The sequence below is a fragment of the Azolla caroliniana genome, unplaced genomic scaffold, assembly GCF_043228905.1.
Source record: "Azolla caroliniana isolate FFs.n. ecotype wild unplaced genomic scaffold, voAzoCaro1.0.p SCAF_15, whole genome shotgun sequence".
NCBI lineage: Eukaryota > Viridiplantae > Streptophyta > Polypodiopsida > Salviniales > Salviniaceae > Azolla > Azolla caroliniana.
Genome location: NW_028230450.1, coordinates 18,928,690 through 19,201,189, shown reverse-complemented (window position 1 = coordinate 19,201,189; position 272,500 = coordinate 18,928,690). Strand labels below are relative to the sequence as shown.

The following is a 272,500-nucleotide window of genomic DNA, read 5'->3' as shown; positions in this document are numbered from 1 at the left end:
CAGACTGCATGTGCATGAGTCCTTCCCTATTGACTATGTCATCACAATCTTATGCACACATTTCATCTCTGTGCAGGGACCCAGATTTGGTTAGAAGGATCGGAGAATCCACAGCCCTTGAGGTTCGAGGCACTGGCATCCAATATGTATTTGCACCTTGTATCGCCGTAAGCACCCAAATAGATTTTGTTTGTGTGAATTTTGGGTTATGCCTATAACTTATAGCTTTATCAAATATAACAAGTGTTGCATTTGTGCTACACCCTAAACACTAAGACCTGAATGCTTTGGAGATATCTTTGTGATAAGACCATGTAATAAGCAGAACCTTTTTCGCAGGTTTGTAGGAATCCTAGGTGGGGACGCTGTTATGAAAGTTACAGCGAGGATCCTCAAATTGTTCAAAATATGACTGAAATCATAGTGGGTTTGCAAGGAGCTCCTCCAAAACCAGGTGTTCCTTATGTTGCCGGACAGTAAGTTTCTATCATCTCATGGTCCTGTTTATTATATCATCTCTTTAGCTAGCTCAAAGATGGTCAAAGATACACAACACCACCATCGTCCATCATAAGAAAATCATAATGTCATTACTGTAACAATCCGTTAGTTTTTTCCCCTTAAACAATCCTTGATACAATGTCAGTATGATGACAGCCCATGATTTGGAATCATGTCTGTAGGCAATCCTTGATATGGTGTCATTTATACACGCTAACCTTGATTTGGTGGAGTTATTGTTCTCAGGCATAATGTGGCAGCTACAGCCAAACATTTTGTTGGTGATGGCGGCACTGTGAATGGCATTGATGAGAACAACACCGTGACTAGTTTCAAGAGTTTGGTTAATATACATATGGTGTCCTATTTTGATGCCATTTCAAAGGGTGTATCTACCATAATGACATCTTACAGTAGCTGGAATGGGCAAAAGATGCACGACAACAGATTCCTTATTTCACATGTGCTTAAGAAACAGCTTGGATTCAAGGTACAGAATCATTCTTTACCTGGAATTGATATGCTGTATACAAAAAGACTTATGAGAACACGTTTACGATCATATATTCCCTAATGCTATTTGTACTCAACATTGAGTTCACATGCTGCATAGATGGAAACTGCCATACATATACATGATCGTTAATACTCCTTTGCAATATATATTCACATTGAATTCATACATTGTTATATTCATGGTAATTGTCGTACTCTCCCCTTTGCTGTGTACTAAACATTTGGATCATATGCTGCATACATGGTAACAATTCTAACATTTGCTGCATACTTTTGTGGTTGGTTAATCTAGTAAAGTATCCTCTAAGTTAATAGGAGAGATGCACTTGTGTGGCTCCTGGTTGGTTGATTCCTTACCTACATTACTCGTTTGCTATACTTTTTGAATAGACTTCATTTTTATCTGATCAGATTTGTGATATGCAGGGCTTTGTGATCTCTGATTGGCAAGGGATTGACAGAGTCACTGATCCTGCAGGAATCAATTATACATTCTCAGTTGAAAAGGGTATTAATGCTGGGCTAGATATGGTAAAATAGATCCACCATTCATAAATTGTCATTATCTATACTTCACAGTAACACACTATATGTGAAGTGGTTGTATACGGCATAATGTTTGTGAGATGGTCTTATACAGATTATGGTACCGTTTGACTATACATCTTTCGCCAATGACATGCATCAATTGGTTAAGTCTGGTTACATTCCGATGAAGAGGATAAATGATGCAGTAAGTAGAATCCTCAGAGTAAAGTTCACAATGGGTTTATTTGAAAATCCACTTGGTGATCGAAGTCTTACCAGTGTGGTTGGTGCACAGGTAAGCTATTATTGATACATTTATACATATATTTGCTTTTCACTATTGATTTCTCTGAACATTTGTGATGTGTTTATAATCTAGAAACATAGGGATCTGGCTAGAGAAGCTGTGAGAAAGTCTCTTGTTCTATTGAAGAATGGGAAATCAGAAGATGCACCATTCCTTCCTTTGAGGAAAAAGGCATCAAAGATCCTTGTAGCTGGTAGTCATGCGAATGACATTGGATACCAATGTGGAGGATGGACAAGCACTTGGCAAGGTTCAAGCGGCAATACAACTATAGGTGGGTTGGTACATGTTAGGTCCTTTCAAGGTTTCTAGATATATATACATATAATAAATTTATAATGTCTCTAGTATAGTGTGTACACATTGTTTCTAGATTGATCATGTAGCTCACTCACATTTGATACATAGAGCACAGCACACCTTTGATGAATATGGCTACAAGTAGCTCACATCTGATACACAGCCACAAATAGCTCACATTTTATCAATATCGCTAAATGTAATTCATGGGGTCTTTTTTATGCCCATGTGACTAAAGGTTTCCCCACTACAGGCACGACTATCCTTGATGCTGTTAACAGCATTGTTGATAAATCTACCCAAGCTCTAATAAATGAATCTAATGTACATGTTTCAAAGGATTGTTCTTTTTTATGCCCATGTTGACTAAAGGTTTCCCCACTACAGGCACGACTATCCTTGATGCTGTTAACAGCATTGTTGATAAATCTACCCAAGTTGTCTATAAACAATCACCAGACACGAACTTTGTGGAAAACAAGGGATACTCATTTGCTATAGTTGTGGTGGGAGAGGAACCATATGCAGAGTTCTTAGGTGACAGTTCAACATTGACAATTCCAGATGAAGGCATACAGACTATAAAGAATGTTTGCACCTCTTTAAAGTGTGTGGTGGTACTTATATCAGGAAGGCCTCTTGTGATTGAACCATACTTGCCACTGGTTGATGCATTTGTAGCTGCATGGCTTCCGGGGACAGAAGGGAAAGGTGTCACCGATGTTCTATTTGGAGATTATCCATTTCAAGGAAAATCGTCGCGGACATGGTTTAAGAGAGCTGATCAGTTACCCATGAATGTCAATGACCGGCATTATGATCCTCTTTTCCCATACGGTTTTGGACTGACCACCAATACCAATAAACAACCTGTAGTTGGTAGGTGAAAATGTTCTTAAACGCTACTATAACTATTCCAACCACCATCAAGGATGTATCACATCAAGGATGTTTTTTTTTGTTTTTTCTGTTTTCCTCCGTATCTTGCTCCATCGATTGTACCATGATCAATTCATTGGAATCCCAGCATTAGTATTTAATATAGTTCCCAGTTTTGGGGTGAATGTGAACCTGTTTGTAATGGATGACGAGTTTTGTAGTCTTGAAAATGCACCTATTCTTTCTGTAACATGAATAGGAGAATGAAATTTCCCATAGAATGCGACAATGTTCAAACACTGATGACAATACTTGAAGCATATCCATGGTAATGTAATGATGTTTTGCAATGAATCATACTTACATGACTTTTTAAATAAAGTTCAAATACCATAGTGGGGGGCCATTTGATGTGGGCTCACCATAGTCTTTGGTATGCTTTTCAGAAGAGAATAAGAATGTGAACTCAGAGAGAGAGAGTGTTGCAGGTTTAGTAATCTATCTGTTACTAATGAGTTTCTATTACCTACCTCATCTTTCAAAATCAGACAACCAGTTGTGGATTTAGACACTGAAATGACATGGAATGTGTGATCTGCATGGCAGCTGGTTATGTTTTATGCAATGTTAAGAATATATTGTGGAGAGAAATATGCGAAGATGTATGGCAAGCAACTGATGTGTTGCTGGATGTGTGAAGCAGACAATGTTTATATAGTATGCTATGCAGAATACTGGCATCTGATGTCAAAATGCAAACACATGTGGTACAATACATAGCGGGGAATGCTGATATATATGATTATGGAATGCATACATATTGCTCACGATGACATGCTGCATTAAACTAGATGTAAGTGCATTTTGTATGCATAGAAACAGGGGCCATATTAAAAAAGAAATCTCAAGGATCTTCTTTAGCTTGAATTGTTTTGATGGGTTAAAAAGAAAGTCTCTCAAGACAATAAGAATCGGTTCATGTGACACAACTGCCAGCGTTAGTGAGCATGGATGATGATGACAATGATTCTTATTGCGTCACAGACTGATTGATTTGAGAAATGAAGGCATCGAACTGCGGAAAAACAGAGTATTTCAATGTACAACAGGATTCATGATCAGAAACCTTGATCTAGGATGTGAATAGGGTAATAATATTCACATGATAACTGAGTGTGTATATCATAATGTATACTCTATGAATGTACAGTAGAGTACACAGAAATAATGGGAAGAAACATTGATCTAATTGATGTAGATATATGGTAGCATAACATCAAATTTAGGGCGGTGTATATACTGTATACCAAGTGTACATACGGTAGCCATTACATCATATATTACATGTAAATATGTATACACAGCATGATATAAAAAAATTACAGGCAATGTGGCAACCAATACATCACACATTCTACATGGATGTAAATCTGTTAACCGTCAGATCATAACCACTTGCAAGTACCATAAAAACCCCTTAGATGTAAAATATGGAAATCATTATCAATCCCATGTTTTATCCGCAGAACACATCGTCAATGGCATGTTTTATCCCGCATTTTACGTACACAATATATCACATACATGTATATGCAAACACAACTTGTTGAAAAAAACAGAGTTTGTTCACTAATTGATTTACCTTTCTGATAGAGTGATGATTGGATTGGTGTTTTCTTTTTCCAGGTGGTGGAGGAAGTGATCTGAGGAGGCAGAGATCCCCATTTGTGGAGCTTGCAGTCATCCTCTGTTTCTTTACGTTTCTATGAGAGGTATATGCACTAGGGAGTTTCAGGGTGTGTTTTTAGGGTTTAGGGTTTAGGGTTTATATTCATTTATGTTCAATGCGGATTCCCGATCCTCGGCCCACATATATACCCGAAGAGAATCAGAGAGAAGCCCAAAATTTGTGGAGGCAGAGATCATGGTTTGGTTTAGGGTTTAGGGTTTAGGGTTTATATTCATTTATGTTCAATGCGGATACATACTCGGATCATCGGGCCGAGTTATATACCCTAAGAGGATCGGATCGAAGCCCAAATTTTGGCTTGATATGAGATTTGAGCATCCTAGTGGGGCGGGGGGGGGGGGGGTGTCCAAATTGGTTCAAATTGAACGAGTACCCTGTCTCATCTCTTGACCCATGTATCAGAAGCCTAATGTTATTCTACTGGGACATAGGACGGTGGGGGCAAGTGAAGTTTGTTTGGGCTTCGCCTTGTTCCCTTCTAGACCTTGGGAGGTCCCAATATGAACAAGGTTTTGAGGCTTCGTTTGGTTTGCCCATGTAATGCATTCTTTTGGACTTCTTTCTTCTTTCTTCTTTCTTCTTTTGTTGTTGCATTAATTCGCCCCTAACTCGAAGAAGTTTCTGTCACAATCATGCCTAGCCCGTGGGGGTTCCTGTGAAGGAATCCAAGGAAAGGCATAGAAATGCCAACAGAGAGCAAAACAAATGACGGGTGGTCACAATTGACAAAGGTGTCTTCTCTTTCACATGGAAACCTAAATATACAAAAAAAAGAGCTTAACATAGAAGGTTATTGATAAATTTGAGAGTTTATGAACTAAAGCGCGATGCATGAAGATTGTCTTTATGTACATCATATAGACCTCCCTTAGAACTACCCAACAAAAACCATAAGAACTCTTGTTGAATTCCTATATCATGCACTATTTGATTCAGAGTCTATATCATAATGCACTATTTTATTAGAGTCTATATCATAATATGGCAATATGTTTTGTACCCATTGTCTTAACCCTTCCACGCTAGCTCACTTCAAGCATGGGTAAATTCACCCACAAACAAATGTAGATAATATGTATGTATCTCTCTACTCAATTGTTTTGTACAAAATTTTAACCATCGTTAGTCGTCATTAAACAATGCCTTATTCGTGATATTAGTTTTTTCATTTCATCAACTTTTGCACTTGCAAACCGATGAATTAGTTTTGTCATAACAATTTGGGTAATTGGCTTTGATTCACAACATTTGAATGTTGATCGACATCTCTTTGCACTTTCTTCAGTATTGAAACATGAAAGTGGATTTTTGTGGAAGTCCATTTGTGTACTCTTATTTAATTTAAGATCAACTTGAGGTATTTGGATTAATTTGTTTACCCCTCTCCATACTTGAGATATAATACCATAAAGTTCACTTGAAACATGTCACATGTTGGGATACACATGTTACGTAATTCTACTCATTGTAGTCTCGAGTCCAATGTGAGGATTTCACATTGGCGATTTCATTGCCTAATAAATATTTATTAACTTAAGAAAAGCTTGCAATGGTTTACTTTAGTGGAACTCCTCCACAAGAAAGGTTTCGTTGCCTTTTGTCACTATCCCAAGAACATATGTTCAACTCTCAAATATTTTTCTTTCATGAATCAAAAGCTCTTCTACATTTGATAGAACACTTCTTATATTTCATGATTTTACATCTAACTTTGGTTTCTTTCCAATTATGTTGTATATTCTTTACATCATGCGCTTGAATGTTTGTTTCTTAACAACAATTGATTCGCCAAAAACATTCAGTCCTTCGTATGTTTCTCTATCCAAAATATAAAGTCACTAGGGGCATTATGGAGAAATAACAAAAAAACTCTCGAGCAATTTAAATATTTCAAAAGTTTACCCAAATTAACAAATACCAAAACCATATGTAACATTTAAGAAATAAACTTCTTATCATCATGGAGGGATGTGCAATTAGGAAACTTATATATTTCGAATACATTGTGTTGGTTAATGTTTCGAATAACAAACTAAGCGGGCCTATTTTGTACCTTATTTCTTTTTCTTTTTCTTTTTCTTTTCAAAATGAAGCTACTTTCCCATTAGTTAGGACGGATTATTACAAAAAGATTGTACAAGGAGGTTTATACACAAATCGGGGAATCTCCCTCCAATCAAGTTCAAGAAAATGAGACTGATTACATAGCCTTATTTCTTTTATTTCTTTAGATGCCATCCTAAGAAGGATGTTCTTATGGTCTATGTGGATCTCAATATCTTACATTTTAAATCATGGTTCAAGATCATCAACATTTTCATGTCTTTGTATACTGCAACCATCTAGTGCCAAAAGAAATATTACATTGAATAGACACCTCGAAGAAGATTGTATATCATGTAGAATATTAGATTATTATTATTATTATTATTATATCCACACTCAAACAAGCTTATCTCTAATGCGCAACATTTATGAAATCAACATATAGAATTTGTTACTTTTTAACTATCTCCTATCGTAAGCCACCTATTGTCTCTCTTTTTCAGGAAAGGCAAATGTAGTAATGGAATCTCTATTACTAGTATTAAACTTTTATCCACGAGGGTTTGAATGTCATTGATTATACTGTTTTTTTAGACGTGTAGGTTTGAGCACATGCTCTTCAAATATTCAATGATGACCTTCAAGACAAAGCTAGATTCGTCTCTGTCCTCTTTGTATGCTACTCCCACCATTGAGCATCAAAAGGCTAGAGATTAACAATTACATTCGAAGCATATCAATGGTGGTACATAATGAGTCTATGCAATAACAACAAGAATGGATATCAATGGTGGTACGTAATGAGGCTATGCAATAACCACAACCTTTATAAGAGAGTTGTCTTATTGGCTAGATGGCTTCATCTACAATTGAAATGGAAACTAACTAGGTATTTTTTGGTTTAAAGGTGCGAAACAAGTACCTTTCATGACTTTTTGGAGTGAGTTCATTGCCTTTGGTGGATCATTTTATCTATGTAGGTCTTCTAGAATTTAGGGGTGTGATATGTGAAGTGGGACGACATGATTGCCGATCCTCATCCTCAAGGCTTGGGGCAATACCCAAGATCCTACCTTCAATAATCATTCATTTGATAGTGCCCAAGGAATAGGAACATGTGCCTCAACTTTCCTACAAAGGATGGAAATTAAGACATCTATGGAGGTGATAATTACACCACTGATCAATATTATATTATGCTATCCATAGCATAGATTAGTGTTGCTAAGCATTGTGATAGTATGCATTCCCTTGGAAGTTGATATGTCAATGATGGAACTTATCAATTCATCAATGATTATGATGGGATGCATACCTTTGGAACTCAATAAGCTAGATATGAACCCATCATTTGTGAATGGTCACATAGGTGGGGCTCCAAAGGGCAATGGGTTTGTCATCAGAACATAAAAACCACAACATACAACATAGTCTATCAACAACTTGCAATCATCTCTTTCTTAATGGAATATGTGGTTACTCAAACATCTTTATTGACCACTTTTTTTCCCAAAAAATAGATCCATTCATTAGTGTAAACAATCTACAAAGTTTTGATTCCTATATGATTGGCAGAGGAAACAACCATTTTGGTGGCTGAAAGTGCCAAAAAGGAATGCCATTCTTTGTGGTCAGAAGTGGAGTAGTTGTCCACAAAGTAAGAAACTAATGGTGTTGAGCAACTTTATCATCAAAATCTCCAACAATACAACATTGACCCTTCAAAGTATGAATCATGTCCAACCAAATCCTTTTTACCAATTCAATTGGTGAGGCTCTAACTTGATGAAAAACAAGAGAGCATCGAGCTTTCTAGATGTAATATGCAGTAGTACTATTCAGTATCTCCCATAATGGTTGTATCTCCTTCCTTATCCCTAAAAATTGAATAGACACTAATGGAAGTGTACGAACACTTCCAGATTTCGTGTGAAAACCATGGTCCATAGATTCAGCGATGTAATGGGAAATAGAACGAACAAGTGACGTCCAAACCACCATGCCCTATGTGAATATTGATGGGGGAAAGTCGTTAGCAAATATTCTAAGGAAACGTTGCCATAAGAATTGAGACTCAATGTAGTCCCATAACAATGTTTATAAGTTTTAGCTTGTAAATGACAAGAAGCACAACTAGAGGATACACCCTCTTACGTAGCCATGTGCAAACAAGCAAAGCTCAATGCACAAGTAACCACTATATAGCAATATTTGTTGTGGTTGTTTTCTTGCCCATGGGTTAACCCAAAACTTAGCAAGAAACTTCAGAGTAATACCTTGCTAACTCCACTATTGAAATGCAATTGGTAACACATCCTGTCGATCGGAGAGCAAATGTCTTCCAAACAGTACAAAATATTGGAAAAAATTAAAGTTATTACCCGTAAATAGATGTGTCCACTGATAACCAACTAGGTCACAATCTAATCTAGCAAATGTCTTCCAAACAGTACAAAATATTGGAAAAAATTAAAGTTATTACCCGTAAATAGATGTGTCCACTGATAATCAACTAGGTCACAATCTAATCTAGACAACGGTTGTTCAGCCAACACTCACAACTTCCAATGTGACCTTATGTCCTCTATCGGTGGATCAATATACAATTTGCGATCAGCGTATCCTATTATCCTTATCTCGTGTTCGATAGCATAAGGATAATCGATTACTGTTTCCTACGACAGAGACAATTGATTTGCATTATCTAGATCTAAAGAACAGAAGGTCTGATCCCCTAAATACTCCTTTACAATCAAGAGTACTTCCAATCTTGAAAAAACACCAACCCATCTATGGTATGAAAAACCCCCTTTATTGACCAAATATGTATGCTCTCCTATAACCTTCTATAACTTCTATTGGACAATTTTTCAATGAGACAAATTGTCTTTAAAACTGATAGTACTTTTGAGATGAGGGTAAAAAGAACTTGTATTCTATATAATGTATTCAAATGCAGCAATGAGTACTTCAGTTGAGATAGAAAAGCATGTCACAATTCAATTACGATACCAAAACTTAGAATATGTTTATTGGACAATTGTGTACAGCATAATAAAAGAACAACGCTCTCAATGCTCATATTCCATCACCAAAAATGATATCTCATCTTTAGCTTTATTAGATTCTAAAATTTGGAGAAAAGGAAAACCCACATTTTCTCCATGTCGCCCTTGGCACCTAGAACTCCATAAGCACCTACTCAAGGTACTTGTCTTCCATTATTTTGGGGTTGAAGTGTAAAATTCTAGATTATATGCAACATAAAATTGTCACATACTAAGTTATAAATTAAATGTTCAGAATCATGATCATGCAGTAAGATCTCTGTCTCCAAGAAATTAACCAAATGATAGAAGCCGATATGTCAATAGAAAACCAGTAAAATATTTGGAACCTGCTCCCTTACTTAGGCCAGTTTCATTAATGTATTACACCTTTTTACTGTTTTGCCTGCAATTTAACAAAGAGTAGAATGTAACCTCAAAGCGACATGTTCTAGCAACACATGTGTAGCTATAGCAGAAATGGAAACCACCAAAACACCCCCAATTTATTGGGTATTTACCAGAATACCCATCTTCAGTGCCAAATCTACTTCTACAGAGGGGTACTTTGGTATTTTTTTACCTTAAAGGTATTCTCGTAAATGCCCAGTAAGTCAAAAGCATTATGGTGTTTTGCCAAATCAAAATAATTTAAGTTATTCATAATAATCTTAGATTTTTTTACCTGTGAATAGAGGAAGGTTCCCAAAATGGCAACTGCAGCACCAACCGCATTGATAGGTCGGACCGTAGTATGGAAGATTATGATTGATGATACTATAACTGAAACTCTCTTCATCGTGTTACCGATGCTGAATGTTAATGGTGAAATTTCATTCAGCGACATGTATGAGACTTGGTTGTAAAGATGATAGAACACACTCTGCGCGGCAACCCACCTGTATCATCCCAATGGAAGCTATTAATCTCAAATTAGGGGTGACCAAGAGGTAGTTACATCATCATAAAAGGCTGCAAAAATATACAATGAATAAGCATTTACCACACAAAATGAGGACCAATTGTCTGAATGGCTGCTTGCCACCCATCTACCCAAAGTTTGGGTCCTTCCACAGCAAAGGCAAAAGGGGTCAAAAATACTAGAGAGAGTATTGAAAGGCATGCATAGTAGTTCATTCCACCGACAGATTTTCCTTTCATGCCTTTTTTGGAGAAAATGTTGCGGAAAACAAATGCCAAATTAGAGATCATTGCGCCCATAAAGCCTGGATTTAAAAAATTCAGAGCATTGAAGTGAATACTCATCCAATATTGGTATTAAAATTGCGGAAAGTTTGAAATATCCTTGATAAAAAAATTCTTAGTTCCCCAAATGCCCTTGACTTTTCATTAATTCCAAATGCCCCTGGTGAATCACCGAAAGAGCAATATATCTGCTATTTTAGAAACTATATTGTCAAATCATTCCTTTCCTCTAGCTTATATGCTCATTCTCCTTTTCAGAAGTTGACCAATGGCCATAATAAAAATACCTAGGGCATCTAGAGAATAAAGAGTTTATTGGGTAATAATGCGTATCAGCAAGTAAAATACCTGTCATGTTGAAGTTTAGTTCTGTTAAGGCTGCAAGACCACAACCACCAATTATGGGTATTAATGAGAGGTAAACAGGCATAGGGAAGTGTTCGCCTAAAAGGAAACGTGAAACCAAGACGCTGAAAGCTGGCTCTGCGCTCTTTATAATGTGCGTGAATGAAACGGCAACTTTGGACATGCTCACAGTTGCAGCAACATGTCCTATTGTGTGTGCCAAAGCAACCTGATCATCATTGAGACAATATGAAGTTCAGAGATATAGTTTAGCACAAAATCAAAAAGTAAAATGTTATGCTTTAAGGACTCATTAAAATCTTCTAAAAGGTGATATGCAGTTATTCATTTCATGTTTTACAAGGGTTCACTGCAACACTTGCTTATTTCTTGGAAGTAGGCTCTCAATTGTGGCATGTGCTAAAAATATAAAGTTCTAAGCTGTTCAACAATTGTGAGCAAATCTTTCAACTTTGTGGCAGAAAATTAGTGGGCTATGGTGTAATTACTTGCATACATTTTCTTATTCTAGGTAGGCCATATTACTAGCAGAAAATAAACTTATCTCACCTGCTACTTTGAGATGTCCTACTAATTTTTGTGCGAGCTATAGTCTACTAACAGTAGGGACGCAAGAGCAACAACCAAATGTAATCTCTTCTAAATTGTGACACGTGCTGCAATTCTAGAACAGTTTACTTGTCCATGTGGTGATCATTAGGATATGTTTGTTTATTCTTGGAAGTAGAAAGACTTCATGCGGATGCATACGCTCTCAATTATTCAAATATAATGTTATCCCACATGTGACTAGAGATGGCCTACTAATTCTGTGTAAACTACAAAATATACTCACATGGTAGGAACAAGTTAAGCTTCTAAATTGTGAAGTTTAGTAACTTCTTGCAATTTTGCAATGCCCTGCCTACCACATGGTAATCACTTGGATAGATCTGCTTGGTCTTGGAAGTAGAAAAGACTGCTTAAGGTCACAATTGTTTTTACAATATGAAGATTTCTCAAGGAAATAGTATAAATCACCTAGTAAATGGCTCCAAGGACTTCAAGCAATCTCTTTAAAATGGTGAGTTTGTTGCAATAGTTTATTTGGCCATGAAGTAAAGTAGAAAAATTATTGACAGATTTGCTTGTTCTTCAAAGTAGAGAACAATGCATTGGTCCTGTCAACATTTGGATATGTTTGCTTATTCTTTGATGTAGAAAACAATGCATAGGTCTTCTAAGTTTACACAAATACAAGGATTATTCTCTCGTACAACATTGAGAAATTTTTGTTTTTCGGCTACAATCTCTATGCGTGTGTGCATGCGTGTGTGTGTATTATTATACACAACTTACAGGTGCAAGAGCTTTCCAAAAGTCAAGATCAACATCAGGGGCTTTGGCGATGCCAGTTATCCAAGAAGCAACCATGATCAAAGAACCCGCTGCAAGAGAAAGTGTAGAAGTTAACCAAGGGTAAGGGTAAGCATTCAGCACTTTCTTGTTGTATATGTTGAAGACGACGTTTAGAGCCCACCATGTGGCAAAGTAGATCCCGATCTTCACCTTGCTCATCGAGGGCTCAGATGATGTATCATGATCTTGAGTCGTAAAGGCATGATTTGAACTTGGAATAGACTCCAAAACACCATCCGATTCTCCTCCACTGTTATATGAAGCCTCAGTTTTACCCGTAATAGCAAATTTCCTAGAAAGGTTATATGTCAGTCCAGAACTGCCAATGCCCTTATCTAGTAAACTGGTGTTTCCTGAGAGGAATTCCTTCTTATTTGAAATTAGAGAGGGTGTTATATGGCCATAGAATTTTGTAACTCTGACATTTTTCTTCAGATTTTTAGAAATCAAAGAAGATTGAACTGTAATTTGCGAAGGAAATCTTGTGATGGTATCAGCCGTCATCACACAAGTACTTGCCATGAATAAATATATTGCAGCTTTCCTGTAGCAAGAAGTGCAAGAAAGAAAATTATTTCTTCTGAAAGATGAAAATCAAAATGGAGCAGTATATTGCCAGAATTACATGGATCTAGTGTCCCACTATTACAACAAATCCTAAAATCAATCAAAACTCACGAATTAGCAAAGACTGCAACCAAGAAAACAATTCCTTCAAAGAGGTCCGAAGACGTTGCACAAGATAATATCTCTAAATATACTCTAACTTCTACTGTTCTAAATTTACCAAAGCTCAAAAACCAAGCATGTGTTCATCATGAAGATCACTTGAGTAGTTATACATATTATGCATCACTGGACATAGAATTAGAGATGACCTCTCAGACAGACAACAAATTACTCAAACATATGGCATGAAATCTAAGATTTAGGAATCATCAAATTTTCATGAAAAAATAAGAGATTATTTCTCTGAGAAAGAAAATAAAGAATCCAAATTTCAAGCACGAAATCTAAGAATTATGAATTATCATTTTGCGAAAGAATTAGAGATGACTGCCAGATCAAAGTGTTAATACTTCAGATAAATAGATAAAATCAATATGGGGAAGCGAAACAAAAGCATTCAATCATGGTTTATTATTTGATAATAGTTTATTACAGATTATTTCTATAAGAAAGAAAGAAAGAGAGATTCAATCATTTGATGTGTTGTTTCTTCTAGTACATTGAGATCATGGAAAAGAAAGGAACAAATCAAACATGCAATTGTTATTTGGAGGAGAATTAGAGATATTTTATCCTAGAAAGAAACATAGAAACCAGATCAAGGATTTTTCTTCATCAAATTAAGAGATCCAAGAAAATATGGAGAAAAAGAAGGAAAATCATGTCTTAGGTAAAAAATCTGAAAAAGGAAAGGCAGATTTAATCAGATATCGGCTTTTTCACTCTAAATTAGGAGGTCAAAGAAAAGATGAAAGAAAAAGAAGCAAAATTCTAGCCTGAATAATCATTTAACAAAAAATTAGAGATGATTTCTCTGAGAAAGATAGAAGATCGAAACACAGTTGCTTCAAATTACAAAGAGGTCAAAGTTAAGAACGAAAAGCAATGTATTTGGAAGAAAACATAAGCGAATTTCAATCACGAACAGAGAAATAAGAAAGACAGACACATTTCTTTCGAATGAAATTGAGATCAAAGAAAAGACATGGAAACGGTAAAGAAAATACTCAGTAAATTTAAAGCATGAGCAGAGAATTAACGACGATTACCCTCGGAGGAGGAAAGTTGGGTTAAAAGTTTTTGCTTAAAAAATGAAGAGACGTGTAAAAACAAAGAAAAAAACAAGCCAAGTTGAAGCATAAGCAGAGAATTAAAGATGATTTATCTGTGAAAGAATGGCAGATTTAAGAAGATGAAAACATTTTTTGGCTTAAAAAGAGATACAAGGAAAGACTTGGAAACAAAGACAAGAAGAAGATAAGCAAGCATGAAAACTGAGAAGTAAAGTCGATTTCTCTGAGAAAGAAAATTCCAATAAAGAAGAGAAAAGAAATTACATAAAAGGAGGGAGATCAATTATAAACAGATAAATAGAGATAATGGTTTCTGAGAAAGAAATAACAGATGACCGAGGATGATTTCTTAGAATGAATGGATGAGATCAAAGAAACGATGACGGGGGAGAAGCAATTCTTCATTAAATTCTTGAAATCAAATAAACACATTAGAGAAAATAGAGACGAACTATCTGTGAGAGAGAGAGAGAGAGAGAGAAAGGAGAGAAAGATGCAGGGCTTACTTGGAAGTTATCACTGTCGGGAGGAAGCTCAGACAGAACAGGTGATGAAGATGGCGAAGCTGAAGATGAAAAGACGATGGTAATGAAAAGCTTGTCTTCTGTCTGTCTGTCTGTCTGTTCTGTGTGCTATGTATGTATGTATGTATGTAATGCATGCAATGTATGTATGTATGTATGTAATGCATGCAATGTATGAATGTCATGTATGTACTATATGTAATATGTATATACATAGTTTATGTATGAATGTATACATATGTGTTGTATCATCAAACTTGTATGTATGTAATGTATGCAATGTATGTAATGTATGTACTATATGTAATATGTACATGTATAGTTTATGTATGAATGTATATGTGCTGTATGTATGTATGTACGTACGTACATATGTATGTATGTATGTATGTATGTGTGTGTGTGTGTGTGTGTGTGTGTACGTATGTATGTATGTATATGTGTTGTATGGATGCATCAGTACAGTACGTAATATACTCGAATGCATTGGCAAACATTCTTTTCATACGAATGTACACGAATGCGTATGTTTATCATTGCTTTTTTTGTTTACTCTTTTTACCTTAATTTTCTTACCTTACAATAAATAATGAATACAAAAGTATGGCATTTACCATACTTCGAAGGTGTTTACCATATTAGAATGATTGAAACATTCTCGAATGTGAATACACGTATGATTCATACTATGGATGGATATATGTATGTGTGTGTATGTATGTATGTATGTATGTATGTGTGTGTACGTTGTCGCGGTATTCCGTGTGTACGTGTCGGATCGGGGTGAGACCACCAAGGTCTTGAACCAAGGAGTCGATGAAGAGAGAAAAGTGGGTAAGCGTACAGGGATTATCTTACTGGTTGCCAGATTCCGGATCGAAGAGCACTCGGCACATAGGCACATAACCGGACTCGGTCGTCAACAAAGCTTCGAGCTCAACAACACATGCACACACAAAACAGATGAGCCTCTGGTCGGGAGCATGCGGGCTTCCTACGTGAGCAAAGGCACTGAATCAGTACATAGCAAAGCAAGGAGAACGACACAACTCTGACACTCAAACCGACAACACCTCTCCCTCCAAAACGATGGATGTCTACAACAGTTCAAACCTCCCCTTTTATAACACAAAGGGAGGCCATTGCATCATGCATCATGACAACCATTTTCTATCACAATTCTTCCTCGATTCTCTCTCACATCATATCCTATTATTCCTCTCTTTCTATGGGACATTAAAGTACCCATTAACCATTCTACCTAGTACTTATATACTATGTCTATATTTACATGTCTTTGTACATTGGTCCTTGCTCATGTGCATACTTGCACACCCCCGTTCATGCACATCCGACTAGTTCTCTCCTTGTAGCCGGAATCCCCCACGACATCCACCCCCACCAAAACGCACATCCTCTGATATGTGCCGAGTAGTGAAGTTGTGGGGATTCTAGTTCGTTTTTCATTCGTCCTGTCCCGATCCTTTGTCAACCAAGTCCACTTCTGATTCCTCGTTCCGATCGGCATCGTCTTCCTCTATGTCTGGATCCGGCTCCGACTCATACCACTTCTTGAAGGCTTTTACTCGTTTTCCCCTAATCGGCACCGCGATCCTCGTCTCGTCGAGCTCCGCTAGATGGTATGTCGCATTGCCGTTGGCACTCGTCACAACGTATGGCCCAAACCACCACCTTGCAAACTTTCGGGTCGACCAGTGTTGGTTGTCGAGATTGTTGTTGTAGACCAACACCCAATCGCCTTCCTCGATCTTTCTTAGCCGCAACCAATGCGTTCGGTCGATCCGTCCTTTGTTCTTCATTCACGCCTCTTTCACCCGTTCTTTCGCTCGTTCGATGTCCTCCGATTTCCGCTTGAGTTGCCGGATCCTTGTTGACAACATCTATTCCCGACTCATCTCATCCAACCAAGCGATTGTCGTCCATGACGATATCGTTCTCTCCACTAGCATGATTGGCTTCTTTCTGAACATGAGTTCAATCGGCATATACCCAGTCATCGAGCTTTACATAGTTCGGTCGGCCCATAGCGCATAAGGTAGGAGTCTTGGCAGATTCCCGACCCGCCTGTTGTGTGCTCTTACAATCGCCTTCACGATTGGCCCATGTTCGTGCTTGACCTTCCGTTTGCCTCCAAATTGTATGTCGCCGTAAGGGAGAGCTTGACCCCTAGTCGGTCGAATAGCTCCTCGGCTTCTCGCGCGTCTAGCTCCCTTCGGTCGGCCATGATCTTCCCGACACGCTCATATTGGCAAATTATGTCCTCGATCAGGAATCGACACACAGTCGTAGTTGTCTTGTTCGACAAGGCTCAACCTTCTACCTGGTTCATCAGGTCTTCTCTCGCTAGCACCAGGTACTACATCAGCCCCACTCCCATCAGCATTGTAATTAAATCAACCATCCACTTGAAGTGAATGGTCAGCGGCTAAGTCAGCTGGAGCTTGTCCCTATGCCGGATTCAGGAATGCACTTGGCAACTCTCACACATCGACACGAAGTGGTGCACGTCCTTGTACATTCTTGGCCACCAATACCTCTCCTTGAGCTTCTCGAATGTGGCCCATGTTCCCCAATGTCCGGACCAGTGACTCTCATGGAACTCTGACATCAACATCGATTGGTTCTCCTTCTTCGTCACCACCCAGAGTGGTGTGCTATTTCGTTTCTTTGGGTGACGCCAAATTATCCCGTCCTTCAGGAAGAACCAGTACGCCTTCTTCTGAATTTTGCTTGCCTTCTTTGTCTCTGACACTCCCGTTGTCATCGAGCTCAATAACTGTCCAATCTAAAATCACTCCCCGTCGTAATCGTCCTAATTGAACTCGTGTAGGGTCGGAGTGTTTCACCCATTTGCTGACAACTAAGCCGACTCGAAGAAGTCCACGCCGACTTCTTCGTCTTCCGATACCATGTCATCTTCTCCATTGTATCGCGCCCTCGATAGCATGTTGGCCATGACATTGTCTTTCCCAGAGCTGTGTCGTATCTCTAGATTAAGGGACTTTACGTATGTAATCCACCTGAGCATCGCCAAGTCAGGAGTCACGAATCCAGATACCATCCCGAGAATCGGAATGCAGTTCGTCTCAATTATTACCTCTGTCTTGATCAGGTAGTCCTTATCGGCCTTTACTACCGAAACGATGCCCCATAGTTCTCGCTTAACCTAGGTGTATCCTCGTTGCTGCTCACTTAGTACTTTCGCACCGAATCAGATGGCGAACCGTGCTCCGGATTCATCCTCCTTGTTGATTACCCATCGGATTCGATCGTGATGAAGACCGGAGAGTTCTTCCCGAATATCGCTTTCCGGAGATCCAGTGTTGTTTTCAGCATCCCCTTTAGTCTTTGTACCACCTCTGAGTGCTCTTCTCTCCACTCGAACTTCCACCCCTTTTTCAACAAGCCATAGAGTGGCTCTGCAATGTGCGCATAGTGTGGGATCTATATGTGGTAGAACGCACGGGTCCCTAGGAATCGCCAAACCTCGGTGGTCGACATGCATTCCTCCTTCATCGCCGAGATGGGCCCCACCTTTGCCGGAGACGGTTTCCGACTGTATGGCCCGCACAGGTGACCGGCCACTAGGATCTCTGATTGACCGAATGCCGACAAATCCCCCGAGAAGGTGAGTCACACACCTCCGAGCCTCTACAATATCTTCTCGCAATTGGCGATATGGTTGGCCAGGAACTTCTGGCATTCGTCTTCCCCGACTGCCTTGTCCTTCCCATACGCCGGACATCCCTTTATCGGGATGTCATCCAAGAATGGCATGGTGATGTTTGGGATGCAGTTCCTCGGCACCTTATTCATCACATTCACCATGTGCACCACCGAATTTGTCCCTCCCTATGGTAGGGTACACATCCAACTAAGCCAAGAGGGGTCTGCATCGTCATGATGTCCCTACTTTCGACGGCTAGTTGGAATTGGTAGTACCATGAGTACAAGCCGCCGACCGAGTAGATCGACCTTCCGGCGAAGGCCTTTGTGAATTCGTCGATGGTCGGCCCTATCCCTCCATTTCGAATGGTCACCTTGTTGATCGGTTGTAGGTTCCGAATAAAGTGCAATGTGTCGTTCTTCTTTGGCACTGTGAACCACCAATTCAAATATGGAGCAATCGACGGTTCAATCAATCTTCCTCTTAAGTATCTCCATCAACTTCGGGATGTGAACTATCGGCACCGGAATCGGTTTCAGGCTCCACGGTACATGCGGTACCGCGAAGATCACTATCGGTTCGATTATTGTCGGATCAACGCACTTGATCTCCCCCAGCGAGAATGCAAAGGCCTTTCCGTGACTTTTGAGCATCCTCCGCGGGTAGTAGGAAGCCACCCCCACCGATCTTCAACTTTCGTAGTGTCTCGTCAGTGAACTAGTGTCTTATGCCAACCGGATCTTGTAAGCTCGGGTTGGTCGCAACCCCCTTCATCCTTCCCCATCTGCCCTCAAGTAAGGGTGCCGGACTTAGAACACATACATACATACATACATGCATGCATGCATACATAAAACACATACATACATACATGCATGCATGCATACATAAAACACATAAATACATGCATGCATGCATAAAACACATACATACAAGCATGCTTTTTGGGTCGGGCGAACAAGTCTGTCGATCGCGGCCACCATATCCATTCCTTGCGTCTTGTTTGTCCGGTCGTCCATAGAAAAAGAACGAAAGAAAGAAAAGGAAAGAGCATGTGGCACGAGAGATCGCACTAGACTTGCCCCTCGCCCCTGCCACGTGAGCACCTCTAGTCATGTTCACCCCTTGTGCCCTATCTCTCTCGCAACAAGACTTCTTTGGAAAAGTCATGTTTGCACCATTGCCCACCTCATCTTTCCTTTGCGGTTACAACTACAACCATTTATTGTGATCGTGGCACTTGATGGTTTTGCCAATCCATAAGATGTACACAAGACTGCATCACTTGGCCCGAAGAAGAATATGACACGAGACACTGCGAATTGCTTGTCCCGAGATGAAGGTTTATGAGATTATGATTTGTAATTGTGATGGTTCGGCTGTAGATTGTGATCTTTGATCAGATGAAGAAGGATAATATGAATTCGTAATTCTTCCTCTTCTCTATCTCACTCCCTAAGAATACAAGGCTAAGTTTGACATGGACATGAATGTCAGTATAATATAGATGTATGGGTGGTTAATTGAAAAAATTCTTCATAATCATAACCTTTCCATGGTACAAACTCTACTTGGATTGCATTCCTTGCTTGTCGAGTCTATTTCTCAATCCAAAACTATTTGACCCTAAATTTCAAACAACAATGATTCAATGACAAACACATTTTCTTGTACATGAGCATAGATTTTTGGGTCAATTATTGAGCTATATACTAGGCGTAGAAGGCACATGGTAACCTTCAAACCTTGGGTTTTGGAGATAAAAAACTTCGAGCCATTTTTTACGAGAAAATCATTTAATGACATGTTAGTCTAGATGGTCTTGGACTAAAAGAATAAATCATTTTTACAATGAAGGCAACATCAAATCCATTGCTTTTGGCTTGAATGAGTGATTGTAAAACTCTGCAACATAAGCTTTATCACATCAAAATGATGATGCTTATATCTTTAATATTTGTAGTTATAATCTTTTCGAACATATGAAGGCAAATGGATGGGTAGTGCCTTATTTGGCATGACAACATAGTGCTTAGGAACTAAGAAATGAATACAAATGAGGAATACATGATAATTAGGTGCAATGTGGCAATATAAGTGTTTCTTTTTATGTATTGTACTCACAAAAAAAGTTTGTAGCTAATTTATCATTCTAGTTCAAAATGTTAGAAACAATTATGACATGTACTAGGGGGAGGAAAAGTATCTTAGCCTTAAGCGAAATTTTATGAATTCACAATTTAGAGTTTGACAAAGACAAATATTGTGTGTTATGAGAATGCAAATTTGATTGGATCAAGTTTCCATCGCAAGTCAAGCTTAATAGTTACTATATGTGAACTTTATACAAGACACATGTGATTTGTTTTTCTATTGAATCTCAGTTTTGAACAATGTGGCTATATTTACCAACTCATGAAGTTTGCACGTGACCACCTCGAGATTTGCATAACTATGTTTGTGACCTTTTTGCTCATACAATTTTTCTCACAACATTTGCGACCATTTAGAGTTATATGCTCTCATTTAAATCTTAGTAGGGTTCACGCATTTCAACTTATGGGTCTATTGCATTTTTCTTACATATAATCTTTACCTCCATACAAATAACGTAAAATCTTACAAAGTGAGCATTTGAAATTAAAAATACGAGCCATTCGAATGCTCAAACCTCTAACAATTGTATTGACTCATAGGCTTCATGATTTTATTGTTTTAAGATTGAACTCATTCACATGTACTGAGAACAATCTAGCTTTTAATTATTTTTCTTTCTAGTCTTGGGGGGGGGGGGGGGAGATGCTCCTTTATTTAATGATTATCCAATGTTAGAAACCAGTATTGTTTGCCCTTCCCCAAATTTAATTTGAAGCACACAATAGCATGTCTGTAAAAGCATTCAATAGTGGTATCATGGTGCCAACATTAAAGCAAATGAGATATTCGCAAATATCATCTCTTCCACATTTCCATGCATTGTATTTTATACCCCTTAAAAACTTTGAAACCCATGAAAATGGGATGGACTTCATGCTCCTTCCATCCTATGTATATATCCTCACTTTCTTGATTGGAAATTACCCAAGTATGCTTGCTTGTTTCCAATGACTTATGTATGATCTAAGTCAAGCTCCTAATGTCACAGGAAAATTAATAATAAACATGTAATTAAGGTTCAAACTAGGACACAAATAGCAAAATCTTAATTAGGACATGGCCATATCTTAATTAAAAGTGTACTTAGCAAATGAAGACTCTAACCTTGACATGATTAGTGAATGCTCAATTTATAGTCAGAGAGTTGTTAAAAATCAAATAATCTCATGAGTGAGAACATGTTTGCTAATTATTATAAAATATATAATACAAAAAGAGCTTACGTACCGTGAATTTGTTTCCTTGTCATTATAAGACTATAGCCACCTCGAAGATGGCAAATTATGTTTCTAAAACAAAGATCAACCACATGGATGAGGAACAAACAAGGAGCCTATGAATAAAGTAAATATTATTCGAACATGCCTCAAACACAATCCTATGTAACAATCATTTATGGACCAAAATTGGGAGAAATTGCTCTCCGCAAGTCATGAATTGAAATATTGTTTTCTTGCAAAGGGGATGCCATCAAGGACAAGGCAGTAAACAAAATAAATCACTAACTAAGAAAGATGTACTAAAAGTGTTTTCTACGTTTTAGGATAGTAGAGTGATATGCGTATTTACACTAAAGGTTAATTTGGTGCACAATGGTGTAGTACCATTGCTAGTCATAGCTGTGTGGAAGATATTTATCTCGTGCTCTACTTACTTTTGGTGGTATTCAATGCTGCCCATATTTAATTGGGAAGTTCATCAAAAGGAAAGGACGTGCATACCCAATATTTCATATGAAATTCCATATTCCATTTTTTATTGGGTTTAGGGATATACCTAATGTTTCAATATTTGTGTCTTTGGTTACATTTTGGACACATATATCATATTTGACATCCGAAGAAGATAACACGACCTTGTCTCCCATTATTACACACACTTTCACAATAATGCATATTGTGAAACGAGTCATTGGGCAACAAGGGGTCCTTGTCTCTGTGTATGGGCGACTAACTACTTGTAAATCCCAAATTTTAAGCCTACATTGGGACCTTATCACATTGCTTCCCACCATCAAGCATACATGCAACATCACACATCTTAACGCCCACCCTTATACAAGTTCACGAGGCACCATTTTTTAAAGATAATGTATTTTGGGAGATTCGTGATTCAAATGTGTAACATTTTCAACACTTAGAAAATCAAGGTGCCACCAATCTAACCCTCACAATAGATATAGGTTCAGGTAATTGAGGGTTATTGACCATCATCACTATAACTTTATCACATAGTGGGACAATTGAACTTTTGATATAGGCAAATATGAACCTATAAAACAATAAACCTGCATTATAATAATTAAGAAATGGATCCTTACTTTCATATATTTCAAATACAATGGCTCTATTAAGCCATGAATTTCTTCAACACATACATACCAAACCTATTTTTCAAGTATCTATTTACCAAAGGCTTTATGATATAAAGGTTGAGAATAGAGTATATATACATGTGTGTGTGTAGATTATCGAAAACAATCATCTCTACGCAAGATGGATTGTGCATGAAATATTTTGACTATGATGATTGATGGAAGATAGAGACGAATCTTGTTGCAAACACAACCAATATGAATATATCTTGAAATCCAGTCATTTGTTCCAAAATTTCTAAAACCTAGTGATTATTGTGTGAGAGTTTCTTCATATTAGTTGAGCAAAATATGATAGAACCAATGGAGTCTAGAAATCTAGTGATTAGTTCCATAATCCAACAAAATATAAAACATAGTGATCAATGTACATGGGTTTCTTCCAACCACATGTATTGTCTAGTGGAGTTATGCAGAATCAATCATTCTTGAGCCCAGATAAACTATTAACACAAAATGTAGTTAATAGAGAGTGACTAGTGGCTTTCCTCTATAATATCCCCTCATCCTCATGCAAAACTAGCTACTTGGGTACCTTACTTCTAATGTCCATGTCCATGTTGTTTGAATATGGAAGATGTGAGGGTACGACAAGTACTTAACAACCAATTCCATATGAAATGCGATCAGAACGAAGGAATGCCAAAATGCATGGCATCAACTCCACAATGGGATGAGTTATGATCACAATGAAGGAGTAAATCTACAAGCAGATGAGTTAGGATCTCAATGAAGAAGAAATCCCGAAACTCCAAGACTAAGCTCCACACTTGAACCAATATACAATGAAAAATGAAGGAACAATCTCAAGATCCAGTAGAGAGGTGTGAGCCCCGAGCGAATGTATCGAGAAGTCGAGGCCTCAATACTTGGCACCTGGCAATAATATTTTGGTGTGTTTTCTCTTTCCCCCCTTTGTTCTGGATTTACACTGAAAATTTACATTGAAATGGGAAAAGCTTGGCTCTCGAGGGAGGTCTACTTTTGTAATATTTAGAAAAGAAGAGGATTAGCTTCGTAATTCCGTGAATTCTTCCCCCTCTTCTTCTGCAGTGCTTCTATTTGCTCTGCTCAGAAGGCCTGGGTTCGGATCGCCAATAATCAGAAACGTTTCTCCGCGAAGGTTTTTCGAAAATACTCTGCATCCCATCTTTTCCTGTCAGTCTCAGGTAATCATTTCTGCTCAATTTCCGGCTGGGGTTTCATCGAGTTGGAAGTAGGATGGATCTGTATAACCTACATTTCAATTTTCATTTGTTCTTGTAGTTATCTTCTGTTGTTTATTCTTATTATATTCGTGAATCATCCGTTGAATGCTTGTGTTTTGATTCATTATGCCTTTCAGCTGGGGTTTTCATGGAAATTTGAGTTGATTTGATTGAATATTTTCTGTCAAATTTTAGCGATGTAGTTCATTTGATTTAAAAATGTGATTAATCTGCATGTATCACTTTTATTTTTTGTTGAAGTTTGAGTTTTTTAGTGAAAAATCCGATTGGATCCTTTTTGTTTGAGATCTTGAGAGATCGTGATTCAAGATTCCTCTCGTATTTCATTAAAAATTCATAACATGGTCAGGTTATCTTTGCCACTGATCTATTATGGTGCTTGATTCAGCTTGCAGATATGTATGGTTACTCTTAAACTGTTACTGATTCTTAAGGTTTTTGTTGATTGATCTTGTTTTAGTGAAAATTGAGATGAATTTGTAGTTGTATGAGTGTGCTTGATCCAAGATTTCCGTAACATTTCTGTCAAATTTCATATAATGGCATTCATCTCAGTTTTCAAATTCTGAATAAGGTTAATCTCCATGTTACATTCCAGCTCTTGTTTATTCTAAGATTTTAGTGAATCTTAGGTTGGATCCACCACCAATGTATCAGAATATGTCAAAGATTAGTTTTCCACTCCTTGAATTTGTGACTATATTTTCTTACTTATTTTGTGACCTAAGATTGATACCCTACATTATTGCATATTTATTTATATGTATGCTTTCCAGCTGTTTATTTTGGATCCCTAGGTCTCTGAGTGCTCAATTCGGATTTCTTTGACATTTCTGTCAAATTTGCATTGGAATGCGTATGTACAGTTTTTCTCCCCGTGAATTCTGATTAGGTTTCTTTAGTTTCTGATCTAATATTATCCTCTATTTTTATGTATATTTGAAACTTTTTGGTCATTGTAGTTGTTTGTATGTGTGTATTCTGGAGCTTTTAGTGAATGAATTTGGATCCCTAGGTCTCTGAGTGTTTGATTGAAGATTGGTTTTAACATTTTCTGTAATAATTCATTACAATGCATGCATTAAAACATGTGCACATTAGTTTTTTGCACCGTGGCTTTTAATTAGGATTCTTTAATTTCTGATCAAAGATTTATAGGATATTCTAATGCTTTTCTCATCACAAGGTCAATTGGATACCTATAGTCTTTGAATGTTGGAATGAGGTTTGAAGATTTGTTTACCATTTCTGTCAAATTGCATATATTGTATGCATGTAAGCATGTGCAAGCTAGTTCCTTTTTCCTAGATTCCAATCACATTTCTGTAAATTTTGATCTAAGTCTTATCCCCTATTTTGGTACATCTTTCTAATGTTTTTGTCATTACAGGTGATTTTGTGTGCGCATTATTTTTTGTTGCTGCTAAGGCACTGATATGAACAGAAAGACGTCCCCATAATTTATCCTATCATTGTTGAAATGCTGACACTCTCACCCTACACAGACAAGATGGATGCGTTACCATCTTCTCTCAGCAATCCTTCACAGCAAGGATATATTTCAGAGCTTCTTTCATTTAGTTTGGATCGATTACACAAGGTATTGAGCAGAAAATTGTGGCACAGTTAATTTTCCTAAAGAACAGGTTTGAACCTTGTTATGAAGATGATCTCTTGAACATGTTTCAACCATGTTATGAATGAAGATATCTGGGCCTGTTGTACAACTGGATGCTTATCAATACATACTTTTTCAGACCTAATTGCCTTGATGACAAAATGCCAAGATGTCTCAAATATTGTTTAGGGGTTGCCTCATCAGCTAAAGCCCTAACCATTTGATTCTTTGTTTGTCTTGTGAAACTAGGAACCGGAACTTTTACGTGTAGATGCTGAGAGAATACGTCGACAGATGCAAGATTTGGCTGTTGGAAATTATCGGGCTTTCATCACTGCAGCTGAAGCTTTGCATACTATCGGGGAAGAAATGACATCTGTGGACCAACATTTGGAATCTCTGGTACACATTTCCAAGATTAGGCTTACGTGTCTATTGTAGAGCTTTCTTCTTTATCTGGATCTACCAATTCTCTTAGTCAAGTGATAAATGTCTTGTCTACTTGTAATGAACTGCTGGAGGTTGAAAGAGGGAGTGATGTATGCATTGATTTATTCTGGCAGAGGGAAAAATAATGCAAAAGATGAGGATCCTCCTTGTACCAGAGGTTTCCTACAAGTAAAATTTAAAACATATCATGCCTTGTAGGGACTTCCTTAACTGCTTAACAGACATATAGAATTGTTCAATAAAATCTACTATTAGTCTGGCATGGTTATTATGGTATTTTTTTGTTTCATTGCAGTTAATTACGTGATATCTGGCTTGTGAGTACATCTTATGTCTTTACGTTTTGTTCTGCTTATGCATGTGATGACCTCTAGATATTGGAGATGATGCAAAAAGTGTGCACAGAAATTATGATATAATTTTCTGGCTCATTATTTGAGTTGGACATGATTATATTCTCATTTTTCGGATCTTTAGTTCTATCTTAATTTAAAGTATTTGTGTGAGCTTGCAGATTGCTAGAATTCCAGAGCTTACAAGTGGCTGTAACATATTTATGGAATCTGGGCAACAAGTATTGGAGAAGCGCAGCCTCAATCAGATGCTTCTTGCAAATCATAGTTCAATTTTGGACTTGTTAGAGATTCCTCAGCTAATGGACACGTATGCTTTATAATATTTATTTTTTATCACATTATTTGTGAAGTGAAAGGTTTTTCTTTTCTGTTTGTTTGGAACCTATATGGCCCAAATGCTGCCATTTATGCAGTTGTGCAGCCTGCCAACTACTCTAAGTTGTGGTCTATAAAAAGGCTCCTTCCATAATGATTTACTTATCTCATTAGTTTCCACCTTTCAGCTATCGTGCTTTTCTCTTTTGTATGTTCATTTGAGCCCGTTTCCTGTAGCCTGTCTCATGTGGCTTCTCACTCACTTGCAGTCTGCTCATAACCTTGTACTCTTTTGTCTCGGTTTATTTTGAGGTTCATTCCTCTTTCATGTTTTGTGTCTCATTGCTTGCTTTCTAGAAATTCCAAATATATATACCCTGAACTGTATGGATCTGGCATGATCATACCTGAAACGGAAAGTTAATTGCACCAGAAAAATGCATTTTTTCTATCATATACCCTCGAAGATGTGGCAGGGTTGTGTGTGCGTATTGTGGTAAATTTTAGGGCTTCGTTTGGCAAGGAAAATAATGTGATCTCAAGCTAGATTGCGTAGAAGGAAAAGTTTGAAACATACCCACATGTTCCATTCGACAAACAATTATTATGTACATAGTTATTTCTATTGTTTTGTTCTTTAGTTTTCGTTTTGTTTCAATTTCTTAAAAACTGGTTCACAATTTCAGGAATTTAGTTTTTCTGCTATTAAATTTTTTGCTACCACCTCATTTTCTCATGTTTCACAATTCTTTGTAATTATACAAGAACTTACATGTGATGTATATGAATAGTTCACCCAAATGTGGGGTTAAATATTTTCTAGTCTGAGATCTCGAAATGTATGTCCATATGCATATGAATCTGTTTTACATATGTGCTGCTTTGTGGTTGCCTTTTACCATCACTCAGGTTCATCATTAAAACTTCCTGCTGTAGAGGATGGAATGTTTCAGCTTTCAAGTTCTTGCTCTTGAATGTGCAGATGTGTACGGAATGGGAACTATGATGAGGCACTTGATCTGGAAACCTTTGTTTCCAAGCTGGCAACACTTCACTCAAAGTAATAATACAGCCTGTTTTAAAGTTTTCATTTCAACACTTGATGATTGGAATGGCATATATGCTCAAGTTATTTTGTTGCTTTTCATTATTAGACTCCCAGTAATTCAATCTTTAGTTGCGGAGGTGAAACAAATCACGCAGTCTATGCTTTTGCAGTTGCTGCAAAGGCTACGGTCTAGCATTCAGGTAAGAGTGTTAGTTTTCTGTCAAATTTAGAACTTATTCTAACTTGAAACTTTCTTTGCTAACTGTTTTATGGGAATATATTGATATGCAGCTGCCAGAATGTCTCCGAGTGATTGGTTATTTGCGTCGCTTGGGTGTGTTTACAGAACATGAAATTCGTCTCCAGGTAAGTATCAATTGTGATCATAATCAATGACTAGAAAAATCAAATAAGTAGCCTCTCTGATGGTTATCGTAAATTATGAAGAATTTGGCTTCTCTGAACTGCAGTTTTTAAGGTGCAGAGACACTTGGCTTGCTGGCATTATAGATGATTTAGACCAAGGAAATGCTTATGATTACCTGAAGAGACTAGCAGATTGTCATCGGGTGCACCTTTTTGATGTGGTCACTCAGTACCGAGCTATCTTCACTGATGATACTTCTGGAAATGAGGAAAGATATGATGGGGGTCTTCTTTATAGCTGGGCCATGCATAGGATCACCTTACATCTCACTGTACTGCAAACCTTACTTCCTAAGATTACAGATGGGATGTCTTTGGCAACCCTTCTTGAGCAATGCATGGTATGCTTGATATTTATTTCTTTGTGTGGTATATGTGGCTTCATGGAATTCATCTCGATTGGAGTATGACATTTATGCTTTTGGATTGCTCTGTTGAAGTATTGTGGGATGAGCCTTGGGCGTGTTGGAATGGATTTTCGAGGCCTTCTTCCTCCACTGTTTGAGATGTAAACCTCTATACCTGATTGTTAGTAGATTTGGTGCTTGCCTGGTTTGTAAGTGTCTTTTGGTCCATGTCCTGAACGTCTTATTTTCATTTTTTAGTAATGAATCATACCCCAGGTCAATTAAAAAAATGAAGACATCAATAAGCACAAAAGTTAATTTTTGTTATGTTCCTTTCTTTTGATCAGGTCTGTATATAACCTTTTTTCTAGCAACATTGCAGCAGCAGTTGAGAATTTCCAGGTTAGTTTGCATTTCTCAATATGGCATATATGTTCTACAGATTCATTTGAAAAGATTACAATACTTCATGATGTTTGGTACTTAACCTGAGCTAGCAATAGGGCACTCATGTTATTTATGCATACAAAATATTTTTACCTAGACCTGAAACTCAGGTTCTGTTATGAAAGCAATAAGATGGGCTTTCTTTAAATGATTGTCTTTTTATCCCCTCTTTTCTAAACGATTCTATATTTCTAAGGTACGGGTATACATATTTTAGAAAGCTATGCTACACAATATTGGACAGCCCATGAAGGAAATAACCCTATCACCCATGTGGGCTATATCTGAGCAGTGCACATGTGTCTTAATGGATCATGTAATGCAGAGACTCTGACAAGTTTGTTTGAAAATTCATGACAAAAAAATCGTGACGTAAATTGCAAGAAGAATTGCTTCATTGGAGGGACAAGTTTTATGGTGTAATTGATCAGCGTCTTTGAGACGCTAAATCTTTTTTTTCATAAAAATCAAGTACAAAACTTAGGGCGGCTATTGTACAACTAAAGGACTCATTATGTAATATTAAAAGCAGTATAAATGATTCCCAACCTGGATTCCTGCCGCTTTGACCACATTATTGACAGATTTCAATCCAGACCACCCTGATACTAGCTTCCATCAATAATCTATTAGTTAATGCCAAATCATTAGAAGATGATCAATAGTTGTTGGTAGTTGCCTCTGTAACTAAGAGAGTGTAGGAGAGAGAGTGAGTGAGAGCTGTAACTCCGTTGTAACCATCGTTTGATGGAGAGGAGTTCAAGGTCGTTGCCTTAGAGTCTCCTGTGTATTTTCTGCCTACCATAGTGATATAGTTTGGAGTTTGTGGACTCCCGTGGTTTTTCCCATTCAGGGTTTTCCATGTTAAATCTTGTGTCTCTGTACTTTCATTTTCGTCTTTTGTGATTTTGGTTGTTTCAATCTTTGCACCCGCATATGCACTAGTGTGGACTGGTTTTGGCCGGTCGGATTCTCTACAGAACAACTCCTCCTAGTTTCAAAACTACATTTCTTTCTTGATTATTCATATTAATCTGCTTGTGATTAAACTCATTTAATTATAAAGGAAATAGCATTACTTTCTCTAGATGCAAATTTTCTTATCAATGCATATGGAACTAGAGTTGATTAGATTTCTACCTAAAAGTGGTATAGATTTTTTTGTAGATGCTTGTATCATTTTTCTAACCTACAGTTACTATAGGTGATTGTGAGGCATCTATTTGATTTTTTTTAACATAATTGTAAATTCAGCCTTTGCCAGAAATCAGGATTATATTTGGATGTTTTTTTTCTCCAGCAGTTGGTCATATGACATATTTCCGTGTCTCAATTTACTTCCAGCTTGCTCTTGATTCTCATAGATGGATTGCTCTTCCTTCAGTTGGTATCGGAAGTAGAGGGGCTAGTGATGTGACAGAAAATGTTTCCCCACCTTATGTACTTATGGAACATCCTCCGCTGGCAGCATTTGTCAATGGTTAGTGTGTGGGAACAATGCCATTTTCTTAATATACAGTTTTATGCTCTATTTTAATATGATCATGATCGTCATCCATTATGCAGGACTTCTAGTGGCTATGAATGAGCTGAGACATTGTGCGCCTTTAAGTCTGAAAAACATTTTAGCTTCAGAACTTAAGAGAGCTTTGCAAAATGTTTCAGATTATCTTTATTACTTTAACTCAAGCTCAAGACTTATCAAAGATGATGAGACAAGTCTCTTCATGGGAATGTGCCGGGCGTTTATTGAGGTGAACATTACCTTATGGTTTTTTGAGGCTTCATAGAAATATTAATGATTAGATGCATGTATGCTATTGTTGATTGTCAATTAGGTAATGCTTGTTATGATCAGATGCATGTATGCTATTGTTGATTGTCGATTAGGTAATGGTTGTTACGATCAGATGCATTTCTCTAACTTTTAGCCCTTCAAATTTCTATAGCTTTGTCTTCCAGCTTCATCTTTATTGATATCATCGATGGTCTCTATGCTGCTTTTTGTACTATGTAGCTTTGTTGACTGTTTGATTACTGAAGTCTGTTATTGATTTCGTATCAATTGCAAATACTTGCACAACTCTGCCAAAGTTGAGCTCTGCCAGTGAAACTGCTTGTCAAACTTTCAGAGGAAAAATGAAATATTTCCCCATGATCGATGTCTTTTCCATCCAATCCCTTGCAGACAACAAGGAGGGCATGGATACCATCTTGCAGTCCAAGCTAAACATTGAAACAGACTAGGTTAAGCATGCTTTACAATATCGATAGTATACAGTATGTTTGTTGTGTGTGAACCAGAATGCTTTACAATATCGATGGTATGTTTATATGATACTGGCTCAGAATGCTTTACCATATTTCTAGTGCAGGTTTGTACCGTGGTCAATCAGAATGTTTTTCAATATTTGTGGTATGTTTTGTATGATGGTGCATCTGAATGCGTTACAATTTCTAGAGCATATTTATATGATGAAGGATCGGAGAGCTTTACAAGATCTCTAGTGTATGTTCTGTGTGATGGTGAACTTAAAGAAATGGTTTACAAGATCAATAGTGTTTGTTTATAAATGTGGACCAGCATGCATGATAGCAATTGTGTGTGTGTGAAGGTGGCATGCCCATATTGCATCTCCTGCTTCCAGCGCTGCTATCCAGGTTCGAAGATTGATTCGAAGGAACTTCTAGAGAATCTTCAACAGTATGTGTTTGCAACCTCATTTCCTATGCCACATAGTAATGGAATTATACCACTCTCATTAGCATCTACAGCTAATGATGATAAACAAGAATCAAATTCTGGAGTTCCATTCGAAAATGGTGGAGTTGAGCCCAATGAGCATGGTGCTGAAATTCTAGTCAACGAGTCTGATGCCAAGGATATTTCAAACCAAGCTGATTTTGATGATGGTACTACTTATCCATCTTGTGATCTCAAACTTACTAGTATAAATATTCTGATTGGTATCTTTATGCTTTTCTTATGAATATAGAAATGGTTGATGGTTTTGTTTTATTGTTGTTGGCCAGCAGCTGGAGAGAGATGATAGAAGGGGGTGATGTGGTTTTAACTTCCAAAGGTTTCTTCTTAATGCATATAGACTCGATGCTATTATATTATTATAATCGAGTAATTTTGTGATTGACTTTTGAGGTTAACACATGGGTCTTCAGCTCATGCCAAAGGGAGAGTGGAAATAGAAACATATTTTTGAGGAACCAGAAAACCTTGTTAGATGCTGCATTTGTGCCGTAACATTGGTTGCTGCATAAGTGCTTCACATTCTTCTTCACATTCCATACAATATTCAAGTCAAGATGGAAAGCTTGAAGTAGTTGTACATGACCTTTTATCGAGTAACTCTCAATTAGATGCTATTGTCACTGTCCAACTAGGGATGAGAAATGGAAGAATTCATTTTTGTTTGAGAATGGGTACTAAATTTTTATCTGATTTCAAAATTCTGAATATTTCTACTTTTATGATGTACACACCATAATGGTTATGGATATGGCAAAAGAACTTGTAACTTATTAGGCAATAGAAGTCAATTGATTCCTTTTCTTTCTCTCTAATCAATAACATTTGAGCTTCAAAATGGTACATTGAAATCTCTATACTTTCTAAGTTTTTTAAATGGTGATATTAAGTCTAGTTTGTGGAATATTCAAGTGTCCAACATTCTTCGACTTTCAAAAGATTCTAAACTGTTTTCTTAACTCCTTGTGAGGCTCATGACAAGCTTCCTAGTTTGAGCTCCAAATATATGATGTAATCCAATCTTGTCATGCGTAAGGTCACACTAATATAATCCAAACTTCTTGTGTACAATATTGAACACCAAGTTCTTGTAATAAAGAATTGTCAGTAGTTGCAATGAATAAGAATGTAATCCAAGCTTATTGTGTACATTATTGAACACCAAGTTCCTGTAATAAAGAATTGTGAGTAGTTGCAATGATTAAGAAATTGTTGAGTTGTTGCACATTTGAGCAAAATAGCGATAGGTAGACTTCTAAACCTCACAAATAAAGGGTGGTCAAATGATTGATTCTAGAAATGGGTGTAGAGGCCAACCAACAAGCAAAATGACTTCAAGGGGAAACATGTATTCTTTTGAGCAACTCCAAAGTTTGGAAAAATGTGTATTTGGTCACTCAAGAACACTTGAAACGGAGCAAATTTGATAGAAGCATTTACATTTTTTTGTTACGTTCCAATAATGTGTGGTTTTTTTCATAACTTTGTACTAAATTATGCATAAAAGACACACCTATATTTCACTTATTATGTTGAAGAGCATGTCAAATTTAAGATCGTGATACCTAGCAATTGTTTGGAGTCAAGATGCATGTGAATTTGGTGGAGGTCAATTAACAAGAGATTACCTACAAAACACAATGTAATAATGCATTGCCTTTTATTCGATAGGAAATCTACACAATATGTGTGTGTAAGAATGAGAGAGAGAGAGAGAAAGAAAGAAAAAAGAAAGAAAGAAATATTAACGTCTTCTAAGGCCAAAACCAAGAGAGAGCATCGTACTTTGCAAAAAGAGTTACTTGTGTCATCTCGGTTATTATGTTTTCTTGGTTATTTTGTTGGCCTAGAAAATAATAATTGGCAACAATTCGGTTCGGTTCGGTTTGAGAGGGTCAAAACCGAACCGTTAAAAATATTTGAAACTTGAACCGAACCAGAAACCGTTAACGCGAACCATTATTATTATTTCAAACCGTTAAGCCATTAAACTGGTAAAACCGCGGTTTTGTGGTTTGGTTTCGGTTTTCAACTTAGGTCAAAATTTAAAATATAATTTTAAAGATTTTCCTAAAATGTGAGAATAAGGCATGAAAATGAAAAGATTGTTTAAAAACAATTTTTATTATTTTTTAAAAATTTAAAAAAACTAAAAAATAAAAAACCATTAAAACCGCGGTTTCTAACTGTTAAAACTGAACCGAACCGTTGTAAAAAAAAAGAAAAAACCTAAACTTGAACCGAACTGTTTAAAACCGTTAAGCCACGGTTTCGCGGTTCGGTTCGGTTCAAACGGAACCGTTGCCGATTGTTACCGGAAAGGAGAGATTGCGCTCTTAGTTTAATCGTTTGTGTTTCGTTTGATTTGTCTGTTTTCCCAAACGATAATATTGTCTGTGTTTTTTTTTTTTTCTTTTGATTTTTTTCCCTTATTTATTTATGAATTAACATCATTTGTTTCATAGTACGTAATATACTCGAATGCATTGGGAAACATTTTGTTATACGAAGGCAAACGAATGCGTATGTTATCAAAACATTCTTCTTCTTATTATTTTGTACACTTTTTGCCTTAATTTTCTTACCTTTAAAAAAAAAATATTACCTTATAATAAATAATGAATACAAAAGTACGGTATTTACCATACTTCGAGGGTATTTACCATATAAAGAATGATTGAAACATTCGCGAATGCGAAGGAACGTATGCTACGTATGGTTCATACTATGAGTTTTAATTTTGTTTGATCTATTATTATTGTCTGTGTCTGTGTGGAATTTCTGCGCAGGAGACAGAGAGAGAGAGAGAGAGAGAGAGAGAGAGAGAGAGAGAGAGAGAGAGGATTTGCCGTCTTCTTCTTCTTCTTCCATCTCTGCCGTTTCCTGCTCGTTTCACGACAGACGCAGACAGTCGACACGCCCCCGTGCAAGTAAGTTTCTCCCTTCCTTCCTTTCTCATACCTTCCCATCCTTCCATCTAATCTTCGGTTCTCTTGCTCCCCCCTGCGATCTGTGGTTCCTTCTCTATATCCTGCTTTTTGTTTGTTTGTTTGTTTGTATTTAGGTTTTTCTTAGGGCTCGTCTTCAGAATCGTGTCTGTGCTATTCCTTTGTTGAATCTTCTTCTTCTTTCTTCTTCCTTCTCCCTTCCTCCACATTCTCTCCCTTCTCCATCTTCTTCTTTGTCTCTTTCTTTCCTATTTGGTGCTCCTTCTTTTTCTGATTCCTGTTCTCCTTTCCTATTTTGATTCTTGTTTCTATTCTTTTCCAGGTAGATTCTTCTTCTTCGCTTAGCTAAATGGCAGAGACACGCAGTCTTACGGTAAGTGACCTTTATTTTACTAGTTTGTTCTTTTCTCAAATAACGAGAAACAACTGCTTTTTGGCAGAAACTATGGACATGTTTTGATGATTTCGTGAAACCTTGAGATCTAGGTCTTTGTCTCTCCGTGAACATGGTCATGTTTAAAGCTATTGTTCTTTACTATCATTGATCAAAGTGAATACGAGTTTCTATTGTTTCTTTACGGACTATGATGTGCACATCCTTATCTTGTTGGATGACGAAAGCATAAAGGAAAGGTTTTTCAATATGCGTTCTTATCATTAGAATTGTCGCGTCAAAACCACAGACCTTTACAACTTAAACTGGTTTTGTTTTTATAGTGAACATAACTTGAATGCATACATAATGTTTGGCACAGTACTGCATTCTTATCATACAGGAATGGACATGTACAGTAATGTGATTATAATAGCTTAATCCTTGCATTTAGTTCGCTTTTTTTAAGAATGATACTTACTAGATTGAAGTGTCAAAGGTGAAATTTTCAGTCCTAGGCTCTTATCATCTCATGCAATTATGGTTTATGTTAAAGCTATGAAAATTTACTATTGTCAATAGAACTTCTCGAATTTCTGTTGTTTTTATGTTGAAGTTTGTTTTGTATGCATGCAGTAATGTGATTATATTACCTTTTGCATTAGTTTATAGTTTCTGCAGAATGGCATGACTAACATAAAGATATTTTTATATGTGTACCCTAATGTGATCATATATGTTACTTTTTGCGGAATGGAAGCCTGGTACATAACGGATCATGTTAATGTTGTCACGGTTAAAGTTATGCCTGTTTACTGCATCATCGAAAAAAATGCATGAGTTTCTGTTATTTTTGTGTAGAATATAATTAAAAGAGTGTAACTAGGCCACATTATTTGCTCAAGTAGCACATACAATTGATCTTGTGGGGGTTATCAAGGAATTTATGGAATGAAAAAATAGGAGGTCCCTTGTGAAATAAAGAAAAAATCAGCTGTGTTTTGGTGAATAGGTATCATGGACATTTCATTCCATTCTGCCAAAACTGGTTTTCTGGTTGGAGAGATAGGAATACATATACCAGTAATATGTTTTAAGAGTATGTACATATCTATTAATTGATTTCTAAATCTTAATCCAAATTTGAAAAAGTAGAAAGCTCATATTTCAGACTATCAGAAGATAACAGTGACTTCCTTTCAAAGTGGCCATTCATATATAGAGAGACCTTGTCAAGCATTTGTCATTCCAACAGCCCAAGAATATCTGAATAGAGATCTAGTCGAGCATTTGCTATTGTGAGAGATTCCAACACCCCAAGAATATCTGTGTACATATCTGAATAGAGAGCTCGTCGAGCATTATCATCCGAGAGATTCCAACATCCAGAACATATCTGAATTGATTCCTCACCGAGCTTTTGTCATTCTGAGAGATTCCATTGTCCAAAGCTTTCTACGGTTAAATGATGCAAAGAGAAGGCTTCAACAGAAATATTTCTCTTACTATTTTCTATCTAAAAATTCAATATGAAACTTACAATGTAAATATGAATATTATGTATAGTTATATAACTGTTTCTTTAATATAAATTGGATCTCTTTATCCCCTTTATTTCAAAACTTGACATATTTGAATACCGAAAAAATGAAGGATCAACCTGAAATGTTCTTTCAAATTTCTGTAATATTATTGTTTTTGGCACAGCCATTTCTTGCTGACACAGTTTCGGAGTTCATTCTATATATAATTTTTCTGCATTAATCCAAACTTTGTGTGGGAATTGTGATTGCCAGGTTGATGACATAAAGACAGCCCCCATGGATTTCCGGTTCCCTACAACTAATCAAGCCAAGCATTGCTTTACTCGTTATATTGAATTTCACAAGTGAGCATTACACACAGTTGCATAATGGTTTCCTTGTCTTCACTAAGAAAAACATGAGTGTATCCTGCATTTGTTGCTTTTCAAGTTTTTGGTTTTATAGAAAAAATACCAAAATGCCTTAATTTGCTGGATGTTTACCAGAATACCCATATAAAGCACAAAATTTAAAATTACAGAGAAGTAACTTCTGTGTTAATTTTTGGAATATAAGGAATATTTTTTGTTTTTCCCCTTCTAATTCAACTTGCTCATTTCTCTTCTATTTTTGTTTCATAGCCTGTATTATGATTTCTTTAATTCAATATTCTTGATTTGTTTGCCTGTGAGCTGAAAAAACATTGTGCAGATGTATCCAGGCAAAGGGAGAGGAATCAGCATCTGACTGTGATAAATATAAAAGTTACTACCGCTCTCTGTGTCCCTCGGAATGGGTATATTAACTTCCATTTTTGTCATTATATGTTTTATATATAATTTGACTTGTTGCACTTGATATATCATTTGCATTGATCTCTTATGCTAGGTTGAACGATGGAATGAGCAGAGAGAAAATGGAACCTTTGCAGGTCCCCTGTAATAATGTGGCTGGTGGTAATGACTTCGGTTCAATAAGCTCACATGGTTTCAGAACTGTAATAATTCTGGATGATATAAAAGTTCCTCTATTGTGCATTGAGATAGATTTTCAATCAAAAAATATTTGATTCATTATTTTATGTCGATCAATCGATTACATGTTTCATCTTTTTCAAGTTTTAAACATATTATTAGCATTTTGGTTATATTCAACCCCATGTTATAGTTACTCATTTCTTAATATCTTATTAGATGTGGCAAAGTGGGACATTGCAGTCTGCTCATTGCTTTGGGCTGCAATTTATCGGGGAGTATTACATTTTTGTAAATGATGATCTTCCTAAATATATCTCAAAGGGCTTTAGAGAGATATTGAAAAGATTGTGCATCAGGGATGCATCGTGAGATATCGTGATATTGGAAAAATTATTCATGTTGAAGGAAAGCGTCTTGAGATTTTGTGATATTGGAAAAATTATGCATGTGATCTTTGCATGTTGAAGGAAAGCGTCTTGAGATTTTGTAAGTTAAAGAATTTGTAGTACAAGTATTTGTGCGAGGGTTAAGGGTTCCACATATCAATGTTAACACCTGTAGTACAAGAATTTGCAAGAGTTTGACTCTTTTTAACGAGAGTCAAGGGTCCCACATCAATGTTAGCACCTATAGGCAATATATATAACAGTGACAGCAATATGTCTTCAGACCACTTCCCTATTTGTTTGGAGGTTTTGGAATAATTCAATTGACATATATAAATCTTTACTTGCCAAGATCTCATCATGCCTTCACTCTTCTCTTTGCTTTAATCTCACTTTCATTCTTTGATTGAGAAAATTTTGGCGAACTTTTCACAAGTGAATAGTAAGGGAGTAGAGGCATAGGGTACAACATCATCAATACAATAGTAATCATTCAAATACAATTTCGATCCTCAAAAACTGTGAGGATGATCGCAGGAATTCTTGGGGGAGAACACAACAGTTGGCTTCTCAGTATGACCAATCCACATCCTCCATTCAAAGATATGGAGTTCCGTGTAGTATCTTATACAAACAAGAGGAATATTCCCTTTACAATAGTTTATTGTGATTTATATCACAGCGACTAAGATGTGTGCTACCATGCTGACAAATATCCACTTTGTGATAGTCTCTAATGAAGCTTGATCCTCATGAAAACCACTTGTATACATAGTACTATAGCCACCATACGATGCATTCTCTGTTTTATAATCCACAACAAAATACAATATCCAATGTAAATTAGATGAAGTCTCTTGGTGCAATAGAATAGTTTCGAATGTATCTCTTTGAGATTTTCACACAGGAATATGTACATAATAGATGTGACGTGCATATACATCACCATGTAATGTCTTCATTGCTTTATTCTTCTCCATCTACTTCTATTTGCATTGCAGCTCCAGCATATATATGTTCCATGCAAACATAAATGGCTGAACAGTTTTCGCCCAATTGTATAGATTGCTCAAATGCCCATCTTCCCAAGTTTACATTCCTCCATTTTCTACAAGCACCCAATATGGTCGTAAATAGAGGAAGACGGTCAGGAGGAGGGACTTTCTCTATTAAGTTTCTTACTTTATCAAAGTGTCCTGCCCGACAACATAGGTCAACCATACATGTGTAGTGTTCATGTGTCGGAACAAGATTAAAAGCCCCACACATTTCATCAAACAACTTCTCTCCCTCTTTAACTAAACCTGCATGACTACATGTTGTCAATAAAGCAACAAATATGACTAAATCCGGCACAATGCCTTCAGATTTCATCCTATTGTATAAGTTGAATACAACATTTTCTTTACCTAGTTGTGAATACCCTGTGAGGAGGGCACTCCATGGCACAATATCTCTCACTGGAAGCTCCTTGAACACTTCTCGTGCTTTCTCGAATGCACCACACTTGGAATACATGTCTACCAATGCAGTGCCAAGAAGGATATTATCTTTATGAAATAACCCTCCTTTTCTTGTGATTGCCGCATGTATATCTTGTCCAATTGTTACGAACCCCACTATACCACAAGCTTTTAGAACACTGATATAAGTTATGGAATTCGGGTGGACTCCAGCATCTCGCATTTGTTCGAAGCATTTCAAGGCTTCATCACCAGACCCACATTGGGCATACCCAGCAATCAGAGCACTCCAAGTCACCACATTTCGCATGGGAAGCTCCTCAAATACTTCTCGTGCCTTCTCAATGGCACCGCACTTGGAGTACATATCTATCAAAGCAGTGCCAAGCATGGTAGCTTTTTGCAGTAGCCCTTGGTTTCTAACCTTCGCACATATACCTTCACCTATTTGTAAAGAACCTGCAATGCCACAGGCTTTCAAAATGCATATGTACGTTACCTCATTAGGATGAATTCCCACATCTTGCATTTGTTGGAAGCACTTCAAAGCTTCTTCCCCGAGCCCGTGCTTGACATATCCAGTGATGAGGGCATTCCACGAAACCACATTCTGCACCGGAATATGTTTGAATACTTCTCGTGCTTTGTCTAATGCACCGCATTTAGAATACATGTTCATCAGTGCAGTGACGAGCACGACATCTTTATGAAATAATCCTCTCTCTCTAACTTCAGCATCAATATCTTCTCCGATGACGAGTGACCCTGAGATGGCACAAGCTTTTAGTATGGATGCATAGGCCTTAGCATCAGGACACACCCCTGCATCTTTCATTTGTTTGAAACATTTCAACGCATCATCACCGAATCCATGATTGGTATATCCAGCAATCAAGGTGCTCCAAGAAACTACATCTCTCACATGAAGATGCTCAAATACTTCTCGTGCTTTCTCTATTGCACCACAGCTGAAGTACATGTTCATCAACGCATTCCCAATCACAACATTTTTCTCTACTAATCCTTGCTTTCTAATCTCAGCATCTATATCTTGCCCGGTCTCTAAAGACCTGACAATGCCACAAGCTTTCAAAATGCACACAAAAGTTACCACATTTGGAAAGATCCCAGAATCTTTCATGTTCTGGAAACATTGCAATGCTTCATTACCGAGGCCGTTTTGGGCATATCCAGTGATAAGGGCATTCCAAGTAACAATATTTCTCACTGGAAGTTGCTCGAATACTTCTCCTGCTTTCTCCATAGCACCACATTTGGCATATGTAGTAATCAAGGCGGAGGCAATATAAGCATCCTTTGCATAGATCGAGCTTCTCTCAAGCACATAGGCATGTATCTTTTTTGTCTTACATATGTCCTTCTTTTTCTGGCACAATTTTAACATATTCAAAACCTCGGTTTGATTCCAAATTTGCCCGTTTGGCATATCAATACCATCACGGTTATTTACAAAAGTTGCATCTTTTCTACAGGCAAGTTCTAGTTTTTTGATGTAAGGAGGATTATACCTTGCGTGGATCCGTAGAAATTTCCCTGTTTGTTTATGTCTGAAATCCGGGGGTTGAGGGTTTCTCTGTGATATGTGTAAGGAAAACAGAGACTTGTTTGAAATGAGCAGAACTTCAGAACAAGAATTATAGATGGTGAAGGGGGGATGAATGTAGCTTACCTTACTACTGTGTCTGCAGTCCAAAAATTGTGAAGGATCCTTGAGGTTCTCCTCCAGCAAGAAATTGGTCTCTTTGTAGGGCTTGCAATGGAGCTCCATTGTCTAAGAGGAACAGAGTGTCACAAGAGAGGTTGATGTTTCTTACTATATATGTACATATCCCCAAGAGAAGAGTTTCTTCTTGGAGTAACACATTTGTTGGGTCCATAGCCATTATAGAGTTTTTCTCTACAAAGATAGAACTTATTTACTATTGACTTGTAAATTGTCCTTAGGCCACTTTAGTTCCTTCTGCTGCATCCGAGGCCCTTCCCATGGCTTCCCCTGTTGTTAGAGTCTCGCTTATCAGTTACGTAAAATCATTAAGGAATTATAGACCAAAGAAAGGAGAGTGGGGTGTCAAACCCCCGACCACCCCCCCTTCGCGACAACATGAGACTGACCCGAACCTCCTTGATGTCTCGTACCTTCGATGGCTGATGTGAGTTGTACCTTGGGTTCTGCAAGGATTGAACATGCTTAGCTAACAAGAGTCGTTGCCATATTGACATAGCGTCAATGTAAGTCAAGCCTCCCCTGATAATAAGGTAACTAGCCTTCTTATAAAGGCTGAAATCCTAAGCCTTAGTCTGTACACACTTGATACTTAATGTGAAGTGATCAAGTGATAACACACTTAACCGTTATCCCACACCATATGAATTGTAATATTCAAAATTTATTCAAAATTCATACCCCCGTTCCTTTCAAAATTAATACACATATACTAATCAACAGATTAACGGAAACTATGGAAAACCAATCTCATGATCAATTTTGGTTATGCACGTAACATTCCCCCTTGGCTGAGGCCCTTATTGAGTTTCATCTTGATTCACACATGGCTCCAACGCAGCTCACCACCTCCCAAATCCCAACTAGAAACGATATCGACAAATTGGTTTCTCAACGTTTAGCTTTTGAATGCCCTTAATAGCCACATCAGTACATCAATCAATACCATTTTTCATTGTTTCTATTTTATCGATGATAATAGATAATACATCGTTTTCAAGTATCCTCTCTTCCTCTTTTTTTTTTTCTAAACAACATATCCTTCCATTAGTTTTAAAAAAGGCATATCAACGACAAAATACCAAATAGTTGGAAAGGAAGTGACTATCCTTCCCAAACTCATCTTGTGTAAGAGAATGACTAGCCATGGATCCTTCGTTTGATGAAATTGATTGAGTATTTCCTCAAATTTCCCATTCTCAGCATATCATCATGCATTCCAAGAAACTTGTTCCTAGGCTGAAAGCCTATGAAATACTACCTGTGCCTCGGCAAGTGACCCACATTTCGCCTACATATCTACTAATGTATTACCAATGAAATAATATATTTCAACAACTTTTTGTACAATATCCTTGTGAATTTCATTGCATGCTAATGTAGCTCTAATGCTACCACATGCTTTCCTACACATATAATGACCCTATAATATAATGTTACTATCAATTTGATCCAAAAGATAATCAACAAGACATATAATGACCCTATAATATTGCAATCATTGTGTTGCTACATGGCATCAATTGTCCCTCCCAATCATCCAAAGGATAATCAACATGACATTTAATGACCTATAATATTGCAGTCATTTTGTTGCTACATGGCATAGAATGCCAATACCTAAAGAGAAATAAGGTTTGAGTCTTTTTGGTCAAATTATTACATAGTATCTTGATTCTTACACTATACCTGTTAATCACAAATATTATGTTTTACACAATAATAATCATTTTGTTGCTACATGGCATAGAATGCCAATACCTAAAGAGAAATAAGGTTTGAGTCTTTTTGGACAAATTATTACGTAGTATCTTGATTCTTACACTATAGCGTTAATCACAAATTTTATGTTTTACACAATAATAATGCGTTGACTGTAATATTTGAACCTACGCAAGCAATGCCCAATAGATTTCAAGTACGATTTGAACCTACGCAAGTAATCCCAATAGATTTCAAGTCTATCACCTTAACCACTTGACCAAGTGAATGATGGTGGTTAACCATTTTTTATTACACGTCAAGTATCTTACATCCCAACTATTGATCACAAATTTTATGTTGGACAATAATTACGCATTCGTTGTAAAATTTGAACCTACGCAGGCAATGCCCAATAGATTTCGAGTCTATCGCCTTAACCACTCGGCCACGTCAACGATGTCGCTTCTTGTATTATTACATATCAAGTATCCTATAACGGTTAATCACAAATTTTATATTGCACAATAATAATGCATCAACCATAGGATTTGAACCTATCCAGGCAATGCCCAATAGATTTCGAATCTATCGCCTTAACCACTTGGCCATGTCAAAGATGGTGCGTCTTACTAGTTTTATTACATCAAGTAAATCACAATATTTATGTTGTACAAGTACTTACCATTTTTATTACACATCAAGTAAATCGTAAATTTTATGTTACATAATAATAATACATTGATTGTAGGATTCAAACCTACGCAAGCAATGCTCAACAGATTTCGAGTCTATTGCCTAAACCACTCGACCAAGTCAACAATGGGACTATTGTACGAAAGTTTATAGTAAGCATGAGAGCAGGTTACCTGTTACGGGCATGACCATATATTATCCCATGGTGAGAATAGTACGATAAATTCTCACCACGGTGTCGTGAAGATTTTCGTCCACAAGCGGAAACCCGAGCAACGAGAGCCAAAGAGCGATGTGCAACGTTGCACACGTACATAATGTATTTGTAATAGTAATAAGGGTAAAGTGTATGGTGCTAGAAATGCCCCATAAGATCCCTAAGGTATAAAGGTGATGTGGTCTTGTGCGCACATCCACGTGAGAGAGAGAGAGAGGTACTATGTGGTACATAGGTACCTAGTTGTTTGTGTGGAGGTGGGAGTTAAGGGGCCATCAATCTCACCCTCCCCAAATCAAGGCAAATATCCCTTTTGAATGAAAGGGGATATTTTAGTCTCACTTTGGTAAACGGTCTTCCCTCCTTGTGCTATAAAAGGAGAGGGAAGGCACCATTGTGGGGGTTGCCTATTTTGAGTGTGCGAGGTATACCACATAGGCCGAGCGTTAGGGTTAGGGTTTCTTTATCTTTATCTTCATCTTCGTCGGTTAGGGTTTCGAGTAGTCGTTTGGTGCGGCCTATGCGGCCACCATTTTGGTAATCATTCATTTCGTTTTTATATATCTTGTTGATCATCTTGTCTCCATCTTCCTCTTGTTCGATCCTATCTCTTGTTCATTCTTCTTCTTCTTGAGCAAAGCTTCCATTCCATGTCCTATTCCTTCTCTCTCCTCTACTCCTTAGTCCAAGACCCCCGTGGTTCCGCCCTTCTCCACGCACGCGCGTAGCAACGCGATAACGGGATATTATATGGTCATGCCCGTAACATTACCTATCTATTCTATTGGGGATGAAAGATTGAACGACATCCCGACAAGCCAAGCAAAGTGGGACCTTTCAACTCTTATCTTATTATGGTCCCAACCATCCGCAGGTAAAACTGGTGAGATCTTTAGTGAGAGGAAAGCCCCAGAAAGAAGTTAGAGGGCCCATACCAACTGCCTACCCTCCTAAGGCGGAACCGACACTTGGTGAACGCCAAGTAGAAAATAGGAAGGAGCCTATTCAATTATCTTATATTATAGCTCTTAATTGCAAATTTTTATGTTCCACAATGTTGAGAATCAAGCTCAACCTAGTCTAGTGTGTGAACACACCCTTGAGAGTGTATGAACACTCAAAGGTCAAAAGTCACCACTACTTTTGTAGCATTAACTATGTGTCATAGAATCGTATTGTATGACACATACCTAGTGAGTTTCTGTTGGGAGACAGGTCCCTCTGGATGGGAAGGGAGAAGAACAGTGCTGATGAGCAAACTCGGCCGAGGCCGAAACCGGATGAGGAGTACCCGGCTACGGAGAGCCGGATGGTGCAGACCCGGTGAGGAGTGCTCACCGGATGAAGAGACATATTCGTAAATATGTTTCTAAGAGTCCATCGTGGCTATATTTGTAAATAGCCGAAAAGTCATATTAGTATAAATATGACTTAGGGCAAACTTTTAGAGAGTGTTGTCATTCTTGTTTGTGCGAGATCAGAGCGCGTAACTGTGTACAGAGAGAGAGAGAGAGAGAGAGAGAGAGAGAGAGAGAGAGAGAGAGAGGAAGAGGTTGTTGCCTCTGTTGTAACCGCCGCTTGTGGTGAAGATAGAAAGCTCGAGGTCGTTGCCTCAGTGCTTTACTATTGTACACTGTAACATAGTGATAGTTTGCAGCCTGTGGGCTGCTATGGTTTTTTCCCTAGTTTGGGTTTTCCACGTAAACATCCAGTGTACTCTTCTTTTTCATTGTGTTGTGCATTCATTCCTGTTTTTTTTTGTGTATGATTCTAAGCTCGGTTGTGGCCGAGCGTTGCGCATACGGGACGTGTAGTTTGTGTCAAGTGGTATTAGAGCAAAACGACACAGAAAATGGACGATTCGTTGGGAGGCATGTTCAAGCTCACCGGCTCCAACTATTCGGTGTGGAAGTCGAAGATGAGGGACATGCTCGTGGTTAAAGATATTTGGTTGCCGGTTCAGTTCGGGGACAAGAGACCGGACAAAATCGACGCCACGATATGGGAGGTGATGCACATGAAGACAACGGCGCACATACGGTGCTTCATCGACATGAGCCTATACAACAACTTCAATGAAGAGAGCAAGGCTCATGAGCTCTAGGAGAAGATCGACATTATGTTTCAAAACAAAAATGCTGTTAATCAGGTTTCAGTATTCCGGAAGCTAGTAAGACTCTGGTACCAAGATGGCTCCGGCATGGCGGAGCACATGAATGCCTTCTAGGGGTTGATCCACTAGGCAACATCATTGGAAGTACCTCTCGCCGATGAGGTACTAGCGCTACTCCTGCTCGGTTCCCTCCCGGATAGCTGGGAGACGTTGGTTGTCACTTTGGGCAACGCCGGGCCGGAAGGAAAATGGTTATCCCTAGCAAGAGTGAAGTCGAGCTTGCTGGATGAGGAGGCGCGTTGGAAAGATAAGGATACGAGCTCCGACTCCAAATCGCTCCTTACCAAATCGGAACGCGGAAGACACAGAAACCGTAGTCCCCAAAACCGGGAAAAGTCGGGGACACGGTCAAAGTCAAGGGGGAGGCCTACTTGCTTCTATTGCGGCAAGCCGGGACACTTCCAGAAGAATTGTCGGCATTTCCGAAAAGACAAGGAGACCGACGGTACCGATTCGAAGCGGACCCCGGACCGGAACGGTAAAGACCGGAGGGGGCCGGACCAGAAGGGAACGACGGCAATCGCGGCAAGTGAAGAAGAGTTGATGCTCATCACCGAGGAGAGTGAGATAAACCTTGCCGGCGACGAGATGACCTGGGTGGTAGACTCTGGAGCGTCGTTCCACCTTACCCCGGACCAGAAATGCTTCTCATCCTACTCAACCGGTGATCACGGCTGTGTCCGGATGGGGAATGAAGGTACATGCCGAATTGTCGGCATAGGAGACGTGTGGCTGACAACACCAACCGGATGCAAGTTGCTGCTGAAGGATGTCCGACACGTTCCGGAGGTTCGACTGATGAGACGTAATGCACCATTGGAGGTGGTGCATATTGATGTGTGTCAAGTGGACACGAAGTCACATGCAGGATCGCAGTACTTCGTGACATTCATAGATGACCACAACCGGAAGTTGTTGGCCACACCATTGAAGACGAAGGATCAGGTGCTATCCGTCTTCAAAGAGCTCCACGCGAGAGTGGAAAGAGAAACCGACCGGAAGTTGAAGGCGGTTCGAGCAGACAATAGAGGTGAATACCGGGGGCAGTTCGAGGAGTACTGTCGCTCGAAGGGAATCCGACTCGAATTCACCGTGCTGAAGACGCCGGAACTAAACGGGCTGGCCGAGAGGATGAACCAGACCATAATGGAGAGGGTTCGGAGTATGCTAGCGCATGCAAAACTGAGGCACTATCGATGGCGACATATGTGATAAACAGATCACCCTCAGTACCCTTGGACGGAGACATGCCACAGAGAGTCTGGACCGGTAAGGAAGTGTCCTACCAACATCTGAAAGTATTCGGGTGTCTTGCATATGTGCATGTAGCTAAGGACCGGAGAGGAAAACTAGATCCGAAGACCCGACCATGCATATTCCTCGGTTACGACGACGATGAGTTCGGCTACCGAGTGTGGGACCTGGTCGACAAGAAGGTATTCCGGAGTCGAGATATTATCTTCATGGAGGACAAGACGCTCGCCGACTGGGAGTCGGAGAAGAAGATAATGAACTTTGAGTCGACCGGTAAGGATAGATTCTACGATGAGTAGACCCAACCGGCAAGAGACCGGTTAGCACTCGAGGAACCAGCCAGTTACGGTGGAGGATACCGAACAGGCTAAAGAAGAAGTAGAGGAAGCCGAATCCGGAACCGGACAAGACCCCGAATCGGATTCGGATGAAGAGCAAATGGAGGAGCCGGTTACCGAAGCCCGAAGACGGAGATATCCTCTCAGAGAGAGAAGGCCCCCCTGGGAGATTTCCGGATGCAGAGCATGTTCTGCTGACCGATGAGGGGGAGCCGGAAAGCTTCGAAGAAGCGAAGGATGACACCCACAGTCGAAAATGGTTAAGTGCCATGCAGGATGAGATGGATTCCCTGCATGAGAACCATACGTACGAATTGGTGGAATTGCCGAAAGGAAAGCGGGCACTCCGAAATAAGTGGGTGTACAAGTTGAAACCGGGAGATGCTGGCAATCCCTCGAGATACAAAGTCAGGATCGTGGTGAAGGGGTTCCAGCAGAAGAAGGGCGTGGACTTCGACGAGATATTTGCCCCGGTAGTAAAGATGACCTCCATCCGGACGGTGCTGAGTATAGCAGCAAGCATGGACCTCGAGGTAGAGCAGCTAAACATGAAGACGGGCATTCCTTCACGGTGACCTTGAAGAGGAGATCTACATGTAGCAACCGGAAGGATTTGTGGAGAAAGGGAAGGAGCATTTGGTTTGCCGGTTGAAGAAGAGCCTGTACGGACTGAAGCAGGCTCCCCGACAATGGTACCAGAAGTTTGACTCCTTCATGACCGATCAAGGGTACCACAAGACGCAAGCCGATCACTGCGTGTTTGTGAAGAAGTTCGAAGGAGGCGACTTCCTGATACTCCTTCTGTACGTGGACGACATGTTGATCGTCGGATGGGACCAAGCCAAAATACGGATGCTGAAGAAGGCTCTCAACCGGACCTTCTCAATGAAAGACTTGGGTTCGGCAAGACAGATGTTGGGGATGCATATTATTCAGAACCGGTCAATGAAGCAATTGTGGTTGTCACAGGAGAAGTAGGTGACAAAGGTGCTTCAGCGGTTCAACATGTTAGATGCGAAACCGGTCAGATCGACACTTCCGGCAAACTACAGGCTATCCGGTAAGCAAAGCCCGAAGACAAAAGCAGAGAAGGCGGATATGATGAAGTTTCCATATGCCTCTGCCGTCGGGAGCTTGATGTACGCAATGGTTTGTACCCGACCAGATATAGGATACGCAGTCGGAGTGGTGAGCCGGTTTATGAGCAATCCCGACAATGAGCACTGGAACGCGGTCAAATGGATACTCCGGTACTTGAAGGGCACTACCAATATGTGTCTCCGATTCGGCTCCAGAAAACCTCAACTTGATGGTTTCACCGATTCGGACATGTCGGCTGATGTGGATACCAGCCGATCTACATCCGGGTATGTAATGACATATGCAGGGGGAGCTGTTTCGTGGCAGTCGAGACTGCAGAAGACGGTTGCGTTGTCAACCACGGAGGCGGAGTACATGGCGGCTGTGGAAGCCGGCAAGGAAATATTATGGATGAAGGACTTCATCGGAGAGCTCGGTATACGACAAGATGAATATCGGCTCTATTGCAACAGTCAAAGTGCCATCCACCTTGCTAAGAATGCGGCCTACCATTCCCGGACAAAGCATATCTATCGTAGGTATCACTGGATTTGAGAAAGAGTAGATGACCAGGAGTTTGCGCTGACGAAGATCCACACGGCTGAGAACGGGTCAGATATGCTGACCAAAGTGTTGATACCCGACAAGCTGGATGCATGCCGGAAGCGGATCGGACTAGTAAGACACCCCATGCCAGAGTGAATGGGGAGTTTGTTGGGAGACAGGTCCCTCTGGATGGGAAGGGAGAAGAACAGTGCTGATGAGCAAACTCAGCCGAGGCCAAAACCGGATGAGGAGTACTCGGCTACGGAGTGCCGGATGGTGCAGACCCGATGAGAACCAGATGAGGAGTACTCGGCTACAGAGAGCCGGATGGTGCAGACCCAGTGAGAACCGGATGAGGAGTACCCGGCTACGGAGAGCCGGATGGTGCAGACCCGGTGAGGAGTGCTCACTAGATGAAGAGACATATTCGTAAATAGGTTTCTAAGAGTCCATCATGGCTATATTTGTAAATAGCCGAAAAGTCATATTAGTATAAATATGACTTAGGGCAAACTTTTAGAGAGTGTTGTCATTCTTGTTTGCGCGAGATCAGAGCGCGTAACTATGTACAGAGAGAGAGAGAGAGAGAGGAAGAGGTCGTTGCCTCGGTGCTTTACTGTTGTACACTGTAACATAGTGATAGTTTGCAGCCTGTGGGCTGCCGTGGTTTTTTCCCTAGTTTGGGTTTTCCACGTAAACATCCTATGTACTCTTCTTTTTCACTGTGTTGTGCATTCATTCCTATTTTTTTTTTGTGTATGATTCTAAGCTCGGTTGTGGCTGAGCGTTGCGCATACGGGACGTGTAGTTCGCGTCAGTTTCCACATTCCCCATGACCGATGAGCTTTGATAGTTAATGAAGAGACATGGTGACTATATAAAGCACCCTCCTCCTACTTTGTAATAAGTCAGTTAATCTCCTTTGTAATATACAATCTTCTTGAGTAATTCTATTTTCTATTTATCTTGTGTTTCTCTCCTCTCCTCTCTTTGTAAAACACACACACACACACACACACACACACACACACACACACACATCTCTAATCTATTCCATTGCACAAAATCATACCATGATTCATTACATGGTATTAGAGTGGTTTGGTAGCTCGATCTAGCCCATCCGCGTGTGTTGTGTTCTACGCCAATGTTCAAGAAGAACCGGCTCATCGCTATCGTAGTGTGACTACATAGCTCGTGTTCGAGAGAGAAGGAAAAGAAGAAACAAAGCTTCATCGACAATGAATACTCATATGGGGAGCACTCTCCCTAGCGAGAAGTTGGATCGAAATAACTTTGCATCTTGGGAGTACAAGATGCACCAATACCTTGTCGGTCAAGGATATTGGATCTACATCAAAGAAGCACAAGAAAATCGACCCGACCCAAAGGACGCCGACTACTCAACATTGGAGCAAGCGGTGAGTCGAGTAATATATTGCTTGGCGACATGTGTTCATGACCACATGCTCGGCTACATTCGAGAAGCCACAACGCCAAAGGAAGCATGGGAGAATCTAAGGAAGATTTTCACGGCTAACATAACCGCAAGAAAGCTTCAACTTTGCCTGTCAGAACCAAGAATAAAAGATAAAGTGATGGAAGAAGGATATAAGGGAACACGAGAAGAAAGGAACGAAATTCTAAGAGAAGAATGGGTGTATTAAGATAGAGAAAGAAAGAGAATGGATACAATATATGCAATGAGAGCTAAAGACTGGTGTTGATTCGAATTGATTTGAGAATACATGTATGCCCTTATTTATAGGTTCCTATAGAATAGCTTAGAGATTTCTATAATGTTCTAGAATGATCTAGAGTTTTTACAATAATCAATCTAATACAAAAAGTAGCTTTTATCCTCTCATATGAAAATAAGCTATCTTAATGGTTGAGGTTTTCAATTATGGATTACAAGGTTCGAGGTTCAAGTTCGAGTGACGCCATAATGGTCATGTGTTCATGACACCGCCAAGACTTGAACATCCAACAACTGGACATGTCCATCACGTGCTACACCTTGAAGATCACGGAGCTTTGTGACTCGCTCGGCTCAATAAGCGTCAATGTGGATGATGACGAGATGGTGCAAATATGCCTCGGTGGCCTCACACCACGGTTTAACGTGATGAGAACCTCCGTTCTAGCAAGGGAGAATCCCTCTTTCTTCGATCTTCAATCAATGCTATTGGTTGAAGAAAATCATGTTTGAACTAACGGCAATGCCTTGGAAGGACACATGCTCTACACACATTCGAACGAAGGAAGAGGACATGGCCGAGCAAGTGGCCGATTCGGCCAAGGAGGAGGCGGACGAGGTTTGACTTACGAAAACAAATCCCAATTTAGGCAAGAACACGACAACAATCGAGGAACGTTTGGAAGAAGGGGGAGTTTCCATGTTGGTTGAAACTGACAAAACAATCCAATCGAATTTGGATATTATGGTATACTCAGCCACCATGAAGAAGAGTGCCGAAAGAAGAAGCATGAGTTGACTTCCACAAGCCGAAAACTCACAAATTACGCCACCAACTCCGATTATGAAGACCATGGCGGAATGTTCATGATGAGACATAGAAGAAATTCTATGTCGGGCTGTACTTCGACAAATGCCTCAAATCTGGAAGATGTATAGTTCGTCGACTTTGGTGCCTCGAACCATATGACGTCCCATCAAGAATGGTTCCAAGACCTTCGAGAGCCAAATCGACCCGATTATGTCGAGACTGGAGATGACACCACTCACCCGATTCGGCATGTCGACAATGTCCCATTCGGGAAAGAAGGTGAACAAACTTGTAACAAAAATGTCTTGCATGTACCCACCATAACAAAAATTTTGGTCTCGATCGGCCAAATTGTGGAGCAAGGAATGCAAGTTCGATTCAACCAAGGTGGTTGCTTCATCGAGAAGGAAGGCTGACTAATTACTCATGGTTGAAGGGAAGGCCGAACATTTATCCTTGAATCGAAAGAGGTAAAATTGGCCATATTTGCAAAGGGTCTCAAAGCTGACAACGACATAGAGCTATGACATAAAAGAATCAGCTATATCAATCTCAACAAACTCAAGGCGATGCAATCGAAAGGAGTCGTCATTGGACTTTCGACGTACAAAGAGAAAGAGATTGAAGGAGTATGTGGAGCATGCCAATTCGACAAGAAACATTGGCACCCATTCCGGAAGGAGAGGAATGTGAGCAAAGGCCTATTGGACGTAGTCCACTCGGATGTGTGGGGACCGGGAGAGACGGCCACATTCAGAGGATGTCGGTACTATGTTACCTTCATTGACGACTTCTCTAGATACACGTGGATCTTTCCCATGAGAATGAAGAGCGAAGTGTTTCCACACTTTCAAAATTTTAAAAGCGAAATTGAAAAGACAATTGGTCACCATGTATGATGTCTTGGGTCGGATGGAGGAAAGGAATACTTCTCATATGCATTCACGACATACCTTCGCCAAGAAGGAATTCGACGAGAATTCACTTGCCGACACACACCACAACAGAATAGTGTAGCTAAACGCAAGAATTGACACATCGTTGAAGTAGCAAGGGCTATGCTAAACGAGAAGCATATGCCCAAGTCATATTGGATAGAAGCTACAAATACTGATGTCTACCTCATGAACCGGTGCACAACATCTGGACTGCACGAGGTCACTCCTCATGAGAAGTATTATGGAAAGAAGCCGGACCTATCCCATGTAAGGATATTCGGCTCCATTGCATGTTGGGAAGCATGTCCCTTCGGATGGGAAGAGAAGTACCGTGTTGGTGAGTATCTCGAAATCGAAATCGAAAATCGAAATTGTTTCGGAAGACTATAATTGTAAATAGTCTAAAATGCCTCATGGGGGGCTATACTTGCAAATAGCCAGAAAGTTGCTTTTGTTTATAATCAACTAGGGCAAACTTTAGTAATAGATGTAGTTAGTGATCGTTATTGTAAAGTTAGAATGAGGTAGTTGTCTCTGTAACCGTGAGTGAGAGAGTGAGAGTGTAACTCTGTAGCCGTCTGTCAGACGAAGGAGAACTCGAGGTCGTTGCCTCTGAGTTTCGTATTTGTACTTCCTCTCTACTATAGTGATCTGTTTCTTAGGGTTTGTCGACCCTCGTGGTTTTTCCCATTTTGGGTTTTCCACGTAAAAGATTAGTGTCTCTGTGTCTTCACGTTTTTCTGTCTATGTACTAGTTCTTGGTTTCTGCACATGAATACGAACATGGAACCGGTTGTGGTTGGTCGATTCCTAACATTGCATACGTGCACATCCCCAATGAAAAGCGACAAAAGCTAGATCCCAAGTCGGAGAAATGTATCATTGTAGGATACTCACTGGAGCAAAAAAGGTACAAATGCTTCAACCCCTCTACACGGTGTCGTGAAGAAAACCGTCCCCAGGCGCAAACCGTGTATAGTGTGTGTGAACCGGCCCTTACACATGGGCACGACCCTTGTTGTATAGTAGATAGGTAGGCACAAAGGTTAAATCCTAGGTAGCAATATTCTATAGGGGAAATCGAGAAGTATCTTTGTCTGAAAGGACAGAGAATTAATGTGATGTAAACGGGTGAACGGCCTCCCTCCTTGAGCTATAAAGGAGAGGGAGACGGGGCGAGAGATGGGGATCGCGCGCTAGAGGGGACGAAGTGCTGCCGGACTGGGACCGAGCTCTTCTTCTCTGTCATTCTCCATAGCTTTCTTTTGCGCAGGTTCTCAGGAGGCTGATCCTGCTCTATGGAACGCCCGTGTGCTTCCGGCAGGATCTCCATCTTGCTCTCCTGTGTGCGTGGGTGATCAGGCGTCAGAATCCACCTCGCTGACCTGGTCAGCTATAGCCGTTCGAGTCATCTGCATACATTTATATACATACGCTAGTGTTCTCAACTCGTGTCTCCTGTGTTGTTGGGCCGCGTCCCCGTGCATTCCTCTGTCTATACGTGTGTGAGCGTCTCTCTCTCTCTCTCTCTCTCTCTCCCTCTTCTCACCTATTCCTCGGTCCAAGACCCTAGTGGTCCCGCCTTGTTCTCCACGCACGCACGTAATGACGCAACATATTTGGTGAACCCGACGTGAATAGGCGGTAGAGGGGTAGAAGATGAGGGGGTCGGACCTTGCAGAAGCCATGGCTTCGGCGGTAGACCGTATAGTGAGTGTGCGCGAAGGCACTAGCGCCCTTGATAGGGCTATCGAGGCGGTTGTCGGTACGATCGGCCGGTTTAGTGGAAAGGATGCCACGAGCTACTTGGCGTCCTACCGGGTTGAGATGGTAATGAGGGACATTCCAGAAGAGAGGCGTCTAGCCGGGTTCCCTCGAGTGGCGATGCCGGGTATCCATACGGAGGTGCTCGAGGTATGGGTCGAGAGCCGGACCTGGGAGGAGTTCGAAGATCGGATCCTCGAAAGATACGGGCTTGAAGATGCGCTTCGACTTTCGAAGCGGGACTTCATGGAGTGGGTGGAGACCCCCGACAAAGGAAGGAACGCGTCAGTGCTCCTTCGGGAGTTTGAGGAACGCTTCGCGCGCCTCTCGATGCTTGACCGGACCGTTCTGGACACAAGCCGTGTCCTATTGTTTGTTAAGTCGGTTGACGAGCGGGATCGGGAGCAGGTAGGCCTCCTATTGGAGACTGATGACGGGCTGATGGCCGACTGGGCTATGGTGAAAAGGGTCTATGGCCGTTTCGACAAACGACAGGAATGGGTTGACAAAGGATCGACAGGGGCAGGCTCTGTCGCAGCAAAGAAGCTCGAGCCAACACCACCAACACGAAGGGAAGAGACCCGAGATTGGCTCAAGACCGGGTCAGCCTCAACCGACATGGTCAAGGGCTCGTCCGGGGGAGCAGCTCTGGAGGAGCTGACGCGGATGGTAAAGGATCTCCAGATCGCCCAGGCACGGAGGGATGGTGGCAAACAAGCCCGTGACTGACGACCTCTGGCGGAAAACAGGTGCATGTGGTGTGACGCGGTTGGGCACATCCGAAAGGACTGCGGGGACTTCGCCGAGACGAATCGAAGCAACGTGGTGTACCTGTGGAACGGTCGGGTGCACGCCAGCGAGACCCGAACGGCCCTGAACCTGAACGTCGGGCGAGTGGGCATGAAAAGGTTGATGGAGGAGGCGGTGGCTCGTCACGCGGAGACCGTCCACTACTCGGCGTTAGCTGGTATTCGGGTCGGAGGTGGCAAGGCCCCGAAGACGGACAAAGCCGGGTTCTGGCCGACGATGCTGGAAGGCCTCGACGGCGCGCGGCTGAGGAAAGAAGAGGTGGACCGCGCAGAAAAACGGGTCCGGAAGGTGACCAGGTGGAGTGCCCCGGTGGAAGAAAAGACGGGCTTCGTCGAAGCCGCTTGTCAAAACTATGAGGCTCTGGTAGAGGACAAGCGGGTAGGGAAAACCGGAGGGACCGGGCCCTCGCAGCGATATGAAACTTGATTCGGGCAAAGGCGGAATGAGGCCGGTGTACTCGATGCCCAGGATAATCCCAAGAAGGGCGGGTACCGGTTGGGTACAGAAATCGAAAGATCCACGGACCTACGAAAGGTCCTGGAAGAACGAATCCTCGACAGCAAGGTGGAACTGTCGTTGAGGGAAGTGCTTGGGATCGCCAAGAAGGAGTTTCACGACTCCATCGTAGACTTGGTGAAGAGGAAGAGGCTGTCGACAGAGACAGAACCGGAGAAGCCGGTGGAGGTGCGGACGACGCACATAGAGGACATGGCGCTGGAAGACGAGTTGGCGGAGAGCCACTATTCGAGGCCGCACTGGGCCAGAGCGACTACGAAGACCCCCGTGAAGATCGGAGATGTTCATGAACCAGTGGTGGTGTTGGTGGACCACGGTTCAGAAATCAATTTGATGTCCATGGACTTTTATAAGAAGGGAAAATGGCCGATTAACACCAAGCACGGGTGGAAAATACGGGCTGTGACGCGTGCCACCGAAGAGCTGCATGGAGCTTGCCCGAACGTACGAGTAAAGATCGGCGATGTCGAGATTGACCAACACTTCTTCGTGCAGGAGACGCCCTCACATCCGGTTATACTAGGAGAACCGTACATCACGGCAGCACGGATGGAGACCAAGGTGCTGGACAATGGCTCGGCCTTTGCAAGGGTCAAGAGCCAGGATGGGCGTCACTCGGTCCAGTTCCTGACGGTGAGACTGAACCATGAGCGGAACCGCGAGACCCTCGGGGGCGAAAGCCGAGAGGATTTTTAGAGAGGGCTATCAAGGCGTGGGGCTACGATAGTCCGGACACTCCGGGAAAACCCCACAAATGTACGATAGCGGAGAAGACCTGTACTATAAGTAGGAAATTTTGGTTCTCCGACAACGGAGGGTGTACGATAGTCGACGTTGTTGGACGGAAGAAGAAAAGGGCAGAGGAGCGACTTCGGGCATGTGGTATCCTTGGCCTCGGAGAGGAAATCAACGGAGCCGTGGAGGCGGTCTCTTTCGACGATACCTTGGGGGAGCTGCGAGAGGTAGTCGGAGGAGTCCTTAAAGAGGACCGGACGATTCCGGTATGTTCAGAAAGGATGTACGAAGTCATCGCCGACTTTAGTAGAGGGCTCGAGTCGGATCGGACGGCCCGGGTGGACATGAGGTACAAGACTATGGACCGGAAGGTGAGGCCAGTTGCGACTCCCTTGCCGGAGGGCAGCGAGTTGCGAATAAAGGGGGTTGCGTCGGACCCAAGTTTATGAAATCTGGCCCGCATAGGACACACGTTCATCGACATAACGCTGCGCGAGCTCAAAATCGCGGCTTCCTACTGCTGGCGGAAGAGGACCGTTTTCGGGAAATGCTCGAAAGGCATGGGAAGGCCTTCGCATTTTCACCGGAGGAGATCAAGTGCGTAGACCCGACAGTTGTGGAACCGATGGTGATATTCACGGTACCGCATGTGCCGTGGAATCTCAAACCGATTCAAGTACCCAGAGCTCACATCCCGAAGCTGATGGAGCTGTTAAAGCAGAAGGTCGAGATGGGAATCCTCAAACCGTCGAGTGCCCCATACTCGAATCGGTGGTTTACCGTGCCGAAGAAGGACGACACGCTGCGCTTTATTCAAGACCTGCAGCCGGTCAACAAGGTGACCATTCGAAACGCAGGAATCAAACCGACAATAGACGAGTTCGCGGAGGCCTTCGCCGGAAGGTCGATTTATTCGGTCGGTGATCTCTACTCGGGGTACGATCAGTTCCAGCTTGCCGTAGAGAATAGCGACATCACGACAATGCGGACTCCTCTCGGCCTAGTACGGATGTGTACCTTGCCGCAAGGAGGGACGAACTCAATGGCTCACATGGTGAACGCAATGAACAAAGTGCTGAGGGATTGCATCCTGGACATCACCATGCCGTTTTTGGACGACGTCCCGATCAAGGGATGCCCGGTGGAGGAAAGGGACGAGACGATCGGACCGGACGGATGCCGGAAATTCGTGGCGACGCACATCGACGACTGCGAAACGGTGTTGTAGAGGTTGGAGGGAGCGAGGCTCACCTTCTCCGGGGGAAAGTCGGCCTTCGGGCAATCAGAGATCATGGTCGTCGGGCACCTATGCGGACCATACGGCCGGAAACCGTCTCTGGCTAAGGTAGAAGCCATCGCTGCGATGAAGAACGACTGCAGCTCGGTCACGGAGGTTTGGAGGTTCTTGGGAGCATGCGCGTTCTACCACATATGGATCCCGTAGTACGCTCACGTCGCGGAGCCGTTATATGGGTTGCTGAAAAGGGGGCGAAGATTCGAGTGGAGAGACGAGCATACGGAGTCTGTCCGGAAGATGAAGGAAGCACTTGCCGCGGCTCCGGCGCTCCGAAAGGTTGTCTACGGAAAGAGCACTCCAATTTACGTAACGGTAGACACGAGTCCAACCGGATCGGATGGGTTGTCAACCAGGAGGACGAGGACGACATGCGTTCCCCGATCTGGTTCGGCACGAAGGTCCTCAGTGAGCAACAACAAGGATACGCCCAGGTTAAACGCGAGCTCTGGGGTATCGTTTCGGCGGTAAAGGCCGACAAAGACTACCTGATCGGGGCAGAGGTAATTATCGAGACGGACTGCCTGCCAATTCTTGGCATGGTTTCCAGATGCGCGACGCCGGACCTGGCGATGCTCAGGTGGATAGCGTACATCAAGTCCCTGGATCCGGAAATACGACACATTTCCGGGAAAGACAACGCCATGGCCGACATGCTTTCGAGGGCGAGGTTCGAAAATGATGGCGGCATGGTTTCAGAGGACGAGGAAGTCGACGTGGACTTCTTCGAGGCGGCTTACGTGACATCCAACGGGGAATGCTCTCCAACGCTTAACGACTTCGACGAGAGCAAGTACGACGGGGAGTGGCTGCAGATCGGCGGGTTCCTGAAAACAATGACATCGGACGCGGCATGGACAACGGACGAGGTCAACCGGATTCGGAAGAAAGCCTACCGATTCTTTCTCCGGGACGAATACATCTGGAAGCACCCGAAGAAGAGGAACGACATCCCGCTCCGAGTGGTGGCGAAGAAGGAGGAACAGGACGAATTGCTGGTGGCGTACCACGATAGCCCGTGGGTTGGACACCGTGGAACGTGGGCCACGTTCGAAAAGCTAAAGGGGAAGTACTGGTGGCCGGGACTATACCGGGACGTGCATCGGTTTGTGACGACTTGCGAAAGTTGCCAGGTGCACTCCATGATCCGACATCGGGACACGCTTCACCCGACCTACCCTCCGACCGTCCACTTTAAGTGGATGGTGGATTTGGTGACGATGCCAATGAGGGTAGGACAGATGCGGTATCTGGTGCTGGCTCGGGAAGATCTAACGAACCAGGTTGAAGGCCGAGCCCTGCAGAACAAGACGACGGCAACCGTGTGCCGGTTTTTGATTGAGGATGTAGTATGCCGATACGGGTGCGTAGGGAAGATCGTGGCTGACCGTGGTGAGTTGGACGCAGAAGAGGCCGAAGAGCTGTTCGGCCGGCTAGGAGTCAAACTTTCGCTCACCACAGCGTACAATTCAGAGGCGAACGGGAAGGTGGAGCGCGGGCACATGCCGATTGTCAAAGCGCTAGTACGGGCGTGCGGAGGCCGAGTCAGGGACTGGCCACGACTGCTACCTTATGCCTTGTGGGCGCACCGGACTACGCACAGTTCGGTAACCGGGTTCATGCCGGCCGAGCTGATGTTCGGACAGAAGCCGATCATGCCAACAGAGCGAACGATCTCCTCGTGGGCCACGGTGGATTGGAGGGATGAGATGAGCCGGGAGGAACTGTTGGCGGCGTGGATTCGATAGCTTGAGCGGAGGCTAGAGGACGTAGAACGGGCCGCGGAGAAACTTCGAGTAGCGAGGATAAGGAACAAAGCCCGATTCAACCGAACATACCGGCTCCGGCCAAGGAAGATCGAGGAAGGCGACTGGGTGCTAGTCTACGACAACAGCCTCGACAATCAACACAGGGCCACGCGGAAGTTTGTGAGGAGGTGGTTCGGGCCTTATGTAGTAACAGGCGCCAACGGCAATGGGACGTACCATCTCGCGGAGCTCGACGGTACGAGAATGGCGATACCGGTAGGGGGGAAGAGGATCAAAGCATTCAAGAAACGGCACGACAGGGAGCCGAGGCTAGGGGGCATGGATAGCGACGACGAGCAGCCCGAGGCGGAGGATGAACCGGTAAACGAGGAATAAAAGCAAGGATCGGTTTTCTCCCATAAGAACCCAATTTTTGGCGCATACCGGTGGATGCGCGGTTAGGTGGGGGCGGATGTCGTGAAGAAAACCGTCCCCAGGCGCAAACCGTGTATAGTGTGTGTGAACCGGCCCTTACACGTGGGCACGACCCTTGTTGTATAGTAGATAGGTAGGCACAAAGGTTAAATCCTAGGTAGCAATATTCTATAGGGGAAATCGAGGAGTATCTCTGTCCGAAAGGACAGAGAATTAATGTGATGTAAACGGGTGAACGACCTCCCTCCTTGAGCTATAAAGGAGAGGGAGACGGGGCGAGAGACGGGGATCGCGCGCTAGAGGGGACGAAGTGCTGCCGGACTGGGACCGAGCTCTTCTTCTCTATCATTCTCCATAGCTTTCTTTTGCGCAGGTTCTCAGGAGGCTGATCCTACTCTGTGGAACACCCGTGTGCTTCTGGTAGGATCTCCATCTTGCTCTCCTGTGTGCGTGGGTGATCAGGCGTCAGCATCCACCTCGCCGACCTAGTCGGCTGTAGCCGTTCGAGTCATCTGCATACATTTATATACATACGCTAGTGTTCTCAACTCGTGTCTCCTGTGTTGTTGGGCCGCGTCCATTCCTCTGTCTATACGTGTGTGAGCGTCTCTCTCTCTCTCTCCCTCTCCCTCTTCTCACCTATTCCTCGGTCCAAGACCCTAGTGGTCCCGCCTTGTTCTCCACGCACGCGCGTAACGACGCGACAACGGAAGGCTCGTGTAAGTCAAGAAGTCATCTTCGACGAATCAGCATCATGTTACAAATCGGAGCCAACTCCTCCCGAAACATTTCCAGTCGACCCGAACTTGGTCAACCAAGAGATAGAAGACGAAGATCGACTACAACATATGTTCGAAGAAAGTTTGATCACGACGAGGCTGAGTGGGCCACAAGAGCCCCCGAGCAACCAAAGCACATCTCGGTTGAGTCCAAAGATGGACAAAGGGAAGGTCAAACTGTCGGAATATGAAGACGATCAATTCGACCGCAACGAATCGACTCAGTCACCCGATAGTGAGTTCAGTAGCTTTGATGTGCCTCTTATGAGGTCACCCAGAGTTAAGAAAGCACTCACATTTGCAAATGAGAAACTCCGTCACTCCACCTGTGAGAAGAATCCACTTAGCCGATTTGGCTACAACGACTATATGGCATATCACTATGCCTTTATGAAGTAGTTAAAGATCTGCAATGGGTCGAAGCGATGAACGAGGAGATGCAAGCTCTTAGCAAGAATGAGACATGGGATCTCGTCCCCCACTCGCCTCACAGGAATGCAATCGGTTGCAGATGGATATACAAAGTGAAGTATAATGCCGACAGTTCCGTCAACCACTACAAAGCTCGACTCTTAGCAAAAGGATACGTATAGACACATGGAGTCGACTACGAAGAGACATTTGCCCCGGTGGTAAAGATGACGACTGTGTAGACCGTGATCACACTCGCAACAACGAAAGGGTGACATCTCCACTAGATGGACATCAAGAATGCCTTTCTTCAAGGCAAATTAGAAGTCTTAGAGAAGGTGTACATGGTACAACCACCCGGCTTGGAATCCGACATTCATCCGAAAGTCGTCTACCAACTCAAGAAGCCTCTCTAAGGCCTTAAGCAAGCATCACATTCTTGGCATTAGAAGACAACGCAATATCTTTATCAAATCAGCTTTCGAATGTCGAAATCCGACAACTCCCTCTACGTACGAAACAACTCTAGAAGCTTGATTGTCATCATACTATACATGGATTATCTGGTTATTGGAGGTGAGCATTTAGTCGACATCAACAAGGTGAAGTCCCTCTCCAACAAATTTGAGATGATGGACATGAAGGAGCTCCATTACTTCCTTGGCATCGAGGTAATCCAGACTCCAACCGGCTTAATGATCTCTCAACGACACTACATCCTCAACTTGTTATACAAGTTCGGGATGATTGAGTGTAAATCTGTGACAACCCCTCTCGATCGAAACCTCAAACAGGATGATGATTCCGGCACTACAGAGTGTGAGCGAACTCAGTATCGACAACTGATCGGGACCCTCATCTACCTCACAATCACTCGACCTGACCTGAGCTATCTGGTTGGCCTCCTTGGCCAATTCATGCAAACTCCACGAGATATCCTTTTGGATTGTGGTAAGAGAGTGCTACGATACGTGAGTGGAACGATGAACTATGGCATTCTCTATAAGTCGGCCACGCCAATTCAACTCGAAGGGTACATGGATGCCGATTGGGCCGACTACAAAGCCGATCGACGATTGACCTCTAGATTTGTTTTCTCCCTTGGCAGTGGAGCAATATCTTGGAGTAACAAGAAGCAACCAACCGTCGCTCTCTCGAGGACAGAGGCTGAATACAGGGGCGCAATTGTGGCTACATGTGAAGCCATATGGCTCGAGAGGATTTTGAGGATCTGGGTGTTCCCATCAAGGATCCAACTCCCCTTTACTTCGACAACATGAGCAATATTTATCTGGCTCGGAACTTGGTGTTCCACGCGCACAAGAAGCATATCGGAGTACACTACCACTTCATCTAAGAGCATGTTCAAGCTGGAGATGTCAACCTTCAACACATCAACACAAATCTTCAGACAACCGACCAAAGTTGAGCTTGAGGGGGATATTGAGAATCAAGCTCAACCTACTCTAGTGTGAACACTCAAAGGTCAAAAGTCACCACTACTTTTGTAGCATTAACTATGTGTCATAGAATCATATTCTATGAGACATAACTAGTGAGTTTCCACATTCCCCATGACCGATGAGCTTCGGTAGTTAATGAAGAGAGAGGGTGACTATATAAAGCACCCTCCTCCTACTTTGTAATAAGTCGGTTAATCTCCTTTGTAATATACAATCTTCTTGAGTAATTCTATTTTCTATCTATCTTGTGTTTCTCTCCTCTCCTCTCTTTGTCAAACACACACACACACACACACACACACACACACACACACAACACATCTCTAATCTATTCCACTCCATAGAATCATACCACGATTCATTACACACAATAATAATGCATTGATTGTAGGATTCGAACCTACGAAAAAAATGTCCTACAGATTTCGAGTTTATCACCTTAACCACTTGGCCAAGCCAATGGTGGGTGCTTACCATTTTTATTTCAATGGTAATAACTTATATTGGAGTTCTTAATCACAAATTTTATGTTGCACAATAATAATGCATTGTTTGCAGGATTCGAACGTATGTAGGCAATGTCCAATGGATTTCGAGTCTATCTCCTTAACCACTCGACCAAGTAAAAGACGTTGGTTACCATTTTTATTACATATCAAGTAAATCGTAAATTTTATGTTGCACAATAATTATGCGTTGTAGGATTCGAACCTACACAGGCAATGCCCAACAGATTTTGAGTTTATCTCCTTAACCCCTCGGCCAAGTTAACAATGGGTCCATGGTTCTCATTACAAACCAAGTAACTTATACTGCGCTCTTAATCACACTTTTTTAAGTTGCACAATATAATGCGTTGACTATAGGATTCAAACCTATGCAGGCAATGCCCAACCAGTTTTGAGTCTATTGTCTTAACCACTCGGTCAAGTCAATAATGATGCTTACCATTTTATTACATATCAAGTAAATCGTAAATTTTAATGTGCACAATAATAATGCATTTACTATAGGATTCAAACCTACGCAAGCAATGCCCAACAAATTTCGAGTCTTTCGCCTTAACCACTCAACCAAGTCAACAATGGTGCTTGCCATTTTAATTACCGATCAAGTAAATTGTAAATTTTATGTTGCACAAAAATTATGCGTTGATTGTAGGATTCCAACCTACACAGGTAATGCCCAATAGATTTCAAGTCTATCACCTTAACCACTCCCCCAAATCAACAACGATGGTTACCATTTCTATTGCATGTCTAGTATCTTATGCTCCAGCTCTTAATCACAAATTTTTATGTTCCACAATAATTATGTGTTGACTATAGGATTCAAACCTGTTGAGTGACAAGCTCAACATGACGGATTGGCTGAGGAAGCCGACAATCGGATTGGTTGGGAGCCGATAGGCTGTTAGAGGCCTATATTCCTATTTTTATAATAGGAATATTGTAGGAAATTAGTGTCAAAGGATCGTTAAAGAGCATTCAAGTACTTACCAGTACTTGTGTCAGCACGTGATAAAGGGCTTCTATATAAAGTGCTCTGTGAGCACATTTGTAAGTATTCAGTATTGGGAACATTTTGAATAGAAATTTTCTTGTGGTCTGCCAACTCAGTCTTCTCTCATTGTGTACTTTGTTCTTTGTGTATTCATAACCGTCTTCTATAATTGTCTGACCAAGCCGGTTGTGTCTGTTAACTTACAAGCTTCTACACATGCAAACTTTTATATGGTATCAACGCGTGTGGGTTTAGTAGAATCCACTGCAACCGATGTCAAGCGTTTCAATACAGACACATAGCCTTTTTACATCCGGAAAAAGATTGATAGGAACATGGATAGAGGAATGGGTAGCTCATTGCCGTCGGAAAAACATGATAGGAGCAACTACATCTTGGGCATACAAGAAGCATCAGTACCTGCTTGGACACGGCTATTGGAGTTACGTGAAAGGAGCAAACAATGCAGCATCGGATCCAACACACAGGGATTTCCTAGCTTGGGAACATGTGGCAAGCAAAGTCTTATACTACTTTATATCTTGTGTGAGCGATCATATGCTCAACTACATGCGGGATGTCAAAACGCCAAAGAATGCTTGGGGCAATCTTAAGAAGATTTTCGCCGCAAGCACAACGGCCAAGAAGTTGACGGGAACTGGTCGTTCCTTATGCGCAACGCTCTGCCACAACCGAGCTTAGAATGATACACAGAAAAAACGGGAAATAAAACATGACACAAAGAAGAGGAAGATACACAGGAGGTTTACGTGGAAAACCCCAAACTAGGGGAAAAACCACGGCAGCCCACAGGCTGCAAATTGTCACTATGTAAGAATGTACAATAGTGAGCTCACTGAGGCAACGACCTCGTGCTCACAGATCTTCGCCACAGGCGGCGGTTACAACAGAGGCAGCAACCTCTTTCTCTTTCTCTCTCTCTCTCTCTCTCTGTACAGTTACGCACACTGATCTCGTGCAAAACAGAAAATGACAACAACAATAATAGTTTGCCCTAAGTCATATTTATACTAATATGACTTTTAGGCTATTTACAAATATAGCCTCGATGGGCTCTCAGAAACATATTTACGAATATGTCTCTTCGTCCGGTTCTCACCGGGTCTGTACCATCCGGTTCTCCGTAACCGGGTACTCCTCATCCGGTCTTCACCGGGTTTGTATCATCCGGCTCTCCGTAGCCGGGTACTCCTCATCCGGTCTTCACCAGGTCTGTATCATCCGGCTCTCCGTAGCCGGGTACTCCTCATCTGGTCTTCACCGGGTCTGTATCATCCGGCTCTCCGTAGCCGGGTACTCCTCATCCGGTCTCACCGGGTCTGTATCATCCGGCTCTCCGTAGCCGAGTATTCCTCATCCGGTCTCGGCCTCCGCCTATTGGCCTCGGCCGAGTTTGTTCATCGGCACTGTTCTTCTCCCTTCCCATCCGGAGGGACCTGTCTCCCAACAGAAGTTGCAATTGAGATAGGAGTTGAACAACATCAGACAACGGAACAATGGTCGATTACACCTTCAAGATAAAAGATATTTGTGACTTAGTTGGGTCTATCAAAGTGATGGTTGAAGAGAACGAGATGGTTCAAGTTTGCATCAGAGGTTTGGTGTAGAAGTTTGGATCATTCCAAACGGCGGTCTGCACGAGAGAGAAAACATCTTCCTTCTTCGAGTTGCAATCGATGCTCCTCGTAGAAGAAACGCAGGTACATTAACAATACAAGCCCACTGATAGCAAAATGTTGTACACGGAGGCGAATCGGCAATAGCCAATAGATTTCGAGTCTATCGCCTTAACCACTTGGTAACCACTTGGCCATGACAACGGTAGGTGCTTACTATTTTTATTACAAATCAAGTAACTTATATTGTGGTGTGCATGTGTTCCTTTGTGCCACCCTTTAGCACACCCTTTTTAGTATGCATGTAGCAAAGCCAACCCACACTTTTAGCACACCCTTTTTAGCATGCATGTAGCGAAGCCAACCCAAATGGGCCTTTTGTATGGACTATAAATTGGGCAAGAAGTAAGAAGCAAAGTAGACTAGTTTGGACCTCTTATGTGCATTTCACAATATGGTAGCCTTAATCACGTATTTCTATGTTGCACAATAATAATGCGCATTGCTGATAGATTTCGAGTCTATCGCCTTAACCACTTGGCCATCTCAATGTTGGGTGCTTACCATTTTTATTACAAATCAAGTAACTTATATGGTTGCTCTTAAACACATTTCTATGTTGCACAATAATAATGCGTTGATTGTAGGATTTGAATGTATGCAAGCAATGCCCAACGGGTTTCAAGGCTATCGCCTTAACTACTAGACCACTCGACCAAGTAAACTGTGGATGCTTACAATTTTTATTGCAAATCAAGTAACTTATATTATAGCTCTTAATCGCACATTTCTATGTTGCACAATAAAAATGTGTTGATGGTAGGATTTGAACATACGCAAGCAATGCCCAACAGGTTTTAAGGCTATCGCCTTAACTACTAGAACAAGTCAACGATGGCACTTAGCATTTTTATTGCCCATTAAGTATCTTATATTGTAGCTCTTAGTCGCAAATTTTTATCTTCCACAATAATTATGCGTTGACTATAGGATTCGAACCTATACAAGCAATGCCCAATTGATTTCGAATCTATCGCCTTAACCACTCAGCAAAGTCAACGACAATGCTCATCATTTTTGTTACAAATCAAGTAACTTATATTGTAGCACTTAATCACAAATGTCTATGTTGCACAATAATAATGTGTTGACTATAGGATTTGAACCTACATAGCCAATGCCCAATAGGGTTGAAGTCTATCGCCTTAACATTTTTATTATGGTCCATCAAGTATCTTATATTGTAGCTCTTAGTCGCAAATTTTTATGTTCCATAACCATAATTATATGTTGACTTTATTGAAGCTCTTAGTCACAACTTTTTATTATTATGCGTTGACAATAGGATTCGAACCTACGCAGGCAATGCCCAACTAATTTCAAGTCTATCACTTTAACCACTCGACCAAGTCAATGATGGACATTTACAATTTTTATTACAAATCAAGTAAAATCGCAAATTTCTATGTTGCACGATTATAATGCGTTGATGAGCTGAGCCGAAATAGTTCTGAAATAAGAATCCTCAACAGGTTTCAAGGCCATCGCCTTAACTACTAGAACAAGTCAACGATGGTACTTAGCATTTTTATTACCCATGCCCAACAAGAAAAGAAAAGAAGTGGATTGACGTGGCCGTAGTCATTCGACCTCCCCATGCTATCTGAGTGGATGCACCTCACCCTTCCACTGGCTATGCGGGGACTGGACCAATGTGATCTCGCATATTGTAGCTCTTAGTCGAAATTTTTTATGTTCCACAATAATTATGCATTGACTATAAGATTCGAACCTACTTCGGCAATGCCGAAATGATTTCGAGTCTATCGCCTTAACCACTCAACCAAGTCAACGATGGTGCTTACCATTTTTACACATCAATTATCTTATATGACAGCTCTTAATTGCAAATTTTTATGTTCCACGATAATAATGCGTTGACTGTGGCGTCGTAGTTATACTGTGGCTTTTTATTGCAATAGGGTTCAAGTCTATCGCCTTATATACTCGAACAAGTCAACGATGGTACTTAGCATTTTTATTACCCATCAAGTATCTTATATTGTAGCTCGTAGTCGCAAATTTTTATGTTCCACAATAATTATGTGTTGACTATATTGTAGCTCTTAGTTGGAAATTTTATCATTATGCGTTGACTACAGGATTCAAACCTATGCAGGCAATGCCCAACTGATTTTGAGTCTATCACCTTAACCACTTGGCCAAGTCAAGGATGGTGGTTATTATTTTTACACATCAATTATCTTAATATGCTAGCTCTTAATCGCAAATTTTTATGTTCTAGAATAACATAATGGGTTGACTATACGATTCGAACCTAGCAAACAATGCCCAACTGATTTTGAGTCTATTGCCTTAACCACTCGGCCAAGTAAATGATGGTGCTTATCATTTTTGCACATCAATTATCTTATATGGTAGCTCTTAATCACAGATTTTTATGTTCCATAATAACAATGCGTTGGCTATAGGATTCAAACCTATGGAAGTAATGCCCAACTTATTTCGAGTCTATCACCTTAACCACTCAGCCAACTCAACGGTGGGTGCTTACCATTTTTATTACAAATCAAGTAACATATTGTAGCTCTTAATCGCAAATTTGTATGTTGCACAATAATAATGCGTTGACTATAGGATTCGAACCTACATAGACAATGCCCTATAGGGTTGAAATCTATCGCCTTAACTACTTCAACAAGTCAATGATGATACTTAGCATTTTTATTACCCATCAAGTATCTTATGGGTGGAAGCATGCTACAATGTACCATGTTTTTGGCCACAAAAAATGGCAGTCCTTTCTATATTGTTAGTACTAAATAATTGAAAAAAAATTAGAGAAAAAAATCAATTTTGGGGAGTGGGGTGAGTGTCGTACAAGTGACATTTAAGACAAGGAGTGGGGGGAACACGTGAGGAGATGTTCTTTCCATTTTTAGGGCTATTTTCCCCTCACGTGGATTTAAACGTTTTTTGGCCCTTCCCCTCAAACCAACTCCTCTCCCTCTATCCCTTTGAGTTTCTTTAAGCTCTTCATCTCAGACATCCATGTCAGGTTTCTGGTTGTCCTCGCATCTCAGAGGTTTGTTACGCACGTATATCATTAGAGTGCGTAAACCCTATCTCAAATATTTTGGTGCTTCAATGCTAAACATGTTTTAGGGTTTGAGTTGAGGATTAGAGACTGTTCGGAGGCCTCTTAAAATAGCCAATAGTGACTTCTTCGAGAACGATTTTCTTACTTCTTCCACCAATTGCAGTTTATCTTGCAGTGATTTGAGACTTATTCCACTAAGGCGAGGATCCTTCCACCGAATCGAGGCAGAATATCACACAGATTCGAGGTTCCCTCCACCAATTTGAAGTTCCTTCCACTGATTTGAGGCATATTATCGCTGAAATAGGAGGCATTCTCCATCGATTTGAAGGTTTGTCCACCAATTGGAGGCACAATACTGCATTCATCTTCGCCACTTCTTCCACTCATTTGAAAGTATTCCAATACTTGTTTGAGACTTCGGCGATAATTGATTTATTTGGTAAGCACTCCTATTCTTAATTTTGACATTTTTAGAATTCTATAGTCTCATATTCGTAAATCTATTTTTTCATTTTCAATACTAAATTTTTTCATTTTCAGAAATTTGTGAATGAAGAAATGATTATTTGTCATTTTTGAAACATATTTCTAATGTCCGAAACGAATGATTTCTCAATTTGCAGGCCGCATTTAAAAACATTTGACTGTGATTTCTTAGTGTAGTCTATATAACATTAACTACTCTCGCAAGACACTTAATTTTTTTGGACAAATTTAGTGACCATGATAGTTCCCAACGAGAGTGAGTTGTCAAGTAACTCATGTATATCCGAAAGGACCAAGAGATGAGTGGTTCTCCACATAGTCCGTTATTTGGTAGAAATAACGAAGAGATTTACTAAAGATGATCGTAGGGATATTATATGTAGAGTGTTATACCATCAATGTTTGAATGAAGACATGGGGAGAATAAAATTTAGGGACCAATGTGTTTCAGAAGAGATTGTAGAGTCTATGAAGTCATCCCTAGACTTAGTGAAAGGTGTAGAGAGCATAAACAAACTTACTGCAAAGAGGGCAACCCTACACATGGTTGTGAACGGTGCGAGAGAAAAAAACTATAGTGATACTAAAGTTGCCTTAGCCCTGGGTATTCAAAGAAGGAACTTGAGGAAACATTGTCGAAATATACACTCAAGCCAATTCAAGTGGTTGGGGTTGGGACGTAGACGACGATGTGATGCCTTGTCTCGAGAGATTATTGAGAAAGTGGATTCGTTTTGGGCAAAAAATACAAGTGTCTCACAAAATAAGGACATGTGTAGACAACGAATAAGTCGGGGTAAGTACCAGATTCACCCTAGACACTTTTTGGAGGTGACTGAGGTATTCCATTTTTTTATATCAATTCACATTCCATAAATTTATGTTTTGACCAAGTGTATATTAATGTTTGCTATACATTGGTTGATGTAGGCTAAATTGTACATGAACTTTAAAGACCAACATCCAAGCATGACTCTTGGATTTCTCAAGTTCCAAGGTTTGAAACCATATTATGTCATTAAATTAAATGAGAGGAATACATGTTGTTGTGTGTACCACGTGAAGATGGACATGTTAAGGCTTGGAGTGACTGCAATGCATACTGATTCTAAAGGTATACACGGGGAATTATGTGTTTGCACAAATGGGGAGGATAATAGGTGTAATGCACAAAATATGACTTATGCATCCGTTTCTGAGTTATGAAGGTCTTGTATTTGTGAAAAAGAACCATAATGTGAGTGACATCGTCGTACATGTCTTTTAAAGAACATGTAAGGTTTGTCCGTTACCATTATTTTGTAGCCATGAGCTTGATTTGGGAAACAATCATATTGTGAAATGGAAATATTTAGAGTATGTGACTGAAAATATTGGCAAGGGACTTGTTAGTAAGCATATCAAGGAAGTATATAAGGAGAAATGCGCTGCTACCCTTGTCTGATAATTTAAGAAACAACTTGGAGAGTTCATTCCACATAACTTCCAGAGTTATTGGCAAAATTCATAGTTCAAGGAATGTTGTTACCGTACGAGATGTACGGGTGATTGATAAGTGTGATAAGTGAGGGTGAAAGATGTAATGTGTTGATATGTATGTGTATTGTTATACGATTATGAGTGTTAATGTAAGTGTGAGTGTGGTGGATACAAACAGGTGTGAGTGGGTGACTAGGTGTGAATGGCCAAGGGGCTTGCACCCTTGTGTATCTACCCTTTTGTAACTATTTAACCCCCCTTATGGGGAATGGATGAAAACAAGGATCATTTCTCTCTCAATCTCTCTCTCTCTCTCTCTCTCGCTCTCTCTCTCTCTCTCTCTCTCTCTTCCCTCTCCCTAACGTTGAACCCCCTTGGGAGGGGGGTGGAGCCATTCTAGGCACCACCCCCCACCCCACAATGCTTCTCAATGCACATCCCGCACCAATCCCCATGTTAAGGATTAGGTAATTAATTAAGGAATAATTATTACCTAATTATGTGATTAAGTTAAGAGATTATGTAGCGGAAGATTAAGTGATATGTGCGTGTATGTGTGCGTGAGAGGAAGAGAGAGAGAAGTACACTTATGAACACAAAAACAAGATGGGGGATGATAAAGTATATTAAAAGGTAAATATCATCAACTATCATCAAAATACAAAAATACCTTCAATGAGATATATATAGATTTCATGTGCAAGGGTGCACATGTGCTAGGAGAATATAGGTACAACGTGTAAGTCCTATATTAAATGAGCATGGAGTGGTGGATCTACAATGTATCCCACTCGAGTACAAAATCCTATTTAAGGTTTTATGGTCAACACGCTAACTAGATTCTATGTAGGTAACTACTAAGTTACATGTGTTGACTAACTAAGCTAAGTTGAGCTTGATCTCTCAACCCACCATCTCCATTGCTATCATCACACTCACCATGTCTATCTTTATCATAATTATCACTAACCCTAACCCTAAAACCTACAACACCTTTCGGCGACCACTAAGGCGACCCCCCCTTTGAAGATGAAGTTGAAGACTAATACGCGGCAAAGCCATGGCAACAATGAAATGTGCAAGAAATCAAATCGATGATGTGCGAGAAATGGTGATGGTGATTGAAAGTCGTCGAGGAATGCAACACCGTGATGTTATGCGCAAGGAAGATGAAGAATGATATGTGGAGATGATCTGCGAGAAATGGAATTGATGACGATGTGCAACAAATGGCAACGATGATGTGCATGAGAAGTGGGAAATGGCAAATCGATTGTGGCACGATTCTACGAACTAATGTTTATATCAATGGAAGTGTAGAGGAGAGAGGGACCCAACCGTCACAAGCCGTATCTTCCAAATGTGAGAGAATGCATTTCTATTCACATACTACCAAAGAGGAGAGAGGGACCCAACCGTCACAAGCCGTATCTTCCAAATGTGAGAGAATGCATTTCTATTCACATATTACCAAACAAACACTTCTAGAAAAAACGAACGACAGGACCGGAAAAACGACCGAATAGACATCAACAAGCTGGACAGACAGACAACAGTTGGACCAACGACCAGAATTCAAAGAGGCAGCCAAAAACCCTAAGCAGGGACAACGGCCATAGGAGCGGTGTCTTGACAATGGCAGCGAACAAGCGGTGATAGAGCGGCAATTGGAGAGCGATCGGAGCAAAACAAGCTGTGACAGAGCAACAGTTGTAGAGCGACCAAACCAAAAATTGTGTTACTCCTTGGGGTAGGACTACCCTTAACACTGGGTGTCCCTCTAGGACACTTCACCAAAGGGGTGGTGCAAGTGGGGTAGACGTAGACCGTTGTCGTGAAGAAAACCGGACAAAAGTGGAATCAGCGAAGCAGGGCGCATGAACCGGCCCTACACTTTTCCACACCAATTAATACCTTGTCCATAACTAGGAGTAGGACGGTGGGTGTAAATAGACGAGATATGATGCATTGAATGTCTAGGAAATCGCAGAGTATCTCTGTCCGGAAGGACAGAGAATAAATGGAAGAAAACGAGGGTGCAATGGCCTGCCTCGACGGCCTACAAAAGGGAAGGAAGAAGGCGGATAAAGCTATCGCATTTTGGGACCGAGGGGGAATTGTTGTCAAACTGGGACCAAGCTCTCTCCTCCATCGTTCGTCATTCTCTGCAGGATTTTGAACTGAGTTGCCTCTGCTTCGTGGACAGCCCGTGTGCTTCCGGCAGAGGCTCCACAATGCAGTCAGGGCTGTGTGCATGCGTGAGCATCGTGTGTGTGTGTGTTCGCCTGAGTTGGGTCCGTTGCCGGCTTGCCGGTTGTAATCGTTATTGATTTTGTAATTAATACTTTGTTCTCTCCCTCTTTCTCCCTCTGTGTTTCTGCAAGCTGGTGTCTGTCTCTCTCTTCTTCCTCACGCTCCTTGGTTCAAGGCCCCCGCGGTCCCGCCTCTTTCCACACGCGAAGAGCGTAACAACTCGACATATTTGGTGAACCCGACATGAACAGGCGGCAAAGGAGTGAAGGATGAGGGGATCCGAGCTTGCTGAAGCTATGGCCGTAGCCGTCGACCGGCTAGTGAACGCTCACGAGGGAATGGGTGCCCTCGACAGGGCCATTGAGTCGATCGTCGGCCCCATAGGTCGATTCGGTGGGAAGAATGCCACGAGCTACTTGGAGGCCTACCAGGCCGAAATGATCATGAGGGATATCTCGGTGGACAGGCGGTTTTCCGGATTCCCTCGGGTGCTGACGCCGAGCATCCACGCAGAGGTGTTGGCCGAATGCCAGACTTGGGAGGAGTTCGAGCTGCGGCTCCTCGAGATGTATGGGTTTGATGACTCGCTTCGGCTGTCCAAGCGAGACTTCATGGCGTGGGTTAACAGCCCTGGGAAGGGGAGGAACACGTCGGCACTCCTCTAGGAGTTAGAAAAACGGTTCACACGGCTGTCGACGCTGGACCGGGCCATGCTCGACACAAGCCGGGTACTTCTATTCGTCAAGTTGGTGGACGCCATGAACCGGGAGAAGGTGGGTCTCCTGTTGGAAATGAATGAAGGGCTCACGGCAGACTAGGCCATGGTAAGGAGGGTTTGCAGTCGTTTTGACAAGCAGCACGAGTGGAACGACGAGGGCTCGTCGGCGGCAAGGCCGGTCCCAACGAGGGAGCTCGAGGAGCCGGTGTCGGTACTGGCTAGGAAGGAAGAAACTCAGAGTTGGTTTGAGACGGGCTCAGCCCCGAGCGGAGTGGTCAAAGGTCCCTCCGGAGACACGGCTCTAGAAGAGTTGTCGCAGATGGTGTAAGATCTCCAAATCACACAGGCCCGGAGGGAAAGCGGTGAACAGTCTCGTGACCGAAGGCCGCCGGCGGGGTAGCGGTGCATGTGGTGCGAGGCGGTCGGCGATATTCGGAAAGAATGTGCGCATTTCGTCGAGGCACTCAGGACCAACGTGGTGTACCTCTGGAACGACCGGGTGCACACAAGCGAGACCCGGAAAGCCCTAGAGTTTAATACGAGCCGTGGCGGAATGAAGCGGTTGATGGAAGAGGCCGTGGCACGACATGTAGAGGCCGTTAACTACTCGGCATTGGCGGGAATCCGGGTCGGGGGCGATGAGGCCCGGAAAGCGAAAGACTCTGGATTCTGGCCGCTGGTGCTAGAGGGTCTCTACGGACTAGGGCTAAAGAAGGAAGAGGCAAACCGCGTGGAACAACAGATTTGGGAGGTTACCGGATGGGATGACCCGTTGGAAGAAAAGACTGACTTCGTGGCAGCCGCATGCCAGAACTACGAGGTTCTGGTATAAGACAAGCGCGCGGGAAAGGCCAGAGGGGGCGGCCCCTCGTAGCGGTACAAGACTCGATTCGGACCGAAGCCAAATGAGGCTGCCAACGCCAACTCACCGGAGAGCAAGCCGGTTTCCCGCTGAGCACCAAAATAGAACGAACAACGTACCTGCGGAAGGTCCTGGAAGAGAGAATTCTCAACAGCAAGGTCGAGCTGTCGTTACGAGAGGTGCTGGGAATCGCCAAGAAGGAGTTCCATGAATCCATCGTGGACTTGGTGAAGCGAAAGAGGCTCTCAGCGGAGCCGGAACCGGACAGGCCAGTGGAAGTGCGGACGGTGCATTTAGAAGACACGGCCCTAGAGGACGAGTTGGCAGAAAGCCACTACGCAAAGCCGCATTGGGCTAGGGCCACAACGGAAACCCCTATTCAGATCGGCGACATCCAGGAGCCGGTGGTGGCATTGGTAGACCACGGTTTGGAGATCAACCTGATGTCCATGGACTTCTATAAAAGGGGGAAATGGCCGATCAACACCAAGCACGGGTGGAAGATACACGCGGCGACACCCGCTACAAAGGAGCTGCATGGTGCGTGCTCGAATGTAGGCATGAAGATCGGCAACGTCGAGATAGATCAACATTTCTTCGTGCAAGAGACTTCCTCGCACTTGGTAATTCTCGGCGAACCGTACATTACGGCAGCACGCATGGAGACGAAAGTACTGGACAATGGTTCGGCGTATGCGTGCGTCAAGAGCCAAGACGGTCGGCATTCCGTCCAATTCATGACAGTGCGACCCAACCACGAGCGAAACCGCAAGACCCTCGGCGGGGACAGCCAAGGGGATTTTTAGAGAGGGCTATCAAGGCATGGGGCCGCGATAGTCCGAACACCCCGGAAGAACCCCACACATGTATTATAGGTAGGAAATTTTGGTTCTCCGAAAACGGAGGTTATACGTTAACCGGCATCAGTAGCCAAGAGAGGAAGCGAGCGGAGAGACGACTTACGGTGTGTGGAGTCCTCTCCCTCGACGAAGAAATTAGCGGCACCGTGGAGGCGGTCTCTTTTGACGACACCTTGGGCAAATTACGAAAGGTGGTCGGTGAAGGCCTTAGCAAAGACCGAACCGTTCCGGTTAGATCGATGGGAATGTACGAAGTCATCGCGGACTTCGGGGAGAGGATCGGGTCGGATCGAACGGCCTGCGTGGATACAAAGTATAAGACTGTGGACCGGAAGGTGAGGCTAGTTGCGGCACCCTTGTCCGAGGGCAGCGAAGAGCGGATAAAAGGGGTTGCGTCGGACCCAAGTTTACGGAATCCAAGCGGCATAGGGCACCGGTTCACCGACATAACTCTACGAGAGCTCAAGGTTGGTGGGGGTGGCTTTCTACTGCCGGAGGAGGAGGACCGGTTTCAGAGGATGCTCAGAAGGTACGGGAAGGCCTTCGCATTCTTTCCGGAGGAAATCGAGTGCGTAAACCCAACAATCGTCGAGCCAATGGTGATCTTCACGGTACCGCATGTGCCGTGGAATCTCAAACTGATTCCGGTGCCTAGAGCTCACATCCCAATGTTGATGGAGCTACTGAAGCAGAAGGTGGATATGGGCATCCTCGAAGCGTCGAGTGCCCCATACTCGAATTGGTGGTTCACGGTGCCAAAGAAGAATGGCACGTTACGCTTCATACAAGACCTGCAACCGGGCCGACCATAGACGAGTTCGCGGAGGCCTTCGCCGGAAGGTCGATCTATTCAATCAGTGACTTATACTCGGGGTACGACCAGTTCCAACTAGCCGTAGAGAGCAGGGACATCACGACAATGCGGACTCCTCTCGGCTTGGTGCGGATGTGTACCCTACCGCAAGGAGGAACGAATTCGGTGGCGCACATGGTGAACGCAATGAACAAGGTGTTGAGGAGCTGCATCCCAGACATCACTATGTCGTTCCTAGACGACGTACCGATAAAAGGGTGTCAAGCGGAGGGTGCAGACGAAACAATCGGGCCGAACGGATGCCGGAGGTTTGTTGTGAACCACATCAACGACTGCGATAAGGTGCTTCAGAGGCTCGAGAGCGCGCGGCTCACCTTCTCCGGAGAGAAATCAGCGTTCGGGCAGACAGAGATCTTGGTAGTCGGACACCTGTGCGGGCCCTATGGCCAAAAACCGTCCCCGGCAAAGGTAGAAGCCATCTCCGTCATGAAGGACGATTGCGGGTCGGTTACGGAGGTCCGCAGACTCTTGGGTGCATGCGCGTTCTATCACACCTGGATTCCACACTACGCACATGTCGCGGAACCGCTCTACGGGCTATTGAAGAAAGGGCGTAGGTTTGAGTTGAGGACGGAGCACACGGAGTCGGTCCGGAGACTGAAGGAGGTGCTCGCCGCAGCATTGGCTCTCCGGAAAGCGGTTTACGGCAAGGAAGTCCCCATCTACGTGACGGTGGACACGAGCCCAACCGGGATCGGGTGGGTGGTCAGTCAGGAGGACAAGGACCGTGTACGGTTCCCGATCCGGTTCAGGGCGAAGGTATTGAGGGAGCGGCAGCGAGGATACGCCCAAGTTAAGCGCGAGCTATGGGGTATCGTTTCGGCAGTCAAGGCCGACAAGGACTATCTGATCGGGACGGAAGTGATCATCGATCCGAACTGCCTACCGATTCTGGGTATGGTCTCCGGATGCGCGAGTCCAGACCTGGCGATGCTCAGGTGGATCGCGTATATCAAGTCCCTGAACCCTAAGATACGGCACATCTCTGGGAAGGATAATGCCATGGCTGATATGCTTTCAGGGGCACGGTTCAACGACGAGGACAACATGGTTTCGGATAACGAGGAAGTCAGTGAGAACTTCTTCGGGTCAGCCAACGTAACAACAAGAAAGGGGAGCACTCCGGCGCTAAACGAGTTCGACGAGAGCGAGTACAACGAAGAGTGGCTCTGAATCGGGAGGTTCCTACGGACAATGACGCCGGACGCGGCGTGGACGAGAGAAGAGGCCTGCCAAATGCGGAAGAGGGCGTACCGGTTCTTCCTACGGGAAGGGCGCATATGGAAGCACCCAAAGAAGCAAAGTGGCACCGCACTCTGCGTAGTGGCGAGGGAGGACGAGCAGAAAGCGTTGTTGACGGCATACCACGAGAGTCCCTGGGCCAAATACCACGGGACGTGGGCCACATTCGAGAAGCTAAAGGGGAAGTACTGGTGGTCGGGACTATACCGGGACTTGCATTGGTTCGTAATGACTTGCGAAAGCTGTCAGATGTACTCCATAGTCCGACATCGAGACGAGCTTCACCCGACCTACCCTCCGACCATCCACTTCAAGTGGATGGTGGATCTGGTCACGATGTTGATGGGGGTAGGGCAGATGCGATATCTGGTGCTGGCTCGGGAGGACCTGACGAACCAGGTGGAAGGCCGAGCATTGTAGAACAAAATGATCGCGGCCGTGTGCCGGTTTCTAATCGAAGATGTGGTATGCCGGTCTGGATGCATCGGCAAGATTGTAGCCCACCACGGAGAACTAGACACGCAAGAGGCTGAGGAGTTATTTGACTGGCTAGGGGTTAAACTCTCGCTCACCACGGCGTACAATCTGGAGGCTAACGGGAAGGTGGAACACAGACACAGACCGATCGTCAAAGCAAAGTCGGAAACTGGCCGCAGTTGTTACCCTATGCGTTGTGGGCAGACCGGACTATGCACAGTTCGGTAACGGGGTTCATGCCGGCAGAACTAATGTACGAGCAGAAGCCGATCATGCTAGTGGAACGGACGATTTCTTCGTGGGCCGCGGTGGGCTGGAAGGATGAAATGAGCCGGGAAGAGTTGTTGACGGCGTGGATCCGGCAACTTGAGCAGAGGCCGAAGGACGTGGAACGGGCGAAGGAGAAGCTGCGCACGGCAAGGGAACGAAACAAAGCCTGGTTCGACCGGACGCACCGGCTACAACTAAAGAAGATCGAGGAAGGTGACTGGGTGCTGGTTTACGACAGCAGCCTCAACAACCAGCACAAGGGGACCTGCAAATTTGCAAGGAGATGGTTCGGGCCCTACACGGTGACAAGCACTAACGACAACGACACGTACCATCTTACGGAGCTCGACGGGACACGATTGGCAGTGCTGGTAGCCGGGAAGCGGATTAAAGCGTTCAAGAAGTGGTACGAAGACGAGCCGGAGCGGGGGAGCGATAACGACGACGATCGGTTCGGGGACGCTGATAGTTCGGAGAGCGGCGAGTGAACCGGTTTTCTCCGGTATCTGTCCCTCTCCGGTGCATACCGGTGGATGCGCGGTTTGGTGGGGGTGGATGTCGTGAAGAAAACTGGCCAAAAGCGGAATCGGCGAAGCAGGGCGCATGAACCAGCCCTACACTTTTCCACACCAATTAATACCTTGTACATAACGAGGAATAGGACGATGGGTGTAAATAGACGAGATGTGATGCACTGAATGTCTAGGAAATCGAAGAGTATCTCTGTCCGGAAGGACAGAGAATAAATGGAGGAAAACGAGGGTGCAACGGTCTGCCTCGACGGCCTACAAAAGGGAAGGAAGAAGGCGGATAAAGCTATCGCGTTTTGGGAGCGAGGGGGAAGTGTTGTCGGACTGGGACTGAGCTCTCTCCTCCATCGTTCGTCATTCTCTGCAGGATTTTGGACTGAGTTGCCTCTGCTTCGTGGACAGCCCGTGTGCTTCCGACAGAGGCTCCACAATGCAGTCGGGGTTATGTGCATGTGTGAGCATCGTGTGTGTGTGTGTGTGTTCACTTGAGTTGGGTCCGTTGCCAGCTTGCCGGTTGTAATCGTTATTGATTTTGTAATTAAGACTTTGTTCTCTCCCTCTTTCTCCCTTTGTGTTTCTACAAGCTGGTTTCTCTCTCTCTCTTCTTCCTCACGCTCCTTGGTTCAAGGCCCCCGCGGTCCCGCCTCTTTCCACACGCAAAGAGCGTAACAACTCGTCACCGTGATACAAACGTATTCCTAACCGGCTACTAACCGGCATGGTTAATGATCGTAATACACGCGTAAGATAGATTCTATTCAGCACAAAGCGGTTAATTAATGAAAGTGTTGTTGTTCTAAATCTTGTTTAATCTTTGAAGCTTTAGTTAATTACCGTTTTGTGCTTAATAGAATCTATCTTACGCGTGTATTGTGATCATTAACCACGCCGGTTAGTAGCCGGTTAGGAAACATTTGTATCACGGTCTACGCCTACCCCACTTGCACCACCCCTTTGGTGAAGTGTCCTAGAGGGACACCCTGTGTTAGGGCTAGTCCTACCCCAAGGAGTAACAAATGTATTAATAACCTACCACCGGATGTCATCATATCCGTTATTGACTTTGCAAAAAACTATACATTTAATGTTCAAAATGAGGTTCAATCAATGCATTGGTACAATGATCAATGTACAATACTTGTACATAATTGCTATTGGAGACAAGACGGTGAGTTACATAAGAAATCAATATTTTAGATTTCAGATGATAAAAAGCATGATACATTATTTGTTCAACATTGTTTTAAGCTTCACCATGCAGATTTATTGTCTCTAGGGTTTAGCTTTATCCGCCATTGGGTCTGGTTTGATGGTGTTGCCTCGTAGTTTAAAGCGGCACGATCGTTCTACTTTATCGCTAAGTAATTTTTAATCCATATGTTTAGTACTTATAATGCAATGTCTAAGGAAGTAATTATTGTGTCAGTGCTCATCCTTCACGTGAATCAATACTACTTGTAATTCTCCTACTTGTTGGGTTCAAAGTTTACATCTTAATATGGTACTCCCTATTGCGTTTGTACTAATTATCTACACACTAACTGTATTCTTGCAAGACAAGTGGGTATTCTCCTATCATGTCACCTCCAACTTAGTTCTATCCGCCCTTGTGCATCAATACTATTTTATGTTTTTAGCTACATAAAAAACTCTTGATAGACAACACGGTACTATTCAAACGGATGCATGCATACTAATTATGCTTGTAACTATTTTAAGTGTTCTTGATTGATCACATAGTACTATCCTTTCACGTGAATCTATGTTTATTATCTCTTAATCCCTGTAGAGTGTTCTCCATAGACACATTGTACTGTGTTGTGTGATGTATCTGTACTAAATCAGTAGAGTGTTGAAGGATATAAAGTACTCGTCTTGTACTCATATTATTGTCCATTCTTAAAAGTTTGCACTAATTATCTTTTAATCTATGTTGATAGTTCTCCATGGGCACATTGTACTGTACTCTGTGTTGTATCTGTACTAAATCAGTATTAATGGATGTAAAGTACTTGTTGTCGCGAAGCTTCGCGCACGTGTGTTACTTGGGCGGGACCACGGGGGTCTTGGACTAGAGAGTACGAAGGGATAGAGAAGACCCGAGGTTTGCTTTACGGCAATACTACTTCCCAACCCCTTCCCGACCAAGGGCTCATTGCCCCTATTGTGGGGCCGGTGGCTTTCGTTGATCACGACTCGTCGAGTTTTCGAGATCATCGCACGAGCCAAGTGATCAAATGGGTACAAGCAAAGATGAGCACGCAAGGTGAAGGCACAAGGGGACGATAACACAAACACGAATGCTCGTACATCTTTATGAGGAGGAGAGGTGCATGGGCACGCCTGAAGGCTGCCTCGTCACAAGACGCCGAACGTACAAGGAAAGGGACGAGAATACAAACACGAATGCTCGTACGTCTTTATGAGGAGGAGAGGTGCATGGGCATGCCCGTACACTCCCTTGTAACAAGACATCAAACGTACAAGGAAGACACAAAACACACGCATAAATGCTCGTACGCCTTTATGAGGAGGAGAGATGCATGGGCAAGCCCGAACGCTCCATCGTCACAAGACGACCGAACGTACAAGGAAGACACAAAACACACGCACAAATGCTCGTGCACCTTTATGAGGAGGAGAGGTGCATGGGCACACCCGAAACTCTCCCTTGTCACAAGAAGGCCGAACGTACAAGGGGACGAGAACAAATAAAGAAAGAAAGAAAAAACACGAATGATTTTGGCCAAAGAAATATATGTGTGTTCGATTCCAACACAAGAGGGCCCTTTATAAAATAGGGTTTGATTACAATGTTGCAACTTCTAGTTAACCACAAGCTCAACAAAACATAAATACTAAATGCTCTTAGAGACAAAAGCAAATCCAAACACGAAGCACGAACACGAAGAAGACGAACACACGAGCACCACAAAAATGCCGACCCCAACGAACCACGACCACCCGAACGGCGAGCACACGGGCTCGCAACGACAAACAGGGGCGAAGCAACGTCGAACCAACTAAGCTCGGGCTCAACAGAACCATAAACAAGCACTTCGACTGCCAACGCGAAGAAGACGAGCACGTGGCGATTAGGGGATGAAGGGGTATGAGATGAAGAGAAATGGTGAAGATGAAGATGAAGAGCTCCGAAGGAAAAATGGCGATAGTCTCCTCCTCCCAAAACGTTCTTCCAAATGAGCCCCCCTCGACCTCCTTTTATAGGAAAAAAAGAAGGGAGGTCGCCAATTTTGTCTTCAATGCAAAAGGAATAAAGTTTCTTAAATCACGTTGCATTGTAAGACCAAATTTGAACCATACACCTCTAGCTAGAAGTCAAGGTGACTACCCACTAGTCCATTAACTCTCTAATTCTATATCTACAAATTCAGAGCATGTCTCCCCTCTACTTTTTATCTCTCCTCTCTCTTACTTTTTACACAAGCTTCTATACCTCCTTTCCACCCTTTCTTTTACATGTGCACAATTAATTGCGTTTGTGTGCACACACATTGCACATGCACATTTTGACCCCCCTTTTCGTCGGTTTTTCCCATTCTCACCCTAGACTATGACAAAGCGCTGATGACGAGACTACAACCGATAAGGTTACAAATGTGGAACTCGACATGATGGGGATAGAAACTCGGGAAGTTGGGAGCAACAAGATGATGAGCTTAAGACATTGGGAACAATACAAGAGCATAAAGACAGAGATTTAAATCAAGGAGAGAAGATGGGGCTAAACAAGAATACTAGATCGACGTGTCAGTGTCTGGTGTTGAATCCCTTGAAAGGGACTAAGGAGGTTACAAGTATTTATACTGTGAGTTGAAGTATATGTGTTAGAATATTCTCGAGAATATTCTAAAACCCTCTTGAACTTTCTAAAAACTCCTACAACTTAAATATATAATCTAGTAATAATATACTAAGATATACATAACATGACTATGTATTTGGATGTGTTGGTTAGAACATAACACTGGACTATAATACATGAGGTTCATGAGCACATATTGGGGGAGGTCTCTCTGTTTAATGCTTGAAAGGCGCCCTATTAATACATTGTAGTTGGCAACTGAAAAACATCCTCTAGTAGTTCACTATTTGTACATTGTATCTAGATCGGTTATTAATTTGGATGATTGACAAGTGAATCGATATATTTCATCTTTCTTCTAAAGTGTTTAGAGTATTTATTGCGCTTGTTTTGTAAGTGTTCATGGTAATTATAGAGTTGCTTGTTTCTAGGGTTAAGGGTGTGAAGTCTTTATTCAAGTATCAATACTTAGTAGCATAAATATGGCCCAAACTTATTCAAGTATCAATACCAATAGTCTAATCCCTATTGTGCTAAGTCTCTATTCAACTCTGACTATGTCCCAAACTTATTACAATATACATATTAGTTTAGTACAAATGTGAATGTCAAATGTTCACTAATACATAGTAGTCTCCCAACTTTTCTCAGTTAGACGGATATAACATATGTCATTATAATACTGATATGAATGTCAAATGTTCACAGATACATACATCTTAGTTTAGTACTAATATGAATGTCAAATGTTCCCAAATACACAGACGGAGATAGTATCTTATTTGAAATCAACACAATCATGGTTGCATGACAATTGACAATAGAATACATTCTCATTCTCTACAATTAGCAATATAGAATTTCACATTACGCTTACAACACTAGATGAGTGAACTGGAGTCAATACAACATTTCACATTCGCAATTTAGACAGTATTTTGGTATTACAAATAGTTCAAGTACAAACATCACTAACAGTTCAACTGTAGTTCAACACAATCATGGTTGCATGACAATTGACAATAGAGTACATTCTCATTCTCTACAATTAGCAATATAGAATTTCACATTACGCTAACAACACTAGATGAGTGAACTGGAGTCAGTTCAGCATTTCACATTAGCAATTTAGACAATATTTTGGTATTACCAATAGTTCAAGTACAAACATCACTAACAGTTTAGCTATAGTTCAAGTACAAACTTCTCAATAGAAAGGCAATCAGGCACCATTTCACAAATTCGTCGATCTTGTAATGCGCTTGTTATTGGTGCCAGTCTTTTGTGATTTTACATTCTTCTTTATCTTAAAGACTTTAGGTATCAGTTTACTAAGTGGCACTTCATCATCAGAGGCATCAGAGACAATGTTGGATGTACGGGCACCTTGTACCAGTGGCAAGCTTGAGAGAGCAACTATGTTTTCTGTAACTGCAATGCTTGTACACACATCTACAAAGTTACTGTTGATAGTCAAATTATCACTCATCTTGTTCTCCACATGTTGTTGATCCTATATGTGGGTTGTGGTAGTACTCATGGTCAAGTCCTGACTGATGATGATAGTCATCTCATTCTTAAGACCACCATGCTCCTCTTCCTGGGTGGTCTTTATTGCCCTATCCTCATGGGTGATGCTAGTATGCTCGTTCTCAGTACAATTAGGCTCATGTATGTGGGTTGTAGCAATACTCATGGTGAACTCCTCTTGGCTGGTGATAGTCAACTCATTCTTAAGACCACCATCCTCCCCTTCTTGGGTGGTCTTTATTGCCCTATCCTCATGGGTGATGCTAGTAAGCAAATTCTTAGTACAATCAGGCTGTTGTATGTGGGCTCTGGCAGTACTCATGGTCAATTCCTCTTGTACGGTGGTTGTCACCTCATTCTTAAGACAATTGTGCCCCCCTTCTTGGGTGGTCTTTATTGCCCGATCCTCATGGGTGATGCTAGTATGCTCGTTCTCAGTACAATCAGGCTCCTCTTCAGTACTAGGGATATTCTTTCCACACTCCTCATGGGCTTCTTTAGACAAATTGTTGTTTGTACATGCCAGGTGCTCTTCAAATATGAATGCTCCTACTTCCTTCTTTTCACAGTCCTCATGTGTGGAAGATGTGCTTCCAGAGTCTGCCTCCGTGCAAAGGTTAGTCCCAGAATCTTACTCTTCACTTGTGCTCCATATAGTTCCCGATTCGTTTGATTGTAGTTGGGAATCTAACTACTCTTGTAAGCCTAAATAATGGGATCCCAGAGAATATTAGTATCAACTCACATACTCAAAAGTTTGCGAACATACCAGCAACTATGAACATAGGAGGTTAATAGCCTCATTTTTACATATTGTTACATCGTCATACTGTACAACCGTAGACAACCCATTGCAAGTGGTAGGGTCAGTCATCTTCTCCACAACATCTAAGTGTTCATCAGATTTAGGGATGGTGCCAATCGTAGGTTGGAGCTCATTGTCAATCAAGTTTGTTAGGTTCGTTAGGTACGGTATGGATACCATACGTATATAATGTATTAATATGTGTATAGTACCTCCCAATTTAAAAATACGTTAAATACATTTTCTTAATATGTTAAATACTTATAAAATACGTATAGTACGTCAAATACTTCTAGAATTTGAAAATTATTTACCTTTCTAAAAAATATCTATAATATTGTAAAAAACATCTATGTTTACACAATTTTGTGATGTAAAGGATAGTTCTACATCCTAAAATGCATATAAGACATTTGAACATTTCACATCCTAAAATACTTATTCTATAAATCAGTGTAAGTGTGTATCACGATATTCTACATCAAATTGAAATTATTTACAATTATGCCTTCATAGATTGAGGAATCGTCTACGATTATCACACTCATGATAGGTTTCTCTTTTCTTCGTTCTTCTTCTTCTTTTGAACTATCTTCTATGATTATCACACTCCAAGTCAGGACAGGTTTATGTCTTCTTTTCTCTCTTCTTCTTCTTCTTCATCTTCTTCATCGTCGTCTCTTCTATTCTTCTTTCTTCCTTCCTTTGGCTTCTTTTTCACTAAAATCTTTTTTTTTCTTTAGCTTTTTGTTGGGGTTTTACTTACGTTTTCTTTATAACTACGTATTATACTTGTTTTTTTATAAATACGTTAAATACCATATTGGACAAATGTACATGATATTTGACTGAACAACATTGAGGTACAATACGTACTATACAAATGATGAGGTACTATCCGTATTTAAACGTTAAATACGGGTACGTAAACAACCATGTTGTCAACAGAAGCTTTCATAATAGTATCTATAGAATGCACCAAAAGCACCACTATAATAGGGTTGTTATGATCTAAATCATTGTTTTCTTAGAGGGCTTTTGAAATGTACCTGGAAGTGTAATAAATATGTCTTCATGATCATGCTTTGGACTCGTATCTCCCTCACCTAAGATCATTTCGTCATCAGCTAGTAACACAATTACATGGTATTAGACAATGCATTAGGTTGATCACTCTCCAGGTGAGAACATATTGTAGCTCTTAGTTTCAAATTTTTAGCCACTCGGCCAAGTCAACGATGGTGCTTATTATTTTTACATATCAATTAGCTTATATGGTAGCTCTTAATCGCAAATTTTTATGTTCCACAATAACAATGCATTGACTATAGGATACGATCCTACGCAGGCAATGCCCAACTTATTTCAGGTCTATCGCCCTAACCACCTGGCCAAGTTATATCATTTTTACACATAAGGTATATCTTATATGATAGCTCTTAATTACACATTTTAATGTCCACAATAACAGTACATTGACTATAGCATTTGAACCTACACAAGCAATTCCCAACTGATTTCGAGTCTATCGCCTTAACCACTCGACCAAGTCAAAGATAGTGCTTACCATTTTTACACATCAATTATCTTATATGGTAGCTCTTAATCACAAATTTTTACGTTCCACAACAATAATGTGTTGACTGTAAGATTCGAACCTACACAGGTAATGCCCAATAGATTTCGAGTCTATTGCCTTGACCACTTGGCCAAGTCAACGGTGGGTGCTTACCATTTTTATTACAAATCAAGTAGCTCCTAATCGCAATTTCAAACCGACATAGCCAATGCCCAATAAGGTTCAAGTCTATCGGCTTAACTACTCGAACAAGTCAATAATGGTGCTTAGCATTTTTATTACCCATCAAGTATCTTATATTGTAGCTCTTAGTCACAAAATTTTCTGTTCGAACCTACGCAAACAATGCCGAATTGATTTTGAGTCTATCAACTAAACCACTCGGTAAAATCAACGATGGTGCTTATCCTTTCTCTATGGTAGCTCTTAATCACAAATATTTATGTTCTACAAAAAATAACAATGCGCTGACTATAGGATTCAAACCTACGTAGGCAATACCCAACTGATTTCGAGTTTATTGCCTTAACCACTCGGCCAAGTCAACACTGGTGCTTATCATTTTATCAATCATCTTAATATGGTAGCTCTTAATCAAAAAAAATTATGTTCCATAATAACAATGCGTTGACTATAGGATTCGAGCCTATGTAAGCAATGCCCAACTACTTCAAGTCTATCGCCTTAACCACTCGACAAAGTCAACGATAGTGCTTTTCATTTATACACATCAATTATCTTAAATGGTAGCACTTCATCGAAAATTTTCATGTCCGATAATAAAAATACGTTGACTATAGGATTCGAACCTATGTAGGCAATGCCCAACGGTTTTCGAGCCTATCACCTTAACCACTAGTCAAATCAAAGATGGTGCTTTTTACCATTTTTAACATCAATTACATTAATATGGTAGCTCTTATCACAAATTTGAATGTTCCATAATAACAATGCGTTGACTATAGGATTCGAACAAAGGCAAGCAATGCCCAACTAATCTCGAGTCTATCAACCAAACCACTCGACCAAGTCAATGATAGTGCTTATCATTTTTACACATCAATTATCTTATATGGTAGCTCTTAATAGCAATTTTTTATATTCCACAATAACAATGCGTTGACTATACGACTCGAACCTACGCATGCAATGCCCAATTGATTTCGAGTTTATTGCCTTAATCACTAGTCAAGTCAAAGATGGCACTTACCATCCTTACACATTAATTATCTTATAAGGTAGCTCTTAATCGCAAATGTTTATGTTCCACACTAACAATGCGTTGATTGTAGAATTCGAACCTACGCAGCCAATGCCCCAAAGATTTCAAGTGTATTGCCTTAACCACTCGGCCAAGTCCACGATGGGTGCTTAGTCGTACCACTTTTATAGATCAATTATCTTATGTGGTAGCTCTTAATCGCAAATTCTTATGTTCCATTATAACAATGTGTTGACTATAGGATTCGAACCTACGCCGGCAATGCCCAACTGATTTCGAGTCTATCACCTTAACCACTGGTCAAATCAAACGTGGTGCTTACCATTTTTACACATTATTTATCTTATACTGTAGCTCTTAATCACAAATTTTTATATTCCACACTAATAATTCGTTGATTGTAGGATTCGAACCTACGCAGGCAATGCCCAATAGATTTCGAGTCTATCACCTTAACAACTCGGCCAAGTCAATGATCGGTGCTTGCCCATTTTATGCAAATTAAGTAACTTATATTGTAGCTCTAATCACAAGTTTTTATGTTGCACAATAATAATGTGTTGAGTATAGGATTCGTACACAACCAATGCCCAATATGGTTCAAGTCTATGGCCTTAACTACTCAAACAAGTCAACGTTGTCGTCAAACGTCTTAAAATCCAGTTATTTTATGATGCACAATTGTAATGCTTTGATTGTAGGATTCAAACCTAGGCAGGCAATGCCCAACAGATTTCGAGCCTATCACCTTAACCACTCAGCCAAGTCAATGATGGTGCTTATCATTTTTACACATCAATCCTCTTAATATCATAGCTCTTAATCACAAATTTTTATGTTCCATAATAACAATGCGTTTGCTATAGGATTCGAACCTAGAAGCAATGCCCAACTATTTTGAGTCTATCGCCTAAACAACTCGACCAAGTTAATCATAGTGCTTATCATTTTTACACATAAATTATCTTATATGGTAGCTCTTAATCACAAATTTTTATATTCCGTAATAACAATGCATTGACTATAGGATTCAAATCTACGTAGGCAATGCCTAACTGGTTTCGAGTCTATCACCTTAACCACTAGTCAAATCAAACATGTTCCTTAAATTTTTTACACTTTAATTATCTTATATAGTATCTCTTAATCGTAAATTTTTATGTTCCACACTAACAATGCGTTGACTGTAGGATTCGAGCCTACGCAGGCAATGCCCAATAGATTTCGATTCTATCGCCTTAACCACTCGGCCAAGTCAACGATGGTGCTTATCGTTTTTAATCACTGGTCAAATCAAAGATACTGCTTACCATTTTTACACATTAACTATCTTATATGTAGCTCTTAATCGCAAATTTCTATGTTCCGTAATAACAATGCGTTGATTGTAGGATTCGAATCTACGCAGGCAATGCCCAATAGATTTCGAGTCTATCGCCTTAACCACTCGACCAAGTCCACGATGGGTGCTTAGTGGTACCACTTTTATACGTCAATTATCTTATCTATTAGCTCTTAATCACAAATTCTTATGTTCCATAATAACAATGTGTTGACTATAGGATTCAAACCTACGCCGGCAATGCCCAACTAATTTCGAGTCTATCGCCTTAACCACTCAGCCAAGTCAACGATGGTGCTTATCATTTTTAATCACTGGTCAAATCAAACGTGGTGCTTACCATTTTTACACATTAATTTACTTTTATGGAAGCACTTAATCGCAAATTTTCATGTTCCAAAGTAACAATGCGTTGACTGTAGGATTCGAACCTACGCAGGCAATGCCCAATAGATTTCGAGTCTATCGCCTTAACCACTCGGCCAAGTCAACGATGGTACTTATCATTTTTAATCACTGGTCAAATCAAAGATACTGCTTACCATTTTTACACATTAACTATCTTATATGGTAGCTCATAATCGCAAATTTTTATGTTCCACACTAACAATGCGTTGATTGTAGGATTCGAGCCTACGTAGGCAATGCCCAATAGATTTCGAGTCTATCGCCTTAACCACTTGGCCAAGTCAACAATGGGTACGTCAATTATCTTATGTGATAGCTCTTAATCGCAAATTCTTATGTTCCATAATATCTTAATCGCAAATTCTTATGTTCCACAATAACAATGCGTTGACTGTAGGATTTGACCCTACGCCGGCAATGCCCAATTGATTTCGAGTCTATCACCTTAACCTCTGGTCAAATCAAACGTGGTGCTTACCATTTTTACACATTAATTATCTTATACGGAAGATCTTAATCGCAAATTTTTATGTTTCACACTAATAATGCGTTGACTGTAGGATTCGAACCTACGCAGGCAATGCCCAATAGATTTCGAGTCTATCGCCTTAACCACTCGGCCAAGTCAACGATCAATGCTTGCCCATTTTATGCAAATTAAGTAACTTATATTGTAGCTCTAATCACAATTTTTTATGTTGCACAATAATAATATGTTGAGTATAGGATTCATAGACAACCAATGCCCAATAGGGTTCAAGTCTATGGCCTTAACTACTCGAACAAGTCAACGTTATCGTCAAGCGTCTTAAAATCCAGTTATTTTATAAAGCACAATTGTAATGCTTTGATTGTAGGATTCAAACCTAGGCAGGCAATGCCCAACAAATTTCGAGCCTATCACCTTATCCACTCGGCCAAGTCAACGATGGTGCTTATCATTTTTACAAATCAATCCTCTCACTATCATAGTTCTTAATCACAAATTTTTATGTTCCATAATAACAATGCGTTTACTATAGGATTCGAACCTAGAAGCAATGCCCAACTATTTTGAGTCTATCGCCTAAACAACTCGACCAAGTTAATCATAGTGCTTATCATTTTTACACATAAATTATCTTATATGGTAGATCTTAATCGCAAATTTCTATGTTCCGTAATAACAATGCGTTGACTATAGGATTGGAATCTACGTAGGCAATGCCCAACTGGTTTCGAGGCTATCACCTTAACCACTGGTCAAATCAAACATGATCCTTAAACTTTTTACACATTATTTATCTTATTCGCAAGCTCTTAATCACAATTTTTTATGTAAATTATCTTATATGGTAGCTCTTAATCGCAAATTTCTATGTTCCGTAATAACAATGCATTGACTATAGGATTCGAATCTACGTAGGCAATGCCCAACTGGTTTCGAGGCTATCACCTTAACCACTGGTCAAATCAAACATGGTCCTTAAACTTTTTACACATTATTTATCTTATTCGCAAGCTCTTAATCGCAATTTTTTATGTAAATTATCTTATATGCAGCTCTTAATCGCAAATTTCTATGTTCCGTAATAACAATGCGTTGACTATAGGATTCGAATCTACGTAGGCAATGCCCAACTGGTTTCGAGGCTATCACCTTAACCACTGGTGAAATCAAACATGGTCCTTAAACTTTTTACACATTATTTATCTTATACGGAAGCTCTTAATCACAAACTTTTATGTTCCACAGTAATAATGCGTTGACTGTAGGATTCGTACCTACGGAGGCAATGCCCAATAGATTTCGAGTTTATCGCTTTAACCACTCGGCCAAGTCAACGATGGTGCTTATCGTTTTTAATCATTGGTCAAATCAAATATAGTGCTTACCATTTTTACACATTAATTATCTTATATGGTAGCTCTTGATCGCAATTTTTTATGTTCCACACTAACAATGTTTTGATTGTAGGATTTGAACCCACGCAGGCAATTCCCAATAGATTTCGAGTCTATCGCCTTCACCAGTCGGCCAAGTCAACGATGGATGCTTAGACCTACCACTTTTATACATCAATTAACTTATGTGATAGTTCTTAATAGCAAATTCTTATGTTGCATAATAACAATGTGTTGACTGTAGTATCACCTTAACCATTGGTTAAATCAAACGTGGTGCTTACCGTTTTTACACATTAATTATCTTATACGCAAGCTGTTAATCGCAAATTTTTATGTTCCACAGTAACAATGCGTTGACTGTAGGATTCGAACCTACGCAGGCAATGCCCAATAGATTTCGAGTCTATCGCCTTAACCACTCGGCCAAGCCAACAGTGGTGCTTATCGTTTTTAATCATTGGTCAAATCAAAGAAAGTGCTTACCATTTTCACACATTAACTATCTTATATGGTAGCTCTTAATCGCAAATTTTTATGTTCCACACTAACAATGCGTTGATTGCAGGATTCGAACCTACGTAGGCAATGCCCAATAGATTTCGAGTCTATCGCCTTAACCTCTCGGCCAAGTCAACGATGGGTGTATTCTCATACCACTTTTATAGGTCAATTATCTTATGTGATAGCTCTTAAACCCAAAGTTTTATCTTCCATAATAACAATGTGTTGACTGTAGGATTCGAACCTATGCTGGCAATGCCCAATTGATTTCGAGTCTATCACCTTAACCACTAGTCAAATCAAACAGGTGCTTACGCTCTTTCTACATTAATTGTCTTATACGAAAGCTCTTAATCGCAAATTTTTATGTTCCACACTAATAATGCGTTGACTGTAGGATTCGAACCTACGCAAGCAATGCCCAATAGATTTCGAGTCTATCACCTTAACCACTCGGCCAAGTCAACGATCAATGCTTGTCCATTTTATGCAAATTAAGTAACTTATATTGTAGCTCTAATCACAATTTCTTATGTTGCACAATAATAATGTGTTGAGTATAGGATTCGTACACAACCTACGGCCAATAGGGTTAAAGTCTATGGCCTTCACTACTCGAACAAGTCAACGTTATCGTCAAGCGTCTTAAAATCCAGTTATTTTATGATGCACAATTGTAATGCTTTGATTGTAGGATTCAAACCTAGGCAGGCAATGCCCAACATATTTTGAGCCTATCACCTTAACCACAGGGCCAAGTCAACGATGGTGTTTATCATTTTTACACATCAATGCTCTCAATATCATAGCTCTTAATCACAAATTTTTCTGTTCCATAATAACATTGTGTTTACTATAAGATTCGAACCTACAATCAATGCCCAACTATTTTGAGTCTATCGCCTAAACAACTCGACCAAGTCAATCATAGTGCTTATCATTTTTACACATAAATTATCTTATATGGTAGCTCTTAATCGCAAATTTTTATGTTCCATAATAACAATGCGTTGACTATAAGATTCGAAAATGCCCAACTGGTTTCGAGGCTATCACCTTAACCACTGGTCAAATCAAACATGGTCCTTAAACTTTTTACACATTATTTATCTTATTCGCAAGCTCTTAATCGCAATTTTTTATGTTCCATAGTAACAATGCGTTGACTGTAGGATTCAAACCTACGCAGGCAATGCCCAATAGATTTCGAGTCTATCGCTTTAACCACTCGGCCAAGTCAACGATGGTGCTTATCAATTTTAATAAGTCGTTAAATCAAAGATAGTACTTACCATTGTTACACATTAACTATCTTATATGGTAGCTCTTAATCACAAATGTTTATGTTCCACACTAGTTATTCGTTGACTGTAGGATTCGAACCTACGCAGGCAATGCCCAATAGATTTCGAGTCTATCGCCTTAACCACTCGGCCAAGTCAACGATGGGTGCTTAGTTGTACCGCTTTTATACATCAAGTATTTATGTAATAGCTCTTAATCGCAAATTCTTATGTTCCATAATAACAATGCATTGATTGTAGGATTCGAACCTACGCAGGCAATGCCCAACTGATTTCGAGTCTATGACCTTAACCACTAGTCAAATCAAACATGGTACTTACATTTTTTACGCATTAATTATCTTATATGGTAGCTATTAATCGTAAATTTTTATGTTCCACAATAATAATGCGTTGACTGTAGGATTCGAACCTACGTAGGCAATGCCCAATAGATTTCGAGTCTATCGCCTTAACCACTCGGCCAAGTCAACGATGGTGCTTATCATTTTTAATCACTGATCATACCAATTTTATACGTCAATTATCTTATATGATAGCTCTTAATCACAAATTCTTATGTTCCATAATAACAATACGTTCACTGTAGGATTCGAACCTACATCGGCAATGCCCAACTGATTTTGAGTGTATCACCTTAACCACTGATCAAAACAAACGAGGTGCTTACCATTTTTAGACATTAATTCTCTTATACGGTTGATCTTAATCGCAAAATTTTATGTTCAACACTAACAATGCATTGACTGTAGGATTCGAACCTACGCAGGCAATGCTCGATAGATTTTGAGTCTATCGCCTTAACCACTCGGCCAAGTTAACAATGGGTGCTTCCACATTTATACAAATTAAGTAACTTATATTGTAGCTCTAATCACAATTTTTTATGTTGCGCAATAATAATGTGTTGACTATAGTATTCGAACCTTCACAGGCAATGCCCAATAGGGTTCAAGTCTATCGCCTTGACTACTCGAACAAGTCAATGAGGTTGTCAAGTGTCTTAAAATCCAGTTGTTATATAATGTACAATTATAATGCTTTGATTGTAGGATTCGAACCTATGCAAGCAATGCCCAATAGATTTTGAGTCTATCGCCTTAACCACTTGGCCAAGTGAACGATGGTGCTTATTGTTTTTAACCACTGATCAAATCAAAGATAGTGCTTACTATTTTTATACATTAACCATCTTATACGGTACCTCTTAATCGGAAATTTTTATGTTCCACACTAACAATGCATTGATTGTAGGATTCGAACCTACGCAGGCAATGCCCAATAGATTTCGAGTCTATCGCCTTAACCACTCGACCACGTCAACGATGGGTGCTTAGTCGTACCACTTTTATAGGTCAATTATCTTATGTTGTAGATCTTAATCGCAAATTCTTATGTTCTATAATAACAATGTGTTGACTATAGGATTCCAACCTACGTCGTCAATGCCCAACTGATTTCGAGTCTATCACCTTAAGCACTGGTCAAATCAAACGTCGTGCTTACCATTTTTACACATTAATTATCTTATATGGTAGCTCTTAATCGCAAATTTTTATGTTCCACAGTAATAATGCGTTGATTGTAGGATTCGAACCTACGTAGGCAATGCCCAATAGATTTCAAGTCTATCGCCTTAACAACTCGGCCAAGTCAACGATGGGTGCTTTGTCATACCACTTTTATACATCAATTATCTTATGTGGTAGCTCTTAATCGCAAATTCTTATGTTCTATAATAACAATGCGTTGACTATACGATTCGAACCTACGTTGGCAATGCCCAACTGATTTCGAGTCTATCACCTTAACCACTAGTCAAATCAAACGTGGTGCTTACCATTTTTACACATTAATTATCTTATACGGTAGCTCTTAATTTCAAATTTTTATGTTCCACACTAACAATGCATTGATTGTAGGATTTGAACCTACGCAGGCAATGCCCAATAGATTTCGAGTCTATCACCTTAAGCACTCAGCCAAGTCAACAATGAGTGCTTACCACTTTTATGAAAATTAAGTAACTTATATTATAGCCCTCATCACAATTTTTTATGTTGCACAATAATAATGTGTTGACTATAGAATTCGAACCTACACAGCCAATGCCCAATACGGTTCAAGTCTATCACCTTAACTATTCAAACAAGTCAATGATGCCATCAAGTGTCATAAAATCCAACTCTTTTATGATGTACAATTATAATGCTTTGATTGTAGGATTCGAACCTCTGCAGTCAATGCCCAACAAATTTTGAGTCTATCACCTTAACCACTCGGCCAAGTCAACGATGGTGCTTATTGTTTTTACACATCAATCATCTTAATATGATAGCCGTTAATCGCAAATTTTTATGTTCCATAATAACAATGCTTTGATTGTAGGATTCGAACTCGCCTTAATCACTCGTCCAAGCCAACAATGGTGCTTATCATTGTTATACATCAATCATGTTAATATGGTAGCTTTTAATCGCAAATTTTTATGTTCCATAATAACAATGCTTTGACTATAGAATTCGAACCTATGCAAGTAATACCCAACTATTTCGAGTCTATCGCATAAACCACTCGACGAAGTCAACGATAGTGCTTATTGATAGGGTGTATAAGACAAGGGATATTCATACAGAATATGGGGGCTAGACCAAACTAATTAGATGGAGTTGTGAATTATAATAGATTATATAGATCTAGGTAACTACGATTTAGAGAGGAAAACTCAAGAAATTAAGATAAAAGGTAGGGAAGATAAGAAAGAGATAAGAATGTTATAATATTCCACTTGAAGTCAATACAAAGAGGATAAAGTCCACAATGAACTTAAAAACCAAAGACCTTCTTACTGCTACCCATCACTCAAACCCACTATTAAGAACCATCTTCTTCCTCTAAGATACTTCTTCCTAAGACTCCTCCTCCTCTATTAGGACCTCCACTTCTTCTTTTAACCTCCACTTCTTCTTCCTTGTTCACGCTATTTTTAGAAGCTTTTTATCTCTTAAACACCGGGACATTTGAAACAGGTAATATGTCGCATTTTGAGAACTGTCCATCAAAAAATGACACAAATTAGGGTGATTCACAAAAAGGGGTGCCGCATGCGTAAAGGAATTTTAAAAATGACCCAAAAATATATTGATTTTTAACATGTACGGAAATTTAGGTGTTCAAAAAAATGCCTAAATAATGGACATGCCAAACTTACAAATGAATGTCCAAAATGACTAACCCCAATATTTATAGAAATTCTGAATCCAAATCTTGATGTGCAATACAATATTTATAGTTAACGTATCAGGACAATCATTTTTCAAGTTTATGTCATCATCCTCATACCCATTAGATGAACTAGTACGAGTTTATGAGGTCTCATCCTCATCATCAATGGCAACTAATGCATTGTGTTGATCCAATTGCAATCCAACCTCATCGAGTTTATGAGTCATGCTTCTTGTTTGTCTTTGTGTTGTGTCTGAAGCCACATTCCAGATCCTCTTTTAGTATCTTCATTGTGGTCTGTCACAGGTAACTTGTTTTGGTCAAAGATAAGTCATACACTAATATATAAACATTATCCAATGTAAGAGTAGATGTGCTTGATGCATCTTTCCTCCTCACTTTTTGGTTATGATATTTCATTATGTACTTTCCATTTACAAGATTAGATTATGTGAGAGAAGCTTTCTACCAAAATCATTAGAATCTAAAAAATGTCTTAAAGATGTTTTCCATTTTTCTTAGATTCTCATAGTAAGCCTTTGATGTCGTACAGAAATCCGATTCATTCCATCCAGATTTGACGCAACATGTCGAATTTTACTCTATACATCTAGAATTGGATATAATGCATCAGATTCCTGTAAGTCTTGGAATTTTTTTTAAAATTTCCATTAAAAAAATACTTTTGCATTTTAATTCATTGCATTGAATTCTAGCTACATAGACAAAAATATGATACATTGCATGGATTTCCCGAAAATACATAAATAAATACAAATTGAAAAAATAAAACATTTTCCCATAAATAAATAAATAAACATTTTTTATTTTACTCATAAATAAATAAATAAAAATTTAAAAATTAGATTTAAATGGAAATCCAATTCCGTGCATTGGATTCAATTGAAAATCCAATTTCTCTAATTTTTTTGAAAATTTTCTTATTTTTTGAATTGTTTTTGAATTTGTTTTTATTTTTCCCATAAATAAATAAATAAAAATTGAAAAAATGGATTTCCAACGGAAATCCGATGCACTGCATCGGATTTTGGTTGAAAGTCCACTTTTACGTATTTTTTTCCAAATTTTCTTTTTTCTTTGAATTTTTTTGAATTTTTTCTATAAAAAATAAATAAGTATTGAAAAAATAGATTTTCAATGGAAATCCGATGCACTACATCGGATTTCCGTAGAAAATCCACTTTTTCTTATTTTTTTCCAAATTTTCATAGTTTTTAGAAATTTTTTGGTATTTTGTTTGTCTATTTTCTCATAAATAACTATATAGAAATTGAAAAAATGAATTTTCAAAGGAAATCCGATGCAATGCATCGGATTTCTATTGAAAGTCCACTTTTTGCTATTTGTTACCAAATTTTCATATTTTAAAATATTTTTTTGTATTTTTTAAATTTTTTTTCATTTTTTCCCATAAATAAATAAATAAAAATTGCAAAAAATGGGTTTTCAACAGAAATCCGATGCACTACATCGGATTTCTATTGAAAATCCATTTTGTCTTATTTGTTTCCAATTTTTCAGATATTTTGAATTTGTTTTTGTATTTGTTTTGAATTGTTTTTGTTTTTATCATAAATAAATATATAGGAATTGAAAAAAATGGATTTTCAACGGAAATCCGATGCACTGCATCGGATTTCCATTGAAAGTCCACTTTTTCTTGTTTGTTTACAAATTTTCTTATTTGTTTATATTTTTCTCTAAAAACGTGTTAAAAATAAACAAATTGTGATTTTCTCCATTTAAAATGATGTGTTTTCAACGGGAATCCGATGCAGTGCATCGGATTCCCGTTGAAAACAGATCATTTTCAACAGGATTTTCAATGGAAATCCGATGCACTGCATCGGATTTCCGTTCAAAATCACTGAGTTTCAACAGAAATCTGATGCAGTGCATCGGATTTCCATTGAAAGTCCAATATTTTTCTTATGTTTTTTCATAAAACATTAATTTGCAATTGAAATCCGACTCAATGGTTCAGATTTTGTTGAAAATGTAATATTTTTTTATTATCTCATTGTTTTATGAAAAACCTAAAAGAAATTTGGATTTTTAATTGAAATTCGATGTAGTGCATTAGATTTCTGTTGGAAATCCACTTTTTTAATATATTTTTATTTATTTTTTGAAAAAATGAAAAACAATTGAAAAGAAAGAGGATTGCCAACTAAAATCTAATGCAATGCATCAATGTCTAGCTGTATAGACTACAATCTGATGTAGTGTATCGGATTTTAGTTGAAAAGCCGTTTATTTTTTTTTTTTATGGAAAATAAATAAATAAATAACATTGGAAAAAGAAAAAAGAAAAATGTATTTTCGACTCTAATCCAACGCATTGCATTAGATTCTAACTATATATACTAAAATATAATGTAGTGCATAGTGTTTTAGCTGAAAATCCATTTTTTATTTTTTAATGGAAAAAAATTTTAAAATTACAAAAAAAAAAAACTTGGATTTTCAACTGAAATCTAGTGCATCGCATTGGATTCCAATTAAAAATCCAAGATTTTTTATTTTTTCAAATTTTCAATGGGTTTTAGATTAGTTTTCTGACACAGGTATATAATATAAAACTTACATCAATTTAGATTAACGTTATATTCTATTCTTCAGTTTGATGTTACCTGTGCAATTTCATTCTACCGTCATGTACTACTAAAACATACGCCTTAAAGATTATCAGGAACTCTGTTGCATTAGAGAAGGACCTTGAGCAAGTTAATGTCATCAAAATGAGGATCCAAGGTATCTGGGGTTGTCCTGATCAAGACCAAGAAGTTGGGGCAAAGCATATCAATAAAACTTAGATGTTCCAGATGACTTTTAGAAAACTTGTGGAACTATAGATGAAGACGCAGGGCAACTTGTTGAATTAGAAGACGTTTCAGAGTCTGAACATACTAACAATTCAACTTAGCGTACTGACGAAGCCAATGAGGACAATCCTGATGAAAGAGCTAATCCTAAGTAGACGGCTTTACCAAACTTATTATTCAATTGAATGGTTATGGCTTATTGTAAATTTTGAACAATATGAATTGTTAAATTTTGACGTAATATATAAGTTGAGCTTACTTATAATTTTCGTGTAACAATCATTGAACTTAGAAATTAAGTATACTTGTATGTGTACATGTTATCTAAACTCTCCTTTATCATTTGGGGTATATCGGAGATAAGTTTATACTCTATCATTTACTCGTATGATTAGAATGTTATTGTAGACTAGTTTATTTATACATTGACAGTGTCATGTATCACATGTCAATGGAAATTTTCTCTTGACATAGTAGTATCTCTTAATTGCAAGGTTCACAATTTGCTTTAAGATGTATTATATTTAAATATACACACATAATTAGAAGAAGCCACTTATTCAATGGGGCATGCTTTTTAGAATATGCACAAGGACCCGTGTTACTATTATACTTGTGTTGACAAATACACCCCTGTCTAAGATTTGGACAAAAACATGGTAGATAGAATATACGTCGGATGATTTTGTTGACGTGATATTAGTTAGTTCTTTTTTTCGCTATGTTTTCATAAACCACATACACATGCGTCGTGCCTTGTTGAAATTCTACTTAAATAAGGCATTTTTTAACATCTCACTAAGATATGAAAAAGAGAATGCGACATATTACCTGTTTCGAATGAGACTTATTTTTAGCTAAGACCCAGTGACCTTCTAATTGTCATATCTCCCTCTTCAAAGCTCCAAATTTAGTGATTGAAAAAGATATAGATAGCTCTCTTTACAAGCTTTCTAATCTATATTTAAACATAATATTTGGGTGAATAACGAATGAGTGAGTTATGACCATTTCTTTTTTACTATTTTTTATGGTCCGCTTTTTCTCTTTTTACTTTTCTCTTGGTTTCTTACTTTTACTTTTGACTTCTTCCTAAGGTCTTGGTTCGTGTTCTTAGCCTCTAAATGTGAGTTATCCATACTTTATATTCTTCTAATGTTCAATGGCTTAGATTCTAAAAACACTTTCACACTTATGATTTTTACACATCAATTATCTTATATGGTAGCTCTTCATCGCAAATTTTTATGTTCCATAATAACAATGCGTTGACTATAGGATTCGAACGTATGTAGGCAATGCCCAACTGGTTTCGAGTGTATCACCTTATCCACTGGTCAAATCAAAGATGGTGCTTTTTACCATTTTTACACATCAATTATCTTAATATGGTAGCTCTTAATCGCAAATGTTTATGTTCCATAATAACAATGCTTTGACTATAGGATTCGAACCTACACAAGCAATGCCCAACTGATTTCGAGTCTATCGCCTAAACTACTCCACCAAGTCAACAATAGTGCTTATCATTTTTACAAATCAATTATCTTATATGGTAGCTCTTAATCGCAAATTTTTATGTTCCATAATAACAATGTGTTGACTATAGGATTCGAACCTACGCACGCAATGCCCAATTGATTTCGAGTCTATCACCTTAACCACTAGTCAAATAAAAAATGGTGCTTCCCATTTTTACACATTCAAAAGATCGTTGTCGTGCCTTTCGGCTCCGGATCGTTGCGTGAGTCGGGTGGGAACCGCCGAGGTTTTGGACTAGGAGGAGGAAGAATTTGAGGCTAATCTAGTTATGAATATGAATAGATTATAAGAAAGAGATATAGAAACTTGTGAATCCCACAAGTATAATTGTTTTAGTTTATCTAAATCGTAGTAATAAATTGAAATAATTTAGAATAGATTAGAGTAGATTGAGAAAAGAGATCAAACCTTGTGAATCCCACAAGTATTACATTAATCAATATTTATGTAAGAATATGAATTTAGATTGAAAGAGATAGATTATCTTAAACTTCGTGAATCCCACGAGTATATTTTATTGATTGTTGGTGTTTTAGGAAATATATCCAATTTCCCAAATATTTTTCACACTATTACATTGTGCTCCCCATCCTTATGTAGTGATGGGAGAGACTAAGCATAGCTACATGCTTTTTTTTCTAATATGTTCATGCACACTAAATATGCATGTGATGCTTTTCTAATCCTTGCTTTTATTTGCTAAATATAGTGCTCATGCACGCTAGATGTGCACGAGTCACTTTTTAGTTGCTTGCGTTTTTTTTCTATAAAATATTCACACACTCTAAAAATGCACGATTTACCTTTTAATAAAGGTAGGCGCAAATAAAGTAGTTATAGTTATTAAATCTATTTATAGAACACTAAAGATAAGGTAGTATAATGGTAAAGTTGAGGTTTGGCTACGTGGAGGTACAGGGTTCAAATCCTGCCCTATGCACGTGATAAATATCTTGATATATTATTTTATTTATTTATATGTAATTAAATCGGTTATATTATTTTTTACTTTTTCACGTAGTGTACGAAATACACTACGACACTCGCCCCCTCCGAACCCGCACATCCTCCGGTATGTGCCGAAGTTGCCGATGCTCGTTGTCTCCCCTTCATCCTCCGTTTGTCCCGCTATGTCAACTTTGTCTCTCCATTTTGAGTAGACCCATTCTTTCCAACCGAACCATTGTTGCCATCCGATCCACCATATTCTTTGTTCATTCGTGGTAGTGTCTTTTACTGGGCTCTTTCTTGTCTTCATCAACCTTGACTTTTTTCCGGATCTTCGGTTTAGTCGGATTAGCTTACTTCCGATTCGGTCTCGTCGGATCGTCTTTCGTTTAGTTCGGCTTCCTTTCCGATTTGTATTCGGTCGATCCGGACTCGGTTGATCGGTTTTTACCGATTCAGTGCTCTTTCGGGTCGGTTTCTTTTCTTTTCTTTTCGTCCGGATTTGCTTTCTTTTCTTCGTTTTCACCTGCCTTGTCCGGTTCGACTTTCGGCACTTCTTTCCGTTGTTCGCCACGTAGGTCCTCCGATATGTGCTCGTTGTTCGATCCTCGTGTGGTTGTAATGCATGCTTCTTTTCTCGCCGTAGCGCGTGCTTCTTTATTCGCCATAACACGCGTTTCTTTATTCGCCGTAGAGCGTGCTCTGTATTACGCGCTTCTCCCGTCGTAGACCCGACCTCCGCATTGTCGCACTTTCTTTTAGATTGGAATTTCGGATGGATCATTTTCCATCCGAACCGACTTCCGACTTTACCTTCCTCGCCGCCATCTCCCGTCTCTCCGGTCTCACGTTGGTTCTCGGACACAACCGCCGAAGTCTCTAGATATTGTTGGCATGAATCCTCGGTATTACCTTCTTTCGTAGTTTCACCCTTAGCATTCTTCTCGGCTATCTCTTCATCGTATTCGTCGGCTTCGACATTCGTTTTCTCTCCGCCACCTTCCGTCTCTTCGGTCTCACGTTGCCTTTCGATCGCAACCGCCGGAGTCTCTGGAATCAGTGGTGGGGAAGTCTCGATATGGCAATCCGCCATTGATTCGTCCATAGCCACCTCCGATTCGATTTCGTCTTTTGTGGCTACCTCCTTAATCACATCCGCTTCACACTCTTTATCTGCATCAATTATGCAAACATCTATTATGCTTACCCCTTTTTGACCCGATGTCTCGGGCACTTGTATCCCGAAATTTCCTTCTACACTTGAATTATCGGCCTTATCCTTCGCCATCGTTCTTTCACAAGACAAGAGGGTAGCTTGTTTTACACCCTCTTCCGTCGCACCATCATGTTGTATTTCGGCCTTCATATCGGCTTCATCGTTTTTCCTCAATCGACCATCCTTCATGGGCCATGTCGTTGTTGACGAGATTCTCAGCTTCCTTTCATCATGTCTTCGGCATACCCTTTCGACTTTGGCCCAATCCTCGGTAAGACCGTTCGCACCGTCATCATCTTCGAGTTCGATCCCAATGTCCATCCTTTCTTTCCGATCGATCGATCTTACGAACATTAAGACTTTATCTCCTCCCACCAATCTTCGTTCCCGCTCCGAGAGTCGAGCAAAACGATGCTCGAACTCTAGGAACGCTTGCGTTGCACTTCGGTGAGTCTTCTCCGACGCCACCCATTCGTCGAATTCTCGTCGATCTCGTCCCGTCCATCTCTCATAGTCATATGCCTCCCGTAAAGCTTCTTCAAAGGACTCCCATGTCGAGTTTTGTTGTTGTATCTTGTGGATTCTCTCTTGTAGTTCGTCCGAGGCCACCCGACTAAAGGATATCACTTGCAATCCTTCCGGTATCCGATATTGCATCATCTCCGCCTTATATTCACGTAGGTAGCGTGACACACCCTTACCGTTGAATTCCCCGTTTCGTCGCAGAAGCCGCTCTACTGCCGCCTTCATCTCCGACATCGCACGTTGTTCTTGTTGCATCCGCTCAAACATTATCATCATCATGTTCATCGCCTCTTGTTGATTCTCCATCTCCTTGCCACCCGCCTTCACGTCGGGTTCACCAACTGTGTCGTGCCTTTCGGCTCCGGATCGTTGCGTGAGTCGGGTGGGAACCGCCGAGGTTTTGGACTAGGAGGAGGAAGAATTTGAGGCTAATCTAGTTATGAATATGAATAGATTATAAGAAAGAGATATAGAAACTTGTGAATCCCACAAGTATAATTGTTTTAGTTTATCTAAATCGTAGTAATAAATTGAAATAATTTAGAATAGATTAGAGTAGATTGAGAAAAGAGATCAAACCTTGTGAATCCCACAAGTATTACATTAATCAATATTTATGTAAGAATATGAATTTAGATTGAAAGAGATAGATTATCTTAAACTTCGTGAATCCCACGAGTATATTTTATTGATTGTTGGTGTTTTAGGAAATATATCCAATTTCCCAAATATTTTTCACACTATTACATTGTGCTCCCCATCCTTATGTAGTGATGGGAGAGACTAAGCATAGCTACATGCTTTTTTTTCTAATATGTTCATGCACACTAAATATGCATGTGATGCTTTTCTAATCCTTGCTTTTATTTGCTAAATATAGTGCTCATGCACGCTAGATGTGCACGAGTCACTTTTTAGTTGCTTGCGTTTTTTTTCTATAAAATATTCACACACTCTAAAAATGCACGATTTACCTTTTAATAAAGGTAGGCGCAAATAAAGTAGTTATAGTTATTAAATCTATTTATAGAACACTAAAGATAAGGTAGTATAATGGTAAAGTTGAGGTTTGGCTACGTGGAGGTACAGGGTTCAAATCCTGCCCTATGCACGTGATAAATATCTTGATATATTATTTTATTTATTTATATGTAATTAAATCGGTTATATTATTTTTTACTTTTTCACGTAGTGTACGAAATACACTACGACATCGTTATCTGTTGAAAGGGATGAGAAAGGAAGAACACTTGATTCTTACTATTTCTTAGCTTCGAACGAAGATACTTCCACAGGTTCGACGAGGGAGCAAAAGCATCCTCTGGTTTCGGGTAGATGGAGGGTCTGCTTAGTGAGGGATTCACTCCCTAGCGAAGATATATCCAGAGACGAGACTGAGAGGATTCAGCCATTATGGATCGTAAATTTTTTTGTTCCACACTAACAATGCATTGACTGTAGGATTCGAACCTATGCAAGCAATGCCCAATAGATTTCAAGCCTATCGTCTTAACCACTCGACCAAGTCAACGATGGGTGCTTACCATTTTTATACGTCAAGTATTATATGGTAGCTCTTAATCGCAAATTTTTATGTTCCATAATAATAATGCGTTGATTATAGGATTCGAACCTACGCATGCAATGCCCAACTGATTTCGAGTCTATCACCTTAACCACTGATCAAATCAAAGATGGTGCTTACCATTTTTACACATTAATTATCGTATACAATAGCTCTTAATCGCAAACTTTCATGTTCCACACTAACAATGCGTTGACTGTAGGATTCGAACCTACGTAGGCAATGCCCAATAGATTTCGAGTCTATCGCCTTAACCACTCAGCCAAGTCAACGATGGGTACTTACCACTTTTATACAAATTAAGTAACTTATATTGTAGCTCTAAACACAATTTTTTATGTTGCACAATAATAATGTGTTGACTATAGTATTCGAACCTACACAACCAATGCCCAATAGGGTTCAAGTCTATCGCCTTAACTACTCGAACAAGTCAACGATGCCATCAAGTGTGTTACAATCCAGTTGTTTTATGATGCATAATTATAATGCTTTGATTGTAGCAAGGACTCGAACCTATGCAGGCAATGCCCAACAGATTTCAAGTCTATCGCCTTAACTTCTCACCAAGTCAACGATGGTGCTTGACATTTTTTGCTTAGAAATATGTTAGAGAGAACCCCCATCCATCCGAAATATTTGTAGTACATGAGAGAGAGGTTGATGATTCTAGGGCACAATGGGTCAATCGATGCCAAGGAAAATAAGAACCATGGCAAGGCGTGCATAGTCGATCTATACCCACACAATCTCAATCATAAAATTCAAATTAGAGAATGGTGAAGTCACTGCATGGTTGGAAAATTAACTTTGTTAACGAAATCATTCACAAGCCATTAGGGTATTTGTAATTAACCAACATGCTCATATACAAAATACAAGTTGTGTCCATATGTGATTATTTTGGTGATAAAGTAGATATCCTTGCAAAGAAGAGTCATGTATGTGTGTCCATCGTTCTTTGTAGTCTTCTACTTTGAGTCTTTGAGTTTTTTATTGGCCTATCATGGCCACAACTTTTACGATGTTGTCAAACTAATCATTTTCTCATGTATGAAGAATTTATACTAGTGAAGAATATTGTTTTGGAAAAAAGTAGATATCCGTGCACAATGGAAACAAAATGGGAATAGTAGACATCCAATGAGGTGATAAACAATGGAACATAAGTGGGGGCTTGTTCATCCTCTAAGATGTATGGTACATTTGAGAATTCTTTTCATTAATCAATGGGATGTATCGTATGTTGTGAGTGAAGCATATGAATCATGTTGCAAGGAAGCACAAGGACCATTCTAAGTCAAGCTCTTCTTGTACAAAAATGTTAAAGGAAACAATACATAGATTATTTTAAACCCTCTAGATGACAATGACTCACTGACTAGGGCCAAGTTGATGGCTATCGAACTTGGGTCTTCCCAAGGGTAAAGTGACATACAAGACCAAAAGTTACATAATATCTTTCTATTAATTCTATTTTCTTAATCGGTGCCAAATGAAGAATCTTACCATCAATTACAAGATGAATCAAACTTCCACATTAATATTTTGAGATCTAAAGATGTTCGTATGAGTACATGAATATGTTTTGTTGGGCCATGATTAGGATTAACTTGGTCTTATTTTAGAAGGACCTTAAATTATGTGTACCACAATATAATTCAAAATTAAGAGTTATGTAGTTTTAGAAAGTTACCCAAAAGGCATATTAATGTTGATTCACCAAATAGACACTAGTATTGAGTTAGAGATCTAAAATATAATTCAAATTTAAGAGTTATGTAGTTTTAGAAAGTTACCCAAAAGACAATTTAATGTTGATTATGTGCCATAATGGGGTCAACAAAGGCAAAAATCAAAGGGAAAAAGAACGGAAAAGTAAAGAATGGAATTTTGTTTTAATTTTGTTTTAAGTTTACATCCGTCAAGAGCTTTAACATGTGCTCATCGTGAAAAGGTTGGAACGAAAGAGGTCTAACATGCAAGTCCCAATCTTTTCTCGAATGCTTGGAACTAAAAGTAAGGAATAATGGACCCCCAACAAATAGTAAAGAATGATGGGCAAGTAAAGTAGTGGGTATGTGATTAAGCATAACTTGAGAGAACACGAACTCATCATGACAAAATCCTTCAAAAGCGAGACGCAACTTGATACTCTCCATTTGTCTCCCTTGAACATTGTTCTTCACAAAAAGTAAATAATGATAGGTAAAGTATCGAGCAAACACATGTCGATTAGATCTATGTACACCTGTCATATATATTCTAAAGTCTCTTTTGTTCGATCATGTCTTGAAGAAATAAAGCAAACATGCATGGACACATTTGGATGAGTAGTTCTATAAATGGTGTTCATATATAGGGGAAGAAGAATATGATAATTTAGAGAGAACGTGTTAAATTGAGTAGCAACAATAGATGTTCACATATTTTTTTCTTATTGACAATGTGATTAGTGAATGACAAGAACATGGTCGAGAGTGAACTAGGTTGAACTTGGTCATTATTATATCCACGTGATACTCTACACTTATGAACTCAAAAACTTTTCTCACTTTGACAAGACTTCTAAATTTGAGCTTCAACTTCTAAATTTGGAGGTCCAACTTTAACTTCTAAATTTGACCTTACGAACTTGGATAACTTTGGAATTTAAAATACTTCAACTACTTTGGAATTTAAAATACTTCTTAAGTGTCAACTTAAGAAGATAATTAAATACTTCTCTAAGTACTTATTTCGATGATTCGAGAAGGCTAAGACTAATACTTCTACTATACTTTAACTAAACTTTGTTTAGGGAAGGTTTTGATGACAAGTAACACGTATATCACTTGAGTGTAGATCCCCCCCCCCAAACAAATATGATGATGGGAGTACCAAGTGTTTAGAAGATGGTCGTTGAAAGTGACTCATAAGCATATGTGACAAACCAACTCTAGATCGAAATTCGAGAGCAATATTGAACAAACTATACTCAAGATTCGAACAAACAAACTACTCATAATGTAATGTTTTATTATTGATGATGGCTACAAGTTTTTATTTGACAAGTTTCACCCAATTGTGTCGGGAACCCAACTCCCCTCCCCCACCCAACAAAATGTAGGTAATGAAACAACAAAACTATATTGGAGTTTAGTCGGACTTGGGGCTTGCAAGTTTGAGAACATGTTGCCAAGAAGGGCGAGAGGAGATGCGCTCCCACCAAGCATTGACGTGCTTGCGGGATGTGATGGCCTCGCCTTTCTTTGCGATATTGATGAGGTAGTGGGTGTAGGGCAAGTGAGAAAGGTCGGCCAAGCTAAAGAAATCACCCGCCAAGTACTCGTGGGTGGCTAGATGGGCCTCATATATATCCAATACCTTCTCTAGCTTCTTCAGATTCTCCTCCACTACGGCTTCATTCGTGGGCGCTTGGTGGAAGAGTGGCTTGAACACTATCTCCGCCACCACGGTTGAGACCGGGGAGTTGTAGTTCTGACTCTCCACCTCTAGCCATTGCTCCACTCTTGCTTTCTCCTCTAGAGTTGTGCCCGCCAACGGGTTCCCTTCCTTTGCATACTTGCTCGCAATGTATCGAATGATTGCTCGAGACTCTATATAATGATGCAAAACACATGGAAATTAATCAATACATTGGTCCAAATTAACAACAAGCAATGTCTAATATACCTTGCAATGTATCGAATAATTGCTCGAAACTCTATATAATGATGCAAACACATGAAAACTAATCAATAAATTGGTTCAAATTAACAACAAGCAATGTCTAACATGCCGCTATTATGACAATGAATCACATACTAATGTGAAACATCAAATAAATGGGTTCAAATTAACAAGTAATCTCTAATCTCTAATATAACGCTACGATGATGATGAACCACATACTACTGTGAAAAATCAATAAATAAGTAATACTACAGTACATAGTATGTGATGAACCACATACTACTGTGAAACATCAATAAATTGGTTCAAATTAACAATAAGCAATCTCTAATCTCTAATATACCACTACGATGATGAATCATCACATGAATGTTGTTATTACAAAGAAATTGATAACTGAATCCCAACCAACATACTTACTCTATATATAGAGGAACTAATCTTCCATACACATTCATAGCTACATATCATCAACTAAACAAGAGAAAAGGAAAACACATACCAAAGATATGGAAGTCTCCATCCTCAAGCACCGGGATCACACCGAAAGGCTGCAATTCAAAATCGAAAAAAATGGTTTTAGTAATCCTAGATTCAATAATAAATAAATAACAATTGTTAGATTAAAATCGGAAAATGGTTTAGCAAATCTAGATTTTGATTGAAAAAGAAGAAATCAATTTCATCCCGCAATTCAATCCGAACAAATTGGATCCGGAAATTCAATTCAGAACAATCCAATTTGATTTGGAACTCGGAAGTGATGCATCCATGGAAATTCACTTCAAAACAATCCAATTTGATTTGGAACTCGGGAAGTGATGCATCCATGGAAATTCACTTCAAAACAATCCAATTTGATTTGGAACTCGGAAGTGATGCATCCATGGAAATTCACTTCAAAACAATCCAATTTGATTTGGAACTCAGAAGTGATGCATCCATGGAAATTCACTTCAAAACAATCCAATTTGATTTGGAACTCGGAAGTGATGCATCCATGGAAATTCACTTCAAAACAATCCAATTTGATTTGGAACTCGGAAGTGATGCATCCATGGAAATTCACTTCAAAACAATCCAATTTGATTTGGAACTCGGGAAGTGATGCATCCATGGAAATTCACTTCAAAACAATCCAATTTGATTTGGAACTCGGAAGTGATGCATCCATGGAAACTCACTTCAAAACAATCCAATTTGATTTGGGACTCGAAATGATGCATCCATTAAAAAGGTAAATGAAACTCAATCCAAACAAACCAAACCAAACCAAACCAAACCAAACAAAAATTGAGATTTTATTTTTATTTTTTTGAAGTCAAAATTCGTTGTGTTTACTTGAAGGGCCAAGAACTCGGGCTTCTTGTGTTGGCCGATGGAGAGGTTGATGTTCTCGATCTCGAATTCGGCACCGACCTCGAGGGCGGCAGTGAGCACACGGCCGGTACATGTGGAAGCAGGAGTGCCGTAGATCTTTAGGGGAGCCATTTGGGCGAATTTAGAGTGTGAAACCAAAAAGGAGAGTGAGAAAGAAGAGAGAGTCTTGTGTATGTGTGTGTGTGTGTGTTGTGACTAAGCTTTTAACTGACAGAGAGAGATATGGTGGGCAAGTACTCACTCTACTCTTTATTTATAGCCAGATATTTTTCTTTCTGGAAGCTTCCACCGCCTCTACCCTTCTCTCTCTCTCTCTCTCTCTCTCTCTCTCTCTCTCCTTGCTTCTCACGTCACCTTATACGTCTGAGGGTTTACAGAAACATCTTCCTTTCACTTTTTGAGCTTTGCTTTTTCCTTTTCAAGGAGAAGGAGAAGGAGAAGAATCAGAAAGACAAGAAGAAGAAGAAGAAGAAGAAGAAGAAGAGTAGTACTAGTAATGGGTTCAAGAAGAAGAAGAAGAAGAAGTAGTAGTAGTAGTACATAGTAGTAGTTAGCTATGGGCCCGGTTCGGTTCGGTTTCTTTGCCTTGAAGCCGAACCGAACCATTTATATAAAACTAAAACCAAACCTAATCGTCTATGAACATTCAAACATTTAAACCCAATCGTTTCTAAGAAAAGGCAAACCAAACCATTTAAACCAAAACCGTTTAGGGAAAAGTTGAAGCCATTTAATAAAAACTTTAAACCTAACCACATTTAAGCCAAACTAATTAAAATTTTAAATAAATAAAAAACACACTAAATTAAATAAGTATTTATGTTAAATTAATTAAATAAATAAATAAACGTTAATTAAGCCATTAGATTAAATAAACATTTAAGTTAAGTGAATTAAATCAATAAAAAACATTAATTAAACCATTAAATTACATAAACATTTAAAGGATAAAATAGTTAGCCCCCAAAAACCTATAAACCGATAAACCCCAGTTTCATAACCAAACCAAACCATTAAATTGTTTTGGAACTTATAAACCTTTAAACCATGTGTTAATGGTTCGGTTCGGTTTGAGCTGAAACCGGGCCCATTGCTAGTAGTAATAGTAATGTATTGTGTGAATGTTACTTGACACGCACACGCACGTTTGTGTTTGTGTTGGCGAAGAAGCGCTCTACATGTTATGTTGTATGCCCTTCTCTCTATTCGCAATGAGATTGATAATAAAAAATGTGCCGCCTTCTTCATTCCCATCATGACGACCACTGAATAAATCCTCCTGGTAACATTGTCTGAAACCTTGCCTAGCTCCTTGTCCTAATGTGAGATGCTCGAAGCTTACCATTTCCTTTTCTGAAAAATGAAATAGAGATCCTAATCGGTAGCCATTCATTAAATGGGATTTGATAAATGTGTGTGTTATGTCTTATGTCTTTTTTTTCTTTTTTCTTCTTTTTTTCAAAATGAAGCTACTTTCCCATTAGTTAGGAAGGATTATTACATAAAGAGTCTACAAGGAGACTTATACACACATCGGGGAGTCTTCCTCCGATCAAGTAAAAAAAGATGAGCCTACTTACAATGCCTTGCGGCCTAACTTAATGTAAGAAGCTACCTATATCTAAGAAGCTACCTACTTATGTCTTATAATGTGTCGTGGGTGTGTATGGGTGTTTGTTATGTGGTATATGTTGTGTGTGTGTGTGTGTGCGCGCGCGGCACGCGTGCTTGTGCTTGTGCTTGTCATCCTCATCCTCATTCAATCAATTTCTTGACTCCTGAAGGTATGCTTGGAGCCTAATCAACATAAGCAAAAGAAACGAGAGCAATATATCTCTTTATTAAAGCTTTGTGCATTTACAATTGCATATGTATATACATTGATTGGATATTTCCATTTATTGCACTTTAAAAATGATTGTACATGATGTCCAAGTCAAACTTTTTAGAGGATGAGACATGGACACCAATATTGGCACTCACCTAAATGGCACCAACCATTGCATTATTCGAATATTTGGACACGTCATTCAAGCACAACCAAATGTCTTTCGGTACATCAGATAAGTGAACACTTACATATATTAATGTGTAACCCTAATGACAAGGCAAACATTCCATGCTTCTAGACCTTTACGTTTATAATCTACAAGACCTTCTAAGGAACATGGACAAATCATTTGCCAATGTTTGAGGTATCAAACATTTTCCTTGATTAGAGAGCAAGTCCAACAATCCTCTCCCAAACGACGTTAATTATTATCGATATGAATTAAAGAGTATACAAATTTTGTTGCATTAGATAGATGAATTTGAAATGTACAGGTAACATGAAGATTGCTCAAGGCGTAGTACTTTTTTATGTCGATCACAATAGGCATCCTCAAGTTTCTACCCCTAGTCAAAAAGTATTTTCAAGTATTTCCAAAATCTTCAAAATTCGCCCTAAAAATATTGCAACCAAACTAGTGCTCTAATACTAGAAGTTGGAGGTGGTGATTATCAGTATTAGAGCCTAGAGGTTTGCATCTAGCTAATGGGCCACCACCAATGATGTAGTTTTTGGAAACAACTGAAACTCAAGTTGACGATGTACAATGATACACACACACACATCTATGTGCCAAACCCACATCATCACATGGTTCTTGAGATTATTTTTAAATAGCTTCAAACTTTAGTTATTTTGGTATACATTCTTATTCAAACTTTAGTTATTTTAGCAAACAATCTTATTTTAGTTATTCTGGCATACTTATGAATCTTTCATCAAAACTAGATGATATTGCACATACGAATTCAATGGTTTAATCTTGCTTTTTTTCAATTGATTTGTCATATAAAAATAAAAGCCAATTGGGTTTAAATTATAATAACTTAGCATGAGTTTCCAATTGTATCACATTTTGGGTGTCTTCGTTGGAGTGAAGACTATATTTGGAAGAGGCAAAGATCAACTTTGTTTTACTTTAAGAGAAGAGTGAAGCCTCTACCTATAGACTACAGTGCCAAAGAGAAACTTTATTGTGTTTTTATAAAGGGTCCTAAAATGACATTTTGATGAGAATCAACACACCCACCAAAAGATAGCATTGGAAATTGGGTTTCCAAATTGGTTTCAACATACCAATGGAGACTATGATGGCACCCGTTATCCATTCCATTCAACAAAAGTTGATACATTGGAGTTCGAAAAAACTATCGCTATCGGGTCACATCATAGTGGCAAACCAGGTACTACTCGCAACAGCATGGTACAATCTATCATGTTGGACAATCTCCAAGGAAAGTATACATCAGATTCAACGACTGGTAGGCAACTACATTTGGTCTGGTAAGGAAGATCATGTACCTCACGCCAAGGTGGTGTGGCCTATACTCACAGCACCTAAGTCGAGAGGGGGATTGGGTCTTATTGATCCCCTTTCACAATCAAAAGCCTTACTTGCCAAATTTGTGGTGCGAGGACTTCAACCAGGAAATGATTGTTGGAAGATGCTACTGAGGTTACGTTTCGCTTACTTTAGGCCACGAAAAGGGGTCAATTGGGCCCCCCAAACGGGATGGATTCTAAGCATGGATCTCAAACCTAGTTTCTCCCGCCAATTGGAGGATAGATTCAGTGCATCCATGTGGAAGGCATGGTGTGACATTAGACGAGGGCTCAAGTGCGATCAACCGAATTCCGAACCTGCCTGGCTCAGTCAACATATCCTATGGAACCCATGTATCAAGGATAAATCTAATCAACTACTTGGATCAAGTAAGAGGTTGTCATGGGGATACATTGCAGAAGGTCCAGGAAAAAGTATAGAATGTTGAAGACGCTTTATGTCACTGCCACAACAAGATCAAGCCAACATACTCCATGGAATCAGGGGCGGATGGACTATGAGATTGGAAATCATTAACGCTCTACTGATTAGGGAAGTTGCTACTCAAAGGACGACAATGAAGAAATGGATAGACTATGAGGAGGAGGGATCTTTGATCCTGAGAGGTAAGGGAACACCAAACAGGATCGAAGGCTCTGAATTGCGAGACACTAAGACACCAACACAGAATAACGCAATTCGAGTACTCGTGTATACTGGTTATAAATGGATTGTAGATCTTGATCCGATCAAAGTACAACCCGATTGGCACATATGTACTCATGAAAACACATGGCTCCGTAAGGTCAGTTGGGACCCTTTGCAATGGACATGGTGTGATCCTTACGCGGGGCAAGGAAGCAAACCCGTCCCTTTCTTCCAATTCACAACTAGATTGGGTCGCCACATTCTAGCTGCTCAAACCGCCAGAGAGTCGGCTGCTGCAAAGGTTTGGCACACATATCAAGTTCCTCACACAATTATCACCAAGTTTTGGTAGAAAATCTGGAGACAACAACACGTGAGGCGAATTACCACGTTCCAATGGTTATTAATACATAAGTCACTACCGGTGGGAGCATGGCCACGTGGGAACCTTAGCTCTCCTAATTGTGTAGAGTGCCGAAATGCAGTAAAATCAATACGACACGCTCTGTGGGACTACCCAGCGTCCCATCGAATATGACGGGGGGTTGGCCGCTTGTTGCAATTATGCCAGGTGCAAGGCTCAATCAAGTGGGGACATATATGTTGGCTATCATGGCAAAACCCAGTTGGTAGATACAAGCATCAGGAGGGGATGACTTTCGTGATAAAATCACAAGAGGTTTTCTTTTCCACCATAGGCAATGTCCACTCAACTCCTCTTAATGACAAATCTCAAGTTGTGTTGGAATTGATCAGCCCAATAACTCTCTGGATTCTATTGAAACAACGGTGTAGACGGGTCTTCTCCAACCAAACCGCACATCCAACGATGATACTGCAAGAGATATAGTGTGAAATTGTAGCCACTCTAAAGAGCCAATATGATGGCCTCAAGGGCGGCTCCGATGGAGTTGAAAGACAATGAATAGCCTTCATCCAACAATGGTCTTCCTCTCCCTTTCTTGAGTCAGTGGGCATCCACATAAGATAGAACTATCGCGTCCCTAAAGGGATTTGTACATAATGATCTCATTTGTAAAATTTTATAACTAGTGGAAGGAGTTTTTTTGGGGGAAAAAAAAAAGAAATTGGGTAACATATAAAGATATGCCTTCTCAAGAAAGTCGAGTAATTTATCGTGAAATATAACTAATCACATTGATAAGAAACCGCAATCAACATTAGTAATGCATGTATTGATCATTAAAATTAATAGATTGTTATTACTAACACACTCAAAAACAACATTAAACAATTATAGAGTATTATCACTAAAAGTCATGATAAGAACTCCATGTGTGATGTTGATTAACATTTTTAATGTGATCATCAATAACCCAAAAGGTCAATGTAAACAATAGCAATATGATTAACAAAATATCAATATTATACATGAGAACTAGTCAACATCGTTACAAAAGATTAAATGTGACAATTAAGAACTCTCATATAAATATTGGTGCATCACTTTTATGAAACATAGACAATTACATAGTGTTCAAACGTGACAATAATAGATGTCATGATGAAAACATTTTAGCATGGTCATGATGTGGTGTGTGCGAGCAAACAAAATGCATGAAATCTAATATTTATAATAGGTTAAGATTTTGGTTGAAGGAGTAATATAAAGGAGTTCAAAGGAGATGGGGATTAAACCAACAATAGAAGCTAGGCTAACCACTTGATCAATAAGGATAAAGGTTCAAACTCCCTTAAGGGCAACAAGAGGTGGTCTAAGGGAGGAAGAGAGCTCATTACCAAGGATGGTCATTTTGGGATTTATGGCCATGGGTAGCGAATCATGAGGGCTGAGGGCAAGTGGGAGGAATACGATAACAAAAGGTGATGTGGTCATTGATCGTTGACACGCTACACCAAAACTCAAAGATCAACCCTAACACTCTTTCTATTTTGTATCTTCCATCTTCTAAATCTCTCGCACCCTATGCAATAGCGTTGATCATTACTATTTAAGCGAGTCTTCTTTGTAGCTTGTATTTACAATATGGAGAACTTTTGTCCTATCTTGTCTAGGTCTTTTCAACTTGGGCATTACTCATTCATGTTATTTTCACCTTAAAGATATCTATCACTATTTCTAGCTATACAAATTCTAATTACAAGCAACTTAGTCACAAATCATTGATAATCTTCAACTTGGCCATTAATTAAACATTCATATTTTTTCTCATGAGGAAGTCGATCACACTTGTGGTAACTTAGGGCAAGGGTGATAGTATGCTCATGTTCAATGATCATTATTTTCGCTTTCCCTATTCTTCTTGCCCAATTTGAGAATTGGTGGCAAATGAACTATGGAAAGATTGATTTTTCAACAAGAAAAAATTAACACTCATGCTGACACCAATGCAAAATACGGTATGGCTAAATATGGTTCGACTTGAGTCTTTATGGGCTTAACATATTAACAATTTAATGACTTCACAATTGGGGGGGACACTTTTAAATATCTATTAAATATATAAATTAACCTAATAAATTATGTAAATGTAATATCATTATGAACTACATATTAGCTTTAAAGCCTTAACAGTTCTTGTCAGTTTTAAATTTCTTTATTGAAAAGTTAGAAAACTAAGTGTGCCACCGCCAATATTTTAGTTTGAGCAGAAATTAAACCATGGCTTAATGTCTTATAGATCTCTTTAAGCGTGTGGTTTGAGCTTGAAAACTCATCAAATGGTTTGATTTAAACAGTTTTGCTTTATAGATTTCATCAGTTAAAGTTTCAAAAACATTTAACAATTTGAGTTTGAGATTGTGGGAACCTAACAATTGCTGATCACTACTGCAGATAATCATAGTCTGAATGGCGTATTATTGTCATACAATCTATTTGAACAGATCATAAAGCAAACAAAAATTACTACATTCAAACATCACAATTACATTGTCTGGACAATCAGCGTCGCAAATAAACAAACTTTAGTTTCTATACCGGCAGAAACAAAAAAACAACACAAACAAGCTCAGTGGCCAAGATTCAATAACCTCAATTCCCCCTATCATAGCACTATGAAACTTGAGAATACATCATCGCATTATGAAACTTAATAATACATCATTGCATTATGAAACTTGATAATACACCATTGCATTCTGAAACTTGATCAATGCATTGTTGTATATTACATACCAGGAAGTTTAAGGAAGGATTTTTTATGCAACATTGAATGAGTTAGCAGATCCTTCTACAAACTTCTTAGCACCTTTGAACCATCTCTTATCACCGGCCTGAGCTTTAAAGACGTAGAGCTTACCACCAGAGACGCTAGCTACTATGAGCTGATGCTTGCCACCCTCATCACCATCAGCTGTTCTTGTGAGAATAGAGATGTTGTAGTAATCCTTGCCATCGATGGTGGGAGTAGAGCTCTCAAGAATAGAAGCAATGGCCACAGCATTAGGATCAAATCCTCCCTTCAAAAGAATGCAAAGGCATGAAAAGTCAGAACTTGGTGGTGTTAAATTAATCCCAATCGAAAGTCTATCTTGGTTAATTTGCCATTAAGCATAGAGTTTTATGCATCATGTGGTTTGAGTAACATACATAAGAGCATTAGAGAAGTTTAACACTCAATGTCACCCCAAAAAAAGCATGACAAGAAGTGTCACATTCAATGTAGACTAGCAAATCCTAAGGAATCAAGAAGGTATTGATAAAAGAAGCTACATACAATTCGTGAATTAGCATATATCAAAGAATCATTGGCATCACAGTGACGACCAACCAAAATATAATGATGCTAATGACTAATATCCAATGTGGCCTGACAACTCCTAACTAGAAATGTAATAATCAATGCAGCCTAACATGTTCTTGGGGGAGAGAAAGTTGGCATAGTTGCAACAACTTACAAAAATGTTGCATTAAATGTATGAAGCAACATAACGAATCCTAGCAAGAAGTCTTAACCTGAGATGTAGCTGAATAAATCCTAGGGTGTCAAAACATATAGATATTGATACAAGAAGCTAAATAAAGGTTCTAGAATGTATCAAGAACCATTGCATGATACAGGTCACACATCGTACAATGAGATATGCTAATATTCAATGAGGCCTCAGAAATCCTAACAGCTTGAAGTTTTTAGCATCCCTGAAGTTCAAACTGATCCAAGGGCGGCCCAAAGAGGTTGATATTGATAGAAAAAATTACATCAAATGTCAAAAGTGCCATACACCAGAATCGTTGTGTCCATCAAAGTTCCAATGAGTCTAATCATCAGATTTTCTCCATCTCACATTGCACAAAGATGACTTCCTATGGATCTAATCATCAGACTTACTCAATCTAACATTACAAAGCTAAATGCTTGTGTTTAACATTTGGACAATTGAGAGATTCTCTATTACCGTTTTAATAGAGTACGGCATTGAATCAAGAAACAGCAAATGCATGAGTGGTTGATGGCATTACCTCAGAAATCGTTTTGCCAGAATAAGCTTGCTTGCCGAGCAGGAATGACACCTAAAAGAGCATGAATTCTGTATCTCAGAACTCCAATCATGCAACAATTTACAAATCTTTAAAAGAAGATAAAATGCACCACATCTCGTGGAGACAAAAATGGCTCATGAGACCGTAACAGAAATTACAATTGAACGATTTGTCTTAATCTATATAGCAATTTACATATCTTTATGAGAAGAGAAGATTAAATGAAGGAAAATGGAAAGAAAGAAAGAAAGATGTATCAACAGATGTATCTTCGAGGCCAAAGTAGCACACATGCACCAAAGCAAGATTACAATAGAAAGATCTCTCATCTATGCAAGAACTTACAGACCTTTATGAGAAAAGAGAGAAAGAAAGAAAGATGTATCAACTTCTCTTAGAGGTCCAAAGGAGTCACGAGACTACGAAGAGGTTACAATTGAAAGTTTTGTTCCATAAGTAGAACCTTTACAGATCTTAAAGTGAAAAAGAATGTGTGAAAGAGGGAGAGATGTATGAATATCTCTACGGAGATCAAAATAGACCAGATGATACATTGCCATGAAAAGCTTTTTCTCACTCTATGCACAATCTACATATCTCTAGATGAAAAGAAGACAAGTTGAGAGAACAATTCACAGATCTTTTGGAAATAAAAGGATAGAGAGTTAAAAGATCAAATTACAGATACGTAGGATATAAAAGAGAGATAAAGAGAGCACTCACGGACTCTAGGAACTTCTCAGGAGTTCCATAATCCTTGATGGAACCCTTTTCAGCAGGGAGAACGAGGACGGCAAGGTTACTGTTGGCATCGAAGTTGTCTTCATATCTCAGAACTGTGCCGGGAAACTCTTGCTCCTTGCTAGGGTTCCACTTGGCAGGAATGCTGACCTTGAAGCCATCACCAGTGACAGGAACAAAGCCTGAGTCTTTCTTGGGAGCAGCGAAAATGTTCGCTGAAAGAGGAAGATGTGTTAATAGCAAAATGAGAACTGAAAGAACGACAAAGAAGCAGATGTCGCAGAAACGAGTGAATCCAGAAATGGAGGAGGTGAAATGCAGAAGAGAAAGGAGCCAATTGCAAGAAAAACGAATAAAAATGCAGCAGCAAAAAGCAAGGATAACAGTAAGGGGAAAAGGGAGTAAACGCAGCACAAATAGGTGAAGACAGCAAGAAAGTAAACGACGAAGATGATCATAATCATGATAGTGCAGACCAAACCAGCAGAAATGAATATGCTAGAGACGATAATGAGGATGACAATGCAAAATCACAAAAACGCGGAGAATGGAAATTGGAATGAAGAATAAGTAAAAGGAAAATCAGAAACAAATAAGAGGAATAAGAGGATGGAGGAGGAAGAGGAGAAAGTATAAATGAGAAAGTTGAAAGTAAAGAATCAGATCATATTGAATATTTTGAGATGACACTTACCTGCATCTCCATAAGCAGCTAGAGCTGGAGCTGTAGATTTTTCTGCGGCTGTGACTATGGCGAGAGCAGCAGCAGCGATGGAGAGCGCAGATCGACGAGATATGGTAGAAGAAGATTCCTTTCCCTCGACTGAGGATTTCTGAGATCTGCAGACCAGGAGCGATGGAACGGAAGGTGGAGCTGAAGTAGGAGGTCGGATGGAGGAGGAGGTGCTCCGAAAGACAGGAGATCCAGCGATGGAGGAAGAAGAACAGGAAGAGAGGTTGGAGAAAGAAAGAGCAGCCGGAGAAGAAGAAGAAGAAGCAGAAGAAGCCATGGATATGGTGAAGGAGAAAGAGAAGGATATGGCGATGGCGATGGCGATGGCGATGGCGATGAGGAGCTCGTCTGCAGCTGCTTCTTCTTCGTTCTCGCGGAGTGATGACGTGGCATTTTCGAATTTTGGATAATGGGCCCTTGCGTCCTATTGGCTAGACCCCCTCGCCACGTCATCGCCCCCCTCTTATCCTTCCTTCCCTTTTTTTCTATCTTTTCAGTTTTCGGTCCTCCCCTCTCCAGACACGTGGCAGTCTGCACGCCCCAGCGACCGCCACGTGGCAGGTTCAGGCCTTGCTGGCGACCACGTGTCAGACACCCCAGCCAATGGCCATACGATGGGTGCCAAGTGGCACCTCCTGACCCGGCCACTTGGGTTCAAGCGCCACTGGTTATCCATGGCTTATATTTTATATCTAAATTTCCCGCATGTAGAAAGAGATTTGGAGGAACGAGAGTTCGAATCTCCTTCGGCACAAAGTATTTATATTTTTGTATTTACAATTTCCACACTGTGAGTTCGAGTCTCCTTCGGCACAAAGATTTATATTTTTTTGTATTTACAATTTCCACATTGTGAGTTCGAGTTTCCTTCGGCACAAAAGTATTTATATTTTGGTATTTACAATTTCCGCACTGTGAATGGGCAAGTAGAAAGATATATCAATAAAGGACCAGATTGAGTAGTGTGATGTGTTTGTTCTCTTTGATTATGGCCTTCCTAATAGTGGATAACAAAAATTTAAAATACCCTCAAACGAATTTTTGCGTTTAGATAAAGCTATTCGAGCCGGATGAGGGGAAACACTCATGTCCGATTCCCTTCTATAACCCGAAATTTCGTATATAGAAAGATCGTTGGCAATTGCCTTTGTACCTCAAATTGGAGAGAAGTAATGAAAATGTCTATTTCCACAAAGGATCAATCTTTAAGTGACGTGAAGTAATGCATATCTAGTTCGAATCGAGGTATCATACATAATATATTTAGATCCCAATGGCAATAATCATATCAAACATGTAAAGTGTATTCACATGACACACCACACATAAAATAGTGCCCATGTAGCTAGGAATCGGCAACGGCTCGGCTCAAGCCTAAACCGTTTAGATAAACCGGTTTAGACCGGTTTGGCGGTTTGGCGGCTCGGCTCGACTCGGCTTAGGTTTGAGTCGGGTTAAACGGTTTGAGCTCGGCTCGGCTCGGCTCAAGTTGTGCTAAACCGGCTCAAACCGGCTAAGCCGATTATTAAAATTAGGTCACAGTAAAAGTTAAAACACTTAAAAAGTTAAAACACTTAAAAAGGTTAAAGTCTACAGTCTTAAGACTTAAGTCTTACACTACGACTCACAATCTACAGTCTACAGAGATCAGAGAGAGAGAGCTCGGAGAGGGGCTCGAGAGGGAGACTGATGTACCAAAACTTCAAATTAATATTCGTTTCCTTCTTGGTTCCTTTCTGCGATCCATCCATATCCACTTTTTCTGGATGCCACAATACCTTTAGCACCTTGTTATCAGATTCTGCCAAACTGTGTGAAACAAACTACCCTATTTGGCATACAAAAGTGCTATGCTGATAGGCAATGATATCTGTAATTGTCTTAAAAATGGATAAAATACTGTGAAGCCCACTAATTTTGTTTAATATCCATCCTGGGAAGAAACCACAAAATGTACTACTTCTTGTTCTCAACATTGCCAACATTGTTCTCCAATAGTGTGCCAATATGACATGCGCATGGTGTATGACAGTCATTCAATGACTGGTACCATATCAAATCCTATGCTCGGGTCCTCGTGGGAAAGGGAATTATGGGACATTCATTACTCACAATAAAGCTTTGGCAGTGGTCTAGCTTGTAAATTGCTAGAACTATGAGACAACATCGTTGTAGTGGTGGAGGATTTGACTTGAAGAGAATGATCAACATAATGGTACTTAACAATTTGTACTTAATTGCTTTCCAAAGGTTTGAAATTGAGATGATCCAATATACTCATGGGCTGTAATCATATTGAGATGATCCGATATATCAATTTTTTGTCTTATTTTTATTGAATGAAAATTTTTGTCTTATTTTTATTGAATATTCAATGTTTTTTTAATTTATGTATAGGTACATACATAAACATGGAAGATAGCCAAGCTACAACTCATTTCTCTCCACCCACAGATGCAACATCAATATCTGTCCCTCGAAGCATATCAAGGACAAGAAAAAGAAGTTCATGGACCGAGCAACACATGGTCACCATCAAGGAGGGAGATGTATCTAAACGTCGATGTGCTTATTGTCACTTGTTATGGTCAAGCTCTACATCTACAGGTTCTATTGCTAAGCATTTATTAGATAAGCATAATATTAATAGCACATCACAACAACAAGCTTCTAATAGTGTTCTTGTCCAAACTCAAATAGATGCATCTATATCTACATTAGCTATATCTCGTACTCAAGAGAAGAGATTGGATAGCATTATTGTTAGATATATAGTTACATCAATGCTACCTCATGCACATATTGAGTGTCCTAGTTTTAAAAGATTAATGCATGATATCTTGCCCAATTATCAACTTAAATCAGCTCGTACACTTAAAAGATTAGTGTTACGAATGTATGTTGTTCTTCGTCATTTAGTTATTAGTTATTTGTCCTCACAAAGTTTTAGATATGCTATAACTTATGATGGGTGGACAAATAATAGTTTGAAAGGATTTTATCCCATGACATTACATTGGGTCTCTTTGGAGTCTAGTAAGCCAACTAGTGTGCTCTTAGACTTTCTAGATGTCTTTCCGGGAGATGGGGTAGGAAAACGTGTCGGGCAAGCTTTATTCTCGCGTCTAAAGTCATTTAATATCTCTTCACGTATTTTATCTACAACTTCTGATGGTGCTAGTGAGTCTCTAGTTGCATCAAAAGAATTGGCTCGATTATTACTTAGCCATCATGGACAAGAGATTTTACAACCATCACATATGTTAAGATGCATGGTGCATACCTATCAACTTGGTGTAAAGTCTGCATTAGAAGCTATTACTCCTTCTACTATGAAGTTAAGGAAGACATTACATTCTATACGTACAAGTAAAGTGAATAGAGCTATATTTAAAAAATATTCAAAAACCATGCATGAGAATGGGGAACATGAACCACCATGTCTAGATTGCATTACTAGATGGAATTCAACTCTAATTATGTATCAACAATCCCTAAAGTTAAGAGATGTCTTGATTTGTACCACAAGTGACAAGGCCATTGCTAATGAGTTCGTTGACTATACACTTTCCATAGAAGATTGGAATCATATACAAAGTATGGAACAATGGTTACAAGTGCCTGCCAAAATTTGTAATCACTTGAGTGGGTCAAAGTACCCAACCCTCTCACTAGCAGCGCTTGCCTTCAACCACTTATTATCACATTGTAATAAGTATATATCTATGGATATCAACTCCGTTGACTCACCCTCTGAGAAGATTACTCGTCAAGTGCAACATGAGGCTAGTACCAATTTCCTACAATATCTAATCAAGTACCAAGAATCTTTGAAATCTGTTCCATCTCGAATCACAATGTTTCTTGACCCTAGGTATGTGTTTTAATTGAAAATTTCCCTTTTTTAATATTTTTTTTGTACTAATAGTGTCTTATATTTGAATGTAGAGTTCCAAAACCAACAAATCCAATCGAGAGAGACCTTGATGTAGAGTTGGTGCAAACTGTTTTAACATCAGAATATCATGATCCTAATGTCGAAGATTCTCCACCCAATGATGCATGTGAAGGATCTCAATTTGAATATATGGAGTTTTGGTGTATGACCAATGAGAAATCTCATGATTCATCAATCCGGTCAGAAATTGAAGATTTTTTGAAGCTTCCACGATCCAAGACTACCATATCTGACGTTCTACATTGGTGGTTTACAAATAGGTTTCATCAATATTGCATCATATTTTATTAAACACATTTGTTGCTATTGTTGGTAATTAAGAAACACAATCTAACATTATCTTTTTTGGCCATTTGAAACAGAACTACTTTTCCAAGGATGTACAAAATGGCATGTGATTATTTAGCAATTCCAGCTTCATCGGTGCCTTCAGAGGAAGCTAACTCCGAAGCTCGTGATAACTTTGAAGATAGGTACCGGTTGCATTCATGCACTTTCAAGGCAGAAATGTGTATACGATCTTGGGTAGATTTGCTTGACAATGTAAACATTCCTCTACCGGAAGATATTAATGATGCCTATAATAGTTTAGATATCAATTTAGAAGAGATGATGGCAGAGGATGATGTTATTGAATACTTGTATTTGGACAAGTGAAAATGGTTGGAATATAACCAACTCGAACAACTAATGATTTCTTACACTTTTTGAATAGTAAACATTTACATTTTCTCATTGTAAGTTTTCTAGTCTTTTTTAAACTATGAGACATTTGTCTTGTTTTTCTTTAAATTCTTTTTCATTGATTTTGTTTTCATGCTATTGTTGGTACTAAAGAGACATTTTGATCCTTGCAAACTGTTTCAATCGTCCTTAAATTCACTAATTGTTCAGTGTTTTACTTGTTTTTATCGGTCTTCATCAAGTCTTTAGTGTTTTACTTGTTCACTAATTGTTCAGTGTTTTACTTGTTTAGGGTTAGGAGGATTTAACATATATTTCAATTTGTCAAGTTACAATAATCCAAACCGCTTCCCAAACCGCTTTCCAAACCGTTTCCTAAACCAGTTTAGACTAAACCGGTTTAGCCTAAACCAGTTTAGGGACTGGTTCGGTTCGGTTTGGTTCAAGTTTGAGAACCATTAAACGGTTTAGGCTTAGCTGGTTTGGCTTGGATAAGGCCAAACCGGCTAAGCCTAAACCGAGCCGTTGCCGATTCCTACATGTAGCATCATCCCCTTCCAATTTAAGGGGGCTTCCGAGTCCCATCATGTACTTCACAAGGACGAGAACTACTCAAGACCCACCCTTTTCCATTTATCTTTTTCTGTTTGTGTTAAATTGTGAAATCAAATGCATCATACGAGCAATTCTTCATACTTCTTTTTAGCGAGAATGTTGGGACATGGAGTGTCACATATGTCGACATGCATTGGAACTTTGGTCGAGAGTGATTAGGGGGGATTCTGTTTTATGTCAAGTAATGTTGCGTACAATTTTAACACTTAATAAGGCTTAGATAAGTGGTAAAAGCATAAAATATACAATAAACATGTTGCTCTTTTATCCTTTTTCAAAGTAAAGCCACTTGCACACACTTACAAAATTGTTTTCTTCCTCCACCCTCCCCAATTCCCCTTACACATCTGAATCTTAATGTTATATAGGTTTTTCTTCCTCCCTCTAGTTGAATGCATATATTTTTATCATAGCACCATTGTGTTTTTTGCTCAAATTTGAATACTTAAGTTTATGGATTCAATTTGACCATATGTGTGCATGAACATTTCATGCTCAATTTATATTGACTATCATTGTGTGTTACTAAAGCAAGGCATTGGAGTTCAGAACTTGCCTTGTTGTTCCGACAAATATGCATGAACTTTTATGTCTTAAAAATGCTTGGTAAAATCCTATCAATTTTGACACTCATGAAATTGTAAGGATGCACATGAGTTGGAATTGTCCACACTATGCACCGTTGATGACACGACAATCATATTTTTTTTGTAACAAAATTATAGTACTACATGCCACAATTTAATCCATCTATTGATAAAATGATAAGTATCAAGAATGATAATGTCTACACTTGACAAATCTTCAAATAGAAATGGAATTATTTTCTTCTCTAATGATTAACTTTCAAGATAATGTCCTTATAGTATGAGAAAATGCTTGATCTTATGGCCTTGTGGATGTGATATCTAGAGGTCCAAGAAGTAGATCTCCAAAGTTTTGATTCAAATTTTAGTGATGAAGTGCACACAAAGAAAGTGGATGTTCGTATCTTTCGGTTTAAATATTTGTTGTGCCATGATTCTTATTATTGCATGCTCTTTTAGCTTGTGTGTGAATAACACATTTTAACAAATGTATAACTTCATCGTGACCATGAAATTTGATAGCAATTTAATTTGATGTCACAATATACCCTCTATTATGCAACACCTACAATTAGATTCTCATTTTATGAGAGAGAGAGAGAGAGAGAGAGATTATATTATCGTCTTCAGAGGTCAAATATGACCTATGAGACCAAAAATATTACATTTCACGTGATACGTGTGAAGACGAGTAGCGACTCTCAATGTTCAAGAACTTTACCAATGAATGTTGCAATCAAGAGTGCACATTGTGGTTGTGAGAGAAATTCGTGCAAGGAGTGGGCTCGATCGAAGAGATGTAGAAAGCATGGTCGAATATGATCAAAGGCAGAGCATTGTATCAAAGTGTGATACTCAGACTCTCGAACTTGTTTAGGGCAAAGTGTGCATAGTCGGCCACTCTCATCACTTGTGCCCCAACGCCTCGTCTCACATCTCAATGCGTGCGAGCTAAGTCGCATGGAAGCAATGGTTCAAATGGCAGATATCGGGATGGGCTCTAACATGTATCGATGTGTACGGCTTCCCCGTTCCGCGAAGAATATGATTTTGTAGTTAGGTGCAACATTTGTAGTATAATGTGTGAAGCGTGAACCACCACATTTGTCCCATGTCATGATACATTGGCGTTTTAAAAAGGCATCATTTATAGAGGAATCTAGTGATGCATCATGAAGCAAGTGTCTTGCATCCCATCTACCAAACCATTTTTCTAAATCTTGCATCCAACCGGAACACAAAATTTTGCTTTTATGCGTCTTTTGGATATTTTTGCTTGCTTCCCATTCAATTCTAGGAAGTCGATGTGAGGGGTTTTTTTGAACCTTAAGCATGTATTCAACAACCCTTTCCATCCCATCTACCAAACCATTTTTTTAAATCTTGCATCCAACCGGAACACAAAATTTTGCTTTTACGCGTCTTTTGGATATTTTTGCTTGCTTCCCATGCAATTCTAGGAAGTCGATGTGAGGGGTTTTTTTGAACCTTAAGCATGTATTCAACAACCCTTTCCATGACCATGATCTCAATGGGAAGCGATCCTGTCTCAAGGAGGAGGAGGAGGGTGTAGGGCGTTTGTCTCTTAACTCATAGAAACTTTGTAAGAAAATGTTTTTTGACATTTTCAAACTCTTTCCACGTAGATTTAGGGATGCTACCGCCCCATACTTCCACCCCATAGAGAAGAACTGGTGTCACCAAAGTGTCAAAAAGATATTTCTTAAGGACCCAACACTTAATATCTACAAGATTACATGTGTTCTCAAATGCATAATATGCTCGCTTACCCGCCTCTAAGTGGCGTGTAGCACATTCATTCCATTTATGATTTGAAGGAACTTCAAGGCCAAGATATTTGAAGCTTTCCACATATTCAAGTGGCTCATTGTTGTACATAATGCATGGTTTATCTCTTTTTTGGCTCTTCACAAGCATAATCTTTGTTTTAGAGCTATTGACACTTGATCTAGTATGCATGCAAAAAATTTCCAATGCCTTCATAAGCTTTTGTGCATCTCCTAAAGTATTTGCAAAAAGCACTACATCATTCGCATATAACAAAAGCATAATCGCAACATTCCCAAACACAACTTCTTCAACACATTCTTCATTTACAAACTTGGTAACCATTTCTTCTAATTCATCAATGCATAGACCAAATAATGTTGGTGAGAGTGGGCATCCTTGCTTAACACCAATATTGCTATTGAAAAAATCTGAAAGTCTATCTCATACGCACACAACATATAACCTTCTCATATATTCGGGAAATTGCAAGCATATATTCACTTGGCACCTCAAGTTCTTCCATCCGCCTCCAAAGATGCTCACGAGGTACGATATCAAAAGCTTTCTTGAAGTTTACAAAGCAACAATATAAACCTTTACCTCTAAGGCGACTTTCCTCCATTAATACTCGAAGAGTGACAAGATGATCAATGGTGTTATGGTGTTTTTGAAAACCAGCTTGTCCATAAGCTCTCTTACCATTTTTTTCTGCCCATACACTTATCTTTGATTCCATTATACATCCAAATAGTTTTGCCATTAATGAGCCAACCATGATGGTTCGATAGTTGTTTACATAAATTACATCTTTGCCTTTATGTAAAGGTTTGATCCAATTTGTTGTACAATCATATGGCATACCATGTTGCAATGCATCATTAAACATATCGCATATCCATATATGTGCTTCCTTTCCCGTCCATTTGAGCATTTCAGCTTTTATACATTGAAGATCTCTTGCCTTTCGAGAGGCCAATTTCTTAAGTCCTATGCATATATCTTCAATTGTAAAGAAGGGAGACATAAGTGAAAGAGAACCATAACACGTCATCTTTCCGGCAAGAGATAACTCATATAAATTCTTACAATGCATAGACAAGTCATGAAGAGTTAAGTCACCATAACTCTCAACATGTTTCCCCTTTAGATTTCCCCAGAATTTAGCACATGCATGTGCTTTCTCTTGCATTTGGAGAAGTTGTTGAGTAACTTCCCATATTCGTCTCTTTCTTTGAATAAGCCTTTTATAGTCATGCAAATGCTTTTGGTAATTTTCTTTATCCTTAACTACATCTAAAACCATAAGGCACTTTCGAGCTTCATGACAATCTTTATCAAACCATTTTTTCTTACATTTCTTGGTGCATTTCCATGATGTGCGGTTGGTCAAAAAACATTTGTTTGTATAAGAGAGAATGACATTCTTAAAAGCTTCCCATTTGCATTCTAGTGTGGCACCATGTTGTGTCTTTGTCATTTGTAACATATCCTCAACCATATTGGAATACATGGGCGCTCGCTTAAGATTCATGTTGAAGTGCATTTGTTTACTATCTTCAATGACCTTCTTGCAATCAAACCTATGCATACATTTGAGATCAATACATAAATTCCTATGATCGGATTCTGGTGTCCATTCCCCCAGTGAGAATTTATGCATACGATCCAAAATACCTTCGGAAAGTAGCACATAGTCAATCACACTATTTCCATTGTGTTTTCTACATGTAAAGCTGTTAGTATTGGGCCATAAGGAAACACCATTTGCAATAAGCAATCCGGTACTATTGCACATTTGTAGGAGTAGTTTCCCAAATTGGTCTGGATCTTTTTCATCGCTAGAGAGAGAGAGAGAGAGAGAGAGAGAGAGAGATAGATAGATTATATTATCGTCTTCGGAGATCAAATATGACCTATGAGACCAAAAATATTACATTTCACGTGATACGTGTGAAAGTGAGTAGTGACTCTCGATGTTCAAGAACTTTACCAATGAATGTTGCAATCGAGAGTGCACATTGTGGTTGTGAGAGGAATTCATGCAAAGATTGGGCTCGATCGAAGAGATGTGGAAAGCATGGTCGAATATGGTCAAAGGCAGAGCATTGTATCAAAGTGTGATACTCAGACTCGCGAACTTGTTTAGGGCAAAGTGTGCATAGCCGACCACTCTCATCACTTGTACCCCAACGCCCTGTTTCACATCGCAATGCATGTGAGCTAAGTCGCATGGAAGCAATGGTTCGAATGGCAGATAACGGTATGGGCTCTAACATGTATGGATGTGTGCGATTTCCCCGTTCCGCAAAGAATATGGTTTTGTAGTTAGGTGCAACATGTGTAGTATAATGTGTGAAGCGTGAGCCTCCACATTTGTCCCATGTCATGATACATTGGCGTTGCAAAAATGCCTCATTTACAGAGGAATCTAATGATGCATCATGAAGCAAGTGTCTCGCATCCCATCTACCAAACCATTTTTCTGTATATTGCATCCAACCGGAACACAAAATTTTGCTTTTATGCGTCTTTTGGATCTTTTTGCTTGCTTCCCACGCAATTCTAGGAAGTCGATGTGAGGGACTTTTTTGAACCTTAAGCATGTATTCAACAACCCTTTCCATGGCCATGATCTCAATGGGAAGCGATCCCGTCTCAAGGAGGAGGAGGGTGTAGGGCGTTTGTTTCTTAACTTGTAGAAACTTGGTAAGAAAATGCTTTTGGACATTTTCAAACTCTTTCCACATAGACTTAGGGATGCTACCGCCCCATACTTCCACCCCATAGAGAAGAACTGGTGTCACCAAAGTGTCAAAAAGATATTTCTTGAGGACCCAACACTTAATATCTCCAAGATTGCATGTGTTCTCAAATGCATAGTATGCTCGTTTGCCCGCCTCTAAGCGGCGTGTAGCACATTCATTCCATCTATGATTTGAAGGAACTTCAAGGCCAAGATATTTGAAGCTTTCCACACATTCAAGTGGCTCATTGTTGTACATAATGCATGGTTTATCTCTTTTTTGGCTCTTCACAAGCATAATCTTTGTTTTAGAGCTATTGACACTTAATTTAGTATGCATGCAAATTTTTTCCAATGCCTTCATAAGCTTTTGTGCATCTCCTAAAGTATTTGCAAAAAGCACTACGTCATCTGCATATAGCAAAAGCATAATCACAACATTCCCAATGGCAACTTCTTCAACACATTCTTCCTTTGCAAACTTGGTAACCATTTCTTCCAATTCATCAATGCATAGACCAAATAGTGTTGGTGAGAGTGGGCATCCTTGCTTAACACCAATAGTGCTTTTGAAAAAATCTGAAAGTTTATCTCTCATGCGCACACAACATATAACCTTCTCATAAATTCGGGAAATTGCAAGCATATATTCACTTGGCACCTCAAGTTCTTCCATTCGCCTCCAAAGATGCTCACGAGGTACCATATCAAAAGCTTTCTTGAAGTTTACAAAGCAACAATATAAACCTTTACCTCTAAGGCGACTTTCCTCCATTAATACTCGAAGGGTGATAAGGTGATCAATGGTGCTATGGTGTTTCCGAAAGCCAGCTTGTCCATAAGCTCTCTTACCACTTTTTTCAGCCCATACACTTATCTTTGATTCCATTATACATCCAAATAGTTTTGCCATTAATGAGCCAACCATGATGGTTCGATAGTTGTTTACATTATTTATATCTCCACCTTTATGTAAAGGTTTGATCCAATTTGTAGTCCAATCGTACGGCATACCATGTTGCAATGCATCATTAAACATATCGCTTATCCATATATGTGCTTCCTTTCCCGTCCATTTGAGCATTTCAGCCTTTATACATTGAAGATCGCTTGCCTTTCGAGAGGCCAATTTCTTAAGTCCTATGCATATATCTTCAATTGTAAAGAAGGAAGGCATATGTGAAAGAGAACCATAACACATCATCTTTCCGGCAAGAGATAACTCATATAAATTCTTACAATGCATAGACAAGTCGTGAAGAGTTAAGTCACCATAACTCTCAACACGTTTTCCCTTTAGATTTCCCCAAAATTTAGCACATGCATGTGCTTTCTCTTGCGTTTGGATAAATTGTTGAGTAACTTCCCATATTCTTCTCTTTCTTTGAATAAGCCTTTTATAGTCATGCAAATGCTTTTGGTAATTCTCTTTATCCTTAACTACATCTAAAACCATAAGGCACTTTCGAGCTTCACGACATTCTTTATCAAACCATTTTTTCCTAAGTTTCTTGGTGCATTTCCAAGATGTGCGGTTGGTCGAAAAACATTTGTTTGTACATGAGAGAATGACTTTCTTGAAAGCTTCCCATTTGCATTCTAGTGTGGCACCATGTTGTATCTTTGTCATTTGTAACATATCCTCAACCATCTTGGAATACATGGGTGCTCGCTTAAGGTTCATGCTCAAGTGCGGTTGTTTATTATCTTCAATAGCCTTCTCACAATCAAACCTATGCATACATTTGAGATCAATACATAAAGGCCTATGATCTGATTCCGGTGTCCATTCACCAAGTGAGAATTTATGTATACGATCCAAAATACCTTCGGAAAGTAGCACATAATCAATCACACTATTTCCGTTGTATTTTCTACATGTAAAACCATTAGTGTTGGACCATAAGGAAATACCATTTGCAATAAGCAATCCGGTACTATTGCACATTTGTAGGAGTAACTTCCCAAATTGGTCCGGATCTTTTTCATCGCTAGAAGAGCGGTTATACATTTGCATATCCTCTTGCATCCTTGAGATATGTGGCATGAAAGATTCTTGTGAATCAAGTTGGAAACTTCTTGTACGAGCATTCATGTCACCAAAGACAATAACTTCCCCTTTGGATTTGAAATAAGCAATATCATCTTCTAGATTGGCAAACGGTTGATCTTTATCCAAACAAGCATAAAAGTTAGAATCTTGATGAGGAATGTAACATCCAACAACAAAAGTGGGCAAATCATTAGGTGTTTCTATTTTGAGCCATATGTAGCATTTATTTTCATCATTTTTTATGATTGACACATATTTCTCTGTTTCCTTCTTAATCAAACATGCCACCCCTCCTTGTCCTCTTCTTTGTCTTGGATTTTTCTTCCATATCAAAGAGTGTACATTATAGTTTCCTAAACCTTGAATCCTTTGAGTATCATGCTCCCATGTTTCAACAAGAAGTGTGATATCCGAGTCATTGGTGAACTCCTCTATTCCAAATCCCGCATTCCATGGGTATCCATTGCAATTCCAAAAGCATAGTCGTAAAAGGCGTGGGTTAGTCTCATAGATCACGTGTCCCTATTTGCCTACATTTCCATCTTTAGGCACATCCTTAACCTTGTTTTTCAATCTTTCTTCATATGCTTTACGACGAGCATTTTGTTGTGAGATAGTACGATCTTCACTCACAAAGCATTGTGTACCTTTGAGGTATACCCAACTATTTTCGAGTATGATCCGCCGCTTTGTATCATCTGTCATTGTGCATACAATAGGCCTTTCTCCGGAGCGAGTAACACCATGTTTCCCAACTCGGTGTGCCCCATATACATTCACATCTGACATCCCATAATGCATGCTAAAAAATTCACCAATGGCCTTTCCAAGGGATGCGGGTGTTTCCATACTCTCTTCTTTAATCCCACGGACGACAATGTTCTTTGATCGTCGTTCGCGTTCTTTCAATTCTCGGACATCTATGCTTTCTATATTCTTCTCTTGATGCATCACATGCATATTAGATGAGTTTGATAACACATCCCCACCACATACATCGGCCCATGACTTCGTTGTACATACATTTTTCATCTCACTTACATCCCGCCTCATTGTATCCAATTTTTCTTCTTTTAATGCTTCCTTTAACTCAAGCTTGTTAAGGCGCTCATTTGTTTCAAATGAAGCTCTTTTACATTCTTGAATCTCTTCTTGAAGTTTTGCAACCACTTGTTTAAGACTTTCATTCTCAATGACAACACTTTGGAGCTTAGAGAGAGAGAGAGAGAGATTCTTCCCTTGGTGGAGTCACGAGTGTTTGCTTGCAAGTTGCATATTGGTGATTTAACTTGTCCCCCTACCCATGTAGCGGTGCCACCACTTGATTGCGCTACCATTGTAGTGTTTTCCACACACATTTAATGATGTAATTGTGCATTCTCACCTGGAAAAAGGAGAGATTTTTAATATTGATTCGTGGAAAGAAGAGAGACAATGGTTTTATAATGTCCATGGGAGAGGTAATTTTGATAAATTGCACACGGCTAGGATTGGATTCTATTAGTAGTATGACATTTTGATGTTGCAATGTAAAAAAAAACTACCAAGCTAGCAACCCAAGAGAAAAAGACACTATGTCGAGAGAAGCATTTGCATATATGGAATCTCTTGAAATGAAGGACATCCTTAGTGAAGGCTTTAATGTCAAATTGTATCAAAACCATGCTATTGTTCTTTTGGCTATGACCATCCATTGGATGATACAATACTCTAAACGCTTATTTGTCCTCTGTTTTTGGTGAACTAGATAGATGAATTGCAAAGGCACGTGGAATAGTTGTTTGTGCAATCGGGGCCCCTTCCATCTCCATCCTCACCACACATGAGCCAACTGGAAAGGACGGGGACAAAAAGGATAACTATTCCAAATCATCACGAGTCTTCGAGGAGGAGCAAGGGATCGAGAAATTGTTCGCATGGTTAGTTTTTTTCATTCCTCGAAACGGTAGATGACACTCTTGTATCGGTTTGTATACTAATTCAGTAGTTTGGGACAAAAACTGCGATGCTCAACCAACGATGCATCGAGAAACCTCGATCGATCGCTTCTACAGTTTGTGCAAAAGAAGCCCTATCAACAACATTTATGATATAAAGCAGAAGACGTTCCCTTGTCATGAGTGCAATATCGCATGACAGAGTCAGAGGCGAGTCTGGTGCCGAGACGAGGAGCGTGATAAGGAAGCCTGGGATGACATGACACGACACGACACAACACGACAACACAACACAACAAAACTCCACGCAACACAACACAACTCGACATGCCATGGCATGACACAACACGACCCAAGATGAACCGACCTGACACAACGCAACAAAACTCCACGCAACACAACACAACTCGACATGCCATGCCATGACACAACACGACCCGACACGAACCGACCTGACACAACACAACAAAACTCCACACAACACGAACCAACACAACCCGACCCGACCCGACACGGCACGACACATGAAGAAGGAACAGAGAGAAGCACGAGGAGCCGATAGTGTGAAGCCAGGGAGAGAGGGCTAGGGTGAAAAGACTTGTTGATGAGTAGTAGCACCAAATTTCAAACATGAGCACAAGGGGGCAGAGAGAGAGAGAGAGACAGAGATAGAGAGAGACAAAGACAGACATAGAAGAGAGAGTAAAGAGATTTCAAAACATTAGGACTTTTGGCAAATTGGGAGGAGGGGGGGGGGGGGGGGAGAGGAGGAGAGACTGAGTAGCCATCATTAGGGTTTCCTCCCTGTTGAAAGCATCATTCCCTCCCAACTACGTTTAAATCCTAACCAGGAAGAGAATCCTAGGAATAGAAGCTCCTTCAAAAGCCCGCTCAATCAGATCAGTGAAGGAAGAAACGCCCAGCATTTCCCCATTAGGAATTTGCTTTTTTTTTGTGTGTGTGTGTTTCTCTGGATCAGAACAATCAATTCTTGCAAGACATGGCTGAAGATGTATTCTCACACATTTCTTCGAACTCTAACCAGTCTGATCCATCTCTGCCTCTTAAAATAGCAAAACTTGAGGCGAGAATGGCGGGAAAACCCACCTCTGCATCGAATTGGCAAGGGTCTTCTCAGTCTTTACCTGCGCCCTCAACAACACAGTCTATTCCTATGTCTTCCAGTGATTCTGGAGACGAAGATGATGTAAGTTCAGCTCTTTTTTGTTGCTTTATTAATGCCTTGTTCATAGATGCAGTTCTAGGATAAACCTAATTATGCAAGTGGTCATGTATTATGTGGTAAGATCTAGGATGAAGCCTAATCATGTATGTGGTCTTACAGTTCTTGAAATGCAAGCAAATGTGTTTTTTGGTTGTTTAAATCAATGTCTTACTGCTGAAACCCAAGTTCTTGTGTGTTGCTTTATCAATGTCTTATCCTAAATACTATGTTCAACAAAGTGATAAGATGACTACGAATATCGTGCATATATCTCTGTATTGCTTGAAATTCAAGTACTCCTCTGTTGCTCTAAAAATTTATCATTCTTAAGTCCAGGCACAGGTTTAATGTCTTATTCTAGATGCTAGGTTCAAGTCTCAATAAAGATATAGGATGAACCTAAACTATGCCAGTGTTAATGTATTACTTTAAATGTTCAACAATGATATATTGTGAACCCTAATTTGCAAGTGATTATGTGGTTGTACTTGGAATGACCATCTGATCATGATCAAGAAGCTACATATTGGTAGCTTGTAGAGACTATGATATTGTACGGTTCCCAAATTTCATGAAGAAAGTAGGGAGCCATACAACGTGAATCAAAGTGCCTCACAATGATGAGTTTTATCAACTCATATATATACTGTCAAAAGGAGTGTATTAATCCTCTATTCTCTAAATTTCCTATAGAGAATGATGAGGCTTTGAATGTTGGTCACAAATCGAGTGAGGTTTAACGAAGATATTGGATGAATCATAGGTTTCTAAGTGATCACGTGCTACTTGGAATGTAAAATTAAGCCTACTATAAAAGTAGCCATTTATCATTTGAAATGATCAGTGAAGGTATCTAGTAAAACTTAATTATGCTAGTGATCAGCATTAAAAACAATGATCATGATTGCTATGCTACATAGTTTTTGTAGATCCATCTCTAAAGGGATAGATCTACATTTGTTCAACTCCAAATCTTTGCTAACTAGAGATCAGATTTTGGTTCCACATTGCAATTAGCCTGCCTGTGAAAGGTATGAGACTCCATAGCCCAACTAGAACTAAAATAAAAATGTAGGATTGGTAACATCAATGTTCACTCCTCTGTGTAAGGTCAAAGCGATGACACATAATGGCAATACAAACAAAAGCATTTGCAGCAATTCCCAACTAGAGGACCGATGGTCTGTTCTGGTACTGATATGATGTTCTTATAATGGATCATCTAGTTGTCAACCAGTTGTAGTGACACCTCAACCATGTTTGTGATACAAGGATACAAGCAAGTAGTTAGAGTAGGTTTTTCTCAGAGGGATGGCTAACATTTGGAAACTTTCCAATTTTATGTTAGTTCCACCTACCACATGAACTCATCATGATGATTTCCACACGTTTTGTAACCTGTATCAACCAGAATCCAGAATCTGTAATCATGATACTAATTCAATGTTTATACTCCGTAGATGGAAAAAGTCTAAAGCTAATGTCTCTTTTTATCTGTTTTCCATTGTTCTAGTTGTTTTTCTAGATTTAGATTCATTTATTTTCATGTAGGGTGCAGAGGGATTTCTTATTCGAGCAAACCCTCTGAAAAGAAAGATCTATACAGATGGAGAAGAGATTACAAGTCAACAGGTGACCTGTTTTCCATTTTCTTTTTCTTCTACAGGGATGCATGCCAATAGTATGTTTTGAATGCAAATACGTTCTATGATGTGCATCTAGGTCGAAGTTGATGGGAAACAATTTCCTTCTTTGGATGAGAAAAGTATCAAAAGAAGTCGTGATAGAAACAAGGGCAATGGAGGTCGAGAAAGGAACAATAGAGTCAAGGATCATATTTCATCTCCTAACGAGGAGATGATTGATGGCCATTCAGACAACATTATGAAAGTATGCCATTTCTTAAATCTATCACATCAATTCCGTTTGATTATGATGTTTGTGCTGTCCAATAAAATTGGTGTGCTGTTTGAAATTCTGATTGAACTGTTTTATTGTGTAAAAAACTCATGTGGGTTTTGGTTATAACATTAAAACTCATTTTATTTGATAAGCTATTCTAGTTCTACTGCTCTGTGGTAATACATCAGACCAATATCTATATCTATATATTTATTTCTCTTTCAAGTGCATTGGCCTATTGTTGTTGAATTCCAAACATTAACCTGATCCCTCCAATCACTCAAGGCTTTGATCAATGAACATATTGTCTTGTCTTCAGCGATTCGGACTTTGTCAACCAACCACTGTCAGATGATGCAAGTCACTTTACTTCACAGCAGGGCACTCAATTAGTCAGCGATTTGATTGAAAAATAAACCTATGAGTCTTTTGCAACATGCGTAACTCATCCAATAGATCAGTTACCTGGCTTGCGAAGAGGCTTATGAAAGATTTTTTTTTTCATTCTTGTTGATTTGACACCAATTGCTGCTTGCACCTGTCATGGACGACGACCATTCTTGCATCTGAGTGTCTGATATTCCAATCTTAGATATAGGCTTCTTCAGTCTTATTAAAGAAAGTTAGCCCTATCAAAATTCTTTGCAAGCTGATTATTCAGGAATTTTCAATCTCCAATTCTTGTTTACCAGAATTAGAACTTAAATGTAGATCAGGGCTAAATTTTGGAAAAATCCCTTCCAAATTTGTTCATACTAAAGCTTGAAGAAAATGTATAAATTGGCTTGCCTCTACTATTTCATCTCAAAGCAGCATAAGCTGTTTGTTCCCCTCCCCTCTCTGGATGCTAAAATAGATATCTTTTTTTCTGGTATGAGTTTCTTTTAGTCTTTCTATAAGATTTGCTGAAGATTAATGCAACCTCGTAGCAGATCAGAAAAGTCAATATAACCTCAATAATCTGGCCAACTAAATGCTCTCCTCTTATTTTGCCTCTTTTAGCCTTGGCATGGAAACCCATTGATTTAAGGGTCATGGGAGGGAAGATCATAAGTTCTAGAGAGAAAAGGGAAATAGGCTTTCAAGAAAGCAGGCTAAATCAGTTTTCAAATCACAGATTTCAAATAGGTTGCAGTAAGGGTTTCATCTGGAAGTGAGGTTGAAATTATGGTATTTTGAGACAAAATTTGTAATCTGATAGGCATGGAAGTATGTTTTGTAACATTTTGATTGAAATGTTTATGTCCCATACTATTTCCGCTTGGCATGAATAATACATATGACATAGGATCTTCTATCTGGTTTCAATAAACCATCCAATCACCTTATGTCAAATAGAGTAAAAATTGTCATATCATATGTATGTTTTTGCCCATGAATTTTATTGTTTGTCCAATTACTACTCTCAGTATATGTTAGTGTCTATTAGGTAATTATGGCAATATAGAATTATGCTAATTATACGGATCTCTGCCTGCTGGTATATTTTAGAAATGGATATTTAAAGGTTAAATTGTGTGCGAACAATGGAATATTTTCAATTGATGGAAAAGATGACATAACCTATATATGATCAAAATCCATGGATTTTATTGTTTTCTTTTGGAAATGAGCAGGAGTTAGAATCGCTGAGGGCTAAGTCTAACTCCTTGGAAGAAGCACTTCAAAGAGTTAGCCAGGAATTCTCAGATTGCCAGCAAAGCAATAAACAATTGGAGAAGGTAGTTTCTGGTTATGTAGTTGGTATTTTCTATAGTCAACCAACAAATACAAGGATTTGCAGATGGTGTGTATGCTTTCTGTCTTAAATGTTGGAATGAGCTTGATAATTGGTTTATCTGTGTGGCAGCAACTTAATGATATCAGGGAACAAGAGCAACAGAAACACCAAAAGGTATTGTACTTGTGTATTCAATACCATTAAAGTTATTTTCTTCTCCTTGATATGTCTCGATTGAATTTTCTTTTCCCTTATAGCACATGAAGTCCATGTCAGAACTTCTAGTTGCAGTGGCTAACAGTGAACGCCAAGAGGCAAGGATGAGAATGCGGCATAATCTTATACGCCTGGGCAATGTTAGTGTTGTAAGGTGCTTATGATTTAACCTTCAGGAATCTTGTGACCTAGATACTAATGATGTACATCTGCATATTATGCACACATGATCACTATCCAAGAAAAATGAAGGATCACTATCCAAAAAAAATTGACTGGGAGTTCGCATTCATTTCAATTTATTCTACACTTTGGACACTATTGAGTACTCCTCAATAACTAGTCAATAATATTTTATGACGTCATGGCAGGGCAGGAACAGTTATTTCAGAAGGCTGGGAAGATGGACAAGCTTTTAAAGATATTCAAATGCAGCTGGTATGTTTCTTTTTGAATTTCAGACTTTATCTTTATGGTTTTATTGGTGATGTTTAGAACAAGATCAAAATTTTATGCATGATATTTATCATGTTCTGTGTTCTTAGAGAAGATTTAGGATTTAAAAGTGACAATAGTTCGTTCTACAATTCATAGAATGGACAATTTTAATTTTTGCAAATAGAGAATCATAGCGCATATAAAATTCTGTGTAAAATTTAATAGATACCTACAGTATTGAAATATTTATTTTCTCCTGCGACAAAGGCTGACTGAACTATTAATGTGGAGATCGTGTAGAATCAAAAGTTCCTATGCGTCACATGAGATATGTTCCTAGGTGAACATTCTTCATCTAGCCACTAAAAGTGTACAAGTAATGGGTATGATATCTATCCAAAGATGCTAACTAAAATATGGAAAACATGGTGCTAATGTGTGATAAAAGTACAAAAGGCCTGCTCTTTCAGGCCTTCCTCCATCCTGGAGGAGGAACTGCCGATTTTTTGAAATCTCGAGGTTTGAGATTCCACATCAACTGGGTGAGAAAAGACCCATTAGCCATCACTATTAGAGATGATAGCCCATGGACTTCATATTAGCAAAGGCCTCTTGCAAAATTTGTGAATGCAGAAGTATTGGCTGCATTATATGGTCATACCTGTTGTAAGCTCCTGTATTTGTAAAGATTACAAGCCATTTTAGTGTTGTGGACATTCATAATGTAACACTAACGATGACTTAGGGCAGCAGACCCTAATGCTCACAAAAGTTGCTTCCTACTATGTACGTCATATATATTTGTGTCCCTGAGCTGTGTTCCTGATTAAATATAGTAAAGTGTATGTATATATATATGTTTAATCTGTATGCACACACACACACACATATATTTGTGGGGCTTGAGTTAAGTTTGTGTGCTTTCAACATGACATTCTTTGCAGTCATCCTTCTCTTCTTTAGATTTTTTTTTTATCCTTTCTTCCATACGAAGATTAGCAGTTGAGCAGAGAAAGAGAAGGAAGGCTTAGTTTGTATACATAATTATTGTACATCTACCCAATTTTTGTGTATGGTGCAATTATGGGGTTGGATCAAGTTTGTATTCTTTCACCTTAGACATTCTTTGCAGCCATCCTTCTATTCTTTAGATTTTTTTATCCTTTTTTCCATATGAAGAGTTGTGGTTGAGCAGAGAAAGACAAGGAAGACTTAGTTGTCTCACCTAATGTTTATGCATCTACCTTCTCTGTTATTACTTACACACCAAATTCTCGAACATTGTTTGGTTTCATTTTCAAGGTGCACTCTCTTACCAGAATTGATTATTGGTTTTGGTTCATTTTTATTGACTTTGTGGTGTTGTAAAATTTCTTTATATATGTGCGTGTGTATGTATATTTATATATATATATATATATATATATATATATATACACCTTTAGGATCCATTTTTATGAGATGCATCCTCTGAAGTTGGCCATCTGGAAGTGAGCTATATCTTGTTCACTCTCAGCTGATTTCATAACGAAGAGTAAACAAAAAATAATTGTTTCTCAAAAAAGCTCCTTGGAACTTTTATTTTTAATTTTTTCTCTACCTTTAGTCTTCTTGTGTGGAGATAATTAGCTAGAAGTGATCTTATAGACTTGTTAGAATGTACAGTTGAGAATTTATGCAGGTTGAGTATTTCATCCCTTTATCCGCTCTTATTCATCCCTAAAGTTAGTGTTGGGCTTGCCCTCCCTTTTCCGTTTTTGGACAGAGGTCCATTTTGGAGCAGCGGGAAGCATTAGAGAAGCATCGGAAGCTATTAAGGAAGGGAAAACCAGGTAAAGACATTGATTAGCTGCTGGTCAGTAGAGAACTTACACCATGCTTGAAATTTGCTTTGCAGTGGACACCCTAAATTAGTATATGTTTACACTGTCATGGTATGGAGATTGTGAAAAAACCTAAAGCCAGATTTTTGGAGATATTGAGGTTGATTTCTTAAATATTAGGCTCTCTGGTTCCAAAGTAGAAATTTGGTTCTTCATTTGCAGAATAATAGCATTTATCTTTGCAGATATTCTTCCATGCTTGGCAATAATGAATGGAAACCTGTTTTTTTCAGATAAGACCGAACTTAGTGAAGGCGATCCTGCAATGATGGATGAAGATGTTTTGGTGCAGGAGGAGATGTTGAGATCACGTCTTCTTAGTATCAAGCGAGTTAGTATCCCAAGTTACATCTGTTTGTGTTAGAGATTTAAGGTGATTTAGTAATGAAGGCTGTGTTATAACAGGAGGAAGAAACAACACTCAGGGAACGAGATCGTCTTGAACTAGATAGAGCACAACATCTTCGTGAAATGAGGCGTATCAAGGATGAGGATGGCTCAAAATTTAACAGTTTTCCCATTCTCAATAAACGATATGCTTTACTAAATCTTCTAGGAAAGGGTGGGTTTAGTGAAGTCTATAAGGTATAGAATGACCAAATTCTGCAGATAAATACTAGTTCTAATAATAGTACAGATATATGATGATGTGGTATACTTGTCTTAATATAGTGAAGATGTGAAAACAGGCATATGACTTGGTCGAGTACAGATATGTGGCTTGCAAGCTTCATAGCCTCAATATGCAGTGGAGTGAAGAGAAGAAACAGAGCTACATCAGACATGCAATTCGAGAATACAATATTCATAAGACACTTGTCCATCCTCACATTGTGCGACTCTGGGATATCTTTGAAATTGATCACAACACATTTTGTACCGTGCTGGAGTATTGTAGTGGTATGGCTTGCTGTTTCAATAACATAATTCAATTAAAAAGAGAATAATATCTTTGTGTGCTATGGGCACTGTATGTTGGTGTAGAGGTAACATAGAGGTGCCTATATAAGAATCTTTTGCTATGAACGATATACCTTAATTCTCTCATAATGGATTCCATAAGAATAAGAACTCGTCTGGTGCTTTACTCAAACAAATCATTTGCATGTATAAGCCTACACCTGCACTGGGGAACCAATGGCATAAGTATGGCTGAAGAACATTTGTGGAGGCTTTGTATGACGAAATTGATGATCTCCTATTTCATGAGCTGAGTTCTCAGATGCAAAATGATGTGTACAGGACAGGAGTTCTATGTCTCTTCTTTTTCTTTTCCTTCGGTTTTAATGAATGTGGCATGTAAGAACTTTGTGCCCTTACAAAAGAGAAGCTTCTTAATAGGAATGCCCTTTGGGAGCATCGCGAAATAGCAACTCTAAATGAACATATCCATGAGGGTGTTATTAAGTGCTTATTGATACTAAGCTCATTAGTTTGTATCCATTAGTTCATTAAGTCTTTTAAAATAGTCTGTTACATTGTCACACTATACCTATCCACTTTTTGAGTCAAATATGCTTCTTTTAGGTCTGCCTTCTTAGCTTTCCTTTTGTTTCATACATTATAGATGAAATGTGATTGATTGTAAAATCTTATTCACCATGGAAGTTTCTCTTTCTGAAGTATAGTTTCTTTAAGATGCACTTGTGTGGTTTATAGTTTTGAACTTAAAGCTTTAGATTTGATGGTTTCTGAAAGATATAGTGTACGCAGGGAAAGACCTTGATGCAGTTTTGAAAGCAACCCCAGTTTTGCCGGAAAGAGAAGCAAAATGCATTCTCATACAACTATTTTCAGGCCTTGTTTACCTGAATAGCCGGTCACAGAGAATAATTCACTATGATTTAAAGCCTGGAAATATTCTATTTGATAACCTTGGAGTTGCAAAGATGACTGATTTTGGGCTTAGCAAAGTTTTGGAAGAGGAGGTAGGCTCCCAAGGGATGGAGCTCACATCACAAGGTGCAGGAACCTACTGGTATAAAAGTTCATACTTTTCATTGTGGATTTAGTTCCTTTTTTTCCCGTTTTCCCTTTATCCTGTTAAGTACACGTCTACAAATAAGAACGCATACATATATGTAACTTACGTATGTATACTATCTCCCTGTGTAATTTTAGAGTTTCTGTAGGCGACCCATGATATTTTTAGGGTTTCAACTGTATTTTGTTTTAAGTTTCAGGACACTTTTGAGAGTTTGAGACTATAATTTTATAAAGTTCTTGGTGATGATGTATTCTGCTGACTTCGTATCTCATGAAACCTTGAATACAGGTACTTACCTCCGGAGTGTTTTGAGTTGAACAAGACTCCTTTGATATCGTCTAAGGTCTTCTCTCTCTCTCTCTCTCTCTCTCTCTCTCTCTCTCTCTCTCTTTCCGGAGTGTTTTTTTTGCAAACAATTTCTGTGAATATTAACAAGTTTCACATGACATATTTTGATAATTATCAATAATTGAATAAGGGAAAATCACCTTGAAATTTGGAGATTTTTTCTACTCCAATGCTCATGTCCTATGTCATTGCCTATTTTTTCTCAATTTTTCATGGTCACCCCTTTTCTGTCACCACTGCTAAAACCCTTCATCTTTCTATCGCTGATTGTAGAATTCTGATTTTGCTATAGGTGGATGTCTGGTCAGCTGGAGTTCTTTTCTATCAGATGCTGTTTGGCAAAAGACCTTTCGGGCATGGACAGACACAAGAACGAATCTTAAGAGAAGATACAATCATAAAAGCTAACAAAGTAGAGTTTCCATCAAAGCCATCGATTTCAAATGAAGCAAAGGTATGCATGTCTCTGATGTATGAAAATGAAATAACTGGCTCTAATTATATGAGATGAGATTGTTATTGATAAACCATTTTCTATTTTAGGAATTCGTAAGGAAATGTCTGACATATAATCAAGTTGACAGACCGGATGTGTTGACAGCTGCTCGAGATCCGTATCTGTCGTACGGCAGAGGAAAATCATGATTCTATGGCTCCAACAATGTATATTATGAGGTTGTTTAAAGGTGTACTTTAGGGCTCAGAAAAGAGAATTCTTTGTATATCTATGCTGCAAGGGTCTGCAAATGAAGCAGTGATGCATGCTATTCATTTTGATGGGCAATCTTACTGTCTTCATAATGGACTAGTTCTCGTGCTGTTACGGGGTTTGGCTATGTTCATGTGGCTGTTTCTAACTGTAGAATTGTTTTCGTCACCGTGGGCATCTACTCAAAATAGAAATTGTTTGAATCATACCAAGATGTGATAAATTTGGGTTGTTTCACAATTGATTTGTTGCCTCTACATCTGGTTATACTGTCTAATAAGATAGATGTTGAGAAAGGAAGGCTTATCTAGAGAACTGTGTGTTCTATGTGTTGAAACAAGAATGTCCACCATCATGTACTCTATATGTCCTATTTGTGTTGATAAATTAAAAGGCCATTGTCTGCTTCATAGTACTATGTTGCAAATTTGGATTACTTCAGCTGAGACTGCAAAAGCTTTTGGATGTGGTCCTTAGTTTCTATGAACCTAGTGACCTAGCAATCAATGTTGTTAGCGTCAAAGCTGTAATGGTAAGCACTGTCAGACCTGAAAATCAAAGTTTACCTGTTGTGTACTAGTAACTGAGCCGATTGATATGGCTTATTGCGTAAAGTATCTCACAGTTGACAGACCTAGAGAGAATGTGTGGAACATGTCTAACTAGGCCATCATAGCCCAATACTAAGAATCTGAGAACATGTGAGGTGAGGTTAATGTTTGAGAATTGAAGGACATGTGAGTCGACATACCTTGAGAGAGGAATTGGCAACAGTTTGGTTTTGGCTTAACTGTCTTAGCATTGGTAAAGTCAAATCGGATTGGTCTGAACCGGTTATTTATCTCTGGTTTAATATTATGTAGCTTCTTGAAATGGTATCTTTATTTTCCTCTCTCATAGTTTTTGGACAGTGTAGGGATGTGGTACCTTTCTCGCTCTCTCAAATGTACCTTTTTCTTTCAATAATACTCTTTCTTTGTTTCTCTCATTCTCTCTCTATCAGTTGAAAATATATAGATGACTTGAGTGGCATTGGTTTGGGTGGGTTAAGCAGTCGAAGCAAACTGAATCCAATCCAATTAAGAACTTCAAGTTTGAATTGTGTGGAATTGAACTGCTAATCATCAAATTGTTGAGCAATAGTTAAACGATTTGATTTAGGCTTGACCAGAACATTGTTGACTCCTACCTAGAGAGCATGTGTGGAGCATGTGTTTATCTAATCCATTACAGCACAATACAAAGAATTTGAGAACATTAGTTCTTGATGCATGTCCATACTTGGGGAAATTTATTGAGGATGGCTAACTAATTCCTAGGCTCACATCTAGACACCTATGCCCAAGTGAGTAGACATTTGTAAGACATTGAAAATAGAAACTAGGGGTTGGGTGGATGTAGAGCAAAAATGATGATCAATGACTTATTTTATTTCAATGCATGATAAATAAAAGAAATGCCCCTTTGGAATGGCCCATGTGAGGATACTTAAGTGTGGTAAGTTGTACTCCCTTTCCAACTTTCCAAGGCCTAGATGAGAGTAGAGTCATGAATGATGATGATACTCAATTAAAGAAGAAAGGTCATAGGAGATCCAAATAAGGAAATTAGGAAATACCTTTAGTTTACCTTTCACCTTCTACTTAGCTTTTTTTTGTAATCATTTTACAATTGTTGACTTGCAAGATTGGGAGTTTGCAAGATTGTTGACTTGCAAGCTTTTTTTTGTAATCATTTTACAATTGTTGACTTGCAAGTGTGATGAGTACAACTTTGGGCCAACTAAGTTCCAATATCCATTAGTCCATTCTTACATATTGTGTTCATCTCCTTCCAAGTTATCATTTAATCTAACAAGATATAATGGAGGGCCGTGCCAAGTATTTTCAGGGATTGGGTTCTTATGTGGTGGTTCATTAGAGTCATTGAAGGGCAAGAAGATCTAGTCAATGTTCTAGAGTGTGACGTTAGTCTGAAGGAACTTGCGTGATGCTTGATTGAACCCCTTGATCGTACAAAGTTAGAACTTGGCATACAACTTTACAAGCAAAAGGCTATTGTGTGGTTTCTTCATCATTAAACAAGTTTGTTAATGGCCACTCACCTTAATCAATGCTATGTTTTTTTTATTGTTGTCATGATGGCAGTGGTTGTTGGATATTGTAATTAGTGTTATTTTTAACATTCAGATTGAATATTCAGTGTCAAATATGCGTTTAGTATGATAATATCAATGAGAGATTGTGGTGATGTTGTCATTGTGAGGAAGTTGGTGTGGGAATATGTGGTTTTGTGATGTCAGTAGTCAACATCTTTGATAATGTTTGCCTTCATTGTTGTTGTTAGTCAACCTTCTTGTTAGCATCGATGATGGCGCGATAATTTGGTGCGTGGTGGCTAAGAAGATGATATGTTTGAACACACTGAGGGTGGGTCCACTAGTGTAGAGGGTGTGAAGGGTGAGATATGGTGTTTATAAGACAACTCATATTTATATATTAATCACTATGGGTTGCATGGAGAAGTAATGATGTGGAGACAAAGAAGAAGGTGATGACTAAGGAGGTGTGGATTTGTTGTCAAAACATGAGTAATGCTATTATTATGTGATTAATATTATTGTTAGTAGGTTGTGTTGATGTCAATGTTGTTATCTAGGTCTTGTAATTTGTCGTCATCCGGTAGATGTGTGCATTGGTTCTTTGCTAGAACATGTATGTGTAATTAGGGATTGGCAACGGTTCGGTTTAGGCTTAGCCGGTTAAGACTAAACCGTTTAGGGGTTTTCAAACCCAAACCAAACCAAACCAAATTGATCCCTAAACCGGTTTGGGAGAAAACAACACTACTATTACAATGAATATTCAACTTCATACCATAATTTTATTACAATTTATATTGAACTTCATAATTTTATTACAATTAAATCACTAAAATGGCTTAGCCAGTTTGAGCCAGTTTGGGAGGCTCAAGCCAAGCCGAGCCGAGCTCAAACCGTTAATGCAGGCTCAAGCCTAAGCCGCTTTAGCCAAACGGTCTAGGCTTGAGCCGAGCCGTTGTCGATCCCTATGTGTAATTAATCGTTTAGGCTTTGCTAGAGTACCCTTTTAGATTTATTGCAAGAGCTCTTTGCCAGAGCAAATGTATGTTTTGGCAAATAACATTTTCTTTTGTTTTTTGTTCTAACAGAAAGCATGATAAACATCATGAAGCCTATCAAAAGTCATTTTTTATTTAATTTATTGGATTAGGTTAGGTTATAAACTTATATATATATATATATATATATATATATATATATATATATATATTATTGTTTATTCTTTTATTTATGTATTTACTTCAATATTATTACTATTTATTGTTTTCCGGGAAATGCCTGTAGTATGTTTCCAACTTTGTCACCTGTTTGTTGATGAGGGTGAACCACTAGTTTCAATTCATAATCATAAACATGCATTATCAAGAGCATTGCCCCTCACACCTAGCACCAAATTCATGACCTATTATATATTTTTATTGATTATACATTATTATTCTATAACATGTATTGGGTGACTCAATCGAGTCACATGGGGTTTGTGGTTCAATTGAGTCACATGTGGTTGGTGATTCGATTGAGTCACATGGAGACAGATTTTGTTTGTTGTATATTTAAGACTCCTTATAAATGCATATAGACCTTCAAATTTTATTTGTTTATAATTTTTTATTATCACATTTTTTTATATACTAATTATATTTGTTGTACTTTATGGTTATTATTAGCAATGTTGTTATTGTTAATTGTGTATACACGTATATATTATAAATTATAATTATGATTAGTTATTTCTTAATCTAATTTATTATTCATTTATTTGTTATTTATGTTAAAATGGGAAGTCGTGGACTATGTGTAATATAAAAAAATCCTAAATGTATATGTATATGTTGTGGGTCTCCATTTGTTTAAATTTGTAGGCTAGTTTTGTCTCTAGGAAACTGAAAATGAGTATGTGATCTTCTTTTTTGCGTAGGTCAAAGTCTTATCCACCCACCAAGTTGTGTTGATTGGGTTGGGAATTGTGGTCTATGTGTTGACTTGTACATTGTAGGGATTGACTAGTTCACATATGGATTTCTTCTCATATCAATTTTTGCGTCCACTACTTAGTGTTGCCTTTGAAATAGCTTGACCTCAACATTGAGCATGTTGAAGAATTTGGCATTTTGTACATGGAAGTCCGAGTATACGTTACGGAACTAAAAACATTTGGGCATGTGGCCAATTGTTGTTTGGTTTTATGTATCCAAGAAAGTTGACATGATTGTACTATTGTCTTCTTGTTGGGCAAGGTAAGAGTCTTAATCACTGACTTATGCAATTATTTTATGAGGTTATGTTGACAGGGTTGCACATTGTGGATTGTGAACCACATTGTAAGGATCAAGTTTTTCGCGTATGGGTTTCCAATGGTATTGATTCCGGAAACCAACACTCATTGTTGCCTTGAACCATCTTTAACAATTCATGAGAGTCTTTGATTCTTGCTAGATTGCTCTAATGTAATTTACAATGTTCTCTTTATCAACAAGTTCATTTCATATCTTAGGTCGTCGAAAGGATAACTTAATTAGGTACCTACAATAGTGGTAGTTTTCACTTATTTTTCTTTTTAGCAGTGTGGTCTACGCGACTATGCAAGGGAAGCCTAAACTTGTGGCTCCCCGTAAGCCAACCTTGCATGGTTGTAGTGAGTTTTTTGTACATTCCAAATAGCTTCTTGACCTTATATGGTTCTTCAACAACCATTCCATGAACATTGAAGCATAACCCAAAGTGTGAAGCTAGTGGCATGTGCCCATATTGGGAAAATTCTACAGCATGTACTTACATGTACGTGGGAAGTCCATAACACATCATAGCAAGGCCAAGAATTTATCTTGAGATATTGTGGCAAGAATGTTTGTCAAGCACGAATTTTAGTATGTGGTAAGTTGCACTATGTTGTCCAACCATTCTACACACTTCTTGAAGCAAAACTATAACCTTTGAGGATAGGATTTGTTCTAGGAGGGGTATATTGACTTTGTCATATTGATCAAGCATTGTTGGCTACATCAAAGTTGTTAAACTTTCATTAGTTGTTGGCTTTTGTGTGCATCCTACAAATTGTTGTGAGGGCTCCATATAACCTTTTAGTGTGTTTCAATCAGAATGACAGTTCCATCCTAATATTTTCTTGTCACCAATACGTTGTGCATGTTTTTCTTCCTGCAATAACGCCATAAATTCCTTGATCTAGAGAACTGAGCCTTGGGGTTTGGATATGTTGCTTGCTTTATGGGTATTAAGGGAAACTCTTTAGGTTCAGTTAGGACATCGTTTTGGCATTGCTTCTCGGGTACAACATCAATTACAAATGGGGACTTGTGGAGCTATAATTAGAATGAGATGTTCTTTGTTTTTGCGACCGCTTATCAAAACTTAAACCTCATTTATTGTGTTGTTGTAACTTTTGTGTGAGGTGTCGAGCTTGGGTAACCACATTGAGATTGACTTCAAACCGGACAACGTTGTGCTTCGTTTATGAGCTCTCTAAGCCAAGAGGATCTTAGATGCAACGTTCACACATCATTTCTTTATGGAACCAATGCTTGATATCTTGGACTTATTGGACACCAATGACACTTTATGTTTATCTCATATCCTTTGCTCTGGTGTGGTTAAGTACCCTTAATTCACTTCTCCATGATATCTTATTCTTTTTGCTCATCATTAGTTTGATTTGTAATGCATGACTACTAACAATACAATTTAGATGGAAACAATGCATGAAGTCTAGTTGATCTTATGTGTTTGTGTGTATCCGTTTGCCACGAGGTGGAAACAATGTAGTGCTCAGGAAAGGGAGAAAGGAACAGAAAGACTTGTGGCATAATGCAAAAGTGCCAAAGGCATTATTTAGGAAATAAAGGAGACTTTTATTAATGTTTTAATCTCTTCTTAAACAATTAGTAAACTTGAGCTAGAGTTTAAACTCTCTTGACGTCTTAAGGTCTTATTAGTTATGAGCCTTATTATTAGCTTAATTTGCCCAAATCTTTTGTCTTAATCTTAAATGTTGGGACTGGAGGTTGTAACTCTTGAAGAGTACTCCCGTTGTTGTTGAATAACGGATTCAAAAAGAAGAGCTTAGCCTCACCAATGTGGTCTTCGTAGCATCTCAAGATGTCATAACGAAGGGGATAGCTAATCCAACCTATACATAGTATGTATGCTACTCGAAGATCACACAATACTTGTGTGGCATTAACTTTTGTGCACCCAAGTTGGACACTTCCCTTTATGTATTGATTGATAAGGTATCAATCATTGAGGAATACTTTAGAAGAGTAGTCCCCTTTTGTGAAAGATGGCAATCCTTATTTCAAGACATTTGTAAAGGTTAATTATTCCCATCCTAAGTTCTCTAGATATTCCCAATAATGTTAAGATTAGCTAAGAAGAGGGGGTTTGAATGTCCGTCATGTTGGAACTAAGAATGGGATGTTATACACATGGCTACGCTAGAATACAAGGTTGATTCTTTGAGTTGCGCCAAGTCCCACAAGTATGTGGCCATGTACGTAATGTTTTCAAGCAAGTATTGTACTTTGAGAAGAGAGGACTTTTTGAGTGAAAAGCATGTAGAACATACTTTTTGAGTGAAAAGGCTCAAATTTTTTTATGAGTTAGACTATCCAATTAAAGAGTTATAAGAGGCCACTCTTTGGAATGGTGTGTGCTAAAGTATCCCTTAGTATGTGGATGTCTCCTTCAAATGACTTGGAAGCATTGGAGTTCCTCAAATGTGGTGATTGCTATAAAAAATGGTAGATTGTAAATACCATGACTTCCAACCTCATTATTTGTCATAAATATATATGAGCTCATTTCCATAATATTAGATGCCTTTCTCTTTAGTTGAGGAGGGGCTTTCCAATGCAACATTCTACCGGAATTAAGGTTGAATATCATCATCAAATAATAGTATTTAATATAAAAATGTCTAAACTATGAATGTAGTGATGTGGTGTACACCAATTTCATGAACATAGAATACCAATATATCAATTCATATGAAAATATATTTTCACGAAAATGAGCCATAGAGAAAGAAAGAAAGACTTTTCAATGTCTTCAATGAACCAAGGATCTATGGAGATTATAAAATTTCTTATTTGACAACCATTTAACTACCACAGTTCGTTAATAGTCAACCTTGTTTTAGAGGTGTACTTGTTCTTCATAGAAATAAAGCTTCTTGATTCAATTAAGCCGAAAAAACAATTTAATCATCGTTCCGAGATGATAATGTACATGGTACTATGAGTGATGTGGATGTTGGGTAATGTTCTGCAATGCCAAATTTATCCATGATGTTATTGAGGTACTTTGCTCGAGATAGTGATAGTGTCCCTAGGCTCTGATTCCTTTGTACATATGTTCCAAGAAAATTCTCCAATAGTCCAAGATGTTTGATTGGGAAGTGATGTTGTAGCTCCTTGATCACCTCTCGTATCTCCTTTTTAGACGTACTTGCTATGTGCAAGTCATCTACATACACTCCTAAAATGATCAATTTTGGTTTTGTCTTTCTCACATATAAGTTTGGACTTGGGATTTAGCAAGAACTTATGTAGTTTGGAATATCATTCTCTTGCCAAGAATTGTTTTAAGCCAAACAATGGCTTGTTTAACTTGCATTCATAGTTAGGTTGCTTGACATCTTCCACCATTTTGGGTTGTTCCATGTAGATGCGCTTTTCTAAATCTCCATAAAGAAATGGTGTTCTGATATCTCTATGGTGCATTTAGAAGTTGAGGTAGAATGATATTACAAGCAATAGATGAAGAGACGTGATCCTCAATATAGGCGAGAAAGACTCATGATAGTTTATTCAAGGGATTTGGGAAAATCCATGAGCCACCAATCAAGATTTGAATATAATTGGGGTTTTATGAGCATCACACTTCTTGGTTTAGCCATTTGCAACTAACAATGTTGAGTTAAAATTTGCAACTCCTTGGATCCCTACATTGTTCCTACTAAGTTTCCATGATGAATTTGCCAATATGTTCTATTGTATACCTTGGTTTTGTTGCTAGTGTCCTCATTGTCCATGAATTGTGTAGTCAACCCATTGGTCATAGCTATTACAACACATAATATACATTTTTAATTTTTATGTGACAATCATTTGTCATGATCAAACAAATGCTACATTTTCCCATGACTAGTTTCTGTCCACAAAATGCAAATCTCAGTGCGGTTGACAAATTTTTATACTCCAACTCCTTCCAATATGTAAAGTGGTGTGTACCAACAATAGAGTAGACATTGTCTTGGCCTGGCAAATATTGGTTCTAGGTTATCTAGTTGAGACTAGCTAGAACAACGTGAGGCTCTACATCGTGATGAAGTAATTGGAGTTGTACTTTACAATGTACATCTATCAGCATTCAATGGATTCATTTGCAATGGAGGTGAGACAAGGTCCCACATTCCATTGTTTTGGATCCGTTGATATGCTAAAGCCAAATGGCATGTAACAATAATGACACCGTTAATCTATGTCCTCATCCTCAAGAAAGCCACAATATACTACTTCATGTTGCTCCAAGAGATGGCATCATTTCTAATAAAAAGGCAAGGTAGATGTTGATTGTCAAACCATCGAATTGTTAGCCCAATCAATATCTATGTAGCAAGATTGAGATGCCAACTTCATAGAGGATCTTGAGGTCAATAATGCCACTAACATATCACATTACTTGCTTAGCAAAATCTATGTAGTCATGTGGCATGTGGCAAGATCAAGATGACCGCTTCATGGAGGATATAAATGCAAATGATGCCACTAACAAACTACATTATTCCCTTACCATAAACGAGGTGTATGTCATCATGTGTTTGCATGAGCTAGCTATTGAGATTGATAATGTAGCTGATGTCAAAGTGGGTGACCAACAAATTGATCATACTCAATAGGATCACAAATGATGAATCTGGAAAACTGCTTGCAACTGCAAGATCCAATTTGCTAGGTTCACAATTAGTTTGCACTTTGCAAACTAATCGAGGTGTATGTCATCATGTGTTTGCATGAGCTAGCTATTGAGATTGATAATGTAGCTGATGTCAAAGTGGGTGTCATCATGTGTTTGCATGAGCTAGCTATTGAGATTGATAATGTAGTTGATGTCAAAGTGGGTGTCATCATGTGTTTGCATGAGCTAGCTATTGAGATTGATAATGTAGCTGATGTCAAAGTGGGTGACCAACAAATTGATCATACTCAATAGGATCACAAATGATGAATCTAGAAACTGCTTACAACTGCAAGTTCCAATTTGCTAGGTTCACAATTAGTTTGCACTTTGCAATTCCAAACTTGAATAATATATTGACAATATATTAATGGCATTGGGATGATAAGATTATTAAAAGGTCCTATTGAACAAGGTCATGATTGGTTTGCACTTGGCATATCCGAAGTTGAACAATAAGTTAAGAATATAATATAGCATTGCGATAAATAGGATTCTTAAAAGTCCCAACAGAGAGTTGTGATTAATTAGTGTACACTGTACCATTCCGAAGTTGAACAATATCTTGAGAAGGTGGATGCTAAGAAAATGCAAGAAAGCCACTAATGTTCAATAAAACCATATGTGAGGACAAGAAAGTGTTCTACCTTTCAGTCTCAAGAGCCACTAATTCTAATGTTCACACATGCTGACCCTTGGGCAAAGCTCTGGATTGTAGACAATCACTTCAGCCCTATGCACATAACATGCTTGCGATTGAGCTGCAACATACTCAATTGTAACATAATCAAGATCAAACAGATGATCCCAAACAAAATGTCCAAATTATAAAGGCTTCTGAGGTCATCTCAAGCACAAGATATGCATAAGCCACCAGAACCAGTGACTTTTTATTTCAATTTTTCCATATTTACAACAAATCTAAGTGGCCCCCGTGAAAAATCTGGAGTTTAGGGACCCTGCAAAGCAAGGCACTTCACATTCTGCTGAAAATAGAAAACAGAAAAAACCATACATTGCAAATTCTTCCAAAGAAAAAGACCACACAAATCTCTTCTCCTAAGCCATGGTTCGTCCATCCAGAAAGATCAAGAGATAATTCATTCTTCAAGTGAGTATTTACTGAAATGCTTAACACGAAAGTGCCACTCTCCTTTAGCTGCATCATATGATAGAATTTCAGCACCTTGATCCTCCGTTTTCTTCTCTAGTCTTCTCACAAACTTTTCTACTTCTGGCCCATCATGTAGATGCTGACCTGTCTTCTTATCAACACATTTCACATTCCATAGTGTAATTTCAGCAGATTTATTTAAGCCCATTCCGGGAGGAGGTTTTCTACTTTCATCCATATATACAAGAACCTCACATTTGTTAAACTGTATTATGCTCTCTATATCAAGCCCTCTAACATCAGTCTCCCCTAAGAACTCAATAAAACCATATCCATGTCTTCCGACAACAAAATTCTTCACACGGCGGCAGTAACCAGGTTCAGCGCGTTCTTTAGCAGCCAGTTCTTGTATTCTAGGTTGAATATAGTAGTCAGGATGTCTTAACTTAGGCATGACAGCTTCAATATCTGCGCCATGTTCATACGCAACTGCTGCTTCTCCTGCCCGATGACCCATCATAGAGATATATCCATTTCCCCTATGGATATGCTCCACACTTTGTTTTGTTGAAGCCTTTGGCAATGTTACCGTTTCTTCAATTGGGTACTCTGATATGATTGCAGAAGATCCTGAACCAAATTGTGGAGAAGCTGCATTGCACAGTTCAGTTTAGTGAATGAGATTCTTTTAGTGTTCATAATTCATGAATCAAAATCACTGCCTTCCCAAACGAAGTATAACTTACATTTTGTACTTCTAGGTTGCCAATTAATCTCCTCTGTTGCTCCAATTCCTATAAATAAAATGTAAGATATTAGGACATTCTATTCCCTGATGAAACCTACTGAAAATAACATAAGATATTAAGAAATGGTATCCATAGTAGTTTCTCTTGTCACACTTGTCATCAACAAATAAAGGCCATTATCACCTTGTGCCGAAGGTGCTTCCCTCACTTCAGAAATGTCTTCATCTTGGAGCAGCGCTATGATGGATAGTTTTCAATGGCAGAGGTTTCAGTCTATCTAAGTTCACAATTGTATAGTTTTTTAAGTACCCTATTTTAGTTATTTTGATTTTGATTGCTTGATCTCAAAGGTGTTCGATCTTTTATGCCAATTGAACTCCTAAAAGACATTAATATAGCTTTCTTTCTTTCTTGAAATTGTGGATGTATTAAAGATAATATTTCCAGAATGATCCAAGTTTCTCTTTGTTTCCTCAAACGCCTATGTTTTTATTATTTCACTGAATGCCTTCAGTCAGCAACCCTCAAATAATAATGTGTTATTTGAGCAAATTATATGACTAATTCATCCCTGTTTTCTGAATTTATGTGCCATTACAAATGGTCTCAGTCAGCCCCCCTATTATAAGCATAACTTTAAAGAACAATTCTAAAGGTAATTTTAATGGTTGAAGGGTAGGATAAGTGGGAAACCAGTTATCCTATGGAAAAAACCCATAAAGATCTATGACATGTGGAAACACTTGGTGGTTTGGGAGCCAAAGGTGGTGTTGGCCTATGTAAAGGGACTAGCTATCCCCTTCATCAAGGCATCTTGAGACGCTGTCAAGACTCCTCTATTGGTGAGGCAGCAATGTCTTCTTTCTGATCCGTATGTCTCAACATCCAAGGGATAGCATTATATAATATTTTGTGGTATGAGACACCATGGTATTTTATGTCCTCTTGTCCTTCACTTGGGAGATGCCCCTCCTCCCTCTAAAGAGAGGGTTGACCAACAGCATTCAGAATAATACAAAAGACTCAAAAGGCTTTTTGGAGTTCTTCTCCAGAGAAATCAATGAATCTTAGACTAAATCAAAAGATCAAAAGTTCATCCATGCATACAATCAAACATCAAAATCTACCCTTACTTGAAACTATTCAAATATAAAACTCAGGACTCCACCTTGCTCTGCAGACGTAGAAATGGCTTCAGGAATCATGCTTGCACTAGTAGTACTGATTGGAGAGTGATCCGGTTTCTCATTGACAAACAAAGCCCTTGGGTTCTCTAGGGTCTCCCTTGGAACAAAGGAATCTGCCTTGGGTAATTCCTCACCTTCATTAAAGGTGGAAACCTACCAAACGTTGACATTTTGAGTATGTATAATGATATCAGAAGGTAAAACTAAGGATCCCATTGCCATTAGACATTTCCTGGCCACAATCTAAAGTTATGTAAATTATTAGAAATGCAAAAATATGGATTTCATTAGCCTTTGGTGCTACCTTCGAGCTATCTTTACGAGGATGATGTCGCCGTGATTGCATCCGGATCCTCGAACTTTGAATCATATGTCTTGGAGTCAAAAGTGAAGTACTTCGCATTGGGGTGGGGTTTTCAGAAACCTCAAAATAAAAAATGTAACGATATTATGTTTTAGCATGTCTAAGCACAAGGAAAATGTACTTGCTGGAAGGCTAGAAATACCACCTTGGAATAAAGATGAATAATGATCATATTGTGTTCAGTTCCATATTACTAAGCAAAAGAAGGAAAAGGTTACTTACTGGAAGGCTAGATATACCACACTGTACTGATGGACCTGTAACAGCACTCTGATCAATGGACACCTGAGGTACTGAAGGTGGGCTTCCAAATGGGCTGCTTGTAGGCACAAGGATAGTAGGCCTGAGGAAAAATGGAAAAAAAAAGGAAAGCATGTGCTCAGAGAGGACCAATGACATATTCAAGCACAAAAAGCCAATGGAAGTTTCTTGAAATGAAGGAAAGGCATATGGTTTAGAGAAAACCAATGACATATTCATGCATATAAAGAGGCGTAGATGAAAGTTCTTGAAAAGAGGGAGAACCACTATGCCTACAGACGACAAATGACGAATTCAAGCATATAAAGAGACAGAGTTGAGGAATCTTGGAAAAAAGGAAAATCTTATGCTTTAAAAGCACCAATGACATATTCAAGCATACAAAGAAACATACATGAAATTTCTTGAAAAGTTTAACGAAAGGAAAGCATATGCTTAGAAAGATAATATTCAAGCATATAAAAGAACACACATACAAATTCTTACTGTTGGGCAAAAGTTGTATTTGTTCCTGGGGTAGATGATATTCCAAACACGCCAGCAGCTGCATAGAAGTAACAAAAAGCATACGTTGCCACCAAGGTGCTATTATGGAAGCAAGTAAATGAACAAACCCATTTTTATCATTCTTGAAAACCTGGCTGAGACTCTGAAAAAGATGGGAAGCTAAACCCCCCCATAGTTTGTAATTGTGGGTTACTCTGGAAGCCACCAAATAAATAACCATGCTGAGAGTTTTATAATAATATAAAAAATATGTCCATACATAGTAATTCCTGAAAAGGACAAAATATCCAGAACACTAGAACACTTTTTGGATATCTACCAGAACATCTGGATCTTAGATAATCACCAGAATGGTTCTCTGTATTAATAGCTTTTGTATCACATTGGAGTATTCTGGTAATCTTTTTGAGCTTGGGGATACTCTGGTATTACCCAACATGTTAGGGTGTTTTACCCATTAAAAAAAATAAGGGATGAAAACCTACTAGCTTTGGAGTTTGAATGGCTGATGAATTTCCGAATAAAGTTGAACCCAATGCTTCTGTTGGGCTTGAAAAAAGAGCACCATTTGTTTGACTTGGTGCAAATGGACTCGAACCAAATATTGAACTGCTGTTACCAAACATGCCTGAAGATGAAGAAAGAAAGAAACAGTTTAAACTAAACCTCTATTAAAGACCAAAATCAGCCTTATGAGATGAATTAGATGTACAACGCTGTGGTTCTCTCCACTACCAGATGCAGTACAAAAGAAAAATACTAGAATGATAGCAATAAGAATGAAGATGGAAATAACGACACTTGCTTCCAAAAGTGGTAATCCCAAAACCTGACAATGCCAAACTAGGAGTGCTGGCAGCTCCAAGGGATGAAGAGATTCCAAAGGCTGATGAGCTTGATTGACCGAAAGTAGAACTAGTTGAAAGATTTCCAAATGGAGAAGTGATTCCTCCACCATTAGTAGACATCCCAAGTGATCCTCCTACAAGTTTAGGACCAAATATACTGGTAGTTGTCGAAGCAAATGGACTTGGTGTTGTTGTCAGTGCAATTTGCCCAAACATTCCACTCCTTGCCTGCTGTATAATTGGACTCAAACCACCTATATTTAACAAACCAATTGTCTATCAATGACTAATATATATTTTGGGAAAACTCTAAAATATCCCTGAGTTTTTCCTGTAATTTTTTCATCATTACCAAATGCCCTTGATCAACCTCAAGTAGCTATATGGTCAATCCAACCCCTTTCTCTCTGTTTTAAGGATTGATCAGGTGCATTTGATGAAATAAAGAAAAATTAAGGTGTTCCAAAGCTTTTCCTTACATCTTTCTAAAAAGTAGATGGTAACCTCACGGGGCACATAGTATGCATTATCCTAATGTTATTTTAACCATCTAAATAAGTTAAAAAAGTCAATTAAAATATTTGTCTTGATAAATAAACTAATTATGATTAAGAAGTCACCCATCCCCCTCACATGTACTGAATCTTTCGCTAACAAACTACAAAGAAGCATAAATAAAAAGTTGAAACAAACCAACCTTTATCCCCAGCTTGATAATCTTCCCATCTCAATTCCTCATGTGATTTATCCTTATAAGTAAGCATAGCACATACAGACGTGAATTTCCCGGGTTGACCACTAACCCCAGACTCTGCATCATTTGTTACAGAATATGGAGCTCTTCTACTACCAGGACGTTGGCTACCAAAAGTAGATGGGCCAAAACTACAGGTCGGAAACATTGACGAAGAACCTGAAAGTTAAGACAGATATATTTTTACCACTTACATGCATGTGTATGGGTGTGTATGTGCTAATGTATACATGCAATACAGACATCCATATGAATTGTTGGAGATTATACATTGACCATACCAAATGCAGGCGCATTTGATGTTCCAAAGGGAGAAACCCCAGTTCCAAACCCAGATGTTGAACTTGTACTACTTCCAAACAGAGAAGTAGACTGTCCAAAAAGAGAAGTGCTGCTGCTAAATAAAGATGAAGTAGTTCCAAAAGCAGGACTTGGTGAGGCACCAAAGGCATTAGTTGTTGGAATGCCAAATGTAGGTTGAGACTGCCCAGATGTTGTACTTCCAAAGGGATTAACTTGTGTTGTGGCTGAGCCAAGCCCCCCAAACGTGGTTGTAGTTTTCTGCCCAAATGTAGATGAACCTGGAAAAAAAGAGAGATAAATGTAAATGAAGACAATTTAATTCCGAATACTGATTATTACTTCATGACTGTTGGGGCATAATACTAGCAATTGATTTAAGGGAAAAAGTTTGAAATACCCTTGCGTTTTTTATTTATTTCCCCAAATGAAATGCCCAAGAGGTTCTGTTATTTCCCAGGACCCTTGGTCAGTTCCAAAAGAAGAAAAAGGGGCTGACTGCCATGTAATTGCTCTTTCAGGTTTGATCCATGATATTTGATGAAATAATTTAAAAATAAGGGCACTTGGGAAAGTAATAAAACAGGGAGGTGGGGAGGTATTTCAGAGTTGTTTTCCGTTGATTTAAACCTGATCCAAATAAAGGCGCTGAGGACGCACCAAATGCTGGAGTTGAAGAACCAAACTGTGAAGCTTGAGTGGCTCCAAATACGCAGGTTGTCCCTCCAAAGAGAGAGCTACCTGTCTGAGACCCAAAACTAGGGTTTTCAATAGGTGTTGATCCGAATATAGATGTGCCTTGGCTGGCCCCAAAGGCACTTGGTGCTGTTGTTGCAAATGGATTTGCAGGTGTCACCCCTCCAAAGGGACTAACTGTTGATGATCCAAAAGCTGGAAATCGAGAATAAACTTCCATTATTAATAGCTTGGAAATATTATCACTTTGTATATAGCAGTCCAAAAGAATTACTAGAGTGTGCTTTATGATGGGAGGATTGTAAATAAGATGCAACTCCAAGAGCATTATGACTTTTTCGAAGCAGTTCCTAAACACTGGTCGTGAATATTAATTGTTTTGTGCCATCAGACTAAATATGTACATCCAAAGTTAGTGAACTCAGATCTCTTGATCCAGACATTTGAAGCAACACAGATCCTTGAGAGTTTTTGTGAATTGTGATGGTAACAATTGTGTCATTCACTTGTTTGGAGATTCTTTGTTCTTTTAATGCTAATATAATAAAAATCACGATAGTTCCGGTATTCTTTATTTCAGATTCTTAGTTGGCTCAACCAGTCATATATGGTACATCATCAAGGCTGATTACATAATTGAAGTTTAACTTCACAAAAAAATTGGTACGGAAGAGATTTACACATGATGCTAATTAACCAGGTTGTGGTTTTCTTATGTGCAGTTTTTAAATTTGAAATAACGAGCCTCTAACCATCATATCATGTTACAGCCTTACTAGGCCCAAATCCATAAAATAAATTATATACAAAGTCGGCTGCAAAAGAATAGTAAAATGGTCACTTTACTATCATCCTCTGAGGTCCATGCAGATCTCCCAATGGGGGATTTGATCAACTGTGATTTTTTAACGAATCGTGTGAGTGAGTGCAAAAACAAGCATGATTCACATGGCATAGATACTTACAGCTTGTAGACCCAAAGAAAGCCATTTGATGATTGAAAGAGGAATTCTCCTGTTCTTGCATAATCAAGACAGCAAAATATTTTATTACTGTATCCAATCTCTGAAATGAAACAAGATGTTAGGATTTACTCTGCACAAGACTGCTGATCAACAAAAGACTGATGAGCACAGATCAAATGGGGAAATTTTCGTGTTGTTTGTTTAAGTTAAATCAAGGCCTCTGATAATGGATCACCAAAGAGGTAATATAGGACAAAATAGTTTTTTGAGTTGAATTAAGGCTGATAATATTGGAGCATCAAATGCTTAAATTTTAATGTTTTTTATTATAAATTCTTCATTTCGTAATTTTGGCAGAAAAGAAACCCGTGGTGGGTGCAAATTCTGGCATAAGAAGGATAGATGGTAAGGAACACAAAAGGTTGGTTACCTGTGAATGACGACGATAGGTTGAAGAAAGCTTGATGATTAGATAGAAATGACGACCCCTTCTTGAAAATATAAACTAGAAAGGACATAACATGAGATGCAAAGTTCAGATTCACTGTGAATAGAGAGGAAAACAGATCAAAACCCTTAAATTTCCAGGCAATTGTTTTTAACATTCTGGAATTTGAAATGTAGGCCCTCATGTATAAAAACTGAGACACCATGAGGTTTTAACTTCTGGTACAGCAAGGGTCAACTGGGAAGGAAAGGAAAAGGGAATTTTTGTTACCTGTAATGCTGATGATAAAGGTTTGCGAGTTTAATGGATGAATTTATACATTTCTTAGTGCAGCGGAAATGAGGAATAAAGAAGGCCAAATATTATGACGAATATCCTCTAAAATAAGAACAAGAATGTCGATGAGAATAGATCAAATGCATACATTTCCAGGTTGTTTTCTGTTTCTCAAGGTAGCCATATCCAGAAAACAGCCCAGAAGAAGAAACCAAAAATAGGAAAAGGCAGGAAAGTTAGGTTATTACCAATTATATAGATATATTTTGATGAAGATTGATTGAAAAAAGCTTCAAGATTTACTGGAAATATGAATCGGATTGCTTCTTAAAACTGCACAAAGAAATATCCATGAAATGTAAGCTTCTGATTCTGGTAAGAGCAAGAAATCGTTATTTCATAAATAGCTCATCAGATTATCTGACGAAGCATTAGGATGAAAAAACATTAAAATCGAATAGTTTTGTTTTTGGCATCAAATGATCAACGAATAAAGAAAAATGAAAGGTAAATGAAAGCTGTGCTACCTATGTATTGAAGATGAAGAAGATTACATCAGAGAAAATGAAAGGTGTAATGGATGAATCTGTGCCGAACAAGTGACTGATAACATACAGGATGGAGATCTTTCTGAACGGATCAAGAAAACATCATTTTGCTAAAAGATGAAGGTTTCATCAGAAAAAAAATAAAAAAATTTGAGAGATGTAATGGATGAGTAGGAGCAAGAGGAACGACTGACTACGGGATGATGAATTGCTGTCTGATCGGGGCAAGTAACCATTGCTAAGAGATCAGGTGGAAAGGAAGATGAAGGTTCTCATGGATGAATCGAAGCAGAAGAGAAGAAACAGGTTACAAGACCGGATGAAGACCTTTCTGATCGGAGCAAAAGGGGGCCATTGCTGAAAGGTCGGGATTCCATGGATGAATCTGAGCAGAAGAAATGAAGGATTACATTACAAAGGACGGGGATCTTTTCTGAAGATGAAGATGAAGCCATAGCCAAGGTTCCTCGCCCGTATCTATTATTACTAATTATTAACTATTCACTATTAATTACTTGACTATTCACTATTAATCTATTAATTACTTGACTGTTCACTATTAATTACTTGGTTGTTAACTATTAATTACTTGATTTTTAACTATTAATTACTTGATTGTTATCTGTTGATTGCTAATTACTAATAACTAATTACTAGTTACTAATTATTGGTTTGTTATCGTGTGATTTATTAATTGGAAAAACTGGAAATAAATAAATAGCCAGGTCGATTTGTTCTTGTTTTCTCCGAAATTACATATATAGACCCCTTTCTCGGGCCACCTCGGTTCCACACTAAAGCACATATACATGTATAAGGCAAAGAAGTTGGGCAGCAGCAGCAGGTCATGCTATGGATCACGCGTTGGACGGCCCAAAGGCTCGGTCGCCGATTGGTCAGGCTACAAAGCACTCCCTGTTCGGAAACCCCGATTCGATCGAATCTCCCCAAGGAGCTTTGTCCACATGTCACAATCCTACTCATAGAAAGCAGCCGATAGGCATCTAATGCTTCTGTTTGAAGCCCAAATGATCATACTGGGAGCTTTATCCACTTCTCACGATCCTACTTACAGTGATAGATGGCATAGCCGATAGGCATCTTATGCTTCTATATTAAGCCCAATTGATCGGATTGGGAGCTTTATCCACTTGTCATGATCCTACTTACACTGATAGATGGCATAGCCAATAGGCATCTTATGCTTCTATATGAAGCCCAATTGATCGGATTGGGAGCTTTATCCACTTGTCACAATCCTACTTACAGTGACAGATGGCATAGCCAATAGGCATCTTATGCTTCTATATGAAGCCCAATTGATCGGATTGGGAGCTTTATTCACTTATCATGATCCTACTTTGCAGTGACAAATGGCATAGCCGATAGGCATCTTATGCTTCTATATGAAGCCCAATTGATCTGATTGGGAGCTTTATCCACTTGTCACGATCCTACTTACAGTTCCTAATACCATAACCGATAGGCATCTTATGCTTCTATACGAAGCCCAATTGATCAAATTGGGAGCTTTATCCACTTGTCGCGATCTTACTTACAGACAATGACAAATGGCATAGCCGATAGGTATCTAAAGCTTCTATTGACTAGTCCTCAAACTACTTTAAAAGCTTTGGTCAGTTGATTCCACATTGCCCACGACCAAGAGCTGGATTTTTATTGAAACTATATCAAGGCTTGTTGAGCTAATGTACGATCCCTTTACTCCATTGAAGACTTTGTTGATTGGGTATATGCTCCAAATACCTCAACCTTGCTTGTGTTTTTTCTTAAAATGTGATGTACTTAATCTTAATTCTCATGTGGTCAATAATCTTGTTACACGCATAACCATAACTTATCCCGTGGGTGTTTGCGTCTTCTACACACGAGAGTAGGGAGTGTGAGGATTAGTTGAGAATGTAAAGAAGGGAAGAGTACTTATAATCATAGGGATCGAGACAACCCTTAAGGGCCAAGTATAAACTCTTCTTGGGGGCTTAAGTCTGGTTATAAATACAAGGCCTAACTAACCTCATCGGGGGATCATTTGACTATGTTGAGATTGTGATGAATATACTCTCATAGTGAGCACATGCCTATATCAACTCAAAGCCCAATATAAGATCAATACCATACCTTTGCACCCTCGAGCAACAAGATTGACAGAAACTTGAGACCTGAATGACACTCCATGACAGAGTTTGTGTCGACCCCGTTGCTCTAGGGTGGATCGACACCCTTCTCTTCCTCTCTCTGCCTCTATAATTTCTTATTTTCATGTTTACGTTAGATTACTAGAGCCTCTCTCGATCCCTTTGCTTTAGGGGTGGTCAGGTGGATCAACACCCTTCTCTCTCTCTCTTGGTCTTAGAAAATGTTAATATATCTTTCTTTCTTTCTCAAAGTCTCTATTAATTTTCTTATTTTCATGTTTACATTAGATTCTAGCTCAACCAAATCTAGACTCTCACCAAATGTAAAAAGAACAAACAAGGCTTTGCTTCATGCTTTCAAAAATGTAATATTGATCTTATCTATACAACATATACATACTATATACATATACCACTTATACCCCTAGAGTTTACATACATATATACATATATACATATTTCACACAAAAGGTTTATTCTATGAGGTTTTAGTTATTTACAAAAATACCCCTCCTTCCCTCTGCTCTGTACAGAACGGCTATGGAGGTAGACAGTGACAGAGACAGAGACAGAATAGACGGGGGCAGATAGGTTCCCGTTCCATCGCGAAGGTCATGGAGACACAGAGACAGAGACAGAGACAGAGACAGATGGAGTTTCTAAATTCTCGTTCGCTGCCATGGAGTTTGGAGTTTGAGAGAATCAGATCTCCGTAGTTTCCAGACAAGAGAAACGTTCTTTCTTTTCTTTGCTGGAGTGGGAATGCATCATGAGGGAATCAACCATCTCTTGTTGTGAGAGAGACATGGTCTTTGCTCACTGGAGTGGATGTAGAGGCTCAGAGCATCAGCTCTCTACAGTTTTCAAGCGAGAAAAAGGGATATGTTCTTTTCCAAAAGAATGAATGTAGATTCTAGAGATTCAGACGTCGCTATGTTTTGTAGATTGGAATGGCTAGGGAGTCTGACAGAATCATATCTCTGTAGTTTTCCTGTTACCTTCACGCAGACGTTCTGGATGTTGTTCTTTAACCCTACGAACTTCTCAGTTTCTGCAGGTTTTCGACCTCCTTTTGGCATCAAGATTTTCCCGTGCTTTTATGCTTTTCAGAGCCATACATCTGAAGCCATAGAAATCGAAGCTGTAAAGATCGATTTTTGTGAGAGTAGAACATATGGTCTTTCAGGAGATTCTGTGTCTCTTGATGAGCTTAGAAGTATTGATTTGAAGAAAAGCATGATAATTGCGTGTGATTTGAAGAGGTTAAGCACTGGAGATGGAGTTCCAGAGAATATAGATAGCAATGAAAAGAAGAACACGGAGATCTCTTGTGATATGAGAACAATAATCACACGGGATGGAGTCCCAGAGAATACAGGATGTGATTATAGAGAAAATTCTGTGTTGCTTGATGATCCTACATGTATCAACTGGAAGGACAACACAATAAGCGTAAGAGAAAGAGTTTCAGAGAGTACAGGTAGCGATGTGAAGAAAAAAGTGAAGATTTTGTGAGTGGAGAATGGTAAGTGCAGGAATTCAGCTTCAGAGAAGAAAAGAATTGATCTTTCAGGAAATCATGTGCTGGTTAATGATATTAAAAGGAGTGATTTGATGAAAAACGCAAAGGTTACATGTGATGTGCGATTAACAAAAAGAACAGTTTCAGTTACAGAGACTGGAGGATCAGATTCTTCTGGGAAAGCTATGTTGCTTGATGATCTTAATGGAATTGATCTGGCGAGAAACCAAAAGAATTCTTGTGATTGGAGAACAGTAAGCACTGGAGATGCGATCTCGTATCTGGAGCAGACCACAAAATTCCCATCAAATGATGACTTCATATTTATCTTGCTTAAATGCAAGAGAGAAAAGGATTTACCAGGTCTGGACCGTATGTTTGCCTTGATATCTGACACTCTTAATTCGAATAGAAATATATCTCTTGGAAACTACTTTGTTCCTGCATTTGTCGATTGTGGTAGTATCACTTGTGCCTTGCGTGTCTTTGAAAATCTACAATATCGAAATGAATACTCCTGGACTTCTCTCATCCAAGCTCACATTGATTGTGGAGAAACTCAACACGCTTTTGATCTCTATAATAGAATGAAACAAGAATTTGTGTATCCGAATAGTTTCACATTTGTTGCCCTCTTAACAGCATGTGTAAGGTCGAATATCATACATAAAGGACGGGAAATACATTATGAAATCGTTAAGGAAGGATATGAAACAGATCGGTTTATTGGTAGCATTTTGGTGGATATGTATGCAAAAGGTGGATTTTTAGAAGAAGCACGAGATATTTTTGATACACTTTCAGTTAGAGACACAGTGTTATGGACTGCATTGGTTGCAGGATATGTAGACCATTCTCTTCCAGAACAAGCTCTTACATGCTTTGAGAGAATGCAAGCAGATGGTATATCTCCTGATGCTGGCACATATGTATGTGTTTTGAAAGCATGTAGCAGTTTGGGAACTTTAATTCATGGACAAAGGATATACAGTGAAGTTATGAAGAAAGGATATGAAACAAATGCATTTGTGGGAAACACACTAGTGGACTTTTATGCTAAATGTGGCCAAGTTGCAGAAGCACAGAATACCTTCGATATGCTTGCTTTTCAAGATATAGTTTCTTGGAATGCCCTCATTGCTGGCTATTCAGAGTATGGACATGGTGAAGAAGTTCTGAAGTGCCTGGAGAGAATGAGAAGCAAAATGTCTCCAAATGCTGTTACACTTTCTTGCAGCTTAAAAGCTTGTGGAAGTTTGCAAACAATCAGTAAAAGTAGGGATATTCATTGTGAGCTTGTCAAAAAGGGATTTGAAAATGAAGGCATTGTGGGAAACACTTTGATAGACATGTATGTTAAATGCAATTCTCTCATAGAAGCATACCACATATTTGATAAACTAGAGATTCGAGATATAGTTGCATGGAACACTGTCCTTACAGCTTATAGTGAACGTGCATTTGGTGAAGATGCATGGAATTGTTTCGAAGAAATGAAATCAGCTGGAGTGTCTCCTAATTATATCACTTTCGTGTGTGCATTGAAGGCTTGTAGCTCTGAACGAGTGGCGAAGAGGGGCCAATCATTACACATTGAAATCATGAAGCAAGGGCTGGAAGTAAATATTGTAGTTGGTAATACTCTAGTTGATATGTATGCAAAATGTGGCCTATTATCTGAATCATGGGAGACATTTGTGGGGTTATCAATACACGATGTTGTGACTTGGAATGCTGTCATTGCTGGATATGCTGAACGGAAGCTTAGTGAAGAAGTGGAGAACTGTTTTAAAAGCATGCAACTAGAAGGGGTGTTTCCTGATGCATTAACATACATTTTTGTCTTGAAATCTTGTTGTGAGCCTGGAACCCTAAGAAGGGGACAAAAATTTCATGCAGAAGTTGTAAAGGATGGGTTTGAATTGAATTTCCATGTGGCGAGTTGTTTGGTAGTGCTATACGCTAAGTGTGGTGAACTTGCAGAAGCACAAGAAGTATTTGATACCATGGGTGCTCGAGATGTGCTCACTTGGACTGCTCTAATTGCTGGCTACGCTGAGCATGGATCTAGCAAGGAAGCATTGAATTGTTTCCAGAGAATGTGTATGGAGAGCGTCTCACCAAATGCCTTTACGTATGTTTCTGGATTAAGAGCTTGTAGTAAACTCAGCATTATCCACAAGGGTCAAGCATTTCATTCAGAGATTGCTAAAAAAGGTTATGAAAGAGATGCTTACATTTGTAGTGCGCTGGTGGACATGTATTGTAAATGTGGCTTTCTTGAGGAGGCGCATGGCTTGCTAGATCAATTACCTTCACGAGATATAATCTCTTGGACTGCACTGATCTCAGGCTATACTGACCTTGGCCTTTGTGAGGAAGCCTATGTCTGTTTTGAAGAGATGCAACAAGATGGTGTGTATCCAGATGTTGTTGTGTGGAATTCTATGATCCTATCATATGCTGAAGTAGACTGTGAGAAGGCACTCAAACTCTATGGACAACTACAAGAGCAGGGTGTATTACCTGATAGCAGAATCTTTGTCAGCACTTTGAAAGCATGTGGTGATGCTGTGGCCCTTGAAACAGGGAAAAAGTTCCATTCCATGATTAACAGAATTATATCTGAAACATCGGAAGTCGTTCTTACAAATGCCCTTGTTGATATGTATGGAAGGTGTGGAAGCATGCTGGATGCTCAACAACTCCTTGATACTTTGCCTGTTTGGGATCTTGCTTCATGGAACACATTAAGTACAGGCTATGCTCGTCAAGGTGATTGGGAGTGTGTATTTAATTTATTTTCGAGGATGAGAATGGAAAACATACAGCCAGATGGAGTTTCTTTCCTTAATCTTTTGACGGCATGTAATCATGCTGGTCTCGTTGACATAGGAAGAGATTGCTTTATACTGATGATTCAAGAATATAAAATTAGTCCAACTCTTAAGCATCAGAATTGTATGGTTGATCTACTTGGTCGTGCAGGTCAACTTGATGAAGCTGTTCTGACAGCAGAGAAAATGCCATTTGAACCTGATTTTGTGGTATGGAGTACGATGTTAAGTGCTTGCCGAAAATGGGGTGATGTAGAGCTAGGGAAACATTCCTTTGATTCTGCATTGAATTCAGATGATAAAGTTGCGGGAGCATATATTTTAATGGTCAATATTTATTCAGATGCCCATATGTGGACAGATGCTATGAAGGTTGAAGCACTGCGGTTAAAGAAAGGTGGATGGCGGGAGGCTGCCTGAAAGTTTGAAGACATAATGGGAGAAAAATGAATATACACATTGCTGAGTATTTGTTCAGAAAGGGTCACATGTTCAATGATTCAAGCATTTCTTCAATTATGCGTTAAATTCAAAATAATAAAGTTGCTGGAGCATACATCTTAATGATCACTGTCTTTTTAAGATGCTATGTGTGGACAGATGCCATGAAGATTTAATGCACCCTGGTTATGTACTGTTGAGTATATATTCAAAAGGACTGGGTGTTCAATGATCAAAGCATTCCTTTCTGCAGTAAATCCAGAATGATAAAGTTACTGGATCATTCATGTTAATGGTCAATATCTATTCAGATGCCTGTATGCTGCTGGAGTTTTTTTTTTTGGGGGGGGGGGGCGGAGGTGGGGGTAGTGGAAGATAAACTAAGAAATGAATATATGCATTGTGCAAATATTCTAAGCATATGAAAATATTCAGCCCGACAATAAAGCATCGAAAACCATGGAAGTCAACTCATTGCAGCTGTTCTGACAGGTATGCATTACAGCATTGTAGAATTCGGAAAGGTATCTCTTTGGAGTAATAAATGTGCTCATGTATACCTAGCACTGGTGAATATTATTGAGATGCCACGTGGGCAGATGACATGCGAATTGCAAACACTGGAGCATTGATGAAGATTCTAGGATGTTACAGTAGCTGATACCCTGAGCCATAAAAAGAATATAGATCGCAGGTTCATTATTTATTGAGATGTCAGATGTGTATCTTAAAAAATTGGATGGAAGAAGCTGGTGGGAAATGCAAGTAAAAGAATTAACCAGAGAAATAAGTTCTGCCTCAATATTGAGGCCATAGGATAATTAGGTGGAGAGATGACAGCGCTTGGAGGAGAAGGCTAAAGGCATAATCAAATAGGTTGCTTGAAGATTTGGGACATTTAAAATAACCTACATATGATTCTCAGAGTTCAAAAAGTACGCATGATCACATTTGAAAATAACATCTTTACAATAAGTTAATGGCCCTTTTAATTCCATGCAAATAATAAAAGTTTAATTTGGAGATGTAGCTGTCAAAAACCATGAGAAATTCTTGGCAATTGATGCTAGGGTTAGGTTCTTTTTTACACAAGTTAGGTCAAGTAATTGATACGCATATGTTTTGTCAAACTTGTATATGAACACCCTCAAAGAGTGCAATGAGTTTCCGTAGAGGAAATACAAATAAGCATAACATATATCAATGTGGTAGTAATTGTTTTTGACTTGTCATGGTTTAATCATTATGATGAAACCCCAATTCAAGAAAGAAGAAGGCGGCAAAAATACTATCATAATACATTCATAATCAAAAGCATGTCATGAAAGGCTAGTTCAATCCATAGATGACTACATTAATACGGCTTCCCAAATTTGAAATGCTTGATTTTCCTAGGACTATGAAGAGTGATAATGTGTTGGAGGAAGCGACAATGCAGACAAAGATAGGCATGCCTAGTACACATCCAAATGCTTCTTCAACCATACAAATAACTTAAATGAAAAGCTTGAATGTAAAGGGCCAGGAGGATGAGTAAAGTTCGCACAAAGTCAATAAACATCAAAAAAGATAGAGGTGGCTAGTACAAAAGACAGAAACTTCCTGAAACGAAGTGTGTTGAGGCCGAGAGCCGTGAAGATGGATAAACGTATTCGACAAGGCTATATATTGTCGGCATGGGACACAAGGCTAATGCACGAGACCCACATGTTCTGCAGTACACATAAAGAGCTTTCCTCAAGCCGAAATGCTTTCGATATCAGGTTCCGAGAAGACAAACTATGCGTTTGAGAAAATTGATAGTGTCCACAAAGAGAGCCCCCCCCCCCCCCCCCCCCCAAAGATAAAGACAAAGAGAAACCATGGTACATAAATGAGAGGGCTAGTTTTGTAAATATGGAGAACCATAGGCATTGTATTGTGGATTCTCCTTAACATGTCCTGTTGAAACAAACAGCCATGGCACCTCCTCTTCATTTTGCAAGCGCGAGAGAGGAGCGAGATGCGAGCTTCACGATCAAAACTCTTGGACAAGGACTGCATCAAGGGCCCATTGGCACAGTCGACCGGTCCAAATAGCAAGGTAGGATATATATATATATATATAAATGATGATGATCATGGACAGAGGTAGAGAGTGAGGGAGAGAGAGAGATTGTTGTGTCAACTATTCGGAGACCATGAGTTCATGAGTGTGTTGAAGTAATGGGGATTTTGGTTTAGGATAATCTGTATATGGCATGCTGCGTAACACAGATTTGTGGAAGGAACTAAAAGGATTTGAATTCATGACCTTGTGCTGATATAGCTTAACTCTGAGAGCTAGAGAGACAATACAAACTTTAGCTATCTCAACATCTATAAAATAATGAGGCTCAAGTTTATGGATGCATAGACCAAAGAGTGTGGGCGAGATTGGACACCCTTGCTTGGCCCCCATGTTGCTCATGAAGTACTTCAAGAAACCACTATTTGTTTTCAATTGGCACCTAACTTGCCCATACAATCATGCTACAACTGCTCTATATACTAATGGCTTTCCAATCTCTATCATTTGTTTCCAAAGCCCACTTCTTGATATAGTGTCAAAGGCTTTTTTGAAGTTCAGAAAACAACAATATAGTGTTTTATGCAATTATAAGGGCTTGTGGTCTAAATCCAGTGACAGTGGGCCATTTCTGAATGTATTCACAATGGATGCATCACATGCTTTCACCAATATATAGTGAACTACACTTTCTCCTCCCTAGACTGGGAGACATGTCAAAGCATTTGTCAGCAAAAACAAATGTGTACCTTTGAGAATCTTCAAGTTTTGTGCAATTAAGCATGCATATGAGAAGCCTACCATAACTCGACATTGTACAATCTTTCGAGCCTTCAAATCCGATACAATTCACATTATCATTAACTTTCACATTTTCATAAGCTCCAAGTTTAGTCCTGCAACCTGGACTTTCCCAATCTTCTCATATGTGAGAATGGTGGCACACACATTGGAATGTCAAGGATACTACCGGCCACAACCAGTTGATACGTATGCATATGCGGGTGCAAAGATCGAGAATAAAAATACACAGACAAACAGAAGTACAAAGACAAGATATTTTACATGGAAACCCTGAAATGGAAAAAACCACAGGAGCCCACAGGCTCCGAACTAAATCACTATATCGAGAGGAAATACACAATAAGAATCTCAAGGCAACAACCTTGAGTTCTTCTTTGTCTGACAGACAGCTGCAGAGTTACAACTCTCTTGCACACTCTCTCTCTCTAGTTACAGAGGCAACTACACACTGTAACTTGCAACAAAATGATCATCATTATTTCTTAACTACTTGCCCTAACTATATTTATACTCATATACATAAATGACTATTTACAAATATAACCTCGAGTCGGCTTCGACCAATTCGACTATTGGCAAAATCGATTTTTGATCGATTTTTCGGCCTCAGCCGAGTTACCTATCGACTCCAGCTGATCCGGCCCGTGCTCTTCCCATCCGGAGGAACCTGTTTCCCAACCTGGAAAAAGGATCAGCTCATACGAATTGCCAAATAAAGTTAATATTTACATAGTTTTACTTCAATCCACATATATCTTTTGTATTCATCATACGTACATACTCATATGTAGCTTTCCAGGCCCTCCTGCTCGCCCAATAATACTTCTAATGCAGGGCCAGAGAAAATTGTGGTGGGAAAAAGTTGGCATCAATTTTTATTGTTTGTAGTGACAACCTATATTTGGAGGTTTATAAATGCAGTGTGGTTTTCGTTGACTGGTGTTCCGAAATAACCTTTTCAATGGGTCTTTGCTCAAGTGGATTCAGGAGTATTACCGTCTTATTTCAGATTGTCTTTGATTTTATGTGAGGTTTTGGGGGTAATGAAATAACTGATACGAGGAATGAGTTTGTGTTTGGTGGACAATCTGCAATCTATAAGCACATTCGTAGGTTGAAAGAATGGTTTCTTTGGAAAAGTCAGATATGTTGGATGAAGAGGATTTGCAATTCTATAATTTGGTTGGCCACCATATGCGTCATTTGCATTGGCCCCTTAACCTCATTGTCGTTAGGTGTTATGATCTCGATGGGGTCATAATTTTTGGTTCTCTTTTGTATGGTAGTCTATTTCCATAAGTTAATACATTATTTTTTCATGAAGAGAAAGCACGGAAGAAAGATATATTAATGTCTTTTAAGAGGCTAGAATGGCCCATAAAACTAGACAAGAGATTGCATATTCAATGTTGTCTCATCTTTGCGAACAAAAAACAAAAATAAATGTAACTAAGGTGAAAGGTAACGAGAAATAGAATAAGACATGACTAAAGAATCTTGTCATCTATACATGTAAGATTCTCAAGTCAGATACATTATAATTTTGTCATCAAAAGATCTCTAGGATAAGTTGATCAAGAATGGAGAGGTTCCTGAAGTGAGGGAAGCACGTGAGATGGCGGGAGATAAATCTTAGTTCAAATGTGGGTAGTGTCAAATTATCTGCACAGAAAAATAGAAGCTCTAGGTTTCCTAAAGATTGATGGTGATGATGCATGCAACAACTTAACTGGAAATGATTCTTGAGATGGTTTTGCAAGTATGAAGTGCATAACTACTATTTATGGAATGAGTGATGGTGAGTGGACATGGTGTCCTATTCTTGTTGATGTGGTGGAGTGAAGCAATGATGAAGTACACCAACTGCATATGGATGTCCTTGGGTGTCTCAGCCATGGTAGTCAATCTCCATGACTTGGTGCTAGTATGGTCCATTTATCATAGTTCAAATGTGGGTAGTGTCAAATTATCTGCACAGAAAAATAGAAGCTCTAGGTTTCCTAAAGATTGATGGTGATGATGCATGCAACAACTTAACTGGAAATGATTCTTGAGATGGTTTTGCAAGTATGAAGTGCATAACTACTATTTATGGAATGAGTGATGGTGAGTGGACATGGTGTCCGATTCTTGTTGATGTGGTGGAGTGAAGCAATGACGAAGTACACTAACTGCATATGGATGTCCTTGGGTGTCTCAGCCATGGTAGTCAATCTCCATGACTTGGTGCTAGTATGGTCCATTTATCATGCATATTGATACTTGTATTTGTTTTCATTGACATTCCTCTACCCACTCACTGTGACTCCTCGGCATGTTGTTGGAGATATTAGATAGATAGATAGATATCTTTTTAACTTCCATGGTAGACCAATAGTGATCTATGGAACAGGGCCTAGCCCATGGTGAGGATCGAACTTGGGTTTTGTCAATTGATGCTGCAGTGTAAACCACCAAGCCAACAGCCAGAGCGAAAGAGAAAGAGGGAGATGTTATAATATAGTACCTTTCACGTAAAAATGAAATAAAAGAGAGATCTTGTGCTTGCAGTGGAGCTCTGTTGCAGATGTTTTAGGGCAAAAGGTAAGGCCTTCCATACAGAACGGTTTAGATTTATTGAAGAACAATAAAAAGAGTGGATGGTGGACTAATAACTTAGAAGACGCTATACTTTCTTTAGAAGAAAAAGATCTTTGTCCACCTTCAGTCGAGGATATTCAACTCCTCCTCCAGAGATGTAAACAAGCAAAGGATCAACCTTGTGCTCTTCGTTTGCACTCATACTTACAAAGACATGAAATGGATGTTCACTCTTCTGTGGGAAACCGACTTGTCTCAGTTCTGGTCGAGTTGGGATGTATGAATTATGCCCAAGAATCTTTTGATAAATTGATATATCGAAATGCAAGGTCATGGAATTCACTTATTATTGGTTATTTGAAATGTGGGAAGCCACATAATGCATTTTCTGTTTATGAGCAAATGCAAGAAGATGGCTTAGTTCATCTTGATATTGACACTTTAGTAGCATTATTGAAGGCATGTGCGAGCCTGAAAAACTTGGAAAGAGGGATCCAAATGCATGAGAAGGCCCGGGACCTTGGGGTCGATAGAGATCTTTTCATTGGGAGCACTCTAGTTGATATGTATGCGAAGTGTGGAACGCTTTCAAAAGCACAAAAGGTATTTGATGAGTTACGAGTAAGGAATGTGGTCTCTTGGACGGCCCTCATTTCAGGTTATGCGGAACATGGACATGGCAAAGAAGCCCTAAAGAGGTTTGAGCATATGCAATTGATGGGAATATTTCCTAATTCTGTTACATTTGTTTGTGCATTGAAAGCTTGTGGAACCATACAAGCTATGGAGAAGGGCCTGGAATTACATACTGAAATCGAAAGGCAAGGTCTCTTAGACAGGAACCTTTTCATCGGTAGTGCTGTGGTGGATATGTATGTCAAATGTTGCTCACTCATCAATGCAGAAAATATTTTCGATAAGCTTCCAATCCGAAATGTAGTCTCGTGGAATGCTCTCATCTCGGGTTATTCTGACGATGGTAGGAATGAGGAAGTGCTTGTGTGTTTTGAACAGATGCAAATTGAAGGTATTTATCCCGATGGTGTCACATTTGCATGCATCTTGAAAGCATGTGGTCAGATTAAAGATTTGAAGAAGGGTCAAGAAGTGCATGAAGATATTAAAAGATGGGGGGGCTTAGAAAGAGACACTTATGTTGGAAATGCATTGGTAAGCATGTATGCAAAATGTGGTTTGCTTACTAAAGCTCAGGAAGTCTTTGATGAGCTGCAAGTTCAAGACGTAGTCACATGGACTGCACTTATCGATGGGTATACTGAACATGGACATGGTGAGGAAGGACTAAAGTGTTTTGAGGACATGCAATTATGTGGGATTTCTCCAAATGTTGTCACGTTTATCTGCAGCTTAAAAGCTTGCAGTATCATTGGAGCTACAGTCAAGGGTGAAGAAATTCATGCTGAAATCGAAAGGAGAGGATTGCTAGGAGGAAATCTTGTTGCCAGTACCTTAATTGATATGTATGCCAAGTGTGGCTCTCTCACAAAAGCTGAACAAGTATTTGATAAGCTTCCAGTTAGAAATGTAGTTTCATGGACTTCCCTAATGACGGGGTATGTGCAAATTGGGGAATATGAGACCGTCTTCCGTGTCTTTGACAAAATGCTAGGGGAAGGGGTTAAGCCAAACTTAATTACATTTGTGGTGGTTCTCCATGCATGCAGTCAAACTGGCCTAGTGTCAAAGAGCCATACTTATTTTGAGGCCATGAGCAAAGAATATGGAATTGCCCCTGTTATCGAGCATCATACGTGTGTTGTTGATCTCCTTGGCCGTACTGGTGAACTAGCTGTGGCTGTAACATTGGTTGAGAAGACAAGCTGCCATGCTGATCTTGCATTGTGGCATACCTTACTAGGTGCTTGCAAAAGCTGTGGAAATTTAGAGCTAGGGAAACATGCATTTGAGCACACAATGCATGCTGATGATGGAAAAAAGATATCACCGCCACTCCTCTTTCCAGCAATGTATGGAATCTCCAAATCTTGTTGAGAAGAATGTTTGGAATTATAGAATGCATACATATAGTAGAGCAATAGATCATGCTCAAAACATTTCTTCATTCCAAATTTGTATAATGGTTTCAGAGTTTGAGTCGGAACTTCTACTATTTGGCAAACAATTCAAATAAAAAGCATGGTATATACATAAGGCAAATAGCATGCTCAAAGAGTTGCTTTTCCAACCTTGGATCATCCAAATCATTCTAAGAAAGCTCCATTTAGCATTCATGGAGCATAGAAGAAAATGGGCTTGTGCAAATAAAGATTATTTAGGACTGTTACAATAGCCTTTGTGTGATAAATATCCAGATATTGAAGTTGAGTCGTCTGCAATGTCGGGACATGTCCGAATAAAAGTATTTGTGCCTGTGGATCGTGCAATATGCCGAGAAGCTAAATTAGTAAGGACATGCTCGAGGCTTCCAGAAAAAATATGCAATATTTTCTTGCCAGTGTATCTATGAACATGTTTCATAGTGGTTCTATTGATTTCTCTTTTGTTCAGAGATTTTGATTTTTTTGATGTATTTGTATGGATTCCAAGTTAAGTATGTCGTTGCGACGAGAAGCAAGCAGTGAAGAAACCAATAAGAAGTTGCTTTCAGAACATTTGGTGAGAAGTTTTTTTTGTTAGAAGTCTTGAGAGCCACGGGCTTACCCATGCTGCAAAGTGAAGCACTATAGTCAAGGCTCAATGGCTCACGTGAACCGCTCATGAAGCTCGAAGTCTGGTTATGGATTTGGTCATGGGTTTTTTGTCTTGGTATCAGTGTTGGTGTTGACATTAATGCTGTCTTTGGTTGCCACCAAGTTGGAGTGTACCACCATGACATTTCATTAAACATAGCATGTCTTACATGAACTTTGCAGGTAGAAGGGTTGTAGCAAAAAAAGTCAATTGGCACCAATGTTACTGGGAGATACATTTTTCCATCAGCAAATCTGTACTTGTCTTTCAGACACGGTCAGGCCATACTGGATCATTGATACCAAGGGCAACGTACCATACTGGATCGTCGATACCAAGTGTGACAAACTGCTTCCAACTTAAGCCATACTTCAACAACCTCCCACCCCAACTCACTCCTTCAGCTCGGCATGAGCGCAGACATGAATAGGATACAATCTTAAATATCAGTTGATGGAACAACTGTAAAATTTGAATGGTTCCAAGTGGGTCTCTCCTTTTGAAGACGTCCAATTTGTGAATGCAATTTTTTAGTTTTGATAGCTAACATATACATACTCTTTCCCAGTTTTGCTTGTTTTTATGTATAAAAGGGATACTTGGGTCTCTTTTGATATAGAGATGTTTCAAATACATATCTTATTGCCACTTTATATGTAGAAGGGATGAGCTAGTAATCTCTGAATTTTTTGCCCTTACAAAATCCTGATGGCTCCTCATTAAACGTTATTTCATCACTCTTCAGTTTTCTTGTTTTCAGCATTATGTTTTCGGAATTTGTTGGTATCTTTTGATGTTTTATCCTGGTGATTTCTTCAAAGAAATGCCACACATCAATCATATCTCATAATTTTGTCGCATGTTAATGTATGATTTTGGCATCACATTGGTGGAATTTGTAGGATGGAAGATGATTCATGTGGTTCTAGTCTTATTGCATTGCATGTGAAGCGTTAATTGGAGTTGATATATGCAGCTAGAGGGCATTGCTACATCATGCATGACATGATATGTAGATGTTATAAGAAAGTTCAATGCAAACAACTCCACAATTCTCCCTCTTGCACACTTAGAAATACAAATCGTCAAACTAGGGGTATTGGGTTTGAATCAATGAAACTTTGTTCACCTGCAATAAAAACGATAGTAACAAGAAATTTGATTTCAGTTCAAGACTTAAACCAATTGGTTTAATGTTTCATTCCTGTCATTTTAGGAAGAGATGTTTAACACTGAACAATTTGTCGACCTTACAACATCTACATTGATTTTTGATGGAGAATGGTAGCATTGCCATGTGTAGTCGAGAAGTTCGTACTTTGGCAAGCGTGGAGGTTCGCTTTTACCTAGCCATCATTTATGTAGTATTTACTATCTATAAGTCTCAACGAAACGAGCAATCTTTTCTTTAATGAATTGAATGGTTCCATGTCAACCACACTAATGAAGGATTATGCCCACCAATGGACACATTTTGGTACCTTTTTTATGTACTCCCAACACTAGTGTTGAGGTTGGTTTCAACAAATCTTACTCTTTCACTTAGCCATCACCACAATGTGGTATTTATTATCTATAAGTCTCAACAAAACTAATATTCTTTTCTTTGATGATTTGAATGGTTCCATATTGTCAACTACACTAATCAAGGATTATGCCCACAAATGAATGTTTTCGCAATTTTTGACGCACCGCCTACACTTGTGTTGAGGTTGGTTACAATGAATATTCATAATGGAAACCATGCCCGATTCCAACTTATTTTTGTTACCTCGCTAGTATCCAACGCCATCTCATTGTCATCTCACATCAATTGTGAATTCTTAGAAATGGTTGCATTTAACATACCAATATACACACTTTGGTTAGAAATATTGCATATTTGACACTTTTTCACCATACAAAATTCACATTGGCTTGAAGGAAATGATAACAAATGGGTCTAAAAACTATATGCAATTTCTAGTGGATTTATCCACAAGTAATGAAAAGTAAGCAGCTTGGAGGGGCACTTTCGCCTAGCCATAACTTTGTCAACTACAATAATGAAGGATCTATACATTCACTAGTTCATCAAAATTTCATTAAACCTCAACAAACAAATTGCAAAGTTAGTGTGTTTGGAGCTTACAAGTGCATGCTCACCTAGCCATCACTCGATCATGTAGACTAACGAAAGATTTATGCCTAGACACAAACATTTTAATACTTTTTTGACTCACCTCCACTCAACTCCAACACTGTCTAATCACTAATTTGTTATATAATTTTTTACTTCTCAAGTCTCCAAACCTATCTCATCCCTAATTTGTCATATAATATCACCTCAAATGGACTTTACATCAATTGTGGGGTCTTAGAAATGGTTGCCTCTAATGATACCACATGGTCTCATGTGATTGCAACTAACAGAATGTTTCGAAACTATTATCATCGATCCTATGGGTGGAGGGAGTCTGGACCATGGCACGATAATTTTGCCACGCATCCAACTCAAGTCATACAACGTGGGTGGCTAGCTCAAGAAGCTCTTTCTTTACGAATGTGGCTTTCTCTAGATTTTATTTATCCGACGTTGCATCTTTCCTTGGTTGTCTACCAAATACATCAATGTCCAACCTCGTGCAATTATCCTCCTGAACACCTGCATTTTTTGTCTCCAATGATTTTGCGCCGCATCGACATAGATTGTTATGTGGACGAGGAGTCAATCCGAAACCCAGCTACTATACAACACACTTCAAATTCCTTGTTTTCCTCGGCACGATTTTTCAAACGACTCAGAGTGTGGCGAAGAAGAAGACTAAGAAAGAAGTTGGAGACCGTAAGCTCATATATATATGTATGTATATGTGTGTGTGTGTATATATATATATATGAGATGAGCTTATGGGTCTGAAACCAAGAATGACAAACACGTCGAACGTGTGTGAACACAAGCAAAGCCATGTCATGTCCGCCCCGTGAATGTGAGGGGCGGAGGAACATGTCCACATCAGCACAAGCGACCAATTAGCCAGCGCCACATCAGCAGCGGGGGGGCGCAGTCGGGCCCCGGGCACCCGAGGATGACCCTCTTTTGAACACACCCCCATCCACTCTTTTAAAAACTAAGCTAAACTCAACTCCAACTATCATCTCCTTCTTCTTCTTCTTCTTCTTCTTCTTTCATTTCTTCTTCTTCATCTTCTTCTTCTTCTTTCATTTCTTCTTCTTTTTCTTCTTCTTTCATTTCTTCTTCTTCTTCTTCTTCTTCTGCTTTAAGTTTTTCATGGGAACTTGCCTTCCTCCTCCTCCTCTTCACCTGCATAATCTGCATCATCATCATCATCAGCATCAGCATCAGCATCTTCGTTGTCGCGCCGCAGCTCATTCCAATGCTTCCCCCCCAAGCAGCAGCCATGGATCCTTCTTCCCCATTTCCATGCTTTTTCATCGGATTCCAATGTATCGTTATGATGCATGTTTCGCTGTAACTTCCGCCCCATGCTCTCAGTTCCCATCCGCCTCTGCCCACGCCTCATCCCTAAGCCATGACCAAGAAGAAAAGGAACAACAACAACAACAAGCACAACCAAAAGAAGAAGATGACGATTCAGAAGTCGTTTCTAATCCAGGTACTACTACTACTACTACTACTACCGGAATAAACTGTGGGAAATCGGAAAGAAAATCTATTGCAAACATCTAGGTTAAGCTCAAATGAATAGGTTAGGGTTGATCACAGAGGAAACATGCCGAACTAGGGAGTTTATCAGTGATTATATCTTTGAGTTAAGTAATGAAGAAATCTGAAAGGAAGGGGACAATAAATTAAATGCAAAATCCAGACCGAAACTGTCAAGAATGATGGTTTAGAGCTAATTACCAGGGAAACCGATAACTAAGATACATAATGGTAAAGTAAAGGCAAAATCTGAACCAGGGTAATGAATTGAGATGATAATGTAGGGTTAAACAATGCTGAAATATAAATGAAGGAAATGGATAATCATAATACCAGGTTAATTGCAGGCATAATCTGGAAAAACAAGTCGATGATGGTTACTTTGATGTTGTAGGGTTAGTTAATAGCGAAATCAGAAGGTTTCCTTTCGACAAATCTCAGTTAAGTCTTGATCCTATGCCGATGTCGGTTCAATCACTAAATCCGATCGAACAAGAGAAGGTAAAATTGATCATGAAATGGAAGGTTATCCGGGAAATATCGAAAGAACAAGACAAAGGAAGCGGGGGGTGTGTCATCATTCGAGCATTGCGATTGGAGCAACTCGGTGATGTGGAGGATCTCTTGACGGATTCCTACTCGGAGCTTATGTGGGGCCCTTTGACTTACCGGCCTGCCCTCGCTTGGATCCTCGCCACATATTTGAGAGAGCGGCAGGCATGCCTCCCTCATGCAGTCACTCTGGTTGCCCTTTATGCCCCATCCAAACAACTCTCAACCAATAATAATAATAATGATTGCAGTAGTAAAGCTAATAATGTTGGTGATGGTGATAACATTGAGTCTCAATCTCAGAGATGGTTATTGGTTGGCGCCGTTGAGCTCTCTTTCAATGCATTGGGGAAGCCCAAGGATATGCAAACTCCTCACCCACCTGTCGATGCTCCTTTTCTCAGTAACATGGCTGTGAGCAAGAAATTTAGAAGGTTTTTCTTTCGTTGTTTCCCTTCATCTCAGACTTGATACTTTGTTGTGTCTATGTAGCATTCCTCAGAATATTGTTGGTTGTGTGTGTGTTATCTCTATCCTAAATCACTCAACCATTTAGGATAGAGATGAACTCATTAGCTCATTTAAAACCATTTGGTGGTCACTCTTTGGATGTATCTGGACATACACCTAAGGTTAGCTTGTACACAGTGTTAGGTTGATTCTTTGTTGTGTCTATGTAGCATTCCTCAGAATATTGTTGGTTGTGTATGTTATCTGTATCTTAAATCACTCAACCATTTAGGATAGAGATGAGCTCATTAGCTCATTTAAAACCATTTGGTGGACACCCCCTTTGGATGTATCTGGACACACACCTAGGGTTAGCTGGTACACAGTGTTAGCTACCCTGAGCTATTTTGGCAAGAGACTAACTTGTGGATGGCCATCTAGTTTACCAGTCTAGGCTGGATATCATGGGCATGACAATAGGTTTAGAATAGGATTAACTGGTCTGATAGGGTAGCTAGCATTTCATGGAGTCATTATGGCTAGAGATAGCCCCATTTGCTCATTTCCTTCCATTTGGTCTAGATGTCTTTATTAAGGTGTGATTAGTACACACATGTATGTAATAAGGTTGTATTTTGTTGTCCCATGTGTTTCTATGTGTTGTGATCTCATAGTGTGTGGATTGTCGACCTAATCAGGAGAGGCATTGGAAGGGAGCTTTTACAGGCTGCCGAAGAGCTTGCAGTTCAGATGGGTTGTAGAGAGATGTACCTTCATTGTCGAATAATCGATAAAGTACCACTCAACATGTACAAGAAATATGGTTATAAGATTATCGAGACTGATAATATTCTCACTCTCCTGACACTTCAACGTCGTCGGCACTTGATGCGTAAAACACTCCCTTCTTCATATTCTGAGGATTCCATATAGAATACATCCAGAAATGTTTCATGTATCATGATGCCATGACCTCATGAAATCTGTGAGACAAATGCTAAATTGGCAGGCGAAGGGGATGGGTTGACCCATGTATGCATAATTAGTGCTGTTGGAGATGTTCAGGAACATTATTTCTATCCCCATGCCCTAACCTTATTCAATGAAATCACTCGATAGGTACCCATGAGAGGCCAAGATTTCTGGTTATCAATTGGGGTTTTAAGATGGTCATTGAGAGATGGTTTATCATCACAACTGTAACTCGTTAAATTTGGGCAGCCTATGAATTGGATTGGCTCTTCAAATATTCTTTATCAATCAAACTCAGATGTATTCTCATCTTATGGATGGACTTGATGCATCCTTGTATTATGAATGGAACATACAAATTAACATTCTAACAAGGTTTTCGTATTGCTTTTGCATTGTATTCGTATTCTTCAAGCATTTTTTAGCTCTTTAGTTTAATTATCAAATGTTAGTCATAACAATATTTCTAAGTATTGTTAAGTAAAGAGCATAATGTCCAATTTTCTATTAATGAAGGCATAACACTTATCTACATACAAGAAATCATCTTGAAGGCAAATATTGTATGGTGGGAGAATGACATATTATTCTCAAGGAAAGAAGTGTGCTTGCTATGGTCTAGAGTGTCATTGGCTTATTATAGTGGTTTGGCAATCTAGAAGAACCCACGCTTTTGTAGTGCCAAAACAAGAGTCCAATAGACATTCCTTCCTCATTACCAACATGGCATTGTTATGATACTAATAAATGGTGAGCCCATATGTATGTCTATATGTTTGCACTTGTGGCACATGCAATTTTGTAATCCATATGAAACTTTGCATATCTTGTCATCCCCAAGAAATATTAGTCATTAATCTCTTATGATTTCTCTACATTTATCTCCCATCAACCTCATGGTTTGCACTCTAAACCTTGTGGTGGTTTATCACTTTAATTAGATGGACCTTTCAAGTTGCTCACCATCTTCAATTGCCATCATAATGAAGATTCATTTTGTAGGAATCACCTAGTGTATATGCAATTTAGCATCCAAACTTCGAAGAGATCCAAGTTCAACAATTCCATTGAAAACATGTTCATTGAGGTCAACACCTCCACTCAATGAATTGTAATATCTATCATCCACTCTAGTATAGAACTCTTGGGTTGTGGAAAGCGAACTTGCAAAGCTAAACTTTGGAGAGCAAACTACTGGGTTGGAAAGTAAAAGAATGGAAAGCGATTTGTAATTTAATTGTGACGCCATTCTTTAGGATTCAACAATTAAACTTGTAGTTTTAATCATAATATTCAAGTGTTGATTTTCAAAGTTAATAGTGTGAATATATTTTAATGAGCACAATATCAACCCATTGAACTACAACCTTTACCACAACATGATCGTATGGTTATACATTCAACTTTAAATGCATTTACTTCGGTATAATTGATTTGCTTGTCATATCTAGTTGATGGAGAGTGTGTGAAAAAATTGTTTTAATTTAATTCTATATATATAATAATTAATATCAATAAGATATAGACAAGTGGAAAGATGGTTTACTTTTTGACTCTTTGAATATTGTACTTGAAACAAAACATTGTTTTTTCTTCAAACTATAATCTAGTTGTTGTAGTTGTAATTATCTGCTTGAGATAGTATGCTTAGACGCTTTTTGGACTTGTAATTGGCTCCCATATCAAAGTCTTAGATCTTTATGTGTAACGACAATGCTTTCAAAATCCATGATTAAAAAGAAAGGATTATGGCAATGTGCAACTTGTTTTGAAACACGTCCTATTGTACTATTTTTTGTAATGACAAATTGTGTGATCGCTGGCCTCAACAACTCCTTTTTAAAACTTTAGATAAGCTCGAACATAATGACGGAAAACACATGCTAGCTCTACCTTTATTTAATTGAAACTTTGTTACCATCAACACATAAAATTTTAAACATCTTTTTCGATTTGGCCATATAATTTGCGTGGTAGGGTGTTTGGGGGGGTGGGGGTGAATTGAGCACATATATAGTGTGCTGGAGAGGGTGGGTGTTTTGGGTACACAAAGATATGAGAAGCATGAGGGGCATTTGGGCGGGAAGATAAAAAGAGAAACTCTCGGGGAGACAGGAGGAGATGATGAAATGAGCAAATATGATCCGACTCCTGCTTGAGAGGGTCTTTCCGAAACATAAAAGCTCGAGGGGCATTTAGGGAAATACAGAAAATCAGTTTTTTTTTTGGGAAACATAAAAGCTAGAGGGGCATTTAGGGAAATAAAGAAAATCAGTTTGTTTTTTTTGGGAAATATGAAAGCTGGAGGGGCATTTAGGGAAATAAAGAAAATAACTTTGTTTTTTTTTTTTGGAAACATAAAAGATGGAGGGGCATTTAGGGAAATAAAGAAAATTAGGTTTTCTTTTTGGAAACATAAAAGCTGAAGGGGCATTTAGGGAAATAAAGAAAACCAGGTTTGTTTTGTTATGTTTTGGGGAGCAGGGGAATTTGATTTTATAAGATTTTGTAAGAATCACGAGAGACAGAGAGAAAGAGAAGGTCCGCGTGATCAAGCTTTCCTTCTGTCTTCCATTCATTTTTTGATCCTTTGTTTTTCATTTTTAAATGTATGAGAGGAAAGCCATGATTCCCCCCCTCTTCCTTGTTTTTTTTTGTTTTTGCTCTTGTTATCCTAACAAACCAAACAAACAAACAAACAAACAAGAAGAAGAAGAAGAACACAAACAGAAAACATATACTTTGCAAACCCTAAACAGGAAATACCTCTTGTCTGCAAACACAACAAAAGCATTTCCTTTCCATCCATTCCATTTTGCATCATCATCACATTGCGATAATCACATCACCGCTTCGTTCATCATCATTGAGGAGCCATGCATCGCACTAGTGTCACTTCATATGTCTTGAACCGACATACCGAGAATGTCAAGGATCTCTACTTCCTAGGGAGGAAACTAGGGCAAGGCCAATTTGGTATAACCTATTTGTGTGTCGAGAAGAGCACCGGCAAGGAATTCGCATGTAAATCCATCTCGAAGCGCAAGCTAATCACACACGAAGACATACAAGACGTGAGGAGAGAAGTCGAGATAATGCATCATTTGTCGGGGCACCCGAACATTGTCTCGATAAAAGGAGCTTATGAGGATTTGAGTTCGGTCCATCTAGTTATGGAGTTATGTGCGGGGGGAGAGCTATTCGATCGGATCGTACAAATAGGACAATATACCGAGAAGCAAGCCGCTGAGCTAACTCGAACAATCGTTGGCGTCGTCGAAGCTTGCCATTCTTTAGGTGTAATTCATAGAGATTTGAAGCCCGAGAACTTCCTTTTCTCAAGTAAAGATGACTCTGCTCTTCTCAAGACAACCGACTTCGGCCTTTCAATTTTCTTCAAGCCTGGTGAGCCTTTTTTTCTTTTTTTTGCTTCTTGTATTGACAATACACCAATTGAACAACCACACATGCTTTAGCTTTGTAAATCAGTGCATCGAACAACCACAAATATTTTAGCTTTGTAAATGAATACCGCAAACAAGCACACATACTTTTTGCTTCTTGTGTAAGTGCATGGAATAAGCACAACTATTGTTTTCAATTTTTTAACTGAATGCATGAAATAACCTAAAATTTCCTTTTGCCTTCAATGAGAAGATGGAATCACCACTTTTTGCTTCCTACATGAGTACATCAAACAATCGGAAAAACAAACTCTCTTCTTAAATGAGTAAATTGATTGAACGACCATAATATATTTTGCCTCTAAAATAAGAACAAGTACTTCTTTTACTATTCAGTGGTATCAAATAACCACAATTGATTTTTATGCTTCACATATGAATAGATTGATCCAACAACTTGTTTATGTTTATTATATAAGAGTACATTCAACAACTGCAATTTTATTCTTTATGTGTGCATCTAACAACAATTCTAAAAGCAATCCTACCATATGAATGCATACAATCCATATGCTTAACATGTAAATTTGTCACTCAAGCAGGTGATGTTTTCCATGATGTTGTCGGAAGTCCGTATTATGTGGCACCAGAAGTCTTGACTAAGAACTACGGACCAGCAGCCGATGTTTGGAGTGTTGGAGTTATATTATACATACTACTTAGCGGGGTTCCACCTTTTTGGGCAGGTTAGTTTTAGTTGTTGTATATTAGATTAGATGATGTTAATTCATTTGTATGTGGGCCTTACATTTATGCTTTTGTAAACGTCGTTTGTATATGCTCTTGCATTTATGCCTTAGTATGTGGTCATAGATTGTATGCCTTTGCATGTCATTTGTATGCGGTCTTAGATTTATGCCTTTGCATGGCTTAGATTGTATGCCTTTCTATTGTATGTGTTTTTGGATTGTACGCCTTCGTATACACCATTTGTATGTGGTTTTATTGTATGCATTTGAATATGTTATTTGTATGTAGTCTTCAATTGTATGCAATGTTAGTTCTACTTTGGGTTCATCATATGTTAATGTGGTTAATGATCATATATGCAAAGCTCGTTATCAACATAACTGAAACCAAAGAAGGGAATACCACTTTAAGTTAGTCCAAAAACCTTTGATTTGAAAATTTTGCTGTTTGGATTTTACATCAGAACTAGAGCACCAGATCTTTGAGCAAGTGCTTACATCAGACCTGGATTTCGAGTCTGAACCATGGCCGACCATATCTACGAGTGCAAAGGATTTGATCAAGAACATGCTCATTAGAGATCCAGAGAAGCGTTTTACGGTTCATCAAGTTTTATGTAAGGCAAAATGCTTTTCTTGTGTATGTGTAGGTGTATTTATATATGTTTCCTTGCACTTTATTGCATCTACTTTAAGAGAGGAATTAATATTATGTTTTCCTTTATAAGCCCATCCATGGATCAAGGAAGATGGTGTGGCACCAGATGAACCATTAGATTCCGCGGTGCTCTCGAGAATGAAGCAATTCATGGCTATGAACAAAATAAAGAAAATAGCTCTAAGGGTAAGTGCCCATATTTTTTCAATTGTGCTTGCGTTTTCATGATAGATGTATAAAGAGTCCTTACGATACACATCTCTTTTTCTCGAGGGCCTACTTCATACCTTGGTGATAGATGTTTCTTTGTTTTACTTCTGATCATTTTTGCATATGGAACTGCAGGTCATTGCAGAGCAACTATCCGAAGAGGAGATAGCGGGGTTAAAGGAGATGTTTAAAATGTTGGATGCCGACGATAGTGGGTCCATAACATTTGATGAGCTAAAAAGTGGACTGAGAAGGCTTGGATCTGGTCTTAAGGATGATGAAATCCAAACTCTTTTGGAAGCTGTGAGTTGCAACTATTATGAGTTCAATACACCTCTTTCATTATCATATTAATGTATGAAAACACTCTCGAGTTACCCCTCTTGCAAAGCCATTACAGAAAACCTTATGAATACCTTTTTTGGGGGGTTTAGGGTTTCAAGTTTTCCCCTACTTGATTTATTACCACCAAACCTTTCCTTTTCCAAGTGGAATCCAATGAGTGACACAAATGCATTGGTCTTGACAGGCAGACATGGACAACACTGGCACCATAGATTATGGGGAGTTCATTGCAGCTACTGTTAGTTTGAACAAGATTGAGCGTGAGGAACATCTTTTTGCTGCTTTCTCATATTTTGACAAGGATAAGAGTGGGTTTATAACAGTTGATGAGCTCCAAAAAGCATGCGTCGAATACAACATGGGGGACGAGCCCATAGAGGAGTTGATTCATGAGGTTGACCAGAATAATGTAAGTATAACTAATGATTATGTGTGCTCTAAACAAACAATCATAAATATTTAATTAGTCTGGTTGTGCTCTTGCTTCACAGGATGGCCAGATCGATTACAATGAGTTTGTAACCATGATGAGGAGAGGTAATGGTACACTAGGAGGGAAAACGATGCGTAATATCCTGAATATAAGCACAAGAGGAAAGAGTTTCAGGGACCTTTTTGTGACCAAATAAATGACAGCATGTATATTTAATGGATAGGTAAATAGATAGGTAAGAGTTTGTATAGAAAATGGTGTCTTCACCGATTGATGGTCTTCCCCAGTGGCGTTTCTTTGTAACTAGTTCATTCTCATCAAGTTGTCGATGATGAAGATTACGCAATCTCTTTCTGTCTGCCTGTTCCTCAAGGGGAAAGAAAGAATGCGTTTATGTATAAATTATGGGACATAACTTTGGCTTCTAGAATGTATATTTTACAGTAGGTCTACTAAATTTATCATGCACATAATCACTTACAGAACTCAAGACAATATGAGAATTGTCACATACAGAAAAAGTAGCTTGGTACATTATACTGGATGAAATGTCACCATTTCTAAATATGCCTGATATTGGATCAAGTGTCAACACAATATTTCCCATCAACTGTCATTCAATCTTGATTGAATACCCATATAACTACTAACTAAAACCACCCTGAAATGTCCAAGATTATTTCGTAAACCAAGGCAGTGAACTATGACCATAACCTCCACATATGCAACATAAATAAACCCAAGTGCATTGATAAGCATTGAGAATGCAACAAAAAATCCCTGTGCCTTCTTGATCCAAAATGAGTTTCAAGGATTCATGAAACCTATGGGTAGAAGAACATTATGATATATATCAAAATGCATCCCATGAGAAATAACCTTCGGATCATAAGAGCTAAGTATAGAGCTTTGTTAAATGAAATTTATGCTATAGTTGTAATTTGCAAAAATCGCTATGGTTAATAGGGTCAATTGGAAGGGCCTTTCAAAAGCAGATTAAAACCTCAGTCTGCCATCTTGATATTAATGACCTTCTATAGAGGTAATATAAGAAAGGCAGCATGAAGAATATGATTTTCCACTATGGGTTGGGTTGACCATGAGCATCTTCGGTTATAAAGATCTGATTACTAACCATATGTAATATTAAACAATAACCACCTGAACTGACAAAACTGTATCTAGCCTTTCTTTCGAAGGGAAGGGGTTAAACAAAAACTCAAGTCTCACTAGGATTCCTAACCAAAATTGGCAAAGTATGAGAACCTTAAAGATTCCATTCGCACAGAATAAATTAGAGGTACAGATTTCCTGCCTAGTTCAACTCCAGACAAATGGATTCTGAGACTTCAATTCATGCATTTTCCTGCCAATGGTCAAGGAACATCACACGAATCAGCCAAAGAATTTCTATAACAAATTGTTAAAAACTCATAAAGGTCAACAACGAGGTGTAACCTTTGATAGTCTTTTGTTCGCATTAAGAACTCACTTGGTATATCATGGTCACCCCACTACTTGTTGAATGTCTGCCAGCTGAAATTGTGCAACATCTGTGTAGATTTATGTTAAAAAGACAAAAACAAAATCCATAACAAAGTTAACTGAAATCAACAAGAATGGTGGAATAACACACTTTGCATTCAAAGAATGGGAGGAGATCCAGATGACTTATGTGTCATCTGATTCAAGTTTCCATGGCTTAATAGGCACTGTATTCTCATGTTGAAGGCATGTTTCCTTCGCATGAGCACTTAGGAAGATAACCTAAGCAGAATCTCTATTAAGCTTTGACAAATCCTGTAGGAAGACAATATAAACACATGAAAAAGAAATGAAAAGTTTACCAACTAAACTGCAGATCAGATAGATATACCAAATAAAATGAAATAAAACACATACTATCCTTAATCATTTCAGTGTTACCAAATACCCGTACTGATTCCTTCACATATTATCATTAGGAGACAAAAGACCAGAGGAAGGAAGTCATATTTGAACTCATTAAAAGCGATTGAAAGATGAACGATGATGTGGATAGAAACATGAGAAATCCCCAAGAGCTTAGAACCCCCATCCTGTTATATTTTGGTGGTTCTATTGAAGTTTGTTAAATTTCATAAAGACAGGTCTCCATTTTGTATACTGATTTCATACCCCCCATGTATTTTCATTATCATATTCTTGCAGAAGAAAACTCTTTTACAACTGGTCATCAATACCCTCTGACCTGGATCATCAAGCAGTTTTAACTTAATTTGTTAGCTTCACGAGTGATTTGCTTGCAAAAGAAACGTTTAATTTTACGATCTCTACAAGATACAAAATGCGCTATTGAATTTAAGATTGCCTGATGTAACTGCATGCTTTTCAAGTATTGGATCGACAGTCTACATTAAAAGATCCATTTACATGTTGAACACATTGAGAGTACACAAACTTTGGGGAGTTGTGAGAAACTTACGAAAGGCAACTGGTCTGTATAAATCACTACCTCATAATATTGCATCCCAAGCATTGAACAAACTTGAATGGTGGTGGGTTATATCTCATCTTAGGAAGGATTACATAGAAAATTAGTTTCCCTCACCATAGGAGCTCCTCAGCACCAAATGACCATATGCAATAGGTGGAGAGGCTTACATAGGAGCGGAGGGGGATGATAGTATGGAGTGAGAGAAAGAGAGGGGTGTAAATGTACGAAAAGAGGAGTTAGGGAGAGAGATAGAAAAGTGATTTATGGGTATGAAAGGGGGTAAATGATGATAGGGATATAGTTATTGAGGGGGATTTGGGGATCTTTTAAAGTTAGTTTTTACTAAGTAGGAACGAAATGATTTGAACTTAGTCCAACATATAAAGGGTTTGGGTATGTCAATGAGTTGTGGGCCTAATGAGGTATCATTTTAACTTGTTAGTGATAGTGTTTATTTACATGGAAGGGATGGTCGGATGAGAACGGTAGATATTGGTAAGAGTTTCGGGGTTTTCGGAAGCAATTAAAGGTGAATCGAGAGTTTTCTAAGTTAGTCCATAGATTTGAAAAAGCAAGCCTAGTGAGTGAGGTTTGTCTAGTGAGTTTAAAAAAGTGATTAGTGTGTAAACTATAGAAGGTTAGAAACCTAAGGAGTTGGGGTTTAGTACCAGTTCATACTCCAAGAGCGTCATCTATGTATCTAGTGAAAACGTAGAGATCAGGGGTTTGTTGGGATTTTTTTCTCAGTGGGCTAGGAAAAGACAAACATAGACTCCGAAGAAATTCCTACCCATTGCAATTCCTTCGACTTGTTGATAGATTTGTGAGTCAAAGGATAGGACATTGTAATCTAGGACTACCGCACTAAGAGTGTATATATGGTTAGCTTTAGAGGGGTTAGATAATTTTCCGTAGTGCTTCTAGACCTACTTTGGGAGGAATGCTTGGGTAGAGTGATTCTATATCATAGGGAAAAAGGAAGCTATCCGAAGGAGGATGTAGTTTTAGCATAAGAAAGTGTAAATCCTTAAAATATTGAGGCTAGAGAAGTAGGATGGGTAGGAGTTAGTGTTGTAACCATTTGGAGGTTTGTTTGAAAATAGAGTCATTATACAAACATTACAAACATATAAACCTAAAACCAATTGGTGCCTTAAGCACCTTTGGGAGAAAGTAGATATTGGATACACGATATCCTCTCAATGGCTTGTGAAGGATGAAGTTGGCTTCCGTCATAGAGAGTGTCCCTAAGTTTTTTTAACTATACTATTGAGTCAGTATAATAGTTCTTCTAAGGGAAAGTGTGTCACTTTTTTATAAGTGGTGGTGTCTGAAAGTTGTTCCATGGCCTTGGCATGATAAGTGTCCTTGTCCAAAACACAAACACCCATATTCTTGTCGGCCAGGAAGATAATGATTTGTTTGTTTTTTCAAAGGGTATCAAGGGCTCTAAGGAGGTGGGTATGGTACCCTAGTGGTTTTGGGACTAGTGCTATGGAGGTTTTGGCTAAGGATATGTTGGTGCTTTTTTATTATGGACTCTAGCAGTGAACATTTTGTAGGTGGTAGCCCACTAGGGTTTGTTAACTTGAAAGGACTGAGTGGGGGTGAATCGACATCTCTAAAAAAGTGTTTAAGTATTAAGTGATCTGCATAAATGGGTGAATTCTGTAATAATGGTGTTGGGGGAAGGTGGCGGGGATGGTGGGATGTATTTAAGACCTAGACTAAGGAGTTGGCTTTAATTTTTAGAGAGGATTTCGAGATATTATGGATCCTACTAATAATCCTTTGGTTACTAGAGATTTGGTTCGACATTTTGTATTATGGGATTTTTTTAGTATGTGGAAGAAAGGGAAAATATGTTTGTGTTTTACCTAACTACATATGTGTCTTGGGTAAAGGGGGGGTCTATGAAATAGATAAATCAAACGTTTACTTAGATGTAAGACGTGTCCAAAATATTTATTTAACACATTTAGCATGCCTAGCTACCTATATTTTGGCCTATTAGATTGTGGGTGACCTAGTGCTTTTTTATGGGGATGAGGTGTTGGGGTTGTTTTGTTATGTGATGAGTTTTTGTGGTTTTTATGTCGGGGATAAATAGTTAAGTTATGAGGGTGTGAGGTGGGAGTGTGGAAGTGTGGAACCCTCAAAAACCATTAGTTGACCCATAATCTAGTAAGCCAAAAAATGGGTAGCTAGGCGCGCTAAACGTGTTAATAAACATTTTAGACACACCTTACACCCATGTAAACGTTTGTTTTATCTACTTTATAGGCCCCCCTCTACCCAAGACACATATGTGGTTAGGTAAAACACAAACATCTTTTCCCTTCCTTCCACATACTGGAAAATCCTATAATACAAAACATCGAACCAAATTTTGGAAACCTTTTCTAGTAAGCAAAGGATTATGAGTAGGAACAAATCTCTCTAAACATAAACTCACTAAAAATGAAACACAACTGCTTAGCCTAAGCCTTAAGGACATCCCACCATCCCCACCACTCTCTCCCAACAATATCCTAAAAGAATTCATGCACCTTTGTTGATCACTCAAACTAAAACATTTATTTTCAAGGATACAGATTCATTTTGCCTCAACCCTTCCAAACTACCTAGCCCTAGTTGGCTACCACCCATAGAATATCCACCCCTAGTTCTCATCATAAACAGACACCAACACATCCTTAACCAAATAGTAAACAACTCTAAGCCCAAAAACATTAGAATCCCATACCACCTCTCTAGAGCTCTTAAAAACCTGCGAAACGACAAACAAATCATCATCCTCCTAGCTGATAAAAATATAGGCGTATGTATCCTCGATAAAGACATATACTACACCAAAGCTATAGAACACCTCTCATATTCTACCACCTATAAGGGAGTTAGCCACTTCCCCCCTGTAAGGACTATTATACCGCCTCAATAATATAATAACAAAAGACTTAGGTACACTGTCCATAACTGAAGCCAATTTCATCCTCCACAAACCTTTAAAAGGATATCAAGTATCCAACATCTACTTCCCCCCTAGGTTACACAAAACCCCTACGGGTTTTCGATCCATTTGTTCATATAACAACTCATTTGAACAAACATTCAAGTGGTTACACCACCCAACTTCTACCAATACTTCTTCTCTAACCACAATATCTAAAAGTCTCCCACACATTAATCCAATCACTAAAAAACGTACACCCACCACCTAATAGTTTCTTATTCACTTTTGACGTAGAATATCTCTATCCCAATATCCCCTAAACTAGGACTCCAAGCCTTACGTAGTATAATCACACCCCATTTTTTCCCCTCAAACTAATATCATGTATACCCTTACTGCCCTTATTTTAGAATACCACTATCTCACTTTTGACAACGTAGTCTAACCAGCAAATAAAAGGTACAGCTATGAGTAGCAACTTCTGAGTCATATATGCCTACCTCTTTTTAGTATATCTCAAAAACTTACAACCACCGCCCCCCATCTCTTCTATTTCACCCGTTATATTGATGATACATTTGGGGTCTGGACATGCACCAAATCTCAGCTTTTAGAATATCTTGACTTTTACCCTTTACACACAAATAGTTGTATCAAACTTACCCCTCTAGGCTACCTTTCTTAGACATATGGATCAACCTAGAAAACTTACTTTTTTCATTTAATTGCTTTCGAAAACCTCTCAATTTATACCAATATTTACCTTTTTCATAAGAACACTCCTATATCAACCCAAAACTACTCTTAACCCTACAATCATTTAACTTACATACACTAAAAATACCCCAAATTTAGGCATTCATAATTTCTTTAAAAAAAACTATAAGGATCTAGTACTAGATCCTGAGCTTACTAGCATCTCATGCCCCTTCATATGTTGGACAACATCCAAGTCCATACATGCCCTCTTAGTTAAAACTAAGTTTTCAAAATCTCACCCAAATCCCCCCCTTAATATTATACCTCCATCCTAAAACCCTTTTCCATCACATTAAGAGCACCCCCCATACATCTATAGCCATCATTACACTCATTCCCCCAACTCCTTGAGTTTCTAAACTTTAGTTTACACACCAATCACTATCTTAAACTCACTAAACAAACCTCGCCCACTAGGCTTCCTTTTTTAGATCTATGTGTTAAATTAGAACACTCTAGATTCACCTTTAATAGCTTTAGCAAGCCCCTAAACTCTTACCAATATCTACCGTTCTCATTTAACCATCCCTTCCATGTAAAGAAACACATTATCACTAAGAAGTTAAAATGATACCTCGTTAGAGAGAGCATTGACTTACAGTTTTCAGAAATGAAAAACGTTTCTTTCATTGGTTTATAAAATGAGGTTTACCCACCCTTATTTATCCTTAGAATCTATAGAAACTTTCCGTTCTCTATTAGGAATACCCTGCTTTATAAACACGCACCCAAAAATACCCTCACCCGCACTATTTTCAGACTTAAGTATACCAAAAACTTACACTTAGATCTTACTTTAGACCCACAACTAACAAAAATATCCAAACCCTTCATATGTTGGACTAAGTCCAAATCACTTCATTCCTACTTAGGAAAAACTAACTTTAAAAGATCTCCAAATCCCCCTTAATAACTATATCCCCATCATCATTTACCCCCTTTCATACTCTTAAAACACTTTTCTATCATTCTCCCTAACTCCCATACTCCTCTTTTCCTACATTTACACCCCTCTCTCTTCTCTCCCTCTCCCTCTTCTCACTCTCCCTCTCACTCTCACTACCACTACCACTACCACTACCACTACCACCCCTCTACCCTCCTATATAAACCTTTCCACATATCGTATATGGTCATTTGGCACCAAAGAAATCCTATTGTGAATGACATGAGTTTGCTAATAATAGACCATCTTTTTCTAAAAAAATTCAATATTTTCTCTTATCTCTATCTCTCCCCTTCTCTTTCCTTTCCTCTCCGTCTCTCTCTCTCTCACTTTCTCCATCTCTCTCCCTCACTTCTTCCTTTCTCTTACTCTCTCACTCCCTCACTCTCACACACTCTCTCATTCTTCTCCTTTCTCGTCCTCCTCTACTCCCATCCATTCTCACAACTACGCATCCTCTCTTCTAACGTACATATATCCACCAATTGATGTACTGCTGGCACTCCTTGTATAGACCTTAACGGTCAACAACCCGAAGGTCAACAAAAGCATATCTTCCTCAATGTCCTTATCATCATAAATCTACCATCACACTTTGATAACCTTATAACACATTACTATCTATCTACCCTAAACCCTAACTCCCACATCCTTCTTTAAAAGACATTTAAGCCCCCCCCCCCTTTCCTCTCTCTCACACCTCTCCTTCTCTCGCTCCCCACAAAAACTCCTCCACATTGTTGTATATGGTCTTTAGAACTGATGAGCTCATGTTGGGCAAAACTAGTTTGCAAGACCATACCCCATTTCTAATAAAGATGTTCTCTTAACTACTCTCTCTCTCTCTCTCTAAAGGAAGGGTTAGTAGAGGATGAATATCCCTTGCTTTTTACAATGCTCTACATATAATGATGATATATTAAGTGGGGGGGGGTGAGGACTTGAGTATCATACTAAAGGAAAAACCTAGAAGGTTGAGTTCATATGTGTATGCCTTATTCTCTCATCGAGTCTTGGTACTTCAAAGTATGAATATCCCTTCTTAGGAAGGAGACACACATAAAAATAACTTTTGTACTAAAGTCCTATGGGTCTTTGGCCTCCATGGATGCTAAAAATCTCTCTGTCTCCCTCCCTCCCATATATTTCCACCCTCACTTCATCCAAAATATAAACGAAAAATGCAAATACAGAACATGTAACGAATGAGAGAGAAGAAGAGGAGAGTTTTGAGAGCATAGAGAAAGAAGAAAATCAAGAAGAAGAAGAAAAAAAAAAAAAAAAAAAAACTCAACTGTAGTAAATTACGGTAGCTGCAAAGTAACAATTATAGAGAGAAACGAAATGTTTTCTGAAAGATTGTTTGATGTTCTTGAACGACACACTATACGAGAGAAACGGTAGAGAGAGAAGGGATGCAAAAGAAGAACTAACCGTAAGAGACATATGGAGAAGATACAGTTGCTGCTATGAGCGAGCCAGCAAATGGAAGCTTGAACGGCAGGCCAGAATCTCCATCGCTCTGCAGATGATGATTCTTCGGAAGTCTTTCTTCCATCCGTAGGAGGTATGTATGTATGTATTTTGACTCTGGTTTTCACACTGTGTCCGGACAACTAATGCCATCGCTCTCGGTCCCGGTCAAGGACTTGACTCTCAATCTCAGGTCTTAGCTAACAATAGGCAACGGTTCTGCTAAACCGCGATTTAACGGTTTCAACGGTTCAGATCAGGTTTAGGACCTAGGTTTTTATTAACGGTTCGGTTCGGTTCGGTTCGGTTCGGTATCGATTCAGTTTCAACAGTCAAAACCCGCGGCTAAAACGGTTTAATGGTTTTTTATTTTTTATTTTTATTTTTAAAAAATTTAAAAACAATTCTAAAAAAATTTAAAATTTGTTTTTAAACAATCTTTTCATTATTAGACCTTATTCTCACATTTTAGGAACATCTTTAAAAAAAATTTAAAAAAAATTTAAATGAAATATTATAAATTTTAAAAAATTAAAAATTTGACCTATGTTGAAAACCGAAACCGAACCACGAAACCGTGGTTTTTACGGTTTAATGGTTTAACGGTTCGGTTTGGTTCAAGTTTCAAAAAAAATTAACGGTTTAGACCCTCTCAAACAGAACCGTTGCCGATTATTAGTCTTAGCTCTCATGTCTCGACTCTCAGTCTTGGTCTTGGCTCCCTATCTTAGGTCTCAATTCTCAGCTCTCGGATCTCGGTCTCAGTCTTGGCTCTCAAGTCTCGAGCCTTGGCTCTTGACCTCAGTTTGGGTGTTAGCTCCCAGTCTCGGGTCTTGGATCTTAGGTCTCGATAATTGGTATTTGTATCCTCATATGTATCGCACACGATAATTTGGCTATGCATAATTGGGGGGTGGGGGTGGGGGTGTAAAAACATTAACTCTAGCATGGCACAAAATCTTTGGACTTAGAAAATTTGGGGAGGACAATTTTTGTGTATCTATGTATGTATGTTGATATTGTATCTATGTTCATATCTGTGTATATTTGTATATTTGTTTCATAATTAATGAATGAAAATGTATGTTGGTGTACCACAAAATCTGTTGGCGCAGGCATTGTAGGGTGAATGGCTATTATATCTATATTAATGTGTAAGTTGGGACTAATAGTAGATGAAATTCTATCTTGAGTTGTATGTTCAAAGTTAACATATATGTACATTGTACAATCTCCATAAGCATGATCGATATTTTTGGCTATGAAGGATCATGTACAACACATTGAACAATCGTATCTAAGTCTTTTTCAACTAGACACTCCCATTTAGTTATGAGTGTTGGAAAGCAATTTGAACCAAACCTCAAGTTGTTGTACAATCATCCTTAAGTTGTCTGTTCAAAGCCACACATATATGTACATTGTACAATCTCCATAAGCATGATAGATATTTTTGGCTATGAAGGATCATGTACAACACATATTTGTGTCCATGAGGGAAATTTGAAAAGATAAAGTATCGAGGTAGTCACTTTGTAGTTGTAAACATTGATTACGTCTATAAGACCTGACAATTTAATGGGCATCATTGTCATAGGATTTATGATACACATTGATTTCACTATGTTGAGTTTGATATCACACAACCAACAAGGGTGTTGGAATGACACTCTTTTCATACCACTTGTTTATATTATTGAGTTGCCATGCATTGAGTCTAAGATCGGGGCCTTGATATAATTAGGATAACCCATCTTATGCCTGATGTATAAAAATATATATAATAAAAACAACCTAATATTTGGGTAGTCACAAATCAATTTTTTGGATTACATCAAAAAATATGTTCATGCCCATTGTAGAATATGTGTCGGGGGTTATTAGACAATGAGCAATGACAATTCGTCAACTTAATAAAGTCCTCACTGTATAGATTTTTGGTATACATGTACGTTGCCCACCAAAGATGTATGGTGTAACATTTTAAATTTACATTATGTGGGTTGCTTCCTCCATAAGGGCTAGAAGTATAATCCAAGGATGTTCTTATATGAATATATTATGTTATTGCCATTCTATGATGAAATTTTCCTTCATGTATAGAGGATATGAGGGTGTTAAGTGGGAGGTGTATGCAATGAGGGCACTATGACAAGTGTATGGGTACTACCAGAGGAGGGTGTATCGAGAAAAAGTGGTGGAACTCAATTGGGCACACAACTAGTGATGTTTATGCTAAATTATTATATTGGATATATTTAGAGGAGGGTATATAGAGAAAAGGTGGTTCAATTGGGCACACAAATAGTGAATTTTATTCTAAATTATTATATTGGATATATTTACTCCTAATTAGAGGGAAGTAGGGGGTTGAAGCTACATAAATGGGAGGACATGGTTCAGGTTTTAAGGGTGGGGGGGAGAGATAATATGGCCAACATGAAGTTGGTTTGAGATTAGGATGGTTGATAATAATGCGTGAAAGCATCCAAATCAACACATTTGTAAAAAACAACTATGGCAAAAAAACAAACTAACGAGAGAGCTCCCAAAGGGGTGTGACAAGTATTGAAGTGTTGTGGGGACAAGGCTTAATGCAAAAAAAATTATACCTTAACATAAGTAGTATCACTAATTGGTAATGTTTAAAGGTATTCTAAAATGTGTTAGAATGCCCTACCTAGATAATTATTGGGATTTAGATAGAGATTGCATATAATCTCAAAGGTTTTTTGAATAACATACAAGGTAATACGCAACAGGTAGAGTTACAAAGATCGACATTTCATGCCATCACAAAGGAATATTTTGCCGGCGGGGTTTGGACAAGGTGGAGTGGTTTTACACTACAACGAAGTACATATTTAGTGAAGTTGACTGTTAGAATTTAACATGGGGGTAATAACCTATATGTACATATATTCATGTACATGCTTAGGGATATTATCCTTGTTTGGAAGAAAAAAAAAGTGTCATGGGGGAACAAGAGGCTTGTAACATGTTGTTAGGTAGGAATTATCCCAATAAACCTTGTGACCTTATGGACTAAATTAGGGTATTACAATTGACGAAGGTAGAAGTATTACAAACACGAAATATGCATGCCCGAGTCCCTCTTAGAAAAGATAGAGACTCATACAAAGTACGAGTAAGTGGCATTATGTGTGAGACACTCTAATATAAGGAAAGAGAAAGAATATTAAGAAAGGAAATCAAAGCAAACATTATAAATGTTTGCCAAAGTGTGTGTGTGTGTGTGTCTGTAGAGAGAGAGAGAGAGAGAGAGAGAGAGAGACCAGGAGGTCATGGGTTCAATCCCTACATTCCACAGTGGCATCTAGCCAATTTGTATTAGGAATCAAGAAAGAAACAACCCTAAGAAGAAGAAATAGGTCATAGGCTATGGTGGTTTCAAAGGTACTCGTGCCATCAAAATTACTAGATATGAAGATAAATCCACGAAAATTAGGAAATGAGTTTTGCTAAATGTATGTTTTTAAGGAGAGCTTAGATTCCTACTTTTGCTTTTACATATGAAGCTCTAAATACACAAACTTAAGGGAACCATAGATTCCTACTTTTACTTTTACATACAAAGCTCTAAATACACAATCTTTTGCTCATTATTTTTCTTAATCATGCAATGAACCTTCATTAATTGTTAGTTGATTCGAAGCCTCAACTTCTCCACAAAGCATATATCTATAGTTTGAAAAAAAAAGGAAGAATACTCTTATTTCCTTTTTTGGCCTTTTATAACTAGGATGCATACCTAATTCCAAGTAGAAAGACCTTGAGAGAGATTACCTATATGATCCATGTCCTGTCCAATGAGACAATAAAACTTCTGTTGGGACACACCCAAGCCCATAGCGAGGTATTCTCTTGATTTTATGACGAGATAAAAAAAAGGGTACATGGGACACAACCAAGCCCATGGTGGGGATTTGAGCTCTCCCATTCTCTCAAATTTTTATGACTTCCGAGATACTTCACGAATCGTAAAACCACATAGGGATAGATTCATGCCAATGAGGGACTCAAAATAGAGTCTATTATTGGGACAAGGACAAGCCCATGGCCAAGTATCAATCCCATGCTCTCTCCGTTTTTTTTTTACCGATCCCAAGCTCCAACCCCCATGGCAAGAGGATCGAATGTGTTCGATAAGAACTCTATACACTACACAAATGTGATTCTCTTCGTTCTTTTAAAGAGGCATAAACAAGTTCGGTTGGTGAATTGAATTGCCCCATCGGACCGCGTGGTGTAGCTTCACCATAACCACTAGGACTATCCATTTCAAATCATGTGCTTTGTGGGGTCTTCCACCTTACATATGTATTAGGGTCCTTTTAAAACAAACCTTACATATATATTAGGATCCTTTTAAATTTGGTAAATGAAGAAAAACAAACAGAAGAAAAAAAACTCTTATATATGTGAATCAAAGTGTTTCAAGGATTTATAAGCATATTACACACAGATCAGATGAGAGAAAGGGGGGATACTTTTTATTGCAAAAGGATGGTTTGGTTCATGATTTGAGGATGAAATTTTTTATTATTTATAAGTAAGAAAAACATATAGCTTGCAATAGTAGCACAAAATAAAGCATCAAAACACACAATCATTTGATGATCATCATTATTGATATATATATATTTGTACATCAGAATCCTGATTTTTTCCGCCCCTTCCCCCAAAAACCATCAATACCATCATGGATTGATTAGTTCTTTTAAAACATAAGAAAAAGGGCCAACACCAAACCAGGATCCTCCTCCAATTCCAAATCCAAAACATTGGATTCAATCAGGTGGTGAGGTGGTCGCAAGTCGTGATTGTGGTGCAGGAGGTTGTGTAGGCATTCGCGGTGTCCGTGGTGCAATCATAGTAGGAAGCCCCGCTAGTGTCGCAAGGCACACTGTCGGCCGTAAGAGCATCGTAGCTTATGTAGGTAGTGGTGTCGTCCGCGAGGACCCGCCTCTTCGCCATCATTCCGCTGCCATTAACCTCGGCCTTACTTCCTCCAACTGCAGCCCCCAAATCCACCATACCTAGCACCACTATCAATGCCATCATCACCTGTACTACCATAACCACCCTTGCCATCTAAGCTTCTAGGTTTAGATTTGTGACCTCTTTCTCCTTCTTCTTCTTCTTCTTCTTCTTCTTCTTCTAGGGCTAGATTTGTGACCTCCTTCTCCTTTCTTTGTTGTGTTATCCTTCTTCTTCTTCTTCTTCTTCTTCTTCTTCTTCTAGGGCTAGATTTGTGACCTCCTTCTCCTTTCTTTGTTGTGTTATCCTTCTTCTCCTATAATTCCTTGGAAACCTTTGTGTCTCTCCTTATCTCCTTCTCCTTGGTACATCACATGAAATTAAGTCATTTTCTTGGGACTAAGATATAAAGTTCTCTCTCACTTCTCCTCCTTTCTAACACGTGTGCTTGACTTGGCTCTCCTTCTAAAATTGCCCATTCCACACACACACTCTCTCTCCCCCCTATAATTTCTATTATAATATATGTAAGTTCACTAACTAATACTTGGTCTTCATGATGGCCATATGTACAATGCATAGGGTTGGCCTACCAATGTGTTGCATGGATTTTGTCTCCTAGACCTTAAAAAAAGGCATTAGATGAGACTTTTCTTTTTGTCCTTTTGGAAAACATATGTCATGGATAGGCCTAGGAAAGATTCTGAGAGAGAGAGAGAGAGAGAGAGAGAGAGAGAGAGAGAGCTCTCAAAGGGCCATGGCATGCAAAGGGAGATCATATTGCATATCCAATTGAGATGTACCGCTATAGAAGTCAAACGCTTGCCCACCACAGTAATTATAATTTATAATAATGTACATGTTCTTATGCATTCTTGGTATTATCTAGAATGAACCGAAAGAACAAGACATCATAGGTATAACTAATGTAGGTTATTAAATGATCATAGAACTAGCTTGACCAGTCTAACATGGGCCTGACAAAGGGTTGTGGAATGGTGGCTTTTGGGGGGAGGGAAGGGGAGAGAGAGTAGACACTGAGTATGCCCTTGATAAAAATGATTGTGTGCGAGGTAGAGAAAATATTTACATCACACTATCAAGATTGTACATAGTTAATCATAAACCCGAGACATTAAGTTGCAAGAGCGACCTCCCACTTTCCTCTAAGGTATCACTTTGTGGCTTCTCAATAACCTACCTTTTATATCAATCTTCTATATTGAGATATAACATATCTAACATATTTTGATGATCTACAATGGATTCACTAAGATGGCGGATTTTGCCTTTTCCTCTTCCAAACTCCAATGACTAGTTGAGGTTAAAAACCCTAGAAACATTTTTTGCACTATTGTGTGTGAGCTCTATAAGGGAAAACAATCCTTGCATTCCATTTATTTGACATTAACATATGTGTGAAGGATAATATATTCCGCCACCAATTCACACATTTAGTTTGGCCACCCATTTCAATCTCGGATTCAAATAATTTGTCTGTGCTAATTAATTATCTCAATATCTTCCCAAACCATGTCATTTACTTAATTACTTGCATCCACTTGACGTGTGTGTGTCTACAAAGATTAATTACGAGCTCTTAGTGCATCAGTTCTACATCAATTTATGATAGTCTTTAGATTAAATGAAGGATTCAATCTCTCTATATTTATCTAGAAAATATTTGTTCTCAACTTGTGTATATTATTAAATGATCTCTTTACATGTACACTATGATCATTCATTTATGTCTTGGCATGTTGATACTTTCCGAATATGTAAAGTTAACTTCTAGTTTGAAATTTGCTTTAATTGTTAATATTGGTCTCTTTAGATATTAATACTCAAATCCTAACATTCTTTCAAAGGATTATTCGCTCAATTTAACTAGCTTTGTTACTCCTCTGAAGACTTCGTTCAAGAACCCCACCTATTGCGATGGTGGGTTGCAATGCAGTAACCCGCCCTTTATCTCCTAGTCGTAGCCACTTATAAAAATATCAACCAAAAGAATACATGAGGTAAAATTCCACAATGATAACTAAGAATACAACAAATAAGGCCATGAAGAATCCCATTAGAGCAGTAGTTCACCAAGCAAGGGCCATTTAAGCATATTTTGAATTAAGTGGCTTCAAAAATACTCCTAAGAGACTAACCCAGTTTTATCCTTCGAAGTATCATTAAACAATTTTTTTCAGAAAAAAAAGTATCATCAAACAAGATTGGTAGCCATAGAGTTTATTCAATTGATTGAAATTTACTAACTCTGTATTCGTAGCTGATATATCATGTCAATATGTTTTGTTGGTTTTTCAACATTTTTTAGGCTTGTACAAACTACTTTCTAGGATACCATTCCAAATGCTATAGATAAACACACAAGGCTATGCAAACAACATTTTTTATGAACTTATGATATTAGTTTTGAACAGAAAGCACAAACTATTTTACATTGATCGGAATGGTTACCGAACATCCAAATCTTTTACAGTGTACTACAACATCCTTTTGTAAGAATAGGAAGTTACTCGTAAAAACAATTAGTGTTAGAAATCTAGTTCCATTGTTGAAGACCTATATAGACTTGAAGGGGACATGCCACTAGGTGATGTAGATATTTTTGCTATTGCAAATCATTCACTAGATCTTTATTTGTACTTTTTTCTAAATAATCTTTATTCTTTCGTTTCTTGTTTGAATGCCTATGGTGTCATTATATGATTGCTGTACATTTCATTTAATTGATTCCTTCTTCCCAAGGATATATACCCTTATCAAATTCTCAAGCCATTAATCTCATACCATTCTCTCTCTCTCTCTCTCTCTCTCCCCCCCCTTTTGTTTGGTTCTTGTTAACCGCCATTTCTTGAACAAGCTCTATTGTTTTGGTCTCATAGGCTACAATGTACACTCGTTGCTTTTAGAGTCTGCAATCTTCTCTATTGACATGTAAGGCTCCCACCACAAGTACTTACGTTTTTTATATTTCTTCCACTTCAATACGCATTAATCTTCATGATGCTTATCTTATGACCTCACTAATGTCCATGCTCATCATGTTGGTCCATGATATATGCAATGCTTGGGGCTTTTCATATTTGCTTGTTTTAGGAAACAAAGATTGAACACCAAGCCTCCACGCTCTCCTATAACTTACGACGAATAATGGAGAAAACAAAAAAAAAGTTCAAAAAAATGGCATAGGATGTTTCAATGTGCAACTCCACATTGAGTCGGCAAGCTCACATCCAACATTCTTGGCATCATGGCATACGATCTAGGGGCCAACTAGCATTGGAAAATGTGAACATTGTACCACATGCTCATGATCATAGTCTATGGGCTAAAACTACATTCCAATTTATAGGTCAAAGATAATGAGCAGGTGTGAGCACTATCAAAACCATAGACCCCATTCTGACATATCTTCTATGCATTAACTCATCTAAGACACAAAACCATTACAGTTGGTTGCAAATCTCATAACATGTCAATCGCAATTCCATATGTGCTAATAAATACCCTTGTCAAAATAGGTGAAGTTATACTCTCATAACATGCTTTATTATAGTTTTGCCTACATGAATTTCATTCTTGAACACGTCATATGATTTCGTGATCAAAATGGTTCAAACTTAGATGTGTTTATAGCAAAATCAACTAAGTTGGCTTCAACACAAATCGAAATTTAATTGCTTACATAAAGTAAGAAAGATGTACATCATAAGAATGAAAGCAATTGGTATAGTATGTCCGCATGATGCATCTTAATACACAAGTAGGTATGCACAAATACAATATCAACTATTACATGTTATAAAGAATCAGATATGATTCTATGCAACGGAAGAGATGTGTGTGTGGAAAGAGGAGAGGAGAGGAGAGAAACACAAAGATAGATCAAAGAAATGAAGTACTCAAGAAGATGTATGTTAACAAAGAGAATATCAAGTACAAAAATGTAGCATTACAAGGGAGAATAACCGACCCTTTATAAAATAGGATAATGATTTATATAAGGTCACCCTTTCTCTTCATTAACGTACTAAAAGACCCACACTCTCTCTCTAGAGCTATAGAAGGTCATGGGTCATGGGAAATGTAGAAACTCATTAGTTATGTGTCATAGAATATGATTCTATGACACATAGTTAATGTGTAGGTAGTGGTGACTTTTGACCTTTGAATGTTCATCATTCTCAAAAGGTGTGTTCACACAATAGACTAGGTTGAGCTTGATTCTAATTTCTCAACACATGTCTTACATCGATAATGAAGAGGGGATATCAACTACGTACAACTACAAATGATGGTTTGTGATGGCGCAAGGTGCTTAGAAAGAAGAGATAATAGGGTAGAAAAAACGCTTCTTTAAAGTTAGTCCAAAAACAAAACATTCTTCTTTTGTCTTAAAAGAACATAAACCCCCAAAGCCAACCAACTATGACACCTCTTAACCTTTGGCCACAACAACAAGACATCAATTCTCCACTTAACCATCAAGTTTATATGTCATCCCTTCCATGCCTTAACATTATTCCAAGATTTCACATGTGGGGGGAGCACTCTATACATTGACCGATTCTAAGTCTTCATGCACATGTACAATTGTCATGTAGGACCCACCATAATCATAATAGCAAAAGATGCAAACAATTATAGATTTGGTTTAATGTGATTGAACATGGAATCTTTATATTGTCACCATCCTCGAGGCTACTAAATCAAACTTTGGCATATTGAATTTAAAAACGAGGAACAATAGAGTAAACTAAACTAAGTGAAGTCACAAGGCGCAAGTGAAGAAATTTATTCCCTTCGTAAAAAACCTAGAAAACATATTTTCCTATTCATTTTTCTTGAAATATGTGTATTTTAATTGAGAGAATGGTCACGCTAACATAAAGAATCGATAGGAGCAAGGAAGCTATATTTCTAACCATTTTGTTTTTCATAATCCAATATCATTTATACGTGAATGCCTATATAACATTTGATAATCACCCTTGCAAACCCTCCCAAAATGAACTCAAAGTTTTGCATGTGTTCCGGCATGTCAATTTATTGAAATGCAAATATATTTGATAAACATTTTTTAAGTGTATTCACTAATGTTTTTGCTATTGGAAAAATAAAATCCCGCATGTTCTTGATAATTTATAATCACTTGTAGGTTTGCTTGTGTATTGGTTTGCATCATTCTAGAGTTGGTCCATGGGGTTTTTCATACTATCTAGTTTAGGTTTTTTTCCCCCAAAAAGAAGCTACTTTCCCATTAATTAGGAGCGCTTATTACATAAAGATTATACAAGGTGGCTTATAAATAAATTGGGGAATCACGATTCACCCTCCGACCGAGTTCAAGAATATGTGACTAAGTACATATCCTTTCAAATTGACTACTTAATGTAAGTAGGTACATATAGCTATAAACTCATTGTGCCCGTCATCACCGGCCAGTACGAGCCGGATCCAGTGGCCTACAACGAACGGAGAGTAGGAGGTTTTGTTTCTGATGCTCATGTTCATTAAATCATCATGAGGATTACTTTAATGCATTTGTTCTAAGCAAAGGCATGAGAAATAATACCATCATAAAATCATGCAAGGTGAAAAGAAGCTTCAATCAAATTTTTGTATTATATGATGGCTTCAATACAAAGGCTCATTTCGAAAGGCTGCCCAAGGCAAAGAAGAGCTTATTTTTCACATTCCATGGGAGTAGTGGATATTTCAATTTGTTTTCCATTCTAGAGAATGTATTATGGTAACAAGCAAGGGCCATAATAGAATCAATATAGTATCTCATAAACAAAATGACGCGAAATCAACTCAATAGAGAATCACGAACACACAATACAAAAAGGATCTATTTGTTTTGTGTTTAAGTGATGTAAAACACTAGCGGATAAATGTACAAGTGGTGTATTTGGAAATTTATTTGTCCTACCATAACTTTAGTAGATGCCATAATGCAACACCATGACAAAAATTCAAGCATAACTTTAGTGGATACCATAGTATAACACCATGGTGAATGTCAAGTCACTCAAAGTTGATTTTAAAATGCACCGAAGATATGTGAACCCAACACATTTATAAGCCACAATTTTAAACTCAACTATTTACGGTTTATGATTTTCAACCCCATGCATAAACCTGACAAATGCCTAACCTACCAAAATGCACTAGATTTTGGTAATGGTGCAAAATACTACGAGTTAAAAAAAGTTGTGAAAAAAATTACCCATTTTGCATGATGTAAGAGTCTTTTACATTTTTCAAAAGAATTACTTATAGCTTCAAGGGTACTATATGTAAAGATGAAAGTATAATGGTGAATGCCACGTTTTACACAAATAAGGTTGTGGGTTTGATAGTGAATCCATTTCAGGGTTTTCATTAATATGATGTTGTAGGTGTAAAGGTTGTGATTTTGTTTTGAATACCATGGATTCTTTAGCAATGGGTTGAGGTTGTTCTCATAATCAAAATTCATTGTAATTCGAGATTTTGTGAGACACCATAATATAGTTTGCCCATATTATGAAGGCCTTACAACAACACAACCCTTTAAATGACATTGCTAATAATAGTATACAAGAGGCCTAATAACTAGACCAACCCACACCACAATATAATGGAATACAAGAGGCCCAATAGCTTAAAGATGATTTTAATGCATCCTCAAAACATAGAAAAACTAAAATGCTTATATTCTTAAAACAAAAGACCTCGTGTTAAGGTAAGAAAAAGGCCTATATTTATGATGTAGAAGATAAGCTAACCAAACAACTCCTTACATAGTGGAGTTAAGTTAGAGAATAGCAATATTTCAATATGGATCCATTATAGTTACAATATCAAGGGTGGAAGAAGGTAGAGACAAGATGTTATGGTGGGTATACCTCACAAGTGAGTATGATAAAAAAGTTTGTCTTATGAACGAGAACAATAAACGAAAAGCCTTTGTTAGCGACATCAAAAGAAAGTTAGTATCATCCATGAAAACAATAAATAAAGAGACTTTGTTAAAACATAACCTTATTAAAGTTGGGATCAACAGTATGGAATATACATTTGCTAGGCAAAATTGCTCATCAACTCCAATTTCATATATCCCACTCCACATTCTATGTAGCAAGAGTGTTGTGGAATGAATGGTTGACAAATTACAAATTTACCCGGAAAAATTGCTCTTCAATTGTAATGTCTACTTCTTGGCATCCGTGAAATCGTCTTAAGTCATTTCCTTCAACCCCAACCACATTCAATGTGGTAAGAGTTTTGTGAGATCAATGGTTTAATACTAATTCCTACAGGTCAACATGGCTTTCAAATGCCCACTAGCTTTACAACTTAATATCCTTGCAATTTTCTTGATGATTTTCCTTTTACATTTGCATTGGGTAGAATATGAGTTGGGTACAATGTGAAATTTTCTCCATTAATCTTTCTCAGTAAAAGTTTTGATTTAAGTACTTACATTGTGTAGTAAAGTAAAGATCGCAAACAATTTGATTTTTATCCCTTTCTCAATCAGTTCAACGATTGTGACATTTCAATTTCCAAGGATCAAATTCAAGAATGCACATCATTTCACAATTGTGACATTTCAAGCGTGCGCGGTGAATCCCATTATCAATAAATGTGATGTGCTATATATAGTATAATCATGAGTACCACAATATAGTACACTATGTTATCTTTTGTTCCATAATGCCATTAGAACAATGACGTTTCGAACAAAACATTTTAGTTCTTTTTTCCTCCATCCCTAAGAAAAAACTGAATTGGGTAGGGTTAACTTGCACAAAACAGCCAAATTATGATGCAAGCAAATGTGAAAATATGTTAATTTGCCAGCATAAACTAAAAAACAAACTAAGTGCAATTCATTTCGACATTAACAAACCAACTTTGTGGGTGATTAATTATGAAAAGAACAAAAACTTGGGGGCATGTAGAGAAATAGAGGTGTCCCCAATGGTGTTTCCAAGTTTTACCCACATGATATAATAACTAAACCTTGACGGTGACACAACTTGTTCGACGAAAGAAGAAGAAGAAAAACTCGAAGCTAAAAACGATCAAACATAAAATGTATCCCATAAACTCTAGAATATGGCAAGATGAAAGGTATCCACAACCACACTAATCCTAGAGTGTTTTGCTTCTCTACATTTTATTGACAATGCTAAAATTTTCCTTTATTGGCCATTTTTTGGGGAGCTGATTTAAGCCTTGAAGGTGACTCGATAATCAGTTGAGCCATATGGGCAAGTCTTCGTGGAGCCCGCCTGGCATGCACCATGTGCAAGTGACATGCACGAGAGGGCCGGACAAGCTTGGTTGGTCGGGCGGACCGCAATTCCCGCGTTATATCCGGCCGCTACGGACAAATCATAGTAATCCCTTGCCTCGAAGCCGGACAATGTGAACTGGAATTGGGTGACCCCGCTGGGCGGGCCCGTGTGGCATGCCTCCCCGTTGCACGTCCCACGTACTGCCCACATTGTTGCACCCTCCCATGGGGACGACGACACCAATTCCCAAGCTTGTCCCGGACGGAGTTCACGGCACCCCCCGCCCGCGGCTTTAGGCCCCGGGACCCAATACTTGGCACATATCTCTATCTGGCCCTCGTTCACGACCACTAGCTTCGTTGCCTCGGACACGGTGGTCGCGGCCCATATTACCAATGTGGCTGCATTGTTTCACATCAATGGCAAAAAAAACAATCAAAATTAATCAATCACGGAGATACATATATTTATGTGACTTTAGAGCATTAGAGTTGGTTGTTAGAGTGTATGAAACTCGGAACTCTCATTCTATTGATTTAGTATATCATCCTAAGGATAGGTGTTTTGTTATGGCTAACACCCTCTACCCATGCAATTGTGGGTGATCTACGGAACCGAAAATGAATGAATTGGTTATATGCAATGTGGAACAATGCAAGAGACACAATGATACTCAAGGCCTAGAGAAAACATGCACATGAATTGTGGTAGAATGTGATACTCACGACCCAAACTTCCAAAGATAGAATGTGTGGTACACGCAACAATCAATATCTAGTAGATAGAACACATGACAAACCCTAAACCGCTAAACCAATCACTCACAAGCAATTTCTCCATACATAGGTAGAACACATGGTACACACAAGGCTTTGGCCTCACAAGCAAGTAATGTGTGGTAGAACATTGTGATACTCCGGACTAGCAAACTTGTCACGAAACAAAGCAAAACAAAACAAGCAATGGAGCACACATAGAGAGGGAGAGAGGAGGAGGAGGAGGATATAACTTGCCTAATGTTGCGAAACAACAAATTTGAGAAGCTTGAGCCATGGGGTGGATGGAGACCATCAAGTTAACAAGGTATACCAACAAAACCAAACACTAAAAGTAGTAGTAGTAGTAGCAGTAGTAGTAATGGATGTAGTGAAGGTTTTTTTTGGGTTCTTATTTGTTCATAGATATACTCTTTCCTCTCTTTCTCTTTATATCTATATGTATAATGTATGTATATATATATATACTACTCTCACACACACTTTACACTATTTCCCTCCTCCCAACGTTCACTGACAAAATAGAGTTATTTTTATTTTCTTTCTTTTATTCAATAAAATAATAGCGGATTTTGTTTTTTTGTCTTCTTAATTCTTTCTTCACGAGATGCGTCGTCTTGGGTTCGAAACCCAACGCATCAGTTATCCATAACATTATCCTTTATTTTCTTTTTATTCTCTATTATTATTATTATTATTATTTATTTTAATATATTTTATTTTTGCCAATTTATTTAGTTTTATTCTTCCTTATTTATTTATTTATTAGGAAAAAAAAAAGCAAAAAATCAAGGGGAGCTTTCACTTCACTAAGTAAGGCAATTTATTTACTCACACAACATAAAATTACTAGAACCACAATGGGTGTAGTATTACGAGGGGGTACATGCCGATGTTAAAACTACCACTGTATCATTGGCTTTTAGTGTCAAGTTGTAGCAAAATAACATCTAATCTTGATCTAAAAGAAAAAACAGAGTATCTGCCAAAGACCTATGGGTTTTTTTCCCCATGATTGCAAATTAGACTCATTGGAAGCTTGATGAGGGTATGAATTTCAAATCCTTTCGAAGATTATACCAAATTTTCTCGACATGTGGGTGCATGAGCTTGAGCTCCCCGATATTGACAATGATTCAAACATATGAGCTTGTACATGACTTGCCCCCGTATGCTAGAAAAAAAGTGCATCCCAAGTGTGAAAAGCTTGCATTATGGGTATATGACTTGGGCTGCATGCTTTGAGGTACTGAGGGGTACACATTTATTCAACACTATGTTTGGCTAAGTGACTTCTTAGTTGACTGGAAAATGTGATTCCAAAATTTGTTATTGGAGATTGAAAAGATACAATGTTTGCTTCTAAATATTCTTGCTCTCTAGGGTTTAGAACATTTTCTTGGACTAGCAAAAAGTAGGGTATTGACATCAATATCCTCGATGGAAGCAAAAAATCACAATGTAGATTGACAAGTAAATGATGAGGAGAATAGGCAGTAGCCACAATTACATTGTGATAGCTAAAGCTACATTTTGATTCAAAAGAAACTTGTATTCTTGAAGATCAAACGAGCTTATTGATCCAATATTGCTTCCATACTAAGGGTATATTCATTTGACAAGTCTCTTAATTCAAGATCTTGATGAGTTTTATTATGGATGTTGTTGAGCTTTTAAAAACGTGTTTTTGTCTCTCCATGGCTCTACATCGCCCATGCAAGTAGCAATGGGCACGGTTTCGGCTCAAACCGAACCGAACAGCTTAACGGTTTATTGGTTCAAAGATAAATAAACCGTTTGGTTTGGTTTCAAATATTATGATCCGGTTTGGTTCGGTTTTGAATTTCATGGTTTAGCGGTTTAGCAACTTATCTGTTTCGGTTTGGTTTGGTTTTGAATTTCACGGTTTAGCGGTTTCGGCTTATGTGGTTTGGTTTTAAGGTTTATAGGTTTGGTTTGGTTTTGATTTATGATAAACCTATTTGGTTTGGTTCTAATTTTGTCATAAACGGTTTGGTTTAAATGGCTTCATAAAATTTAAACAGTTTAGTTTGGTTTTTAATATAAATAAATGGTTTGGTTTGGTTTCAAGGCCAAGAAACTGAACCGCGCCCATTGCTACATGCAAGTCCATCAATACCATTCCATTCCATTCCTTGTTAACAACCAAATCTCTTAATCGTGGACTTTTCATAAGGGATCATTCACACAACCACTTACATATACCCCTTCACATAATAGTTGTAAACATGGATCCCCAAATGATACCAATTTCACGGGGAATCCTTTATACATATGTGAGATAAACATATCCCTAAACATCTATACACCCTTACATTCAACATCCACAATTTACATAGTTCGTTTCCAAGTTCTAAAAGAACTATACGGACTTTGGACTCATGAGTATATCTTTAGCATAATGTAATCATTATGATATCTATTAATGCAAACTCATCATTCTCATAACATTAATATAAACTCATCATCGTCATATCATCAAAATAAACCTTAATCATTGCAATACTATATTAAACCCATACTTATAAGTTATACACATTGATAATTTTTATTCCTTAATGTAAGTTATTCAACCTTGTCATTGATACCATTAACATTGATAAACCAACACAAACAAAATCACCACAATAGGTAATATTCGATTAAACCACGTTCCCTCTATATTTCCTTCTAAAGTTGCATTGACAACGGTGCTTGTGACTAACTTTGTGATTGAATGCATGCTCCTCCATGATGATGCTTGCCCACAGCGAGATTCGGGCATCGAGTGAACACTCTTCTCGGCAAGGGATGATGCCATGCTATCCATGCTATTTTCTATAGGCAACACCACTCTTTAGCTATATTTATTGGAAGTTATGTGTTTATGCACGATTCCGATTCAAGCAATAACGATATACGATATCCAGCTCAAACCATGATGGCATTAGCAAATAAATAAATTATTTAAAAAAAAGACCTAGTGATAGGAATAAATAAAGAGATAAACATCAAAACTAGTGTTCAAATAAATACAAAAATAAATGAAAAACAAAAAAAGCTAATATTGTATATGAGAAAAAGTAAAAAAATAACATGAAATAAACTTCTTTTAGTGAAAGCCAATGTCATTCATGTTGGAGCAACAATAAAAACTACTTGTAAAAACAAAGGCCTTGAAGTTTTTCTTGTCTAGAAAGGATTCCGCTTTCGACAGGGGTTTGTTTGCCTATCGAATGCAAGTCCCCTCCAAATCGGTATTATAAAGAAAATAATTTTAATGTTCACTTGAGAGGGGCTCGAGAATAGAAGAAAATCCTCCTTTTGAGCACAACTTTGTTGTATATTGGTGTTTGTGCTGTGAGTTTTCACCTTGTCTCGAGGTTCCCCACTAGCAATATAAAGAGTCATTCAAAACCAAATACACAAATAAAAACAAATGATGATTTGATTTATTTGTTTGTTATCATTTTAGCTTTAATCGAGTGATTTGTAGTCTTCATTTGTAATCAAGTATTTCTTATTCGGTGCACAATTTTTAAAGGGGTATTTTTTTAATTTTTATGATGCAAATTTGTGGACAAACCCAATAACGCTGAGATTTATGTGTTGGGTCATCGATTTGTGAGGATAATATTCATTCTAGGCTTGTACGTCAAACTTGGAAAAAGGGATGGCATGGAGACTAGGCAATGGAAGGAGTGGTTGTGTAGTTAACAATTTGGTTGGTTTTGTCATTAAGGTTAGCAACTTGTTTTCTTAAGTCAAAACTAAGCCACAAAGTTGTATATGCTCCTAACATAGAAGCACATTTAACTTACAAGTTACAAGTTACAACCCATTGTCTCGTTGTTTTGTTGTAATGCCTTGCTTAATATTTCTTCTTAATTTCATCGTTGTCTCTCATTCTTGATTGGTGTATGCATGCATATCTTCTTCCTCACAACAAATCAACATAACCCGGATAAAGAGAGTTGCCACAAATTACAAAATCAATAAACCATCCAAACCCTAAACTTTGTTGGATCACTCCACTTTGTATGTCAACAATAAAGCATCCAAAGCAAGGTAAAACAAGTGGGCTCAACAGTTTTGGTCTACATGGTGTAATGGTATGATTTGTGGACCCAAATTGGCACTATGGGCAATTTTAAATGAAGATTTAGAGAGAACCATGAATTTTCTTTGAGTGTCTGAAATAGGTTTTCAACTTGCTGTGTTGGCTTCATGCATTTTGGCATTCTTCTTGAATTATACAATCTTTTTGAAGACAACACCTTACTCTCCCTTGACTCAAACAATTTGTGGGAATATGAAGGACTTCTTTACTGTGGTATTTGGGACTATATGCATTTTGCAAGCTCAAAGGAAAGTGAATAATACACAGGTACTAATCGATGCTAGAGGTGAGGAACGGAAATTTTGGTGGAAAAGAGAAATATAGAGCCATGGATGCATGCATATTCTAGTAGCAAAACATACACACAGAAAAAGAGAGCCAGAGAAGTGATTGTTTTAAAAAATTGTGAGGAATGGAAAGTTTGGAGGAAAACACACACACAAAAAATGAGAGCCTTAGATGCATAAGTAATCGTTTTTAAAAATTGGTTTGTTTGTGGGCAAATTTCTCTTTTTGAGATAGTGATTTTAGCCTTCAAAGGGAAAGGTCATCAAAGTTCTTCTATGTAATGGATAAATCAAATAGAAATCTTCCTATCTCGCTTAAGAAAATGATGGTTGCACTCTCAACAAGGCTATGTAGAGTATGGTGTTCATGACGAGGCACTAAAAATGCTTTGATTGAATAACGTAAGAAGGTATCTTGCCAAATGATATCACTTATCTTTGGTCTTTTCTCGGATGATCTATAATTGTTGAGATGGCTTAGATTATATTTTATTTGTATATTGCCCCTTACCACTTTAATTTTAATACCAATGGAGGATATTTTTATGGAAAAAAAAAGATACCTACTCTCCCTTTCTTGTAGATGCACATAGAGACACATCGATCAATAGAGTGAATTAATAGGCTAGCCAATCCATTGATATTAAACCCTTAGGTACTTAGCAAACAAGCATGTTAAACTTTTAACTCTCCTATTTGTCGATTTTTATTCCGTAGTTTTTGTGCTTTTCTTTTTATCGTCTTACGGTTTACCCATGAAAAAATATTGTAGCACTCATAAAAGAGAACAATTGAAAATGTATGCGAGAATTAATAATAATGGGAATTATTATACAATGCATTCAAAGAATATTGTATACAATACTTGTGGACAGTGGTGATTGTTGCCAATGCTTGGAGGCAGGGCACTCGACCATGATATTTTGTTCAAAACAAACAAACTTATTACGCATTAATCATGAAAGTGCACATGTCAAGTTAGGGATGCCTCTTTAAAGCAATCAATGATACACATAATCTAGTGTATTTGATTATCACATAAACCTGTTTGTAATAGGTTCTTTATTACATTGAAAGTTGTGTCATGAATGAACTACAATGAGAACCATGGTGTTCACTATTCACAAAGGTCATGGGGTGGTGTGGTGTGCATTGAGTCATAAGGGGGTGGGAAACATGCAGGGAATCTTATTAAATTTGATGTATAATATAGGAGTGCTTTAAAGTGCACCGACGTAGTGGAGTAGTGGAGGTGGGACAGAAAGCCAACCTCAAAAAGGAAGTAAAGAAGCAAAGGAACAAAAAAGGGAGAGAAGGTCGTAAGGTTAATATTTAGGTGAAAGCCTAGGAAGTTTACTTTCTCTAAAGGAAGTGTGTATACAAAAGGGTTCCTTTAAGTGTGAAATGTAATCACGGGTATCGTCTTCCCCGTCCATTCCTAAGGAGAGGCCAAGTTTTGGAGGTTCATGGACGAGTTACCATGGTAGGGGTTGGGAGGCTCATGATCCACACATTATGTTACGTTTTCTTCATCAGACCACAAAACCATATTCTTCGCTGAACGAATAAATCACACTCACCCATGCATGTTAGAGCTCACCCCCAAAGGTACTAACTACGAGACTTGTTGGTGGATTGTTCATGGACAAGTTACCTCAGGAGAGATTTGGAGGCTCGCGTGGCCCACACATTATGTTACATTTTTTTCATCAATACTACAGAACCATATTATTCTTTGAAGAACTAAATCACACTCGCCCATGTAACCCATCTATGATTGTCAAAGCTCACCCCCAAGGGTATTAACTACGAGACTTGTTGGTTGTGCGTGCCCTTTACCTCGATTAAATTTGGGTGGCTCATGTATCACACTCTAAAGCAATGTTCAGGTCTCTCAAGTATAACTGTCTAACGCAATGCTCTCACATTCGATGAGCCGATCCGTCCCAACACATTCTCCACATTCTTTAAAACCTAGGCCGATCCCTCCCTACACATTTTCCAAATGTCGGCCCTGGCAACTAATGTCCACACTCTCAATGGCCAAGACACACTTGGAGATGAAACTCCCGAGTTTCGGGTGACACACGTCGATAACGGGAAAATATTTCACTCGAAAGGTCGTACTCGAACTCCTGAGGACTTAAAAATCTCTCTCTCTCTCTCTCTCTCTCTCTCTCTCTCTTTATAAGGTCTATCTCTCTTTCTTTCTTTCTTTCTCTCTCTCTCTCTCTCTCATTCATTTATTCATCCATTCACAAGTGGGTTACCAAGATGAGGGTTAGATCAATCAAGAGATGGTGGACAGAGTTGAGGAAGGATATGCAGAGATCCATGGATGCACAAATCAGAGCATTGATGCTTTATATGAAGCTCCACCATGACCATGACCTTGACTTTGCCCATCATCACCATCACCATCGTTACCAAATCCTCATTCCCAATTCCACACATACAGTCAATGAATATAACACAAATGACCGGATTTATTTAAACCTTAGCCCTAATTCTCATCATCACCATTCTCATTATACTAAGAAATCATACAAACTTGGTAACAATATGGCTAGGCTGGGGAAATGGCGCCACGACGGCCAATGTGAGTCCGCCAAGTGTCAGGCCCTTATTCGCCGGATTCGGACGCGCGCTCCAACCTCGTGTTTTTCGCCTGCCGTGTGTGTCGGGGCGGTTGCGTGTGAACGCCCTCCTCGTCTTAATTTGCTCTATGATCCCATTAGTTATGCCCTCAACTTTGATGATGCTCCAAAATAATAAACACCAAATTTGAGAACTGTCTCAATAATTCTAAACTACATAATTGCCCTCATTGTCACTCCAATTTCTTTATCTCATGCTCCAATGGACTCCTCTCATCTATGGAATGCATGTATGTGTGTGTATGTATGTATGTGTGTATGCATGTATTGTAACATGTATATACATATACATGTGCATAGTACATACAGAACCACCCACTACAAATATGTATACGCGTGCCAATGTATGCGCAATGGAGATTTTTGTCCTTGTATGCTACAAATATTTAGGATTTTGGGATCTCGTTTGGAATGTTGTTTAGTTTACAAAAATATGCACGCTTGAGCAACAAGATTATTGTCATATTTTTCACCTCTGTTTTCTTACAACATTACCAAGCTATGACACATCATGTAAGTTTCTTGGTCATAGTGTATTGGCAATTTGCGCTTCATCTTCATGTTTTGTCAACTTCAAATATAATTGGAAATGCTTGTTAACTATCTTAGGTTGTGCTGGTTATGTTGTGAGTTCCTAACTTGATAGAAACATTGACATGAAAGGTTACCTATCGATGTGATAAAGCTTGGTGGCAAGTATGTTGCTTTGAACTTCTAGCATCAAGATTATTACGGTAAAGAAACACCATACCAAAGTATGTTATGATTTGCAATTATGTTAGTTAGGTGGTTGGTTGTTGACGGATAGAGATCTACATGTTGTTAGCAAAGGCCCATTAAGAGATGTTAATTCAATCTAGGGTACATGTCTTATGTGCACATCAAAACTAGGTATATTTATTACATGCATTGATTGTAATTGGTGCGTGAATTGATGTTGAATGAGAAGACAGTTCAAATGAACAGGCTATCACATACTTAAAAAATGTTATGTCATTTTCAATAATACAATATTATAGTCTTTTCTTTGCTTGCAAACTTTAGCAAATCATGTTATGACTAATGTTGTTGGCTTGTCATATGTAACAATAAAAATACTTGATTACTTCTCTCTTTGTCTCATTCTACTCTCTCTCTCTCTCTCTCTCTCTCTCTCTCTCTCTCAAACACCCAATTATATTAATAAATGTGTGTGAAAACACTAAAATGGTACTACAATAGTGTGGTCACCACTATTACAAGGGTAGTGGGACATGTTAAATTGCCAAAAGGCAAGATGAACACTTAATTGAGGGTAGATATTCTTTGAGTTCATGCTTAATATCAAATACGAAACTATTGTGCATATCCCAAATATGATGCAATCCCCACTATCTCAATAATAGGAAATGGTCTTCATCTCTCATTTTGGGTTAACATGTGTGAATTATGAGAACACTCATTATCGTGGCGTCAAATAAAAATGCTACAAAACTTGCCAAACCTAGAAATGTAACTCCAAATCTGACTAGCGATTGGTCATTGTATGAAATGACAAGTAGTATTTTCTACTTGAACAGTGCAAAAGAAGCAATCCCTTGTTGCTAGTCCCATCGCTTTAGAGTAATCTCAAAAGCAAACTCTGAATCAATACTCTCCAAAATGAAGTCCTTTGCTTTAAATGGCCATTTAGAAGGCCAACTATGTTTCAAGATTTGCCACCATCTATAATCAAAGTTATTGTCACAATGTACAATCTCTAGCAGGTAGACACATTCCTTTGTCGAGGGTTCACGGATATGGCAAAAGACGGAAACATTCAAGTGAGGATGGAAACTGTATTTTGTGACACTGATTGGAGAGTGTTGTTGTACATGAACTTGGCCATTGAGAGAAAGTTGATCCAATTCTCTTACTGGTAGGTGATAGTGCACCATAGGTATCATTCAAGGGTTTGGTTGACTCGTTCAGTTTGGCCATTGGTTTGGGGGTGATATGTCGAGGATAGGTTCATAAAAGTGTTGAATGCCTAAAGGAGTCGTATCCAAATCTAGGAGATGAATTGAGGCTAGGGAACATAGGTGATATCGTCCAATAAGAAAAGTAATCGATTTACATTTGCCTCCATCTATCGTGGGCATCGATTCGGATTTGTTGCCTACGAAATACCAAGACTTTGTTGATCAATGTATTCGAGAAAAGAAATGCATATCTCTTGCTTGAACATCAATAATGTGATTGCCCAATCGATCTACAAGATGGCACCCATCTACCTGTCCACCCCATACATAGATTGTCTGAACAAGAACTCTAGGCTCTCTAAACATACCTTGATGAGATCCTCAAGAAGGGTTTCGTTCAACTTGCCAAGTCACCAGTTAGGGTGTTTCTTAATCCCTAGGAATCATGGGTTAGATACTCAATCCTTGAGAACCCCTCACCAAAGATCATGGTAAGAGTGATGGGAATAATACACAGACTGCAATTAATAATTAATGTTCGTTGGATAGAATATGATAATTCGGTTAATATACTCACAGTCCGAATCGTCTCGTAATTACTCCGTCTGGATCGGCGAATCACAATGTTATTTACTTATTGTTAAACACACATCGAAATCAAAATAGTAGGGTATTGTATGCACAAACTTATAGATATCTATTACGCTTCATATACGGACAACTTTATACAAGACTCATGCCCCTTCTTTATAGGTAAGCATGTGATGATACAACACCAGATCAAATCGGCACATACTTCCGGATCATATCTCTTTATTAAGAGTCATAGCTATTTTGTCCTAATCTAAATCGTCACTTCTAATAATTTAATTACAATAATCTATTGGTTTCATTAATAGTTGACTTCACACCCCTAGCCGGTTTATCCGATTCGGCGCAAATGAGATCAATTGATTTGATCACCAACCTACCCTCAATCAATAAGTACAACTTGGTTCTCATGATCATTGATTGGTTTACAAAGATGGCTCACTTTACCCCATGTTCAAAAATATCTCAGGGGTGGAATTTGACTAACTGCTTTTGAAAAAGGAATTTGACTAACGGCTTATTGGACGATATCACCCTCGATCATGGGTTTCAATTCTTCCCCCAGTTTTGGTGACGACTCCTTTGAACATTCGGCACTTCTATGAACCTATCCTCGACATATCACCCCCAAATTGATGGTGAATTCAAGAATGTGGTGATCACTTGATAATTGAGAATGAGATCTAGAACCCCATTTATTGGCCACCTAATCCCGATCCAATTGAGTGTGCATTCACATGTTGCCAGCACCCATGTGGATGCCTAGAACCATAACAACTTTGATCAACATAAAAGATGAGACAATATAGGATTACAAAGGATCAACAAACTACTCAAAGGGCTTAATAAGTTCCATATAATTCAACTTTATAATGCAATAACATTATGATTGAAGGATACAATCTAATTATGATGCTTATTGTTCTTAATAACATAGCACCACTTCATTTTATTAGTATTTTATTAATATTTTGATCTAATCATATCATCTAACTTTGACAAATCCTCATCTTATTAGGATGATTATCAATCACTTTTACCTAAGTATTATTGTTATTGTGTGTAGAAGTAGCTCTATGGGTTACCTTTAGGCAGTCAATATATCTCAATATTTTCACTATTTCTAAGATGTGATTACTGTTGAAATTTTCCATGGCAAACATGTTACTTGGCCGTTAAAAAGTGGCATAAATTTGTTTCAACATACAATGAAGGGGATGAGCATAAATAAACAAGTACTAACACATGCATGATTATGCAGTGTGAAGGATTATTCAACCTCCAAGGAGAAACCATTATCGTTGTATGTCAATATAGAACAATGAAAGATAAACATGGACAAATTGATGAAACATGAAAATTTTCACGGTAAAAACTTGGGAGTGTTCATGTTAGAATTTAGGTAATAAATGGTTATAAACCATAAGATGATGCACCAATACAAGGAATATGATGTTACAATATTCATGGAATGACAAACTCATCTTTACCAATGTCTTGGCAAAAAGTGTTTTATACATGACTTGAAAGAATCGTGGAGAAGTTGAGTTATACATAATCCTTGGGTATTGTTGTACAAAAATATAAGGCAATTCAAGCTGATGGTAACATATGGACACCCCATTATATATTCAACAAAAGAAATACTCAAGATGGAACAAAGACAAGAAAGTTGTTACCCACATGAGATCAATGAGAAGAACCCTTTTGAATATGAGATTTATGGCCAATGACACCTCTCAAATCAACATTTGTTGACACAACGAGGAACATAAAACGGAGAAAGAATGCTCCATAAGTGGGCCATGATTAGAACTATTGAACATGAGAACCTATGAACAAGCTTTACATCAAGTACCTGCAAAATTCACACCAATAAATCTTTTAAAATTTTACAAGAGTATCCATTTGGGCCATCTAGCCTTTCCACGACGAGTTCATTTGCCATCCAGCAAGAAGCAAGAAGCACGAGGCAAAAACTCTTCAATACGCTTAATGAAATTTTACTAAACATATGCTTGCGATGACCATTTCTAGATCAAGGGTTGCTCCAATTGAGTCCAATCTTCGAATAGTTTTCTCAGTTAAATCAAATCCATTAATCTGGTGGTGCTGACATAAGAGTATCTTGAGGTATACAAATTTTAGTGTACTTATTTCGTTTTGTACAAAGAGGCCCTTCTTCCTTCTGTTTCTCTTTAATATCCACCGTTACAAACATGGAACAACTAAGAAAAAGCGTTGTACAAAAGAAAAACCAACCTTCATTTGTTGAATTGTTTGGAATCATTTTGATCTGCAAGAAGGCGTTTTGAAATAGGAGAGAATGGATAATATGCAGCTGTTAAAAAAGTGATGCAGGTCAAAAGTGATGTTTGAAATCTGAATTTTAACTATAGAGAATATAAAGATACTCACTTATTCGGAAGAAATCAGGATTCCCAATATCCTTTGACACTATTAGTAATGTCATGCCAAACAAGATGATCAAGAATCCACACATTTCTGAGATTATACTTGAAGTAGGCTGGCCTTGCCAACTCTGTATCACTCACATAATTATATATTTTTAAATTACTCTCTCAAGAGGTTTATCTCTGTTGCAACAGAATTAACTATACATTTTTAACATTATAGGGAGACTCTCCAAAAAAAACTTCTGAGTTTTTCCTTAAATCCCTCAAATGAACCTAAATTTTCATTATTTTCCAAAATGCCTATGGGGTAGTTTCAAACAACTCCCTCTCACCTATGTTTCAATTATATTTACTAATTACAGCAACCCCCCGGTTAAATCCACCTCGTTTTTTTCTTGTTCCAGAACCAGGACATTTGGGAAAACTAATGAAAACCTGAGAGAAGGGCATTTGTGAGAATAAAAGATATCTTGGAGGCTGGAGCTTTCCTTAATATTATGTTCTTACTGGTAGATAAATTCTCACCTTGAACATGATGACACTTGCCAAAATTGTGCATGATGTAAACATCACATAGTATATCAGAGAAACCACTGTTGTATCAAATGCATCCAATGCCTGGGATATTACTGCAAGTTAACTCCTCAGAACCAAGAAGATAATCTTCCAGTAAAATAAACACATAAATAAATCCAAAATTTAGCCCCCACCATGTTTAAGTAATTCAGCTGCGTTAAGCCACATACAATCACCACAGCTACAAAAGCCCATATATGTGGATGCAAAAATTGATTATCCCCTTGAATACTCAGCTTAATGGCAATACCAAGAGCTTTTACACTCATTACCTGTTCATGAGTAGCATGGATATCAGATGTTAGATTTTTTTTATCTATCTATCTATCTATCTATATAATTATTGTTTACATACTGTTAGCGATCCCGCAAGTGAGCATATACTGATACACACGATCACATGAGTCCGACCATACACAGGTATCAAGAATATGATCAAGACAAATATCATGGCAGTGGCCAATATCATATATATTACAAAAGCTGCACAGAAAATGTATAACTAAGAGTGCATTCCCAGATATCATAGAAAAATACAATTATACTATAAATAGGTATATATACACAAACTTATCTCAAAAAATATATACAAAAGCCTACCTGATTGCGTTGCAAGCTCCCAAATCTCTTCCACAGACTCAATATTCTGATCCCTTGGGGCATGTAGCACCATTGTTACAGACCCGACCATGCTTAACATGCAACCCAAAACTCCAAGGGCATGAAGATTCTCTTTGAGAACTATGTGCGCTAAAACAGCACTGTAGAAAACATCCCATGAGGTTGTTTATGAAGTTTCTCTTAAACAAGTGGGTTGAAACAGTCTTTACCAAGATAATGCCCACATATATGTCCATTTTCTGCTTATTGGTTCTTACTTCAAGTAAAATAAAGTCATGTTTACATTACTATGAAAATATTTACAGCATACACTTCATGATTCTTTCATCGAAACACATGCACTACGTTTTTTACATATTATATGCTTTTACTTTACTATATTATGTTATACATTTATCGCATATGCTTACTGATTTTGGCAAATGCATATGCATTCTTTCAACAAAACATGTAAAGAAAAGTAGTTGCATACTATATGCTCTTACCTTACTATAATGCTAACAGCACCAAGAGGGGTTACCAAAATGGCAGGAGCATATGCATACGCTGCAAAATTAGCCACTTCACCTGTAATCACTGCAAATATTCCATTTTTTATTGATAAATACTAACAATGTCCTGTTTTCAATAACTATTCTAAGCAAACTTTATGCTCAATGGCAAACTAGTTGCATAAGTGAAATCAATATGCACAGTCATTTTGATTAAAATCTTCCTTGAAGATTCAGTTGACAATGATCCACCTCCCTGATCATTACAAGGGAAATGCAGCTTATTTCTTTTCTTTTTCTTTGTATTAGGCCTATACTCTAGTGATAAGCCATGTCCATATACACTTGGGTTCAAACCTCACTGACAACACTAATTTTCTAGATCACCGTGGAATGTAGGGGTTGAATGTATGACCTGCTAGTTTCTGCTGAGCACCTTAACAAGCAAGGTACATCCATCTAGGCTCAAGTGTATTTGTCGAACCACTCTATGCCAGGATTGTTCTAGGTGTCCCCATTTCCCAGTCATAAGCTTCAGATTACGCTAAAAAATTGCAACATAGCGAATTACCCAATGAGCATGTCACACATCCAAACTAAATGCGGAAGACACCAAAATCCAAGCTCAGAATATAATGCAGATCCTACTGTGATGGAAACTTTTGGAATATTTAAGAGTATCGATACAATGGAATGGACACCTGATTACAAGGATGCCTAGTGAATCCAAAACAATCCCAGTCAACTGATTGCAGGGAAGTTTGAAACATACACGGAATTGCATTTGGATCTTTCTCTTTCTGGATAGATTAGTGATGGAATTGGACTACATATATTGAATATTGAAAATTTCCTCTCCAACCACCACAACATTTGAGAACATTTTGTCTTCAAAGCAATAAGGATTTATTCTAGAGGGTGTGGGCACACTACTTTACCCAAACATCATCAACGACATTTTCCACACAACCCATGAAGACAAAGCTCTGATCAGAGAACTTCTCCAATCAAGTACATCTTCATCTTTCTTTGACGTAATGGCAAATGATCAATAAGATCCACATGATGTTGACAACCCAAATGGTGTCCAACTTTGATGAGCCAACATCCATAGGTTAACACCCAAACACATGTACAGATGAAACATTCACTATTCTTGAAATGAGACTCAGAGGGGAATCTTTATTGGAAGCAACAAGGCATTTCTATGCCAATGAGAGATGAGATAGATAGATAGATAGGTAGATTATATTATTGTCTTCGGAGGTCAAATATGACCCATGAGACCAAAAATATTACATTTCACCTGATACGTGTGAAAGTGAGTAGCGACTCTCGATGTTTAAGAACTTTACCAATGAATGAGAGAGAGAGAAGAAAGAAAGAAAGATATATTAATGTCTTTTAAGAGGTCAAAATAGCCTATAAGACCAAACAAGAGATTACATCTTAAGTGTTGTCTTGTCTTTGAGAACAAGAAATCAAAATAAAATAAATATTACTAACTAAATATAAAAGTAAATAAGATAAAAAGAGACTAAACAATATGGTTTTCGGCAAATGTAAGATTCACAAGTTAGATATATTATAGCTTTTGTCTTCAAAATATGGATACATCCAATGCATTTGTATTTGATGATGGGCATGGAATTAGAGCAAAGTTGAAGGTAGAATTGATGTGGCAATTGTGTTTATTGGAGAAAATCAAAATTCTTTCCTTGATGGAGTATGTGTCCTGCCTATTGGCAATTTAGCATGTCCCAATATCCATATTGCGGTTGATACCACTCAGTTGTGGTATAATTATAGTGTTTTTCACACATTTATTAATATAATTGTGTGTTTCCACCAAGGGAGAGAGAGATACACTGAATTTTAAGAGGCCAAAATGACCCATAAGACTAAACAAGAGATTACCTCAGAACAACAAACCAAAATAAATATAACTAAGTAAATAGAAATAGTGTAAGACATGACTAAAGTATCTCGTCATTGATACATGTAAGATTCTCAAGTCAAATATATTGTAATTTTTGTCTTTGAAAGTTCCAAAACGTGTTTATATTCATCATTGGCATGGGATGAGATGCCCTAGTGATGTTAGGATTCAAGGAGACACTTGACAATGCTACAATTATTTTTAACTCATCATACAATAGAGAAAGATATGCTAGCAATAATGTTTAATTTTAAAACCAAACGAAGACAATATGCATAAATCAGACAATGTTAATGGGAGATCTCTAACAACGAGAACAGACACCATCTAAAGCGCAATCAAGAAATGAAAAGGTAAAAACAAATATAACCTTAATAGGGAATTCACAAATCCCTGGAGAGCACATCAACCATCTAAGGCACAATCTAGCATTTGTAAATAAATAAAAATACAAAGAGAAGATTCCTTATGTTATTGGAACTTCTTATTCTAAGGTCAAAACACACATTATCATAATATTAACAAGGTTTTCCAGGGTTTGTTTTCAGGCTTAGTGTGCATATTTGCAGATAGGGACATATGTATAATGTAATGAGATCTTGGATGGGTCAAATAACCTAGACAAATGCCACTACCAGTTTAATAAGTTGATTGAATTAACAAAACATCATGTTGGGCAATGAGAATTCTTAGGTATTACAACATATGCTTTGAAACCCTTTCTATGACAGCAGCGCACACCAGACACTAAAGGAATCATCACTGATAATTTAGTAAACTGACGCGAACCAAACTGTAAAGCACAAGAGAAGACATACAAACAAGTTGGAATGTAAAAACATACGCATCCAGAACTTCAAATATGAGAGACAACATATAGGATATTTACAGCACTTTGACAACAGTGCATGCATAGTTTAGGTTTATCACAAATGTACAATTAGGAAACTGAATGCAAGTTTGTTATACTTCAAACAGGTCGTTTCTAAAAATACTTTAATCCCCTTACTTCAATTTTCAGATATGATGGTTTGAGTGTTTTAAACATGTTTGCAATAAATTTCACTGTTTTTTGTGACGTATATAGCATATTTCCCTATGGTTGACTGATAGATATCTAGCACCCTGATGAATAGTGTTTCCTTATGAGTCATACAAGCATGAAAGATTTCCCTTTGTACATTGTTACCATGTTTGCAAGAAAAAGGGATAAATCAACATGAATTAGCATACATCATAGCCTTGTTAGCACATGAATTAGCACAAGCCTCATAGCCTTGTTAGCAAAACAAAAAAGAGAAGCATTCAACATCTAAAATATGAACAAAAAAAGGGAAAAGAGAGATCAAACAATACTTACTTGTCAGCATTCCAGCCCACCAAAGAGGTTCCAGCAAGTATGAATGACCTCCAGAGTCTATAAGTATATTTTTACAACAGAAACATACAAAGTGATGTGAGATCAACATGATGCATACACATAATTCATGCATTCAGACAAAACATAAACAGATTAGAAGTGTGTGTGCGTGTGTTAGTAGTATGTTTGTATACCTGCTGAGAGACCAAGGGTACCGGCTTTCTTGAGACCTTTCTTTTTCATGATAAAGCTAGATCCAATGAAGATGCAAGAGCTTAAGGCGAGGGCAAGGCCCTTGACATTGTCAGGAGTAAAGGATTGATAAACCATGTCTATGGAGATGCCTCTTTCTCTCAGAGATAGATCATTGATTGTCTCAGGTAGGAGGAGCAGGGGGGAGATTTCCTTTTATGTTATCTAATCTGCACAGATCGATTGACTCGAGGGTCTTGTGAGCTTAACGTGTAGCGATGAAAAAAAAAAAAGAGACCATTTCATTCACCACACACACAAACTCTGGTTAAGTTTAAAGTTTGTTTCATCTCGCGGGTCCGAGTTCCCAGAATGACTCCCCTGAGTCTCTCAGACTCAGACCCAGACCCAGACCCAGACCCAGACCCAGACCTAGACCCAGACCCAGACTCAGATCGACAGAGCATTTTCTCCGTAACATTCCCAGAGCTTCTAATCTTTAACGAATCGGAAATGTTTTTTGGCTTCGGCTGGCTCGATCGCCACAAATGCTTTCGTTGCAGCCTCCGTCAAAGCCGCTCCTTGTCACGTTTCGATATATTATAATCCGTGATGATTCTGTTGTCGCTGCTCACCTTGACCCTTTCGTCGATTCGCTCGCGATAATCGGATAGCGTACTTGTAACCCGGATCTTCTTTGTCATCTGTCTACCTTTAGAATCTTCGAAGTGGTTTTAGCTTGTTTGACCGATGATTATCATTACGAAAGTCAACTCGACTCTTTCCGTCATTCGATCGTGGATATCCTTTCGAATGAAAACTATCGATTGATTAGATGAGACATCTCGTTTCCGAAACCTTGCCTAAGCTTTTATATTATCATATCTTGTAGTCCACTTGAATAATTTGCTATCGCCCTGTCAGTTTTCAAATGGATAAATATCACGCTTGTGCTCATTAGTTGTTTTCGTCAGATCAACGATAATAAGAACATATATTCTAGCCTCCATCGAAAAATGGGTTGACTTGGAAAGAGAACATTAGTTGGAGTTGGGCTTAGGTTTTACCCTCTATTTTCTATTAGAGTTAGTTGACCTTATTTGATACATCATTGTTCCATCATCATCCATTCACTCACTGACATCATTAATGGACTCATACCTTTCGTTTGTCCATGCATCTATGCCCTCTTTTTGTGTATGCGCAAAGGATTCCCTTTATAACACTAATGGGAACCAACATGGGTTTATCTTAGGGTTATCCTAGATCCAAATCGGTTCACCACACTTTTTCATCAAGATGAATGATGTCATCCTAGGGCAATTATCCAATGTTGTCAATTCACTAATCAGTTCGTCAAAATCTACACTACAAAGTTTCCCATGGACGTTATTGTAGGTATCGCTATACCAAATAAGCCTCTCCCAAACACTCTATGCTTATTCACCAAACAATCAAAGATTGTGTTAGAAATATGGAATTAAGCATTGCAAACATACAATTAATTCCAACCACTTCACCCTTCATTAATTCATTTTGATTTTTAGTCAGCATTTATTGCGGTCACTTCTTGATGTCCTAAATTTAATCAACGTTGATATTAATTAAAAATAAATACAAAGGGATGTAGTACATCATGTAACTTCTCTAGAGGAAATCTCGCAACCATAAATCACACCAACTCCTAGGTGCTCTAGTTTGATTCTAATTATTGTGTGCTTAGAAGCGACTATACTATCCACAAAATAAAGATATGCTCCACTATCAACTTGAGCCAAAGCAATAACAAAGCAATAACATAGTAACTTTTGACTCCCAACAATCTTGAAATAGAAATGCCTAAATCATAACCATATTAGATAGGACAAGTCCATCATTTGAGCTTCAAGGAGTCCAATTAACACCAACTAGATCCAAAGACAGTCCAGCTACTCAACCACCCATTTGAGTTAATTTTAGAGTTGGATTTTGATAGAGAAAAAGGACCGGAAAAAACCAAACCATCCACATGTGCTTGGATGTAAAGATGGTATACTTGTTGTGTGTTCTCATCGAAAGTTCTGTATTACTCGAGAGTTCTTCTTGAGGACCACCTCAAGATCAATGTTTAGGGGCATACCACCTGTTAGAGCTAGATCCTAATGTAAGCATGAGATAAGGAAATATATTATTAGAAAATAGAGAGGTCTTGGAGAGAGAGAGAGAAAGAAGGGTGCCAATCCACACGACCACCCCCAAGCGAAGGGATTAAGACGGACTCAAGCCTCAATCGGCGTGCCATACCACCACGGTGGCGTTGAGTCGTACCTGGTACTGGCGTGCTCGCTATGAGAGTTTGATCACCATGAGTTTAGAGTCTCAACGTAGTCAATAATGTGGCAAAATAAAGGTAGCTAGGCCTCATATTTATAGCCAGACCTAAGGCCCTTCAGGCAACTTCACAATTGACCTTAATGGGTTGTCTCAATCCCAAGGATTAAAAGTAATCATTCCCTTCTTTACACTCTTGTTTAACCCTCAGACACTTTCTCATCCATGTGTATAGAATACTACGGTACAATCTTTACCACGGGATATTATATGGGCAAAATAGAAGGAGAGTGAGTGTCAAATCACACTTAGAACTATATAAAAGGAAGTTTGTGTAAGAGATTAGTACTAAGGAGAGATTCAAGTAAGAGCTCTCAATTAATCCATATAATTTTTCTATTTCCATTTCTATTCAATTTGTTTTTTAATGCCAAGTTTTAGGTTCAAATTCCTAGTTTTATTTATTTTTTGTTTTCATTCAAACCCTAACCCTAAATTATTTCCCTACTCTGTTTTCTTCTTCTTCTTCTTCTTTGCTGCCATGTGTAAAAGAAAATAAGGGGAACCTCAGCGCTTCTGATAATGAGCTCTTCTAGGTGGAAGAGATCTTGGTGGCATTCGAGTCACGGATCATCAATCGACATGGTGGAAGACACAGGCACACATAGTATTGTCCCTCTCCTCAATGTTTCAAGCAAGATCTTGTCCAAAATCATCCAATATTCTTGCTGTCATACCTTAGAGGTACCTCAGATTGGTGACGGTAATCCTGAACTCTCTTTACTCTTAAAGATATATCTTGAAGCTTGTCATTATATGTTGATTCAATTGCCCTCTTCCATCTTGAATGGATCTGCAATCTTCAGGATGCGAGATGTATCAAAACTTTATGTGTAAGAACATGAGTGAAAGAGATAGATAGAAAGAAAGAAAGACATATTAACGTCTTCTAAGACCAAAATTGGCCATAATTCAATGATTACATCAGAATTTTTAAGTGCTTAATTGCTTAAGCGCTAGATTTTAAGATATGCGTGTGATTAAGTAAGTTGGTGTAGAATCTTGTATTGTGATCTCCTCCATTTGAGAGCGATGATCATAAAGAATCTAATGTTTGAGAGATTAATCAGGATTCTCTAAACAGGATTAATGTTTGAGTATATTTTGTTTATAATTGGGAAGTATTCTCTCAACAGGATTAATCATTGATTTCATCCTTACACACTTAGTTTAACTACTCCGGCTCTAGCTCAATATCGACATCATGGCAAGAGGAAGTTGTGATGACCATAAAAATATCATAAATATATTGTTTTTCAAGAAGGGTTTAGGGTTACATAATTATCATACAAGCATACTTTACTTACCCCAGATGCATTGTAAAACAAATAGGTTGTTTCCATCTACAATGTTCCAGAAAATCCTTTCTTTTTTTCTAAGAGTCCAACATGCATTAGGCATGGAAAAGGTGATTCTCACACTTTTGTGCATTGGTTCATATATAATCATGTTTTTCTCATGCTACATATTGTGTCTCCAATATAGTTTCTTCGTTCGTTTGTTCAGAGTATTTCTTGTTTACTTGTTAGTACACTTTTAGTATTTTATTTTAGTTTTGTGGCGATAATAAGTTTTTCATTTAAGTTTGTATGCCAATGCTACGCAGCACTGTTTGATATCTGAGTTCATGTGTTATTGTTAGATTATTCATCAAACTTTTATTTTATTTTTGTTCATCCGACAAGAAGACTGCCAGTTTAAATAACTGTTCTCGACATTTTTCTATTTGTAGAAATGGGGAAATTGTGTTGTCCAGTTATGAGCATAACTAGTGGCTCCTCACCTCAGATATGTGATTGGAAACTTCAATAGAAGAATTGAGCACATGAAAGGGGCAAATTGAGACTGTTACCACAAACAAAACCTATTGTGCCTCATTCCTAACCTGTCTATGTTATACCAGCTAGTGGCTTAGTGAAGTAAAGGTATGGTAATTTTGCAAGTTTGATTTCAGTTATATCCTTCATAGAATAGCTAGTAGTATATCCTAGAACTAACATGTGGGCCTGTATTGATATGTGATACTAACACTGTTGTATTTTTGTTTGTGACTTTAACTAAAGACATATTTTGATTTGTGACACCATCTAAAGTATGTATGTATTTGTTTCTGAACAGGATGTCTTATCTTTTGTGGTGCTTGACCTTGAGAGCTTGTACAAATCCTTTCTCTTACATGTTTTTAGTTCTATATATTGCTACAGTAAATGTTTCCTCTTTTCATATATTAAATGCTATATTTCTTGCAGGTATGAATTAGGTAAAAGGATGCTTTAAACCATTAAGGAAACCTCTCAAATAGTTGTGGAGAATGTGCCCACATTGTCATTGTCAAGAATGGTGGTCCTCACACAACAGAATTGAAGTTGTGGAATTGAATATAATGGTGAAAACAATATAAATTCGATGAGGAGAAGAATAGAAGGAATCCGATTGGCAACAAACCAAGGTTGGGAATGGAAGGCAATGGGCAGAAACTATAGTGGCTGATTGGACCCTAGTAAGAGACATTGATAGAAAAGATGATAAGGGACATGGAAACTATGCAATTCCCCTAGGGAGGGCCACCTCTCAAGTGTCAGCTAGATGTTCGCCTCCATTTGCTTCTCAAACACCCGAAGACTAGTGACCGAGGCCTTAACTGCAATTGTTTGTTTCATTTGTAGTTAATACGAGCCTCACATTTTGCTTCCTCGCAACAATTGGGGTAGCCAAGGGAGTGTATAAGTGAATTACATAGGCATGCCAATGAACATGCATACAAACGTACATATTTATGCACACTTATCTCAACACATAGAAATAAGAGTATATATTTCAAAGTTTCAAATTAAGAATAAATGTTAGAAAGCTTCAAACTAGATTACCCCTCAATGACAATGTGAGATGAACTTGAACCACCTTGATGTTCCATATCATCAAGTGTTGATACAAGTTGTACCTTGCCTTCGGTTTTGTAAGGATTGCACGAGCATAGCTAACAACCACATAGCTACACTAAAATAAACTCAACATAAGTCAAGCCTCTTTTGATAAGAACTTAGCTAGTCTTTTGTCATAGATAGAAAGCTTAGGCCTTAGTGTGTTCACACACTTGACTACTTCATGTGAAGTGGTCAATTGATAACACATTTAGTAGTTATCTCACATCATATAATTGTAATTCAATAGATACCTTCATCCCTTTCGAAATCAACCCACACATACTTATCGTAAGGTTAAGGAAAATTACAAAAAACTTATACGATGATAAGCTATAGTTATGCATGTAACATGCTGCCTCACTTTAAAAGATCCAATTCTTGCAATGAATTTTGATGTCTTTTGCCAATTAGAAGGTTAATCAATTAGTAAATGAACCAATGCATTTGGGGATTGTGAAGTCTATAAACTTTTGGGGCTTTCATACTTATTTGTAGACAAAATCTCGGAGTTTAGAAATACACATGGTTTAGTGCACTTACATGCAAAGTCTTAGAGTTTAGAAATACACATAGAAATAACTTTCAAGTAAGGCTAAATGCATGATATTGCTAATGTTACTTGGCGTAAAATTGTGGTATGCAGTAGAGGCCTTAACTTGAATCATGCAATATGCAAGATATATTTACATATCCCTTAGTTTATGGTATGTATGACTCATCACGATGAATGCTAACCTTTAACGAGGTTTGTTGCTAGAATAATACATCAACATCAAAGGACTAAATCCAATTGATGTATGTTTGGAGAAAATTCGATAAAAGGAAGTTATTGTTCCCATTGTCATGACGACATACATTTTGGCCTTACAAGGATTCAAGCCCAAGACGTCTTGGTCTATATGTTAGACCTTTAACCATTATACTAACATATATGATGCATAGTTATAATAAATGTATTATTAGTTATTACAAGATATTTAGCGTATTCTAGAACATTCTAGGATATTCCATGATTATATTAAATATCATAAATATCTAAAATATTTTAGAACATTCTAGAATACTCCATAAGGACCTATAAATAGGTGTCTATTCATTCATCACAACTCATTCGGTTCAACACCAGTTTGTAGCCCCTTAGCCTACTCTTTGTAATCCTTGCTCTCTTATAATATAAACTCTCTTTCCATTTCTAGTGTTCTTTCTCTCTCTCTCTCTCTCTCTCTCCCTCTACCTTCTACTGTCATCTTATTTTTCTCTCTCCTATTCTCAAGTCACGACAGTTTGAACCGAATCTATCTCTTTTCTTCTTCTCCAACTTCTTCTTCTTATCTTGACCTTATTCAACCAAATCTAGCAATTTTCTATCGCAACTATGGAGTCCGTCAGCAAGCAAGAATATATGCGTGTTCTCTCCGAGCTCGAAATGCTAACAACAAAATTCATGGCACTAGAGCATGAAAATCAAAGATTGCTAGGAGACCTACAACAAGTAAGTGCTGAGAAAGTACAACAATATGAAGAATTATCTCAACGGGTGCATCAATTGGAGACTACTCTATTGCAACGACAAGCGGCGGAAGTTCAAACCTCGCCGAAGGAACCCAAGATTAGTCTGTTGGCCAAGTTTGATGGTACAAGGTCTCAATTTCGTGGATTTTTAAATCAGGTACGACTTGTGATTAAATTGCATCCTAGCCGTTACCCAACTGATGTTGCTCGTGTGGGTCTAGTTGGTACCTTGTTAATGGGTACCGCATTAGCGTGGTTTGCACCACTCCTAGAGAAGCACTCACCATTATTAGAAGATTTTGAAGGGTTTATTAATGAGTTCCAAGCCAACTTTGGAGACACTGATAGTATGAGGACTGCAATAAACAAAATTTAGCGATTACGACAAGGAGATCGTCCTGCTTCCGCTTATGCTGCAGATTTTCGCCTTCTAGCATGTGATATTCCATGGGACGAGGCGGCATTAATGGACCAATTTCGTCAAGGTCTACGCAATGATGTGAAGGATTTACTTCTTACCTTCCATGATGATCCAAAATCTCTTACTAAAGCAGTAAGCTGGGCCGTGCGATGTGACAATCGCTTATTTGAGCGGCATTCTGAGCGCCAACAAATGTTATGCTTTCGACCAACAGAAACATATGCTTCGGTGGTTGCAACTCCACCCCAAGTATCAAAGTCAAGTGTGATGGAAGGCCCTACTCCAATGGAAATCAAGACAACACAACGTCGAGGACCATTATCGGATGCTAAAAAGCAATGACGATGAGCGAATCGTCTATGCCTCTATTGTGGTGGTCCAGGGCATATTGCTGTGAATTGTCCACATAAACCACGACGACAAGTTAACCAAATAAGTGCTCATGACAATCCCATCTCAATTTCTGCCCCGCCTTCTCGTAACCCAAGTAGGCCTAGTAGTCCTTGTCATAAAAATACATTTGATGTCTTGAGCCAATTAGATGATGTGTTAAACGAGTAAGTCCGGCCAAAATCGGAGCCATTTGGTTGGACAGCCCTAGGCATGTAACGTCCGTCCCTAGTTGTGGTTCCATTTCATCCGGTCAAGTTAGTCGAGTTTTCTCTGCACAAGTTGAGCTTAACACATCTAGGTGCCATCGAGTCCCAGCTTCTGCCCTCTTAGACTCTGGAGCCAACTCTTGTTTCGTGGATCGTGAGTTTGCTGTAATGCATAATATTCAGTTGCATAAGCTCCCAAGCCCAATGTCAGTCGGAGTCATTGATGGACGCCCCATAGCATCAGGTGATATAGTTGAAGAGTCTGAACCAATTCATGTAGTCCTAGGCAATTTGGCTAGTGTCATCTCATTCAACATCATTAGTTGTCCAGAGCACTCCCTAGTTCTTGGTCTTCCATGGTTTGAGCTACATAACCCAACTATTGATTGGAGAAAAAGAACCATTTAAGAAGTCACAATACAGTCTGAGCCTCTTAAAACTCCAACAAAGGATATGACATTCCAAAAGATTTCGACAATCTCTATACATCAATTACGTGAGGAAGGACGGAAGGAAGACATGTTGGTGTTCACAGTTTTAGCAACTCCCACATCGAGCTCACAAGAATCGGGGGTCCAACTACCGAAGAAATATATAGAATTCTCTGATGTTTTTGATAAGGTGAAGGCCAATAGACTACCAGAGCATCGACCATATGATTGCCCGATTGATTTGCAGCCCGGAAAAGATCCTCCATGGGGGCCAATTTATAACCTTTCACCCACGGAGTTAGAGGTTCTTCGGGAATATATCGATGAGAACTTGGCGAATAGTTTTATCCAACATTCAAGATCTCCTGCCGGCGCACCCATATTTTTCGTTAAGAAGAAAGATGGTTCGCTTTGTCTGGTCGTGGATTATCAAGGATTGAATAAAGTAACTATTCGAAACCGATATGCTCTACCATTGATTTCGAGCCTTCTGGAACGCCTCAATGGAGCTAAGTATTTCACAAAGTTAGATCTTCGAGGTGCTTACAATCTTGTTCGAATTCGTCCTGGGGATGAATGGAAGACTGCTTTTCGTACTCGCTATGGCCATTTTGAGTATACAGTGATGCCATTTGGTCTCACGAATGCACCAGCAGTTTTCCAACATATGGTGAATGACATTTTTCAAGTTTTCCTCGATATTTTCGTCATAATTTACTTAGATGATATCTTGATCTACTCAAAAACTCAAGAGGATCATGATATACACGTTCGACAAGCTTTGCAACGGTTGCGTGAATATGGTCTCTATGTAAAATTGGAGAAGTGTAGTTTTGACCAGCGTCAAGTGGAATTTTTGGGGTACATAGTCTCTTCGCATGGCATCTCTATGGATCCAGCAAAGGTTCAAACAGTTTTGGATTGGCAAACACCACAGTCTATGCGAGATGTACAATGTTTTTTAGGGTTCGCAAACTTTTATCGCAAGTTCATCAAAGATTATTCAAAGATCGTATTGCCCCTCACTCAACTGACACAAAAGAATCAACCATTTGTGTGGAGTATAAATGCAAACTCTGCATTTGAAGGATTAAAGCAAGCATTTACATCCATACCAATTTTGATGCATGTTGATCCATTGAAGCGCTTTATACTTGAAGTTGATGCATCTGACTTCGCACTAGGAAGCGTATTATCCCAGATTAGCAATGATGGCCAACTGCGCCTTGTGGCTTTTCATTCACGGAAATTCGAAGCTGCAGAAATCAACTATGAGATTCACGACAAAGAGCTTCTTGCCATTGTGGATTCTTTTCAACAATGGCGTCATTTTTTGGAGGGTTTGTCTCAACAAATCATTGTCTATAATGATCACAAAAATCTAACGTACTTCCAAAGTGCTCGAGTCTTGAGTCGTCGACAAGCTCGTTGGGCGCAATTTTTAACTTGTTTTGATTTCGTAATTCTATATTGCCCTGGGACGCAACACGGCAAAGCAGATGGTTTATCTCAGCGTTCATATATGGAACTTTAACCAGGAGAGGCCGCATTTGAAAGTTAGAAGCAAATCCTCTTGGGTCCTAACCGTCTACGACTAATGGCTTTTCATGCTATAGACACACCGAAGGATTCAAGTCTTCTAGACTCCATTCGGGAGCATATTGAGACTGATGAATTCGCCCAAGATATTCTGAACCATATTATCCCAAATCGTGCTTCTTGTTCACAATCTCAAAATCCTCGTCAAGACTACAACCAGTTCAATTGGCATGATGGTTTACTTTTTCGACAAAATCTCTTATATGTGCTTGATGGTCCTTCTCGACTCCAAGTCTTGCAACAATGTCATGATACACCAATGGCTGGACATTTTGGCATCCACAAGACTTTGGTGCTAATTTCTCGAAGGTATTGGTGGCCACGACTTCGCCATTTTGTTACGGATTATGTTCGTAGTTGTGATACATGTTGCCGATCCAAAAAACCTCGACATCATCCATATGGCTTATTACAGCCAATGCCTATTCCTGAGAGTCCATGGAAATCTATTTCATTGGAGTTCATTACGGATCTACCACCTTTCAAGGGTTTTGATTCTATTCTCATGGTAGTAGATCGTTTTACCAAGATGACACATTTTCTTCCCTGCACAAAGGCCATTACGAGCCAAGAGACAACCGAGTTACTCATGCGAGAGGTGTTTCGGCATCATGGTCTTCCTGATGATATTATCAATGATCGGGGTCCCCAGTTCATCTCAAAATTTTGGTGGCACATGTTCAAACTCTTACATACTTCTTGCAAACTCTCTTCCGGCTACCATCTAGAAACTAATGGACAGAGTGAGCGCACCAACCAAACAGTAGAACAATATCTTCGTTGTTTTGTCAACTATCAACAAGATGATTGGGTTGATCTATTACATTTGGCGGAATTTGCTTACAACAACTCAGGACATTCTTCTATTGGATATTTCCCATTTTTTGCAAACATTGGGTACCATCCTCGTTGGACTATGCTTGAACATCTCGAACTCCCGACAAACCTGGCTGTTGAAGATCGGCTCACCCAACTCCAAGAAGTTCAAGATATCCTTTTGCACCATTTATGTGATGCTCAAAACACTCAAAAGAAGGTACCGTTGCCGACCGTCATCGACGTGTTTCATTGACTACGTTTCAAGTGGGGGATCGAGTATGGCTTTTACAAGGTCGCATTAAAACAACCCGACCTTGCTGCAAATTGGATTATCAACGTTTTGGCCCATATGTGATATCTGGTAAGATCAATGATGTAGCATTTCGCCTTGATCTTCCCCCTCATATGCATCTTCACCCGGTCTTCCATGTTTCACTTTTGGAGCCGTACACAACTAGCTCTATTCCAGGCCGTCTTACATCTCCCCCACCTCCAATTGAAGTTTCAGATGGCTCCAAATATGAAGTTGTTGTCATTCTCGACTCCAAGATCGTTCACAACAAACTGTATTATTTGGTTGACTGGTTAGGTTATACACCTAATGATCGAACATGGGATCCTCTTGAGAATCTTGCTAATGCCTCCGAAATGGTTGCTGCATTTCACAACAAATATCCTCATAAGCCAAGTCCGAAATCTTGTCTTCCGACTCGTGGAACTCGTCGTCGAAAAAGGGGGATAATGTCATGACGACATACATTTTGGCCTTACAAGGATTCAAGCCCAAGACGTCTTGGTCTATATGTTAAACCTTTAACCATTATACTAACATATATGATGTATAGTTATAATAAATATATTATTAGTTATTACAAGACATTTAGAGTATTCTAGAACATTCTAGAGTATTCCAGAACAATCTAGAGTATTCTAGAACATTCTAGGATATTCCATGATTATATTAAATATCATAAATATCTAAAATATTTTAGAACATTCTAGAATACTCCATAAGGACCTATAAATAGGTGTCTATTCATTCATCACAACTCATTTGGTTCAACACCAGTTTGTAGCCCCTTAGCCTACTCTTTGTAATCCTTGCTCTCTTATAATATAAACTCTCTTTCCATTTCTAGTGTTCTTTCTCTCTCTCTCTCTCTCCCTCTACCTTCTATTGTCATCTTATTTTTCTCTCTCCTATTCTCAAGTCACGACACCCATAAGGTTAAAGCATATTCCTCATCGATTTGAACACTTGTTCTATTAGTCCATGAGACTGAGGTTGGTTTGTGGTGCACATGCTCAAGGTAGTTTCTAGGTTCCATCATAAACTTGTAAAATTGGAAATTTCTATCACTTATCATAAGATTAGGGAAAATTGCGGAAAATCTATCTCATGCTTAGTTATGGTTATGCACACCACATGAAGGCTTTTCTCGATGCTAACACATAAAACCTTTCACATGAAGACTAGATGTGAAGGATTTCTCAAGACAGTTTCCTGCGAAGGATTTCTCATGAACGCTTAATGTGAAGGATTTTCCTTAACCCAACACATGATGACTTTCATGAGAAGGCTTTATACAAATATTTCAAAAAAAGTAGAGACATAATATGTCAGTTGGGAAGCCCTGTGACCTATTTAGTTTTTAGGCCCATCATAGAAAATGAAAATAAAGGAATACAATTTGACAAAGAGTTTAGAATAGAAACAAAACCTATGCAAGGGTGGTTGACAACAAGATTACAAAGAGACCTATACTTGAATGTAGGTCATCATGCTAATGCTTTCTCAACTAACACATTGGAATATATTGACATGGTCATAGAACACATCGCCTTAGAACCCAAACTTCTAGATGTCCTTGAGGAGCCCAAGGTTGTTGAGAAAGAAATTGAAATCTTGTTTGTTCAACTGTCAAAATATGTAAGGTCTAAGGTCATTACCAAAACATCATGGCCCAAAAAAGCACCAAAATCACAATGGGTCCTAAAGCAAGACTCACATTCTTAACCATCAATGGACGTTAGCCCCACACCTCCCAAACAAATCACTGCACACAGACCAAAGAAACTTAAGTAGTTGTTAGTGTGCATGGGATTATAACAAAAGGATATAATAAACGTACTCATGCCATGTAGCACTTCCAAAAGTCATTAACAAGGAGTCAAGGGTGGCACAAAGTTGCAACCTAATTTCAGTTTCTTAAGCATAGTTGATTTCGGATACTCTAACTAAACCAACACATGCCTAAGGGCAAACCGATAACCTCAATACTAGTACAGGGCGCAACCATTGGGTTATATTGCTAAACTAGAAGCTTAGACACCTCCAAAGATTTCAAAGAGGAACTCCTACCCTACACACAATTGCACAATAGATTAGGACTACCGAGTATTGAAGAAATAGTGAGAAAAGGATTTTTTTAAACAATGTAAACACATGACTCACGAGGTAAGAGATGTAATTGGCAATTGGATCATAACGTGAAAAGTTAATAAACAAGCATGAAGCATGTGTTAGAGTAAAAACTACACTCAAATGTGCCTTAATTTTGTAGGAGGTTGGATTTGGATCAATCAATGTACCATCATCTAATGGTTTCCACAAGGAATGCAACAAAAGCTTTTGGTTGAAATTTCGAGTGCTAGGGAAGAAATTACAAAGAAACAAAATTTAACAAATGGCAAGATTCAAACTCGCAACATCATATTTGTTTGACCAAACAACATTTAACTTTGGTCAAAATACCAATTCAAGTGCTTCTCTATTGGTCAACAAGGAGTAGCGGAGAAGAAAAGAAAAGAAGAATGTGCAATCCACTAATGTGAATGTAGCCCGGCACCGACAACCAATGACCAAAGTCACCCAGACACTCCACATCTAGGTTTTACACTATTTTCTTCTTTCCCCTTTCACACATTCACAACACATTCAGATCTATTCTCGTACATTTACACAAGTGTGATGCCATAAGATCATATAAACTTTTTTGTGTATCCTAATATACATATATGTAGAAGTAACCTGCATATCCACTTTTCAAAGATGGAAGAGAAATCCATAACCCCAACCCTTCATCACTAGTGTCATCAACAAAGCCGCCATCTTCTCGTGTTCAACATTCACATACAAGGGCATAATTCTCGTGACATCGTAAGCCAATTCATCAAATAAACGTTAATTTCACATGATACATTACAGAAATCGTAAGATTGCATATGAATACACTTGGAATGAAATAACATTGTTTTAAATTGAAGTGGAGACATTTGTAGGTCATTGTTTTCAATGTGGTAAATGGGGACACTAATGGTTGAATACCAACATGTACCTCCCATCAATGGAGGTCCTTATTGACGAGGCTAGGAAGGAAGGAAGAAAATGGGGGGCAAATGTTGGATTGTCAATTGTTGACGTGTTTATGATTCATGAGTAAAGGAAAATCTAAGGTATGTATAGCAATGATAATCAAACTTGAAGTCATGGTCCTAATAATGAAAAACAACTAGCTATCATGCCAAAAGAGAATAACTTTGAGGAGAAATAGTGACATGATGTGCAAGGAAAGTAAGGAGGTAGGTACTAATAGTCACTCTTGAAAAGAGATTCAAGATTGAGGGAGGATCCCAAGAATAATCCTTGAGGTAGATAATCTTGAAATAGTGGGTTGCCCCTTTAATTAACAATTGGCAACGGTTCGGTTTGAACCGAACCGCGAAACCGTGGCTTAACGGTTTAAATGGTTCGGGTTTATGTTTAAAGGTTCGGTTCGGTTTCAACAGTTAGAAACCGCAGTTTAAACGGTTTAACGGTTTTTTATTTTTAATTTTATTTTAAAAAAATTGTAAAAAAAGTTTTTAAACAATCTTTCCATTTTAATGCCTCATTCTCACATTTTAGGAAAATATTTAAACTTTTGAAAATTTAAATAATGAAATATTTTAAAATTTAAAATTTGACCTAAGTTGAAAATGGAACCGAACCACAAAACCGTGGTTTTACCAGTTTAATGGCTTAACAGTTTGAAAATTTTCTAATGGTTTGGTTTAACAGTTTTGTGGTTCAGTTCGGTTCAGGTTTCTAAAAATTTTAATGGTTCAGTTTTGACCCTCTCGAACCGAACCGTTGCCGATTGTTACCTTCAATGGCAATTTTATTTTTTGGGTCGGGTTGTACGATTGCCTAATGCTCAAGGGTCTCACATTGGAGGGTCTTGCCATAAAGATTTCCATGCAAGTATTGAGACCTTATGTCTGGGCCCTCAAATGTAAGATCCTTGAGAAATGGGTGAATGTACAACCCGACCTAAAGGATCAAATTGCACTTGAAGGAGTAATGCATTGTTTCAAGATTATCTTTGTCAAGGATCCTTATGCAAATGCTTGATTGGTCGTCATTCAAAACCTTCTTCTTTTTTTTCCCCAAAAAAACTCCTTCCATTAGTTATAAAATTTTACAAATGAGATGATTATATACAAATCCTTGTAGGGATGTGATAGTTCCATCTTATGTGGATGCCCACTGACTCAAGAAAGGGAGAGGACGACCATTGTTGGATGAAGGCTATTCGTTGTCTTTCAACTCCATCGGAGCTACCCTTGAGGCCATCATATTGGCTCTTTAGAGTGGCTACAATTTCACTCCATATCTCTTGTAGTAACATTGTTGGATGCGCGATTTGGTTGGAGAAGACCCGTCTACACTGTTGTTTCCATAGAATCCAAAGAGTTATTGGGGTGACCAATTCCAACACAACTTGAGATTTGTCATTAAGAGGAGTTGAGTGGACATTGCCGATGGTGGAGAAAAAAACCTCTTGTGATTTTATCACCAAAGTCATCCCCCCCTCTTGATGCTTGTATCTGCCAACTCGGATAGTGACTTATGTATTAATAGCCATTGGAACGTGGTAATTCGCCTTGCGTGTTGTTGTTTCCAGATTTTCTGCCAAAACTTGGCGATAATTGTGTGAGGAACTTGATATGTGTGCTAGACCTTTGTAGTAGCCGGCTCTCGGGCAATTTGAGCAGCTAGGATGTGGTGACCCAATCTAGTTGTGAATTGGAAGAAAGGGATGGGTTTGCTTCCTTGCTCCGCATAAGGATCACGCCATGTCCATTGCAAAGGGTCCCAACTGACCTTACATAGCCATGTGTTTTCATGAGTACATATGTGCCAATCGGGTTGTACTTTGATCGGATCAGGATCTACAATCCATTTATGACCAATATACGCGAGTACTCAAATTGCGTTATTCTGTGTTGGTGTCTCAGTGTCTCGCAATTCAGAGCCTTTGATCTTGTCTGGTGATCCCCTACCTCTCCGGATCAAAGATCCCTCCTCCTCGTATCCTATCCATTTCTCCATTGTCGTCCTATGAGTAGTGGCTTCCCTAATCAGTAGAGCGTTATTGATTTCCGGTCTCATAGTCCATCCACCCCTAATGCCATGGAGTATGTTGGCTTGATCTTGTAGTGGTAGTGACATAAACTCTCTCCAACATTCTATACTTTTTCCCGGACCTTCTGCAATGTATCCCCATGACAACCCCTTACTTGATCCAAGTAGTTGATTAGATTCATCCTTGATACATGGGTTCTATAGGATACGTTGACTGAGCCAGGCAGGTTCAGACTCGGTTGATCGCACTTGAGCCGTTGTCTAATGTCACACCATGCCTTCCACATGGATGCATTGAATCTATCCTCCAATTGGCGGGAGAAACTAGGTTTGAGATCCATATTTAGAATCCATCCCGTTTGGGGGGCCCAATTAACCCCTTTTCGTGGCCTAAAGTAAGCGAAATGTAACCATAGTAGCATTTTCCAACAATCATTTCCTGGTTGGAGTCCTCGCACCACAAATTTGGCAAGTAAGGATTTTGATTGTGAGAGGGGATCAACCAGACCCAATCCCCTTCTCGACTTAGGTGTTGTGAGTATAGGCCATGCCACCTTGGCACGAGTTACATGATCTTCCTTGCCAGACCAAATGTAGTTGCGTACCAGTCGTTGAATCTGATGTATATTGTCCTTGGAGATTGTCCAACATGATAGATTGTACCATGTTGTTGCAAATAGTACCTGGTTTGCCACTATGATGCGACCCGCTAGCGACAGTTATTTCGAACTCCAATGTATCAACTTTTGTCGAATGGAATGGATAACGGGTGCAATCATAGTCTCCGGCGGTATGTTGAAACCAATTTGGAAACCCAAATATTTGGTGCTCGCTCCTTGATTGATCCCTTTGAAAGCGGGATGTGGGTGCCACGTAGGATGTGTTTCATGAGAAAGCCATATTGCACAGGATTTGTGCTAATTGATCATGGCATTGGATCTCTTGCAAAATACAGCTAACCCACTTTCGAGCTTTTGTAGGTTTTCTAAGTCCCCTTGCAGGTAGATCGCTGTGTCATCTGCAAATTCTATATCTAGGATGCTTCGATGAGAATGAGGCACGAGAAGACCACATAGGTTGAGATGCCGCAAGTTGAGAAAGCAAGAGAGTGCTTCGGCATATAATAGAAATAAGGATGGAGCTAGTGGGCATCCTTGTCATATAGATCGGGATATTCGGAAAAAGGGACCCCTTTCACCTGCCAATGAAATGCAATTGTTGTTGTTCCTATAAAGTCCTGCAATCCCTTTGATCCATGTCTCTTGAAAACCGAGTTTCCCCATCACACTTTCAAGAAACTTCTAGCAAACCCTGTCATATGCTTTCTCAAAATCTAGTAGCACCACCGCTACCTTGTTGTTGGTACGCTTGGCAAGGGCTACTGCTTCCCTTATGCATCCTTGAAAAACACATTCAATAATTTTATACAATTAGTTGCCTCTACAAGAACAAACACTTAAATTACGCTAATTGCATGGAAGCGGTCATGGAATTTAAGAGTTGTGTGTCATGGCCCCCAAATAAGATATATATACCAAGGGAACTATCTTAAGTAGAGAATGGAATACACTGTGTGTCATTAAACATATGTGCCATGACTCCATAATCCACTTGCATGGTTATTCTTTATTTTATGCAACACAACTTTCTCATCATTATTCACGTGTGGTAATGATAGTGCATGACAACTTTTGTCCACTATTGTGCACAATGATCCCTATGGTTGATTTTTTGTTGTAGAAATCGCTTATTTAGATGAGGCTTTATTTTTTGCAAGCATTTATGCTTGTCACAATGCTACTCAATGTATTAATTATTGAGTTATGTCTTCCCTTCACCAATGGTTATGAATGGGCCATTCAACATTGCTCATGGGTGACTTCAATATGTATATTGATGGATCAACTTGTACTTTCAACACTTGATTGTAAATGCCCTTGAGCCAAATGCTTGGAAACAATTAGCTTTGGAAGTTCTTAAGTTTGATCCATGGACTTGGTTGCATCAAGATAAACATGGATTTACATCTTATCTACTCAACATACGGAAATGTGACGCCAGAGGGATAGAATGTATTTGATATATTATTATTAGTTTTTGCACAAAGTATTTGATATGACAACTCTACTAGATGTAGTCTTCTAACCACTTCATCATTGTTTTGAATTTTGCGAGAAATCAATAGACATGCGTAAGTCTTTGCCAATGGCACTATTGGTACATGTTCAGTTCGATTCTTTCACAAAACAAATCTTTGTGGCTTTTTCACAACATGTGGGTAGAAAGTTGAAACCGATTTGAGCCATAGGATATAACATTAAAAATTATTAATTTCATTTATGATAGTTATGTGTTAGCAAATTCCCAATGGTGAAGACATTTGCTTAAACAATTCTCACAAATCATCTATAAATGTAATGCATGCTAATAAAAACTAAGGATCCAAAAAGGTTGATTGTCCTTATCCATCCCAACATGATGGATATGAAAGCATAGAGGATGTGATGTGCATAATCAATTTGGTGTTGACATTCATTCAACACATCAATCCATTCTGGACAATTTTGTGTAATCATATTAGAAACCCATTTAAACCATGACTTAAACCTTGACAATCATTAGGCACACCAAAGTAAAGGATAGAAGATGAGAAACTTAAGGTGTCATTTATCAAGTGGATAAAGGTTAGTACCCAAGGAAAGATGGTTGGAGTAAGATAAATGAAAACTGAAGATGAGTTCATTTGCAAGTGTATTGCTTCTGAATATGAACCTACATTCATCATGAACTTGGCAAAAGGGGAAGAAAAGAAAGTTGAACTAACTTTTGATAGAAAAGTGTTTTACAAGTATGATGAATGGTCAATACATATGGGTGGACCACAAGGTTCAAACCCAAGGGACGAAGCTTCTACATTGATGACTTTCTTGAAAGTTATCGAACCTTTGATTAAGGAAGACAACAATATTACAGAGATCAGAGCAACTGAATAGTGTTGGGTCCTCAAGCTCTGTAGATGAATGCCTAAGCACATAATCATCAAAACACTCTTGGCACCCAAACTATCGATCAACTCAACACAAGATAAGTCAAAGAAACTAGTCCGCAACTTAAGGAAATGATAGAAAAGTGTTTTACAAGTATGATGAATGGTGAATACATATGGGTGGACCACAAGGTTCAAACCCAAGGGTACGAAGCTTCTACATTGATGACTTTCTTGAAAGTTATCGAACCTTTGATTAAGGAAGACAACAATATTACAGAGATCGGAGCAACTGAATAGTGGTTGGTCCTCAAGCTTTGTAGAGGAATGCCCAAGCATATAATCATCAAAACACTCTTGGCACCCAAACTATCGATCAACTCAACACAAGATAAGTCAAAGAAACTAGTCCGCAACTTAAGGAAATGATAGATAAGTGTTTTACAAGTATGGTGAATGGTGAATACATATGGGTGGACCACAAGGTTCAAACCCAAGGGTACGAAGCTTCTAAATTGATGACTTTCTTGAAAGTTATCGAACCTTTGATTAAGGAAGACAACAATATTACAGAGATCGGAGCAATTGAATAGTGTTGGGTCCTCAAGCTCTGTAGAGGAATGCCCAAGCACATAATCATCAAAACACTCTTGGCACCCAAAATGTCAATGAACTCAACACAAGATAAGTCAAAGAAACTAGTCTGCAACTTAAGGAAATGTTAGTCTTGTTCACAAATCTTGTGGGAATAATAGAGGGAGAAAGTTTGGTCAAGGAGAGTAGCTACATGTACATAAAGACCCGAATAGTTTAAATGAAGTACTTAGTAAATGTGTTATAAATTCTTGAAATTTGATGAAATCTTTTGTTCGCAACAAGGTTGCCAAATGTTAAGTAATCTACTGCAAATCACTTGGTATGGAACCCACAACAACACAAGACAAGTAGTTGGATCCTATAGGAGATGTAGTTTAGTATGTCGCTTTTCTATGATCAAGATGACAAAACTATAATGAAGTTATATAGTCTAAGTTTTAAACGATGACACCTTAGTACCTAAACATATAACAAACGACCTAAGTTTTATCGAATTGCCACAATGCCCTCTTTTCGTAACTACAAATAATTTTCACAAACTTTGCATTAATTAGCTAATCAAAGTTGTCCAAATTTGATTAACGAATAGAAAAATTACCACCTTCCAACTCCTAACTTCTTTGTGCTTAGTTATGTTATCTCCACACCAAACAATCAAAATATTGAAGAATTTTGGTAAACATTGTGTAATTGATTAATGATTATATATTCCCATACAAGAAATTGAGATACAAACTACTATAAATAATTAAAACTTTGCGGCATCATCACAAATTAATAAAGGTACATTTTCAATGAAAGATTAATGAGACACAACATGGGGCATATATGCTATTAAGTATAAAATTGAAAGACTCCGACGTGGTTTCAATTGTAATAAGACACCCTCACAATGCAAATAGTGTTGACATATCAGCTGAGTTTTGATATAATAAAATGATTTTGGTGTCATGTATCACATATAGACTTTATGGAAAAAGGTCGACGACTATATTTCAAGATCAATAATTGTTGTGTAAAGGCGTCCCTCCTTGCGGGGGAGTCGGCCGAAAAGTCGACTTGAGTGTCGACTGGTCGAAATCGGCCGAAAAGCCGAAAAGAGTCGAATTATTGAAATCGGCCGTAAAACCGATTTACCGAATTTGGTCGAAATTCGGAAAGCAAAAGAATAGTCAATTGCGAAGAACCGAATCGGGGGTTAGCTGATCGAATTCGGTGAGAGAGTCAAATTCGTACTCAATCGAATTGACACACATATACATATACATATGTCTTCTACATACAAAGAAGAAAATGACCTAGTATATATATGCTGACAGGCCTGGTAGTGCGCCTGTATGTGGGATAACTCACTAAGAGTGAAATAGTGAGAAAAGGGGGGAAAATCTACATAACGTATGTGAGGGTGTGAGATATATATATATATATATATATCTGAGAGAAAAACGGGTTGTGTTGTGCGTGGTGAATCTGAGAACGACTGGTTTTCTGCACAGTAGTGGCTGTGCAAGAGTATACGTACTCAGAAGCTAAGTAAGAAGAAAAGAAGTGTGAAGCAAAAGAGAAAAAGACAGAGAAGCTTCGGAAGCTTCGAAAGGAATAGTCACATGCGTGCTAGAGTTTGAAGAGGTTGACTGAAATCGTGGTTTCAGTATATGCTCATACCAAATCAGGTTTCATTGTTCTGTGGTTGTATTCTGTCATTTCTCATAGTGAAATCTCTGTTCCGTGGTTTTTCCCCAAATCAGGGTTTTCCACGTAAATTGTGTGTTCTTTCTTATTTCTGTTTGCGTCTAAGTTCAATCTCTGATTTCGAATCGGAGTGAAACTCTTTCAAACTGGTATCAGAGCAAGGTTCTAGATGGAAGGGAGCGTGAGTGGTTTTCCTGGGATGATTGTCTTGAACTCACAGAACTATTCAGATTGGAAGATCAAAATGGAAGATCTCCTAATAGTAAAAGACTTGTATGAGCCCATAGAAAACAAGGATATACCAAAGGGGGTAATAGATTCGGAGTGGAGAATCCTAAATAGGAAGGCAGTGGCGACCATAAGACAATGTGTAGACATTAGTGTCCTACAACATGTAGCGAGTGACACAAATGCTTTCGAGCTATGGCATAAGCTTTCCGCCCTCTATGAAAGGAAAAATGCCTTAAATAAGACCTTCTTGATGAGGAAGATAGTGAGACTGAAGTATGTAGATGGGGAGAGTATAGTAGAGCACATTAGTGTGTTTATGGGACTAGTGAATCAGTTAGCATCATCAAAGTTCCCACTAGATGATTGTATGCAGGCCACACTATTATTATGTACTCTACCCGATAGTTGGGAAAACCTAATAGTAACACTCAGCACTTCATGTAAAGAAGACAACTTATCCTTACAAGTAGTAAAAACGAGTATTCTAAATGAAGAGACAAGAAGAAAGGATAAAAGTACTTTATCTCAATCGGAGGCTAATGTGACCCAAGAATTTAGTAGAGGTAGAAGAGAACATAGAAGTCTAGAAAATGGGGATAGGTTTAGGTCGAAATCTAGAGGAAGACCTACATGTTTTTATTGTGGGAAGCCTGGTCACTTCCAAAAGAATTGTCGACATCTTAGGAAGGACAAAGGCATGGCTGATGAGACCGAACCTAGAAAAATCTCCGATGATAAAAATACCTCAGCCATCGCAACTAGTGAGGAAGAGATGTTGTTCATATGTGAACAAGCTAGTGTGAATCTTGCAAGTGCTGAGAGCTCATGGGTAGTGGATTCCGGTGCATCATTTCACCTAACTCCCAAAAGAGAATGTTTCTCATCCTACACAACGGGTGACTATGGTCATGTAAAGATGGGAAATGACGGGGAATGCAAGATTGTGGGCATAGGAACTGTGTGCTTGCTAACATCTACAGGCTGCAGGTTAATGTTGAAGGATGTACGTCATGTTCCGGATGTCAGGTTGAACTTGATATCGGCTGGACGGCTAGACGATGAAGGGTACAGCGGTGGCTTCCAAAATGGTTCATGGAAGTTCTGTAAAGGGAGCCTGATCGTGGCTCGAGCCCAAAAACAGAACACACTGTATGTAATGCATGGGAAGTTGTGTCGAGAGGAAGCAAATGTAGTGGCTGGCTCAGATGGTGAGTTGTGGCATAAAAGGCTCGGACATATGAGTGAAAGGGGAATGCATATCCTTGCGGAAAAGGATTTCCTACCAGAGGTGAAAGGAGTGCATTTGGAAAGGTGTGTGGATTGCCTCGCTGGAAAGCAAAATAGAACAGCGTTTCACTCTAGGCCTCCAATGAGGAGAGAGCATGCCTTAGAGTTGGTGCACACCGATGTATGTTATGTTGATGCCCCATCTCATCGTGGAGGACAATACTTTGTCACATTTATTGATGACTTCAGTAGGAAAGTGTGGGCTTATGTGCTGGTGTCTAAAGACCAAGTGTTGTCGGTCTTTAAAGAGTTTCATGCCAGGGCAGAAAGAGAATCCGGACAAAAGCTGAAGGCTGTCCGGACAGATAACGGTGGCGAATATAGAGGCCAATTTGAAATGTATTGCAAGACTCAAGGCATCAAACTTGAGTATACGGTGCCGAAGACACCTGAGCTAAATGGTCTAGCAGAAAGAATGAATCGGACCATAATGGAAAGGGTAAGAAGCATGTTGGCACATGCAAAATTGCCAAAATCATATTGGGCTGAAGCAATGTTGACTGCTGTTTATCTCATAAACAGGTCTCCATCAGTGCCTTTGAAGGGGAATGTACCACAAAGAGTGTGGACAAGGAGAAATGTGTCTTATCAGCACTTAAAGGTGTTTGGATGTTTGGCCTATGTACATGTTGCTAAAGATCAGAGGTCAAAACTGGACAGCAAGTCCAAACCTTGTATATTCTTGGGGTACTCGGAAGACGAGTTCGGGTACAGAATGTGGGATCTCCTTGACAAGAAAGTGATAAGAAGTCGAGATGTCATATTCATGGAAGACAAGACAATCGAGGACTGGGAGCAACAAAGACCAGAGTCGTCTCCCAAATCGATCACTGCTATGGAGTCAATACTAGTCGATCCGACTCACACACAACAATCGGCTAATGAAATTGAATTTGAGTCGGTCGATACCCAACAACAATCTGAGTCGGTCGACACCCAACATCTGACTGATACACACGAGTCTGAGTCGGAAGATGAGTTGCTGGAAGAAAACGGCCATCAGCCAATTATTGAAGGGAGAAGATATCCACGAAGACAAAGGAAGGTCTCTTCTAGATATCCAGCCAGTCAATATGTTCTCTTGACTGATGAAGGGGAACCAGAATGCTATGAAGAGGCCATGACTGATGCACACAAGGAGAAATGGTATAATGCCATGCAAGAAGAAATGGATTCCTTGCATGAGAACCTAACTTATGAGTTGATGGAGTTGCCTGATGGTAAGAAGGCACTTAGAAACAAATGGGTCTACAAATTAAAGACTGGTGAAGATGGTAGTACACCCAGGTATAAGGCCCGTATCGTCGTAAAGGGTTTCCAACAGAAAAAGGGTGTTGACTTCGATGAGATTTTTGCCCCAGTTGTAAAAATGACCTCTATTCGGACTGTCTTGAGTATGGCAGCTAGTATGAATCTTGAAATCGAACAACTAGATGTTAAAACAGCCTTCTTGCATGGTGAGCTAGAAGAGGAAATCTATATGCAACAACCGGAGGGCTTTGAGGTAAAAGGGAAAGAAAATCTCGTGTGTAGGTTGAAGAAAAGCTTGTATGGTTTAAAGCAAGCTCCACGACAATGGTATAAGAAATTTGAGTCCTTCATGTTGGAACATGGATTCCACAAAACACAAGCCGATCATTGTGTATTTGTGAAAAGGTATAATGAGGGTGACTTTCTTATTCTGTTGTTGTATGTGGATGATATGTTGGTTGTTGGGCAGGATGTCAAAAAGATTGCAAGCTTGAAGAAATCATTGAGCAAATCATTTGCCATGAAAGACTTAGGACCGGCAAAACAGATTTTGGGAATGCATATAGTCCGGGACAGGACTGAAAACTTGCTATGGCTGTCACAAGAGAAATACGTGACAAAAGTTTTGCAAAGGTTTAATATGTGCGATGCAAAATCAGTCGGATCTCCATTGCCAATGGACTGTAAGTTAAATTCAGGACAATGTCCGAAATCTGAGAAAGATAAGGCAGAGATGAGAAGAGTGCCGTATGCCTCTGCGGTTGGTAGCCTTATGTATGCTATGGTTTGCACAAGGCCGGACATTGCATTCGCTGTCGGGACAATTAGTAGATACATGGGAAATCCTGGAAGGGAGCATTGGGAAGCTGTGAAATGGATTCTTAGATACCTCAAGGGAACTTCGAATGTATGTCTTAGATATGGCTCCGGGAAACCTGTACTAGAAGGTTTTACAGATTCTGACATGTCGGGTGATGTAGATTCTAGCCGATCCACATCAGGGTATGTGATGATGTATTCAGGGGGAGCTGTGTCATGGCAATCAAGATTGCAAAAGGTTGTGGCTTTGTCTACCACCGAGGCTGAGTATATGGCTGCAATGGAAGCCGGAAAAGAACTTATTTGGATGAGAGAGTTCTTGAATGAACTAGGATTGAAGCAAGACAAGTACTTACTTCATTGTGACAACCAAAGTGCTATCCATCTAGCTAAAAATGCTACCTACCACTCTCGTACAAAGCACATTCAAAGAAGGTACCATTGGTTAAGAGAAAGAGTGGAAGAAAATGAGTTTGTTCTATCTAAGATCCCCACTGAAGAAAATGGCTCAGACATGCTCACAAAAATTTTGCCTATGGAAAAACTTGTTGCATGCCGGAATAAGATTGGCTTGGTTGGTTCTCCCCCTACAGGAGTGAAGGGGGAGTTTGTTGTGTAAAGGCGTCCCTCCTTGCGGGGGAGTCGGCCGAAAAGTCGACTTGAGTGTCGACTGGTCGAAATCGGCCGAAAAGCCGAAAAGAGTCGAATTATTGAAATCGGCCGTAAAACCGATTTACCGAATTTGGTCGAAATTCGGAAAGCAAAAGAATAGTCAGTTGCAAAGAACCGAATCGGGGGTTAGCTGATCGAATTCGGTGAGAGAGTCAAATTCGTACTCAATCAAATTGACACACATATACATATACATATGTCTTCTACATACAAAGAAGAAAATGACCTAGTATATATATGCTGACAGGCCTGGTAGTGCGCCTGTATGTGGGATAACTCACTAAGAGTGAAATAGTGAGAAAAGGGGGGAAAATCTACATAACGTATGTGAGGGTGTGAGATATATATATATATATATATATATCTGAGAGAAAAACGGGTTGTGTTGTGCGTGGTGAATCTGAGAACGACTGGTTTTCTGCACAGTAGTGGCTGTGCAAGAGTATACGTACTCAGAAGCTAAGTAAGAAGAAAAGAAGTGTGAAGCAAAAGAGAAAAAGACAGAGAAGCTTCGGAAGCTTCGAAAGGAATAGTCACATGCGTGCTAGAGTTTGAAGAGGTTGACTGAAATCGTGGTTTCAGTATATGCTCATACCAAATCAGGTTTCATTGTTCTGTGGTTGTATTCTGTCATTTCTCATAGTGAAATCTCTGTTCCGTGGTTTTTCCCCAAATCAGGGTTTTCCACGTAAATTGTGTGTTCTTTCTTATTTCTGTTTGCGTCTAAGTTCAATCTCTGATTTCGAATCGGAGTGAAACTCTTTCAATAATCACGCTACTTAAGGTTCAAGGGTCATCGAGTGCTTTTTAAAGTTACAAACAAACTCTTAATTATTTACATAAACTATTTCTTCATCTAAAGGGACAAGATGATCTCATAGTTAAAGACAACAAAAACAAGATTCAACACCATTTTGTGAAACTTACATGCATGCCATTTGTTATTTATCTACATTATCCAAGGGGGATATTGGTGTACTCTTTGTTTCAACATTTAACTTAGAAAAAATGAATTGTTGTTATCACTATGTACTAAAGATCCACAACCAAAGAATCAAATGTCCAACATTCAGGCACAAAATGGCCTGTGGAGGCCAAGTCGAGGGTTTCACATGTGTACCATGCATTAGTATATTGGGGCGATAAATCTGGAACCAAACTATGACGGTCCACTAAGGATTCAGATTGTGAATAGCTATCATAGCTATTCATGAATATCCAATCGATATCGATCATTGATTTATCTGAACTAGATTGATCATAGCTCATCATAGGTTCGGTAGAGGTTGTGCATGAATCAACTTCATTCACACTTGAACTAAGGCTTGGCATTAACGGTGGCAACATAAGAACCGCATCTTGCAACATGTAATCTCCCATTAAGGGGCTTTTTCTAGGAGACATGGTTTGTTTATTAGTCGATAGCATTGGAGCAAAATTGCCTACACCACTAATGTTGGTGGTCTCGTCAACCTTATTGGTGATCACATTGTTGTGTGTGCACAAGGAACTTTCTGGGATGGTAGATGCCATAACTGCTCCTTCAATCGCATCCGATTTCGCTCCTCGTTCACTCACCTTGTAATATGTGTTTAAATGTCTCTTGATTTGGGTGCTCCACACATTCTTCACATCGTTGTCGGTTCGTCCTACAAGGTGCATCGCTATCTCGGACCATCTAGTACCTCGTAGGAACATTTAATTAATGAGTGTACACATTCTAGATAAGATTAACATTGATTAAAGCTCTTACATGAGAGAGTGTCCTCCATTAGATTGAAAATTAGCAAACTAATCTTCACACTTAATATATTGTCAATATTGATGATTATAGGTGGTGGTTGGGCCAACTTCACAGCCAAGTATATATAATTACTTGTTGCCAAGGACTTTGTGCAATTCCACCACCTTCTGTAGCTCCATGGGTGAGAATCGTCCCCTCTTCAAATCCGGCCTCAAATGGTTCATCCATCGCCTTCGACAACTCTTCCCACAACGATCAATCCCTAGTACGTTAACATTATCAAGTCAAACTTGGATTTATGAATCATGTATAAATGAGGAAATGCCTAGTAAAATTTCTTATGGGATATTGTAGCTACTCTTCATTTTGATAATAGCAAAAGTTGATTTCATATTGAAGCTTAGTATGCATGAGAATTTAAAAAGCCTAATCACAATCCACTAGTCGAATTGAGTTGAGCACACCCATGTAGGGATTTAAACCCCAAGTGTCAAGTTTGATTTAACGAAAAATTCCTATAGCAATTAAACATGGTCTAGTAGTTCATACAAAATTAGCAATTAATCATAGTCTAGTAATTCAAAGCAACTTAATGAACATATAATAAAATTGGAAACTAATCATCATGCGATGCACTTAATGGAACACTAACCATAGTCCACTTAATAAACATTAATCATGGTCTACTTAATGCACACATTCAAGGAGCAGTAATACTGGCATGCTCAATGAACATTATTCATAATCTACTTAATTTACACACTTAATGAACCAATGTAATTGATGGACCAATGTGATCTATACCAGCTTTCTTGGCTATGTCACTCCATGTGCCATTCATATACTTAGATATGCATCTTGTCAATCTTTCGTCCTCGTCTGGAGACCATAAACCCTTCCTCATAATTATATTCTTCTGCTTGAATTTCTCCTGTATTGCATTGACAAGTTTTGTGTGTGTGTGTGTGTGTGTGTGTGTAAATGTGTATTGTTAAAAGGGCATAGCTTACAAAGATATATAGAATAGAATACTTTTAAATGATGTATGCATCTTTGTCATGAATAGACCGATCGTCTGTATATACAGTAGCGCATTAAGTGTCGATGTAGATAGCATACAATCCATATTTGTTACATCTCACTTTTCCATAACCTTAGTGTAGATGTTGAGTGTGCATAGTGCTATGAGTATATCCTTGAAACTTATTTAAAATTTCGTGCTTAGCTCACACTTTGGGCCCTTGTTTTAATAGTGTCGTATTGCGATACGGGGAGTCTCTAAAATATTTAAGCCCATGTGAGCAAATGAGGTCCAAACAATGATTGAAAGTGATTGCTAATTACCTACCTTTTCCATCGGATATTGATTTATATTAGTTTACAGAACTTGCTAGTTGGTGGGCAAAATAAGTATTTGTTCAATTGGACATCAACAAAGATTGTAAAGGAATTTAGGGCATTTGTTAGTAAATCCTAGCATGATGCATCATATAATATTGGTCTCTCGTACAAATGTTTACAATGATGTTTGGCTAGTTTAATATTCTCTGGGAACCTACACATTGCATGAAGACAAACTTATTTTTATATCATAAGCTCATCAATGATGTGGCCTTTTGGCAATTCATGAAACACATTTATCATCCCCACATGTTTAAATTCTAACAATTAAAATCTTTTGAGCACAACGTTGTTCAATGATTATATGGAGGGCAATCATCTTACTTAATCTTAATGCAAATATTTATCTAGTCTACATATTCCCCAATGTGCATAAATGATCAAATTAATCTTTTGGGGGACCTAGAGGATAGAAACTTGGCAAACCTCTCATTGGTAAGTCATGTGGTCTAATCGTAGGAATATATTAACCATGATGTTTGGCTAGTTGGTATTCTCTAGGGACCTACATGTTGCATGAAGGCAAACTTACATGTCATACATACTGATACATATATATAAAATAGTGGGATGACCCAATTAGAAGATAACGCCGTTTCGTCTAATTCTTATAATTGATGAATAAGAGCAACCTTAATCTATTTTGGACCCCAAGCAAGGTCCAACACATTTACACAATTTGGTTCTTATAAATTTGAAGTACATATACTAGATATATTCTTCAAAAATGAGGGGTCGCCATATGTTTTACACCACCACAATAATGATTTCATGTTTGTTTGGACCTTAAAAATATGGTTTTTAGGCAACAAATGGGAAAATAGACTTCAATGTATTGCCATGGGTCCAAGCTTTCATTTCACCAAGAAAAAACAGCCGACAAAAAGTGTCTTGGAAATCTACATCATAATATGGAGGGAGATCAACCATCACATGGGTTTATCAATTCTTAAATATGAGGAACTCAATATATCAACTGGTAAAATACTCGACAAAAGGTATATACTATCATAAAATAACAAATACACCTTGATTAATTTCCATGCCTTTTCTCTAATCCATTTAATGTTTTATCAATAAAGGATACATATGTTATATGGGGTAGGACTAACATATCCTAGATGGGTGAACAAAAAACAAAAACAAAAGAGATTATCATGTACGGAATGGGTAGTTTGTATTGAAACATGTGCACTTTTGTCATCAACTTTAGACCATAGAACCATTTGTCTTTGTTTTTGTTATATAAATAGGCGTGGAACAAATTTACACTGCATTTATATATCATAAATATTGAATCCCTTGATAGGAACCTTAGGTAATCGTTCACGGTTGCTCCATTTATGAAATTCTTTTACCATCCTCGACAACTGAGCTACCCTCTTGTCCACAACTTCTCATTTGTTATGTTTTTGTTCAGCATGTGGTATATTTAATCTTGGTGGTGTCACATATGTAGAGTGTTATCACTAATCGTGAAACCTCAAGCAAATATGAAATGTGTTGCCCACATGAATAAGAAATCATCCTTTGTGTCTCAAGCTCTACAAATATATCATATGGTATGTTTTATTGTGAATGTACAATTTGAATTTTGAACAATACAAAAGAGGGGGTTCTTTTGCAACATTGCCCTAGTAAAAGGCCCATCGTTGTTTTTTTTCCAAAAAAAGGCCTATTGTTGTAAGTTGATTATTGGTTCACCTTATCAAGAAGCATAGAAGGGATTAAATTCTTTTTATCTTGCCTATAACAAATAACACATGTCTTAGCTAGTGTATTATCAAGTACCAGAAACAAACCTCTCTCCATGGGGATTGGTTGATTTCCAAGGAAAATCAATACTGAGCAAATCATGTATCGCAACATTTATTTATAAAACGTGCAATATTCCTAATGTTGAAAGTTGAACATGCTACCTTTACACACGAATCACAACCTTCATGTGTGATAATACATCTAGCTGACACACAATTCATAGCTATTCTCTTGTCTGGGACTAGGCAACCTTCAATTCATTACCATTCTCTTGTATAGGACTAGGCGATAGATAAGAAAAAGTTGGAACTTACTTTATAACTTCTTTTCAATGTCTTATAATGACTCTAACTAGATTGCATACCTTGTAAATGCTGTCTCAAATTATTATACTTGTAACACCAATTTTAATATGAAAATGAGCGTTTAATATCAATTTTAGAGTAGGGTCCAAAATGAACGTGAAAGTCCAATTTTAGCATAAAACAATCATATTACATTGAAGCTTGGATTTTGTATACTTTTTTTTTTCTTAAAAGAATGTTCAAGTTTCAACTATACACCAAGTAATAACTTTATCAGTTATATGTTTCAATATGAGGAATTTCACTTTTTAAACAAGGGTATGCAGCGATATTTCCCAACTACTAGAAGAGGTGCACTAGCAGATATCGTCCTTGCTATGAGCCCATTGATTAACAAACCCCCATACCAATAATGCACATACATTTAAACACAAAAAGTTGGCAATGATGTAATCATACAAAGAGCATTTCAAAGCTTACGTACATGGTAGAATTGAGCACATGATCCTTGTGTATATAGCACAAGGTCCTTATTCAAATGCATATAAAACTTTCTTTACCTTTCATCCATATGTATACACACACCCGTATATGTAAATTCTCGTGTTTGTTCAATGGATGTAAAATCATATAGACCACATGGAAAAATGTACGTCTAAGTTCCGTTTTATAAAGTTTTCAATTATGACCGACCACAAATGAAATTGTAGATCTTATAATAAACATTTATTCAACATGTGTGAATGTTTCCTCACAATCTAAAACCACAAAATTGTTCATGGCCCTTTGCATTGGCAAATTGAGCTTTATATCAATTAATTAATGGGAACATTGTGTGGGGCTCCATACAAGGACTGTCTCTAAAAGGGGAAAGTTGGGGGAAGAGTTAAACCCACAAGGACATGGATTTATAGTGTAGGGTGGTAGCGTGTTCCAATGTGATGGGGTGAGACCTGACACAAATTCTGAATTTTTTTAGGAGATTTGGCTTATGGTGGTGTGTTTATCAGTCTGGCATATCTAGATTAGGAGTTGTAAGTTTGTTTTTCAGCAGCAAAAGCTCTCATGTGGGGAGGTGATGTTAAATATCTGGTTTGAGCGTGTGGCTTGGTTGCGCAAATGGTATGACTCGATTCAGGGGGGATCGGATGAAGCATAAAGGGCAAGGTCAAAGTTCTTGCTAAATGGGGTGGTTCTCCCATGATGGTCAAATCTTCGTCGAGGCCTAAGTGGAATTACCAGGCGCCTAGGTGGTTGTTTCCGCCGATGGCTCCCAATATTGTACATGGGTTGTAATTATGTATGTGTAGCTCAAGCACAAGTGGGTTAGTATAGTCATGTTACCCGGATAACTTTGTTATAAAAGAGTTAGTTGGGAGAAGTAGAGTCGGGGGTAAAATGAGCTTTATTTCAGTTTTGTTGGAGTTAAGGGTCGTGTGAGTTTTTGCTATTTTTGTTTGATAGTTTTGGAGTTGTTCCTCCGAGTTGTATATGTTGATCCCATTGTAGATTCCAGTAATCTCTACTGTTTACTATTTGCTAACTAATGTGAATTAGTGTTTTTTTGGAAAAAAATAATTTATTCAAGCAAAACTATACTTTACCTTATAAATCCATTTACAACTAGTTATATTCTGGCCATGAACTCTATGCACCAATTCCCATCTAGTGTTTTTTCTTTAATCCATCCATTTCTTCTTACGTGGCTTCTCGCCTTTTTCTCCGTACAATATATATCCTCACTTGAACTTGTTTCAATATAGCGCTCATTTTTTTGCATAGCAAACCATTTTCTACAAAAAGTAAACGGTAAGTTAGTTTGTCCATATCTTCTTACCCTTTGTGATGTAAGTGGTTCAAACACAACCCCATGATCTCAATCTAAGTTTTCTTCTTCTTCTTTGTGTGATTTTTTTTCGTCTTTCTTTTCAACAACTTTTTGTGGTTGGTGTATTTGCAATTTGACATCACGAATGAGAAACATAGACTTTCTTGCCTCCAGGCTTCTATGTCGTAGGATCAATATCCAGATTTTATATTATCAAAGTCTAGAAAAATACATTTTAATGTGTTTCCATCAAATTTATTCCAACTTTGTCTATGCACGTGCACGTGACATGCACGCATCCAAACACTTTTAAATTGTTATTTTTAGAGTCTAGGCTTTCGTCCAAAAAAATTTCATATAGAGTATTGTTGTTAATGATTGTTATTGGCATTTTTGGTAATCAATGTTATTCCATAGTGCATGCATTTGCCCAAAACACCTTTTGAGCATTCCTTTTAAATATCACGGCTCTCACACACCCTAAGATAGGCCGGTTTTTTCTTTCAGCTACTCTTTTCATCTTGGGAGTTACGAGTATATATACCACGGCTTTATGTATCTCATTCTTTCAATTCTCTTTTAGACACCAAATTGACCTTCAATATATTCACTATACCACTCAAAAGCTTTTACGTTTCTATTATATGGATTTCAACAATGGATTTTATCTCGAGATATTCTTGAAACACGTCACTTTTATATACAAATAATGCAAAACATATTCATCAATGAAATATCTAGGGATTTGCAATAATTGGTGCATAATAGTAAAATATGTGTGGAATATAGCGATAGAGAAAGGCATAAATGTTTTGGATTATGCAGCAAAAACGAAAAATTGTGGATTAATTGAAAATGGTGGAGAAAGTGGTTGAATAGTGTTGAATGTGGACAAATTTGTTTGTGAAAGTAATGAAATTTACCCAAGTCAAGGAAGATCCAAAAAAGTACTATGCAACACTATACTTGTTATGTATCATGTTCATCATAAGCAATTGATGGAATTTCATCTTCCGAGGCAAAATTACTTCTTACAAATTTTTAACTTGCACACGGTGATCTCTTTTATCATAATATGTGCACATGAGAGGAGTTTCATTACCTTGTCAAGGAAGATCTCTTTGCTTCAGAAGATGAAATGCCATCAATTAGTTATGATGAACACGATACATACAATGACGATGTGATAATTGCAACCACATCAAAAAATGTGGATGATATATGGTAGATTGATTTACTAGAGGATGATATTTATTTATTTGATTAAAAAACTAAAATGTTATGCTTCAGCAATTACACGGAAAATGATATGTTTTATATTGCAGTAAAGGAAGTGATGATGTTGAAGTTCAAATGCTGAATGATATAGTTTAAGAACTTCATAGATGTGTGGTTTGTGCCTCAATGTGCCAAAATTTTGTTCTAAGTTGTTCAACCTGTTGAGAAACAAGAGAATGTGTTATTCACAAATGATGGTTGTGAAATTAGTTGGGCTAAAAATATTTGAGTTGCTTGAACTGGAAGTAAAGTTGGTCGCATGTTTGGGATAATGTGAAACGAAATACTTTGGTTGCATCTAAGCAAAGTGATTTTCAATTGTGCCTAAAATTTTGACTATGTAAATGAACAAAGATCAATTGATATGATCGTAAAGGACATGTGACAAATTGGGAATCATATTGTAAACCTAAATACACAAAAACTAGAAAACCATTATGAGAAAGGTTGGCTATGTACTCGCTTGAGCTTGCATATATGTGTATATGAATCACAGATGTAGTGCATGTATTGTACATAATTACCTTAACACCATAATCCGTCTACAACAATACATTTGGTTCAAGTAACTCAATTATTTAGATAGTGGTATTGGCAAAATTTCTAGTCTTTGTATTTTAGAGAGAAATATAAATCCTTGTCGAGTTTCTTGAGTTTTGCTACTTGCAGCAACATATTTCAAAATTTCAATTTTAAACCCTAAACCCCCCTTTCTTTTTATAAATAAAAATTTAAATTGCCATACGCAGATGAATTTTCAAAATAAGATTTCAAATTATCAAGGCGAATGATTTTAGGATTTACTATAACAAATTATATATCGACCACATTCTAAATCAACGATTTTACCATATGATTCGATGATAAAATACTTGATGAGATGGTTACAATCTTATACTTGGCTTCAATGCAATCCGTGAGAGAAAAAACATTGGTTCTTCGTCCTTCTTCTTTCATTGTCACATTGCAATAAATCTATGATTATTTGTTTTCATTGAAGCTTAAATTATTATTATTCTCTTTGTCATGTTGCAATCGATTTATTGTGAATGATCATTGATATAAGTGTTGGTTATATTTCTAATAGAATATTGAAAAGGCATAAGCAAGATGAAGTCAAGATAGAGAAAATGACCTTAACATCAAATAAAAATAACATACTATTTCTAGTAGACAATTTCATGCATAGTATCTCTTCACACTAACTATCTTATGATGTTTCTCACAAGGGCCGACCTTGTATACTCAGTTTTATCCTTTTGAATCATTTGATAGGATATTCACTATAAATGATTTTGTATATCTTATATGGTACTTTGGTTCGAGTCTAGACAAACATTCTCTTATGAAATTTTGTTTATACTAATCATGTGCACACATTATGTTTTATTCAAAATATTGGACGTAACCTAAATATGACATTTGGAAAAACTTGAAAGTTTGGTGGGTGAAGTTCTAAGAAACAAAAGGCTAAAACTTCTATAGTTGAAATAATAAATATCGGACCAAAAGTATCAATGTTAGCTTCATCTCAAGTGAAACTAACAAGCAAGCTTCATTAGAGTTTCCATAGTTCTTAATGTTTACACTTCATTTGATGTGTCATTCATTTGCACTTTTTCTCTTAGATAGTAACATGCCTACCTTCAAGTATAAGTCTTTTGGAAGTCATTCGCAAATGTAAATGTAACATTTGTATTTGAATTGTAACCCAACTTCTTATAATAAATTGCAGATATGTGTGCATGTGCATTTTTGTTTTCTTTTATGATAAAATGGTTATATATGTGAGGAACTCAATGTCATAAACATGCACATGCCCCTAGCCCTTTACAAGCTTGACATTTTTAGTGCAATAAGAGTCAAGACAACCTCATGAAAAAACCCCAATACCCAATAAAAAGAAATCAGGATATGGTATTCATGTCACAACTCACCCCACACTTCTAGAGCATGTTGATTCGAAGAAACATCTTGGATCCAACTTCTGCAACTTTTGTCCTTGTAGAAGAAATTGACTATAGAAAATGTTTGTCATTGTGTTTCCTAGGTTGCTCTTGTCATATACTTTTGTTTTAGACATAAAGCATATAGAATAAGTGAAAGATCCAATAAATAGCCTAACTCAAAAGAGTTTAACTAGTAGCTATGACAAATAATTAATTGAAAGAAATGGGTTATATATATTGTGACATTATCTCATTGATATATTAGTTGGATATAGATGAGATCGATGAGCTATTTATTAAATGGTCATTCATAATTGGGCAATGCACTTTCTTCCTCTTACTAGGGATCTCATTGGTAGCTCCCATATCATCAACATTTCATACTGCATACATATACAAACAAAAAATAAATATATTGTTAAGAATCTCAAGTGTAATGCTGGATGAGATCAACCTTTAATCTATGCAAGTTTTTTTTGTTTAATCAATAGAAGCATAATTATCTTTGGTCTCTAACTTCGGAGCCATTGAAAGGGATGTGTTTTAACAAATAATCTAAGAACTCTAGGTCATGTGCCAATGTAATAAAGGAATAACTTAGTAGCAGCCAATTCCCAACATGCGAAAAGGAGCTTCTATGCATCAAAATATTGACCTTAAAGCAATTTGTTTCATGTGCATGTTCACCTCCTTTCTATCCAGCAAGATAGTTGATCTTATGCCATGTAAAGTGTGTCGTCTTATTTAAACCTTGTCGATATTTTAGTTAAAGGGACACATGAAGCAAAGTCACCTTTATTTCTGCAATACATATTGTTATAGATCCATGATTGCAAGTACATCACATGATTGGAAGCTTATGGGTGTGCATTCATGTCTTGAGCACTATGTTAGATGTTATTTCACTACAATAATCATAATTTACATTTGTGATCATGTTTGCATGCATTTGCCATATTAAGGATATCATTATTTTAGTTTGATGTCATACACACAATTGACATGGCTTCACAAGATTGACATTGATGAGCCCATCATATGTATCAATAATTTAACTAAAGGAGCCTAGATCAATCCAAGTCAAGAACCAACTGTTAATTTGTATACATACATACATATATTGGAGTGTAAAATTTGTGCAAACTTACCAATATTACTCAACAAGCCAAATACCTCTATATGGAATAAAGGAGAGACCTAAGGCAATCTTCACATTACTGCACAGAAAATGCAGATACTACTTTAAAATTTCTAACATGCCTATCCTTGGAGCACACAAGTAAATGCCCTACACACTTATCGATTGGCATCCAATCCTACGATACCAAATGCCATACCCCAACAAACAAAGAACAGTAAAAACTAACTTTATGAGCCAACATAAGAAAATCCTTGACAAAAATTGCATCACCGCCCATGTGACATGCAACATTATAACATGTGGTTATTGTCCTAATAACCAATCAACAATTCATGCATCAAGCACTTTATGTGTGCATGAACTAAATTTCTCCTTACACTTTTCTTTGCCAACGATCTAATGAAGCTTTTATACCTTTGCGTTATCAAACACCACTGCTCCTGACCAATTACCTCACAGTTCAATGAGTAAATAATCCATGTTTGTGTACTTTAGAGAATTAGGTGTTGTAGACTGCCTGAAAGATTGAAGATATGGAATCCAGACAACTGAAATCATTTTAATTTGGAAATATAAGAATGCAGCAAATGGAATTCTCATATTTTTATGTTTTTTACTCAAAAGTTCCTAGACTAAATCAATAATCTTATAAAATAGAAACCGCAACCAAAATATCAGTTCATATACATGATTCAAAAATATCAGTTATTACCTCATATTCATGCTTTCAAAAAACTCACTGTTATTTATTGGAAAACTATAAAAAACATCAAAAAAATAAACCAATTATATAAGCTTACATGTATTGGACAGAGCATGATCCACATTGTTTTTCTTTACTATATTAAAGGATGTAAATTTGCACTCGACTATTAAACCTTGCAAGATATGTCATCAATTTCGATAACTGAAGGAAATCACAACGGTATCTATCTGAATTGTACACCCAAAACATCATCTTTCAGCAATGGTAAGATCAATAATCTTGAGCTGGGACGAAGAAAACCACTAGGGGTATATAACTGAAAAATTAAATCCAAAACATTTTCTTTCAGTGAAGTTTAAAGACCGTAATTTAAGTCATGGAGTATGAACGGACTTTATATTGGGTTTATGATGCAATATTACCTTTATGTGCAAGGAGGATATTTATCCAGATATCATTAACCAACTAAACATTTGATAAGGTCAAAGCAATCTCTGCAGTATTTACGATACCATGCTCAAGTCTAATGACCCCTCTCCAGACAAAGTTTTGGTGGAATCCTGTATAGAAGTCATCATACATGATATAACCAAAATCATGCATAAGCACTCTTGCACCAAGCAAAAAATCGTCAGAATGTAAAACAAACCTCCATGCCCCATTTTATGTAATCTGCTGATTCACAAGCTTTGTATTCATCCACCAGGCTTTGCACTATCTCTCTTGATTCATCAAATTCTGTCAGATCATTATCCTGTAAGATAAAGAATAGCTGATGTCAAATGTGTCCTAGAAATGAGCCTAGCCATTTCATCTATATTTTATGCATTTGTATGAAAAATCTATCATGGATTATAGGCATTTAAGACTCTAAACACATAATTAATCAAAAACATCACATGGGAGTTTAACGGTAATGTCATGCAGTTCCAAACAACTCATCCAAATCCATATTTTCAAATTTAATTCTTCAACCTAGCTTCACTTGCCTCTTTTGCCCCCGTACATTGTAAATTGGTTTCTTTTAATATGAGAAGTTATTGCTGTATAGTTCCTCACAGGAAAAGTTGACTAGCCTCCAAAACAGGTTGGGAGCCCATCACACCAGCACCAGTGAGTTATTTCTTTTTTTTAAAACTCATTACATCCTCTAATGTATTCACATGATCCGTTCAATTCTCTTTACTAGAAATGCCCCATTGTGGGCCCTAAAAGATGAACTGATTTAATAAGTGACAAGCCATAATTGTTCCAGACATTAAGATATATCCATACACAGGCATACCAAGACATTAAGAAAAATCAAAAGGGCAAATGAGAAACATCATATATAAGCCATAGACAAGTGCATATTGGGTATACCATTCAAAAATGAGATGTTAAGCACTTACAGCGAACATTGGGAACTTCCTATAATTATCAAGAAAAGCTTGTTTCTTCCTCAGCTTTTCATATTGACTTAAACATTTACTGAAGAGGTGTCGAATACTTGTATGGCTTGCCAGCATAAGACCACTGACCTGAAAATAAACTCAATAAACAAGTTCAATCAGGATAAGAAACTTTTTATCAATTTAAGGCCATCCATTAATCCCATTAAGTTAGCAGCACAATAAAAAAAGTGAGCAGAAATACTTGCCCTATGTGCTGTCTGAACGTAAGGTGACTTCCTTGAAAGTGCAACCTACAAATAAGAGAAACCAGAAATGCTTCATCAACCCACACATCTTTAAATCATCATGCACATAATCTTTAATCTCATTATTTACATAACAATATATGATTATAAATAGGTCATAATGCAAGGTGCAAAATGGAACATCACTATACACCAAAGAAACTTCATGCTACCAAGAGCAAACCAATGCATCTGACATGCAAACAAAGCTTTTTAAGCAAGATTGCAACATTACTAGTGGGAAACCCACATGTGAGATAAGACATAAGACACTTGACTATATCCTTACCCCAAAACAATGAAAGGAAAAGGCATTGATGTGGTCACTCATACTAAATATTGCCTCGACAAAAACATGAATGTGGAAATAGCCCATAACAAGCTTCACCATAATGAATCTATTCAATAAACCGCATATTATACAGATAGCCTAAATCAAACCCATGCAAAACTTTAGACAGCTAGAGAGTTTAAATCTTTGCAAACAAATTCTCAGAAGAATTTCATGAAATTGCATAATAATTGAAGTTTGGCAGTTCACCTAAACAAACAGGCAAAAGATGCATATGCAATCTTTTTTTTCCAAAAAATCTACTACATGTATTAGGAAACGCCATAAGGCTATAAATGAAATATGTACATTTAGGTAATGACCCCCGTTTTAAGTTCTAATTGTTGGCTTAAATAAATACTTCGGTGTAGAGAAGAACCCCTCCACCTTATAAAAAATACGTCAATAAATTATTCCTTTGTCCCATATGGCATGAAACTTCAATCGTTGTAACTCTGCCCATTGCATTTTACCTTTTCTGTTATCCAAAGAACCTCTAAGATTATGCACAATCTCTGTCCGAATCCTAGAAATTATCTGGGCAGGTCTTTCGTTCACATTTTGGAATACCTTCAAACATCTAGCCTTCCAACCAAATAGTGATAACACTTACCAATTGCCATATTTCAGGTTTATCAGTTTCTATTTGTGGATTCAGAGGTATAAATGTTTTTTGCATCAGACCATGTCTCATATCAAGAGCATCTGCAATACCCTCTTGTTCATATACCATTCAGTTTTGTACTGCTAATAACTCCGATACAAACTTCATTGCACCTAATTAGGGTCATAATCTGTTGGATAAAATAATCATGCCATCCATAGAATGTGTGTAGCCTCATAGAAGTAGCCAACTAGCTGAATTTAATCATGAATTTTGATGAGGCGGTAGCATAAAGAATGGGAAAACTCTGAAACACTAAGTGTTTCTTCATTTCACCATATGCACCACCCAGTCAGCTCCAAAGGAGAGAAAAAGATAAAGAATTGAAATTATAAATGTTTCAGAAGGAACTGAAGCATTTGGGAAAACAATAAAAACTTAGGGGCATTTGGAGAAATAAAAAATCATTGTCAAATAAAGACATATTCTGTCAAATCGCCACCTGAATACTGGCTGGTCCCCACTCAATGAAAGTAGCTAGTTTCCTCTCTCGTATTCTTTGTAAGCTTTTATGAACCTTTGAGAACAGAGAAGGAAAAAACGTATTAGTTGTATATACACTACACATCTGGTAGAACATGCTAGATATTAATAACAACAAGTGAACAAACCTGTGTAGGATCAACCTCGCCTTGTATTATATTCAGAATAGAAATGTACTTTGCTTGGCTTGCTTCCTTTGTACGTGCATAAGAAGAAACCATGATATTTTTGGCCTTGGAAAGAACATGGATGTCATTAGTTTACCAATCAAAATAAATGAGAATAAAAAAGAGACACAACTCGATAGCTTATACTTGTAAAAGTCTTCTCATCACGTCCAACACTGTTGTTTTCCTTATTGCATTAGCCTGCGCCAAGAAAAATCGAAGCAAAAAATCAACCTCCCTCTGACAAAATGCAAATGAAACATGCATTGCAAGATGACTAGTGGCCCCAGGAATTCCAGTAGACATCCAAGGGGAAATCTATGCACTATATGAATTAGTGTTAAAAAGGTTTTGTTTTATGAGAAAACTGCTGTGAGCAGTAAGTAATGTGCCAATCTATAGATAACATTCTCTCTTGTTGTTTGCACAACTTCTTAATGAGACAGAGAGAGAGAGAGAGAGAGAGAGAGAATGCTTAATTATATATAAACGATTACACTCTTGCTTTAATTTCCCTCTCTCTCACTCTCTACATTTAATTATATGTATTTACATAAAATTATAAAGCAAAAAAGCACCCTACTTCTCTCTCTTGTTCTCCTGCTCTCTCACCATGCGTACTATCCCCATGAGCGTTGGCTTTTGAAGAACCTTGACAGTTCTTCAAACTCACTTGCGCAAGTTAGGAGTTGAGAAGCATCATGACAAGTATGAAGATATGCAAGATGTGCAATGAAAACCTAGTGGAGAATGAATATCACTTCCCGCATGCTCAACACATAAGGTAATTCATGGAAGTATAATGTCTTGTTAAATGGACATGATAATTTAAGAGGCATGCTGCATTATTCACACACAGTTTTTATTACGTGAAGGGTTTTAACATATTTTAAATTTGACAAATGGTGTCTTCATATTTTCTACCTTAATAAAACAGTTTTTTGGGTCAAAAATGGGAAACGGCCATCAATGCACACCCTGCTAGCAAAATTGAAATGAAACAAGGATGCCCTCTATCACCCACTTTCTTTGGTCTTTTTACATATGATGTATTGAATTACATAGAGAAACTGGGAGTCAAGAATATGATTGGCAGAGATAGTTATACCCATCTAACTATGTGTTGATGATATTGTGCTGATAATGTTATATTTATAATGGCTTTTTCTCAAAGATAATACAAGATTTTAAGATGTAATTTTAATATAATACGTTAATGTATCCTCTTTCTTTCTTTTTAAATACCTTAGAGGTTAGCAATGTTTCAAAGCTTCCTAATTTACTCGATGATGACTGTGGGGAATG

The 272,500-nt window shown here is 38.6% G+C and overlaps 15 protein-coding genes, 2 long non-coding RNA genes, 20 other non-coding genes and 1 pseudogene across 44 annotated transcripts in view; 7 read left to right on the top strand and 31 right to left on the bottom strand.

Annotated features, from left to right (window-relative positions):
* LOC147854960 (uncharacterized) overlaps positions 1-3,330 on the top strand; it is a 5,464-nt gene extending 2,134 nt beyond the window's left edge. Inside the window, exons 3-9 of one of the 2 annotated variants that reach the window (XM_087330929.1) lie at positions 77-167; positions 340-476; positions 748-991; positions 1,444-1,548; positions 1,658-1,840; positions 1,925-2,126; positions 2,540-3,330. In XM_087330929.1, the coding sequence (XP_087187055.1) occupies positions 77-167; positions 340-476; positions 748-991; positions 1,444-1,548; positions 1,658-1,840; positions 1,925-2,126; positions 2,540-3,039 (1,462 nt within the window). In that variant the 3' untranslated portion in view covers positions 3,040-3,330. The other variant, XM_087330930.1, reaches the window with a different exon arrangement.
* Positions 3,331-9,920: 6,590 nt separating this feature from the next.
* LOC147854959 (glucose-6-phosphate/phosphate translocator 1, chloroplastic-like) lies at positions 9,921-13,404 on the bottom strand. The gene is made up of 5 exons (XM_087331200.1): positions 12,785-13,404; positions 11,429-11,654; positions 10,878-11,100; positions 10,560-10,773; positions 9,921-10,280 (listed from the first exon to the last, which is right to left on the bottom strand). Exons 1-5 carry the CDS (start codon positions 13,364-13,366, stop codon positions 10,269-10,271), a joined length of 1,257 nt encoding a protein of 418 aa, XP_087187326.1. The 5' UTR covers positions 13,367-13,404; the 3' UTR covers positions 9,921-10,268.
* Positions 13,405-24,422: 11,018 nt separating this feature from the next.
* LOC147854958 (conserved oligomeric Golgi complex component-related / COG complex component-like protein) lies at positions 24,423-33,192 on the top strand. 3 transcript variants are annotated; one of them, XM_087331139.1, is made up of 14 exons: positions 24,423-24,558; positions 26,009-26,218; positions 26,486-26,638; positions 27,201-27,349; positions 28,340-28,417; positions 28,512-28,605; positions 28,697-28,771; positions 28,876-29,172; positions 29,272-29,339; positions 29,526-29,580; positions 30,970-31,105; positions 31,192-31,379; positions 32,241-32,538; positions 32,662-33,192. In XM_087331139.1, the coding sequence occupies exons 2-14, from the start codon at positions 26,099-26,101 to the stop codon at positions 32,673-32,675; spliced, it is 1,725 nt and encodes a 574-aa protein (XP_087187265.1). In that variant the 5' UTR covers positions 24,423-24,558; positions 26,009-26,098; the 3' UTR covers positions 32,676-33,192. The 3 variants fall into 3 exon arrangements, with proteins under 3 accessions (XP_087187265.1, XP_087187264.1, XP_087187266.1); XM_087331138.1 differs by having other exon boundaries at positions 32,659-33,192; XM_087331140.1 differs by lacking the exons at positions 32,241-32,538; positions 32,662-33,192 and adding an exon at positions 31,516-32,231 and having other exon boundaries at positions 31,192-31,463.
* A 2,028-nt stretch (positions 33,193-35,220) lies between these two features.
* On the top strand, positions 35,221-38,309 carry LOC147854957 (cytochrome c oxidase subunit 6b-2-like). The gene is made up of 5 exons (XM_087330882.1): positions 35,221-35,319; positions 35,664-35,710; positions 37,507-37,598; positions 37,945-38,029; positions 38,122-38,309. The coding sequence occupies exons 2-5, from the start codon at positions 35,687-35,689 to the stop codon at positions 38,173-38,175; spliced, it is 255 nt and encodes an 84-aa protein (XP_087187008.1). The 5' UTR covers positions 35,221-35,319; positions 35,664-35,686; the 3' UTR covers positions 38,176-38,309.
* An 841-nt stretch (positions 38,310-39,150) lies between these two features.
* On the bottom strand, positions 39,151-41,880 carry LOC147854956 (pentatricopeptide repeat-containing protein At2g27610-like). Of its 3 annotated transcripts, none has more exons than XM_087331751.1 (3): positions 41,750-41,880; positions 40,006-41,653; positions 39,151-39,900 (listed from the first exon to the last, which is right to left on the bottom strand). In XM_087331751.1, the coding sequence occupies exons 1-3, from the start codon at positions 41,846-41,848 to the stop codon at positions 39,563-39,565; spliced, it is 2,085 nt and encodes a 694-aa protein (XP_087187877.1). In that variant the 5' UTR covers positions 41,849-41,880; the 3' UTR covers positions 39,151-39,562. The 3 variants fall into 3 exon arrangements, with proteins under 3 accessions (XP_087187877.1, XP_087187876.1, XP_087187878.1); XM_087331752.1 differs by having other exon boundaries at positions 39,281-41,446; positions 41,589-41,653; positions 41,750-41,821; XM_087331750.1 differs by having other exon boundaries at positions 39,155-41,653.
* Positions 41,881-87,324: 45,444 nt separating this feature from the next.
* TRNAS-CGA (transfer RNA serine (anticodon CGA)) lies at positions 87,325-87,406 on the bottom strand. Its single transcript has one exon. It is a non-coding gene; the product is annotated as a tRNA-Ser (tRNA).
* A 1,474-nt stretch (positions 87,407-88,880) lies between these two features.
* Positions 88,881-88,959, bottom strand: TRNAS-CGA (transfer RNA serine (anticodon CGA)). Its single transcript has one exon. It is a non-coding gene; the product is annotated as a tRNA-Ser (tRNA).
* A 707-nt stretch (positions 88,960-89,666) lies between these two features.
* TRNAS-CGA (transfer RNA serine (anticodon CGA)) lies at positions 89,667-89,748 on the bottom strand. Its single transcript has one exon. It is a non-coding gene; the product is annotated as a tRNA-Ser (tRNA).
* A 119-nt stretch (positions 89,749-89,867) lies between these two features.
* On the bottom strand, positions 89,868-89,946 carry TRNAS-CGA (transfer RNA serine (anticodon CGA)). Its single transcript has one exon. It is a non-coding gene; the product is annotated as a tRNA-Ser (tRNA).
* A 92-nt stretch (positions 89,947-90,038) lies between these two features.
* On the bottom strand, positions 90,039-90,120 carry TRNAS-CGA (transfer RNA serine (anticodon CGA)). The gene has a single exon. It is a non-coding gene; the product is annotated as a tRNA-Ser (tRNA).
* Positions 90,121-90,240: 120 nt separating this feature from the next.
* TRNAS-CGA (transfer RNA serine (anticodon CGA)) lies at positions 90,241-90,322 on the bottom strand. The gene has a single exon. It is a non-coding gene; the product is annotated as a tRNA-Ser (tRNA).
* Positions 90,323-90,442: 120 nt separating this feature from the next.
* TRNAS-CGA (transfer RNA serine (anticodon CGA)) lies at positions 90,443-90,524 on the bottom strand. Its single transcript has one exon. It is a non-coding gene; the product is annotated as a tRNA-Ser (tRNA).
* A 262-nt stretch (positions 90,525-90,786) lies between these two features.
* On the bottom strand, positions 90,787-90,868 carry TRNAS-CGA (transfer RNA serine (anticodon CGA)). Its single transcript has one exon. It is a non-coding gene; the product is annotated as a tRNA-Ser (tRNA).
* Positions 90,869-91,981: 1,113 nt separating this feature from the next.
* On the bottom strand, positions 91,982-92,063 carry TRNAS-CGA (transfer RNA serine (anticodon CGA)). The gene has a single exon. It is a non-coding gene; the product is annotated as a tRNA-Ser (tRNA).
* Positions 92,064-92,476: 413 nt separating this feature from the next.
* TRNAS-CGA (transfer RNA serine (anticodon CGA)) lies at positions 92,477-92,558 on the bottom strand. The gene has a single exon. It is a non-coding gene; the product is annotated as a tRNA-Ser (tRNA).
* Positions 92,559-92,678: 120 nt separating this feature from the next.
* TRNAS-CGA (transfer RNA serine (anticodon CGA)) lies at positions 92,679-92,760 on the bottom strand. Its single transcript has one exon. It is a non-coding gene; the product is annotated as a tRNA-Ser (tRNA).
* A 251-nt stretch (positions 92,761-93,011) lies between these two features.
* TRNAS-CGA (transfer RNA serine (anticodon CGA)) lies at positions 93,012-93,093 on the bottom strand. Its single transcript has one exon. It is a non-coding gene; the product is annotated as a tRNA-Ser (tRNA).
* A 693-nt stretch (positions 93,094-93,786) lies between these two features.
* On the bottom strand, positions 93,787-93,868 carry TRNAS-CGA (transfer RNA serine (anticodon CGA)). Its single transcript has one exon. It is a non-coding gene; the product is annotated as a tRNA-Ser (tRNA).
* A 120-nt stretch (positions 93,869-93,988) lies between these two features.
* On the bottom strand, positions 93,989-94,070 carry TRNAS-CGA (transfer RNA serine (anticodon CGA)). Its single transcript has one exon. It is a non-coding gene; the product is annotated as a tRNA-Ser (tRNA).
* A 251-nt stretch (positions 94,071-94,321) lies between these two features.
* On the bottom strand, positions 94,322-94,403 carry TRNAS-CGA (transfer RNA serine (anticodon CGA)). The gene has a single exon. It is a non-coding gene; the product is annotated as a tRNA-Ser (tRNA).
* A 267-nt stretch (positions 94,404-94,670) lies between these two features.
* TRNAL-CAA (transfer RNA leucine (anticodon CAA)) lies at positions 94,671-94,752 on the bottom strand. Its single transcript has one exon. It is a non-coding gene; the product is annotated as a tRNA-Leu (tRNA).
* A 420-nt stretch (positions 94,753-95,172) lies between these two features.
* TRNAS-CGA (transfer RNA serine (anticodon CGA)) lies at positions 95,173-95,254 on the bottom strand. Its single transcript has one exon. It is a non-coding gene; the product is annotated as a tRNA-Ser (tRNA).
* Positions 95,255-95,506: 252 nt separating this feature from the next.
* On the bottom strand, positions 95,507-95,588 carry TRNAS-UGA (transfer RNA serine (anticodon UGA)). The gene has a single exon. It is a non-coding gene; the product is annotated as a tRNA-Ser (tRNA).
* Positions 95,589-105,681: 10,093 nt separating this feature from the next.
* TRNAS-UGA (transfer RNA serine (anticodon UGA)) lies at positions 105,682-105,763 on the bottom strand. Its single transcript has one exon. It is a non-coding gene; the product is annotated as a tRNA-Ser (tRNA).
* A 244-nt stretch (positions 105,764-106,007) lies between these two features.
* Positions 106,008-106,089, bottom strand: TRNAS-CGA (transfer RNA serine (anticodon CGA)). Its single transcript has one exon. It is a non-coding gene; the product is annotated as a tRNA-Ser (tRNA).
* Positions 106,090-108,815: 2,726 nt separating this feature from the next.
* LOC147854935 (glutathione S-transferase F10-like) lies at positions 108,816-111,030 on the bottom strand. The gene is made up of 3 exons (XM_087331357.1): positions 110,834-111,030; positions 109,995-110,043; positions 108,816-109,416 (listed from the first exon to the last, which is right to left on the bottom strand). Exons 1-3 carry the CDS (start codon positions 110,981-110,983, stop codon positions 108,956-108,958), a joined length of 660 nt encoding a protein of 219 aa, XP_087187483.1. The 5' UTR covers positions 110,984-111,030; the 3' UTR covers positions 108,816-108,955.
* Positions 111,031-117,959: 6,929 nt separating this feature from the next.
* LOC147854934 (oxygen-evolving enhancer protein 2, chloroplastic-like) lies at positions 117,960-121,176 on the bottom strand. Its single transcript, XM_087331248.1, has 4 exons — positions 120,795-121,176; positions 120,083-120,315; positions 119,339-119,389; positions 117,960-118,338 (listed from the first exon to the last, which is right to left on the bottom strand). Exons 1-4 carry the CDS (start codon positions 121,108-121,110, stop codon positions 118,078-118,080), a joined length of 861 nt encoding a protein of 286 aa, XP_087187374.1. The 5' UTR covers positions 121,111-121,176; the 3' UTR covers positions 117,960-118,077.
* A 7,865-nt stretch (positions 121,177-129,041) lies between these two features.
* Positions 129,042-136,127, bottom strand: LOC147854933 (uncharacterized; annotated as a pseudogene).
* TSL (Protein kinase superfamily protein) lies at positions 135,977-145,797 on the top strand. Its single transcript, XM_087331448.1, has 15 exons — positions 135,977-136,408; positions 137,978-138,058; positions 138,149-138,316; positions 139,945-140,049; positions 140,178-140,222; positions 140,306-140,418; positions 140,636-140,702; positions 142,468-142,534; positions 142,819-142,916; positions 142,991-143,170; positions 143,275-143,485; positions 144,299-144,563; positions 144,861-144,915; positions 145,213-145,374; positions 145,464-145,797. Exons 1-15 carry the CDS (start codon positions 136,202-136,204, stop codon positions 145,563-145,565), a joined length of 1,926 nt encoding a protein of 641 aa, XP_087187574.1. The 5' UTR covers positions 135,977-136,201; the 3' UTR covers positions 145,566-145,797.
* A 9,722-nt stretch (positions 145,798-155,519) lies between these two features.
* On the bottom strand, positions 155,520-163,276 carry LOC147854931 (nuclear pore complex protein NUP98A-like). Its single transcript, XM_087331001.1, has 15 exons — positions 163,169-163,276; positions 162,881-162,994; positions 162,451-162,504; positions 161,420-161,680; positions 160,771-161,070; positions 160,433-160,648; positions 159,623-159,989; positions 159,373-159,553; positions 159,018-159,081; positions 158,867-158,924; positions 158,342-158,462; positions 158,060-158,179; positions 157,737-157,908; positions 156,566-156,613; positions 155,520-156,470 (listed from the first exon to the last, which is right to left on the bottom strand). The coding sequence occupies exons 2-15, from the start codon at positions 162,966-162,968 to the stop codon at positions 155,806-155,808; spliced, it is 2,715 nt and encodes a 904-aa protein (XP_087187127.1). The 5' UTR covers positions 162,969-162,994; positions 163,169-163,276; the 3' UTR covers positions 155,520-155,805.
* A 38-nt stretch (positions 163,277-163,314) lies between these two features.
* Positions 163,315-164,160, bottom strand: LOC147854930 (uncharacterized). Its single transcript, XR_015530996.1, has 3 exons — positions 163,702-164,160; positions 163,423-163,507; positions 163,315-163,338 (listed from the first exon to the last, which is right to left on the bottom strand). It is a non-coding gene; the product is annotated as an uncharacterized LOC147854930 (long non-coding RNA).
* A 2,618-nt stretch (positions 164,161-166,778) lies between these two features.
* On the top strand, positions 166,779-180,290 carry LOC147854929 (uncharacterized). Its single transcript, XM_087330999.1, has 5 exons — positions 166,779-167,358; positions 167,452-170,648; positions 172,636-172,761; positions 176,080-179,328; positions 180,133-180,290. Exons 1-4 carry the CDS (start codon positions 166,779-166,781, stop codon positions 178,120-178,122), a joined length of 5,946 nt encoding a protein of 1,981 aa, XP_087187125.1. The 3' UTR covers positions 178,123-179,328; positions 180,133-180,290.
* Positions 180,291-182,077: 1,787 nt separating this feature from the next.
* LOC147854928 (Acyl-CoA N-acyltransferases (NAT) superfamily protein) lies at positions 182,078-184,846 on the top strand. 2 transcript variants are annotated; one of them, XM_087331582.1, is made up of 3 exons: positions 182,078-182,438; positions 182,889-183,474; positions 184,189-184,846. In XM_087331582.1, exons 1-3 carry the CDS (start codon positions 182,093-182,095, stop codon positions 184,421-184,423), a joined length of 1,167 nt encoding a protein of 388 aa, XP_087187708.1. In that variant the 5' UTR covers positions 182,078-182,092; the 3' UTR covers positions 184,424-184,846. The 2 variants fall into 2 exon arrangements, with proteins under 2 accessions (XP_087187708.1, XP_087187707.1); XM_087331581.1 differs by having other exon boundaries at positions 182,883-183,474.
* Positions 184,847-187,286: 2,440 nt separating this feature from the next.
* Positions 187,287-190,538, top strand: LOC147854927 (calcium-dependent protein kinase 1-like). The gene is made up of 7 exons (XM_087331580.1): positions 187,287-187,867; positions 188,469-188,612; positions 189,080-189,232; positions 189,344-189,459; positions 189,619-189,786; positions 190,013-190,237; positions 190,320-190,538. The coding sequence occupies exons 1-7, from the start codon at positions 187,339-187,341 to the stop codon at positions 190,455-190,457; spliced, it is 1,473 nt and encodes a 490-aa protein (XP_087187706.1). The 5' UTR covers positions 187,287-187,338; the 3' UTR covers positions 190,458-190,538.
* Positions 190,268-198,912, bottom strand: LOC147854926 (uncharacterized). The gene is made up of 6 exons (XR_015531059.1): positions 198,830-198,912; positions 191,898-192,061; positions 191,720-191,814; positions 191,528-191,627; positions 190,529-190,622; positions 190,268-190,403 (listed from the first exon to the last, which is right to left on the bottom strand). It is a non-coding gene; the product is annotated as an uncharacterized LOC147854926 (long non-coding RNA).
* A 13,795-nt stretch (positions 198,913-212,707) lies between these two features.
* LOC147854925 (putative magnesium transporter NIPA3) lies at positions 212,708-230,367 on the bottom strand. Of its 2 annotated transcripts, XM_087331690.1 has the most exons (10): positions 230,148-230,366; positions 229,954-230,010; positions 226,649-226,739; positions 226,143-226,303; positions 225,898-226,025; positions 225,677-225,814; positions 225,492-225,584; positions 224,968-225,091; positions 224,812-224,890; positions 223,921-224,407 (listed from the first exon to the last, which is right to left on the bottom strand). In XM_087331690.1, the coding sequence occupies exons 1-9, from the start codon at positions 230,281-230,283 to the stop codon at positions 224,814-224,816; spliced, it is 1,005 nt and encodes a 334-aa protein (XP_087187816.1). In that variant the 5' UTR covers positions 230,284-230,366; the 3' UTR covers positions 223,921-224,407; positions 224,812-224,813. The 2 variants fall into 2 exon arrangements, with proteins under 2 accessions (XP_087187817.1, XP_087187816.1); XM_087331691.1 differs by lacking the exons at positions 223,921-224,407; positions 224,812-224,890 and adding an exon at positions 212,708-212,751 and having other exon boundaries at positions 224,944-225,091; positions 230,148-230,367.
* A 26,387-nt stretch (positions 230,368-256,754) lies between these two features.
* LOC147854924 (transcription factor MYB58-like) lies at positions 256,755-258,434 on the bottom strand. The gene is made up of 3 exons (XM_087331444.1): positions 258,311-258,434; positions 257,639-257,768; positions 256,755-257,440 (listed from the first exon to the last, which is right to left on the bottom strand). Exons 1-3 carry the CDS (start codon positions 258,408-258,410, stop codon positions 256,795-256,797), a joined length of 876 nt encoding a protein of 291 aa, XP_087187570.1. The 5' UTR covers positions 258,411-258,434; the 3' UTR covers positions 256,755-256,794.
* Positions 258,435-267,857: 9,423 nt separating this feature from the next.
* LOC147854923 (tubulin gamma chain) overlaps positions 267,858-272,500 on the bottom strand; it is a 7,445-nt gene continuing 2,802 nt past the window's right edge. Inside the window, exons 5-12 of the mRNA XM_087331341.1 lie at positions 271,343-271,396; positions 271,157-271,261; positions 270,988-271,062; positions 269,512-269,556; positions 269,264-269,392; positions 268,522-268,626; positions 268,298-268,432; positions 267,858-268,190 (exon numbers count right to left, since the gene is read on the bottom strand). Of these exons, the coding sequence (XP_087187467.1) occupies positions 268,376-268,432; positions 268,522-268,626; positions 269,264-269,392; positions 269,512-269,556; positions 270,988-271,062; positions 271,157-271,261; positions 271,343-271,396 (570 nt within the window). The 3' untranslated portion in view covers positions 267,858-268,190; positions 268,298-268,375. The remainder of the gene's footprint in view (positions 268,191-268,297; positions 268,433-268,521; positions 268,627-269,263; positions 269,393-269,511; positions 269,557-270,987; positions 271,063-271,156; positions 271,262-271,342; positions 271,397-272,500) is intronic.

What these genes read in the sequence shown, in the direction of transcription:
- LOC147854957 (XM_087330882.1), top strand. Translation starts at nt 35,687, where the DNA reads ATGGCAGAGACACGCAGTCTTACG. An exon ending in CAGAGACACGCAGTCTTACG is followed by an intron (nt 35,711 to 37,506) that starts GTAAGTGACCTT and finishes TGTGATTGCCAG; the next exon opens with GTTGATGACATAAAGACAGC. An exon ending in CTCTGTGTCCCTCGGAATGG is followed by an intron (nt 38,030 to 38,121) that starts GTATATTAACTT and finishes CTCTTATGCTAG; the next exon opens with GTTGAACGATGGAATGAGCA.
- LOC147854927 (XM_087331580.1), top strand. Translation starts at nt 187,339, where the DNA reads ATGCATCGCACTAGTGTCACTTCATATGTCTTGAACCGACATACCGAG. An exon ending in TAAAGAAAATAGCTCTAAGG is followed by an intron (nt 189,460 to 189,618) that starts GTAAGTGCCCAT and finishes ATGGAACTGCAG; the next exon opens with GTCATTGCAGAGCAACTATC. An exon ending in TCCAAACTCTTTTGGAAGCT is followed by an intron (nt 189,787 to 190,012) that starts GTGAGTTGCAAC and finishes TGGTCTTGACAG; the next exon opens with GCAGACATGGACAACACTGG.
- LOC147854958 (XM_087331138.1), top strand. Translation starts at nt 26,099, where the DNA reads ATGCTGACACTCTCACCCTACACAGACAAGATGGATGCGTTACCATCT. An exon ending in GGCTACGGTCTAGCATTCAG is followed by an intron (nt 28,606 to 28,696) that starts GTAAGAGTGTTA and finishes ATTGATATGCAG; the next exon opens with CTGCCAGAATGTCTCCGAGT. An exon ending in TGTGCCGGGCGTTTATTGAG is followed by an intron (nt 31,380 to 32,240) that starts GTGAACATTACC and finishes GTGTGTGTGAAG; the next exon opens with GTGGCATGCCCATATTGCAT.
- LOC147854935 (XM_087331357.1), bottom strand. Translation starts at nt 110,983, where the DNA reads ATGGCTCCCCTAAAGATCTACGGCACTCCTGCTTCCACATGTACCGGC. An exon ending in CCGAGTTCTTGGCCCTTCAA is followed by an intron (nt 110,044 to 110,833) that starts GTAAACACAACG and finishes TTTGAATTGCAG; the next exon opens with CCTTTCGGTGTGATCCCGGT. An exon ending in TGGAGACTTCCATATCTTTG is followed by an intron (nt 109,417 to 109,994) that starts GTATGTGTTTTC and finishes ATCATTATATAG; the next exon opens with AGTCTCGAGCAATCATTCGA.
- LOC147854956 (XM_087331750.1), bottom strand. Translation starts at nt 41,848, where the DNA reads ATGGAGCTCCATTGCAAGCCCTACAAAGAGACCAATTTCTTGCTGGAG. An exon ending in ACTGCAGACACAGTAGTAAG is followed by an intron (nt 41,654 to 41,749) that starts GTAAGCTACATT and finishes CACATATCACAG; the next exon opens with AGAAACCCTCAACCCCCGGA.
- LOC147854929 (XM_087330999.1), top strand. Translation starts at nt 166,779, where the DNA reads ATGAATGTAGATTCTAGAGATTCAGACGTCGCTATGTTTTGTAGATTG. An exon ending in AAGAGTTTCAGAGAGTACAG is followed by an intron (nt 167,359 to 167,451) that starts GTAGCGATGTGA and finishes TTGATCTTTCAG; the next exon opens with GAAATCATGTGCTGGTTAAT. An exon ending in CGACCGGTCCAAATAGCAAG is followed by an intron (nt 172,762 to 176,079) that starts GTAGGATATATA and finishes TTGTGCTTGCAG; the next exon opens with TGGAGCTCTGTTGCAGATGT.
- LOC147854959 (XM_087331200.1), bottom strand. Translation starts at nt 13,366, where the DNA reads ATGGCAAGTACTTGTGTGATGACGGCTGATACCATCACAAGATTTCCT. An exon ending in TTTGGAAAGCTCTTGCACCT is followed by an intron (nt 11,655 to 12,784) that starts GTAAGTTGTGTA and finishes AATGATGATCAG; the next exon opens with GTTGCTTTGGCACACACAAT. An exon ending in ACTAAACTTCAACATGACAG is followed by an intron (nt 11,101 to 11,428) that starts GTATTTTACTTG and finishes TTTTAAATCCAG; the next exon opens with GCTTTATGGGCGCAATGATC.
- LOC147854934 (XM_087331248.1), bottom strand. Translation starts at nt 121,110, where the DNA reads ATGGCTTCTTCTGCTTCTTCTTCTTCTTCTCCGGCTGCTCTTTCTTTC. An exon ending in AGCTGCTTATGGAGATGCAG is followed by an intron (nt 120,316 to 120,794) that starts GTAAGTGTCATC and finishes TTCCTCTTTCAG; the next exon opens with CGAACATTTTCGCTGCTCCC. An exon ending in CTGAGAAGTTCCTAGAGTCC is followed by an intron (nt 119,390 to 120,082) that starts GTGAGTGCTCTC and finishes ATGCTCTTTTAG; the next exon opens with GTGTCATTCCTGCTCGGCAA.
- LOC147854931 (XM_087331001.1), bottom strand. Translation starts at nt 162,968, where the DNA reads ATGTCCTTTCTAGTTTATATTTTCAAGAAGGGGTCGTCATTTCTATCT. An exon ending in TTTCTTTGGGTCTACAAGCT is followed by an intron (nt 161,681 to 162,450) that starts GTAAGTATCTAT and finishes CTCGATTTCCAG; the next exon opens with CTTTTGGATCATCAACAGTT. An exon ending in TTATCAAGCTGGGGATAAAG is followed by an intron (nt 159,990 to 160,432) that starts GTTGGTTTGTTT and finishes TGTTAAATATAG; the next exon opens with GTGGTTTGAGTCCAATTATA.
- TSL (XM_087331448.1), top strand. Translation starts at nt 136,202, where the DNA reads ATGGCTGAAGATGTATTCTCACACATTTCTTCGAACTCTAACCAGTCT. An exon ending in ATTCTGGAGACGAAGATGAT is followed by an intron (nt 136,409 to 137,977) that starts GTAAGTTCAGCT and finishes ATTTTCATGTAG; the next exon opens with GGTGCAGAGGGATTTCTTAT. An exon ending in AAGATATTCAAATGCAGCTG is followed by an intron (nt 140,703 to 142,467) that starts GTATGTTTCTTT and finishes GTTTTTGGACAG; the next exon opens with AGGTCCATTTTGGAGCAGCG.
- LOC147854924 (XM_087331444.1), bottom strand. Translation starts at nt 258,410, where the DNA reads ATGAGGAAGGGTTTATGGTCTCCAGACGAGGACGAAAGATTGACAAGA. An exon ending in TGACATAGCCAAGAAAGCTG is followed by an intron (nt 257,769 to 258,310) that starts GTATAGATCACA and finishes TTAACGTACTAG; the next exon opens with GGATTGATCGTTGTGGGAAG. An exon ending in CACAAAGTCCTTGGCAACAA is followed by an intron (nt 257,441 to 257,638) that starts GTAATTATATAT and finishes ACGAGGTACTAG; the next exon opens with ATGGTCCGAGATAGCGATGC.
- LOC147854925 (XM_087331690.1), bottom strand. Translation starts at nt 230,283, where the DNA reads ATGGTTTATCAATCCTTTACTCCTGACAATGTCAAGGGCCTTGCCCTC. An exon ending in GCTGTTAGCATTATAGTAAG is followed by an intron (nt 226,304 to 226,648) that starts GTAAGAGCATAT and finishes TGTTTTCTACAG; the next exon opens with TGCTGTTTTAGCGCACATAG. An exon ending in GGAGCTTGCAACGCAATCAG is followed by an intron (nt 226,026 to 226,142) that starts GTAGGCTTTTGT and finishes TTTTCTGTGCAG; the next exon opens with CTTTTGTAATATATATGATA.
- LOC147854928 (XM_087331581.1), top strand. Translation starts at nt 182,093, where the DNA reads ATGGGAACTTGCCTTCCTCCTCCTCCTCTTCACCTGCATAATCTGCAT. An exon ending in AGAAGTCGTTTCTAATCCAG is followed by an intron (nt 182,439 to 182,882) that starts GTACTACTACTA and finishes TTGATGTTGTAG; the next exon opens with GGTTAGTTAATAGCGAAATC. An exon ending in GTGAGCAAGAAATTTAGAAG is followed by an intron (nt 183,475 to 184,188) that starts GTTTTTCTTTCG and finishes CGACCTAATCAG; the next exon opens with GAGAGGCATTGGAAGGGAGC.